We start from the raw sequence: 288,358 nt of genomic DNA, 5'->3' as shown, positions 1-288,358 counted from the left end.
TATTTTTGCCTGCACTAGATCTTTGTTGATGCGGTGGGCTGACTCCATCTGTGACGAGCAGGGGCTACTCTTATCTGCGGTGCGTGGGCTCCTCCTGACAGTGGCTTCTCTCCTGGAGGTCAGGCACTAGGGCTCGTGGGCTTCAGTAGTTGTGGTTCACAGGCTTAACTGCCCCACAGCATGTGGGATTGTCTCGGACCAGGGATCGAACCTGTGTTCCCCTCCTTGGCAGGTGGATTCTTAATCTCTGGACCACCAGGCAAGTCCTGTCTTAACCATTTTTAAATGTATAGTTTAGCAATGTTAAGTATAGTCACACTCTTATGAAACAGAACTTTTTCATCTTGCAAACCATGAACTTGTACCCATGAAAAACATCCCCTGCTTATCCTCCTCCCCTCAACCACTGTTCTGTGTTCTGTTTCTATGAATTTGACAACGTTGGATTCCTCGAGTTGGTGGAAGCAGACAGAATTTGTCTTTTTGTGATTGGCCTGTTTTGCTCAGTGTAAGGTTTTCAAGGTCCGCCTGTACTGTAGCATGTGACACGATTTCCTGACTTTTTAAGGCTGAATAATATTCCATTATGTATCTGTATCTGTATGTATCTCACATTGTGTTTATCCATTCATCTGGACACTTGGGTTGTGTCCCCATTTTTTTGTGAATAATGCTGCTGTGAACACAGAGTACCACCTGCTGTCTTGGTAAGCAGGAAAGTCTGTCTCCCACACTCCTTGTCAGCTGGTTTCTGGGAGTTCAGCCAATGGAAAGCGCTGGCAGACGCCTGGAGGAGGGGAGGAGGGAGAAGCCAAGGCAGTCCTCCCCTCTCTCTGCTTCAGGAGGCGTTTGCACCAGCAGCAGCCTGTCTACAGAGATCTGCGCCCCCATGCAGCTCCACCCTTCCCATGGTCACCGCTCTAGCAGGGTGGAGATGGGAGTGCCCTTCCTATTTTTGCCAATATCTGGGTTGCCTCAGTGTCCACTGTCGGCCTTCTCATCCGGGTGCAACTGTGGTGTAAGATTTAAGTTGTCTTTCACTGGTGGGACATAACACAGTGACACTCAGAGAGCAGGAAGGCAGAACTCTGTGACTGAAGGCTCCACAGTAGAGAAGACATCCAGACTGGACCACCCGGGGACAGGGTAACAGCAGGTTGGACTGTAGCTTCTGTATGGCAAGCGGGGCGAGGTTCGCAAGGTTTTGAGGGCTTCCTGGGGACTGGGTATTTTGAATAACTGCCGACCCAAGGAAGAAAGCGCCACCCTGGGTGTTGGATATCTGGAGCCTCTGGCCTTGGGTAAGTGCATATTGTAACACAGGCATGTTAGAGCCTGATAAGGCAAGCAGTTTGGGGAGGGGGGGCGGCGCGTAACAAACTGCCTGCAAAGTTGAACTGAGCGTTTGCAGCCATGTCTTCTAAAGTGGGTCAAGATGGCACTGGTGAAGTATGTTATTATAGGAACCAATTCCCTGCAGTACATTCCCGTTGTGTAAAATGTCTAGATTGGCTTCTCTTTTCCTGACTGAACTCTGATGGGTACAGCTGCATTTGGTGGCATTCCAAATCTTTAAACGTTGATAAACTAAAGAGTATGCCATGCTAACATCACTATTCATCCGAATGTTGTTGTTGTGTTGTTAGCCACAGTATCTACCACTGATGGCTCCCTCTGCCCCTCTTGTCTCTTTCTGTACTCCATGAGGTTCTTGGAGGGAGAGGTTGGGTCTTAGGCTGTCTCTCTCACAAGCCCCAGTCCAGAACCTGAGCAAACTCCAAATGTGCACTTTAATAAATATATGATTCATTACATGGATCTCAGAGCATATCAATCGTGCTTTTTGACTTCCGCCTTGGCTGCAGTTCAGGGCTGGAGCCAGTTCCACGCTCTGACCTTCACAGTCCTGACCCCTGACTGGGACAAGATCCAGATTCTTTAATGAATCATCTGGCATCCGACTTATTTGCTTCCACATACTCCTATAAAATTGGCATTGATCACAGCCTCCATGAAGCTATTCTTTGTTATTTGACAGAACAAGAGACAGCTCTCACTTTTTTTTTTAACTGTTGTTTAGTTTTGTTTTTAATTTCTGAGAGAAATATGGGACCTGTCCCTAGGGCCAGCTTCATGGGCCTGCGACCTGGGCAGTACTCAGGGTCCCCCCACTTCAAAGGGCCCATGCTTGGGTTAATGTTCCACTGTCGTCATCTTCAAATTCCTAACAACCTTTAAACCAGAGACCTCGCAGTTTCAGTCTGCACCTGACCCACAAGTCAGGTAGTAGGCCCTGCTTATCTCATTTGTATGTCCCTTAGGCTCATGGCATCAATTTTTCAAGTCATGTGTGTTTAATATTTACAAAAACCTCAGTGGTTCAGAAGTTCCCTCAGGAAAAATAATCCGAGGGGCATGGCATGAGAAGCTTTTCCTCTTCTATTACATCCCCTAGCTACACTGACACCCACTGAACTTCCTTCACCCCATCACTCTCTCATCTGCCCCTTTTCCTTCCAAATGTTAAGTCCCAGCTTTTGTACTACTTTCTGTTTCTAACCTTGGGGCTCACCAGCCCCTAGACCCTTGGGTATCCTGCTCCCATCCTGCCCAAGTTGTCCTCTGTCTCTCTCCTTGGCCAACCCCAACTTATCTTATGATTTGGAATTTAGCTGTCATCACCTCTGGGAAGTCCTCTGACCTTTCCAAAGCTGAGATCTGAGGTTCTCATAGCACCCTGTGTGCTAAAGATACCTAAGCACTTATCTTGCTATTATGTTTTCTATGTATTACACTGTCCCCCTTATTAAATGATGAGCTCCTTATAGACATTCCACAGCGCCCTCTGGCATAGGCATGTGGCCCCCCTTTCCAACGAGGCTAGGGAAGGTGTTGAGCCCCGTTTTACATTTCCAGGAGTTAAGTAGTAGCTCTTGGAATTTCTCAGCTTTTTAATTTTTTTTGTCTCCACTGGGTCTTCATTGCTGTATGCGTTGCGGTGAGCAGTGGCTACTCTCCCGTTGCAGCGTGAGGGCTTCTCATGGCAGTGGCTTCTCGTGTTGCACAGCAAGGGCTCTAGGGCGCTCAGGCTTCGGTAGTTGCGGCACATGGGCTCAATAGTTGTAACTCCCAGGCTCTAGACAGAGCACAGGCTCAGTAGTTGTGGTCCATGGGCTTAGTTGCTATAAGATGTGGTATCTTCCCACACCAGGGATCAGACCCGCGTCTCCTGTATTGGCAGGTGGATTCTTTACCACTGAGTCACCAGGGAAGCCCTGAATTTCTCAGCTTTGAGATGGCTCCTGAGGTCGCTCCTGGGACAGCTGCTTGCTGAGGTCATGGAGGTAGTTCAAGTGAGACCTTCCCTCCCCCAGAGGACTGTCTGGCTCTATACAACTCCCAGATCAAGTGTCTCTTGCAAACTATTACAGAGAATGGATAAACAAGGTCCTAATGCATAGCACAGGGAATTATATTCAGTATCCTGTGATGAATCATAATAGAAAAGAATAAGAAAAAGAGGGAATCCCTGGAGATCCAAGGATTCGGACTCAGCGAGTCCATTGCCATGGGTCTGGGTTCAATCTCTGGTTGGAGAACTAAGGTCCCACAAGCTACACAACACAGGCAAAACAGTAATAACAGTATGAAAAATATACATATGTATGTATGTTAAACTGACACCCTTCGTTGTACAGCACAAATTAACGCAACGTTGTAAATCAACTAAACTTCAACAAAATTAATTTTTTTTTAAATGTCTCTTCCTTCACCTTTTCTGGTCTGTATTCTATTCACCCTTTATAAGGCCCAACTGAAATGCTAATTCCCCACAGTTTTAATGTAATTAATCCCTCTGCTTTCCTGATGCATTTTGTTTGTGGCTGTAAGGATGCTTGGCACACATTCTGAATAGCATCACAGGGACTTGTGCACCAGTCTACACAATAAACTCTGGGAGCAGGAGCAGAATGTTCTAACGCTTGTAACCTTTATGTCTTACACACAGTCACCACCCAGAGTAACACTGGGTAATTTGGATCTCAAACAGATAGATTGAAATGTAATGTGTTCTAGAAAGAAGAAATTTGACAAAAGAAAGAGAGTGGCATTATCTGACAGAAAGAAAAAATTCCCCCTACTCATTGGAAAATACCTGAACTTGGAAGAAGGGGGCAGGGGAGGATCTAGGGAGAGAAAAACTGGAGAAGACGATAAGGGAAAAGCCCTGTGATGAAGAGGCTGCAAGTTCTGATGTCCAAGAGGTAAGAAGGGCTTAAAATCTGGAAATGAAGGCAGGTGGCACAGTGGTAACGAGTCTGCCTGCCAGTGCAGGAGACGCAGGAGACCCGGGTTCGATTCCTGGGTGGGGAAGATTCCCTGGAGGAAGGAAAGGCAACCCACTCCAGTATGCTGGCCTGGAGAATTCCATGGACAGAGGAGCCTGGCAGGCTACAGTCCTTGAGACCGCAGAGTTGGACACGACTGAGCAAACACAGTGAAGGCACCACGGGGTCAGTGAAGGATGGAGAGAAGGGATGACAGGTGAATTGCAGGGCAACCTGACCAAGGCCATGGAGGCTGTTGTCCTTCACCCTCGCAGAAAAGAAGCAAGCGTGTCCCCAGAAGCTGAGGCTTCTGGTAAAACGGAGCAGGGTCCTGTGGCTCCCCAGCCCCCTCCCCCATGTTCTCAGACTGCCATTTGTCTGTGGGAAAACTTTAGTCAAAAAATAAGTTTAATCAGAGAAATGAGAAAATGCAGAAACCAAGGAAAACAGTCAAACTAGACAAAACAATAATGGTTTAGTCGCTAAGCAAAGTCAAGGACCTTTTGGTTCCTCCTCAAGGGCTACAGATAATCTTCTGAGCCATATCCGGTGAGCTGTTTTATAGATACTGAAACCCCCACCAGGTGGACGGAGTTAACTACATGATGACCAGACTGCAGCCATGACATAAGCTGTCACAATTCCGAGAACTGGCCTCAAAGAAATGGGAACAAATTGACCCTGGAACGGAAGACTAACTGTACTTAAAACAACTAGATATGCTGATCAGCCCTCTACATAACCAATCCCCCCTCACAGCCACCCCTGCCACCCCACTGCCGGCATCCGAAATAAAGCAAACTTTCCTTTCCACTCACCTTGCCTCTTTATTGGCTTTTGAGCAGAGCACTTTTGGTTACACTAGGGATTGGCACCCCACTCCAGAGCTCTTCCCTGGAAAACCCATGGACGGAGGAGCCTGGTAGGCTGCAGTCCATGGGGTCACTGAGGGTCGGACACAACTGAGCAACTTCACTTTCACGCATTGGAGAAGGAAATGGCAACTCACTCCAGTGTTCTTGCCTGGAGAATCCCAGGGACAGGGGAGTCTGGTGGGCTGCCATCTATGGGGTCGGACACGACTGAAGTGACTTAGCAGCAGCAGCAGGGATGAAATCAAGGTGACTTGTCTAAACGGCACTGTATGACTGCAATCAGTGTTCCAGCTACATATGCTACTGTTTGAAAAACAAGTGATCAAGCTGTGACTAATTACCTGGGGAAACCACTGTTCCTCTTTTGTGGCCAATCCATATATTCTCTTGCATCCAAATAAATACAGTTCCAAAGTCACTGGCATAAAGTGTTTGTGTGTTTGTTTTAATTTTATTTGCATTTATTTTTTGCTGCATTCCATAAGCTTTTGATTCTTCGGTTTCTTCTGGGATACCTTTTTTCTTCTGTGCAGCCTCCTCTTTCTAGTTTAGGAACAATGTGATCTTTCTCAGTAAGGATCGCCTCAATGTCCAAGGAGAGCTCATGGATGGGTTGATCTCACTGGGAGCTCTGTAGGTCTTGTGCCACATCTTCGGGGCTTTGTTCGCCTCGATGTGCTCAATGACCAGAGAATCTACATCTCATCCTGAAGCTCAACATTACCCTCTGCATTTTGGAGCAAGGGCACGAAAAACCTCAGCACTCTTTTTGGGTCACCAGCCTGTGTCCAGCACGACTCTTTGGCCCGTGCATGCCTCCCAGCTCCACCATAACAATGGAATGGACACACTGCTTCTTTAAAATGACCTCCTTCAGATTCTTGGTGGCTTTTCGGATATGCATACCCTTAATGGCCGGAGGGTTCACAAATGTTCTTAAAGTGAACGCGAAGATTTGCATGATTTTGTGGGGTTTCTGGATCGATTTTTAGAGGTCACTTCAGGCTGCTTACCGGAAAAGCTTAAGTGTTCTGCTGCTGCTGTTAATTTTTGATGCTGCAGCTCGGCTTGCAGGATTTTAGGCCCCCTACGAGAGATGGAAAATTTGAACTTGATGGTGAAAGTGCAGACTCCTAACCATGGGACCACCAAGGAATTCCTTGACATTAAATTTTACTTAATAAACTTCACTTGCAGGATGTATTGTTTCTCTCTTCCTGGCTCCTTTCTCCAGCTAAGAGTCCTCTACTCTGTCTCTCTTCTTATCAAAAGCAATTTGGCTAGGGTCTGTAAATTTCGAATATTTGAAGATTAAGCTCTCAGAAGTACAATTCCTTTGAATCAATGAGTCACTTGCTTAATGAATGTGAAATTCTGGTGGGGAGGGCAGAGCAGGAGATAACTATGGGAATGTGCTGGGAGTCTGAATTTGGAATGCAGCACTCCCCATTCTTATTCTTTATTTCCGTTTCTTCTCAAAGCACTAATGCTTGTCCTAGCGCTGGTTAAAAGTGGTTTTGAGCATCATTAAATATTAATGGAAGATTGCAGGGAGAAAATTATCTCTAATGTGAAAGAAAACTCGAATGTGAAGTGAAAAAGCACAAACTGAAATTTCTTGTTTGCTGCCCCTGATTAACTCCCACAAGTACGTTCTTGTTGTTCAGTAGCTATGTCATGTCTGACTCTTGGTGACCCCATGGACACTTGCTCCCCTGACCTTCACATGCCAAGCTCCCCTGTCCTTCCAATCCCCCAGAGTTTGCTCAAACTCATGTCCGTGGAGTTGATGATGCCATCCAAACAACTCATCCTCTGTTGCCCCCTTCTCCTCTTGCCCTCAGTCTTTCCCAGCATCAGGGTCTTTTCCAGTGAGTCGGCTGCTCGCATCAGGTGGCCAAAGTATTGGAGCTTCAGCTTTAGCATCAGTCCTTCCAATGAATATTCAGGGTTGATTTCCTTTATGATTGACTGGTTTAATCTCCTTGCTGTCCAAGGGACTCCCAAGAGTCTTGTCCAGCACCACAATTTGAAAGCATTAATTACTGCCATATCAGTAAACAAGGATGTCACAATCATCAGCAATTGCAGCCCTCCAAAGTGAGCCGGTGAGCCCCAAGAGAACTCAGGACGAATACTTGCCATCTAGTAGCCATCAGACTGGAGAAGGCAACGGCACCCCACGCCAGTACTCTTGCCTGGAAAATCCCACGGATGGAGAAGCCTGGTGGGCTGCAGTCCATGGGGTTGCTAAGAGTCAGACACGACTGAAGTGACTTAGCAGCAGCAGCCATCAGACTACAGCTACTCCCTACAGTGAGCCCTGATGAACTCAGGATCTGAAAAAAATACAAGAAACTGGCCCCAGATAGCTGAGGTACATATCAAAAGAATAGTTTCAGTGAGCTCAGACTCTCCCATCTTCCCATACATACAGACATGTACCTTAACTTGGGATATCTAATTTTAATTTACAAAAAATTTTTGACGTTCAGACTATCTGCCCATTGTTGCAAAATTACTATGTAACCTCGCTCGTCCCCTTTGCCTCCTAGCAGCAAGTCGTTCAAGGTTATTTGAGATGGTGTTTCCCAGGCTTGAAGTCCTAAAAATTCCCATTGAGTGAAATATAACTCTCAACTTTTAGGCTGTATTTTTTAAGTCAACATAACTAAAAATAAATAAATAACCCTTCCCTGAAAGCCACAGGGGAGTTTAGGTCTTTTGAACATGAGCTGCCTACACTCTTTCCTTGCTGCCTGCAATAAATCCTGTTAAAGTACTCTCACCACAACCCACTATCAGTATATTGGCTTTACTGTGCAGCAAGCGAGCTGACCCAAAATTCGGTCCAGTAACATAATTGCCAACATTCACTGGATCATCAAAAAAGCAGGAGAGGGATTTCCCTGGTGGTCCGGTGGCTAAGACTCTTTGCTCTCTATGCAGGGGGCCTGGGTTCGATCCCTGGTAAGGGAAGTAGATCCCTCATGACACAACTAAGATCCCACATGACACGACTAAGACCCAGCTCAGCCAAAAAAAAAAAAAAGCTCTAAAAACAAAAGAAAAAGCAAGGGAATTCTCCAAAAACATCTACTTCTGTTTCACTGATTATGCTAAAGCCTTCGCGTGGGTCACAACAAACTGTGGAGAATTCTTAAAGAGATGGGAATACCAGACCACCTGATCTGCCTCCTGACAAACCTGTGTGCAGTCAGGAAGCAACAGTTAGAACTGGACATGGAACAACAGACTGGTTCCAGTTTGGGAAAGGAGTGCCTCAAGGCTGTATATTGTCATCCTGCTTATTTAACTTATATGCACAGTACATCATGTGAAATGCCTGGCTGGATGAAACACAAGCTAGAATCAAGATTGGACAATTACCAACAACCTCAGTTATACAGATGATACCACACTAATGGAAAGAAAGCAAAGAAGAACTAAAGAGCCTTTTAATGAAGGTGAAAGAGGAGAGTGAAAAAGTGAGCTTTAAACTCAGCATTCAAAAAATGAAGATCATGGCATCCAGTCCCATCATTTCATGCATGGTAAATAGGGAAAAAGGTAGAAGCAGTGACAGACTTTATTTTCTTGGACTCCAACATCACTGCAGACAGTGACTGCAGCCATGAAACTAAAAGACATTTGCTCCTTGGAAGAAAAGCTATGACAAAGCTCAATAGCATATTAAAAAGCAGAGACATCACTTTGCTGACAAAGGTTCATATAGTGAAAACTATGGTTTTTCCAGTAGTCATGTATAGATACGAGAGTTGAACCATAAAGAAAGCTGAGTGACAAAGAATTGATGCTCTTGCATTGTGGTGCTGGAGAAGCCTCTTGAGAGTCCCTTGGCCAGCAAGCAGATCAAACAAGTCAATCCTAAAGGAGATCAGTCCTGAATATTCATTGGAAGGACTGATGCTGAAGCTCCAATACTGTGTGCCTCCTGATGTGAAGAGCCGACTCATTGGAAAAGACCCTGATGCTGGGAAAGATTAAGCGCAGGAGGAGAAGGGGATGACAGAGGACGAGATGGTTGGATGGCATCACTGACTCGATGGACATGAGTTTGAGCAAACTCTGGGAAATGGTGAAGGACAGGGAAGCCTGGTGTGCTGCAGTCCGTGGGGTTACAAGTTATCTGACACAACAGAGACTGAACAACAAACAACCTGCATTTACAGTTTTTGCCTCTGTGAGAAATTCAATTTTCACTTGGGGGCAAATGTCCAGGGAAAAATAGCTTCTAGCCTCTATCCCCGCTCCCCCGATCCCCCTGATCTGATGGCTAAGATTCCTGGTTTCCATTCAAGCTACCCAGGTTCAACTTCTTGTTAGGTGATTAAGATCTCACTTCATGCCACCACTCATTGCTGCCTTGCCAAGAATACTACTATAACCATGTATCTTTTATTTGTAACTTTTTATTTTTTATTGGAATATAGCCAATTAACAATGCTGTGATAGTTTCGGGTGCACATCAGAAGGACTCAGCCATATATATATATATCCATTCTCCCCCAAACACCCCTCCCATTCAGTCTGCCCTATATCATTGAGCAGAGTTCTTGGTGTTATACGTAGGTCCTTGTTGGTTATCTATTTTATATACACCAGTGTGTACATGTTGGTCTCATGGAAGCATTTTTAAAGGTGACATTTGGGGTGAGAACCGCAGGGGGTATGACCTTCTTCTGATTGGTTGGTGGTGAGGTTAGAGGGTGATGTTTCAGGAATATTAATCATCTGGGGTCTACTTCATCATTATCCACCTGCGGTAGGGAGGTGTGTCTTAGTTTCTGCATAACGACTAAAAGGTATGTGTCAGATTGTTGTGCATATCCCTTGAGGAGCATGTGGGATTCTGTATGAACACTGGACTGTTACGACTTTTCTTGCTGAGCTGCTTTTTCTTTGTTTCTGCATTCCCTCGCTTCTCTAGTCGGCAAGCACTCCTGCCTGCTCTTTGAAGCTCAGGGCAGGCTTAGGAGACTAAAACCTTTTTCTGCAAACAAGAAATGGGAGCAGTGGAGGGGTTTTTGTATCCAGAGGGCCTTGCAGAGTCCTCCTCGGCTTTGGTGTTCATTATTATTTCTTATTGGGGCTTGTGGTTGACATCTCTGGGGATGACTCTAGAGTTCCTTGAGATCCAGGTTTACGCTACACAATAAGAATGTGACAACTTTATAGCCTCGTAAAACTATTCTTGCACTTAAGCAGCCTTATCTCATATTCCTCTTCCTTTCTATATAATCTGTCTTCAAGAAATATAGATCCAACTAGTCTTTCTCTTTTTCCAAATCCAAAATGAAATGGCATCCTTTCTAAGGAGGAGGAGGAGGTTGACACATGCTGTATAATAATCTTAACTCATTTGAGATGCTTGGCTTACACAGTGATTAGCAGATAACATAGAACAAGGAAGGATTCTTCTGAGGTAAGAGATAGATGGGTTGGACACCTGGTGTTTGTCAAGTGGAGTAAAATTCAAGTTTTTTCTCACCCAGACACTCCACAAACAACTGTTAGTCACTCAGTCGAGTCCAACTCTTCGCAACTCCGTGGACCCCATTGCCTGCCAGGCTCTTCCATCCTTGTGATTTTCCAGATAAGAATACTGGAGTGGGTTGCCATTTCCTTCTCTTGAGAACAAAGCTAGAGGCAAAACCTGAGCTCTGCTAAAGTAAAGAGATAAGGTCCCAATCCTGAGGTCAAGGAAGACTTCCCTGTCTGTACAAGTGCAGGAAGTGTTCTTGAGGGTCAAAATTGGAGGGAGTAAGTGTGGACACATGCCCACAGGCCTCTATGGTCGGATCCATCTTAGCAAAACGTGAATGCATCTTGGGGATGGTCCAAGGAACGGTCAGATGTGAAAAAAGAAACAAGATAATTGACCAAAGGTAAACAATGACCCCAGCTTCCCAGGTGGTTCAGTGGTAAAGAATCCACCTGCCAATGCAGGAAACAGAAGAGATGAAGGTTCGATCCATGGCTCGGAAAGATCCTCGGGAGAAGGAAACAGCAACCCACTCTACTATTCTTGCCTGGGCAATCCCGTGGACAGAGGAGCCGGGCAGGGTACCGTCCCTGGGGTTACCAAAGGGTTGGACATGATTTAGTGACTAAACAGCAACAAAACAAAGACCCGGAAGGACTGTCCTATATAAGTGATTTAAATCACCTCTTTACTGGCCCCTCCTCACTCAGGATGCCTGCATTCCTCTCCAGGTGTGTGTCTCTGCCTAGTTTCTGATGTAGCGCAGTCCTCGTCATTCAGGATGGCCACACTCCTCTTTGAGTGTGTATTTCTCTCTGGCTTTGGACTTACTGTGTTCTTCCTCCTTAGAAAGGATGCCATACCCTTTCTCTCTGGTGTGTATCTCTGCTCCGCTTCTGACTTAATAAATAAACTGCCTCTCTACTATGTGTTCTCCCATACATTGTGCTGGGTCTGTAATAATAAACTTTGTACCTGTTTGTATAGTTTTTGCCTCCTTGAAACTTTCTTGCTTTCAAATGTGGGAAGGAGCTAGGGCCACTTTGCTTCTAGCCTCTAGCTGCCGGTGGTTTGGTGGCTAGGTTTCCTGGTTTTCATTCAGGCTTCCCAGATTCAGTTTCTGCAGAGGAAACTAAGATCTCTCTTCAGGATCACTCTCTCTCTGAGATCACTTCCAGACGAAACACTAGATGGGAGGAAATAACCGCAAACTGGAATCCTAGGAGTAACTCTCTGTGTTGGGTCTCGTAGGTGCTACCCAAAAAAACTGGGTTCACCTCTTGGTGGGTATGGAGCCAAGACAGAACCAAAACAAGGATTGTGAAAAGACAGGATCTATTACTTGCAGCAAGAAAGGAGAACACTGGGGTATCATCCCCAAAACAGTGTCTCTCTAAACAGCAAAAGGGGAGGAGCTTTAAGCTAAGGTTCCATGTGTATTCATGAAGGGGCATGGGGATCAGAGTCCAAACTTGAGTTGACTGAAGTCATGAGGGTCAGCAAAGGTCGACAACATCATCCCTTAGAGCAGTGGTCCCCAACATTTTTGGCACCAAGGACCAGTTTCCTGGAAGACAACTGCTCACCTCCTGCTGTATGGTCCTGTTCCTAATGAGGGGTCGGGGGTGTTGGGGACTCCTGCCTTAGAGGATGATTGCACACTGGAAGGGGTTTAAATTCTGCAAAACAGTTCAAGAAAGTGCGAAAGGTTAATGGTTACCACTGAAACACTCCAGGGAGTCTTCACACCTGATTTGTTATCTTTGCTATTGTTCCTTTTCTTGCCCCTTAACAGTTTTTTCTTGTGTTCCCTTAAGATCTTTCGTGCTTGCTGAAGCCTGTTCAAGGACAAGCCCTGGGGTCAGTCTTAGATCACAAAATGGCTTAGGCCAAAGAAGGCTTCTCTTATGCCAAGAAAGCCATGCCTGTTTCTCTTTTTTCCCCAGGACTCCTTACCTTATCCTCTTACACAGAGACCTTGTGGCAGTACTTGGCTTAACGACTCTTTCTTTAGAGCTGCAGTCACGATTTAAAAACGCTACCTGAAGCGCAAGTGTAGTACACATTCTATTTTCTGGGAAAAGATTACTACCACAGTGAATGAGCTGGGAAGCAGAGACAGACTGCTCTGGGCGGCTTCACCAGCGGTTCAAAGGACTGCAGTTGGCCGGAATAACCCTTACCGTTTCCCTCCCCCAGCCAACCTGCAAGATAACAACGGGAATGGCACCGAACGTACAGAATATCTGCAAGATACAAGTGGAAGAAGAAAAAAAAAACCCAACACCAACTAGACTATAAAAGAATCTCGAACCGGTGGTGGAGTTACACGAATGACCAAACGGAAGACGGGAGGCCCAGAACTCCACCGGGGGCCTACTCAGGGACTGCCAGGGGTGAGGGTTGATTGATTTCTGTCCCCCGGGGCGGGCGGCGCCGGCCGCCGGCCGCCGGCTGCCGGATGGAGCCCGCGGTGACGTCACAGGGCCCGGGCGCCCGTCACGTGGTCCGCGGGAACCCCGCCCCGCCCCTCTCCCCGCCCTGGTCCCGCCCCCTTTCCCCGCAGCCCTCGGAGCTCTGGCTCCGGCCGAGGTTCCAGCTGCGAGCTCTTCGCGGGGAGAGGCGAGGGGCCCGGGGCCAGTGGTAGGCGGACGGGGGCCGGGAAGAGGGAGCGAGGGTAGCCGGGGAGAGAGGGGCCGGCGACAGCCGCGCGGCGCTCAGGACCGACGGCCAAAGCTCCTGCGAACTTGGGCGCAGAGTCGCGCCACTGCGCCCGCGGCCCGAGCGATGAAGATGGTGGCCCCCTGGACGCGGTTCTACTCCAACAGCTGCTGCCTCTGCTGCCATGTCCGCACTGGCACCATCCTGCTCGGCGTCTGGTACTTGGTGAGCGCGACCCGCCTGGACGAACCCCGCCCCCCCCGCGCCCCCTGGGGTTGGGGTAGGGGGCGCGCACCTGCCTGGGAGGAGCGCGGACGCCCCGGGACCCCCCGGGAACCCGGCTTCACTTTTCACACCCCCTCATGGGTACCGGCTTCGGCCCTCGGGGTTGGGCGAAGCCGGCGTTAATCCGCCTAAAGTTATATTATTAGAAACTTAATTCTCTGGGCGGGCGGCTCCACGATTCACCCCCCCCCCGCCCCCCCACCCCCCGGCTCAGCCAACCTGTGGCGGGGGCTGCGGTCAGGACCCAGTGTTCGGGGTGGGGATGGTTTCGGGGGGTTGGTGCGCGTGGGCTGGGGTCGCGCTGAGCAAAGGGGGCGCCCCAAAGCCTTCCGCCGGGAGCCGGCTGGGCCTCCCGGAGCTGCGCGGTTTCTGGCGAAAGCGCGCTTTGATGGTCAGCGGAGCCCCGGCACCCCCATCCCTGCCTGCGGAGCACGTGCCCGCCTTTCCTTTATTCTCTGCGTCCGCTGGGCTTTGTGCTTTCGACGGGTCGGGAGAGCCGTCGAGGCAGTGAGCCGGCACCTCTTGCTGTCCGCCCCCACCCTCCCCCGCGCCTGCCAGCTCTCCCGGCCCGCAGGTGCCCGGGGTTTTGCTGGCTCGCCTCCTGCGCGCCTTCGCATCCGGAGTGGGAATGGCTGGGGGTGGGGGTGCCCTACCCACATGCTTGTTGTAAAGCCCTTACCCTAGGAGGGGCTTGCCTTGTGATTCACTGCGTTTCAGTCGGCCCTGGACAGCCATTTTACACCCACTTACCTCCCCCCCCCCAAACCCCCGATTTGCAGGTGATCCCCAGCTTCTTAGCCGACCCCGAAGGCCCATCTGGTCTGTTAGTTTGTTTCTAGATATGAGCTTTTTACTTGTCTGGGGAGCAGTGATTATCAGGCGCTAGTGAGGCAACTTGGAGTCGTGCCCTGTACCAGCTCCAGGTTGATTGGTGCCCCACCCCGACCCAGACTGCACCAGCACCCGAGTCGGGTTCCGCTGCATCGTGGTTTCTGTTCCATCATGATGGAGAGTTAAGCCCGAGCCTCTGGGCGCTGAATGCCTCTGCACCAGGAAGAAACACCTTAGACGTGGTAGTAAGATGGCATATAGAACTTTTTAGTGGTGGTACATTCTGATCTTCTTAGTCATCAGAGTGTTTTGGTCTGTTGATAGTTCAGTGTTTTGATGTAACACGGACGTAAGTCGAATTGTGAACTCGTCTGTGGTGCCACTGTAAGCAAAACACCCCTCTCCCCCAATATGGTGTTCTCTGTGCTATTTATAGTTGCAAGTTTCCTTTATTCAGTGACTGTCACAGGCCACACAATAGAAGTATTTGGCCTTAAAAGCTTTCAGACAAATCTTTAATATATGTGGGTTCTTACTGTGCGGCTTGAATGCAGAGAGAACATCTGGGTATTGGCTCTACCCTGGTTTTACTGAAAGCAAAAAAAAAAAAACCCCGGAAATTGAAAGTTACAGCGAAAGAATAGTGGGTGGTCTTGAAATAGTGCTTTTATTGATAATCAGGATAGACAATTTTATCCACATGTCTTGTGTCCTCCTTGAAGATGTTGAAATCTGCAGGGTGCAAGTACATCTATGAATGTAATTTGTAAAATCTAGGGCACTGCATTAGGCAAATGGACTACGTGATCTACAGGAAAGATAAATCTACTTGAGCCCTGTTGTTGGCGGTAATCCAGTAGGACACATTGGTGTGATAAAAGGAGAGGACTCTGCAGGCTTTGTCCACAGCTTGAGCGTGCTCTTTGGGGAAAGGAGTTATTGGGATGCAGGTTTTAGCATTTGGAACGATGGCTTTTTGAAAAATAATTAGAAAGCTTTTCAGCAGATGTAAATAAGCAAGCCATGTTGGGGCTTCCCAGGGGTGCTAATGGTGAAGGACCCGCTTTCCGACGCAGGAGACAGGAGAAACAGGTTGGGTCCCTGATGGGAAAGATCCCCTGGCGGCAGAAAGGGCGAATCACTCCAGTAATTCTTGCCTGGGAAATGCCCTGGGCGGAGGAGCCTGTGGGCGACAGTCCACCAGGGTTGCCGATTGTTGGAAACGACTGGAACGACGTAGGGCACACAGTGTACACTGCTGCTGCTAAGTCGCTTCAGTCGTGTCCGACTCTGTGCGACCCCACAGACGCTGTATGCTGCTGGTCATCTTTGTAAGTCTTTAGCTTTTCTCAAAACAATTTAAACTTTTTTTAAACTAGTGAGTTTCCCTCATCCTTTTACATATGTAATTTGGTTATCCAAAACTTTGATTTACGCGTACATTTTTAAGATGAAGGAGCTAAAGAACAAGGCATCTCTTTCTCTTTCCACCAGTCATCTGGATGGAATGAGGTCACTATCAAAAAAAAGTAGAGTTTTCAGGAGAAAAAAGGGTAGGAATATAGATATTCAAAAAAGAGTCCATTGAAAGGAAAGGTAAAGTGAATCTTTTTTATGCATTTTCTAATTGTTTTCTACCATGACCATTTACTAAGCTCCTGTGTGCCAGGCCCTATTTGTGCTCAGTCGCTTCAGTTGTGCCCAACTCTTTGCGAACCCATGGACCATAGCCTACCAGGCCCCTCTGTCCATGGAATTCTCCAGGCAAGATTATTGGAGTGGGTTGCCATCTCCTTCTCCAGGGGATCTCTCCGACCCAGGCATGGAACCTGCGTCTCCTGCATTGCCAGCGGATTCTTTTACCACTGAGCCACTGCGGAAGCCCACTATACTATTGATAGCACTACTTTTTTTGGCTACACCACGAGGCTTCCCTGAGAAGGGGTCAAACTCCGCTCTCCACAGTGAAATCGAGGAGTCCTCATCACTGGGTCTCCAGGGAATTCCCTGGCTTCCTTGATGAAAAAAACCGGAGTGAATTATGAGAAGGCTGTGAGTTGAGTTTATTCAGTGTCTTACTCTGTATAAAATAGCCCAGGGGAACAACCTCTCAGACAGCTCTGAGAAACTGTTGTGAAGATGTGAGGGAGGAGCCGGGATATAAGAATTTTTTGCTGTGAGAAAACCTGTAGTTGAAGTCCTGAGATGAGTGTTAATCACGGAACAGGCAAATCAGGTTAATGATTTTATGTATCATTTTCTAAGTACGGGAAGATGCAAGAATCTGTGAAAGCTGAAATTTCTCAGGTATGGACCTGCATTATCTTGGGGATCTGTCTGTCTCTAGCCTGAATTCCCCTCAGTCCCAGAGTCCTGGGTGACTGTGGTGGCTAACGGCTTGATCCTGGTAGAACTGGAATGGCAGGCAACATTTTTCTCTACAGTTCTTTGCATAAGCTTAGTTTTTACATATTCCTGGTAGATTTTTTTTAAATTCCCATTTTACAGAGGAAAAACCAAGGCGAAGAGGTTAAGTGATTGCAGCTTGTGGTCTGAGTGATGTTATTGGTCTGTGCTGTTTCCAGTTTTACCTTTTAAAAGTTGTGTGTTTTGTTTTTGCCTTGAAATGATAAAGGTTTCCTTTAGTCCAGTTTTTTTTTTAAAAAAGCATATTGATTTCAGGTATCTGTATTAGCGATCACTTTTCATTTACTTTTTAAAAATTTTTTTCCCTTTAAAAATTGAGGCATACTTTACATATGGTGAAAATCACAGGTATTAAGTGTACAGTTCATTGACAAGACCAATGTTTGCACCTTTGTAACCCACACCCTTAGAGAACATTCCCAGAAAGTTCCCTCGTGCCTCTTCTCAGAATATCCCCTCCATAGACAGCCCACCCCATAGGTGTTTTGCCTATTCATATAAATGGAATTATACTGTAGGTGTTTTTTTTTTGTATTGGGTTTCTTTAACTTAGCATAATGAATTTTACATTCATTCATGGTCTTGGAGTGTGTCAATATTTGTGCCTTATTATTGCTGAGTATTACTTTGTTATAAGAATAGACCACAATCTGTTTATCCATTTGCCAGATGATGGACATTTGGGTTTTTCCAGTTTGGGGCTATTATGGATAAATCTGCTCTGAACAGTCTTGGAAAAAAAGAGCTTGTGGGGACTTCCCTGGTGGTCCAGTGGTTAAGACTCTGAACTCTGAATTCATGGGACCCAGGTTCGTTCCCTGGTCAGGGAACTAGATCCCACATGCCAGAAGGAAGAGTTCACACGCCGAGACAAAGATTCCGCATGCTGCAACCAAGACCTAGCACAGGAAAAGAAATACATATTAAAAAAAAAAAAGTTTGTGGACATCTGGTTTTATTTCTCTTGAAAAACACCTTGCACTGGGGTTCCTGGCCGTCGTGTGTTTTAACTTGATAAGAAACTGCCAGGTATTTTCCAAATTGCCATTTTTCCACTCCAGTCCACAGGGTACGAAGCTCACTGGGTGTGGAGTGGGAGCTGTTGGTGACTTGGGTTTGAATTTTCCCCTATGTGGCTGATGACCTGAAACAGTTTATCTTTGCTTCTTGGCCAACTATATATCTTCCTTTGTGTTGACTGCACATTTTTTAAAAAACTGAGTTTTATCTTTTTGTTTTTTTTTTTAATCCTTCAGATTTGTGAGAACTCTATATTTTGGTTAATAATACTAGTATAGTCCTTTGTTAAATATATTGTTTGTGAATATTTTCTCTCAGTGTGGCTGCCCACTGATTTTCTTATTAGTCTATTTTGATGAACTGGAGTTTTTAATTTCAGTTAAGTTCAATTCACGTTTTTTCTTTTATGGTTAGTACTTTCTGTGTTAGTACTTTGTTTGCCTACCCTGAGATTGTAAAGATACTCAATTTTCTTCAGAAGCTTTATGGCTTTAGCTTTTATGTTTACATCTGGTTTAGTTCTAAGTTTTTTATAGAGCTTTTGTGTTTTGTGTACTGCGATGTGAGGTGGAGGCTTGTGTTTATTTAGAAAGGCAGTTTAATCATTAAACCTAAGGAAAAAGTTGATTTCTCCCATAACCTTTAATAGCTACAAAGGTTTTTTTAGAAAAACAAGTAAGGTGCATATCCTCACCGAATGAGGATTGATTTGTCTCGGTTTCCAGAGGGATCACAATTTGAAAGGAATACTTGACACAGAATGCTTGCCATGTGGGCTTCTAGGATTTCCTCTCTTCAACAAAACTTAATATTCTAAGCCTGAATCCGTTAACTTCCCCAAATTCGCCCGTACTCAGATTTGCCCACACTAGTCTCCTTCGACCCCTGACTCAGATTCCTCGGATAGCTGCCTCTGTCCCCCTTGCCATCTGGATCTCTTCCTTTATTCCGTCTCCACGTTATATTGATTTTTTTTTTTTTTCCCAACCTCCTGAGTGCCTTATTCTGTCCTGTTCTTATTCTTGCTACCACTTCTCTCATTTAGGCTCTCATTAACTCTCACTTTATTATAATAGAATCATAACTGGTCTCTCTGCTTCTAGCCTTGCCATCAATAATCCTTTTTTTTTTTTTTCGGTCTATTGCATATGCAATTTCCAGAGGTATTTTTCTCAAACACAAATATGAGCTTGTCATCCTACTCCTAAAAAACGTGGGCTCACTACCTCCGGGAGATGTGTGTTTCATGACCCTTGTGTTTCTCATCTGCTGAAGTCGGCTTACACAGTTAAGCAATGCGGTGGATTTCACTGCATCCCTTTCCCTCTCTCTCCCAACCCCTCCCCTTTCAGGTTACCTTCTTTAGGATACAAACGGCTGCCGTATATGCCAGCCAGTGCTTAAGCTGTGAGTCTTGAGATTTGTTCAGATTTGATAAATTTATCTGTACACTCCTGAACCAAACAGGCCATGGTTATGTGACTAGAATATACTGATAAATTTAGGTCTGGGATATGCTTCCCTTGAACTGTTGGTTGGAGGGCTGTGAGTGGCGGCGGGGTGGAGTGGGATTAATTTAACAAATCATTGTGAGAGCAGAGGGTTGAGACATCTGGAGGCTGTTCCTGGGAAGAGAAAGAATGTTTGGAGAACAATAATAAACAAAAAAAAAATCCCTGCTGTATTCCTTATGCTAAAGGCCACATTAAAAAAAACACAACTTTGTTTTGTATCAGAGTATAGCTGATAAGCAAAAAATGTTGTGACAGTTCAGGTGGACAGCAAAGGGACTCAGCCATTCATATACATGTATCCATTCTCCCCCAGACTCCCTGCCATTCAAGCTGACACACAACATTGAGCAGAGTTCCCTGTGCTCTACAGTAAGTCCTTGTTGGTTATCCATTTTAAATACAGCAGTGTGTGCATGTCGGTCCCAAACTCCCTAACTGTTCCTTCCCCTGGTCCTTCCCCCCAGCAACCATAAGTTCTTCTCTAAGTCTGTGAGTTTCTTTACTTAGATTCCACATATAAGGGATGTCATATGATAGTTCTCCTTTTGTGTCTTGGCTTCCCCCAGTGTGACAGTCTCTAGGGCCATCTATGTTGCTGCAAATGGCATTATTCTTTTTAACGTAAAGCCTGCATTTCTTATGGAATATATTTTGCCATCAGGACTTGCATTGCTCCTGACACCCTCAAGCATACTTTTTCCTTTGTAATTTCTTGCATTTTATCCGATGATTTTCTTAGTATGTTTTAAAAAGTGGTGCTGATAGTTGGAAGAATCTGTCATTGACACCCAGGATGGGTCCCCCTTTGTGCATAGCATCCTTTTTATCATTTTCTGAGTGTATTTTAGGTTAGTCTTCAACAAATACATACTGAATACCTCTTTGTGCCAGACACTATTCTTTGGGGAGTTGGCCATATATCAGATTATAAAGGATGAAAGGGCTCAGAGTAGCTGGTCTCCTTGGCTTTATGACCTGGCCTGTCAAATAAGCAACTAGTTCACTTTGAAAGTCACAGCTTGCTTGTGTACCCAGGCCTGGTGGGTTCTTTTTGTATCCTTAGAAGTCCTGGTGTAATAACTATTGATTTCTGTCTGGATAGTAATAACTGGACAGTAAAGCCGACATCTCGCATTTGTGGAGTGATTGATACGCGGTTTTCAGTGGACTTGCACATTTGTTCCTGTTTAGACCTCAAAGCATCCCTGGGGTCAGGCTCGATAGGTGATGATATGCTCCTTTTAGATGAATAGTTTCTTTCCAGCTGTCAGATTCTGTACCTTGGTCCATAAGTCCAGGGCAAAATAGGGACTAACTCGTAATACGTCGGTCAGTCTTATTACCTAGTGTTTTCCTGACTATATTAGATTGTAAAAGACTGAAATTCCAGAGTAAGGAGTATGGATTTTATTCTGTAGATAGTGAGAGGCACTGAAGAATTATTAACAGGGGTGAGAGGGTGAAAGCAGTTTTTAAGGACGATGGAACGGGCCAGCTGTTTTGGATGGCCCGGGTGACAGGCAGGGTGTGGACAGCCTTCCAGATGGGAGAGGCTGCTATGTCAGGTCTTCCCACCAGAAGTTTCTCATTGCTAATGATGCAAGTTATATGAATGAGAACTCTCACTGGTTAGTTAATGATACAAGTCTATCATGGCCACCCCGCTTCTCTCCATCATCTGAATTCAGGAATCGAACAGATTTGGGACAGAAATGGATACTGGGTTTTTGAGAGATGTCTAATGAGTCCCTTTAAAAAAAAAATACAGGCCTCCCCACCCACAAATAAAAAGGATCAAGGGAAGTTTTATGAAATATTGTCTGGTGAAGATTTCAGTGGTATTTACTACCTTTTTTAAAAAGCTTCAAAAATTATTTTTGTTTATGATTTATGGCTGCACTGGGTCTTCACTGCTGCATGTGGGCTTTCTCTGGTTGTGGTCCGTGGGCTTCTCATTGCAGTGGCTTCTGTAGTTGCGGAGCCCAGGCTCTAGGGCGCGCTGGCTTCTGTAGCTGCAGCGCGTTGGCTCAGGGGCTGTGGCTCATAAGCTTAGTTGTCCCTCAGCCCGTGGGCTCTTCCCCGGACCAGAGATAGAACCTGTGTTCCATGATGGATGTTCATCCCGAACATTTTAAAGGCAAGCTGAACAAGAAATAAAGTGTTTGTTAATATCACTCTCTCTGGGTCCCACTATAGATACATTTTAACGTAATGTGAAAAGTCCTGAATATTTATTAGACTGACTGATGGTGAAGCTGAAACTCCAATACTTTGGCCACCTGATGCAAACAACTGACTCATTTCAAAAGACCCTGATGCTGGGAAAGATTGAAGGCAGGAGAAGGGGAGGACAGAGGATGAGATGGTTGGATGGCATCACCGACTCAATGGACATGAGTTTGAGTATACTCCGGGAGTTGGTGATGGACAGGGAAGCCTGGCGTGCATGGGGTTGCAAAGAGTCAGACATGACTGAGCAACTGAACTGAACTAACAAAGTGGTTAGCATGAGTTTTGCACCAATGAAAGGTTGTTGCTGAATGAAAAGACGCTGGGATTCTTGGCCTCCAGAGGAGAAGAATTCAATCTGGGGCCAGAGACGAGGCTTGATCGAGGCTTGATCGCTCAGAGCTTTTGTGTAATAAAGTTTTATTAAAATATAAAGGAGATAGAGAAAGTTTCTGACATAGGCATCAGGAGGGGGCAGAAAGAGTAACCCCCTGCTAGTCTTCAGCTGGATGTTATATAGTCACTAGCAGTCTGTTAATGAAAGAAAGGAATGTCTTAAAACTCAGAATGGCACCAGGCCCCTCATCCGTAAGATGCATTTTGGGATAATCTTGGCACCCCGGGCCATGATTCATCCCGGGCCATAAAACGATTGACTTGATTCTTGAAGAAGGGCAGATTACCATACAAATAGTTTCGTTTACATAGATTAGGGGAACAATATCTGAGTATAACACTCTGGTTTGTCAAGTAGGTTCTGAGCCGTTAGGCTGAACTGACTTAAAGACAGAGTCTGGGTTGAATGCACAGTACATTAACATAGCTTAAGAAATATATTTCCATAAGAAAAATGCATTGGTTAACTCAAGGTTTGAGAATAGTTAACTTCAGGTGAAACCCGTGTCATTATGGCAACACTGTATTTTAAGAGAAACCTCCTTTTAAATTTGTATAGAGAAGGAAAAAAATACCTCTAGTTTGTTTCCTCCTGCCACTTAAGAGAGATAAAAATGTCTGACACTTGCAGCCTATTTCTTCCATTTGGAGACCCCTGGCCTTCCTGCCTGTTACCCTCACCAAGATGTGGATTCTGTGAAACACTCATATCCCAGTAGCCCAAAACAAGATGAAGGACTTAGCGGCATGGTAGGCAGGGAGATGGTATCTTCAGCTGGGGATTTACGTATCCAGATACCCCTGTTACTGTGATGGAAGGGGAGAACAGATTCCAGGGCCATCTACTAATCTGACATGACACCTAACAATAGTCTTATTGCTGCGATCTTGTTGCCTGTTGGGCAACTGGTACTAATTATTGGAGGCATTAATTCCAGTATTACAAACCAGTACATAATGGGCTTTCCTGGTGGCTCAGATGGTCAAGAATCTGCCTGCAGTGTTGGAGACCTGGGTTCAATTAGTGGATCAGGAAGTTCCCCTGAAGATGGAAATGGCAATCTGCTCCAGTATTCTTGCCTGGAGAATTCCATGGACAGAGGAGTCTGGCGGGCTACAGTCCAGTTAATAATTCTAACAAATAATTGCAAATAATCGTTCAAAAGTATCACAAGACAATTTAAGCAAGTCATAAAATGGTTGCAACTACTGATAAAACCAAGTAGTATTCAAATGCAAATCATCAGTGGAGTTTTTAATTGCTTGTCAAAAATTTATTTAAAGATAAAATGAGGGCACATGATAGCATTTTCATATGAAAGCAGCTGGTGTCATCTGTGTAAGACATCAGATAAAGCTAGCTAGTGGATCAGGAAACCACAACTGCTTATGGATGAGGGCTTCCCATCTCAAAGAAAGTGAAAGTGAAGTCACTCAGTCGTGTCTGACTCTTTGTGACCCCTTGAACTGTAGCCTACCAGGCTCTTCTGTCCATCGAATTTTCCAGGCAAGAGAAAAACCCACTGGAGTGGGTTGCCGTTTCCTTCTTCCCATCTCAAAATAATTGTAGAAAATACAAGCCTAGAAGGAGTGTTGATGTGTATCTGGTTATTTTCTTCCCTTCATTTCATGTGTTAGGAACTGTGTGAGCTGCTGGCAATACAATATGATTCAAAATAGACCCCATCCTTGCCAACATGGCATCCAGGGTCTAGTAAGAGGAAATTGCCGGTAATGAATGTGTATTAATATTGGAACACATAATATTAATACATGTAATATGTGTATTAATATTGGGACATAATTGTGATAAGCAGTTTTGGCCTATCTGCTGTTTTTTTATTTCTATGGCAGTAGTGATTCATTCAAGAAATTTAATATATGTACTTAACAAAAGTCTAGACTTAGTAATGTCTTTGCCTTTCTTTTGAACAGTATATGTCCTTGAACTCATATTTCTTGTATTTTAGTGTCTTTTCTTTTTAAAGCTTCCCCAAGACACTGACCTATACAATCCGTGTTCGCTTAGAGTTGGTCACGTATTTACACCTGTCCATCATTTTCTCTTTTTGCAATTACTATAATTTTTATTCAAAAAATGGACATTCTACACTCCGCATGTGGAAAGTACATGACCCATCATTTTCTTGACCAGCTGTTCGGGATCACTGTCCTTCTGACTGATGTGCGTATTTAAACATCTCCTTTAGTGAGGGTCTGTTTTGTTTGTTTGTTTTGCTGTGCCAAGGCTTAGTTGTGGCTGTGAGTTCTTGGTTGAGGCATGTGGGACCTAGTTCCCTGACCAGGGATTGGACCCAAGCCCCCTGCATTGGGAGTACGGAGTCTTAGCCACTGGACTGCCAGGGAGGTCCCAGTGAGGATATGTTGATGGCAAACTGTTATTCTTTGAAACTGTATTTGGCTCAAGTTCTTGAAAGATATCTCAGTGCTTGTGTCTGTGCTTAGTCGTTCAGTTGTGTCCAGCTCTTTGTGACCCTTGGGACTGTGGCCCACCAGTCTCCTCTGTCCGTGGGATTTTTCAGGCAAGAATACTGGAGTGGGGTCGCCCTTGCCTCCTCCAGGGGAATCTTCTCTACCCAGGGATCAAACCCCAGTCTCCTAGGCCTCCTGCTTTGCAGACTTGATTCTTTACCCTCTGAGCCATCGGGGAAGCAGTCCTTGGTTGACAGTTGCTGACACGTTCAAGCTCTCCATCCACTGTAGAGTTACGCTTTGCTGCTAAGAGGTCAGCTGCCAGTCTTGTTGGCATTTACTTTTTTTTTTTCCTTCTTTTTTTACAAAAATACTTGGTTTGCTAGGTAGGGTCTTAGTTGTGGCGTGTGGGATCTTCATTGCTGCACGTAGGATCTTTTGTTGCGGAGTGAGGGCTTTTCTCTAGTTGCGGTGTGGGCTCTGTAGTTGCAGCACGCATGGGCTCAGTGGTCCCACCGGACGTGGGGATCTTAGTTCCCTGACCAGGGGTCGAACCTGTGTCCCCTGCGCTGGTAGGCAGATTCTTAACCACTGGACCACCAGAGAAGTCCCTTGACCTTTACTTCTGATTCATTAGGTCTGAGGTTGGTCCTGTGGTTCTACATTAGTAACACATGTGGGATGATGCTGAAACTTCATTTTGCTGACAACACTTTTCCTTCTCCTTTTTTTTTTACTGAAGTATAGTTGGTTTACAGCGCTGTGTTCATTTCTGCTGTGCAGCAAAGTGACTCAGTGATACAGACCACACTTTTGATAGCAGTGGTTTGTGGACTCATACATTTCTGATGCTAATTTTCTTTTCTTGGAATCATGCGTGTGTAGTCAAAACTTGACTTTTTATTCCTTCAAACAGGTTTTAATAGCAGAAAGATCATAGCGCCTTTGTGAAAGTGTTTAAAAGATTGGGGGTGGGCAGAGATAAATGGGAGATTGGGATTGACATATACACACTCCTATTTATAAAATAGATACTAGGGACCTACTGTATAGCACAGGGAACTCCACTCAGTAATCTGTAATGACCTATATGGAGAGTTTTTTTTTAAAAGAGTGGAGATATATATATCACGGATTCACTTTGCTGTATAGCAGAAAGCAACATAACATTGTGAATCGGCTATACTCCAGTAAAAAATTTTTTAGAAGTTTAAGTTAGTAAAATTTCAGTAGGTGCTTTCTTTGATTCTTGTTATTTACCTGAGAATATTTCTTTGCCTTATTTTTTTTCTCCTTTACAGGTCTTTAGAAACTAAAAGGAAGTTTCTTAGATAATCTGTTTGTTCTAAAGGAAGTATGTAAACCGGAATAGAATCTTAAAAGATACTTATTTATATTAGTGACAGTTGTTAATTTACTGGATAATCTTTTCATTAGTTTACATTGAGAAATAGCTTAGAATGGTGATCTTCAGAAGCTGTTTACTTTTGAAGTAATCTAATGCTATTTTCTTTTAACTAAAAGTAACGATGTCAGATATTAATATCACCTTCAAGAATGTTTCATTACCTAGATTCATAGTAATGAATATTTATGGTATGCATTTTATGTATGGAAAGGAGAAAAGCATTATTTAACAATTCAGCATTATGATTGCAAAGCATTTCTTTGTCTATGAGTAGTTAGACTGTATCATTGGATTTTATTTTAATGTGACAATTAAAATTTTTTGAAAACTTAGCTATCAAGTTATACATTAGCAGCTTTTTATTCTAAATTTCAAAGTATGTGTACAAACTAGAAGTGCATTTTTTGATCTTTAATTTCAAGTTTTGGATTTCTTTTTAGGTGATTTAAATGTATTGCTATTTTGTAAGAAAAAGTTTAACTCTAAAGTACAAATAACAACACTGTTCTTGAATGGGATGCAAAATTTGTATTTCAGTGGTTATCTGTTATTGCCTCTTCCCTTTCACTAGTAAAGACATTCTGTTTTATGAGTTTCAGTTTTGTCTTTGGTAAATAGCTGTGGGAATAAAGTATTATTTTATGTATTGAAGCTAAGCAGGGAGTAATAATCACTTTAGTTTTTCAAAGGATGTTTCTTTTTTTTTTTTCATTTTAATGATAATCCAAGTTGTTGGAATAGGATGGTTGCAAATAGAGACTAACAGATCTAATATAGAGAGCATCTCAGAACACAAAGAGCACCAGGTTTGCTGCCCTAAAAAAATTAAATTAGCCATTTTTGCACTTAATATTTTCTCTTTTCCAGATGCTGGCCTTCTAAACCTTCTGGTGCTTGATACTTCTTTATGCACATTATAAACTAGGCTCTGGCTTGGCCTATCTCTTTATATTCAGAGATCCAGAAAGTTCTTTAGGGCACAAAGGTGGGGAACACAGTTCTTCCTGTCCACACCTGCCTCTCAGGTCTCCCGGTGGCTCTTTGGACAGCCTTCTTTCTGGCTCCTTCTGTCCACTGTCCAGACATCTTTCTTATCATTCCGAGAGAATATAGTGGTGACTCAGCCCGAGCATGAAGATCGGAACCCGACCAAGTCCATTCAGGGAAGTGGGAGTTGCAAGTCTGTCTCCCTCTGCTCCCTAGCCTCAGCTCACATGAGAGCGGCTGTCTGGAACACTCCCTTGAAAAGAATTCTGAGCCTGCTGCCAGCGGATTGGTTAACAGAGTCGCCAGGCCTTGTGAACCGGATGCGGTGGCTTCTTGGGTGGATCCTGGGTTACTGGAAAGAGCATGTATGGCAATTGCAATCAGGACCCATGGCTGAGTCTCAGCTGGAAAGGTCACAACTCCCTGCAGGTTTCCCTGTGAATCCTGGGAGTCCTCGTCTGTGGAGTGGTTGTAGCAATGATCACGCCACTTAGGGCATGCAGAACTGCTTCAGTAATAGGTAGGAGGTGTGGCGGTGGTTTCTTGATTTAAGCCATCACCCATGCGGAAGGTATATGGAACTGGCGGCACTAGGCTGCAAAGTAAATCAGGAGGCCTGCGCTGAACTTGGGGGCTGGGGGAGGGAGAATCTGTTTAATGCACTTTTAAAATTTGCCTGCCGAAGTGGGGCCCTAAGGAAAGATTCAGTGTCAACTTGACTGCTTAAACTTTCTCCTGCGCGCACACTGTGTAAACCAGAGGATTTATAGCTTCCCTATTGAAAACACCGGCTTTACTTAAAATCCAACTCAAAGGACTGCCAAGGGCTGCTCATTTTTACCTTTCTCTTTCCTTGAACTTTCTCTTAACATTTAGTTCTCAGTCACTTAGCCTGATTCCCTAAAATTATTCATTTGTGCTGTAATCTTTGTCTCTCGAGATCTCCGAGTCTCTTACTTTCTGGTGTTTAGAAGGTCCTCTTCCTACAGAGGTTTTCCGTTGCCTCCCTCTTCTCCCCAGCCACAGTGTAGCAGAATTCCTTTTTACTCTAAATGGAACAGCCAGTTTATTTGGCTGTCCTCCCCGCTAGACAGCAGACTAGCTTGAGCGGGGATTAATATGTATTGATGTTAGCCTAGTGCTTGGCATATATTTGTTGGCTAATAGCTAATTTTTGAATGATTCAGTGGATGAGTTAATGTTACAACATTTATTCTGCATTTTATTTGGTTGCTGATGTTTGTTTATCTCCTGCACTACTAGGATTTTATGGTGAATTAAATTTCCCCCAGCATGTATTTACCACAGTTGTTTGAGTTGAAATAGTTAAGTGTCAGAAATTTATTTCACTATCAGAACAGGACCCTGTAGACAGGGTCTTACGTGAATAAAAAGCACATTTGTGTCAGAATTCTAAAATTAAGTACATTTCAATTAAAAGGCCCAAACTTGGGACTTTCTGGTGGTCCAGTGGATAAGAATCCACCTGCCAATGCAGGGGACGTGGGTTCGATCCCTGGTCTGGGAGGATTCCACATGCCACAGAACAACTAAGCCCACGAGCCACAATTACTTTTTTTTAGTCAAACTTAATTTCAGTTTTCCTGTCGAAATTGCACTCAAGTGGAAGGCGCATCTGCCATTGATAGTTTTTAGAAGATATTTCCAAATATTGCTGCAAAAAAATTAGGCAGCTGTCCAAAAACAGTATTATCAGATTATAATTTATAGTTTTAAAATTTTAGCCATTTTATTGTGAATATTGCACACATAGAAAAAGTGCACAGAATATAAACACCTTGGTTATCAACTGAGCAAACATTTGGTGTATCTACCACCTAATTGTGACTTCTTTAAAAGGTTACCCTAGAGGTGACAACATATGTCCTTGACTTTTAAAGATTCTCACATTAATCGGTACAGTTCTCTCCCTGGACAATGCAAGGACCTACTGTCAGTTCAGTTCCAGTTATTCCCTCTTGATCTATATGCTATTATTATGTATTGTTTATATTTTGTACTCATTAATCATTATTGTTATTATTTGTTATCAGTATTCACAATTGCCAACATAAGTATCAGTTTTATTCTTAACTTTTTGGTCCGTCTTCAGCCTTCCATCTGGTGTCATTCTTTTCTTGTCCAAAGAATACCCTGTAACGCTTTCCTTACTGCTCAGCTGCTGATGACAGGTTCCTTTGGTTTTGTCTGAAGGTATCTTAGTTTTGTTTTCATCCTTTAAAGATTGTTGTTGTTTTTAAACTTGTAAGGTGGTCCTTTCCTCCCTAACATTTTAGAGATGTAACTCTATTGTCTTCTAGCTGCTTTTGTTTTTATTACAGCCAGCTGTCTGAATATGTTCTTCTGTTTTATCCAGCCCATTTCTTTTTTTTTTGGTAACCCTCTTAATGGGTTAAACCCATCCCATCCACTGAGTTCTTTATTTGGCTACTGTATTTTTCATTCTAGAGTTTCTATTCTTTAAAAAGAATCTCTCATATCTCCCCGTTATTGTGATTCAAGTACCCTGAGAACATTCTCATTTTTTTTTTATTTTTAATCTCTGAGTATTATAAGTGGAGACACTTTTTATGGGGAGCCCATTAACTTCAGTGTCAAGAGCCGCACTTGTGGTCTGTTGTCTGTTGTGTCTGCTGGTCCTTATTGTTAGCAATCCTGTCTTCTCCTGTTTCTTATATTTTGGATGTTGTATTTCAAAAACTGAAGAAGTTATTCTAAGTGTGGGATGCATTTTTCTCCACTAAGGGTTTTGATAGATTCTTAACAGGGGCTGGCAACTGGCGGTCCCCTCCATCCAGTCTCAGATGCCGATGAGGCAAAGCTGGGCTGTGTCCGTGCCCTGTCCCCATGGATGAAGTGCATCTTACTCCAGCCCCTTCCCGATCTGACAGTGAAGCCCTCGGGGTTTCTGCCCTCCAGCCCCACCAGTATCCCTCTCCTCCAGGTCTTAACTCTCTGGCCCAGAGAGTGAGGCTGTCAGGGTGCCCTCAGGGTCTTTGCTCTCCTCCCTCTTTTCTGGCCCATTAGTTCTCACTGCCTTGCTAGCTAATAGCTTCTCACATGTTGTTTTTGTTCAAATTTTCTAGTTGTCCTCAGTGAGAAGATTGGTTTGTATAACATAGCTCACCATTGCTTCCGTCATAGCTCAGTTTGTAAAGACTCTGCCTGCAATGCAGGAGATCTGGGTCGGGAAGATCCCCTGAAGAAGGAAATGGCAACCCGCTCCAGTACTCTTGCCTGGATGATCCCTTGACAGAGGAATCCTTGGGGTCACAAGAGTCAGACACCATTACTGAAAGTGGCGGATCTCTTAATCGTTCTTTTCACTCTGACTCTTTTTTTCTGCTCTGACATACCTATTTCCAGGTGGTTTTTTTTTGGGGGGGGGTTGTGCTGCATGACTTGTGGGATGTTAGTTCCCCCACCAACGATCCAACTTGGGCTCCCAGCAGTGAAAGCCCAGAATCCTAACCACTGGACTGCCAGGGAGTTCCCTATTTCCCAGCCTGGCCAGATTTGCTTGTTATTGGCCATCTTCTTACTAGTAGTTGTTTCTTTTTAGAGAGTGAGGTGTAATACTAATATTTTAGAATATGTTTTATATTAAGAATATTTTTGAAGCTTGAAATTTTTTTTTTGAAGCTTGAAATATTTTTTCCTGATCATAAAAGCAACTATACTCTTGTTAGATACTCTGAAGAATACAAAAAAGGTACAGTGGTAATGAAAGGTAAAAGGCAGCAGCAGATCTACCACATGGTTTATAACATTGTATATTTTAGTGTTTTTACTCTGATTTATGCCTGTGGACATAAATAATAAATTGGAATAAATTTCACTGTGGTTTTCAATTAACATAGTGTGAACATTTTCTTGTCATTAATATTTTTTAATATGACTTTTAATGCTTATGTAGCATTCTCTTATTCGGTTGTAATCTTAGTTATTCTAATTCTGTTCAAAGTTTTCATTAGTATAAATAAGTTTGCAGTGATCATTTTTGGACGCAACTTTCTGTGCAGAGTTCTGATTGTTGTGTAATTATCATTCAGTGGGTTTGCGTGTTAAGTTTCTTTTATTGAGTCTTTTAAAAAGTGATAATTGCATTTTACCTTTTCAGTTGTTTAGATTCAAGCTGTAAGTCTCACTGTTCATTTAGGGTCTGGTATGATTTAAGGGTGAAGAGCACTTTGGATCCCCAGAGAATATACAAGGGCCTGACACCACTTAAGTAATTGGACAGACGTTGAATTTATTTGCATGTGGAAGTAATCATTGTCAAGAACAAGGGAAAAAATATGTGACACCACAGGAACACTTGGTAAATAGAACAGGAACAGTTTGTACGTGACCTCCCAAAACAGACAAAGCAAGCTCAAAGGTTAGTGAACATTAACCAAACAAGAACATAAATATTCCCTCTCTTCCTTTTACATTTTGATTAGCTATGTCATTACATAATCTGCTCCTGGCAAGTCCTAACTGTCTTCTTGGTTCTCATTTGGTTGTGACATTTCAGAATGGTCAGAATGGATGACTGGGTGATTTCTGTGTTCTCTTTTTTGGGAAGTGCTTCTTTCCCAGTGCTCTTGGGGGCTTTGACTTGTGTTTGACCTTTTCCATCCGACCACGTTTAATATCTGCCGCGGCTAGTTCTGTATACATACCCCCCGTCTCCCCTTCACACAGACCTAGGTCCTCATGGGTCACCCTGTCAGCCTACTGCGTTCACATCCTGTGTGGTGTCTCAGATTCCCATCCAACATCTGAGGTTTCATATAATAACCCAGTAAATGTGTGGCAACACACAGACCTTCTGTTACGAAGGTTTCACCCTGGGATTAAAAGGGTGGAGTGGTGAGTCTTTGGTGATGTGTAATGACCTTGCCGTTACATCTTAGTATTATCTGTCTCCTTTCTCTGGATTTTGGAGGAACAAGGGCAGCTGGAAGGGAACCTTGGCCCCAGGAGTGTGTCCAAAAAGGGAGAAGGGCCAGAGGGGACAGGGCAAGAGGATGATGGTGACTGAAGCAGCCGGAGCACAGCCTGCATAGGACCTGGGACCCGCTCGGGAGCAAGAACACACATAAGCAGGAGCCAGAACTAGGACATCGGGAAGGAGGTGACTCGTTCAGAGGCTGATCAGGAGAGGGCAACAGCACTCAGGACTACAAGTCAGGCTATCAAGAAGTGGGTCAGGCAGACACACCCAGAGGTCGGGCCTGAGGGCCAAAGACTGAATAAAAAAGCTTTGAGGCCACGTGGCCGAGCTAACACATGATAATCTGGATAGCCTACTAGTACTGTGGGCTCCCCAGGTGTGGCTCTGTGGTAAAGAATACGCCTGCCAATGCAGGAGACTTGGGTTCAGTCCCAGGGTGGGGAAGATCCCCTGGAGGAGGAAATGGCAACCCACTCCAGTATTCTTGCCTGGAGAATCCGACAGACAGAGGAGCCTGGCGGGCTATCGTCCATGGGATCACGGGAGTTGGACACGACTGAGCCATGCCCATATAGGCAAGTGGTTTTCCCACCTAACATCAATTTTGTCATAGTCCTTATTTCTGGTAATGACTAGATTTTGTCACCCAGGCTTGGAATTTCAGAGTCTGTTTTTTTGCTTCTTTTTTATTTTTGCAGCTCGTCAGTTCCTGTGTCTCTAGTAATTTCACCTCCACGTGGGAAGGCCTTGGCTCTTCCACACACAGGACCTAAGACAGAAGTCACTTAACCTCCCACACCGATGCCTAAGATGACAAGTGTGACAGGGTTGTCATGAGAATGGGGGTGAAGTGGATCAGACCCTCACTACAGCTCAGCCAGACTGTGGAGGGCCTTCTGGGTTGCTTTCCGGCCACCAGTTTAGCCCCCCTAGCCACTCCCAGCTTGATCTTCCTCACAGCATCTCAGATCACGTCATATCCTGCCTCAGAAACCTTTAAAGTTTCCTCATGAACTGTTTGGACACAGCCCCACATTCTTCGCTTGGGTTGAGGACCCGCCAGCCCCGCAGCCCGCCTTTCTGGTTTCAGCCCCTCGCACTTTCTTTTGTCTACTGTATTCTAACCAAATCCAGCTGCTTGCTAGTCTCAGCACCAGCCCCTGTTCCAGCGACCTCACTCACACTTTAAATTGTTCCCTCTCTCTCTCTTTTTTTTTTTGGCCTCACCATGTGGCTTGCAGGGTCTTAGTTCCCCAACCAGGGATTGAACCCCGGCCTTAGCAGTGAAAGCACTGAGTTCTAACCACTGGGACTGCCGGAGAATTTCCAAAATTGTTCTCTTGGGTTCCAGAACCTTCTCGTTTTTCCACTCCCTATCCTTAATGCTCCCGTGTCCCCTGCACCTCCCCGTGACCCCGGTCTCAGCTGCAGGCTTCTGTAGTAACTTGCTCTGATTTTCCATTATTCTTTATCTGAAGTCTTGTCGTGCTTCCTCTTTTTTTGCTTTGTGTTATTTGGGTGCATGGTTTATTTACCCTCCTGAATCCTGGAAGGTTCTTCCTGAGTGCTTAGCAAAGCATCTGGTCAATTTTACTAATTGTTGGAGGCAATTAGTAAAAGGATTATGATAAGTAAACCAGGCAAGGGGATAATAACAAGCTGATCAAGAGTTGATAGGTCCCTTGGAACCGAAAGGACAGGAATGCAGCTGCATAGCCCTGTCTGGAAAATTGGAACCAGGTAATTTTCTGATGCTGGCCAAGAGCCTTTATGTGGTTCTTGTTGGGGTCTGCAGATGTGAGGCAACTCATTTTAAGTCACTGTTATATGCCAGCCACTCTTGTAGGCGTTTTACATAATGTACTCCTTTGAGCCTCAGAATATTCTCCATTGGCTTTTTTTTTCCTTGACTGCTCCTCAAGGCATGAGGCATGTGGGATCTGGGATCTTAGTTTACTGAACAGGGATCAAACCCAAGCCCCCTCCATTAGAAGTGTAGAGTCTTAACCTCTGGATCACCAGGGAAGTCCCTCCACTGGCTTCTTGTTATACTTGGAATAAAACCCAGACTCTGAAACTAGACCCACATGATCCCTAAATCTGGCCTGTATTCTCTAACCAGACTCACTACACTGCCTCCTGACCTTTCCACTCCCCCCTTTACCCTCCTTACTTCACTCCTTCCTACATTAAAGCTTCACCCATGAATCCCAGATTTATGTGTGTTTTTTTCAGACCCAATGTGATAACAGAAGTAAGTGCATTGCCTTTGATGTTTTACTTTTTGAAACACATTCTGATCTTATTTCAGTCCATAATCTTACCCAAAGATAATAATGTAGAGAGGATAAAATGCCAAGAAAACGTGATGATTTCGCAGAGATCTTTGCTAAATCATCTGCAAGTTGTGGGACTAAATCATACTTTCCTTTAAGCTTTAGATATGTTCTGAAAGGTTTTCTTCAACTAGAGTTTCGCTAATCATACTCTCTTTAAAATCTGCTGTGAAATTTCTTGGCTCTTTGGAGAGAAACAAGAAACTGGCAGTTCTAATAGCCACTGTGGGGAGGGTAACTGTAGGAATAGGAGAGAGACTTAATTTTCTCTATATACCTTTTTTGTACATAAATTTTAACCACATGGCTTGTGGTATCTGTTTAAATGAGTAATACATATATGATCTGGAAAATTGCCACTCGTTATTATAACTCCTTGAAAAAGCAACCTGGCCACGTTAGACAGTTTGGAAAATAAAGGAAGAAAAAAGGTTATTCCAAATTCTACAACAATCCTAAAACAACCACTTGGGGTTGCCATTTCAAATTGGATTCTAGAATGGGTATTTTGTAAAATGAATAACCTAACTCCGCATTTGAACCTCTTCTGTACACTGGTATTTCCAAATACGATTTTTAATAGTGTATGTGTGTGTGCATGCTGAGTCGTGTCTGTCTCTTTGTGACCCCATGAACTGTAGCCTGCCAGGCTTCTCTGTCCATGAAATTTCTCCAGGCAAGAATACTGGAGTGGGTTGCCATTTCCTTCTCCAGGGGATCTTCTCAACCCAGGGATGGAACCCTCATCTCTTGCATCTCTTGCATCTCCTGCATTGGCGGGCAGATTCTTCGCCAACTTTTAGTGCTGCTTAGGAAACCCAATTTTTATACGAGGAAATGCCTTTAGTTATTGTTGTTAGTAGAAGAATTTTCTTTACGCATGAAGGTTATTCATCTTTTTCTCTGTTTTGACCAGCGTGAAACACAGAGCTCTATCACAAGTTTCTCAACTTAGAAAAAAGGAGAAATGACCCAATCTCAGCTGGAACCCCAGCTAAGCTCTAAAAACCTGCCCCACCTCCACCCCCATCGGTGTTGGTCTCTGTGCGAGTGTGCAGCGGGGCAGTTGGGAAGGGAAGGCTAGAAATGCTGCGGTGAAATGGCAGAATCTCGCAGTTGGTGGGATGTAAGGAACGAGGATGGGAAGCCCAAAGATAATCAAGGTTTGAGTAAAAAGAAGAGAATTTAAGACGGTAGGTTTTCAAACTGAAATTCTTGGATCTCAATCCCAGTTTATTTGCCTGATTTTCACCAGCGTTCTTAACCCCTAAGCATCAGTTTTCTCATTTACCAAACAGAGATAATTTAGCACCTACTTCAGTTAGGATATTGGAGGACTAATGAGAGAAACTCCACATAAAGCACCTGGCATAGTGCCTGAATGTTTTCCAGTTCTAATTACTAATGATAGTAATGCATTTTAATATTTATTTATTTTTATTTTATTTCTGTCTGTGTTGGTTCTTCATTGCTGCATGCGGGCTCTCTCTAGTTGCGGTGAGCACTGGCTCCTGTCTATTTGTGAATCACAGGCTCTAGGGCACAGTCTTGGTTGCTCTGAAGCATATAAGATCTTCCCAGACTAGGGATCGAGCCCATGTTTCCTGCGTTGGCAGAGTAAAAAGAAGAGAATTTAAGATGGTAGGTTTTCAAACTGAAATTCTTGGATCTCGATCCCAGCTTATTTGCCTGATCTTCAGCAGCGTTCTTAACCCCTAAGCGTCCGTCAGTTTTCTTATTTACCAGAGATAATTTAGCACCTACTTCCCTGGTGGCTCAGATGGTAAAGCATCTGTCTACAATGCAGGAGACCCGGATTCGATCCCTGGGTCGGGAAGATCCTCTGGAGAAGGAAATGGCAGTTCATTCCAGTACTATTGCCTGGAAAATCCCATGGACAGAGGAGCCTGGTAGGCTACAGTCCATGGGATCGCAAAGAGTCAGACACAACTGAGCAACTTCAGTCTTCCACAAAATAGCTTTGCATTCATTCTCTGCCACCCTTCCCTGGATGGGCTCATAACTCTTGTTGTCTGAACCCGTGGACAGTGTTTGGTCACCTGAACAGACTTGAGGTTGCTTGGAAAAAGTGTGCTTAGCCAGCTGGAGAGTTTTTTCCAGCCACTGGCCTCAGGGCTTTCTGGGTGTTTCTGCAGTGCTCCAGGGTGCCCAGCCAAGGGGATAGTGAGCTGAAACCAGCTGTCGCCTGCACACCAGGCCACGTGCCCTTGGCTGCATGAATGGACTGACCATGTCTCTGCCTCGGGAATGTTTGTGTGCTCCCTCTGAGGGTGGGGCTTCATGTTGAAAGTCCAGCAGCTGTTGAAGTTAAACTCCACGTGGTCCCTCTAATTTTCTGTTGTAAGGGCCATATACTGGGGTTCGTTAAGTTTTTTTCCGTTTCTTCTTGCAGATCCTCAATGCCGTGGTACTGCTGATTCTGTTGAGTGCCCTGGCTGATCCAGATCATTACCACTTTTCAAGTTCTGAACTCGGGGGTGACTTTGAGTTCATGGATGATGCCAGTAAGTACATCAGACAATTGTAGATATTTTGGTATTTTCAAGGGTGGGGAATCCGGCTGCCAGTTCTTCCTGTTAAATTACAAATATTGATTCATGGGTCCATTTGAACTGATGCTTCAGTCTCTTCCCACTGTTACAAATCAGGATGAAATCAGGATGACAAATGTTTATGTGCTGCCTGTGTTCTGCCTGTAAGGGCAGGAGTTTCAATCAGATCTCGTCTTTTTTTTTTTTTCCCCTTCCTATGTTAACTTTCCTGTTTTTTTAAATTTTGCTTTGTGTGACTCTTTGTACACCCTGGGCCTTCTGGCTCTTTGAGGGGGAGAGGGAGTCAGGAAGGAAGTTTCATATCTTACTGTGTCTTTATCTCTCAGTATTTACCTTTCCTTCAGAAAGTGATCTTTCTCCATTCTAGAAAGGCTTCTGATGGTTATTTTGTTGCTTTTTCCAGATAAATAGAAATGCACACAGGGATGCGGATGTGGGGTGTGCAGAAAGGAGGCTAGGCATCCCCCCTCACCCCAACACACACATCCTAAGACCAGGGAAACCTGAATGTTTTGTATGGTCATGCTGTGTCCATGCTGACTGAGAGGAAGAGTGTTGTGCACAGTCCCGGACCAAAGGTCATGCGAATTTATTCTCACTGGCCTTGGAGAACTTAAAATGCATTTTAAAAATGTGTCTGGAACATAGTGAGTAAGGTGGAGAATGGCTGAAGGTGCAGTTAAGGGATGGACTAAGAGCCTTCAGCAGACATGGTGAGGCTTGCAAAATTTATTCTCAGAGTCAGAAAGTCTTTTTTCATGTTTTGTGGTTATGAACTGATGTGTGTTTTCAGAAGATCCTTTTTGTTGCTGAGTAGAGGTGCATTAGTGGGCCGGGTGTGTGAGTACAGGGGCCCGGACACTGGTTTGGGGGGTGTTTCTCTGTAATCCAGGCTACACTGGGGATGGGGAAAGATCGGTTTGAAGATGGGATAGACAGAAGTTACTGCTGTGGGCAGTGAGAGAAAGGGATGAATCAAAAATGACTCCTGCCTTCCAACTTGAGTATATGACCCGCATCTTTTCGGGAGAGAGAGAGTTTGGAAATGGGAACACACCTGGCAGGAAACTCGACTGACTTATTTATTTATTTTGACTTATTCAACACATCTGTTACAAGCATTCCAGAATGAAGAAGAGTTTGTCCATCTCAGTCACTGGCCTACCTTCATTTCCTTCCTAGGTGACTTTTAGGAGCCTAGTAAACCAGTTCATTGCCTTGGATTAGGCCTGCTGATTTCATGAAGGCATTGGCCAGGAAAACTCAACGCATTTTACTGGCTTAGCGTAGTTGTTAGGAGTGTGGCTCTGAAGCTGGAGACCATGCTTTGAGACCTGACCCTGCGCTGTATGAAATGGGCTAACATTGGGCTGGTTACTGATGTTTGCGTGACTTAGTTTCCCCCTCTGAATATAGGGATGATTGTAGTATCTACCTCCTCAGATTGTTCTGGTGGCTAAGTTAGTGCATGAAAAATGCTTCAAATGGGATCTGGGCCATAATAAGGGCTCAGTATATTTCACTGGTTTATAGGCTGTTCTTAACTTAGATATAGTAAAATGGAGAGATTAAAAGGGTAGTTGGGTATGTGAATCAATAACCCAGATGTCTGAGAAGGGGTAAATTTGAGGACATAAGTTTCAAAAACATATTTACATTAGGGAGATAAGAGAAAAGGGCAGGATAGGGTCGTGTAGGAGCGCTGACATTAGAAGTCAGGAGGAGCAGCCTGAGGAGAGCTGGAAGTGACGTAAAGGCGAAACCAGGAGATACTGTATAGCCATCCTCTCCCACCTCCGAGCTTCAGAGTAGAGACCAAGCAGTCAGCGGGTTATGTCATCCTGGGGGTGGAACCTGTCAGACCGACGTGACTTCTGCTGTAGCGTTGCTCATTCTCTCTGTTCTGGACAATCCTGTTACTCTGGTGAATTCCCCCAGAAAGGATAATGAGTTCCATTAATATTAAATTAATATCTCTCTGCCTTTCTTCCCTTGAGTTAAAAGACCATGCAAGCTATAAATGTAATATTTGATTGACATTTAGAAGTAATTTATCTTTTTCCAGTAGCAGGATTCCTTTTCTAAGTAATTGAGGTTAGAAGAAGAAACTTTAAATGATACAGCTACGGTTGTATCTGAATCAAGTAGTAACACTGCCTGCCTTGTTCTAATTGCCGGAGATTAAGCTGAGTAGTGACTGTCTAACAGTATTGGCTTAATTTAGCTGACTTCAAAGGCTTGCTGGTACTCAAAGCTTTATAACAGTAATTATTTCGTAATAACCTGGATACTAATTCCAGTGCATTTGCAGTTTCATATCTTTGAAACAAATGGTTTATAATTACTTTTAGGACAATCTACTGATGTTTTACATCACGTGCTTGAAAAGATACAGAAGGATAAATGTTCGTTCACTTGAGTGAATCTTTTTCTTAACCGCTTTCCTCTTACATTTCCTTTTTCATATGTTTTGATCTCTTTTTAAAAAGAAGTTTGTCAGGGACTTCCTGGTGGCTCAGTGATAAAGAATCCACCTGCCAATGCAGGAGACATGGGTTCGATCCCTGAACTGACAAGATCTCATATGCTGTGGATCCACCTAAGCCTGTGCGCCAGAACTGCTGAGCCTTGCTCTGCAACGAGAGAGGCCCATGTCAGTGAGAAGCACAGACATGGCAGCTGAAGAGTAGCCCCCGGCTCACCACAACTAGAGCAAAGCCCGAGCAGCAGCAGAGACTCAGCACAGCCATAAATAAGTGAATAAGTACATTTATTTTTAAAAAATGTTTGTAGGTCAAAGGTCATGCTGACAACCCTTTCTATATTTAACATACAGGAGTATAGAACTAAATAGTCTTTGAAATGGGTACAGTCAATTGCTTTGAATTGTGCTTGAAAATTTTGGTATGCAGTATAGCAATTTAACATTGTTGCCTTTTGGAATGGCGGTAGCCATCTCAAGATTTTATCCAGGACAGAACAGGAGTGTATCTCACTTTTCCATGTGATCTTACGATTTCTCTTTTTTTAAAAAAAGCTAGCTCTTGAACATTTGTATTTTTACATGATTTATATACAAAAACGTGTAATACATTTATAACTTATAATCATATTTATATGGTTAAAAAAAAGGGAATACCCTAGGAAAGACTAGAAAACTGTTATAGATTGAAGGAAACAAAGGAGATCCAGGAACATGCAGTATGAGGCCCTGGATTAGACCCTGGAACAGAAAAAGGACATTAGGGAGCAAGCAAACAGGTAAAATTCAGATAAACAGATTTCATGGTTTTATTTGAAACTCTAATGGACTGGCAAGAAACTGTAACAGGAGCTTTCAGAGCCAAACATAATGCCAAATAGCAGATTATCCCAATTAATTTCTGATTCATTTTGCAGCAAAGTTATCTTTCAAGCCAAACTTAATTTTAGTGTGTGTTAGTAGTCACTAAGTTGTGTCTGATTCTGTGACCCCACGAACTGTAGCCTTCCAGGCTTCTCTGTCTATGGGAGTCTCCAAGCAAGAATATTGGAGTAGATGGCCATTCCCTTCTCCAGAGGATCTTCCTAACCCAGGGATTGAACCTGGGTCTCCTGCATTGCAGGCAGATTCTTTACCATTTGAGCTACAGGGAAGTCCAAAACTTAATGTTATTCATTGGGTAAATAATATATGACCAATAAAATAATAAGAAATTTGTTTCTGAGGAGGAAATAACCATTACAATAATAAGAATTTGTGTACCATATATAGACATTTCATTTAAGATAACATTTGTTGAAGAAAGGGTGGTCTTTAAATTGTTCTGTGTGAAATCAAGAAAGAGAAAAACAGATACTTCACAAAGGAAGGTATTCGTATGACTAAGAAACATGAAAATAGTCTTCACATTATTGGATATAAAAGAAGTTGAAAGTACAAGCCCAGTAGTGAATCACTATGCCCCTTCAATTTTCCAGTATTCATGTATGGATGTGAGAGTTAGACTATAAAGAAAGCTGAGCACTGAAGAATTGATGCTTTTGAACTGTGGTGTTGGAGAAGACTCTTGAGAGTCCCTTGGACTGCAAGGAGATCCAACCAGTCCATCCTAAAGGAAATCAGTCCTAAATATTGGAAGGACTGATGTTGAAGCTGAAACTCCAATACTTTGGCCACCTGATGCGAAGAGCTGACTCATTTGAAAAGACCCTGATGCTGGCAAAGATTGAGGGCAGGAGAAGAAGGGGACGACAGAGGATAAGATGGTTGCGTGGCATCACCGACTCAATGGACGTGGGTTTGGGTGGACTCCGTGAGTTGGTGATGGACAGGGAGGCCTTTCGTGCTGCGGTTCATGGGGTCGCAAAGAGTTGGACAAGACTGAGCGACTGAACTGAACGAAAAACTGGAAGCAATCCACATTTTTCCCAGTGGCAGACTGGACAGAAGTGCAGTGTTGAGAGATGAGACAATCCAAACCAAACAGGTGCTGAGGGTTCTTTATACTGCTGTCTGTATACTTACATAGTAATGTGTATGTTTGAAAGTTTTGATAATAAAAACTAAGACATAGAAAAACAGAATGATCGGCTGGGGCCTTCCCTGTGGCTCTTGGCACTACTTTGGAAAAGGCCAAGGCTGCCTTTCTGCTATTAACAAACCCCCAAACCAGCTGGACAGTGAGTCCACTAGTGCATGACATCCCAATGTTTTGAGGAAATAGACGTACAGATGCAACAGCAGAGGAAGTGGAGTCATAGGAACGATTGTTGCCCTTTATTTTCATTCATCTACCTTCCCACCCTTCCACCCTTTTCATCTTTCTAATCCTTTAAATCACATGGCTCAAAAGATTGTATATTCTACGTCTTGACAGCGGTCTTATTTTTTTAAAAAGGTAATTCAGTGAATATTTATTTTCAAGATCTTTTTACAGAGATACAGGTCTAAGAAGACCACTAGGGGTGGTGATGTCATTTGCTTGATCAAGGCCAGCTGTTAACTGTCCCTAGATATGAAGGAGCCTTGACCTCTTTCTAGGGAGCACAGAGCTATCTTTGGGTCAGAGCCAACCCGAGGCCGCCTCACAGCAAGGGGCAGCCTCTTATTCTCTCCAATCCCTTGTCCGGGTTCCTCGGCTGAACTCAACTGATGCCAAAGGGTAATGCAGGCCTGTTGATGATGGCCCATATGAGTCTGCCTGCTGGGGGCAGAGAACTGGATGAGGACTGTGTGTGTGTGTGTGTGTGTGTGTGTGTGTGTGTGTGTGTGTGAAGGCATCTGAAAAGAGTTCTCTTCTAGACTTAATTGTGAAAATATACCTCAAATATTGTTTTCAGAAGCCAGAAATGTGGCCAAAAATTAGAGAAAAGTGAGCCCTAAGACTGCAGGTAAGAATACAAGTGTAAATCAGGTAGTCATCTACTTAGCTACCAGTTTTATGGAAAGAAAACAAATCCAAGAAAGGCAAAGGGAGAAATCCAAAGGGAGAGTAGAATGAGAACTAGGTTAACTTTAACAAAGGCATTTCCGGAAACTCCTTTTCTGTTTGAGTGATTGGCTAAGTATCAGGAAATGTTTTCTAATTATGCCTTTTGTGGCCTGTGGTGTAGCTTTTCTTCTGAACCCTTTCAAATGAGCATGGCATCATTAAGCCAGGAATTTAATGTAGGAAGCAGCTGAGGGCAGTGTGATCTGCCCGGCGGGTGTGCTCTGCACAGAATGAGTAAAGGGCATTTCTGCCACTGACCAGTAGGTTACTGGTTGTAAAAATCCCTGTTATTAGAACCAGTTCCTCATTTGCCTGTCGACATATTTATGAATTTTAATTCTTCAGAGTAACTCTGGTGTTTGCCACGGTATGCTACACCTTATTTCAGAGGCGTTGACTTCTCCTCTAGATTGCTAGGAGATACGAGATTTATTTGCCTGTTTTATCTTATCTGCTCTGCGTTTTTATTTGACTTAGACCTTGATCCTACCTAAGCTGTGTCATATGCTTGGGATTTATTCATTCTGTTCAGTGTGGTTAGTATAGTTACTTTTATAGGAATAGAATTTTGAAAATTTCCTTACCTCAAATTAACATTTTTCTGTTTTCTCATTGTGAGTGGTGATAGGATACTGTATGACTTTAATTTTATTTATGCCTTTTAAATTTCTCCTGAGTTTTATATTTTTGAGAAAGATGGAAATTAAAAAAATTTTTAATGATTATGTGAGATTTAGTCCTGGAGTGGTTTTATTTTTAGACAGAATAGGACATAAAAATATTCAAGATTTTAATTTTTGTATATTAACATTGATATGTCTAATGTTAACATAGAGATAACTTATATAAATTGTATTATAACCTATTATAACCTTATATAAATTATGTTAATATAAAGGTCATTGATATTATTTTTTTAATAAAGCCTTGAGTTTGTTTATCTCTGTTTTTTTTAAGATGTATGAGGGAGTCAAAGAGTATCCCACAATGGGTTGGCTTTTATAAAATTAATTTTTCTCATTATAGAAGATACTTGTACAGAATTTAAAAACTGTTAAAGTAAGGCAAACAAGAAGATAGTGAACTTCTGCCCGAGTTCAAGTTTCAGAGATTGCCACAGGTTCTCACACGCTTTGCATGTAATAAAGGATGTCCAGCTCCTCTTAGGGAGGCTCTGGATTCGCAGGCCTGACCTCCACCACTGCACTTGCTCTATCTCCTTCCCAGCTGGGTAGCACGAAGAGCGTTGCTTCTGGAGGTAGACTTTCTTGGCTAGAGTATCTCATCCACCACCTGGTAGCTGGGCAGTCTTGGCCAGGTTACTTGGCCTGGCGAGAAGACTAGGAGGCTTACATGAAATGCCCCGTTGGTACCTCTTCCCACGTAACAGGGGAAGGTGATGTCATTTAGCATTAAAGTTATAAAGTAAATACGTGTATCCTAACAGAAATCATACTCTTTAGGTACTGACCAGTATTCATCATCTGTTTTTAAAACATTAATTAATTTATTTATTTGGCTGTGCTGGGTCTTCGGGCTGCCTGCAGGCTTTTTCTCCTTGCGCAGTGCGAGGCCACGCTCTGGTTGTGGCGTGTGGGCTTCTCACTGTGGTGGCTTCCCTTGTTGCAGGATATGGGCTCTAGGGCACGTGGGCTCAGTGGTTGTGGTGCAGGGGCTTAGTTGCTCCATGGCTTATGGAATCTTCTGGGACTAGGGATTGAACCTGTTTCCTGCATTGGCAGGCGGATTCTTAACCACTGGACCTCAAGGGAAGTCCCATCATCTTTTGATTCTCTTACAAAAATTTTTTTTTGGAAATCAAATTTTTACTCCATGAATAAAATCATCAGCTTTATTATTAATTTATTGCATTATATCTGTGTCTGTGTTAGTCACTCAGTCGTGCCTGACTCTTTGCGACCCCATGGACTGTAGCCCACCAGGCTCCTCTGTCCATGGAATTCTCCAGGCAAGAATCCTGGTGTGGGTTGCGATTCTCTTTTCCAAGGGATCTTCCCAATCCAGGGATCGAACCCAGGTCTCCGCATTGTAGACAGATTCTTTACCATGTGAGCCACCAGGGAAACCCTATATATCTTTTTTTGTTTTTACTTTTTTTGGTTGGGCCCTGGTGCATGTGGGATCTAGTTCCCTAATGAGGGAATGAACCTGCCCCTCGCTGCGTTGGAAGTGCAGAATCTTAACCACTGGACTGCCAGGGAAGTCCCGATTTATCTGTATTCTCTCACAGAAAGTACTTTGACCTTGTACTTCTGTTTGTAAACCTCCTGCTTGAAATATCCTCTCATCGCTGAAGCTGAGGATATAGAGCAGGTGGTTCTAAAACTGGAATGCTTTGCTTTGGAGAAATACCTGTAGGAAGTGGCAGCCTAAATTGGTTCATTTGGTTAGTATTTGAAAGCTTAAGGAGAAACAGCATAGAATAGTAGAGTCAGAGATTTGAAATCATAAGAGCAGGATTAGTCATAGTTTAGCCTTTTGATGCAGATGCCATCTCAGCAAGTTACATAACCTCTGAGCCCTGGTTTCATAATCTCTTCATTGGGCACAGTAACCTCTACCTTAGAGTTAGGAAGACTCAGTGAGATAGCTGTGAAAATGCCTTGGAAACTGACAGCACTGTGCAGATAACTTTACTGCAAGGGTTTTTTGTATTCTCTTAGCCTGATGATAACCCTACGTGTTATCTTCAGAAACCCAGCCTTATTGTGCTTCTTATCAGAATCTCTTAAAAATACGGTGACACGACCTCTTGAGTCAAGTCTTCAGTTTGTGCCTACTGGGATATAGGCTTTAGAGCTGCACTCTTCAGCAGAAATACAGTGCAAGTACATAAGTCATTTTAAATTTCTTAGTAGCCTCATTTAAAAAGGTAACTCAAATAGGTGATTGCCTTTAATAATATATTTAACTCAGTATATCCCTAATAGTACTTCACCTTGTCATCAGGATAAAAATGATCAACGAGATAGTTTAATTTTTTGTATACTAAGGCCTTGAAATCTGGAGGACATGTCAGTCTTAGAACACATCTTATTTTAGATTGGCTGCAGTTCAAGGGCTCAGTGCCCACGTGTGGCATGCCACCTTCTCCATGCAGTAGTGAACGAGACATAGAGACTCATTTTTGTCAGGAAGGTTCCTCTAGCAGAGGAAGAGAGACAGTCCATAAGCACCAAATATAAGTAAGACGGTAGTGATGTGTTCTGTCAAGAAAATACAGCAGTCGTGTGGGCATGACTGGGAGGCCCCGTTAGCCAGGATGACCAGCGAAGATCTCCTGGAGGTGTTGCGCCAAGACCTGAGTGATTGTAAAGGCAAAAGCTGATCGTGTGAAAATACGACACATTACAGGGCCAGTGTGAGGCCCTGAAATGGGGTGATTCTGCTGTGTTCAGTGAACTCGGTGATACGGCTGGATTAGGGTAAGCAGAAGAAAACGTGGGAGGAGATGAGAGAGGCCGGCAGGTTCTAGACTGAACACAGACATACAGGCCTTGACAAGAAATTGAGGTTTTTGAGTGAGATAGGAAGCCTGTGCGAAGTTTTAATAGGGGTCCGAGACACATGAGATGGTAAAATACAAGTTAGATACCTATTTGTTAAAAGAATACCTCCGTTTTTAGGTATATAATTCAGTGCACCAGAAGACCAAGCTGTTTAATATATACAGATATGTTTATATATATATATTTAATACAGATGTAGATATATTTAATATCTGTTAAATATATATATATATAATATCTATTAAATATGTTAAATCGATTTAATATATCTATAAATAGAGTCAAACACCACTGAGCGACCGACACATATTTTATATAGACGTATAAACACGATTTAAGGAGGACATCTTTCAGGCACTTTGCTTCCGTTATCATCTTGTTAAATTCCAAAGGAATGCTGGTGATGTACTTAGTATAAAGTTCTTGTCTGTAATTGGTTTATAAACAAAATGCCTTTGAAGAATGACTAAAAAATGTTAAAACAGTGGAGCTACAACTGATTTTCTTTCTTTCTTAAAAAACTTTTGACAGACATGTGCATTGCCATCGCGATTTCTGTTCTCATGATCCTTATCTGTGCCATGGCTACGTACGGCGCATACAAGGTAAGCAGCTTGGAAACAAGGTCCTGGGCCTTTTCCTCCATCTCTTACACGTGTTATCTGTGCTGCCGTCTGTAAGAAGTAAGTTATGGTTGTTCCCAGTTGCCTGTAGGAATCTTTGGAAGTTTAAATCTCTTGTTAATGTTACATGGAAAACCAGTGTTATAGTCTCAGAATCGTTCACTGGAGGCTTTTGTGTGGTTTATCAAGTTGCCATCATGACCCGCCTTAATGTATTTATACTTCTCCATTTCCCTTCATATTAAGATTTCTCTGAATTAAAATAATGTTTTGTAATACCAAGCATACTAACACACTCTTCTCTCTTCTGTTCAGCAACGCGCAGCCTGGATCATCCCATTCTTCTGCTACCAGATCTTTGATTTTGCCCTCAACACCTTGGTTGCGGTCACCGTACTTGTTTATCCAAACTCCATCCAGGAATACATACGACAGCTGGTATGTGACCTTCAAAATCGCAATGTCTCTTCGTGACATCCAAGAGACATCCCTATCTTTGGTCAGGATCGGGATAAAAAGGAAGTAAGAGATAAACATACACATAATAATTTGTGAATTTTTAACTTGGATCTGAGATTAGAGATTTTCGAATAAAGATTTTTAAATTTCTTAGAATGCTTTTCACCCACTCCAGTGTTCTTGCCTGGAGAATCCCAGGGATGGGGGAACCTGGTGGGCTGCCATCTGTGGGGTCGCACAGAGTTGGACACGACTGAAGCGACTTAGCAGCAGCAGAATGCTTTTTGAGAAAACTTAACCCCCTGAGGTAGATCAGTGGTGATGACCGTATTAGAGGTACCTACCTAATTTACAAGCTGCTTACTAATTGTCTAGTTTTGTAAAATGCAATTTGCTCAGTTATCAGCAGAGGGTAGCTTTTTGCCTCTGCTGTGTATGGAAAATACATGGGAAACTTGATATACACTGGTTCTCACACTTAATTTGACTGTAGAACCCCTTTCTTCCTCCAGCTTCTTTTTGAGGCTGGTTTTCTATTAAATGTCCTTTGTGACCTTATGAGTGAATATGGGTGGCTTGCTATTAAGAAGCTCATGGAGGGTGTGAGGTTAGAATACATCCATGCCTTCACGTTTTAAAATTGTTGTGTTTTAAATTAAAATGTATATGAAAATGTAATTTCTTCAAAATCAAAAATGTTTTAAATGGAGAGAATGTTCAGTCTTTGGAGGTTGTAATAGTAGTGTCTGAGCATGGGGGAAGAAGCAGGTTGTTTACTGGGATGAAGATACAAGACTGGGGGTTTGATGTGGTAACAGGTCAAGAAGGTCAGTGGAAAAGAGACGTGGCGGGGAGGGAGGCAGGCCAGAAGTGTGGCAACAGGAGTTCCTGATCTTTCGGGGGCCTGCCTGGATCACGTGGCTAGTGCTCAGTGGACCACGTATGAAAAGTCTCTAGAGTATCAGGTGGTCATTGCTGTAGGAAATAGCTTCTTTCTGCTTCTTAGAAAACAGGTCTGTGTTTTCATAGAGTGTAGTGTCAAGGAAATTTTGGTGTTTTCCCATGAGCTAACTTAACATATTATTTCTTGTGATAACAGCCCGGTGTTTCTGCGTGAGGGGGTTTCCACGTGACCTGCAGGTTGTAGAACTACCACTCTCTGTAAGGACTTGGGCTTGACTCTGTAGTGATCGTCTGGCACTGAGCTCCTAGCGTCACCTGGGAATTGTGGAGGAAATAGGATTGCCGCGTAGCCCGCCACGTGAGGGGGTTGGGAAGGTGTGTCATGAGGTAGAGGACATTGAGGCAAGTCGTGACTGTAGTTCTGACCTCTGTAAGGTTTATAAGGAGGAGAAAGGCAGGCATTTAGAGCACTCCTGATGCTCCCCAGGCTTCCTGTCACGCACGCATCGTGCAGTCACTCTGTACTCACTTGTAAAAAACGTTAGCGACGCTGACGGTGATCCTAGTATCAGTTTAGAGAATCACTATCTACTTCTTATGTGTAAGTATAAACCAAATTATACAAGTAGGTATCTTCTGAATGTCCTTCTTGAAGATCCGTGTGGGCGGAACGAGCCAGGGCTCCGGGTTATCACAGTGCCTAAGCGGCAGTCAGCAGTGAAAGGGGGCGTCAGACTTGCCCCGATACTGCGGCTCTTGTTGACAAGTTGAGATACAGTGAGTCTGGGAGACTTGTCTGAGAAGGCTGATGGAGAGAAGTCCCAGTGCCTGCTCTTTTCATGTGGAGCCTTGTAAAACACAGATAAAGTAAGCTGTGCATGTGTTTTATAGGTCTTAACTGGATATAGAAACCACGTTCAGATTTGTGGGGTAAAGAGTGTAAAAGATATTTGTGGAAAAGGTCTCACCCACTTTAATCCCATTTCCCACACATACCTCCCCCGCCCCCCATGTTTCTGGAAACAGTAAGATTTCATGTTGGTCTTGTAAACAACATCCATTTATTTTCTTCTTAACCCTTTGAGATCAGTACTACAGACAGCCCTTTCAGGTTCCAAGGGGCAAGGGCCCTTTTGATGAGCTGATCACAAGGAATGACTTAGATTTTATTTCTTAGGTATTTTGCCAGAATGGAAGGGGACTTTGAAAACCGGTGGGTGAGGGTCCCCCTGGAGAGGGCCAGCCACATGAGTCACGAGTTTTCTCCTTTGTTAAGTCTCAGATTACTGCTGAAGTGGGATGCAAACACACAGTATTGGGTGACGGGGAGAGATGAAGGGTGACCACACACGGAGCTGCCTTCCACATACGCTGTCTAAGCCGATTACCATGAGAGCGTTGATCTGTGCTGAGCACATGGTTTATGGTGATGTCCTGTCATTCCCAGGAACTATATATAGTAGCAGATTTAAGTCCTCCTAAAAGGGTTTCCTTTGCCCTGATAGTGAATCAATTTGGTCAGATGGTAGGACTTTTTTTTTTAACGCAAGTATAGTTTATTTATAATGGTAATTTACAGTGTTAATTTCTGCTGTACAGTGAAGGAATTGTTATACATAGATATACATTCTTTTTACTAAAAAAATTTTTTATTGAAGTATACTTGATTTACAGTCTGCCCATCTGCTATTATTCAGCACAGTGACTCAGTTATGCACATACAGAATTCCTTTTTTAAATATTCTTTTCCATTATAGGAAAAGAATATTTTCCTGTATCCAATATCACAAAAGAATATTTTCCTATTTCTAATATCACAGGTTATTGAATATAGTCCCCTGTGCTATACAACAGGACCTTGTCTATCCATTCTGTATGTAATAGTTTTGATTCTTTTTAATGCTGTAAATACGTATTAATACAAGATTCTGCTCTTTGAGAAGTAGCATCAGCAAAAATGCTCTATAAAGAAGGCAGTATTTTATTTTTAAAAGTTATTTTCGATTGTGCTTGGTCTCATTGTTGCGCTTGATAATTAATGAGATTTGCCAATAAGACTCTTCTCTTTTGCAGCCTCCTGATTTTCCTTACAAAGATGATATCATGTCAGTGAATCCTACCTGTTTGGTCCTCATTATTCTTCTGTTCATCAGCATTATCTTGGCTTTTAAGGTAAGCATGAAGATTTTACTTATGCTCTAAATATTATTGAATGTATTCGTGAATGCCACAGAAGTAGGCAAATTTCTGTCTGTTTATTATCTTGCTTTAAATTTCTGAACTGCTTTTTGAATTCCTAACAGTTTTGTTCCTTCTCTTATCTGTATGACAGAAATAAACACTCACCAAACTTAACACAGGCCAACTCGAGGTTATTCTCAAATTTGTTTGGATGTGAATAAATGAATGTTGTGCATTTATGCAGTGTGTATTATGTACCATAGCATCCATTACTATGTCTCAGTACACATTGCTTTGTAATGTGATTTTTAAAAAATATTTTTTTCCACATTTAACTTTTCAAAGTTTTTTTAGTTGAAGGGTAATTGCTTTACAGAATTTTGTGGGTTTTTTTGTCATTTGTATTTTAAAATGTAATAAACTTTGAACATTATATTCTGTAACAATGTATTAGATAAACTTAGCAGTTTTATAAATTAGTTGTTTTTGGACATTGAGATAGTTTCTACTTTTTTTACTTCTAAATAGTACTGCAATGAATATATTAAATTAAATGTATCTTTTGTATACTTACACATTTATTTCCTCAAGATGTATTTCTTGAAATTAGAAGGCTGTGCATAATTTGAAGGTTTTCTGTAGGTTATCAGATTGCCCTCCCCTAAAGTTGAATGACTCAACACTCCCTGCAGCCATATTTCCCTCACCTTCAGCAACTGAGTGGCCTCTAGCTTTTTCATCTTTGTAAATCTGGTAATAAAAGCATCATAATTATTGGAACTTGAATGCTACTAAGTAGAAAATTCCCAGGTTAGACTTTGACGTTTTAATTCTGAGTATCTTTCATTGTCTTTGATTAGGTATAAAGTTACCCGGTTCTTTAAAAATCAGGCCTCAGTGAGCTTGAATAAGCTGCGTTTCGGGAGCAGAGTCATAGCAATTTGTTGAAGAGGAGTAGAAAGAAAATGATTCATTGAAAGTCACTTAGGTCTGCATTTTCTGTCCATAGAGCACACTCTGCATTTTTTGATACTGCACGTATGGTTTAGTGGTGAGGATTTGGGTGAATTTTATAGACGGATGTTGAGGCTTACCGCCCCTGCAGCTCCTGCCCCCACACCCCAGATTGCTGACTGCTCAGTCAGCCCCAGACCACCCCTGGCATGAGGCTTCGGACTGTCAAATCCCACCCCTTGAGCTTTGTCACTGAAGGCTGGATTCCTCTTTAGCTTCTGCCCTATTGAAGCCCTTCAGCCATGCCTTCCTATATAATCTGTGTCTATTAATTCCAGATTTTCTCATTTTTACCTGCAAGAAGGTTAATCTGACCAAGCTACCCTGTGCCATTGCCTAGAAACTGCTCTTTAAAAATGCATTTTTATTGTGTAGCCATTGACATTTTTATTGGAAACGCTTACTTCAGATTTTGAGTCAGAGGACCTAGATTTAGCTTCAGTCACTGCTGTCTCCAGTTGTGTGACCAGAGCCTCGGTTTCTTCCTTTACTTAACAGCAGTGATAGCTACGGAAACATTCTGTAGGGGGACGGTGAGGTTAAATGAGCTGATGGGAAGGTGCATCACTCACTCACTTATCCGGTAAAGCCCCCGCGTGCCAGGCCACGTCTTAGGTGATGGTGTAGGTGTCGTGCTTTTATCAGTTGCAAATCATAGTGATCTAATAAAAGGCTTCATACAAATTGTCCACAGCACTGTCTCCAACCTGTGAGTGATGTGTTACACGTAATAATTATAAAACTGTGTGTTTATGTGTTCTCTACTAACCAGGTTGCATTTCCTTGAGAACACAGATCCTACCTTCATTTTCCTCTCCCTTGTGGAGACTCAGTAATTGTTAAAAAGAAAATGTGAATACATCTATGTTTTGTGCTTTCACATATCCGTTTGCCTGATTAGTAGCTCTCACAACCTAAATTCACTGTTAGACTCTTCAGTAAGTTTTATTGCTAGTGGTCTCTGGGAGCCCAAGTAGGACTTGAGTCAGTTTCACTTTGTCCTTGGTTGGCAAGTAACAACGCTTACCACCTAGCTCCAAAGAAACGACGGGTGTACTTAATCCTGTCAGTGCACGTTCATGTCTTTTTTTTTTTTAACATTTTAATTTTTTAGTAAACTTTTGGCTGTGCCGGGTCTTACTGCTTTGCACGGGCTTTCTCTAGTTACAGTGAGCTGGGGCTACTCTTCGTTGCCATGCACGTTCTTATCATTGTGATGGCTTCTCTGGTTGTGAAGCACAAGTTCTAGGCGCACGGGCTTCAGTGGTTACAGCTGGCAGGCTCAGGAGTTGCAGCCTGTGGGCTCTAGGTCGTGGGCTCAGTGCTTGTGGTGCATGGGCTTAGTTGCTCTGCGCCATGTGAAATCTTGCCGGACCAGGGATCAAACCTTGTGTCCCCTGCATTGGCAGGCAGATTCGTATCCACTGCACCCCAAATATTTAATTCTTTAATCAAGATTACAGAAATGTCCAACGGAAGTAAGTTTACTGAAGTAAGTTATTGGGGTTTTAGAGACATCAGGCCAATTTTTCTCCTATGGGAGTGTTGAGTGAGTGTGTGTTCCAAGCGTTGCAAGGGGCCCCCAAGAGTGCAGAGGCCCCAGACACTAAGTACTTCCCCTCCAGGTTTAACCTTCAGTTGGAGATTGATCATTTTGGAGGCCTCATGTCAGAAAGAGTTCTTGCCTTAAAAAGAACCTTCTGTTCACTGCTAAAATGGTGGACAACTTCTTGCACAGGACACAACAGAAAATGTTCAAGCATTCCTTTTTGATTTGTGTTAAAATTCTCAATGAGTCTAGGGTTTTTTGTTTTTGCTTTATGGAGAAGCAAGAACATTGTTGGGTTTACGTGTAAATTGAACGTACTGTGTGTACAACGTTCAAGAAAAATACCCTTTCCGTCTCTTTCTCATTGTTCTCTGGTTTCAGATTACTGCCATTCAGAAAACATTTTACTAAAATAGCATTACACAATAAATAACATTTTCATCTTAACATTATCACACAAAGTTTAACTGCTGGAAATAATAACCCCCAAGTACAAAATGCAGTTTCAGACAGCTTTCTAAGTACACAACAGAGTGTTCACCTCACTCTGCTGAAAAGTGTTGACACGTACCCCATTTGTTCTTTAAATGTCTTTTTTTGTAAAGCAACTTTGAGATATAATTCACATGTCATGTTCTCCTATATATAGATATTCTCATATATATATATATATATATATACATCTCCTAAAGTTCTCCCATTTAAATGTACAATCCAGTGGTTTTCAGTATATTCACAGAGTTGTATAAACACAGCTCAGTGGTTAAACAGTGTAATTTTGGAACATTTTTACCACTTGAGGATTTCCCTCACCCCCATCCCCTGCTCCTGGTAACCACTAATCTGCTTTGTGTCCCTGTGGATTTGCCTATTCTGGACTTTTCATGTAAATGGAATCGTACAATGCTTAGTCCTTTGAGACTGGCTGCTTTGACATTTCCAGGGTTCATCCATGCCGTAGCGTGTATCAGAAGTTTCTCTCTTGCTGAATAATATTCCATTGTTTAAACATCATACAATGGAATATTTTGTTTGTCCAGTCTTGACAGATACTTGGATTGTTTTACTCTTGATATTATGGATAACACAAGCTTTTGTGTGGACATAACGTCTTCGTTTCTCTTGGGTATATACCTCAGAGTGAACTCTCCAGGTCATGTGGTAACTATTTAAACTTTAGAGAAACTTGCAGACTGTTCTCCACATGGCACCATTTTACATTCTCAACAGCAATGTAGGAGGCTCCATTTTCTCCATATCTTTAAACGTCTTTTAATCAAAGAATTTCAAAGCTAGAAAGGGCCTTTAAAATCATTTCGTCTTAATCTAATTACCCATGATGGGAATGAAAGTGCAAAGAGTTCATATTTTAAACATTTCCCATGAGCTCATGCTTTATTTCTAGTATGTCTTTATTTTGAACCTGAATTGTAATGATCCTCTTTGGATAGTTCATTATGAAAATGGAAATGTTTTAGTGAATTTTATTGACCATGAAGCAGATTGACATGCTATGAACCTCTTTTTTTTTTTAAGTTGACTTGTATAATAAAATTATATATAATGATGCAGAGTAAAAATCCCAATGATGCAGAGTTAAAATGTGATGAGAATTGGCTAATGAAGTGGTTGTTCTGTAACTCTGAGGGGCAATCAATATTTGTAGAGAATGCTGCTTTCACTCCCTTTTCTTGGAAATTTTCTCCTACTTCGGCCCAGTTCTCCTCATCACCTTCTGCATGGGGTGGTGGAATAAGGCTGTAGTGTCACCTTGGGCCAGAAAGTTACTGTACCCAAAATTTGTAATTTTAAAGGTGTTTTGGCTTAGTAGAGTTAATGTGTGTTTACAATTTATGTAAATAAACGTTTTGCAATGTGGCTTTATCCATGGTGATATTTTAAATTATCTGAAGTTTGAAAATTAAGGTCCTAATAATGACTGCTTATTTGCAGGGTTACTTGATTAGCTGTGTTTGGAACTGCTACCGATATATCAATGGCAGGAACTCCTCTGATGTCCTGGTTTATGTTACCAGCAACGACACTACGGTAGGTCTGATTTCGCTTCACAAGGAGATCTCCACATGCCCCTTATATGATGCCTTCTCCGCGTTTCTAGTGTTTGCTGCTTTTTTCACTGTTGTTGAGACATATTCATGAGTTGCTTAGTCATCAAAGGATTCATAGTTGAATGGAATGTATTTTGTTTTCCTTATAGCATATTAAAATCTAGATGGCTGAGCTTTTGATTCACTTAAAAATTATTACAAATAGATAATATGTGCCTCTCCACATTTGTGTATCTTAAACTTGCATTATTAAACCATGGTAGATAACTCTAGTTATCGATTCTGTATGACTATATACCTTCTCCTTTGACATGTGAAATTAAACTTAAAAAATGTGATAGTATAGGTAGAACAAATAGCAGAGCTTATTGCATTTTAAAGTCTTAGGCTGTACCAACTGAGTTAGCCAGCTGATGGAGTTTACTGTGTTTTTAAAACTTGTCCTGTATATTTAAGCTTTAGTAAAAGAATTGAGATGATCTCTGTTATTCATACTTAAATTTTCCAAACCTGTTAAGTATGATTTTGGGCAACACGTCTTCACTGGAAGTGTCTTTAAAAAATCATTGGTCCTTTATGTAAATGATCTTGCCTGCCTCGTGGTAAAAGGACAAGCCCCCTAGATACTACCCTTCTGTGTCTCCATCACTGTGCCTGATGCACTGCTCGATACAGGTATGGAATGCTGAATGGAAGGATGGTGAGGAATGCTGAATGGAAGCATGGTGATGGGTGACATGAACATGAGGGATGGGTCCTGGGATGGGTCCAGGTGGATGGGATTGGAGTTGATGGAATGGACAGAACAGATGAAAGGATAGAGATGATGTGTCTGTTCTAAACTAGAATGGAGTTTTTTTTTTTGGTTTTGTTTTTTAAATTGTTGTCACTTGCTCATTCTGGCCTTACTGAAATAATTTAGCCTGTTCCTAACTTGATTTCCTCCTGTATCAAATGGGGATAAAACCAGTTTAGTTCAGTCGCTCAGTCATGTCCGACTCTTTGCCACCCCATGAATTGCAGCACTCCGGGCCTCCCTGTCCATCACCAACTCCCGGAGTTCACTCAGACTCACGTCCATCGAGTCGGTGATGCCATCCAGCCATCTCATCCTCTGTTGTCCCCTTCTCCTCTTGCCCCCAATCCCTCCCAGCATCAGTCTTTGCCAATGAGTCAGTTCTTTGCATGAGGTGGCCAAAGTACTGGACTTTCAGCTTCAGCATCATTCCTTCCAAACAACTTCAGACCTTATAGTAAATACACAGGTGCTAGCTGGTATCACTGATACGTATGTGGAATTTCTGCAAGAAAGAGTATTTTATGTGAAGAGTTTTCCTAAGTCCTCAGTTAGCAGGTGTCAACTTGAGTCAGAAATGCATGAGCAGCGGTTTAAGGAGAGGCTTCACTATGATCAGATGCGCTAACCCAGCGTGCCCTTTGGGACACCTGCAAAGTCGTGTGCACTCATCACAGGGAAACACGTTCTGCCTAGCAAACCTTTAACCTTCAGAGAATTCCTTTTGGGTCAGTACGTCTCTTTAAAAAAATAACTTCACAATTACTGTAACTTTTTTTTTTAACTTTTAATTTTATATTGGAGTGTGAGTTGTGACAGTTTTAGGTGGATAGCAAAGAGACTCAGTGGTTCACTTACACACATCTGTTCTTCCCCAAACGCCCCTCCCATCCAGTCTGCCACATAACACAGTTAAGCATGTTTTCCTTCTCTCTCAGTTTCTAGGGTATTAGTTACCTATCAATATCTTTCTATTTTCCCTTTAAAAACACATCTCAGAATACATTCATTGTCCCGCTGAACTAGTAAAAAAGTTTGAGATTTGGGGATTTGAGAAACCAGTAAAGTTGCTAAACAAGCAAGATATTATCAGAGCCTCATCCTAAATATTATGAATGTGTGGGACTTTTATTACCTCCATTTTTGAAAAGTATTTCAGAGAAGATAATTCCCATATTGTATGTGTTTGTTTGGATGTACTTTTGGTGGTTTTTCATAGCTTTTTGAAGGGTTTTGTGTGTGAATAATATGTATATATATGTATGTATGTATATATCATACATATATATATATATATTACTTGTACATATATATACACACACACATACATATGTTTTGCGTATTTTTAGTAGAAGCAAAGCAGAAGGGCTTCATAGATAGATATACCTCAGATCAAAGGATATTCTTGAAAATTGTAAAAATTGCGGTGCCTAGAGAATTTAAGAATCATGAGGGAGTCCCTAAAATGCGTCCAACTAGCTTTTTAGAGGACGCTTTTATTTTCTGTTCTTTGAGATTCAGAATTAGGTAAGAATTAACAGGTACGTTTTATTTAGGGTTCAATGCACTCAGAAATGCAATGGCACCCCACTCCAGTACTCTTGCCTGGAAAATCCCATGGACAGAGGAGCCTGGTGGGCTGTAGTCCATGGGGTCACTAGGAGTCGGACACGACTGAGCGACTTCCCTTTCACTTTTCACTTTCACGCATTGGAGGAGGCAGTGGCACCCCACTCCGGTACTCTTGCCTGGAGAATCCCAGGGACAGCGGAGCCTGGTGGGCTGCCATCTCTGGGGTCACACAGATTTGGACACGACTGAAGTGACTTAGCAGCAGCACTCAAAAATAGTTGTACTTAAAAAAAAAATTGTTGAGACATCCCAGCTCTTCTAATAATAGGCCTTTATTCAGAAAGATTTCCAACTTGGCAGTAGTTAATAGTAGCTAGGATTTGGGACCATGGACTGGTGCCAGCTGTGATTCTTCCTGGTGTGTTGACAGAACGTCCTGGGGGAATCGCTCCATGGTGGTTATTGGTCATTATCTTAGGCATTCTCTATCAACTTGCCATTTTTAAGATAAGGAAACTGATGATATGTTTTTACTTTTCTCAAAATTCCCAGTGACCCTTCCCCTCTCCTTTTTTTTTTTAAATGAATGGTATTCCTGGGAAAGGGACATATATCATTTCTCATACCTTGCATGGATAACACAAGATAGGGATAGATCACCATCTAAAATCTCAGCTTTCTGGCAGTGTTTTTAAAGAGTGTGTGTGTGTGTGTTTTTTTTTTAAATAATGGTATTGTGAGTATTATTCTAAAGAGTCCTTATTATATCTAAAATAACATCCTTAACATCATAAAATATCCAGTATGTATTTAGATTTTCAGTTGCTTCATGTTAATTTTCCTGGCAGTTTATTTGCAACAGGATCTGTGGGTCAGTATATATTTTAAGACTTGATACTTTTTTTTTTTAAAGAAATAACTTTGGGCCACAAACTAGATTTAACTTGATTGCATAGCTCTAATACAGTTCTCTGTATTTCCAATAGGTTAGTTGTTGGATCAAAGGACTTCTTATATTTCCATATTCCTTGTTTGCAAGACTATAGTTGATGCATTTGTTCTTCCATCAGGAAGGAGATAACATCTGGTTGATTCTATCTGAGATGTCAGCAGCTACTGATATCAATTCATTAGGAATTGAAATATGATGACATTCTATTATTTTTCATTTATTAGCTGTAATAACCCTATGAAGAAAAACTTTCCCTCACTTTCTGTTTAATTACCTAGTGGTACATAGGCAATGATAAATACATATGATTTTGTTCTCTTTATCAGTTTTCAAACAAGTTGTTCCATAATTTTCTAGTGATGACCAGTGGGGCTTTTTTTTTTTTTAAGTAATAAATGAACTAATGAAAACAGGCCTATAATATTACAGCTGGGGATGTTCTGTTTAAAAAGGACAGCTATTTTGATTAATTTTATCAGTAAGCCTAAATAGTAAAATTTACCTACTGTTCCACATTTTAGACCTCAGTGGAAAAGCAAAATGGTTTTCTAAACAGCTAGTACATTACCTGCCGTCTATGGGGTCGCACAGAATCGGACACGACTGAAGTGACTTAGCAGTAGCAGTACATTACCATCCTTATTAATGCTCAAATTGTGCCATCTTTCCCAGTTAGGGCCTCTTCAAGTTGGCATCTTTATATAACTGGTGCTCTGAGTGCTTCTTTGCTGTCTCACTGACATTGACATTGTTCTAGGCTCACCTTGTCCATATCCTGTCCTAGACCTGGAATCAGCTATTTCTCTAAGGAACCCTGCTTCCTTTCAGTAAGGACCATAATCTGCATTTCTAGGGTTGGAGAATGGATTTTTAAAGAGGACTCTACATATTTAAAGATTGTTTTAACTAGTATTAAAGGAATTCTAGTTAGCTAACTTAAAAAAAAAAATAAAACGACAACAAATATACTGAAGCCTCCCTCTGCACCCTAAATAGGGGTTTGAATGATGTTGTTCTGTCATTTCCCCTGGTCTCCTAGCTTTATTAAGATGTCCTCATAGTGTGTAATAACATATGTTTCCCCGTTGCCCATGTCTTTATTGGGAATCCACATGGACATAATAACACGTCGTGTCTTTCATTTCCTATCAAGTGTTAAGCCAGATGGCTTTTCTCCCAGGCTGAAGAGTCTCAGGGTGACCTCTGTGGGAAGAGAACTGGGGCTCTGGTTGGTAGAAAATAAATGTGCTTCCGTTTTCTTCTCTAAAACAGCACACATATTATTCGGCAAATACCTACTTTTTCAGATACTACTCAGGGAGAATAGAGTTCATTAGATATTGGAGGTTATTCTCTGGGTTAATCATTCTAGTTTCTTAACTAAACCAAAACAAAAATCTTTGAAAGAAACACTTGAAGATAGAGAGGTCACAAGTGCTATTAGTTATAATGTCTCTTGGGGTCTTGGGTTTTTGTTCCCCCCTTGATGCTCTTCCAGCGTATGCGGACTTGGGCTTAGGTCATGTCTGACTCTTCGTGACCCTACGGCCTATATACCTCATCAGGCTTCTCTGTCCGTGGAATTTTCCAGCCAAGACTACTAGAGTGGGTTGCTGTTACCTCCTCCATGATGCTCTTAGGCCAAAAGAAATACCTCATTGTTGATTTCATTAAATAGTCAGGTCCAGACTACTTTTGAGTATTAGGGTAGTACCTAACAGGCTTTGTAGTATTTTACTTGAACATTTAAAATATCCCTTTGAGTCACTGCCATACAATATAGGGTTAGGCACCCTAAAGAGATGCAGTCTTCTCTTTAGAATGTTGTAGAAATCACGTTCTGGATACATACTACATAATGCCACATTCACTCCCCTGCCTTCATCAAAATCAAGCCTTAAGAGAAAGAGCATATTAAAATACTAAACATGTGGATTATAGAAATAGATTTCTTTCACATTAAAGTTTATGCAAATTGAATTGTTAAAACCTCTTTTAATTGGCTAAGAGCAGCGAAAACTTGTCACTCTAGCATTCTTGCCTGGGAAAATCTCATGGACAGAGGAGCCTGGTGGGCTATAGTCCATGCGGTCCCAAAGAGTCAGACAGGACTGAGCACAGACACAGCCAGGCCGGCTCTGAAGATCTCTGCCAGTCCTGGGCACTTCAGATTCATGTCGATTGAACATAACCTCACAAAACAGCCCCTTGACCACAGTATGCCTCTATGAACCAGAGGGTCTAGGAGGCAGTGTGGAGGGAATGGCTGGAAGAAGGTTCTTTGATAACAGGATTTAAAACTTCAGCCTTTGAGTTACTGGCTCTGAAGCTTGTGACCTAGTGAGTACTAGAATATGAGTGAGACATCTTATTTGTAATATCTCCGTTTTAGGTATCTTCTTTTCCCTTGTAATTAAGTAGTTTGTGTGATCTAAGCTTTTTATTTTTAATTTTAAAATTGTGAGAGGTTGAGGTAGACTTGGCAGCGTCTCAGAGAAGCAGAGAGAACATTCAGGAGACCATTTCCATGGTCAGGATCAGGGTGATGGTGAAGATGAGGCAGTGGTGACGCAGGGAGGTAGCAAAGAGGGTGAAGAGAGGGGAGATTGGAGAGGGCTGTCGGAGGCCGCAGCGATCGCTGCTAACGAGGGAACGTGGAACAAGCGTGATTTCTCAGAACGCCGCTTGCTGTGACTGTAACTAGAAACGTCAGATCCCTCACCTGAAGGGTAGGAGCTGACTCGGACTGAGAGGTAACCGGCCAGCCCTCGTCTCCTCAGCTGTGTTCCCGCAAGCGTCATCCAGCCGAGCTCGGAGGAAGCCCAGTGAGGGCCCTCCCTTCTCTGCCTCTGCCTCCTGCTCAGTGGCTTTTGTACTGTGGGTTTCTCCCCAGACACTTAGGTCACAATGGTAGGCTCTGGGCCAAGTGCTTTACGTATATGACCCAGGTTGCACAAGAGTCATTGAAGTTGACCCCCTGGGTAGCAAAGAGGAAACCGAGGCGCCAAGTAGGTAACTTCCCAAGAGGACACCGTGGTGAGACCTGGGGCGCGGGGCCAGTGATCACCACCGCCTCAGCCCTGCTCCAGCCCTGTTCTTCGCCCCATGGTCCTCCGGGACCGTCACTGGGCCTGGCTGCGGCCACGGCCCGCATTCCTCCCTAACAGGGTGCGGGATGGGCTTGGACAAACAGGAGAGGCGCAGGAAAGCTATTTGTTTAGATGATTCCTCTCAAGGAAAAGTCACAAACTTTCAGAGCAGGGGGACTTTTTTTTTGCTTATTTTTGCTCTCTAGCCCAGAAGAAGGAATGGAAGGGTGGCTTAAAGAAAGAGGTGGAAGGAAAGTTAAAAATAAACTTGGTAACGCCCGAGGCAGCTGCCTTGTTTGTTTAGATACATGTATGTGTATGTATTTATACATATATTTTCTTATATGTATTCTTTTTCAGATTTTTTCCCCATGTAGGTTATTAGGTGATACTGAGCAGAGTTCCCTGTGCAAACAGTAGGTTCTTGTAGTTCCCTTGTGCTGAATAGCCCCGCCTTCTGTAACTCAGCTTCGTATGTGCACGTGGCTTCAGATAGATTTCTCTGTTGGTTCTAATAGAAAAACATGATGGCCTGGATACCCGCTCAGATTTTCCCTGGGAAGCATTTTCCCTGCTTTAATGTATTCCATGCTTCAATCGGACAGTGCGTGCCATTAACTCAGCTCATATTTCTTTCCTTCCTTCAGTAAAATATAGCATTTGAAAAAAAAATCCTAATCTCTTGAAAGTTATCTCTGACCCATATAACTTTACAGTTACTTCATCCAGAGAATATCTTCAGCAGTCAAATCAACACATTGATGATATTTTGACACCTAAAGCTTCTGAAAGAAGAGTTCAAATAATTCAGTTTCTTGTGAACCTAAATAAAGAATATTAATCAGTTGCTTAGTTGTAACCTGTTTATACTAGCAAGTGAAGAAAAGTATAAGAGTAGCTTTGCAGTGAACCAAGAATAAAATCACCCTCCACTTTCATTGTGTTTTACTTTAAAACACACTCAGAACTTGATTTCTTATTTTATCCCACATGTCCAAAATAGAATTCATGTTGACTTTATTCTGGGGACAAAGACATTGAATTTTATCTTGTAAATCCTGAGAAATTTTCTGGGAATATATATTAAGGAAGCCAAAGTTAAATATATATATATATATATATATATATATATATGTTTAAGATGTCCTGTAGCATTGTTTTTGTAAATTATTTAATTTTGTTTTTGGCTGTGCGGGGTCGTCACTGGTGTGAGGACTTCTCTCCAGTTGCGCTGAGCTGGGGCTACTCTAGTTCCGGTGCGTGGGCTTCTCACTGTGGTGGCTTCTCGTGGAGCACAGGCTCTAGAGCTTCAGTGGTTGCAGCACGTGGGCTCAGTAGTTGTGGCGTTTGCCTTGAGCCACGTGGGATCTTCCCAGATCAAGGATTGAACCCGCATCTCCTGCATTGGCAGGTGGATTCTTTACCACTGAGCCACCAGAACCCCTGGCATTGGTTTTTAATAGCAGAAGTATCTAATCTCATTGTCTAATAATTGGGAACTGGTTTGATTTAATAAAGGCATGTCCATTTGATAAGACGTCCTTATGGCCATAAAAATCATGAGCAGTGTAAACAGCAGAAGAAAGGCTTTTGATGTTTTTTAAAAGCAGAATATAGAAGTTTGTGCTCCAGCTAGGAAAAAGCAAAGCTTGTAGACAACAGATTAGATTCTAGTAGAAATTAAGCAGTTGATTTCTTGAGTAGTAGAAAACAAAGTAGAAGACATTTTTCCCTTCCCATTGATTCCAGGGATGGATGGAAGAAGTGTGTGGTGAAGAAGACCAGGTAAAAGGGGGATCTGAAGTTTGAAGAAGTCCTTCCAGTCCAGAGGGCCCTGGCAGCTGCTGAGCAAGGCAGCTGAGCCCAGCCAGGCAGGCAGCCCCTGGAAGACAGGGTCGAGTCCTGTCCTGCAGAGGTGGGCACAGGAGGTGGCATAGCACATTCAGGCCTGGGTGCCAGGAGCGGCTGGAACCTGTGGTCGGGTTTCTATGGTGACAGCTCACAGAGCGTTCCCTCGCCCGCCTCAGCCGTCAGGTGTTTTCATTTTAGATAAAAAATGTAATTCTTTAGATATTTATTTTGATCAAGGTAATGTATACATATTTAGATGTCAGTATCCGAGATACATTTATTTGAACATGAGACCCTGAATTGCATTTTAACTTTCTCTTGGGGCTACTATATTGTTTTGGTGTTTTCCTGCCCAAATATCCCACCAGGGAGGACTGTTGACCCAATTCAAAAGATTTGAGGTATGAATTCTATATGAGTATAATATGAAAGACTTTGAGTAGCTTCTCTGCTGAGAGTTAAGGGAAATCGTGACTTCCTCCTGTAGTATCAATTTATAGTGGTTTTTTGTGAATTGATAAAATCAGCGTGGCTTGTGGGATCTTAGTTCCCCAACCAGGGATTGAACCTAGGCCCACCAGGAAACTCCTGGTGTAGTCAGGATTTTCTCCTTCTGTAGTCAGGGGTGGGGGCGTGGGTGGTCCTCATTAGAGTCCTCCAAATTCATTTATGTTCTTCCTGACTCCTGATGAATTCATTGAGTATGAGATGCCATTGGCTATATATTGCACTATTATTTTGGGTGCTTCTTATTGTCAAGTGCTGTGGGTTACAAAGCGCAGGCTAAATTCAGGTGCTAAAATGTATAAAAACGTGTACCTTAGAATCAAAAATACATGGTTATGTGTATGTGTGTCTTTAGTTAAACGTGTGTGTGTGTGTGTGTTACAGGTGGGAGTGTTTAGAAAGTTTGGGAACAGTTATTTTAGATGTCTCTGATAAAGTCGGACTTCTTTTGTGATGATCCTGTCTGAAATGCCCAAATGGCAATTTTAGTTAATCCTGGAGAGTCATGATTCAACTATCCCTCCTTTGCTTTTTGGCCTAAATTAAGGGGCAGATGTGATAATGTAAATGTTGCCTGTTTGTTTGTTTTAACTTTTTCTTTTGTATTGGGGCATAGCCAATTAACAACAATGTCATGGCCATGTTACGTGAACAATGAAGGGTCTCGGCCACACACAGACATGTGTCCATTCTCTCCTAAACTCCCCCCATCCAAGCTGCCACATAAATGGTTGCCTGTTTTAAACCAGGTGCATTGTAGACTCTTAGGGGTGTAATAAATGGTGAAGACATAAATAAAAATTTTGACTACTCGGGATTAATTTAAATGGACCTTTGTTAGATTCTAATGCCTGTAAATGATACAAGTGATTTTGGGCTGTGTACTTTCACATTATCACATCTTCTAAGGTCAGAATTTTTTTCTATAAAAATTTTTTTGTCTATAAAAAATAGACAACTGCATGCTCAGTTGTGTCCAACTCTGTGTGTGTCCATGTGTCCTCCAGCTCTTTGCAGCCCCATGGGCTGTAGCTTCCCAGGCTCCTCTGTCCATGGAATTCTTCCAGACAAGAGCATTGGAGTGGGTTCTCATTTCCTGGGCTTCCCAGGTGGTGCTATGGTAAAGAAGCTGCATGCCAACACAGGGGACACAGGAGACGTAGATTCGGTTCCTGGGTCAGGAAGATCCCCTGGAGAAGGGAAATGGCAACACTCTCCAGTATTCTTGCCTGGGAAAATCCCATGGACAGAGGAGCCCGGTGGGCTGTTACAGCCCTTGGGGTTGCAAAGAGTCGGACATGACTTGAGCACACACACGCACCATTTGCTATTCCAGAGGATCTTCCCAACCCAGGGATCAAACCCACGTCTCCTGTGTCTCCTGCATTGGCAGGTGCATGCGTTACCACTGCGCTACCTGGGAACCCTCTGTAACTAAAGAGTCAGCTTTACATTTGTTAGGATTAGGGTTTTAACCTCTAGTCCTGAACTCTACTTTCTCTTCAGTTTTTTTTTGTTTTTTTTTTCTCTTCTCTCTGTTGCTGTCAAATGGATCTGAAATGTAAATCTGGTTTTGTCATCCCCACATTTAAAAGTGTTCAGGATTTATGCTGTTTATTACTGTAGTGTTTCCCAACTGTGATGTCATTCCCACTTTGCTATGTGACAGTCATTTGTAACAAGTGGGGTTATATTTTAAATCTGAGTTTGCCAATGGTTTGCCTTTTTTTTTTGTCCTTTGAATAAATAAGAACAGATTTAGCATTTTCTCTCCAACAACATCAATCTCCGCTCTACAGTCTTACATTGTAATATTTTCTTGAAGCCAGAGGAGGGAGAGGAGTGATAACTTCATCCTGCCGAGTTCATCTTATTTGTGAAGCGGCTACGAGGGACCGTTAACTGATGTGTCATCAACAGCTGTAGGTTTTATGAGCTGTGGTGCTGTCACGAGCACCGTGCCCCATGCCTCCTTCCCCTCAAAGGAGCCAAAAAAAAAAAAGGATAAGGAAGTTTTCGTTTATAGTGGTGGTTTCTTTATTTGTCCACACTTCGGTGAGAGCGAAGGGCAGATGGTTTTGTGCAAGCTCGCCTGTGTATGCCCACGGGTGTCTCTTGCACGTGGCATCACCAAAGCTCCCATCCTCTGCTGGTGGGGAGGACTGTGAGTTTGTCAAGACAGTGGTTCCTCTTCCCGACCTTGCTGACAAGTCCGGCTGGGGTCTTGCCTGTTGTTCCAAGGCTCATCGCTTGTAATCTCAAGCACCCAGGTCTTCAGCTGAAGCACACCATCTACACCTTTGCCGGTGTTTCTCAGTTTTTCGGGGACAGTTCACATATGCTCTCCCTAGCTCTTCGGTGGGCATTCTCCAGCCTTCAGTCCTCATCTGCTTCCCCAGCACCAGGCACAGCAGCTGCCCTCTGGTGGCTGCTCGGGCGTCCTGGGGTGAGGAGTGAATGAATGGACGTGGTGTTCCAGCCGCAGGCACTTCTGACTTTAGAACCGTAACTAAATGAGAGGTGCCCACACCTCTGCAGACGTGGCAGCCTGCAGGGGAACGGTGCCCGTGTTGTCTTCTTTCTCTTGCTTCAGTTACCTTTGTGAAGTTTGGTAAAGGAGGGAAGAGGGGAAGGCTAGGGGCGCTGGGTGGGAAGATCAGCTCTGGGGGAGGTGAATGCCACGTCCACTCCCAGCTTTTGAGGTCAAAGGAATCGTGACCTCAAAGGTCTTCTCCAGAAGAGTTACTCATGGTTCCTCTGCTGGGCCCTGGGACATATCCTTCATGGTCAAGAATGGAAACACCGTCAGGGTTCCTGAGAGGGAGCGAGCGAGCAAGCCAGAGTTAGGTCGAATCGGCCGTCAGTTCAGTGACCTTCCCTGAGGCTTTTATCCAACCGTCTGCTTGCTTCATCTTGTGGCTCAGAGCCCCTTACATGTCACCCTGCCGCGCTTCCCGAGGCCACCAGAGCTGAGGCGGGGAGAGGAGCTCCTTTTGTGACCCACGTGAAGCCGCTTGTGAGGAGAATGTTCATTGGTGTCGCTTTCTTAAGGAAGGGGTGTAGTTGAACTAGTTAGAATGACACTGCATTGGCTGTCCTGCAGGTTTTGGAGCATTGCTTCCGTTTACTGAGCGCCCAGGTGCTCAGCCTGTGCGCTGGGTGTGTTGCCTTCCTGACGCCTTTACCACCATCTTTTGACGAGTGTCAATTGTGGTTTCCATTTTATAAGGATGGAAGCTGAAGGTGTTAGTGCTTCATGCCACCACCACCGATTGCGGCTAGAATTTGACCACAGCCATATAGCTGAAATGCAATGAAAGAACTCCCATCTGGACACATCTCTGTCTTAACAGCCTGTGCTGACAAAGGACATGGAAATGTAAGACTCTTCTCCTTTAGAAACTTTGGAGGGGAGAGTGGTAAACATACAAGATAGTTAATACCACAAGAGACGATACAATTTAATTGATAAGCTGCTTATGTAAGTGCTTCAGAAGAGTGCTGTACTATAGTTACTGCCATTTCTAGTGTTACTCTTATGGCTTCATATTATCTATAAAGAATATGGAAATATCTAACTGATGTTTTTATTTTATTTTAAAAACAATTCATTTGTCTGATCTCAGAGAGCAATAGTGGTAAAGAATCCTCCTGCCAGTGCAGGAACCGTAAGATTCGAGGGTTTGATCTCTGGGTCAGGAAGATACCCTGGAGCAGGAGATGTCAACCCACTACAGTATTTTTGCCAGGAGAATCTCATGGACAGAGGAGCCTGGCGGGCTACAGTCCATGGAATCGCAAAGAGTTAGACATGACTGAACGTCTGAGCACACACACAGTTGCATAGCATAATTCAGAGGAGAAGAATAATTGTGTCTGCTGCTGCTGCTGCTAAGTCGCTTCAGTCGTGTCCGACTCTGTGCGACCTCATAGACAGCAGCCCACCAGGCTCCCCCGTCCCTGGGATTCTCCAGGCAAGAACACTGGAGTGGGTTGCCATTTCCTTCTCCAATGCATGAAAGTGAAAAGTGAAAGTGAAGTCGCTCAGTTGTGTCCGACTCTTCACGACCCCGTGGACTGCAGCCTACCAGGTTCCTCCGTCCATGGGATTTTCCAGGCAAGAGTACTGGAGTGGAGTGTCATTGCCTTCTCTGGTAATTATGGCTAGAATATTTCAGATCTCTGGAAGTGATTTGAACCTGAACCTGGGGTTATTTGGGCTTTCTGTGGAATGACAAGAAAACATTTGGGAGAGAGAAATCATGGGGAAAAGGAGTCCGATTGGTATTGAACTTGCCATACTAGGGAGTCATAGAAATAAATCAGACAGGACAGAGCCAGACAGTGGGCTGCTAGTGGCCTGGGCCTGAGTGGCGTGAAGAGCATGTATTAAATGAGGAAGTCCTTTGTTTTCCAGGGCTCACATCTGTTTCCTGGGGGCCCCTCAAGGCATCCTGGTTCTCTAGTTTCCATTGGTGTTTGGGGCACCCTAGATGAGCTTGGGTCTCACAATACAGGAGGAGAATATCACACAGGCCAGAGGCCCCCCTGACCAGCTGCTCTGTGAAAACACATTTCAACTCCTGGGCAGGGAACTCCAACTGCACTGTGCTCCCTGGCTGCTCTGTTAGTGCCTGCTCTACACGTGTCCTGTGCCCACCACCCTTTCTGGCTTTAACGAATCATCTCCAGCAAGTTGGGATCCTTTTCCGGACCCCTGCAGAAGCTCAGAGCGAATGTGTAACTTACCCACTGGCCAGGAAGCAAGAGGGATGCGGTGGCCCTGAGCCTGCCCACTGGCCTCAGATTTGCAAGTTGCCCTTTGATGATTGACTTCTTTCCTTCAAGACTGTTATGCTTATTCTTTTATTTTAAAACTATTGTTAACACAGTATAACATGTGCGTAGCTAAAAGTCATGGTAGTGCAAAGTTTATTTCTCAGTGGTCTGCTGCCATTTTCTTGCCCATTCTCCACTTCCCAGTCCAGAAGTAAACATTGGCAACTCGTTTCTTCAGGTATTTACCTCTGTATTTCATCTACAGTACTTATTTTTTAAAAATCAATTTGAGATCCCTTTTGACTTCTTGGATAGGATTTAAGTTTTATTCTCCCTATATTCTCCACTGCCTTCATTTGCCTAATACAGTCACATCAGATTTTTTTGTTACATCCCCAGTTAGTGTTTTCCTTGATTTTAAGAAAATATTGCTCAGTGCAGAGGTCTGTCATGTGCATCCCTGTTCTTGTACAATTCTCCCCCCCACCCCCGCCCCCAAGCAAACATTGCTTTGTTTTTTCAGCTGCCGAGTTTTTAACCTTTTACCTTGCTGTGATCTATCAGATCTGTCCACTACATAGTAATATTTCCCAGATGTTTGACTCTGTGAGATAATCAATCAGTTCTTTTTTTATTTTAAACTAAGGCTTCTCCTGTTCCAGGGTGGATGAGGTGCCACAGGCCCTCATCCCGGGCCTTGATTTCTTCTTAACCTGTTTCACCCTTATTAGGATGTAGACCAGCAGACAGACTGCCGTTGCAGTTTGCCTTATGCCTTGCACCCCCCTCCCCTACAGTCCAGGACCCCAGGATCTTGGATGGTTCTTTGAGAATCTGATGAGAGCTCTGAACACTCTGCCCAGGAAAATAAATGCACACATATAAAATTTGGCACATAATTTTGTGAATGTCGAAAGATAATTTATATAACATTACCTACACTGTAATCCTATCAATCATAGAGTTCCGAATAAGTCTTCAGAACCTTAACTCTGATACTACAGTGAAACTACATTTACTATTTTTCCTAATACATAATTCTTTACTCTTAAGCATTTTATCATTTCCTAGTGTTTGATGGAGTGAGTGAGTTTTCCAAATTTTAATGACTTGCAGAAGTGTGGCCAGTTGGAATCACTTCTATTCTAGGGTGTTCCATTTTGCAACCTTTGATGTTAATCTGTTTCTCCCTCCAACTGTTCTGTATGTTGACGTAGCTGAGGATGAAGATCCCCTTATAACACTCTCCATATTTGTTGAGTTGAATGGAAATGAATGATGAGCTACTTTCCTGGTAGTGCATGTCCCCTAGCATGACTGCTCCCAATGAAAAAAGATACTAAAAGATACTAAAAGATGCTAATCTTCCTAAGGAGCAGATGCCCTGCTGGGGTCATTGACAAGAGGGATTTTCCATCTGCATGAAAGGGAGTTCCACCATCAAACACTCAATCTGTAGTTGAGATCCTATTAAGACAAATTCCTGGGGTCTGTGGTTAGACTAGAGCTTGGTTGTATTGAATATTGCTTGAAGTGAAGTGGTGCATGGCTGCAATATATAATGCATTTGTCTTTATCCACTCATTGATTTGTTGTTCAGTTGCTCAGTTGTGTCCAACTCTTTGCAACCTCATGGACTGCAGCACACCAGGCTTCCCTGTCCTTCCCTATTTCCCAGAGCTTGCTCAAATTCATGTCCCAGTTGAGTTGGTGATGCCATCCAACCATCTCATCCTCTGTACATCCCCTTCTCCTCCTGCTCCTTCAGTCCTTCCCAGGATCAGGGTCTTTTCCAAATGTGTTGGCTGTTCACATCAGGTAGCCAAAGTATTGGAGCTTCAGCTTCAGCACCAGTCCTTGCAGTGAATATTCAGGGTTGATTTCCTTTAGGATGGACTGGTTTGAGCTCCTTGCAGTCCAAGGACTCTTGAGTCTTCTCCAGCAACACAGTTAGACGGCATCAATTCTTTGGTGCTCAGCCTTCTTTATGGTTCAACTCTCACATCCATACATGACTATTGGAAGAACCATAGCTCTGATTATACTGACCTTTGTCAGCAAAGTGATGTCTCTGCTTTTTAATATGCTGTCTAGGTTTGTCATAGCTTTCCTTCCAAGAAGCAAGCGTCTTTTAATTTCATTGATTAAATTGATTTTGGAGCCCAGGAAAATAATGTCTGTCACTGTTTCTATTGTTTCCCCATCTATTAGCCATGAAGTGAATGGGACCAGATGCCATGATGTTAGCTTTTTGATTGTTGAATTTTAAAACAGCTTTACACCTTCTTCAAAAGGCTGTTAGTTCCTCCTCACTTTCTGCCTTAAGGGTGGTTTCATGTGCATATCTGAGCTTATTGTTATTTCTCTTGGCAGTCTTGATTCCAGCTTGTGCTTCATCCCCCTGGGCATTTCACATGATGTACTCTGCATGTAAGTTAAACAAGCAGGGTGACAGTACACAGCCTTGACATACACCTTTGCCAATTTTTGAACTCACTGAGTAACTGCTGTTTATTAGATAGCAAGGTAGGGCATGATATACATTTTTAGTCTTCAGAGATTATTTTTTGGCCATTCAGTGTGAATGATCAAATTTCTTAAAAAAAAAAAAACAGGGCTTAACTAAATGCCGGCTTCTAATCATGTCAAAATAATTAGGTTTCTGTTAAGTTTTGTGTTGTAGGGCATCTTAATTGGCATTTTCTATCTTAACTGATCCTACAGTTATTTTCTCAGATTCCCAAGTTGCTTCATTGATTTTACTTGAAAAGGACAATAGCCAGTGTTTGCAGTCAGTTTTAACACACTGTAAGAGAAGCAGTATGGCAATCCTCATTTCACCAACGCTTCCTTGAAATCATTAAAATTAACATCATGTAGCTTAAACAAAGATGACACTATCCCTTCAGAATTTAAAACCAGCTCCATTTGGAGAAGTGTTCATTGAAAATAATTCAGGAGTATGAAGTGCTCTGTGAAGAGTATTTTCTGGTCTGCATTTAGTATGTGGTCACGGGGAGGTGAAGACAAGCATGAGGGTGTCAGTATCTTCACCAGGCACCTTGACTTTGGATCTAGGGTCCAAGGCAACAGAATATTTGAGAGAGAAAGCCCATGAGGATGCTAATGATAATGAAACTTGAAAATGAGCTTGAAAGTAAATAGCAAGAAATAGTGACATACGGCCAAACCTAATGTGAAAATAAGTTTTTGGCAAGCAGAAGACAAATTTGCAGCACTTTCTCTTCTTCAAGACAGTTTTGTGTTTAATCATCTGTGAACATTTTGGAAACTTTGAGTGTTGCATTTGGCTCCTGGTGGGGAACAAAAATAAATTGGCTGTGATGGCTGATTTCACTTCTTTTTGAGTAGCCTCACTGTGTTTTATGGTAACTCCTCTAAGGAAAGTGACAGATCGGAAGCAGCTGATTGCTCAGTGAGGTGGTGCAGCATAAAGCCAACGCCGAGTCTTTGCAAAATCGAATATTTCTATTGCTGATCACAGCTGTTTCTGCTGGTTGTATCTTAACACATGTGTGACATACTCACACACACGTGCTGGAGGCTGAGTCCTCAGGTCAGACGTGCAGTTGCAGAGAGCCAGGCTGTCACTTTAGAGAATATGCTCTGCTCCAGCTGAGACTGTCAGGCTTCCTAGTGGACATGCTGCTGCCAGAGACCGGAAATGCTCCTCGAGGGGGACAGGGGTCCCCTCTGTGCTCTGACCTTGGCCTGTCTCTCCCGCCCCTTCTATACCACCCTTAGCATCCCATCACAGCCCCTGGGTTCCCAGGAAGCGCTCTGCTCCCAGCCCCCTCCCTACACCGGTGCCCCCGCCTCCCTACCTGCCGGGTGGCCCTCTTCATTCTCTGCCTGGTCCAGCTCATCCTCCCGAGGAGCTTCCCTGCCCTCCAGCCCACCTCAGCTGTCCTGTTTGTTTTTGGACATCTTGTCCACACCCGCGCCTCAATCTCGGTTCATCAGCATGATGCACCCATCGCTGCCCTCCCCAGGCTGTGCATCGAAACACAAAACACAGATCTTAGTAAAGTTACAAAGTCACAGGCGTTTGGCTTCATAGTAATCTTAAGTGGGTCATATATGGCTACAAAGGAGAGGTATGAAATTTCCATTTTTCACCTAACATGGAAAAGGTGTAAATCCACTTCCATAAATTAAATAAGGTCCTCATTTTGCACCCTGTAAACCCTTTCATAATGCTGTTAAGGGCTAGCAGAGTCTCAGCAGGGGCCACTTCAAAGAGCAGTCTCTCGAGTTCTCTAGAACGAATGTTCCTCCACAGACAGTGAGGTGTGTTCACGTGGGGGAGGGGGGGTGGGCATGACCCAGCACCCTCTGTGTCGTCAGTCAGCGTTGGCTTGTTGGATGCAGGGCACACAGGGACGCTTCCTGGCCTCGGACGGGCGCCTGTACTGAGCGTGCCCTGGGTGCTCTTCCCTTCCATCGCCGCCAGCAGCAGCCCAGCCCTCGCCCTGAGTCTCCCTGGGCAATGCCCAGGGGGAAGGACTCACACAGGTGCGGCGTCGCCACGGCTTCCGGGAACAGTTCTCAGACCCGTTTGACGTTCTTGTGGGTGCTGAGCCCAGTTACCTGCTTCCGGCTGGGTGACCCACTTCCCCTGGGTGCAGCTCCCAAGTCCATCTCCTCCCCACCCCCGTTAGCCACGCGGAGCTGGCCTGGTCTCCTGGTGACGTCTCACCTTCGCCCGCCACCTTGCTGTCCAGCCTCCCGGGTAGAGGGCGCCAGAGGAGGAAGGCGTCTTCCCTCCCAGTTCGTGCGAGCCCCACAGCGTTCAGATCTTACGTCCGTGGCCCCCAGGGCAGCGGCACAGGCGGCCCGTCTCCCTGGCAGCGCTCCAGCACGCACCTCCTCTCAGGCAGTTTCCAGGGCCAGCGGCAACCCCCTTCCCCGTGAACAGCGCCTCTGCGGCCGCCTCCCCACACCCGGTCAGGTGGTTTGCTCACTTGGCCTGGTTCTACCCAGGAGGCTTCTCTACTCCAGTGAGTTCAGCCACACTATCTCTGACAGTGATTCCCCGGCCTTTGTGGGAGACCCCTTTCCATGTTCCTCCCGTGAGTTCCCTCAGTCAGCACTCTTAGCTGTCAGTGTTCTCCTTTTTTGTTCCTCTGAGTTCTCTGCACCTCCGACCTCCTGTTCATACCGTAATTCTTTGTTAAACTTTTCTCTGTTCAAACCACGGGGTGGTTTCTGTCTCCTGAGGGGACCCTGACCATGCAGATGCCCGCTACCAGTGTCCCAGCTCCACACCGCCCCACCAACCATACGGAGTCTTCCAGGGCCGGCCTGCAGGACAGCGCACTCAGTTATTCCCCTGACACTGTGCCTACTGGCCAGCAGACCCTGGGTTAAGGAAGACAGGACTGCAGCCCGGCACTTGTTGAAACACTAGAAAAGGAGAAAACCAAATAGTGTAGTATATTGAGTTTGTGTGAGTGTGCGTGTATGTGTGGTGGGGGGTGGGAGTAATGTACACAAAACTTAAAGAGAAACTTGAGAATTTTAGTGTCCTCTAGGAGCCCAAGGGGATAGATAGATGGCATGGCAATTCATGGAATTGATAGATGTTTACCACTTTAAGTCATGTCCATAATAGAAAAAGTATTAATAACAAAATGTGGTTTTGTTGTGTTCTACTTTATTTGTGAATATTCTTTTTCTTTCCACAAAGACCTTGAGTTGGGTAGGGTGTCTCAACACACCTCATCTCTGAATTCCTAAGGGCAGGAACCGTCCTGTGGTAGGTGTACAGTAAATGTTAGTTGACTAGAGGCCAGTCACACGGAGTTGATGTTCTCTGTTTTGTAAATACTCTGCAAAGTCAAAGTCAGCCAGTGTCTTCTCATATTGATAGTTCATAAGCGATTACGTGCAGTTATTTTTGTCCTTGAAATGTAAACAGAAAGGTTGTTCATGAGCTTAGGATTTTTGTGCTTCCTCTCCCGCCATTTACAGATAACATCAGCCTCGTCAGATGTGTAGCACAGCATGTGAGTTGTCTTTTAGACCTCTAATTCTCAGGGATCCCTGTGGTGCAGACATAGAAACGGAGATTGGCTTGCTTAGCCGTGGCAATACTGATAGGATGTGGCTGAGTCCTGGCTTGGAGTCCAGGATGATACCAGAGCTCTTGTGTTTCCCACTTCACTGCCCAGGTCTCACCACATGTGGCCCTGTGGTGAGTCAGGCGCCTGCCCTACTTCTGTGAACACACATACATGTCACCCCAGAGCTTTTGTTCCTCTTCAGAGCCACTCCTTGTCCTAGAAACACACCCCTCTGACCCCCCTCGGGCACTGTGACATCCAGGTACAAGTGGAAAAGGATTGGAAAACTCAAAAGAAGGCCAGAGGTCTCTTTCCTTCACTTGATGGATTCAAAAATCTCTCCTCCCCCCAAAATCTAGCCACTTGCTGAACAATTGATACCTGTACACGTTATGGAGAAACTTGAGCTAAAGTGAAGCCCAGGGGAGCAGGTGCGCACCTTTAACCTCTGACCCTTGTCTTCTCTTCCTCCCAGGTGCTGCTACCCCCGTACGATGATGCCACTGTGAACAGCGCCACCAAGGAGCCGCCGCCCCCGTACGTGTCTGCCTGAGCCTGGAAGTTGGGCAGCATGAGAGCAACAGCCAGACTTGTCATTCATCAGAGCAATAGTTCTTTAATTTTTCTTCTGAGATGAGCTCTCTGAGCTTATTTGTTGCAGAAATGCTACAGTTTAAAATTTTAGATGTTAAGTTGAAGCTCTGTAGTTTGAAATCTATGCTTTAGCTGGAGCACCTTGCTAGAGTAGCTGTAGAAATTCTCTCGGTGGGGTGGGGTGGGGTGGGCTCCCCTAGTTTTCCCTCGGCGTTGGAACTACCCAACAACCCGGATGAATCTCGAGTCCGAGACGTCTGTTGTACGTGCTGAGCCCCAGAGTCGAAGACTTTCCAACGCTTTTCTCTTCACTCCCTCTTTCTCTTTTGAACGTGTATAATCAAGTCAAAATTAGACAGTGCTTTCCTTGGCCATTCCAATTTATAGAAGAAACCCTTAGGAGAACAGGAATGTTATTTGTGTAAGGAGTCCATATAAATACATAAATAAAACAAGAATTTCCTTAGACATTTACTTTATGATTTAAATTTGGTGACGGTTTTTGAGTTTGCTGGTCAAGGATTTTGACTGTGAGACCCTCTGATAATCCATGGCAAGGCAGACAGTCGGTGGCCGCCCTGCTGGCTGCTCTTGTCCGCGCGCGTCTGGGGTCACAGTGTGGCGTGTCGGGGGGACTGATGGATTTGGTCCTTTGTGCTGTCAAGTCTCTCTTTCCTCTCCTTTTCCTGTCCCTGCTCAGAAACCCCTCTAGCTCAGTGTTCTGCCCTCGCCTGACTCGGGGAGGACACCCACCACCAACCTTTGTCAGGTGGAATTACTGATACATATTTATCTACCAATATGAAAGAAGGTTTTCTTCTCTCCCTACAAGGTGCAACCTGCTACTGTGAACTTCTGAGTATGCTTTGTGATCTTTTAAAAGTCTTCTGAAAAATGGGAGGTGGGGGCTGGAAGGGGGGTTGCTTTCCTTGTGAAATAGCCTTGTCTTGACTACCTGAATTTCCAGAGATTTTTGATACATTCACATGTTCAAAAGTCACAGCTCTTCATTTTGTTCACTATTGGATGTGCTTATAAATGAAGGTTTGCAATTAAAGTGAGATTTTTCCCACATTCAAGAAGACCACCTTTTGACTCTGGTGATTGTGCCTGGAAACACTTCTTGCCCACTTGGGACTGTGTTAGACACAGAATTTGGCCCGAGGAGGAGGCTCTATGGCTTGTCTCACACATAGGTGTTTTTTTAGTATCTTCATGCTGATAAAATCAGAGCATCTTGGGCCGAGAGAAAGGGAGAGGACAGACATGAACTTGCAGCATTCCTAACCCCGCCTCTGCCAACTCAGCTGCTTCGAATCTGATTGCTTTCTGTCCGCAGTGCAGTTGTAACAGGCTGTTTAGATTCTCTTGTGTTCCAAGGGAGGTTAAAATAGGAGGGATTTTGGCTTGTTTCCAGATAGGTGTTTCAGATAATTTGGAAATGTAAGGAAAAAATAAGAGGTGAAGGGGGGGTGGTTTTTATCCCTGAGAATCAGCCTCAGTCATTTCTTTTGGTGCATCACGTTAGTATTCCATATACACTCAACCTCAGAAATTCTGTTCCTTGAAGCTCCCACCAAGTTAAACACATGCAGGGTTGTTAACGGATGGAAAAGGCCTATCAGATCGTTTCACTGATCCCTTGGAAGGCACGTGGGAAGTCACAGTCGTTTGCATGTTACTCCCTGTGATTTTCCAGCACTTTGCTTAATCATGTTTTACACTATGAAAAATGACGTGATCAAGTGGAGAAAAATGCTGGTTTTGAGACTCCCTTCATAGGGTCCTCAGAGGGGATCTCATTCACATGACACTCAGTGCCACCGACCACAGGATTCATGTCGTACTCAGACCTCACAGGTGCTGATGCTAGTGGGCCTTGCTGATGTGACATCTCAAGCTCACTCCCGAAGCTGCCCCCATCCTTACCTCGGCAGAGTAAGGAATTGTCTTCATGTCTCCAGTGTGGAGAGGTGATGGCTTGGATTAAAGTGACCCTCCAGAGCATACTCAGCAGTTCGTTGTGTCCCTGTCCCTGTCTCATGTCTAATACAGATACATACCTCTTTTAAATGTATTTGAAACCCCACTTTAATATCTAGCTCTGTTCTTCTGTTTTGTCGTCTGCAGAGAACAACAACAGTCATTACCTCAGTTGCTCTCATGCTTATATACTTTCTGGTCCCTTGACTCTTGAGAACCGATGAGAAATCTTTGGGTTTTTTCATCTTGAAACCCCCAAACCCTATTTTAAGGTCATGGATATTCAGCCCAGCACCAGTAGATGTGCAAATGGGCCCACTGATAAGCAGCCTGTGGGAGGGTTTGGAGTGTTTGCTGGACAGAGGGAAGAGAAAAACACATCTTTGGGCTTAGATGGGGTCTGCCCACTCTAGAAATCCAGCCTCCATTGAACGAGCCAGTCGGGTTTCCAGAATGTTGCGTCACATGAAAGGGCCGGTTGACTCACTGCTCCCCTTCCTGTACCTTCTTTCTACGTAAACACATAAGCAGCATCTCCCCCAAATCCCTTGTCCCCATCCTGTTGTTCTGCATAATGCCAGACAGGTTCTCTCCACCCTCCTTTCTCCCCCTATTTTTTTAAACTCTAATGGTCCCAAAATGTGTTTAGTTTGACTGCTTAGCTGAACCACACCTTATTGTATTTGTCTTTTCACCTTCACTTTAGTTTATTAATCAGCAGTACTCAGTAATACTCTCAAGAGATCATTTTTAGAGACAAAGCATTCAAGTTTTCTCCGTGGAAGGGATGTATTATATGTGAATCACTGGAGTCATCATTGGAGGAAAAAAATCCTGCTATACAAATGGATCTTTTATAAAAACACTATTTCCATTTGAAAATATAATGTTAGCTTTTGCAACCAATCTGGAAAACGACCTAAATATTGTGACTGTTAATATTGCCGCTGGTCATGTAGACAAAATTCTACATTCTGGTGGGGAGAGGGCAGGTGAGGCATAACGCCAAAGGACAGCCAGTGTAAAGTGAGACATTTCAGTACCGGAAGTAGAACCCACTTCTGGGTAAAATGGGTTTTGGGCAGCTCACATGCATGTTCTAAAAGGGAAGGAGAAAGGAGGCATTGCATAGATGTCTCCACACCCATGAAATTCACTTAAAGTGTTTTGCCTGCTGGCCAAGTTTTCTGCCAAATGACTGGTGTGTGGAAGCCAGCCAGGTCTGCAACCTTCTGCTGAGAAGCCCATGCATGCCTGCTGCTGAGTCGTGTACAGAGACAGAAGAGAATCTATTGCCTGGCCAACCCTGGAGAAGTGACATCAAAGCAAAAGTCTTAGCTCTCTACCTGCATCGATACGACCCTAAGTAGAGGAAACGGCTGCTGCTTCAGAATGAAGAGTTTGGCTCAAAACAGCATGATGGACTAAAGTTTTATTATTTTATCCCATCTAAAACCTAACATACTTTTTTTTTTTTAAACACATACTTTTAAAAAAACCATTAGCAGACTGATTCATGTTGAGGTTTGACAAAAAACAACAAAATTCTGTAAAGCAATTATCCTTCAATAAATTTTTAAGCCATTAACAACAAACACGATACAACAAGTTTTTGCTTACTAAGTAAAATTTATTATCATGGGATCTTCTTCAGCTGAGCAAATAGAACATATATATTCCTTGGTGTTGGGCAAGTTGTCCAGGGTATATTGTTGCAGTAGAGAGAGTTTGGAGAGGAACTGTGTGACGGTGGGTAGATGGGCGTAATTAGCCAGCAGTGGGGGCCTCATTTCTCTTAGAAGAGCCTGGCAGTGAATGTACCATCAGATTGTCTGCTAGTCATGGTTCAGTTCTCTGGCATATCGAGTCCTGCTGTGAAGAAAGAAAACCAACAACAGGTGCCAGATTCCTGGGACCCTAAGTTTGGGGCCTCCAATCTAGACCTAAAGAGCTGATGAGGCTCCCATCTGTGGTCTCCACCTGAAAAACCCCTGGCTCTGGAAAGACTGGGAACACTGGGTCTGCTCTCTGCGTGACCCACCAGCAGAAAGGACGGTGTGCTTTGTGTGTGTGGGGGCCTTTGTGAGATGTCGCGTTTCCCCCAGTATTCATTTTAGCTAAACAAATGTGTCTTTATTTAACTATTTTACTTTCGCAAGATAATTTCTTTAGTTCTTTTAAACATTGGTTCAGTTGCTAAGTCGTGTCCAACTCTTTGCAACCTCATGGACTGCAGCATGCCAGGCTTCCCTGTCCTTCACTATCTCCTGGAGCTTGCTCAAACTCACGTCCATTGAGTCAGGGATGCCAACCAACCATCTCGTCCTCTATCATCCCCGTCCCCTTTTGCCTTTAATCTTTCCCAGCATCAAGGTCTTTTCCAATGAATCAGGTCTTCAGGTCATGTGGCCAAAGTATTGGAGCTTCAGCTTCAGCATCCAGTCCTTCCAGTGAATATTCAGGGTTGATTTCCTTTAAAACTGACTGGTTTGATTTCCTTGCTGTCCAAGCGACTCTCAAGAGTCTTCTCCAGCACCACTGTTAAAAAACATAAGTTCTTCAGCGCTCAACCTTTATGGTTCAACTCTAACATCCATACATGACCACTGGAAAAACCATAGCTTTGACTATATGGACCTTTGTCAGCAAAGTGACGTCTCTGCTTTTTAATACAACGCTGTCTAGGTTTTTCATAGCTTTTCTTCCAGGAAGCAAGCATCTTTTGTTGCTGCAGTCATGTTATGTCTTTTAAATTAAATCTTTCTTTCCTGCAGATTAGTGTTAGTCTCTCAGTCATGTCCGACTCTTTGCGACCCTGTGGACTACGGCCCACCAGGCTCCTTTGTCCTTGGGATTCTCCACGCAAGAGTAGATTGCCATTCCCTGCTCTAGAGGATCTTCCCAACCCAGGGATCGAACCTGGGTCTTCTGCATATTCCTGCATATGGTCCCCTGCAATAAATAATAATGGCAGCGCCAACCCTGCTTTTATCAACACTCCCAGTCTTCTCTTAATGACATCACGACATCAAATATTTACTGTGCCTGAGATGAAGCATTGTTTCCTCTTCCCCCAAATCTGCTCATATTGACCCCTGTATCTGCTAGTGGTCTCCCCATCATTCCTGTCACCCCCAACTTGAGATCACAGGGCCTCTTTGCCTGTCCCTTTCTCCCTAATCAGCCCCCAGACCTGTGGCTTCTACCTCATCTGGCAGAATGACATTGACTACTCCCTGAACCTTTCTATGTGCCAGCCATGCTGCTAAGCACTTTACAGTTACTGTTTATCCTCATCTTACAGATGGAGAAACAGACTTTTAAAGGAAAATAACTGATCCCAAGTTTCCACAGTACGTGGCAGAGTCAGGATTTTGTTGCCAGTTGAGTCCAGTTGAGTCCATCTAAGCATCTATTTCATATCTTTGAGACATCAAGAATCTCAATTCTGTACTAACCCTCTCGGTTCTTACTAACAAGGTTGATTGCTACTAACTGGAATGAAGACATTACAAGAAGGAAGGCAAGTCATGTAAAGCCATATAAAGTTTGTAAACTTGGGGTGGATTTTTTTACTTGAGGTTTGTATTACACAAAGCTGTCAATTTTCTATTTAACCAGGCTTAAGCATGTTCTGTGAGTATCAGCTTTTAATTCTTATCATAAGGAAAGTGTTCAGATAGGAAGAAAGATCAACTGAGGTGGGCCTTTGGGAGCAGTTAATTGTTTTAAGTGAGCGATTTCCTTTTGAGAACATTAGACACACTTTAAAATGCACTAGTTTATCTTTTTTTTAACTTCTTCTTTGGCTGCGTCTTCGTTGCTGTGCATGGGCTTTCTCTAGTTGCAGTGAGTTGGCCTCACATTGTCGTGGCCCCTCTTGTTGCAGAGTACAGGTTCTAGGAGCACAGTCTTCAGTAGCTGTGTCTGGCTTAGTTGCTTCTCGGCATGTGGAGTCTACCTGGACCAGGGATCTAACCCATGTCCCCTGCATTGGCAGATGAATTCTTTTTTTTTTTTATTGAAGGATAATTGCTTTACAGAATTTTGTTGTTTTCTATCAAACCTCAACATGAATCAGTCATCGGTATACATATACCCCCTCCCTTTTGAACCTCCCTTCCACCTCCCTCCCCATCCCGCCCCTCTAGGTTGATACAGAGCCCATTTGAGTTTCCTGAGCCAGCAAATTCCCATTGGTGATCTATTAAAAATATGGAACGCATCATGAATTTGCATGTCATCCTTGCACAGGGGCCATGCTAATCTCTGTATCGTTCCAATTTTAGTCTATGTGCTGCCCAAGCGAGCACTGGCAGGTGAATTCTCAACCACTGGACCACCGGGGAAGTTCCTGGACTGATTTATCTTTCAAGACGACTGTGTGCAATAACGTTCCAAGCATAAGTGAGTAGATTAGTGATGTAATGTGTTTACAGTATCTTGGAGGAATAACGGGGGCCTTGAGACCCAACTCTCTTTCCTTCCCTGCCTGCCCCAGAAAACCTCTCTCACAGGGTCTGTTTCCACATTTGCCAAACAGAGGGAGAATATAGCCCTCTCCCACGAAACTCTAGGTTTTCCTCCGCCCTGTGAGGTTAATACACTAAATCATCTGTGTCCCTGAGAACCAGCTTCCTTGAACATCTTAGGAGTGAATCCAGGCCTGACTCTGACATCAGTAAACTTGTGCATTTAAAAATAAAATTACATAAGGGAGTTTCCTGGTGGTCCAGTGGTCAGGATTTAGCACTTTCACTGCAGTGGCCCAGCTCAAGGAAGATCCCACAAGGCGGAAAGAAAATTGTATAAGTAATATATTGCAAGAAAAAATAGAAAATAAAACCAATAATTTATCCTTTGGGTCTCATCTTGAATGTCACTGCCTTCTAGAAGCCTTCAGTGACCCTCTAGTCTGGGAGGGATTCGTTTTCTGTTCTGCCATAGCATAACATGGGCATCCCTGATAGCTCAGTTGGTAAAGAAATCGTGTGCAATGCAGGAGACCCCGGTTCAATTCCTGGGCTGGGAAGACCCACTGGAGAAGGGTGAGCTACCCACTCCAGTATTCTTGGGCTTCCCTGGTGACTCAGCTGGTAAAGAATTGCCTGCAATGTTGGAGACCTGGGTTCGATCCCTGGGTTGGGAAGATCCCCTGGAGAAGGGAAAGGCTACCCACTCCAGTATTCTGGCCTGGAGAATTCCATGGACTGTATAGTCCATGGGGTCGCAAAGAGTCAGACACGACTGAGGGACTTTCACTTTCATACATAACATACCATAGCATCCCAGTCAAGGCACACCTTACATTCTGGTTCCTGTCACCTTTCTCATCTGTCCTCTCCCAGTAGATTAGAAACTGTGTCTATGTTCCTTAGTGTTCTGTCCCCAGCGCCTGGCATTTGTTTGGCAGATAGAAGAAGCTCAAACATAGTCACTAGAATAAGAATAGAATAAGCATAGGAGAGCAAGTAAAACCATCTGTAACCCCACCCATGGTGATTGTGACAAATTCTTAACAATTCAGGGGGACTCAAGCTCCACCTGGAAAATCCCATGGATGGAGGAGCCTGGTGGGCTGCAGTCCATGGGGTCACTAAGAGTCGGACAGGACTGAGCAACTTCACTTTGACTTTTCACTTTCATGCATTGGAGAAGGAAATGGCAACCCACTCCAGGGTTCTTGTCTGGAGAGTCCCAGGGACCGGGGAGCCTGGTGGGCTGCCGTCTATGGGGTCGCACAGGGTCGGACATGACTGAAGCGACTTAGCAGCAGCAGCAGCAAGCTCCACAGAGACTACTTTTTTCCAGAAAAGACCCCTGGGGGAATAAAAAGACCTCATTCCTGTAGACAGTAGGAGGGAACAAAGAGAGGTCTCTCCACAGACCCTACCAGTGTGTTTACTGTGGGTTGGGAGTGGGGTGGCATCTCAACCTCTAGAAGTCGTAGAGGTGATGGGCAAAACCCAGCAACACAGAAATAGAAGGACTGATCTCTCAAGAAAGATTAAAGGACAGCTGAGATGAGGGGATAGATGACGCCCTGCTGCAGTTCACATTCAAAGGGGAAATGGCATTCTTAGCTCTATGCTTGTGATCGAGTTCTTTTGTGTGAATTTAATGCAGGAGGGCTCTGAATGAAACATTAAATCACTAGATGTGTGGCTCCCTTGAACTTGCTCCTTTCTCTTTCCTAGTAGATTAGTGTATTGTTGGAACAATGAATAACCAAGTCTGAGACCCTCTGGAACTCTGAGGACTTGGGGACATGAGGGAAAATTCCAAACAGCCAACTTGCAACTCAAGTCCAGCTGATACGTTCTACTTCCTGGGCACTTCAGATTTAAATAAAACCCCTGAAGGCCTGTGAGTGATAGAGCATGTTTGTCTTTCGGCCTTTACAAGAGTAGTCTCAAGATCCCATCAGGAAAGCCTTGTGCGTTTCCCTGTGGCGGGGACCACAAACACTAGCCCAGAAGTCCCCGCCAGCTGGCAAGCCCTGCGGTGGAAAACAGTAATCAGAGAAGGAGTCCAGACTCCAGCACCGGTGTGTGAGAACACAGGAATAGGAGCTGAGGAACGGGGCAAGAGGCCCTTCCTGCCCATGTGCGACAGACCTGCTTCCAGGAGGGAGAGCTTTCCGAGAGGGGTGTGCAAACATGGAAGAGGAGCAGTCTGTTTCAAAAAGAGATGAAAACGTGTTTATGTGAGGACCCAGAATTAAAACCTACCATCTCCCCATAAACCCACACTTTATTAAGATGCAGTTCACATGCCATAGAATTGCACGACTTAATGATTTCTTAATATTATCCAGTCATGCAACCATCGCTACAATCAACTTTAGAACATTCCCATTACCCTTCAGAGAAACTTCTCATGTATAAAGAATCACTCCCCTTTCTTCCCCCAAACTTCTCACCTCAAGGCAACCACTAATTTACTTTCTGTTTTGATGGATTTTCCCTGTTCTGGACATGGAATCATACAGCGTGCAGTTTTGGGTGATCTAGCTCTCACTTAGCTATGCTGTTTTCTAGATGTATCCATCGTGGTAGCACATATCAGCATCTCAGTCCTGTTTATTGCCAAATAATGTTCCATTTTAGTTATCCATTCATCAGTTGGTGCACATGAAGGCTGTTCTCACTTTTTGGCTATTATGAATAATGCTGCTAGGAACATGTGTGTACAAGATTCTGTATAGACATATGCTTTCTCTCTCCTACATACCTAGGAGTAGAATTGCTGGATCTTACAGTAACTATATGCTTAATTTTTGGAGAAGCTGCCAAATTGTTTCCCACAGTGCTTGCTCCATTTCATGTTTTTACCAGCAGTGTTACTAGGGTACCAGTTCGTCCACATCCTTGCCAACACTTGTTTTTGCTCATCTTTTTTTTTTTATAACAGTCATCCTCATGGGTGTGAAGTGATGTCTTGTAGTTTGGTTTTTCACTTTTGTTTTTTGACTGCACTGCGTGGCATTTGAGATCTTAGTTCCCAGGCCAGGAGTTGAACCTGTGCCCCCTGCAGTAGAAGCACAGAGTCTTCACCACTGGATCATTAGGGAAATCCTTTGTGTTTCTTTCTTTTAATTAGAGTATAATTGCTTTGCAGTGTTGTGTTAGTTTCTGCTGTACAGCAAGGTGAATCGTGTACACGTGTATACATGTATCCCCTCCCTCAGCGCCCCTCCCACCCCCTAGGTCATCACAGAGCACTGACTTGAGCTCCCTGTGCTGTGTAGAGGCTTTCCACTAGCTGTTTTACACATGGTAGGGTATATATGTCAGTCCTAATCTCCCAATTTGTCCTCCCCTCCTGCATCCATATGTTTGTTCTCTGTGTCCATGTCCTGCATCCATATGTTTGTTCTCTGTGTCCATGCCTCTATTCCTGTACGGCAGGAATAGGTTCATCTGCATCATCTGAACCTGCATCATCATCACCATCTGAACCTTGTATAGGTTCATCTGCATCATTTTTTTAGATTTCACATGTATGCATTAATATACAATATTTGCTTTTCTGACTTAATTCATTCTGTGTGACAGACTCTAGGTCCATCTACATCACTACAAATGACCCAATTTCATCCCTTTTTATGGCTAAGTAATATTTGCATGTGAGTTTGAGTGAACTCCGGGAGTTGGTGATGGACAGGGAGGCCTGGCGTGCTGCAATTCATGGGGTCGAAAAGAGTCGGACACGACTGAGCGACTGAACTGAACTGAACTGAATATTCCATTATATATATGCACCATGCCTTTTTTATCCATTCATCTGTTGATAGACCTTTAGGTTGTTTCCATGTCCTGGCTATGGTAAATAGTGCTTCAATGAACACTGGGGTGCATGTGTATTTTTGGATTATGCTTTTTTTCAGGGTATATGCCCAGCAGCAGGATTGCTGGGTTGTATGGTAGTTCTATTTTTAGTTTTTTAAGGAATCTCCACACTGTTCTCCATAGTGGCTGTATCCATTTACATTCCCACCTACAGTGGAAGAGTGTTCTTTTTTCTCCACACCCTCTCAGCATTTATTGGTTGTGGATTTTTTGATGATGGCCATTCTGACTGATGAAAACAAATCTAGGGGTTTCTCTAGCAACCCAGTGGTTCCCTGGCGCCTCAGCTGGTACAGAATCCACCTGCAATGCTGGAGACCTGGGTTCGATCCCTGCGATCCCCTGGAGAAGGGAATGGCTACCTGCTCCAGTATTCTGGCCTGGAGAGAACTCCATGGACTATTCTATGGGGTCACAAAGAGTTGGACATGACTAAGTGAATTTCGCTTTCGCTTTCGTTTTCATTCTGACCAGTGTGAGGTGACACTTCATTGTAGTTTTGGTTTGGATTTCTCTAGTAATTAATGATGTTGAGCATCTTTTCATGTGCTTTTTGGCCATCCGTATGTCATCTTTGGAGAAATGTCTATTTAGATCTTTCACCCATTCTTTGATTGGGTCATTGGTTTTCTTTTGATGTCTCTTGTGGTTTTGATTTGCATTTCTGTGATGGCAAATATTGTTAAGCATCTTTTCACTTGCTTATTGGTTATCTGAATATCTTCTTTGTAGAAATGTTTATTCAGAAACCTTGTCTATTTATTCACGTAAGTTGTTGAATTTAATTTAGAGTCCTTTACTATTCTATATACAAGTCTCTTATCAGTCTATGATTAACAAAAAATTTTCCTTCATTCTTTTCAAAAAATTTCCCCCAGTCTTTTCTTGACAGTGTCCATTGAGGTACAAAATTTTTAATTCTGATCAACACCAATTTAACTATTTTCCTTTTGTCATTGTGCTTTCAAAGTCATATCCAAGAAAGCATTGCCTAATACAAGGTCATGAGGATTTACTTCAGTGTTTTCTTCTGAGAGGTTAATAGCTTTAGCTATTATGTCTTTGATCCATTTTGAATCAATTTTTGTATGTGGTATGAGGTCAGGGTCCAAGTTAATTCTTATCCGTGTGTCTATCCAGTTGTTCCAGCACCAGTTGAAATTCTTTCCCCCATTAAATGGTCTTGGCACCTTTGTTGAAAATCAATGACCTGTGAATGTGAAGGCTTATTTTTAAACTCTCAATTCTAGTTCAGTTGATTTTATGTCTGTTTTATGCAAGTACTGCGTTCCTTTGATTACTGCAGCTTTGTAGTGAGTTTTGAAATTAGGGATCGTGGACGCTCCTGCTTTGTTCTCTTTCAAGATTATTTTGGCGACTCTGGGTCCCTTGAATTTCCATATGAACTTTGGCATCAGCTCATTAATTTCTGTAAAGAAAGCCAGCTGGGATTTTTGATAAGGATTGTGTTGATTCTGTAGGTCAGTTAAGGGAATATTCCATCTAAACAATACCAGAGTTTTCAATCTATGAATATGGGATGTCTTCCCACTTGTTTAATATCCTTTCAATTTCTTTCAACAATATTTTGTAATTTTCAGAGTATAGGTTTTGTACTTCTTTTGTTAAATCCTTTTCTAAGTGACTTATTCTTTTTGATGCTATTTTCAATGGAATTGTTTTAATTTCATTTTCAGATTGCATAGAAATATAATTGGTTTTTGTCTATTGATCTTGTATCCTGCAGCCTTGCTGAACTACTTCCTTAGCTCTAATACTTTTTTAGTAGATTCTTTAGGATTTCTACCTACCAGATTGGGCTTCCCTGGTGGCTTATTGGTAAAGAATCCACCCACCAATGCAGGAGACACGGGTTCAGTTCCTGGGTCGGGAAGAGCCCCTGGAGAGGAAATGGCAACCCACTCCAGTATTCTTGCCTAGAGAATTCCATGGACAGAAGAGCCTGGTGGGCTACAGTGCATGAAGTCACAAAAGAGTCGGACACAACTGAGCGACTAAACCACTACCACCTACCAGATCATGTCTTCTGCAAATATAGTCTTACTTTTTTCTTTCCAAGCTGGGTACCTTTTATTGCATTCTCTTGCCTTGGCTAGAACATCTAGTCTAGTGCTGAACAGAAGTGGTGAGACAGCATGTCTTTGTCTTGTTCCTATCCCAGAGGAAAAGTTTTCAGTATGTTAGTTGTGGATTTTTTGCAGATGTTCTTTACTAGATCGAAGAAGTCTCCATATACTTCTAGTTTGTTGGGTGTTTCTATCATGAAGGAGTGTTGAATTCTATCAAACACTTTCCCAGCATCTACTGAGATCGTGTGGTTTTGGTCTTTTATTCTGTTGATGTGGTGTGGTACACTGACTGATTTTCAGAAATTTGTCTAACGTATTCTCTGCTCCGTGGTAGTCTGGAGTTAGTGGTGAAGCAGTGTTGGTCTGTGCCCTCTCATTAGGCCTGGCCAGAATGCCGAGCTGTCTTAGAACTTTTGCTTTAACTAAAAGAAAATTTCAGTTCCTTTGCACTTTGGTTATTGCATCTTCTTTTCAACATCTTTTTGTTCACAGATAGTGTTCATGTAGCCAGTAATGTTCTGGCACTTTCTGTACTTGGGAATTGCTTTGTCAATTCTTGCTTTAAATGAGACAAGACATTTCCATTGCTTCTTTTCAGAGTGTGCTCTACCAACAAAATATTGTTCACTTTATTGCATTACATCTTATTTTTCTCCATCATATGATTTATTGTGGCTCTCAGGAGTTCACTGCCTTATTCCTTATTCTTTCCACTGGACCATCTGTAGTGTTTCCCCTTCTGTTGGACGCCGGTAATAACTGTGTCCCAGTTATTTTCTCCAGAAAGACAGAAAGTAGAAAAGTTCTGACTTCTGATATTTTTGTTATTCTTGAGTTTATTGAGTTCTGCCAGCATGCTGGAGGATTTTATAGGACAGATACACATCCTCATTGCCCAAGTCTCCTGCAGTCTGATTTAACACCAGGCAACCAATGCAGACAGAGACTCAGCAATGGCAAAAGGTGAGAAGGCAGTTAGCTGAGTGTCACAGACACGAGGCTATTGGCTTCTAATAGCAGACTGCTTTGTGCCAATTCCTGGGCTTCAGGAGGAAAGAGGCAGCAATCTGTGTTGCCGAGAGATGGTTCCACGCACAGCAGGTCCATCCTCCACTTCAAAAGTGGAAACTAGTCTCCAGGGAGACGGGCAACATTTCAGCCTTGTCAGTATCCAAGAACACAAGTCAGATTTCCACTCAATCTTGCCCAAGTTTTAAGGCTCCCCAGTCCAGAGATAGTCCATCTTCCTATCTCATTTTTGATAAGCAGCCTTATCAGCCCAATTTCACAAAAGACTACTCTAAACTTCAGGTTAAAGCCATAGCAGCCCAGTCTCTTCCACAGCATGGCCTAGGGAAGATGGTAAACAAGCTAAAGAGGGCCTGGTCCCTGCCTTCTGGAGCCCCTGGTCCAAGTTCAAGGTCACAGCAACTCATTGGAGTCCACTTTCCAAGGTGGGATATGTTTATTTAGAAATCATTTCACTTGGGGTGATGGTGCCATTAGCCAGCCTGTCCTCAAGGGGACCCTCTGACATGGAACCTGCTGTCCACGTTGAGGGGCATCTGGAAGGAAGGCACCCCCCCGCTCCACCACCCCCCGCCAGGTGTGAGAGTGGCTCACCCAACGCTGGAGTGGAAACCCAGCCACTGCGTCTGCAGTGCTCCGCTCTCTCCCTTCTCTCCTACTCTGACCAGTCGGCAGGTGGCCCAAAGGAGGGAAGGCTCCTCTCCAGGTGAGACGTCCTGCCCTTCTACTTGAGTGGGATGGGGACGACCTCCACCAGTTTACACAGGACTCACACATCAGGCCCCTTCGTGGATCACAGCTTTGTCATGGCAAAGGGGCTTGCATAACTCAGTGAAGCTATGAGCCATGCCATGCAGGACCACTCAAGACGGATGTGTCATAGTGGAGGGTTCTGACAAAACGTCGTCCATTGGAGGAGGGATTGGCAAAGCACTCCAGCATTCTTGCCTGGAAGATTGCATGGACAGAGGAGCCTGGCATGCTACAGTCCATGCGGTCGTGAAGAGTTCGACATGACTGAGCACACACACCCATCAACAGTCTCCTAGAGAAACACAGGGCAAGTGAGGTGACATCGCAGTTCTAGGTTCCTCTTCGTGTTCTGCAGAGCTTGCCTGGTATGGCTCTATCTTGTCAACAAAAGCGATGTTTCTATTATCAATAAGGAAAAAAAAATCAGTACAAGATTTATTTTAGGCTGCGAGTTCTGTGAGCCAACCTGTCTGCTCTTTGTTTTGCTTATGTGCTGGTCCTCTTCTGTTTGGTAGTCTTATTTTAATCTGCCCTCTAGGAAGGATTCTAATGCAACGTAAAACAAAAAGTTCTACTGTTTACAAGGAACAAATGAAACGGGCAAAGTTTGTATTTGAGGCTCTTCATGAACGTGAGGTCTGGGTCAAACGACTGCCCTCCCACCCCCATCCTTACTCTACAATAGACCCCCCTGCCAGAGACAGAGAAGTGAGTTGAACCCAGTATAGCTATCAAGGGGTAAGTCGTTTCAACAATTACAGATTCTAACTAACTCAAGAGACCAGAGATCCTACACACCCCCGTTCCTGTCTGCTTGTGTGAGTGCCCAGGTAAGACCTGGAATCATAGCCCCATACTTTTTATGAATAAGGCTCTCTGCACTAAGCCAGTAGTAGAGCCTCTGGGAGAAAAGGCAAGTTTGGACTTTGCCTAGCAGCCTTTATTATTGTCAAATTGCATTCACCCCCAAAGGTAACTGAGAAACGAACACCATTGTTTTATTCTGACGATATTTCAGGATACTGAACTCACTTTTGCTTCTCCTTTTTTTTTTTTTTTTCTGGCAGACCTGAAGATCATTTCACAAGGTAGAACAGCTCACTGACCTATTTGACTTGGCCCTACGCATACTTTGTACAGAGACTTCTGGGGAATTCTTATAGAACTCCCTGGGGCAAAACATCCATCTTAGTTGGCATATACCAGAATCACTGAAGTCTTTTACTAAATTACAATTCGTTAACATTTGGAAGGATTTTGGAATTGCTATTGTTTCCCTGGTAAGTTACTGGATCATACTGGTGTCTTGGAATAAGGCAACGCATTTAAACTGTAAGTTTCCATAAACTGTAACTCAACTTCCCCAGCTCCTAAGGGATTTTCACTGGCTCAGACTCAGGAAGAATTTTCATTTGTGGGATCCAAGACTTCAGAGACCAAACATTTCCTGAAGGCTTTCCTCTGCTTTCCGACCTCCACCTACCTCCTCCCAAAGACATACAAAGAAACTATTTCTGATCAGTGCAGGCAAGAGTGCCCAGTGTGCCTAAGGTACAGGGTAAGGGAACAGAAATCCAGTGTTCTTTCTTGGCTTCATGACACCACTGAGCTGCCTCGATGGCTTGAGTATGTTGACCCCTTGCCTTATGGCTAGAATTTTAATTACCCATCTGGAGCTTTCCTGAAGAATTGCTTTTGTACCTGTTTTTTAATTCATATTCCAGAAACCAAATCATCAAATAAGAGTGATGGCTCGGTGTCAGGCAGCTAAGAGTACTTAAATGATCAGACTCTAGCACCAGACGTTTTGAAACTTGTTAATACTACTACCTCTCCCCCATAGCTTGTTAAAACCTGAACTGAGTGGCTGGGTTAATGGTTTGGGGTTATAATTTTGGTGTGATTATTAGAAGATGCCCTGGCCTGTTGGCTTCCCTGGTGGCTCAGACAGTAAAGACTGCCTGCAAGTCGGGAGACCCAGGTTCGATCCCTGGGTTGGGAAGATCCCCTGGAGAAGGAAATGGCAACCCACTCCAGTATGCTTGCCTGGAGAATTCCATGGACAGAGGAGCCTGACAGGCTCCAGTCCACGGGGTCGAAAAGAGTCGGGACAACTAACACACTAGCTTGTTGTATAGACCCCCACTCACCCCAGCTGGCCAGAAGCAGGGAGAGCTGGCCAGAAGCAGGGAGAGCTGGCAGACTGGCGGTGCCAGACCCTTTCCCTGCCACTGACCAGCCCTGTCTCCTGCATCCCTCCAAAATCCCCCGGGGGACCTCGAAGGTCCTGTTCCCCTCACTTTACCAAACTGCAAACATCTTTGCCTATAATTTCAAAAGTCTGGCCTAGATCAGACCTTCTCTGCTCCTTCAGGGTGGGAACCTGTTTCCCTTCCCTCCTGGCATCCTGACTCCCCCGCCACCCCAACCCGGGGGCCTGGTCCCTGCCAGTGGACGCTCTTTTAATAGGAACTGGCAGCGGTGCTCTGGGCACTGCCAAGACAGCTCCTGGCACTTGTCACCAATTACCCCAATTCTCGCCACTTTCTACTTCATCGTCGTCGACGAACGACCGATCATGCCCCTCGGTTCAGGACACGGGACCCTATCACGTCTGCCTTCCTCCAGGAGATGCTCTCCATCGCACCGCCCCAGCCCCCACGCCCCCCCCCGCCCCCCGCCCCCCCCCCCCCAGCCAAGCCCCCAAAGCTCCTAGTTGTTCCCGAGCCCGCGGCTCCAGACCCCGGGAGTCAGATCCTCCCCTGGGCTCGCGCAGAGCGAGGTGGCAGCAGGCAGGACGCGCGGCCAGGGCGCCCGGTTCCCGGGGCTGCCTTCGGAGTGGGGCGGTCCTCGCGCCGCTCCCTCTCCGCGCCCGCCCCGTCCCCAAAGAGGACACCCCTCCTCCCGCCGGCCCTCTTCCCACCCTCGGCGGCGCCGCCTCCCCCGCCCGCCCGCGCTGGCCCCGAGCCGTCCCGGCAGCCAGCGAGCGAAGGGAGCGCTCTGGGATGGGACTTGGAGGAAGCGGCCAAGGAGGAGACAGCGGCAGCGCCTCGGGCTTCTTCCCCGGCTCCCACGAGCGGTCTCCCCGAGGAGAGCCGTGGCTCTCGGAGCGGCGACAAGGCCAGCGAGGAAGACCCGGGCGGCTGCGCCCCTGTCTCGCTTCCTAGGCGCCGGCGGCGGCGGCGGCGGCAGCGGCGGCTGCAGCGGCGGCTGCAGGTGAGCGGGGCGCGCTCTCCCCGGGGCCCCTGCCTCGCCCCGCGGCCCCGAGGCGCGGACGACCGACCGACCCCTACCGACCGACAGACGGACAGATAGGCAGGGCTTAGGCACCCACGCACGCGGGCGCTGCCCCCAGGCTGGCGCCCCGGCCTCCGCCGCTCGGCGCCCCCAGACCACCACCTCTAGCCCCAGGCTCGTGGCTCCCGACCCCTCCGGGCAGGCAGAGCCCGAGAGCGACGGCGGCACTGCGGGACCCCAGGCTGGGGGCAGTCGGGCCGCCGCGGCCGGGCGAGCTCCGCGCGCGCTCCCCGCGCCGCCGGGCGCACAGCGCGGTAGCCACCCCGTGGGGTCCCGTGGGGGCGCTGTGCCTCGCCGCCGGGACGCCCGGACCCGGGCTCCGCCGAACCCCGGAAAAGGCAGACTTAAGGAGCGCGGATCTGCGGCGATTCCCGTTCGGCTGGCGAGCGGATCGATTCCGACTCCCCACCTCGGCGGGCTTGGTCTTTTCATGCCTGTGTCATCAGCATTTTGTTCTTGGTTTTCTATGGAGCTAAAGCTCCAGCTTCCTTACGTGGTGGAGAAAGGAAAGAAAGGTGAGGGCATTTGTGGTCATTGCTAGAAACCCCCAGGATAGTATGGAGAGAGGAGAGAAAAAATGAGGGAACACCCCCACCCCTCTCGTTAAGGTCTCCGGGACTGGACTCACAGGAAGATAACCCCTCGGGAATACACTCCTGGCCCTGAGCAAACCCGAAATGACCGAGTTCCACATAGTCATAAATCAGGGAGCTGGGCCGTGTCTGCACCAAGTGCATTTAATTGGCTTCCAGCAGCGGGGCAGCCAAGAGACCAGCAAAAGGCTGCAGGGGGGTGGGCGTGGGGGGGCATGGTCAAGACCAGAGACTCTGGGTTGGCCTGCTGAGGTTCAGACCCTGGCTGTGAGCGGAGCTTACAGGTTGGTAACCTTGGAGTTACCCAACTACTCTGTGCCTCACTTTCTTCATCTGTCTAATGGGATGATCATACCTACAGGGCAGTGAGGATTAAATTCAAGTGCTTACAACCGTTCCAGGCATCTTAAGACTAGTTCCATGACCTGACTCTCCAGAAGAGCAAGGAATTTTTTTCTAGGAACACAGTCACCTCCTCTCCAACTGAGGAAGCTAGGCTCTGAGTGGATACCTGAGGCTGGCAGATGATCCGCATGTATTTAACTGCAATTTTGTACTCAGGAGCACGCCTGCACAGTTCTCCCTGCCTGCTTCCAACTGGACAGCCTCAGAAAATCATATTGCTGTTCCAAGATGGGTTTATGGTCTGGAAAGTTTCCTTTCAAACCCGGAAGCTCAATCCCTTGGAATTCCCTGTTGAGACTGCAGATAGATATCTGTGGTTCTTCACCTCTGTTTCCCCATCTGCCCCTGCCTTTTTTTTTTTTTTTGCTGCCAATAGAATTCAGGCAGGCCGCTCTTCTCTAAGAATCCAGGGTCCCTGGCTCTAGAATCCAGTGCCCCTGGAGGCACTGAGGCTGGAGCTCACTGACCAGAGGTGCAGAGCCCACCTCGGAGATCCCCTCAGATGGCTGCCATGCTCTGAGCTCCACCGTCACCACATATCTCTGTTCAACAAGAGGTAGTTGAAATGAGGCTGAAGACTTAAAGAAGAGGGAACCAAACATTGCTTCTTCTTCTTTTTAAAATTTATTTATTTGGGGCTGTGCTGGGTCTTTGTTGCTGTAAGGGCTTTTTTCTAGTTGGGGAGAGCAGGGCCTACTCTAGCTGTGGTGCACGAACTTCTCACTGTTGGCTTCTCTTGTTGTGGAGCGTGGACTCTAGGCATTCAGGCTTCAGTAGCTGCAGCTCCCTGGCTCTGGGGCTCAGGCTCAGTAGTTGTGGCCCATGGGCTTCCTTGCTCCATGACATGTGGGATCTTCCCAGATCAGGGATCGAACCCGTGCCTGTGCTGCCTGCATCGGCAGGCAGATTCATTACCACTGAGCCACCAGGGAAACCCCAAAGATTGCTTCTTGAAAGATAGAGAAGGAAGAAGAGGATCATTGAAGGTTCTAGAAAGAAATCCCCCATTTTTCCTAGAATCAGCTCTGGTGGGGGCCTAAGAGAAGGCAAGGAGTGAGGAGGGGCGGGAATGAAGGAGGGGCAGAGACAGGTGGTGAGGGAGCACCAGGAGGGTCAACGCTGGCCTGCAGGGGCTCTGGGCGTGAGGCTGGGTGGGCAGTGAGGGGGACACGCTGGGGCTCAGGGCTGAGCCGCTGTTTGAGAGCAGCCGAGGGCACAGGAGTCTCTGATGCTTTCGCTGGGACGGGACTAGCGGCCTCTGGTTTTTAGGTTTTTAGCATGTGCATTTGAGAGAGTCCTTTCCTAGGACTCCCTGTTTTTAGGGAAACTCTGGAGGACTCCTCTGTTTGTAACACGTGGGAATAAGTCAGGAGGGTCAGAAAAAGAGGGTGCGGAAGTGCCAATGAGAGAGTGGAGGCTATCTTCGCTGTTGCTAGTAAACAGGGCCAGGGAGGCCCTTCCAAAGGACCGGTTGCCACTTGGAGCTCCAGCCATGAGGTCATCTTTGAACCTGCCATGTGGCTCGGCAGACAGCCACTGCTGCCTTACCCGGCAGGACCCTGAAGGGGACTCGGAGAGAGAGAAGGGCAGGTCTGCGCTCCATCCCAGAGGTCTTGGTTGTTGGCGGTAATGATGCAGACAGTGATGAGAGGTTGTGGGGTGTGACCTTGATCTTGGCGCCTGAGAGACTGAGGTTCCAGTCTCAGACCTGCCACTCATTACTTGCAGGGATTGTGAAGAGTTACTGAGACTTCCTGCCTCAGTTTCCTCATCTGTAAATGGGAACAGGACTGTTGGGAGAATTAAATTAGTTAATGCAGATAAAAATGCTTAGTGTAATACCTAGCTCAGAGTCAGTGCTCAATATTAATTACCTATGATTATTGTTATCTGAGCCTCAGTTATGTCATCCATCAAATGGGATGATGCCATCTGTGTCATAGTGTTGTCATAACAGTTAAATGAGTTAATTAACTGTGAATTAATCTGCCAGTGGGTAGTATGTGATAATGCTCAGAGTGAACTGATTGAAAATAAGATTTATACCAAACTATCTGCATGGAAAAGCAGTGGTTGAGTAGGTGAACTAGCTAACATTTTTCAAAGGTTCGTTTAAGAGTCTTTTCAGAGAAAACTTTACCACTGGGGGCTGTGGCTCACTCCCCACTGGAATACCCCACTGCTATTTTAGGTTACTGTACCAGTTTCTTATTGCTGCTGTAACATATTACTACAAACTTAGTGCTTAAAGCAGCACAGATTTATTGTCCTTCAGTTCTGCAGGTCAGAAGTCTGAAATGGGTCTCACTGGGCTAACATCAAGGTGTCGGCAAGGCTGTGTTCCCTCTGGAGGCTCCGGGGGAAATCTGTTCTCTTGCCTTTTCTGGCTTCTGAAAGCTGCCTGTGTTTCTTGGCTCCTGGACTTTTGTTCCATCTTCGAAGCATAGCAGCTTCCAGTTCTCCCCTTCCTTCCCCCTTCTCCCCCCCTCCTCTCCATCCCCACTTCTCTCTCTTATAAAGACCCTTGTGCTTACTTGGGGCCGACTTGGATAATCCAGGCTACTTTCTCCATCTCGATATCCTTAGTTTAATCACATCTACAAAATCCCTTTTGCCACAAAAGGCAAAAACATATTCACAGATTCTGGGATGATTAGGTCATAGACATCTTTGGGGGCATTATTCTAATAAACAGTTACTATTAGAGAAAATGATGTCGATCAAAGGATTTTATCTCATTTCTGTTTAGGGCTCATCCCGGCACCTTCCCAGTTAGGTGAGTTTGTTTTCACTTGTCTAAAAGATGAGACGCTCAGGACCACCGGGGTCAAGGCTAAGGGTCAAATCTTTTGCGAGCCCTGGGTTTCTTCAAACGCAATTCTCAAGTTACTACTTTCAGTTTCTGCCTTTCTGTGACAAACCTTAACACCGGCCCCTCAGAATGGTCTCCTTTTCTCCATCAACAGTGTCTTCTGATTTTTCTAATCCCTCTCCTTCTCCATTTCAGTGAAACAGAAAGAATGCCCCCATTCCCCAAGATCTCCTCTGAGAATATCACCACCTTTCTGAGATTCCCTAGACAATGTCTGTATTAGTTTTCCATTGATGCTGTAGTAACTTTCCACAGACTCAGAGACATAAAACAAGTTTATGCAACCTGTATGTCCACTGACAGGTGAATGGATAAAGAAGATGTAGTATATCTAGCTGAATTACTCAGCTATAAAAAAGAATGAAATAATGCCAATTTCAGCATCATGGATGGACCTAGGGATTATCATACTAAGTGAAGTCAGACAGAGGACAAATATCATATGACATCACTTATATGTGGAATCTCAAAACATGATATGAATGATACAAAACAGAAATAGGTTCAGAGACAGGAAATAAACTTATGGTTACCAAAGGGGATAGTGGGTGAGTGGGAGAGGTAAATTAGGAATAACGCACACACTACTAAATATAAGCTAGGTGAATGCCAAGGATCTACTGTATAGCACAGGGATCAATACTCAATATTTCATAAGAACATATAATGGAAAAATCTGAAAGAGAATATGTATACATATGTATGTATGTGTGTGTAAATATACATGTATGTATAACTGAATCACTGCTATGCACTTGAAACTAACACAACATGGTAAACTAACTATATTTCAATTTTAAAAAGTCTCATCCTCTGTTTCTGGAAGTCACGAGTCTGAAATAGTTCTTACTGGGTGTTATCGTTCCTTCGGGAGGCTTTAGGGAAGAATGCATTTCCTTGCTTTTTCCAGCTTCTAGACTCCCTCCTCTTTGCTTGGCTTACTGCCTCTTGCCATCTGCAAAGCCAGCAGTGTCAGGCTGAGTACTCCTCATGCTGCTTCCCTCTTAGGTTTTTGAGGACCTTGACGACTGCATTGCGCTCACCTGGATAATTCAGGATACTTGCCCTGGTTTTTTTTTTTTTTTTTTTCTTCTATTTTAAAAATTGAGATATAGTTGATATACAGTAGCTCCCCATTTTTAAAGTCAGCTGATTAGGAACCGTAATTCCCCTTTGCTGTGTAATGTAACATATCCACAAATTCTGGGGATTAGGACATGGACATCTTTGGAGGGACATTATTTTGCACATCCCAGGGCTTAAGAAGGAGTTCCAGGTCAGGACCACCAGTACAGCTTTATTCTTATTAACATCCCTCCCAGTGTGTGCACAGTAGCCCATTCAAGAGAGAACACCCATTAAACTTCCTCCAAAATCTCTGCTGCAGCTCACATCTCTCCCTGGATGTCCATGGAGTGATCTGGGAGCAAGGGGGGCAGGAGTAGTACTGCACACATTTGTCAAGTAAACTTAGAATCAAAAGCACATAGAAAACGATGCCAAAAAACCATAAGGGAGCAGTTCAGTGGATCTTTTGAAAATGAACACTCTCATGTGACCACTTCTCAGATCGGTACCCCAGAAGCCCCCCCTTGTACCCCCGATTAATTATCACCTCCTCCAAAGGTAACTGCTATTCTAACTTAGCATTACCTGTTTTTTAAGTAAACATTTTACTGAAGCACGCATATAAGAAAGTGCACTAATCAGGGACATAGCTGGATTATTTTTCATTAATTGAGTAATCATTAATTTCATTAATGAGTCAGCACTGAGTAATCTGCAGAACATTTGTAGCACTCCACAATTGGCCCTCAGCTCCTCTCCTGTAAGGACACTTCTCAGAAGTTGTACACACAACGTTGACTTCTATCCCCCCGACCCATGTAGGGAAGAAGGGAAGGCTGAGCATTTGGTCTTAATTCCCACACATGTCAAGTGAATAAGGGAGATTCTGTTACTAAAGAAGGAGGGGAAATATTGGAGGACAACTAGCAATGTCTGGCAAGACCTTTGTAGTCTCTCCAGTGAGAGTAAGGGCCAGGTCTAAGGCTGTGACCTTGGTATGGATGGAAAGGGGAGAAGGCATGAGAGACATCACATGGTAGAATGTGGTGCTTGCTTGTCTGGAAGGGAGAAAAGATATGGTAAGAATGCCCTGTATACCAAAATATGAGGTGAGGATATTTTCCCCCAGAAAATGCTTCCTTGGAAAAGAGGAATTTGCTCTATATTTGAGTCCTTGCAGAGCTCTCAAAGTAGGGGGAGCTCTGTCAAATACATTGAACATATTTGGGATGGAACGTTGGCTTGAACTGTCCTCAATCAATGTACTAATTTTGGATAATGCACGTAGAAGTCAACTGACCAAAACAGTAAAAGAAAAATCAATTCAAATTTAGTCATTATTCTTCTGGACACAATTTCACAATTATAAGTGTTGGATGACACTGGATACAATACCTTAAGAGCAACGCAATGAATAGGTTGCAGAGACGGTGAATTTATGTTTCCAGGACATGAAAAAACCCAACTGTCCTCATGTTACGTAAGTGGGGACTGGTGGCCTGAGATAAACTTTCCAGTGACAACATCACATATGGATTCAGAAAGTACTGTATCTCACACAACTTAAACAGAAGTGAGGGTGGCAGAAGACTCGAAAAACATCTTTAGTTTGATGAAATACTGATGTTGGAAAGGCAAGCATTTGAAAACTGTTTTATGAAGTGAGGAAAAAACACTGTTTTATGAAAAACACTTTTTCTATGAAACATTTTTAATGAATACAGCATTATTGCTAAACGAATCTGTATTTTGCAATTTGAAATGTTTTGAATATGCATGTATGATGAAATGGATACTTTAATTATTACAACTAGATATTTGATATTTCATCGATACCATTTAACAATTATGTGCTCAACACGGACAAGAAATCTGGGGGAGAGTTTCCTCCCATCACAAGGCAGAGCCTTTGGGGTCACCCCCATCCTGGCAAACATCGTACATAGATGAAGACCTGCTTGGCCTTGTCAAAGGCCAATTTGATTCAACTAGGGCCAATTTGATTCAACATTTATTGATCTTTTGCTGATCAGTAAATGTGTTTATTCAGCATTTACCTATTTTCTAAAAGTTCATTTACAAAATTCAGCACCGGGGATACAGAGATGACAAGGTGTGGTTTCATGGAACCGCTCAGAGTCTAGTCAGGGAGGCAGATACGGAAGCAAGACAAAGAAACCCAGGGCCAGAGTGGACAGCCAACTCACTGCTAAGAGGGTGTAGGAACATCAATCCTCACTGGGAAAATCAGAGAACATTCTGGAGAGTGGCTGAACATCTGAGCTGAAACTTGAGGAATGAATGCGGTTTTGTTGCGTTTTTTTTTTTTTTAGCTGCACCGCATAACTTGTGGGATCTTAGTTCCCCTACCAGGGACCGAACCCAGGACCCTGGCAGGGGAAAGCATGGAGCCCTAAACACTGGGCTGCCAGGGAGGTCCTCCAAGGCAGTTCTGATGAATGTAGACTGGGCCAAGGGACCAGCCTGAGTGAAGGCACCCAGCTAGCACAAGAATCTGAGTTCCTCTGGCAGCGGTCAAGGGGCTGGGGTGCGTGTGGGGTTGGAGGGTGGCCGGTGGGCCTTAAGCGTGGACGATGGTAAGCAGGCCGCAGTTGGAAGCTGAGCAGGGAAGGGGCAGGACCCCAGGCGGTAAGAGCAGTTCCAAAGCTTCTGGAGGAGTCTGGGTGAGAAATCGAGAACCTCGAGCATTGCTGCAGTGGCAGGGCCTGCTGGGAGGTCTGGAGCGGGGAGCTGGCAGACGCGAGAAAGCGTCCACCCGTGGATGTGACAGAGGCTCGAGGAAGACACTGGAGCTGAGGCCAAGTCTCCTGTCACCCTTGACCGTGGAGTTACCCTTCCATGAAAGGACTCGAGTCTGTGCCTGGAAAGGCCGGGCTGGCAAGCAGGCCTAGACCATGGGGTGAAAATCACAGTCAACATCAGGTCAACATCTCAGCGTCGGGTACTGAGAGCGTCCTGAGCACCATGACCTTGAGTCCTTCCCAGCAGAAGCTGGGCTCCACTTGCTGGCCTTGCGGGAGCTGGGGGTTCTGGTCTAAGGTGGGGGCTGGCAGGAAGGCTTTTGGGGCCGTCCTGTGTGACAGATTTCTGGTGGACACAGCAGTTAGTGTGGACCCGAGGTGTGCCAGTGGAGCAGTGGCTTGCGAGGGACAAAACTATTGTATCTGATGTCTAAGAACTTTCGGCACAGAGAAGGGGACTCAAAATCTCTTTTTTTAGCAAGTAGGCTGGCTGCCTGAGAGATGGCGGGGGTAGAATCTGGGCTTTGTCACTTAACTAGCTCTGAGGCGCTGGGGGAACATCTTTCCATCTGTAGCTCTTGGTGTCCCACCCAAGGAATTGGGAACTAGTCCACCTCACAGAACGGTTGTGGGACCAGATGAGATAATATTACACAGAGTGGCCTGCTCACTGCCTGGCCCGCAGTAGGCGCTTGGAAAATACTAGAGCCTTAGCCCCTTTCTCATCCAGGGGCAGGGTTTACGGCCTGGGAGGGTGTCAGGCCCAGGCTTCCTCAGGAGAGCAGCGTCATCTCGGCCTGTGATCTGGTTTAGGCTGAGAAACATGGCTTCCAGGTCACGCCTCTCATTTTATAGCTGACTAGTTAAAGCCCAGAAAGTTAAATCACCTAACTGAGGTCACAAGGCGTGTTGAGACAGAGCCAGGCCTCTCCTCCCAAGGCCCCTGGCATGTAGTGTTGGCTCCCGTGAGATCCTAGGCGCCTGTCAATTGACTTGGAACAGTGATGCTTAGAAGTTATAGCTAAGACCGTCAGAACAATCTCCTCTCTCTCTCCTCCACCCTCTTGGTAAAGCTAAATGAAAAGACTCATTGTCTCATGGAGAGGAGAAAAATTGCTAGAACAAAAGTCAAAACTGTTGTTTTTTTTTTTTTTTTTTAATATTCTTTCCATGCCCCCAAATGCTTCATGGAATCTGTTCTGATTGAATTAACCTCTATTTCTCAGTACAACAATTCTTCTCATATGCCCATCTATGAAAAGAACTGTTTCTCAAACATCATTCCATTTTCTGGTGAGAATTGGCTCTGGCTTCTGTTCTTCAAATGCTAGCAGTTATAAATGCCACACTGAGACACAACGATTAATGCGGGCTACATGTCCTGACTTATTTTTTCTTGTTTCACTGCCATTGAATTGTTTAAAAAGGTCTATCTTGTCAGATATTAATACTGCCATACTGGTTTTATGTTGACTTGTATACAGTATCCTTTCCCCTATTTCTTTAGATTTTTTTTTTTTAAATAGCTGTTTTGAAGTTGAACTTAAACAATAAAATTCTCCACTTTGGGATCCTCCCTGGTGGTCCAGTGGTTAAGAATCTGCCTTGCCATGCAGGGGACACAGGTTCGATCCCTGGTCAGGGAACTAAGATCCCGTATGCCATGGGACAACTAACACCTGATGAAGCCAGAAATAAATATATTTTTTAAAAAGAAAAAAAAATCTTCAGTTTTAAGTGTATAATTTGATGGGCTCTGACAAATGTATAGAGCCATGTAGCATCTACCACAATCATGGTGAATACTTATGTCAGCCCCCAAATTTCCCTCCTGCTTCTGTGTCGTTGTTCAGTCACTCAGTTGTGTCCGACTCTTTGCAATCCCATGGACTGCAGCACACCAGGCCTCCCTGTCTATCACCAACTCCCGGAGTTTCCTCAAACTCATGTCCATTGAGTCAGTGATGCCATCCAGCCATCTTGTCCTCTGTCGTCTCCTTCTCCTCCTGCCTTCAGTCTTTCCAAGAATCAGGGTCTTTTCCAACGAGTCAGCTCTTCACATCAAGTGGCCAAAGTATTAGAGCTTCAGCTTCAGCATCAGTTCTTCTAATGAATATTCAGGATTGATCTCCTTTAGGATGGACTGGTTGGATCTCTTTGAAGTCCAAGGGACTCTCAAGAGTCTTCTCCAACACCACAGCTCAAAAGCATCAATGCTTCAGCACTCAGCCTTCTTTAAGGTCCAACTCTCACATTCATACATGACTACTGGAAGAACCATACCTTTGACTAGACAGACCTTGTTGGCAAGGTAATGTCTCATGCTTTTTAATATGCTGTCTAGGTTTGTCATAGCTTTTCTTCCAAGGAGCAAGCATCTTTTAATTTCATGGCTTCAGTTACTATCTGCAGTGATTTTGGAGCCCAAGAAAATAAAGTCTCTCACTGTTTCCATTGTTTCCCATCTATTTGCCATGAAGTGATGGGACCAGATGCTATGATCTTAATTTTTAAATGTTGTTTTAAGCCAGCTTTTTCGTTCTCCTCTTTCACCTTCATCAAGAAGCTCTTTAGTTCCTCTTCTCTTTCTGTCATAAGGGTGGTGTCATCTGCATATTTGAGGTTATTGATATTTCTCCTGGCACTCTTGATTCCAGTTTGTGCTTCATCCAGTCCTGCATTTTGCATGATGTACTCTTCATATCAGTTAAATAAGCAGGGTGACAATATACAGCCTTGATGTACTCCTTTCCCAATTTTGAACCAGTCCATTTTTCCATGTCTGGTTCTAACTGTTGCTACTTGACCTGCAAAATTTCTCAAGAAGCAGGTCAGGTGGTCTGATATTCCCATCTCTTTAAGAATTTTCCACGGTTTGCTGTGATCCACAGTCTCAAAGCCTTTAGTGTAGTCAATGAAGCAGAAGTAGATGTAGCTGACCCTCTTTTCCCATCCAATCCCGAGATCAAATCAGAACCACTGATCTCCTTTCTGTCGTGCAGTGTCGCCCTTTGTTGGATGTCACGTAAATGGAATTGTTCACTATGTGTTCTTTTTGTGTCTGGCTACTTTCACTCAGCCTAATTCGTTTGAGATTCACCCAGTGTATCATTCCATTAATTGGTATTAGTCCGTCTTATGGATGTACCACAATTTATTTATCTGTTCATTCATATATGGACGTTTGTGTTCCCAGTTTTCAGCTTTCACAAAGAAAGCGTCTATGAGCATCCGAGTATGTCTTTGTGTAGATGTGTTTTTATGTCTTTTGGGTAAATATGTAGCTTTCTGGTTGGCCCAGTTTGCCCAGGACTGAGTTTTCTGGGATGAAAGGCTTTCGGTGCTAAAACACAGGCAATTCAGGCAAACCAGGCCAGTTGGTCACCTCGTGTTGTCTCCTTTGGGAAATGTACCTTGAACTGTATGAGCAACTGCTATACTGTTTCTCTAAATGACTGTATCAATTTGCATCCTTACCAGCAACATATTAGAATTCCAGTTTTTTGCATTTTTGTCAATGCTTGGTTATATCAGTCTTTTAAGTTTTAGATATTCTGGTGAATTTGTCATGGAATGTCACTGTGATTTTTAGTTTTTTTGATGTTTATTTATTTTGGCTGCATGGAATGTTAGTTTTAGCTGGAGGGATCTTCGGTCTTCATTGTGGCACTCAGGATCTTTCATTGTGGAACTGGAGATCTGGTTTCCTGAGTGGAGACTGAACCCAGGCCCCCTGCACTGAGGGTGCAGAGTCTTAGCCACTGGATCACCAAGGAAGTCCCTGTCATTGTGATTATTACTTTGCATTTTTCTGATGACTGAGAATGTTGAACATTTTCTCATATGTTTATTTGTTATCTGAATGTCTTCTTTGGTGATGTGAGTGTTCAAATATTTTGCACGTTTTCAAGTGGGTCGTTTGTCTTTGTGTTGTTATAGGAATGTATGTGCAGAATATAAATGATATATAGACATACAGACATATAGGGATATATGTCTTGGAAATCTTTTCTATCAGACTGTGACTTGCTGTACCATTGCATTTTGAAAAAGGAATTTTTAAAATTTATTTTACGAAGCATAGTTGATTTACAACGGTGTGCTAATTTCTGCTGTACACAGTGACTCAGTTATACACGCATTCTTTTTCATATTTTTTCCATCACAGTTTATCACGGGACATTGACCGTAGTTCCCCATGCTGTACAGTGGGGCCTTGTTGCTTACCCGGTCTATACACAGAAGTTTGCATCTGCTGATCCTAAACTCGTCCACTCCTCTCCCTGTTGGCAACCACAAGTGTGTTCTCTCTTCTGTGGGTCTGTTTGTTTCGTAGATACGTTCCCTGTGTCATATCTTAAATTCCACATGTGAGTGGTATCATATGGTATTTGTCTTTCTCTTTCTGACTTCACCGTAGTATGATGACCTCTAGGTCCATCCGGGTTGCTGTAAGTGGCATTATTTCACTCTGTAGAAAGAAATTTTAAATACTTTAAGATACTAACTTGTATTTTTAAATTATGGATTTGTGTGTGTGTCATTGTTTTATTACAGTGTCGCAAGTCAGCATCAAAGTTAATATAAGGTCCATTAAATGGCTCAATATGACAAAATTAACAGTGTGCACTTCATATTAATTGGTTTGATTGCATAATGATAATAAAAAGTAGCTGTCACTTTTGGGACACTTACTATATTTTTTAAATTTATTTCCTTTTAATTGGAGGATAATTGCCTTGCAATATTGTGTTGCAAGGCAACACAATATATTATTCTGCCATGTATCAACATGAATCTGCCATAGGTCCCTGTCCTCTTGAACCTCCCTCCCACCTGCCACCACATTCTATGTGCTTTATATATTTGAGCTTATTTAATTCATACAACAACCAGATGTCTTTATTATCCCCAGTTTAAAGATGAGGAAACTGCAGCAGAGGGAGGTAAAGTAACTTGCTCAGGGTTAGACAACTAGAAATGTTTAGCTCTGTTTATTCTTTTTTTTTAAATGTTATTTATTATGGCGGCACCGGGTCTTCATTGCTGCTCGTGGGGTTTCTCTAGCTGGGGCGTGCTCTCTCCAGTTGCGCCCTTTGTTTTTGGCGCACGGCTTCTCCTTGCCCGGTGTGGTGGCTTCTTTGTTGCAGAGCACAGGCTCTAGGGCGCCTGGGCTTCAGTAGTTGCTCAGCTTTCAGGCTTAGTCGTCCCTTGGTAAGTGGAATCTTCCCACAGCACGGATCGAACCCGTCTCCTGAACTGGCAGGCAGACTCTTAACCACTGGACCACCAGGGAAGTCCAGACCTGTTTATTCTCAACTCCCTATCCCTCACATATCTCCAGACCCTTCTGGTTAGCAATGGTGACTCGAAAATGCAAACACCTCTTAAAATCCACAGTAAACCCAAGCCACGTGAAATGGTGTTTGTTTTTTGAAAATGATAATTATCCACCACAACGTGTTCTAAATGTTTGGATTTAATTGTAGATGTGTCGGGATGGACGTGGACCCTTGAGAGAGTGTTATATATATTTTGAAAGAAATAAACATGGACTTTGTGCATATGGGAAGAAGGAGACCATCGCTAAATTAATAAATCACATATAAATGACGTACTACACTTAGAATTGATAAAACCAAGGGAACTTGAAATAAACAGTAGGTTTAGGATCAGAGAAAGAGGGGAAATCTTTTAAGTTTTCTTCCTTTTCTAAAAAGGAACCTCACAGGTTAAGCTATGAAAAGGGACCAGTTAGTAAAGAGTTTTATTTTGTTATAAGGGGTGGGCAGTAGTTATCCATAAGGAAATAGCAATGCTCTGGAGCTTCACCCCTTTATCACCTGCATAACCTTAGGTAAATTATTTAACTTCTTTACTTACTGTAAGAATTAAACGGCTTAATACATTTAAAACACTTGGCTCAATGCCTGGCACATAGTAAGCACTGAATGAACATCTGCTATTTTTAATGGAACCTTAAGGCAGAGTGAGAAGTGAGCTAGTGCAACACAGCAAGTGTGAAAAACTGTGGTCTTTGAAGGTCGACAGGCCTAGGTTCATCTCCAGGTCAATTCCTGAAAGCAGCTTGCTGAACAAACAGTTCACGGAATTATTAAGGTGTTTTTTTCCCCCACGTTTTGGGAAGTGATCCCTGCCCTGGTCCTGTCCTGATCCCACCTCTGACGGTGAAACAGCTATGGCCTTTCATGAATTGACTTCTGGGGACTTGACTTGCAGCTAGCCAAGTTTTCTGTTAAATGGTAAATTAGCTGCTTACCCTGGGTTTGAATCCCTTCTTTGCTACTTATTTTAGCTGGGTGAGCTCAGTCAAGTTACTAAACTTCTCTGAGCCTCAGTTTTCTCATCTCTAAAAAGCAGAAACAGTAATTCTGATTGGGATGAGGATTAGATGAAATCAATTGGGTGGAATGGCCAAGCACAAGATGAGGACTTAGTAAAGAAACTTTACAGGCAGATGATCTTCCTTAAATGTTTTTCCTCCTTAAATATTCCCTCCTCCCCACTAATTTGTGTAAATTAATAAATGGCTTATGACATCCATCGTGATGACTGAAACTAGAAGAAAAACAATTTAAACCTAGTCCCAGGACACTGCCTTTTCCGTGAGGGTTTGCCAGGCAGAAGAGTCCGTATCATTCACCACCTGGCAAGTGCCTGTCTCATCCCACGTGAGGTACTGAGACTGGCCAGCCTGGGAAAGCCTGGATCTGATCACGTTACTTCCCTGCTCAGAATCTTTTCTCCAGAGCCTTCAACAGCGGCTACTCTGCAGGACCAGCACAGAAAACGGTTCAAGTCTGGTCAAGAGTGTGTTACTCCAATTGAAACTCCCTCGCCTCTGTGGATATCTGAAACTCAACGCAGGGCTAAAATTCTTTCTGCATCTGAGAGCTTCTTGCTCAACATTGCAATAGATCCTGTTCTTCTCTGGTCTCCTAACACTTTTGCTTGCACGCTTGCCCCTACCTCCTCATGTGTGCCAGACACTATCCTGAATACATCAGTTACATGGATTAAGTCACTCAATTAACTAATATTATCCCATATTCCCACATGGCATGGGGAGGTTAAGTAGCTTGCCCAAGGTCACACACAGTTAGCAAGCGTCAGAGCCAGAATCCAGAGCCCGGCAGTCTGGTGCCAGAGTTCAAGCCTTTAACCACTGAACCACGCTCCCTCTTAATAGATGCATGTGGGAGGCAGGGAGGCTGGGAGGCTAAGTCATGTTAACTTATTGCAACTGTATGTGAATTCCTTGGGAAACATACAGATTAATTCCTGCCATCCACCATTATTAGACTAAGAAAATATTGTTACTTGGACTCCTCGGGTGGAGTTTTCCCTTTTTCAAATCCAGGATATAGAATGTGACTACGAATAACTGAAAATAAACTTGATTGAAAAGATACTTCAGGGTAGATTCCCCCCCCACCCCCAAGTTTTCCATTCAGTCTTATGGTGACCAAAGTGGCGAAAAATTCCAACTATGCACGCCCTGCTCAGACCATTCAAGAACCTACCAGTGGGGTCTGAGGGTCACACACACAAATGGCATTTTAAGTACCAGCGGCACGTCTGATTGGGGAAAGGCGGGGTGGGGGGGAGAGGGGGGGTGGGGGGGGGTGGGGGGGAGAGGGGGGGTGGGGGGGAGAGGGGGGGTGGGGGGGAGAGGGCGGGGGTCTACGGCTTGTCGGGTTCAGGGAGACCCGGAAACCTCACCCAGCCCTCTTCTCCCGTTGTGTTTGTCACAGCCTAGCCCCTCTTCCTCTTCTTGAAGATGGAGAAGATGCTGGTGGGCTGCTTTCTGCTGCTCTTCGGACCGACCCTCCTCCTCCTCCCCGCTGAGGCCAGGGAGCGGCGGCCTCCTCCCAGGTCCACCTCCAGAGGGAGACACGCTCGGACCCACCCTCAGACGGCCCTCCTGGGTGAGTGACGGGTGGGCGGGGCTCCGCCCCAGAAACAGGCCGAGGTGGTCGAGGGCGGGCCTCCAATGGGGGCGGGGGCCCGCCCCGGGTGCCCACCCCGGGTGCCCACTTTGGGTGTGCTGGGGGAGAGGGCATCTCGTTGGCAAGGAGTCATCCTGCGTTGAGGATGTGGTTGTACATTGGTTTTCAAGTGAAATGAAAACCTCTTTCATTGCAAAACTTTCCGTTTAATCTGAAGCTCCTGACTTTTCTCCAATAAGCAAGGGAAAGGGTTTTCATCTGAAAAGGTCCTGGTTGGACTTACCCGGACAAGGGTGTTGTAAAAATGTTTTCTTGGGTCTGTCTGCTGATCTGTATTGATGATGCTTCCCTACCTGGCACCTTGGGAAGAAGAGCAGGTTTGTGGAAGGTGGACACTGACACGAAAGAGAGATGGAATCAGGAGATTAGAAATAGAAGATGTCAGAGGTCTGTGTTTCTCTCCCAGTCAACGTGTCTCCTTCAGGCGAATTTTTTTCTTTCTCCCAGAGAAAGCAAAGGTCCTGAAAACACATAAGATATAGAGGAATGGGCCTGGTTCTGAACAGGGGCTCTGGAAGGCGAGGATTCAGGGGTAACAGGAAGGCTGGCCAGTGGCAAGACGGTGGTTTTGGCATAGACCTGGCTTCGTAGGACTTCCCTGGTGGCTCAGTCGGTAAAGCGTCTGCCTACAATGCGGGAGACTTGGGTTCAATCCCTGGGTCGGGAAGATCTTCTGGAGAAGGAAATGGAAACCCACTCCAGTATTCTTGCCTGGAAAATCCCATGGATGGAGGAGCCTGGTAGGCTACAGTCCATGGGGTCGCAAAGAGTCGGACATGGCTGAGCGAATTCACTCACTCACTCACTGGCTTCATAGACCTGGCCCTGGTGCTGACCAAGTGGGTACACTTAGGCCACGTAACCTCTCTGAGGTTCAGTCTCCTCATCCATAAAATGGGAATGCTAACACTGATCTTTGTGAGAAGAAGGCATGGTAACGAATATATGTGAATTATAGGTATGCAATGAATGAAAGCTTTCCCAGAACCATCATTCCATGAAGTTGTTCTCCATAACTGTGGGCTTTTTTTGTTTTTTGGTTTTTTGTTACATGGCATGCAGGATCTTAGTTCCAATCAGAGGTCAAATCTGTGCCTATGTAGTGAAATAAGAAGTCGTAACCACTGGACCTCCAGAGAAGTCCCTCCAGAACTGTGTTTCATGTTTGTATCTTGTTGGCCAGCCCTTAAAATCTGACCCCCTCCGACGGCCACTGAGAGAACTGCTATGTGTCTGGTTGCCTCAGCATCTGAAATGACAAGAGACCAGAGGAACCAGAAGCTCTGTTCTGAGAGGTCAGAATCTTTATGGTGCTATAAGCAATGACCCCAAGGATGCTGGGCCCTCCATGTCTTTAGTTTCCTGAGAATCTGTTTCCATAGTGACATAAACATATGATTTCTGCAAATGTGGAAAGGACTGGGGGATGTTTAGTACACTGATTAAAGGGCTTTTTAAAAATGTTTCAAGATGATAAACATATATTATCATATGATAAATATCTATCTATCATTTATCTATCTATAAAAAGAGGTGACATAGGTGTGTGAGTGTGTGAGAGGGAGAGAGAGCTCGAAATGCCTGATTCCTAGATCAGCAGCAGTGATTATACAGTTGGGTTTCTGATGGGGCTGTTTTTGGAATGAACCACCCCACACTTAGCCAGAAGAGCATACAGGCACCTCTTGGTATTTGCTATCCCTGTGCCTACTCCCTGCCCCTCTCTCTTCCCCCCACACATACTTTCTGATACACTCACATGCACATAGACACACACGCTCACACACTCTCACCTCCCCCCACACACGGACACTGGGCCTCCCTAGTGGTCAGCATTCACAGCTCTCTCGGGCTCTGAAATAGAAACCTCCTGGTCTTCGCACGTAAGAGATCCTGTTTTGCTAAGGGCATCAACCCCGAGTCTAGCATCCTCCCCCTCCGCTTTTCTGATTTTGCAGGAGAATGTGTCAGGGACAAAGAGGGGGTAGGATATGGCACCCCTCTGCCCCCCAAGGAATGGCGTGGCCACTCCCTGATGTGCGGGAGGGCAGCTTGACTTGGGAACGTGGGGAGTGAGTGCGAAACATGAAACTGAAGGCAAACACCACCGTTCTGGCCTGGATTCTCTGGTGCCATCTGCTTTCAGTCTACCTTTGACAGCGAACAAAGATGGAGAAGCTGTGCTCCTTGTAGTCTTTGCCCTGACCGCTTTTTTGATGGCTGGATGTGTGATATCCACTGCATGGTATATTTCACCAATTACTTGCTTGCATGACTGTCTCTGAATGTTTAACAGAGTAGAAGCAGACTTGTTTCTTAGGCTAATTTTTCATTTGAATTTTCTGATTTTTTAAAAAATTTGTATTTATGTCTAAATTCAAGTGAGAGGCTGGGTAACAATTCGAGCCTATTGAAAAAATAATGCAGATATTTTTCTACCTTCCTATAGATGTTTGCATGTCACTCAGGTGGTAGTCCATGACGTGTGGTCCAGGAGGGCTTACCTTCTACTGCATTCACGTATCTGGAATTTCTGCTCTGTGCCAGACATGAGGGAGTTAAAGTACAACCAAGAAGTACACGTGCAGTGGGGAAGACAGAGGTGTGAAAAGGTCATTAACTTGGTGGAATCTGTGTGCAACAGTAGCGGCGTAGCTAAGTTACAGCTCTACTCTGCCTGCTGTTGGCTCAGCTTAAGAAAGTGGTTCTCAAACTTTTGGGTCTCAGGACGTTTGTACACTCAAAAATTATTGAGGATCCCAAAGAGCTTTTGTTTTTGTGGGTTAAGTCTACTGAGGTTTACTGGATCAGAAATTGAAATGGAGGGACTTCCTTGGTGGTTCAATGGTTAAGAATCCACCTGCTGGGCTTCCCTGGTGGCTCAGCAGTAAAGAATATGCCTGCCAATGCCTCAAGGCAGGAGACTCGGGTTCAATCCCTGGGTCAGAAAGATCCCCTGGAGAAGGAAATGGCAACCCACTCCAGTATTCTTGCCTGGAGAATTCCATGGAGAGAGGAGCCTGGTGGGCTACAGTCCATGAGGTCTCTCAAAAGAGTCAGACACAACTTAGAGAGTGGCGTGGACGCATGGGTGAGTACTCAGTTGTGTCCAACTCTTTGCAACAACAACAAAAAAGAATCCACCTGCCAATGCAGGGGATAGAGGTTCAATCCCTGGTCTCAGAAGATTCCACATGTCACGGAGCAACATGCGCCATAACTCCTGAGCCCGAACTCCAGAGCCCGGTAGTCACAACCAGTGAGCCAACACACTGCAAGAAGAGAAGCCACCACAGTGAGAAGCCCGTGCACTGCAGTGAAGACCCAGTGCAGCCAAAATAATAGATACAATTTAAAAGAGAAATTGAGAAGGAAAGCTGTAAAAATATTAATTAATTTTAAAATAACAGTAATAAACACACAGGGTTTCCCTGGTGGCTCAGCTGGTAAAGAATCTGCCTACAATGCGGCAGACCTGGGTTCAATCCCTGGGCTGGGAAGATCCCTTGGAGAAAGGAAAGGCTACCCATTCCAGTATTCTGGCCTGGAGAATTCCATGGACTATATATAGTCCATAGTCTATGGAGTCACAAAGAATCAGACATGACTGAGCGACTTTCACTTCACTTCAATAAACACAAAACCTGATGCATAATGCAAATAAAAATATTTGTATAATAATGTTTTCAAAATAAAACTATTATGAGAAGAATGGAGGATTTTACATTTTTGCAACTCTGCTTAATGTCTAGCTTAATTAAAGACACCTGGATTCTCATTTCTCATCCATTCAGTCTGTCATGAAATACTGTTTGGGTTGTGTTACTTGAAGAAAATATGGCCTCACACAGATATGTAGTCAGAAAAAGGAACTTAATTGTAGTAGCCATTTAAATGAGTATGGATACATCATGAGAAATGCTGGACTGGAAGAAACACAAACTGGAATCAAGATTGCCGGGAGAAATATCAATAACCTCAGATATGCAGATGACACCACCCTTATGGCAGAAAGTGAAGAGGAACTAAAAAGCCTCTTGATGAAGGTGAAAGTGGAGAGTGAAAAAGTTGGCTTAAAGCTCAACATTCAGAAAACGAAGATCATGGCATCTGGTCCCATCACTTCATGGGAAATAGATGGGGAAACAGTGGAAACAGTGTCAGACTTTATTTTTCTGGGCTCCAAAATCACTGCAGATGGTGACTGCAGCCATGAAATTAAAAGACGCTTACTCCTTGGAAGGAAAGTTATGACCAACCTAGATAGCATATTCAAAAGCAGAGACATTACTTTGCCAACAAAGGTTCATCTAGTCAAGGCTATGGTTTTTCCTGTGGTCATGTATGAATGTGAGAGTTGGACTGTGAAGAAGGCTGAGCGCCGAAGAATCGATGCTTCTGAACTGTGGTGTTGGAGAAGACTCTTGAGAGTCCCTTGGACTGCAGGGAGATCCAACCAGTCCATTCTAAAGGAGATCAGCCCTGGGATTTCTTTGGAAGGAATGATGCTAAAGCTGAAACTCCAGTACTTTGGCCACCTCATGCGAAGAGTTGACTCATTGGAAAAGACTCTGATGCTGGGAGGGATTGGGGGCAAGAGGAGAAGGGGACGACAGAGGATGAGATGGTTGGATGGCATCACTGACTCGATGGACATGAGTCTGGGTGAACTCCAGGAGTTGGTGATAGACAGGGAGGCCTGGCGTGCTGCGATTCATGGGATCGCAAAGAGTCGGACACGACTGAGCGACTGATCTGATCTGATCTGATTCTTCTTTGACATGACACCAAAACTTGACAAATGATAGTTTCTTCAAGGTTAATAGTAGTGTGGACTCTAAAACCACCTCAGCATACATTTTGAACTATATACACACGTAGTGAAGTGAAGTTGGTCAGTCGTGTCCGACTCTTTGTGACCCCATGGACTGTAACCTACCAGGCTCCTCCTTCCATGGGATTTTCCAAGCAAGAATACTGGAGCGGGTTGCCATTTTCTTAAGAGAGAGTATAACAGGCAAACATTAGTGTTGTTACAAAAATAGCTTTGATTTCATGGACCCTCTGGTGGGGGTCTCCAAACCACATGTTGAAAGTGGCTGGTTTAGGGGAGCATTCCCAGGGAAAGTTGGGGCCGCGTGAAGCTGGGAGATGAGCTGCCAGGAAAGGAATGAAGATGGAGCATGGAGGTGGGGTCTGGTGAGGCCATCAGGACCGCCATGTCTGTAAGGCAAGGGGTCTGGGCTGGAGCCAAGCCCAGAGGAGGTAGGAACCAGGTAACTTAGGACCTTGGGGGCACCAACAAAAAGTCTGGGCTTTGTGCTGCAGAGGTGGGAGCCCTGGAAGACTTGAAACTGGCAACAGTGGTGATCACTGCTGATTCCTGATACCCACTGTGCCATCTGGACAGCCTAAGCAGGGCGTGCTGTGTGTGTGTGTGTGTGTGTGTGTCTGGCTCTTTGCAACCCTATGGATTGTAGCCCACCAGGCTCCTCTCTACATGGAATTCTGCAGGCAAAAATACTGGAGTGGGTTGCCATTCCCTTCTCTAGGGGATCTTCCCAACCCAGGGATCAAACCTGGGTCTCCCACATTGCAGACAGACTCTTTACTACCTGAGCCACCAGGGAAACCCAGGGTGGGCTAAATGCAAAGCTAAGCTCATGGAAGCTGTTAGATTCTGCCCTCTGTACCTCTCCTGCCTCAGTGGCACCTGTCCCCTCCCAGACTCCCTCCTAAGTCCCTTCAGAGCGGTGCTAGCTGGAAGTAATGTTGCTCCCCTCTCCTAATTACCGCCTGCTCTGCGTCTGCACACTTTTCTCTTTATTGTATCACAGTCATGTAGGGATGGAGCTGTCACCAAGGCCACCAGTGGGGGCATATCAGCCTTTTTGGAAACCTTTACCCTCCTTGCCTGAAGCCCCACTGTATCGGCAATGCCCCTCACCTTGGAATGACCGTACATGCAAACTGCCTGTGCGCTTCTACCTGCTGGCTCCCCTGTTTTGTTTGTCTTTTACGAGGTCCTGTTGACATGTGCTGTCTTTTCTAAATTTACCAAGCTCGCTCATTTTATTTCTACTAACTAACCTTGAAAGCTTTTCCTTTCCCTGCAATAGACTCCCCTTTCAGATCAGTGGCACCCGCAAAGAATTCGTGTTTGTGATTTAAAAGAGCACTTTGTGACAACAGAACAGTAGGTCTGAGAAGTGGGAGGTGGTGCCCCAAAGTCTGTTGGAGAGGGGATGGTGGGAGCTGACTTCCCATCCCCTCAACTCTGCTAGGAAAAATTCTAGAGGTGTTCAGGGGGTAAAGGTCAGGGAACTTAGTAACATTTCTTTCAAACAGTTACTGCTAAGTCACTCAGTTGTGTCCGACTCTGTGCGACCCCATAGACGGCAGCCCACTAGGCTCCTCTGTCCCTGGGATTCTCCAGGCAAGAACACTGGAGTGGGTTGCCATTTCCTTCTCCAATGCATGAAAGTGAACAGTGAAAGTGAAGTCGCTCAGTCGTGTCCGACCCTCAGCGACCCCATGGACTGCAGCCTACCAGGCTCCTCCGTCCATGGGATTTTCCAGGCAAGAGGACTGGAGTGGGGATTTTGGAGACGGACATTGCCTTCTCCAGCATAGTACATTACTAGGCATTTATTTCCAATTTTGCATACGTCTCTAATTAAACCTGATCTCAGAACATCAGAAAAAAATGAAATGTTTCGAACAAGGAGCTGAAGCCTAAATTAGCAATGTGACTGAAGGAATTGGCTGGCCTAGGGAATTAAGTGTAAGAATGCCCTAGTCTGTTGCCAATGGAGATTCTTGCCTAGGTTGGTAATTATTAACATTTTCAAGCATTGGCTGCCAGTAAATGAATTTCCACATCCTGAAACAATCCCCTTAATTGACATTTGTTGGCACCCTCAGTGAGGGAAGAAAAGCAGATGCCAGAAGGCATCTGAACTTTTGGCTTCTGGAAGGACAGACCCATTGAGGCCACTGGTCTTAACATGCCCTGCAGCCACTCTGTCACGGATACAACTTTTGTCTCCTTCCTTGAGCTTTCTGGGGCTTTGTTCACCCTCTTCTACCTGGAGTATCTTTCCTTTGTTGTTGTTGTTCAGTCACTCAGTCTTGTCTGACTCTTTGCGACCCCACGGACTGCAGCACGCCAGGCTTCCCTGTCCTTCACCATCTCCCGGAGTTTGCTCAAACTCATGTCCATTGAGTCGGTGATGCCATCCAACCATCTCATCCTCTGTCGTCCCCTTCTCCTCCTGCCTTCAATCTTTCCCAGCATCAGGGCCTTTTCTAATGAGTCGGCTCTTTTCTTTGGGTAAGGCTTATTATCAGCCTTGGAGAAGGAAATGGCAACCTACTCCAGTACTCTTTCCTGGAAAATCCTGTGGACAGAGGAGCCTGGTAGGCCAGAGGCCATGGGGTCACAAAGAGTCGGACACAAATGAGCGACTTCACTTCATTCTCACTATTGTCAGCCAAGGGCAGGCTAAATGCCACCTCCTCCCCCTGCCAGCCAGGCGGGACCCTTCCATCCCAGGGTGGAGCACAAGCACTCAGATCCTAGGCCAAGGTGTCAGCTCACTTTGCTTTATATTCTGAGGGGTAATAATGGCACCTGCCAAGGATTCCTATTCTGGTTATTTTTGTACTTGCCTTATTTTTACCATCAGATTGTAAACCATTGAAGAGAGGGACTGTTTTTCGTGTCTCATGACACCTCTGGAGGTACGATCACTTACTGAGACCTTGCTGTGGGTAGGGACAGGCCCACTCACTGCATCTATGTAAAAAAGACAAAACACTGCAAAGTGGTTATAGGTTTATCTCATTTTCAGACGAGGAAGCCCAGGAGAAGAGAAGTAAAGCGATTTGGTAAATTTGTTAAGGCTTCTGAAGGTTAAAGTTGCTCAGTCATGTCCGACTCTTTGCGACCCCGTAGACTGTAGCCCGCCAGGCTCTCTGTCCATGGGATTCTTCAGGCCAGAATACTGGAGTGGGTAGCCGTTTCCTTCTCCAGGGGATCTTCCTAACCCAGGGATGGAACCCAGGTCTCCTGCATTGCAGGTGGATTCTTTACCAGCTGAGCCACCAGGGAAGCCCAAGATACCACAGTGGGTAGCCAGTCCCTTCTCCGGCATATCTTCCCTACTGAGGAATCGAACCGGGTCTCCTGCATTGGCAGGTGGATTCTTTACCAGCTGAGCTACAGACTTCTGAAAACCCAGAATGAAAAGTTTTCCCTTCCAACCCTCCCCCACTCTGAGAGAGGATGCGTGGCTAAGGAGTTGTGTGTTTGAGCAAAGAAATACTCGAGCTTGCTTGCTCCCTGACCAGGAGTTTTGAGCAGACCATGATATGCCCATCAGTCTTTGGAGGTGTTGCTGCTATTGCAGGTCACACCGGGGTCGCTGACCTCAAGCCCCCTCTTTGGTCCTGCCCAAGTGGAAGTTCCGGGAGTGTTGGGCTGCGGAGAGGATGAGGCATACAGATGGTGGATTTCATCCTCCTGTCCACGGTTGCAGTCTCTTAGCATGTGACTCTGGGAAAGCTGCTTTTTCTTGTCCAGTGTATTCACCTATAAAGGGAGGTGGCTGGAGTCAGGGATCTTTCATGTCTCATCTGGGGCGTGATGACATCACCTATTCCTGCCTTCCCGTTGTCCCTTCTCTGGCTCCTGGTAGTGAACCTCCTCTTGCTGCCATCCCCGATGTGATCTTTGGCTTTCTTTCCTTCTCTCCGGATGAGAGGGAGAAGTTTTAAGATAGAAGGGATGGGGCAGTAGAATCAGGCAGGGGGTTTGTAGCGGGTAGGATCCGGGGAAACTGAACATTGGTCCTCATGCCTAATGGTCTCTCTCAGAAGCTCTGAACGACTCATTACACAGAGACGGCTGGTTCCCAGGACCAGAGTGTTTGATTCAGCAGGCCTGGGTTGGGGATTGAGAAGTTGCCATTTCTGGAGACCTCAGTTTGAGAATCTTTGCAGAGGAGAAATCTAGGAGTTGGGGTGGGGATGGGCAGGAGGAACGGATCTTAGTAAGAGATGCTAAGCATGAACCAGAGAGACAGTGCAGGATGAATAACATTTGCTGAGAAAATTGCAGCTGCAGAGTATAAGTGAACTGTCAGCTGGGTCGACTCTTTCTGCGGCTTTGAAGAGGACGCTAGTATTTTCCTACCCAGGGGGAGTTAGCAAAGGGGGGGAGCCTCAAGCCTGTTACAGCACAGTGATCAGCACACATCTAAAGAAGCCAGTGGCCGGCGTGTATCTTTATCATCAGAAATGGTTATAAAAATGAAGGTTGATGCATAGAGCTGATCGAATTGTTTTTAAGTATAGCAAAGGCTTAAAAAAAAATAAACCCTTTGAAGTGAGATCACACCCCCTTTATCAGTCTCCCTCTGTACATCCTCTCTGACATAGTCAGGGCCCAATTACGGACCCGATGGAGGGACTGTCATGGCGGCTGCTCAGTCCGGGTGCAGAAAGTACATCTCGTCTCCTCGCTCTCTGCCTGCTTTATGTATAAAGCAATATCTCTGTTATCATTCAGTTTTTATAAACTATATGAAGTGAATTCTTCATTCCTATCTTGTGATTAATACTGAGAAGCTCCAAAAACGATAGTATCTGACTTAGCCAATTCCTATCATTCCTAGCCAATGAATACATAACTTGACTTTCTTTTTTCTACAGTCTCTCACCTTCTCTTCTCTAGTAAACTCTGTCCGCTTCCTTTTCTGTAACTTTCTTTTATCTCTTCTTCTCCACTTCCATCCCTCTCTCGTTTCCTTCTTCAGTTCCAGGATGTCTGATCCTCAGCTTGCCCGCGTGTTTGGCACCTGCAGTGTGTATGTGTGGGTGTGTTTTCAGTGGGTGACATAGCTACTTTTTATTTTCTCCTCTTTGATGGCTGTTGCTCTTGGGGGGCAGAGCATACCGCCTTACCCTTCCAGAGCCAATCATGTCCCAGGTTTCCCTACCAGATGATAATAATAACAACATTAATGATGGCTGCCCCTTTTGAGAGAGCATCTACTATGTGCTAGGCAGTTCACCCTTCCTTCTACGTGGTATTAATATTATTATCCCCATTTTACAGAGGAAGAAACTGAGGCTTAGAGAGGTTAAATGTTTTGCTCAAGATCGTGCAACCACTGAGCAGCAGAGGTGGGGTTGGAGAAGCCAACGTAACCTTTCCTTTGGCTCAGATTCTTTTCTGCAACCCTTCTCCTCTGTTCCAGCCAACCAAATTGGACTCATCTTTCGAGTGTCCATGGAAGTGGCCCTAATTTCTCAGTTGGGATTTATTAATAGTGCCCCAACAACACACCCCCGCAGCAGGCTGTGTGCCCCAGCTTGTCCGCCTGGACAGTGACTGCCAGCATCGTTGTCTGCACTGTATCAGCGATGCTAATAACACTCGAGGTACACAACAGACACTCAGTGAATGCCAAGAGAAGGAGCAAATGAACCAGTGAGCAAAGAGGAAAAGTCTCCAGAGAGGAGCCACTGGACTGGGGAATGTTCCTGAAGCCAAGGCATGAAAAAAGTTGAAAGATCTGAGGATGTTTAGTTTGAAAAAAAAAAATAGAAGATGAAGGGCTCTGAAGGCTGTGTTATGGCAGAGTTTAGACTTGTTATTAAGACCATAAGAACTTAAAGAGGAAATAAAGACCCAATTACCTGAGTTTTTAAGGAAACAGATTTTTTTTTCCATGTGAAACTTTGTCACCACCAGATTAGCACAGGGAATGAATTGCCTCCTCAGGCTTCAGGGATATCAAAGGCCTTGTGTGCAGGGGGTTAAATAAACATCTCATCTGTAAACCGACACATTCCAGGATTCTAGGGAGGTGCCTGCAGAATTAAGAAATGAACCCAAAGATAAGGACTTTCTCCTCTATTAAAAAAAAAAAAAAAAGCTAAATATTTGCTTTCCAAGAAAAATCTGCCTTAGGAACCTTTGAAATAATGTTTTTTAAGCAAGGGAGAAACTAGGACTTCTTTGGTGACTGGCAACATATAATTTGTCGAATTCCTGGGTTTCTCTTCTGGCAATGTTAAGTGAATGAATGAAAGAATGATTACAGGTAAATTGCCTTAGCTTTTTGGGTTAATTCAGTGTAGAGCTTGCAGTCAACAAAAATCACTAAGCCTTTATTACAGGTGCTTAGTATCACATAGCAGACTTTTTTTTTTTAGCTTAAGTGGAATACTTTAAAATTTTTTATATTAAATTTTACCTTCTTTGTTTAGGTTCATCATTCTCAATGAATACGCTTTTCCTCCTTAGCAAATTTGAATCATTTCCAAATTTGATGAAATATTTTCTGTATCTTTTTCCAAGTCCCTACTGAAAATATGAAAAGATATTGATGTTTTATATTCTTTTGAAATTATTATAAAGAATGATCAATGATCATCTTAAAAAATTGATGTCTAAATATTTAATGACTCTTAGATACTGAAAATACAAGAAGAGCTAGTTCCAAAATTGCCTGAATAAGCAACCCATAAACGTTTCATGTATTCTTGAGAGGAAATATTATAGAGACTTGAGTTGTATATTAGTTTCTAGGGCTGCCATAACAATGTGACACAGACTTGAACGACAGAAATTTATTTTCTCGTGACTCCGGAGGCTAGAAGTCCCAGATCAAGGATTGGATTCTTGGTGATGTTACCGAATGCAAATTCATGTGCCTGAGGCACTGTGAGGCCCCAAACCCAAAACCGTTGGAGTTTGAAGCTGAGGAAGGTTTATCGCAAGACTGAACAAGGAGACCAGGTAGCTCATGCCCAAGAAACACCTGAACTCCCTGAAGGGTTTCAGCAAAGTGCTTTTAAAGGCCAGGTGACGAAGGGCATCCCAGGGTCTGAGATCAGCTCATGCATAATTCTCTTATTGGTTGATGGTGAAGTAGCAGCATGGTTAACAGTATCAATCCTTAGGTGTCAGGAGGTCTGGGGGCTGCTTGCTCATGATCATCAGGTAGTTAATTTCTTCCATTTGGTGGTTTTTAGCATCTGAAAAACTCAGGAAATATGCACGAGATCCTATTCTCTGAGTACCTCAGAGAGGAGCTGGGGGATACGGGGGAAGGGTCTGTCTCTGTGGAATCCTGCTCAGTTAAGTGAGGCCTCTCCTCTGGGTTTGCAGATGACTGCCAGCTTCCTGTGAACTCACGTGGGCTTCCCTCTGTCCGCGTCTGCATCCACATTGCCTCTTCTTATAAGGACACCATTCACGTTGGATTAGAGTGCGCCCTAACCTTTGTCACCTCTTGAAAGACCTCATCTCCAGATACAGTCATATTTGGAGATACTAGACTTCAACTTACGAATTTCCCAGTTTGTGGAAGACAGTATGTCTTCTCTGACATGTTCCTAAGTAGCCTCTTTTCCCTTTCTGATTCGCCTCACCTTCCCGTTTCAGGGTGATATAACTGTTCCTGACATGTTGAAAGACTCCATCGATGTGGTACTTATTAGTTTACCATCGTGCGTTCCTGAGTCTTGAAAGCAGGTCGGACAAGCCCGATGGGTTGGGCAGCCAACATCTTCGGGCTGCAGATAGGAAACCAGTGCCATCTGGCCAGGATGTGAAACCAGGTCCAAGTAAGATCTTTCAAAAGCCAGGAATTAAAACCACTAACTCAGAAAAGCTTCCTTTCAGTATATCCAGAGAAGGGTGATTTATAGGGAAGGATGAAAGGAGGGTAGTGTGTGTATTTTGGCTCCTCGGAGGACGGTGAGGCCGGGAGGAGGAGGAGGGAGACGTTTTCGTAAGCTCGCAGCCAGCCAATGAGTAAGAACATCAAAGAGGAAGCTGGACAGCCAGATACACAGAGAGCTGATGCAGGGGACAGAGCTGGGGGAGAAACCGGAGGGATCTGACCACTTGGGCTGGGAGCCAAGAGAGGCTTTTGGAAAGGCACGATGCAGTATGTGCAGTGAGCGACATTTGGCCTTGAGAAACCCTGGGAGGATGAGCTCCAGAGGCCTTTCAAGGCAGGCTAGACCATGAAGTAAACTGCAGAGGAATCTGATCCAAAGGGCTCAGATCTGGCCAAACCTATGAGAGGCTGCTTTCCATCTCCAGCTCTTCATTCCCCAGCCCTGACCCTGGGCCTTCTCCCAGTCTACTCCATCCATTCATTGAATAAATATGTTCTGAGAGCCCCCACCTTCCAAGCACTGTGCTAAGCCTGGTACAAAATGAAGAATTCCTACATCTTTGGGACGTGTTAATGGGACAGCCAGGGAGGCACCCCCTCCTCCTCGGGATCCTGTTCACCAGTGTCCTGCGGCTATCCTGGCCGGTTGTCCCAACCACTGAAGGTAGCCAGCTCCTTCACTCCCCTCTTCCAGTCCAACTTGAATTTGTCTCCTCTCCTCCAATCAAACCTGACTTTGTTGCCAAAGTGAAGAGGAATAGGCAGACCATCCATTTTACCAGCTGTTTTTCCTATACCAAAATAATTTAGTTCTAATACATGATCTTCATTTAATAATTTGTCTTGGTTTTTTCATTTATTCATTCATTCAAGGAACACACATTGGGTATCCTGGCAAGGCCCTGTTTAGATGCCAGTGATACTGCAGGGTCAGGCCTGGTCATAGCTGTCTCACTCATGCTTTAGGGTTTGGTACACATGCCACAGTTTTCGGGCAGCATAGGTCTTTAGGGGGAAATAGAATCAGTGAGAGAAGATGCCCTCAAGAGCCAGTAAAACTTAGTCATAAAACCATCTGGGCTTGATGCCCTCTGTAGAGAGGACACATTTGACAACTCATTCAATTTCTTGAAGAGTCATTAGTCCGTTCAGGTTTTCTATTTCTTCTTGAATGTATTTGATAATTGGTATTTTCCTTAAAAATGGTCCGATTTTTGTATTTTTGAATACAAGTGAAATATTTGTATTATTTGTCTGTATTTTTGAATCCGCTGGCATACAGTAGTTCACAACACTATATTTTAACATGGGGCATGCATTCTATTCTTTGATTTTCTCTTTTTTGGCTGCAGTGGGTTTTTGTTGAGGTTCTTGGGCTCTGCATTGCAGCGTGCGGGCTTTCTCTAGTTGCATTGAATGGGCCTAGCTGTCTTGCGGCATGTGGGAATCCCAGTTCCTCACCCAGAGATCGAGCCCATGTCCCTTGCCTTGGCATTCAGATTCTTAACCATGGACCCCAGGGAAGTCCCAGGACATACTATTCTTTAACAAAGAGTGCCCAGCGTTTTTTTGTCCGCCATAGTCCACAAAGCTCTGAGCAAAAATTCTGAAGGAACGCTGAGCCCTGGGGGACAGGTGTGCAGACGATAGGGAAGGTGTCTTCATGGACTCAGGTTTCCCTGATACTATGTAGCATCTGCACGAGAGCTTTACAGTTTTACAGAGCTCCTAATGAGTGACTCACACACACACACAAAATGCTTTCCTTACTTCCTTTTTCTCACAAAGCCCTTGCGAGATAGATTTTGTAATAATCCCCAGCTACAGATAAGAAAACAATCCAATCAGAGATGTTAATTTATCTGTGATATTCAGATAAAGCCAGAAATCACTCCTAGATCACACCATTTTAATTAGAAGAGAGTTTAGAGATCATCTCGTTCAAAAGTTTCTAACCTGGAGTCCATGGGCCTCCAAAGATCCCTTGGACAGACTTCAGTGGGTCCATAATCTGGATGGGAAAAAAAATAACATCCTTTTCCATTGACCTCTAATGGCAATTTAGCATTTCCTTCTATTATAATTGTAAACCACAAACCACAAGAACAGCAGCAGTGCTGTCTCAGCGGTAGAGATCACAGATCTATTCATGGCACGTTACAGTCGTAAGAGATAACTCAAAATAGTGCTTACACTCTTCCCTACTTCAGACTTAACGCTTGTTAGGAACTCGCCTTTCTACCTTGTTATTTAATGTCATTTTTAAAAGTCCATCTGTTACTCTATTCCCAGTTTTTTTTCTTTTTAATATCTTGATTCACTGTAGTTCAAATAATTGACCTCCTTTTTCATCCTTGGCATTAAAAAATTTTGATTTATTGTGCTAATATATGCATAACATAAAATTAGCCATTTAAGTCATTTTAAAGTGTACCCTTCAGTGGCATTAAGTACATTTACATTGTTTTGCAACTATCATCACTATTTCCAGAACATTTTGAACATTTTCATTATTCCCAAGCAGGAATTTTCTATCCATTAAGAAATAACCCCCATCCCTCCCTCTCCATCCCTCAAGAGTTTCTTTCCTACTTTCTGTCTCTATGTTGCCTATTCTAGATACCTTGTGTAAGTAGAATGAGGTCATATTTGTTCTCTGGTCTGACTTTTTTAATTTAGTATTACGTTTTAAGGTTCACGCATGTTGTGGCATGTATCAGAACTTCGTTGTTTTATGACTGAGGAATATTCCAGTATATGTCTATACCGCATTTTGGTTATGCATTCACCTGTTGATGGACACTTGTGTCGTTTCCATCTTTTGGCTACTTGAATAATGTTGCTATGAACATTGGCATATAGGTATCTGTTTGAGTCTCAGCTTTCATTTGATGGTGCATATGTACCAAGGATGGAATCACTGGGAAACATGGTCATTCTGTGTTTAACTTTTCTGAAGAAATGCCAGACTGTGCCACAGTGGTACACTTTGCACCATTTGCATTCCCACCAACAGTGCGCCAAGGTTCCAATATTTCCACATCCTCACCAACACTTGTTATTCTCCTTTTTTTTTTTCTTTCTTCTAATAGCCATCCTAGTGAGTGTTGCGTTTCATTTTGGACTTCTAACAGCTGTGTTCTGAGAAAGCATCATGGGCTTCACTAGACTGCCGTGGAAGTCCCTGGTACAAATAAGGGTTAAGTGAGGGAGCCAGAGTCCAGAAATACTGTTCCCTGTTCAAGGTGAAGTAATTGACCAGCAGCAGCCTTGGGCTTCACACCAAGTTGTCTAGGGCTCAGGGGAGCACTTTCCCCTCCTAACACATGGGCTGTTCTCATGTAGACATTTGCCTCAGCCAGTGGTCAGACTGAGTCAGGGCTGGAACTAAGCCATCAACCAGCCAGTCACTGAAGCTGAGGCCAGCCCCAGACGCAGACGAGACGGACATAATCCCTGTCTGCAAACCACTGCGATGTAAAACTGCCACATGCAACCACGGCAGCTATATCTTTATTTGTTCAACAAACATTGAGTGCCTTGTGTGAAATCAAACACCATATTCAGTTGGAGTGTCTCAGGGGGCACCCAAAGGGACATCCCTTGGAGATGCTCAACTGATAGTTTGGTTTCCGGGTTAAAGTTCAAGAGGGAGAAATAACCCTGCGCATGTTTCCTTTCAATACAGAATGGTGTCCTGACCTGTTTTTTTCAGACCAGGAGCCTCTAGTTCTGCAGAGACAGCCTAAGATGGCTTCAGTCTCATGGCCTCATTTTCTTACTGACCTTCCAATCAACCATGGCTCCTGAACCTTTCCACACCTGCCATCAAACTTGTCAGCTTGGTTTTATAAATAACCATAGCTAAGGTCAGTTGGTAAAGAATCTGTCTGCAATACAGGAGACCCGGGTTCACTCCCTGGGTTGGCAACTGGGTTCAATCCCTGGGTTGGGAAGATCCCCTGGAGAAGAAAATGGCAATTCACTCCAGTATTCTTGCCTGGAGAATCCCACGGACAGAGGAGCCTGGCGGGCTACAGTCCATGGGGTCATAGGGTCGAACATGACTGAAGAGACTAAACCACCACCTACTTTTAACAAGTGTGAATTCTAGCTTTCCACCATGTGCCCGTGGGTAAGTAAGCAGAACCATTCTAACCCCAGTTGTCTTGTCTGTGAAACGGGGATGATAATCACACCTCCCCTAGAGTGGGAGTGAGGATGGAATGAGATCCTGCAGATAAAGGGCTTTGCACAAAGCCTTGTATGGAGTTAGCTTTCAATACATGCTTATTGCTGTTATTGTCACATTTTAAAGTTTATTTTTTAAAAAACATTTTTTACATTGCAAATTGGTGTTAACAGCTCCCACTCTACTGTGAGATCTTTAAAACTAGGAGCTAGGTCTTTTCATCTCTGGGTATAAAGCATCTGGTGTAGTAGCCTCACAATAAATGTGAAGAAATGAATGAGAGATGACATTTATTAATATTATTAGTACTGTTACCTTTATTTGAGCATCTACTTATTTAAATATAAAATAGCAGTTTTTTTCTTTTTCAACTTTAAATCAGATATTGATCTTAGAGAAGTATATCTAAAAAACTGGTTACCTGAGCATTTCAGAAAATACGCATAATTAGCCAAACAGTTTAATAAAATTTTATTCTTAAAATGTCAGAAGGTGTACCATGAAATTCATTCATTCATACATAGAACACATTTCTGTTGAGTAACTACTCCACAGCAAGGCTGGAATCAGGAGTGAAATCTCTGTTGTGTTGATATATGGCAGAAACCAATACAGTATTGTAAAGCAATTATCCTCCAATTAAAAATAAAGTGGAAACTTACATTGCTGCTAAGTCGCTTCATGCTGCTAAGTCATGTCAGACTCTGTGCAACCCCATAGATGGCAGCCCACCAGGCTCCCCCGTCCCTGGGATTCTCCAGGCAAGAACACTGGAGTGGGTTGCCATTTCCTTCTCCAATGCATGGAAGTGAAAAGTGAAAGTGAAGTCGCTCAGTCGTGTCCGACTCTTAGCGGCCCCATGGACTGTAGCCCATCAGGCTCCTCCATCCATGGGATTTTCCAGGCAAGAGTACTGGAGTGGGGTGCCATTGCTTCTCCAGAAACTTACATTGCCATACGTTAAATAGATAGCCAGTGGGAATTTGCTGTATGGCTCAGGAAACTCAAACAGGGGCTCTGTATCAACCTAGACAGGTGGAATGGGGAGGGAGGTTCAAAAGGTAGGGGATATATGTATACCTATGACTGATTCATGTGGAGGTTTGACAGAAAACAACAAAAATCTGTAAAGCAATTATCCTTCATTTAAAAAATAAATTAATTCAAAAAATAAAAATGTTAAAAAGTAGTGAAATATCTGGGTATTAGTTAGGGTGCAGTTGGCATAAGCTAGCAGTGTTTTTATTAAAAGATATTTGAATATCTTACAAAAAGTCTGGAGGTCAGTGATTCCCGGTTCGTGGCAGTAGCTCAGCTTTATCATTGAGACCAGGGTTCTTTCCAACTTTAAGCTGCCTCATCCTGGGATATTGACTTTCCTTTCTTAGGCCTCAGCCTTTATAGTCACAAGATGGCTGCTGCAGCTCCAAACATCACATCCTCCATGGTCATGGTCAAGGCAGGAAGAAAATAGGGGTGGAGGAAAGAGTTTTTCATCCCTTTACGTACTCCTTTTATCAGAGACCAAAACCTTCAGTTCCGTTTCCTTTCCTCCCCACTAGCCAAAACTTCATTGCCTGCCTATCCAACTACCTCATCTGGAAGCTAGAATAACCATGTCCTGTAAGGAGTCATTCCTGGCAGGGGATGAAATCACTCCTCACAGAGATGATGGTCACTTCTTTGTTCCTTGGAATCTTAGCAAGGGAGCAGGAAGGGAATGGGAAAGAAATGAAGTTTAAGAAGGCATCTACTAGTGTGATCCAGTCTACAGTGTTAAGCCATTTTCTTGAAGGTGGCAAGGAGATAGCTTCTGAATCCAGGATGTTCCAGGCTCACCTGGAACATTTAGAAACAGCAATGCCGGGGTAGTGTGGCTCAGGGCAGTAACATGGGAGCCTTGGTGGGTCCTTGTTAGGACTTGGGTTTTTCCCTGAGACAGATGGGGACTAAAGGAGTCACATGATTTCACTTGTGTTTAAAGTGTCACTCTGGCTGCTGGATTGAGAACAGTCTGCAGAGGAACAAAGGCAAATGCCGTTTAGGAAGCTAACACCATCATCCAGCAAGGGGTGTTGGTGGAGGTGATCACCTCTGGAGTGTAATGAAGAACTAAGAAATATTTCATTTGTGGCAAGTGTCCCCAAACCTTAAACGGTAGCAGTTGCTGGGAATTTGTGGGTACAGCCCACAGAGCATCTACAGTTACAAGGAGGGAACATAGATGTAACATAAAGTCATGCGGGTTGCCCGCTTCTGTAACTGTGTGTGTACATTTGTTGCTTCCTGTGGATCAATTCTGAAGAGTATGAATTCTAGATTCCTGGATTCAACCCAGGTTCTACCACTTACTAACTGTGTGACCTTGGACAAATTACTCTAACCTCTCTGAGCCTGTTTTCCCACCTGTTAAATGGAGATAACAGGTTGTTGTGTGAAATAAGGGTTTAGTACATGTAGCATTGTATTGATATATAATGGTTGCCAATTAATATTAGCTATCATTATATATATGTATCTGCTGCTGTTGCTAAGTCACTTCAGTAGTGTCTGACTCTGTGCGACCTCACAGACGGCAGCCCACCAGGCTCCCCTGTCCCTGGGATTCTTCAGTTCTTACACTCCAGTGTAAGAACACTGGAGTGGGTTGCCATTTCCTTCTCCAATGCCTGAAAGTGAAAAGTGAAATTGAAGTCGTTCAGTTGTATCCGACTCTTAGCGACCCCATGGACTGCAGCCTACCAGGCTCCTCCATCCATGGGATTTTCCAGGCAAGAGTACTGGAGTGGGGTGCCATTGCCTTCTCCATATATGTATCTAGTCACTTGTAAAAGTCAAGGTATATCTCTATTTAATTCATTTTTCTTAAAACCATAGCATGCAAGAGCTGGAAAGGAACTGAGAAATTATTTAGTCCAACCCTAGAGATCAGAGTAACATAGCCACCCTCCCTCCAGAAAAGAAGAAGGTTTTGTGGCCACTGTCATCTAGCAGGTGGCAGAGTGGAGACCAGAAGATGGGGCTGTGGGCTCCCAGTCCACAGCAATGCTTTCATTGCCTTGCCATGTTGCTTCCATGCAGCCCTCAACACAATATCAGGTAGAATTAATAATAATAACAGAAATAATTATTTGACTTTCACTTCATGCCAGGCACCATTGTAAGCACTTTACACATGCTCACTCATTTAATCTTCATGGCACCCCTCTGAGATAAGTACATTCATTGTCTCTGCCTTGCAGAAGAGGAAACTGAAGGTCAGAGAAAGCAAGGACCTTGATCAGGATGCAGAATGTGCGTGGTGTGGGCCGACAAGGAGTCAGAAGTCTGCTCCAGCGTTTACCCCACATGATCTTCTCTGTTTGTAAAATACGGAAGCTGAACCCAGTCTTTCAAGTCCCTTTTCAGCTTTAGAATTTGCATATCCTCAGTGCTTTGTGATGATTAATTCTGCAAGAAATACCGTTTCAGTTCATTAAATTTGCTGTCTTATTAACTGCTCTTCATCTTAATTATCAGCTGCAAGAAAGAACTATTTGTGAAACTGCCTAGAAACCAAAGTCACCCAGTCTGTGAGGGATTCCTGAAATGTTATTTCGGGTTTCCATGGCAACCCTAACATTGGGTGGATAGCTTAATGGAGTCAACTGCAGCAGCTGGAGCCCAGCATTTGCTGGAGCACCCAAGTGATGAGGAAACAAGTCGCTGGCTCAGTAGATTTCTTTTTGTGTTGACTGTCTTAATGTACTTAGGGAGTGGAAACCTAAGCCAAGCTAAGTAAGAATGGAGGAAGTGGAGTGTTGTCTCAGAGTGGAGAGAGAAGACAAGTTTCCAAATGAAGTAGTGATGAGAACATTTCAGTTGCCTGAGGAAGTTACTGTAGAGAGGAGGTGGGGTAGGCATACAGAGGCTTCAGGGGAGGGGAGGGGAGGAGAGTTAGCCCCACTTCCGCAAAGCTTGGATGGACTGGGCCTTCAGGTGAGCTGTGAGAAGAGGACTGAGCATGTCCTGTTATGTATTTTTTTGTTCCAGTATATTTGGAGTTTTCATCAGGTACCCACTGTGGATGAAGGAGGCATCAAGAAGGCAGATATACTGAGGAGCTGAGGGGACAGCCGGGGCCAATGCAGAAAGCAAAGCTCTCTTGGTATATTAAGCAGAAAGGGATTTCATACAGAGAATTAGGTGCTTGTGTAATTTTGGAAAGGTTAGAAAAGTGGAAGTTCAGGGCCATCACCTAAGAGCCGTTGCTGGAACTGGGATGTTATTGCTGCTGTAACTGCATCTGTGAAGCTGCTGGGCTGACACTAGAGCATGGAGCCTATGTTCCTACAACCTTACTTGCCAGCAGAAGCAGGCTCCACCTCCCGTCCTCCTTGTGAGTGTTATCTGGTTGATGTTACCTAATTCTCACCCAGAACCCTAGCTGCAAGGGAGTCATGGACATGTGTTCCCTGTGTTTTAGCTTCTGCAGTATAGAGGACTCATAAAAAGAGGCGGGAGTTCATGCTGAGTGCCAACTGTCATTCAATCAATAGTCATTTCCTTGAAACACTGAATTAACTAGGGAAAGAAATAGAGGAAGAGGAGTTGGACACCCAAGAGGGATGAGTTGGAAGGGCCCAAATGCTGACCTTCTGCTCCACCAGCTGAAAGGCCTTCACTCAATCCAGGATTAGGTAACAAAGGGGCAGAAACTCAACTCCTAAACACAAAGGAGTTGTCTTTAACATACAGATGGTTAACAAACACATGAAAAGATGCTCAACATCGCTCATTATTAGAGAAATGCAAATCAGAACTACAATGAGATATCACCTCACACCAGTCAGAATGGCCATCATTAAAAAGTCTACAAACAATAAATGCTGGAGAGGGTGTGAAGAAAAGGGAACACTCTTGCACTGTTGGTGGGAATGTAAATTGATACAGCCACTATGGAAGATGGTATGGAGATTCCTTAAAAAACTAGGAATAAAATCACCATAGGACCCAGCAATCCCACTCCTAGGCATATACCCTGAGGAAACCAAAATTGAAAAAGACACATGTATCTCATTGTTCATTTGTGCACTATTTACAATAGCTAGAACATGGAAGCAACCTGGATGTCCATCGACAGATGAATGGATAAAGAAGTTGTGGTACATATACACAATGGAATATTACTCAGCCATTAAAAGGAATGTCTTTGAATCAGTTCTAATGAGGTGGATGAACCTAGAACCTATTATACAGAGTGAAGTAATTCAGAAAGAGAAAGATAAATATTGTATTCTAACGCATATATACGGAATCTAGAAAAATGGCACTGAAGAATTTATTTACAGGGCAACAGTGGAGAAACAGACATAGAGAATAGACTCATGGACATAGGGAGAGGGGAGGAGAGGGTGAGATGTATGGAAAGAGTAACATGGAAACTTACATTACCATATGTAAAATAGATAGCGAACAGGAATTTGCTATATGGCTCAGGAAACTCAAATAGGGGCTCTGTGTTAACTTGGAGGGGTGGGATGGGGAGGGAGATGAAAGGGAGGTTCGAAAGGGAGGTTCAAAAGGAAGGGGGTATGTGTATACCTACGGCTGATTCATGTTGAGGTTTGACAGAAAACAACAAAATTCTGTAAAGCAAGTATCCTTCAGTTAAAAAAACTTAATTAATTAAAAAAAAAAGACAAAGGAGTTTCTGTAAAGCAAGTATCCTTCAATTAAAAAAACTTAATTAATTAAAAAAAAAAGACAAAGGAGTTGTCTTTAAATTCTCCCTAGTGCTTTCGCTATAGTATATACATAGGGGGCATCTATTTACACCTGAGACCTGGCTGGGAACTCTGGCAGGAGGGCCTTTGGGTTAGCTAGGAATGGAAAAGACTGAAGCCTGGGCTGAGTCAGGAGCCCTTAGAATGTGCCCTAAAAGAGGATGGACACATTTAAAAGCCTTCTGTGTCTCCTTAATGGAATGCAAACTTCTCGGAAGCAGGCACGTGTGCTCCTCCCAGTCACTGCTGTCCATCCTTTAAGACACACCCAGGGCACCCCACCCGCATCACCTGAGCACATGGTGCCCTGCTTGTCTGGCTCCCAGGCCTTTGCTCATGCTGACCCTTTGCATGAAATGCCCATCCCAACTCTGCCTGACCAGTACCTGCTCAGCCTTTGATAATGGAATAAGATTGTAAGATATAATATAGTATAATATGGTACCCATCAGCTTCTTTAGGAATCTTCCCACTCAGCCTCTTGGGATCATGCTCTCCTCCAGGCTCCAGCTGCACATGCCTTTTGTGACTCTTATGAAGCTGTCTTCTCTACAAGGTCGTAAGCATCTCCCAGGCTGAGATTCGTTCTTGTGCTGTGTCCCTAGTGCCCAGCACAGAGAGGGGTGTTCTACAGTGTGTGCATAACCCAAGTAAACGAAAATGAGGAATTCTTCCTTGGCTGGTACAGAGCTATGGAATCTCACCCCTGCCTCTGTGTGTGCCTGCACCCCTCTCCTTCCGGGGAAGAACTACAAGACTGCATTTAGCAAGGCCCCTTCCTGTGGCCCTCATCGCCCCCAGCCTGACCCAACTTTGTCATTCACACGTCTCTGCCCTGTGCCCGACTTCCATCTGGACTCTCAGAAAGCTGATGAGGCCATTGCTTAATGTACTAAGTTAAAATGCTCCTATGGGCCGAGTGCCAGTTTTAAAGCTCTTTTTTCACTTCGAAGAGAGGCGAGATCACCTGTTTCCCGGTGCTTTCTCTACTGTCTTGTACTGGGGGATGGGCAATGTGTGTGTGTAAATAAGTTTTAAGAGATGAGTCATTTCTCAGTTTGAGCAAGGAGGAAACCTGGTGAGAAGGGTTTTGCTAGAGAATACCAAATCAGTTCTGTATCTATTCAGTCAGCTCAAGGAATTTTAAAACTGTTGTCTATTTCAAGACTTCTTTATACTTCTTTTCTCAATTAGAAGAAAGCTTATATTTGTAAGACACTCTGAGAGGAGGTGTGAGGGGTGTTTATTTTTTGTTTGTTTTTGTGTTTTTTTTTTTTTTTAGCACAACTTAAGCAAACTGCTTTACCTTGCAAGGAAATTGAATTCATTGGAAATTGTTTTTTCTCCAGGGCTAAACTGGGGCAGCTTTCTTTCTGGCTCCCTTGCAAAGAAAATTGTCCAGGGTTCTGGAAACCACAGTTGAACTTCATACGATGTCTCTTTTCTTTCAGCTCATGTAACAGTTACGAGAGGAGACTGGTGTGATGTGGCATGTTTTTTCTTTCTTCGTTTTTTTTCTTTTCCATTTCACTGGCTCGTTGGTGCACACTCCCTGAGGGCTTTAGAAAGCTGTGTTCCTAAAGGAATTTATGACAGTCTGCAGGGAGAATAGAAATTTGAGCTGGTGTCAGCCTAGGATCCCTCAGGGTACTACTGTCCCATATCTCTGGTTTATGGAGCGCCAATGCTAGCCAACGATGCAGGCTCATCCACCAGAACCTTCTTTTAAACAAAAACAAACGCATCATGACATTGGCAAGTATATTTTACATAAAAACTTCCCCAGTGTGGATCTCTACAGGCAGACAGAATCCACCCTGCAGGGGCTCTTCTTGGTTTGGGTTAAAGTGTACACAGATCAAATCTGGCAATAAGTTTCACCATGTGCCACAGAACTTTGGTGGTGCTCGTAGGTGTTGGAAAGAAGGTGATGAAATGAAAGTTGGCATTCAGACCGTATCTCAGTGCTTGAAGGAAGCACGTGAATGGTGTCAACTGGCATTCAAAACAGGTCTGTGTGGGCAGAAGACCACAGAAATCACCTCCTTGGATGTACACTGTTCCTTTTATCCCCGGTAATGGGCCAAGACATAGAAATGTATTTGCTCTGTGTCTTTGCTGGATTCATGCCTCCGTGTTCATAAGTACAGTCTCTACTGACTGTTCTTTGTGGTTGAAGGTTCAGTTGTTCTGGCTAAGCATATGTTATGCTTACGGAATAATAATTCATTTGCCCTGCCTCATTCTGCAGTCATCTGTATGTCTGTGCCACTGACTCCCTGGACTGTGGCCCTGTAAGGCCAGGGACTTCACCATCTACGTGTCAACAGCCACATAGCACCAGCATTGTACAGACAGATCTTGTTTTATCGTGCTTTGCTTTATCGTGCTTCACAGATACTGTGTTTTTTTGACAACCCTGCATCAAACAAGGCATTGAACCTGCATCTCTTATATAAAGAGGACTTTGCACTTAGGGGAGTATGTCTTGAGTTGAGCTTTAACTCCTGAGTCTCATTCAAGTCTTTGCCACTGGCCCTCCCATATGTTTAGTTCAGTTCAGTTGCTCAGTCGTGTCCGACTCTTTGCGACTCCATGGACTGCAGCACTCCAGGCTTCCCTGTCCATCACCAACTCCTAGAGCTTGCTCAAACTCATGTCCATTGAGTCAGTGATGCCATCCAACCATCTCATCCTCTGTTGTCCCCTTCTCCTCCTGCCTTCGATCTTTCCCAACACTGGGGTCTCTTCCAGTGAGTCAGTTCTCCGAATCAGGTGGTCAAAGTATTGGAGCTTCAACTTCAGCATCAGTCCTTCCAATGAATATTCTGGATTGATTTCCTTTAGGATGGACTGGTTTGATCTCCTTGTGGTCCAAGGGACTCTCAAGAGTCTTCTCCAACACCACAGTTAAAAAGCATCAGTTCTTCAGTGTTCGGCTTTCTTTATAGTCCAATTCTCACATCCATACATGGCTACTGGAAAAACCATAGCTTTGATTAGACACACCTTTGTCAGCAAAGTAATGTCTCTGCTTTTTAATACTCTGTCTAGGTTTCTTCCAAGGAGCAAGTGTCTTTTAATTTCCTGGCTGCAGTCACCACCTGCAGTGATTTTGGAGCCTGAGAAAATAAAGTCTGTCACTGTTTCCATTGTTTCCCCATCTATTTGCCGTGAGTGATGGGATCGGATGCCATGATCTTAGTAATGGTAAAGAATCTGCCTGCAATGAGGGAGACCTGGGTTCAATCCCTGGGTCAGAAAGATCCCCTGGAGAAGGAAATGGCAACCCATTCCAGTATTCTTGCCTAGAGAATCCCATGGACAGAGGACCCTGGTGGGTTACAGTCCATGGGGTTGCAGAGTCAGACACTTTCACTATCAATGTGTTAACTGGTGACTGGGAGGATAACTTCATTAGGCTCTTCTCTGGGACATTTTGCTGTTCAGAAGAGACACTTCATGCTAGGTCACCTGATGGGAAGCAGTGGCTAAAAATGCAGGCATTGGACTCAGACTGGCTAGGGTGTGAAATCTCTTCTCCCCACCATTCATTCTCCTCATGCCAGCAGACTTGTCATTTAGCCTCTCTAAGACTCAGCACCCTCAACTGTAAGTTAGAGATAATAATGGTGCCTATTTTGCTTTTACTGAGTCTAACCAAAAGCCAGGAGACAACTGACCTGTGCATGATCTCACAATGGATCAGAACCCACGAGAGGTAGGAGAGGGGCTCATGATGGGGGAGCACATGTGCACCCACGATTGATTCATGTCGATGTATGGCAAATACTTCCACAATGTTGTAATTATCCTCCAATTTAAATAAATTAATTAAAAAAAAAAAACAAAGGAACCCACGAGGGAATACAGGATGTAAGGTTTCCATATTTACCAGATTGTTCCTGGCCTTGGGGAGGGAGGAGGGTGCTGGGGCATAGGAAGTGGTCTCTTCTGGATTCTTGCTCCCTGGCCTCTCTGATGGTCTTTCAGGCTCACATGCCCCTTGGGGCAGAGTCTTATTCGCTGCACCTAAGAATCACCAGGAACAATTGTCTAAGTGCAGATTCCTGGGCCTCAGCCTCAAAGACTCTAATTCACTGGGTGTAGGGGCAATGGCACCCCACTCCAGTACTCTTGCCTGGAGGGTCCCATGGACGGAGGAGCCTGGAAGGCTGCAGTCCACGGGGTCGCTAAGAGTCAGACACGACTGAGCGACTTCACTTTCACTGTTCACTTTCATGCATTGGAGAAGGAAATGGCAACCCACTCCAGTGTTCTTGCCTGGAGAACCCCAGGGACGGGGGAGCCTGGTGGGCTGCCGTCCGTTGGGTTGCACAGAGTCGGACACGACTGGAGCAACTTAGCAGCAGCAGGGTGGTGCCTAGGATTCAGCATTTTAAATAAGCACCCCCAGGTGCTTCTGATGTGATCAGGACATTGAGGGTCCCCACTGTGGGCTGTGTTTATTGTACCTGCACTGACCAGCTGCCACAGCCCACTGAGTAGAAGAGAGTCTACAACTTCTCTTTTCGCTCTCCCACACCTCCCTCCACATAGGTGCATTGACAAAAAGAAGCCAGGACAAACTGATCATCTATGTGCGTTGCACTCTGCTGGGTACTAGGGATTTATAGAAGATGCAGCATGTGGCCATTGTCTCCATACATGAGATGCTGGGAGGAGAATGCTTAAGATGTAGGTGACCACAGGGCTGAGTCTTAAGTTGAGGAGGTACTTGAAGGAGCATGGTGTATAAAGAACTACTGAGTTGGCCAAAAAAGTCTGTTAGAGTTTTCCATATCATCTTATGGAAAAGCCTGAACAAACTTTTTTGGCCAACCCAATACCGACCATTAGATTGCTTGGGTTTAAGGTATAGGGCAAGGTGAGGTGGGCGGGTCTAGGAGGCTCAAGAGTTCATTAGTTTACTCTCCCATGACCTTGCTGTCAATGACCCTTAGGAAGGTGGCTGTTGGAGAAATTGCTTTGAGGAGACAGCATCCTGAGCTGGTTTATACTGAGAACTCACAACTGCCAAATTGAGCTACTGTGACTGATGAAACTCACCAAAATATTTATTCAGAGGAAAGTTCTGCTATAAAGAGGGGAAGAGTAAGGTCCGTTTGTTGGGAGAGTCTCTCTTATCTCCCATTCAGGAAAGCCATTGCTGAGATGATGGGGCCTTAAGGTCTGGAGAGGGATCTAATGGGAGTGAGCAGAGAAAATGGCTGTCTGGACAAATTGGTTTCGTTTTGTAAGCCCCCCGGCCCCCCACTCCAGGCACTGGGTTGTGGGGAGGGGGTGAGGGATGTTGTGCTGAGAGGACTCCTGTGGCTGAGCTTCGATTCTGAGGCTGGAATGGATTAGTGCAAGGGGAGGGGGCTGGGGTTCTTGGGGTCCATGTGCGAGGCTTGGGATTTGCTCTCCAGGCTGGAGATTTTATCATGAGACTGGCTGTCAATCCGGTTGTCTCCTTTCTGTGGTTTATACAGTTGATTTTTTGAACTTTATGTGCAGGATTTGACATTTATACCACTTAGATTTCCTCCTGTTAGTTTTGACTCATTATTCCAGCCCTCAGAAATCCTTTCTGGCCCTGACTCTGTTATTCAGCTTTTTACCGATTCCTTCCAACATTGTGTGTAGTGGTGTACAGAGAACCACAAATGCCCCCAGAATTTGGAAAATGGTGTGGAAAATGTTACCAAGTGGGGAGTGATTTGCTAATGAGTCTACGATATGTCTTCAATCCCATTAAGAAGTCCAGGGTGTCTCCCTATTATAATATAATAAACTTTTCAGATCACTCCCCAGGGGTTCTTTAGGGAGATGTGAGTGGAACGTGATTGATTCGGAGAAAGCCATGGCTCATCAACTGCATTGTAAAATGGCTGGCGTGAGGTAACTCAGCAGCTGCTGACTGACTAATAAGGGAATAAGGGAAGGGAAGAATTGAAATGTAGTCCTTTCAGCCTCGGCCAAGGACCACCATGCCCCAGTCAAGTGCCCTACAGGGCACTTACAAGCTAAGTCTCACTGGGAGCAAAAATCAAAGGTGCTCCAAACTGCCTCTGAAATATCCATAAAATCACCTGTAAACCTCAGGGCTGGTCACAGTTTGTAGGCTCATGGGGACAGAACACACGAGGTAGCCGCAGGAGCCACTCCTCAGGCGTCCGTGAGCAGGCGCTCATTGAGTGTAATGGTGGGTGTTACAAGGTAGTCCTTTCTCTCAATCTGTCTGTATTTGTTAAGCCCATCTAGTTCAATACACACAGCCTAAATGCTTATGGGATGCAATTTCCTGAATTCCAATGTGCTATTTTATATTCTTATAATGGAGAATACACACCACCTGTATAGTCTGAGGAGACCATTTCTTAGGACATTTCTATTTCCTTTGCCCTGACCCCATGCCTACAGCAGCCCTCCATCCCAAGTGTGTCTTTATCTAGAAGTTTGTGTGCACATCGTCTACATGGCCACCCTTTTTATTTCTCATTGAAAAGTAGTAAGTTAGCACTAATTATCAGATAATGTCTCAAAAGTACGGTTAGCTAACTTACCTTTATTCGGTTTCTTAGAAGTGAATAAAATTGAACACTTCAGGCTTTGTTGCAGAGGCCCCCCGGACTCTGGAACCAGGTTGGCAAAAAGATTCCATTATTTGCAGGGCAGTGTTAATGGTATCCTGAGCTGAGTCCAGGCTGAGTGGGAGAGGACAGGAATTGATTAGTAATGTCTGCCAGGGACAAGGGAGGAAAAGGGGGCCTTTGCTGAGCCTGCCTTAGAGCCTGGGTACCCACACCAAAGATGGCCAGTCACGCTCTCCCTCTCACTCTGAGCCCTTTGTTTACCTTTTTTGTCTGCCTATTTTATTCATTTCTATTATTATTTGTCTCTATGCCTGCTATTCACAATTGGGAGTCTTCCCTTCATTCTGTTCTCAGAGCCTGACACACAATAGGTCCTCACTAAATATTTGTTCAAAGATTGGCTCTACTTAAGTGTTCTCCCTAACTGGTCTGGATGTGTGGAATCTGCATTTCTTCCCCACTGTGTGTGTGTGTGCGCACACACACACGCTCAGTTGCTTCAGTCATGTCCAACTCTGTGCGACCCCACGGACTGTAGCCCACCAGGCTCCTCTGTCCATGGGATTATCCCAGCAAGAATACTAGAGTGGGCTGCCATTTCCTTCTCCAGGGAATCTTCCCGACCCAGGGATTCAACCTGCGTCTCCTGCATTGGCAGGTGAATTCTTTACCTCTGAGCCACCAGGGAAGCCCCTTCTTTCTCACTGGAGTCAATTAATTGCCTTGTTGAGATCCAAACTATAAATATCCTCTGAGTCTCCTGATCTATCCCATCTAGGAATAAAAACATAAATTGTGCATTTTCCCCCTTTTCAATCTCCTTCTGGTTCATAATCATCAAGTTCTCCCTCCCCCTCAGGCCCCCACCCCCACTTTCTCTAATCATAAAACTGCTTTTCTCCCTTTGAAACTCTTGGTGAGCTAGTTTTTCCTCTGTCCCATTGTGACCTCTGAATCATGTTTCATGGTGTTTCTGGTTACTCTTGGGAATTAAAGTCCTAATAATAAGAAGAGCTTTAGCTCTTGGCTCACTGCCACTGTCTCCAACATTACTCTTAAAATTTTTGGTGATTTCAGTATCCACATGAATGCTCCCTTCTTCGAGGGATCGTTCCTGGAGTATTCTTGTCCTCCACCGTATCTGAGCCAGTGACCTCTCTTATCATACTCCTGCCCCTGTGATTACAATAACTGCAGTTCCTTCATAATCTCCATTTAAGCCTCCTATTTCCCCTCAGCTCACCCCTTCTAGGATTCCAACTTCAACAGTCTCTGACCTTATCTAGACTTTCAATCCATTGACCCCACTGCTTCCTCTCTGCCCTTCACCCCTTCCTATCTTCTACTTCATATTCCCCCAGCTTAATTTCATGGGAAACCTTACAGCTGCTCTGTCACCTACCTTTGTTGCTTTCCTGATCCACCAACTCTTGGCTGCACGAGAACCCTGGTTATATCAACTTCCTCCTGCTTTCCTCCTGTACCCATGTAGCCAAGCGCAGCCGGAGCAAAGCACACAACCATGCTATCAGTGTCCCTTCAGTTTCATGCTCGCTGCCCTCAAGTTGGCCTTTAATGCCACCTGGAAATCCTATTCCGGTGCCCTTGTCCATTCACTCTTGTGCTGTCCTAGAAATTACTCCATTTTCCCCCTTGTATCATTCCTTTTTTAAAGTTCTTTTTTTAAAAAAAAAAATTTATTTCTTTTGGCTGTGTCAGACCTTAGTTGCGGCTCTCGGGACCGTCATTGCATCATGCAGCACTTTTTGTTGCGGTGCACAGCCTCTCTACTTATGGCTCGGTCTTCAGTAGTTGCAGCACGTGGGCTTAGTTGCTCGGTGGTGTGTGGGAGCCAGCTCCGACCAGGGATTGAGCCTGAGTCCCCTGCATTGCAAGGCAGACTCTCTGCCACTGGATCACCAGGGAAGTCCCCACAGTTCTTTTTTTCAAGTGCCCACACACCACCTACTTGTGGGAACTTTGCTGGGAATTGTTAGGAAGCACCACATTTTCTGAAATCTGTCTCCCTTCTCCACCCCACCTTGGCCATTTGCCTGTGATCCAGGTCATGTTTCTCTTGTTCCCCACAGCCCATCAAAGGCCAGTGACCTTGACTTTCTATCTCCCCCAGGGCCCTGCTTCTCCAGATCTCACAGGAGGCACTTGTCAAACACAGGAGAATGTGAACAACTAGCAGCTTCATTTACTGAGATGCTGCTCTTCAGGGAGGCAAGCATCTGTTTTCATCATTTTATTAAAAAAAAAATTACAAATAGGCATTTAGCAGGGGGAAAGCACTTGGCAGGAGGCAGGCAAGTTCGGGCCATAGTTTCAGGCCCTGATTCCAGGGAAGGAAAAAACTGACCTCAGAGAGCCAGTGCTGTTCTGGTACATCTTGAGTGTTCTGGGAAGGGCAGATCTAAAAAGACAGAATCCTTTCTGAGCATTGCTTGGTGGTTAAGAGCATGGGCTATGGAGTAGGGTTCAGATCCTGGCCCTTCTACTTTCTAAGTATGAGACCCTAATCTAGGCATTTAACCTTTCTAGACTCACTGTTCTCATCTGTAAAATGGGAATAGTACCTACCTGCTAAGTTGGGTGTGAAGAATAAGTCATTCCGTGTAAAAGTACTCAGAACAAGTCAAGTACTTTTAGGTATCCAATAAACAGTAGCCATAAATTGTTGTTATATTATCTTTTGAGTTTCACGATAGCCCTGTGAGGTATTATCCTCATTTCACAGAAGATGAGACTGAGGGCAAAAAAGGTGAAGGGGAGGCGATAGACCACATGGATGGAAAGTGACATGGGCTGGGCTTGCCCTGAGGTCACAGGGCAAGCCTGCATTTGCTTGTTTCACTAAGCATTTGTGACCTTTGAATCATGTTCCATAGTGTTTCTGGTTACTCTTGGGAATTAAAGAAGCCCCTCTGGTTAGTCCTAGTAACAAGAACAGTTTTAGCTCTTGGCTCACGGCCACTTTCTCCAGCATTAGAGAAATGTTGCTGTTTCACAGAGCCCCTTTCAGTGTCTGGATGAAATTATTTTACCCCCATCACGGAGATTCACATACCTTCCTTCTCCAAACATGCCCTGACCTCTCTGGGCAGATGGTACCAAATATTTGCTGTACAATTACATGGCTATAATTGAATTTAGCCACGGCAAGGGAGACCGATTAGCAACAAATCTACAGTCCTGAGAGGAAGGAGATGGTTTCAGGGCTGCACACTGTAATCCTGCTGGGGTGGGAATGTGGCTTCAAATTGTTCTGGCTCAGGTTCACCTTCTCTGCAGGGGGAAGAGACACTCGTTTGCCCAGTGAGTAGGCTGTGGAGTCGAGCTGACAGAACTGGAAGTACTGTTTACAAGGCTTAGACCGTCACTTTTTGGTTCGGGGTATGGTGTTTTATGATGTGCCCAGATACCCTCTTCCAACTGCTGCAGAAAGTCTACAGTGAAAGGCGAGATGGAAGATTGTGTGTTCTTCTCTTGGGCTAATTAGACAGGGATGCTGTTTATCAGAACTGATATGTGAGAGGAGCACACACAGAGGAGATGTTTCCAGAAACATCAGTTCCTGGGTGAAGAAACTGTGAAGGCAAATATTTCAGAATGTCCTTGAGTATTTACAAAGCGCTCATATTGCAGTGCCAGTGGTATCGAGACTTTTCCCAGGGACCCGCCACGAAGTGGGGAGAAGGCACCTGGATGGTCCCAGGCCCGACCCTCGTGAGCCCTGGGGCCTCGTGGAGGTGGAGTCACCTCTCTGAGCCTCAGTTTTCCCTTCTGTAAGGTGAATAACTTGGACTCTATATAGATCCTTCCAGCTCTAAGACTTTATTAGTCTGTGAGTTCCTGGACCAAAAGTTAGAAAGTGACTGTGTTCCCTCATAAAGTGGCAAAGATTTGAGTCCTGGACTCAGCAGGACCTAGACCTGAGGAGAAGGGGATGACAGAGGATGAGATGGTTGGATGGCATCACTGACTCAATGGACATGAGTTTGAGTAAGCTCCAGGAGTTGGTGATGGACAGGGAAGCCTGGAGTGCTGGAGTCCATGGGGTCTCAAAGAGTCGGACACGACTGAGCCACTGAACTGACTGAACTGAGACCTGCTCTAGCACTTTTTGACTCTGATTTGAGTCCATCTCCTTGAACTGCCGGTTCTGACTCAGTCCCTTCCACCTGAAGCCTTGCTCCATCACCGGGAATTCCGCTTAATTCTACAAACGTTGACTCAAGGCTTAAACTGTATCCCCACTGCATGGCTGCAGAGATGACCAGTTTCCCACATTGGGTAATCCACAGTAAGACATGAGGTCAAGACTTACCAAAACTTCCTTTCTCCAGAAATCTCTCTAGGTCCTACACTCATGGTTTCACAGAGTGTGGTCCTTGGACCAGTGACATCGACTTCACACAGGAACCTGCTGGAAATGCATATTTTCAGGTGCCAGCCTATACCTACAGAATCAGAAACTCTGGAAGTGAGGCTCACAGACCTTAGTTTTTAACAAGTCCTTCAGGGAATTGGGAGACACCTCGAGTCTGAGGCCCACTGAACCGGCCCTTTCCGGGACAGGCTGCAGAAGCTATGTCTCTGAGCTCTCAAGGGACCGGAGGAGACGTCCAGGAGAAAGTTGGTCACTCGGGCTGCCAGAACTTGCTGTTTTCAACTCTCAGTCACAGCTCCTTGGAGGGTCCCTCCAACACCGTTTCGAACCTCTGATGTGATTTTGTGAATGCCAGGCGTTGTGAAAAACTCCTCATTTGTTTTGATGGGAAGGAGTCCAGTGGAGCACATCATTCCTTGGGCAACTTCCAGAATCCCCTTTAAACTGATTGTGTTGCTTGCTGGGATGCACAGGGACCAAGACCCACAGGAAGAATCCCAGTCCCAAGGGGACCCCTGCTTCCAGAGGAAGAGCGTTCTTAGGGAGCCAGTGTGCCGTCTCCATGCCACCCTCCCTTCCAAGGAGTCTTTCATTAATATCCTCCCGCGTGGCCGGGTCCAGGCTGGTTCCAGTCCTTCTGAGCAGGTGGAGATCACTGGGTCCTGTTCTCCCTGTAGTCAGTTCAGACTGAAGCTGGTAGAGCAGGGGGTGGGTGTCCAGCCTCAGTGCCCGGAGGTTTGTCACGTGTTGCCTGGACCCAGGGCCACATGCTAGACCACAGACACTTCTCACGGAAATTAGAGAATGGCACCCCCTCCAGGGGCCTCCCAAGTGGACGCAGCCCCTGGGGCTCAGGACTGGACTGGATTTCAGGCCCTTGCGCTTCCTTGGGCAGGTACACAGCTGTCCATGGCCACCCTGCCCCTCCCCAGCCGGAGCCTGGCACAGGGAGGACTGAGGAAGGAGGGGGGGGGTGGTGTGGGTAGAGCAGAGCCTGCCTGTGAAGCTCCCACATATTGAGGGGGGGGTCCCACCTGCTGAGCCCAAGACTCAGTTCTTTACCCGCAGCTAATCCTCAGAGCCTCAGTGAGGTGTTGTCCTCCACAGAGTTTTTCTGTTCCTAAATTGTAAGAGATTTTCAAACTCTCAACACCTTCATGCTCTCATCTATCCAACAGATATGGTTCCCTTGCTCTTCAGAGCTTGTTCTGGAAACCACAGGAGACCATAGTGATGAAAGCTGTCTGGAGTCAAGATGTTAAAATGTCAGGGTCGATACTGATCTTATCCCTGGGTCCTCAAAGGCAGTTTCTGGAGGCTCTGGTTTGAGAAACTCACCTTAAATTCACCCAGGCCCCAGTGGTATGTGTGAATGCCCCCGAAGGTCGGCTTTCTGCCGTGATGCTGGTCTGAGGGGTGGGGGGTGTGTGCTTCTGCCCCTAAAATTGTTAGGCGTGTGAGGCTGCAATGCACGAGGTGTGTCTGTGCAGGCGCTCAGGGGAGAGGCAGGGCCTGGCAGGCTGGCCTGGACAGGGTGACCTCACTGGCCTTTCCCACTTGTCATTTCAATGACTGGGCTCACTGCTTCATTTTTGGCTTTCTCCCTCTTTCTTGCAGCTGCGCTGATTGGGATTTAGGGCAGGCATTTGAGATCCCTCTTCTAATCCCTGTCAAATTGGGATTTACCAGCGGGAAGTCTGGGAAAGGGAGGGAGGAAGGGGAGAGAGGCTGGAGGCCGTGGCTTAGAACATCGGAGAAATTCCAGGAGGAACGCCCAGCCTCCACCTCCACCCTCTGGGGCAGGAGGCCTCTCATCTCATTCTCTTTCCAGAATGCCTTCTTGCTTCAGCACTGGAGGAGTAAGCATGGCAATTGTGCTGGTAACGGAGAGACTCCAACACTTGCCTTTTTTCCAGCTTAACTGTGCCCTTTGCTGAATGTTTCTTGGCTTGTACCATCTCCATTTCCACTGCTGCCCCCGCCTGCCAGCCTCCTACCCCTGGTTCAGATTGTTTCCTTCTCAACCGGATTAGTGCAGCAATGGTCTGGATTGTCCACACTGCACACCCCTACCCGACTCAACTGACCTTTTTCTTTTTTTAAAAAAAAACTGAGGTATAATTGATGTACAATATAAGTTACAGGTGTGAACATCGTGATTCGCAGGTTTTAAAGGTTAACCTCCATTTATAGTCATTATAAAGTATTGGGGAATTGCCTGGCAGTCTAGCAGTTGGAACTCTGCTTTCACTGCCTAGAGCACAGGTTTAATCCCTGGTCAGGGAACTAGGATTCTGAAAGTTTCGTTGCAAGGCAGAAATAAATAAAATAAAACATTGACTATATTCCCTCCGTTGTACGATATATCCTTGTAGCTTATTTTATGCATAGAAGTTTGTACTTCTTAATCCCTAACTGGTGTATTGCCCCACCCCTTCCCTGTCCCCACTGGTAACTGCTAGTTTGTTCTCTATAGAGAACTGTTTCTTGTTTTATTCACTAGTTTTATTTTTTAGGTTTCACATATAAATGATAGCAGTTTGTCTTTCTCCGTCTGACTTATTTCACTTAGCATAATACCCTCGAGGTTCATTCATGTTGTCACAAATGGCAATATTTCATTCTTTTTTTATGACTAATATTTCATTGATTATATATAGCATGTCTTCTTTATCCATTCATCTGTTCATGGACACTTGGGTTGCTTCCTTATCTTGGCAGTTAGAAATAATGCTGCTATGAACATTGGGGTGCCTCTTTTTGAATTAGTGTTTTTGGTTTTTTCTTCAGATAAATATGTGGGAGCAGAATTGCTGGGTCATATGGTAGTTCTCTTCCTAGTTTTGTGAGGAACCTCCATAGTGCTTTCCACAGAGCCTGCACCAGTTTACATTCCCACCAACCATGTATGAGGGTTGCTTTGTCCATATCCTCTCCACAAACTTCTGGCCCATTCAATTGACCTTTTATTACATAACTTCCCTGCAGGAGAGATAAGTTACATAATATAATGCTAATCATATTATGCCCATCAGCTGTGGTATCAGTACAAATTTCAATCTGAATTTATTATTATTTTTTTTTCAATCTGAATTTAAAGTCTTTTTGTAACTGACTTCAAGCTACCCCTCCAACTTCATTCCTATCCATAACTCTTAGCAGTGCCTTCAACACTCACTCTACTGTCTGCTGTATTCATGCCATCTTGGGCTTTTGTTCATGGCCTCCTCTGCACGTGTTCCTTCCCACAGTCCAGACACTATACATCTGTAAAGCCAGCTTGTGTCCCATCTCCTTGACCCCAGCCCACTAATATCCCTGTTCTCTGAACACCTAGCATCTGCACCACACACTGTCATACTAGTTATTCTTTCCTTTTTCCATTAGTTAAGTCTCCCCAGGTAGACTGTAAACTCCTTGACTTTGGTCCCTGCCCTAAGCATCTTCTATACTTCCTGCAGTATCCCGCCAAGCTAATGTGCTGTGCAGTAAATAACAAAGTAATTTTGATGCTGCTCAAATGTTTGCCCACCTAAAAACTACATTGATAACTTTCTAGAAGCTGAAGTTCACTTCTTTTGTAAAAAGAAATAGTATCTTGTTTGCTGCCAATATTCATGATCACCCGGTCAAACACATATGCATCCTTACAACCTTCCTGAGTGAAGAAAATGATGAAGATTTGAAAGGTGACCCCTGGCCCTAGGATTTCCAACCTGCATTGGGTCCTTAACAATCTTATTTTACTTATTTTTAATTGAAGTATATTTGACTTGTGATATGTTAATTTCAGGTATATAGCTCAGCAATTCAGTTATGCAGATATATATAACTTCTCCAGATTCTCTTTCCTTATATTACAAAATATTGAAAATAGTTCCCTGTGGTATACAGGAGGTCTTTGTTGACTATCTGTTGATAATTTATTGTTGTTGTTGTTCAGTCACTCGGTCGTGTCCAGCTCTTTGCAGGCCACGTGGACTGCAGCACGCCAGGCTTCCCTGTCCTTCACCATCTCCCAGAGCTTGCTCAAACTCATGTCCATTGGGTCAGTGATGCCATCCAACCATCTTATCCTTTGTCATTGCCTTCTTCTCCTGCCTTCAATCTTCCCAGCATCAGGGTCTTTTCTAATGAGTTGGCTCTTTGCATCAGGTGGCCAAAGTACTGGAGCTTCAACTTCAGCATCAGTCCTTCCAATGAATATTCAGGACTGATTTCCTTTAGGATGGACCGGTTTGATCTTCCTTGATAACTTATATATAGTCGGATATTTATGCTCAATGCTCTTATGATATGTTTGCCCTCCCCCCTTTTCCCCAGGGAGCGCCTGTGAGAACAAGCGAGCGGACGTGGTCTTTATCATCGACAGCTCACGCAGCGTCAACACCCACGACTACGCAAAGGTCAAGGAGTTCATTGTGGACATCTTGCAGTTCTTGGACATTGGCCCTGACGTCACCCGTGTGGGTCTGCTCCAGTATGGCAGCACGGTCAAGAACGAGTTCTCCCTCAAGACCTTCAAGAGGAAGTCCGAGGTGGAGCGTGCCGTCAAGAGGATGCGGCATCTGTCCACGGGCACCATGACGGGGCTGGCCATCCAGTACGCCCTGAACATCGCCTTCTCGGAAGCAGAGGGGGCCCGGCCCCTGAGGGAGAATGTGCCTCGGGTCATAATGATCGTGACTGATGGGAGGCCCCAGGACTCGGTGGCCGAGGTGGCCGCAAAAGCCCGGGACACAGGCATCCTGATCTTTGCCATCGGTGTGGGCCAGGTGGACTTCAACACGCTGAAGGCCATTGGGAGCGAGCCCCACGAGGACCACGTCTTCCTGGTGGCCAACTTCAGCCAGATTGAGACGCTGACCTCAGTGTTCCAGAAGAAGTTGTGCAGTAAGTCCTGCTCCTCTGTGGCTCTTCTCGGGGCATCGTTGGGATGAGGTCATTCACCTTCCCGGGTTCATTCTGTGCTACCTGGTCCCAAGTACTGTGCTGGCAAGGGGTCTTTAGCAAAGGTCGAGATAAGACACAGTGTTCTCTTGGGGCTCACACTCTGGCCAAGGACGCTCATTAAGGATGCAATTTACAAATAAGTAATTAACTGTAGTTGTAAGTGTAAATGGGGGAAGAATTCAGGGCAGGACCTGACCTAGGCCAGGGGCTCAGGGAGATTTCCCTGGGGAAAGGACATTTATACTCAAGCTGCTTAATGAGTCAGAGTAGGGAGGGGACGTTTTCCTCCAGCACCTTGGATTGGCCTGGCATTACCTAGGTTGGAATTCATGAGTTGGAGTAAGCATGAAAATGGGAAAAATTTAACTTCTCCTTGGACGGCGTGGAATACCAGGCATTTTTGCTCTACAGTGGTGCTAGCTCTGGATGTTTTCTCAACCCAGAGAGAAGCCTAGTAGTGTATGGGGGTGGGGGGCAAGACGTGCCCCTGGTGCCCCCTCACTTGATAGGATGCAGGTGCCTCCCAACTTCTGCAAGGTCATGGCTCCCCAAGTCCTTGAGCTGCCTTATTCTGCATTAGAGGTCTTCTCCCCCTTCTTGCTTTCCAACCCTACTCTCCCTTTCTTGCCAGACTCCTCCCAGGAGCCATCCAAGCCGAGCTCCTGTTTCAGCTCTCCCAGAAGGTCAGCTTGTCCTCTTCTCGGTCTCCAGCTTCTGCCACTGTCTTCTCGTCCTTTCTTCCTCCAGAAGGGCAGGGGCCCGGGGTGGCAATGCAGGCTCTACGCTGGTCCCTGGAAATGGGACAAGCCTCCTGACCTGGTAAAACAGTGTTCAGTCCTGCCTGGCCACCCCCAGTGGCCTCTGTCCCCTCCAACTGCCTTGCTTCTTTGATGGGAAAACAAAAGCAAGTCTATTCTGAGATGACTAGTATTTCCCTGGAGTCTGAGTGGAGATTGACCTTATTGGCCAGACTCATCTCTGACTCCCCAGGAGCGGGAACCTTTGGACTACTTCTCAGAATGTGAAAAAGTCCCTCTATCACCTCTCCCCTGCCCCACCCCATCAAAGCCTCAGGAAGGAAGAACAGTGTGCTTTTGATGTGTCTTTAAAGTTCTCTACTGAAAACTGACTTCAAAAAGCAGAGAGCCCATTGATTTTTTACTCCAAAATCAAAAGGTTTACTTGAAAAATCAATGCCATGAAGGAAAAAGAACCTTTCGCTCTGCAATGTCACTTGGAAAATATTCAGAAGTGCCATTTCCCTGGCGCCGCAGAGGGTCTGGGCCGCTACGGCGTGCCGTGGCCTGAGTCACCTGGAAAACTTCACCCAATAGAATGCACTGCAAACATTTTTAAGGTTTATGACTTTAAATGACTTCTGCAGAATTTATGCTCCCCCTTTCCTGGAAATATTAAAAAAAGAAAGAAAGAAATTGGTCCTTTAACAGCTTTGACAGGTTTATTCATTTGTCTTGGATAAATGTTAATGGAGGAGATCTTCTCTAAGCGCCCTGAATTGAGCCGCGAAGGGAAAGGTAATATGACGAGGGTGAGGTTGTGAACTTGCTCGTAGAAGAGCCTTCTCTCTGCTTTTTGACCAGGCAGCAAAACTAAAAGACAGTTTGGCTATCCACCTCTTTTCTGTAAGAGCTCTAAGAGAACATCAGTATTATGCCATTCATTCATTCACCAGGGCCCAGCAACTGAATCCCTCTTCCCACCCTGCAGAAGGCCAGCTCCTGAATCTCCACATCGCAGGGCTCCACTGAGCAGACCTGTCAACTGTCTTGAAAGGTTAAGGGGGCCCCTGGGCCTCTTTGTCAACTGTGCAGTAAAGATCGCAATAACTAACATTTACAAAGCTCTTTCTCTTGTGTTTTCACACTTGATCCTCACAAGAATCTGGGGAGGTGGCACGGTACTATCCCTCTCTTTTATAGGACTGTAAACTTGTTAAATGGATTCCCCAAGAACAAGCAGCCAAGAGATGGGGGGCGGTGGGCGTTCTGCTTCCAAACCTCTTGCTTGTTTCACCTCTCTTTGCATTGGGAGGTAGACATTCCTCTTTTAAGGTAAATGGTTTTCTGTGAGCAGCATCTGCACAGTCCAGCCATGCTAGGTCCACCAGCTCTGAGGTTGACATTCACCTTGGAGTTGGATGGGAAGCCTTTGTGGGGAGGGGGCTGTCTCAATGACCCCCCCTGCCAACTGTGCAGATGCTGAGCACATCTGTAAAATGGGGATTTTACCTGCAGAGCATAGATGCATGAACAGATGGCATTATAAGCTGTAGAGTCCTGTTCCATGTGCACCGTGGTGTGTGTGATTACAGTCAAACACACAGAGGACCAGCAGGGTAGGCAGATGGCCTTGGCTTTGACCTGCCCTCCAGTCCTCAGACAACAGTGATGAGTGTCTTCTGTTTCAGATGGCAGTTCTCTGGGGTTTTGGAAATCTCGTTTGTTCCTTAAACATTTACTGAACTACACTCTGATAGTATAATTACAGCTAATTTTGTCCTAGGCTAGGTACTTTCCATATGTTATTTGACTGAATACTTATAACAGCCCTGTGAAGCAGGTACTACTATTACCCCATTTTACAGAAGTAGAAACTGAGGCTTAGAAAGGATAAGCAGTTTCAAGTGGCAGAGTTGGAGTCTCTCTGGTTCCAGAGCACTTACCCTCCACCTGCCAGGCCCGAGGGTTTCAGGATGGTGGGAAAATGCTCTTATCGCAGATAAACAGGACATTTGCTGTATGAAGTGTACACTTCAGAGACCCTGGGAAGTCACCTGGCACTGGGGGACCTCTGAGCACAGAATGTCTGGTTCTGCCTAGGGAGTCCAAGAGAACTTTAAAGAGGAGATCATAATGACGATAGCTTTTATTCTCACAACAAACCTGTAAAGTGGATGCTCCCATAGTTCTCATTTTACAGCAGAAACAGAGACCCAGAGACATTCAGTAACTTGACCAAGGTCACACAGCATTCAATGGTAGAGCTGAGGTGTGAACGCAGGCATCCTGGCTCAGAACCTACATCTTAACCACAATGTGCTACATGGATGTGAAAGGTGAATGGCAGTTTATTGGATAGAATGTGTAGGAAGGGTGATTGCAAGGAAAAGAATGATATTTTTAATGGTTTTTTTCTCTTTCATTTAAAAACAAAAACAACAACAACAAAAAAAAAACGAGTCCAGAGTCTCTGTTAATTTCATGACGTCTAAGGAGACACATACTGTTCATACTGTTCATGGGGTTCTCAAGGCAAGAATACTGAAGTGGTTTGCCATTCCCTTCTCCAGTGGACCATGTTCTGTCAGACCTCTCCACCATGACCCGCCCATCTTGGGTTGCCCCACGGGCATGGCTTAGTTTCATTGAGTTAGACAAGGCTGTGGTCCTAGTGTGATTAGATTGACTAGTTTTCTGTGAGTATGGTTTCAGTGTGTTTGCCCTCTGATGCTCTCTTGCAACACCTACCGTCTTACTTGGGTTTCTCTTACCTTGGGCGTGGGGTATCTCTTCACGGCTGCTCCAGCAAAGCGCAGCCATTGCTCCTTACCTTGGACGAGGGGTATCTCCTCACCGCCGCCCTTCCTGACCTTCAACGTGGGAGGGCCTCCTCTAGGCCCTCCTGCGCCTTCGCAGCCACAGCTCCTTGGACGTGGGGTATCTCCTCCCGGCCGCTGCCCTTGGCCTCGGACACAGGGTAACTCCTCTCGTTGCCGCCCCTGACCTCGGATGCTGGGTATCTCCTCTCGGCAGCCCCCACTGACCTCAGACGCGGGGTAGCTCTTCTCGGCTGTTCCTGCGCTGTCGCAGTCTGGTACTCTCTGCCGCTGCCCCTGACCTCCGACGTGGGGTAATTCCTCTTGGCTGCCGCCCTTCGGGCATGGGGTCCTCCCGGCTTCTGCCCCTGACCTCGGACGTGGGGTGGCTCCTCTCAGCTGCGCTTTAGCGCGCCCGTCGCAGCCGCCACAGGACTGGAAAAGGTCAGTTTTCATTCCAATCCCAAAGAAAGGCAATGCCAAAGAATGCTCAAACTACCACACAATTGCACTCATCTCACACGCTAGTAAAGTAATGCTCAAAATTCTCCAAGCCAGGCTTCAGCAATATCTGAACTGTGAACTTCCTGATGTTCAAGCTGGTTGTAGAAAAGGCACAGGAACCAGAGATCAAATTGCCAACATCCGCTGGATCATGGAAAAAGCAAGAGAGTTCCAGAAAAGCATCTGTTTCTGCTTTATTGACTTACCAAAGCCTTTGACTGTGTGGATCACAATAAACTGTGGAAAATTCTGAAAGAGATGGGAGTACCAGACCACGTGACCTGCCTCTTGAAAAATTTGTATGCAGGTCAGGAAGTAACAGAACTGGACATGGAACAACAGACTGGTTCCAAATAGGAAAAGGAGTTCGTCAAGGCTGTATATTGTCACCCTGTTTATTTAACTTATATGCAGAGTACATCATGAGAAACTCTGGGCTGGAAGAAGCACAAGCTGGAATCAAGATTGCCGGGAGAAATATCAATCACCTCAGATATGCAGATGACACCACCCTTATGGCAGAAAGTGAAGAGGAACTCAAAAGCCTCTTGATGAAAGTGAAAGTGGAGAGTGAAAAAGTTGGCTTAAAGCTCAACATTCAGAAAACGAAGATCATGGCATCCGGTCCCACCACTTCATGGGAAATAGATGGGGAAACAGTGGAAACAGTGTCAGACTTGATTTTTCTGGGCTCCAAAATCACTACAGATGGTGACTGCAGCCATGAAATTAAAAGACGCTTACTCCTTGGAAGGAAAGTTATGACCAACCTAGATAGCATATTCAAAAGCAGAGACATTACTTTGCCAACAAAGGTTCGTCTAGTCAAGGCTATGGTTTTTCCTGTGGTCATGTATAGACGTGAGAGTTGGACTGTGAAGAAGGCTGAGCACCAAAAAATTGATGCTTTTGAACTGTGGTGTTGGAGAAGACTCTTGAGAGTCCCTTGGACTGCAAGGAGATCCAACCAGTCCATTCTGAAGGAGATCAGCCCTGGGATTTCTTTGGAAGGACTGATGCTAAAGCTGAAACTCCAGTACTTTGGCCACCTCATGGGAAGAGTTGACTCATTGGAAAAGACTCTAATGTTGGGAGGGATTGAGGGCAAGAGGAGAAGGGGACGACAGAGGATGAGATGGCTGGATGTCATCACTGCCTCGATGGACGTGAGTCTCAGTGAACTCTGGGAGTTGGTGATGGACAGGGAGGCCTGGCGTGCTGCAATTCATGGGGTCGCAAAGAGTCGGACAAGACTGAGCGACTGATCTGATCTGAAGGAGACACAACCCACAACTTGAGAAGTGCTAAACGACAGGCTCGGCAGGGACACAGAGGTCAAAATAGACGTGGAGAAGAGACTTCAGAGGGAAGATGGGCTAAGGCTGGTGTGCTTTGGGCGGAAGTGAAAATCGCGGCTGGATCTGTGGATTGGGAGAGACAAGGTGTCTCCAGGTATGATGAAAGCAGACACTTTTATTGTACAATTCGAAGGTCTGACCTTGACTGGGAGTCCTGGCTCTGGTGCTCACTGGTGTGGACATGAACTTGGGCACAGCGGTGGCTTTGTACGCACTGGCAGTGAATCCCTATACCAGCCACAGCTGAGGGCAGGGGCAGCGGGGGCCTCCTGAGGTTGCATTCTCAGACTGCCAAGAGAAACTTAGAGGCCTGGTGCCCTGTGAATGAGGCCCTGTCTGCAAAGTGACCAAAACCTACCCGTGCTGAGGCCCAACGTTTTTGCCACCCAGTGAGAGAGGACACTGAATTTAGAGGCTGAAAAATGCATGTCTATCCTGAGCCTTCTGACAAATTGTAACCTGGGTAGGGCTGTCTGTTTTCTTTTCGTTTTTGCTTTTGGCTGCACCAAGCCACTCGCAAGATCTTAGTTCCCCGACCCAGGATTGCAGCCAAGCCCTCAGCAGTGATAGCACAGAGTCCCAACCCCTGGGCCACCAGGGAATTCCCAGGGCTGTTTTTAATTAACCTCTTGGCCTCAGCTTTATCAGCTTAGCCAGGTATTTAAAGCCTGGAGGTTGGTCATTCCTACCCTAAGAGCCCCACCTTACCCAGGCACGGTTGAAGGCCCTAATAGTGTTCCTGGGCTTCTCTGGTGGCACATTGGTAAAGAATCTGCCTGCCAGTGCGGGAGATTCCAGATTCAGTTTTGATCCCTGGGGCGGCAAGATCCCTCGGAGTAGGAAATGGCAACTCACTCCAGTAGTCTTGCCTGCAAAATTCCATGGACAGAGGAGCCTGGTGGGCTACAGTCCATGGGATCACAAAGAGTCAGACACAACTGAGTACTCAGTCACTCGACAGTGTTCCTAAGACACATCTCTCATCAACCCACCTGGATAAAGCTCACACTTACTGCAGCCCTTCAAAGCTCTCCTTCAGTGGGAGGCCAGATCGACTTCTACATACCTTGACTTTCCATACCCAGTAATAGTTCAAGACCCCCAGTCAGCCCACCCCTGCTTTGATCATTCCTTTGGTCAATCACACATCCATTAATAAACATTTATGAATGTTCAGACTTACTAGTTAAAAAAAATCCAAAATCCAATCCTGCCAATGACTTAGTCTGCTTATTAGTGATTCTTTCTGCTGAACTCAAAGCCTTGTTCCAGCTTCAACCTACAAGGCCTTCGAGGTGTAAGACCCCCGTAGGCCACTGTAGGAGGCAGGACAATCCCCCTCTCTCCGGTCACGTCACAAAGGCTCGTCCCCTGGGAGAGGAAGGCACTAGGGTCAGATGCTCTTAGGATCATTCATTCCTACCTATATTCACATACCTATAGAATTTCAGAGATGGAGAATTTTTATACGACCTTAGTAAAAACATTTGGGATTCTTTTGGTTGAAAGTAATAGATATTCAGCTTGGGCTAGCTTTAGAAGAGAGGAGATTGCATTATATTACTCACTGGAAACAAGAAGGGTAGTGATGACAGTCCAGCTTTGCTTCCATCGCCACTCTCTGCTTCCCCTTGGATTTATCTGGTTCCCTGGGCAGACAGCATGTACCCTGTCAGCCCTCAGATATGCTTGCCCTTGGTATAAGCCCCCGTTTCCTCAATTCTTGTGCCTAAATGCCAAGAAAAGACTCCAATTCTCAAACCCTGTACACTCAACAGTGGCCAGGAGTGGGACTGCCTCACACCAACACATAGCTGCCCCTGTCATCACACATTTAGAATGAGAAGGAAGGACAGCTTCTAAAAAACACAAATGTCCGTACTGAAGGCCCCTAGACACCAGACATGCCTTTATTCTACAGGTGAAGAAATAAGTCAGAGAGAGCTCCCCAACTTACCTGAACGTCCCTCACTTGTTCTAGGCAGAGGGAAACTGGAGCAGAGGTCTTCTGGCTTCTAATCCAGTGCTCTTACCATTACACCGAATTCCTGGTTCCAATTTCTTTTATAGTACATAGCCAAAACAAGCCTGAGTAACAAGCTGTCACTCCAAACCTTATGCAGTAGTTCTTTTAATTTCCCTATTCGACAAGTGAAGAAAGTAGAGCTCAGGGAAATTAAGGAATTCATGCAAGGTCCTGGTGAAGCTTGGCTTTCGTCTGTTCGCAGAAGTCATCCGCTATGCTGTCTGTAGCTGAGAGGTTATTTTCTCTGCCTCGTGTGTCCCATCTAAATAATCCTGTCAGGGTCTCCGTGAGAAGTCAGGCAGCAGGCTCATCACCTGGGCCTTGCACCAGTGGACAGCGGCTGTGTTGCTGGTTGCCTAGACTTCAGATTTCCTTCATTACAGAGGAGAATCATGACACGCTGAGAGTTGCACAAGAACCACCTCTGTGTCCGTGGGTAATTTGACGCCAGCAGCCTGGAAAAGAAGAAAGCTTTCCAGGGTGCAAAGTAAATGCAAATTAAAAACAGGATAATGATTTTTCCCTGTCAAAACTTCATGTTTGATAATCCTGAGAGCTAAAGTTTGGAGGAAGTGGGAATCATTACTGTCATGCATTGATGGTATGGGCTACCTTACAAGGCAATTAGGTGATATCTGTTTAAAGCAGGACCCAGTTCTAGAGAAACAGTTGCACATGTGCTCAAGGTGATGTGTTTGAGAATGCTTATCACACCATTGGGAAAGTGAAAATGTGGACTGGTTGGGGAAATGGCTAAATAAAATGAGGCATAGTCATATGACCAATGGATAAAGCAATTAAAAGGAATAAACCAGACCTAATGTACTTGATCACCTGCTTCCCAGGTGGCACTAGAGGTAAAGAACCTGCCTGCCAGTGCAGGAGACGCAGGTTCGATCTCTGGGTCGGGAAGATCCCCTGGAGAAGGAAACGGCACCCCACGCCAGTATTCCTGCCTGGGAAATCCCATGGACAGAGGAGCCTGGAGGGCTACAGTCCATGGGGTCGCAAAGAGTCGGACGTGACTGAAGGTGACCTACCAGCAATGTACTTGATCAAATCTAGGGTGTACAGTTGATTCTCAGTATTCTTGGTAATGATGTTCTGTAAAGCCTGGTGAATACTGAATTACTAAGTATGAACCGCTGCTCCTAGAGGAAATACAGGATTAGGTTCCTCTGAGCCTCTGGTCCAGCATTGTTGTCGACTGATCAATACATTGTCTTGTTTTATGTATGTTTCTGTTTAAAGACACCATAAGGACTTCCCTTGTGGCTTACCTGGTAAAGAATCTGCCTGCGATGCGGGAGACCTGGGTTCAATCCCTGGGTTGGGAAGATGCCCTGGAGAAGGGAAAGGCTACCCACTCCAGTACTCTGGCCTGGAGAATTCCATGGAGTGTATAGCCCATGGGGTCGCAAAGAGTCGGACACCACTGAGTGACTTTCACTTATTTATATATTGTGGATTCATTAACATTGAACTCACAGCCAACAACACTATCACTCTGCCTGGATGAAGTTTATTAAACACACATTTTCTCTGAAAGGCACCTCACAGCCTTCTCGCACTTTGGAACACCAGACACACTTCACTTCAGCAAACACCAGCACTTCAGCACTATGCTTGGGTCATCCTAAACAGCAAAATCACCAACAGAAAGCACAGAAACACAAAAGGTGTGGCACCTAACAGACCTTGAAAAGGACACTTGTTCCCAGCCTGAGAGCAGAAACAAGAGGGCAGGGCATCGCCTGTGCAGCTACAGGTGGGAGCGAGTGCATCAGGCAACTTACATTTTTCATCGCTCTGCACGTGTCCTTAAATGATGATGAAAACACTGTGAATACTGATTTTAGGGTTACAAATAAATTCTTGCAAGTAGGCAAATTTGCAAATATGGAATCCGTGAATAATTAGGACCAACTGTCTGTGTCTTCACATCTGAACATCTCCAGAAACTGGACGGATCTTAGATTCCATGAAAGAGAGCATATGTCAGTAGAGATAGAATCTGTTATTAATGTTGAGTGAAAAGCCAAGTTGAAGACGAATATATATAGGATGAACCCAAGCATGTGAAATAAAAGTCAGCCACACTTCTCCTTTGCTACATACAGTTAATGCACATCAAACATTCCACTGGGCAGTGTTCTAAGCACTTTACCATCTTAATTTCTTTAACCCTTACAAGGTCCTTATGAAGTTAGTACTATTTTTATTCCCATTTAATACTAAAAAAGTTAAGAAAATTGCTGATGGTCACAAAAACAGATATTTCAGGACTTCTGGGGTGGTCCAAGGCATGAGCATCGGGCTCCCAATGCAGGGGGCCTGGGTTCCATCCTGGTCAGGAAACCAGATCCCACGTGCACAGCTAAGAGTTCACATGCCATGCGAGATCCCATGTGCCACAACTAAGACTCGGCACAGCCAAAATAAAAAAATAGAAAAATCCCCAGATATTTCTTTCACACTGAAGTAAAAATGACTGATTTTAATCTAGAAGCTTTCCTAATGTTATTTATGGGCTTACCAGGTGGCACCAGTGGTAAAGAACCCACTTGCCAATGCAGGAGACAGGAGACACCGATTCAGTCTCTGGGTTGGGGAGATCCCCTGGAGGAGGGCATGGCTCCCCACTCCAGTATTTTTACCTGAAAAATCCCATGGACAGAGGAGCCTGGCGGGCTACAGTCCATAGGGTTGCAAAGAGCCGGACAAGACTGAAGCGACTTAGCATGCTGCTGCTGCTGCTAAGTCGCTTCAGTCGTGTCCGACTCTGTGCGACCCCATAGACGGCAGCCCACCAGGCTCCCTCGTCCCTGGGAGTCTCCAGGCAAGAACACTGGAGTGGGTTGCCATTTCCTTCTCCAATGCATGAAAGTGAAAAGCGAAAGTGAAGTCGCTCAGTCGTGTCTGACTCTTAGCGACCACATGGACTGCAGCCCTCCAGGCTCCTCCGTCCATGGGATTTTCCAGGCAAGAGTACTGGAGTGGGGTGCCATTGCCTTCTCTGTAGCATGCACTTAGTGTTATTTATATCTTAGGGATTAAAACACAGACAATTGTAAACTCAGAACAATCACAATCATTCTAAATTGTATTCTTATGAAATAAAAAAGTTTTACCTTCATTTACTGCCCACCATGTTTCTTACTTTGAAGTAAAGGGACATATACTTAGGATATGCCATTGATTTCATCAGAAGCTGAGTTTTCCAACACAGGGTTAAGGAGACTGTTCTTAGCTTTTGAAAGTCTCTTCTGTTTTAGCTTTATAAAAATAAATTTCTACGCATGGACATCCTTTTTGTTTATGAGAACATTTGCATAACTTGTACTCTGTTTATACTGATGCTTGTTAATTTTAAATATGTTCAGGTTGAATTATATGAAGCCAAGTAATAAATTTAAGGTGTAAAAAACAATAAGAATTTTTGTGAGCTCTGGACAGACTTATGCAAGAATTGATGAATCTGAAAGCTGAGGTACTTCAGAAACTAAATGCGGAAATATTTTAAAATTGAGACATAAAGATTATGGAAACATATGAATGCATTTTTTTACTCCAAAATTTTTATAATACTTTTGCCTATTAAAAATTACATTATTCTTGGGATTGATGAGCCTGAGACTCTGATGATCTTTATTACATCCTCATTTAACTAATAACTTTTCCTCCATGCCCATTTCTGCCTATGAAAAATCCATATACTAGCCAAACCCCCTTCTGGTATCAGTAAACCCTCTGCTCACTAATTGGATATTATTAATTGAACTGTGAAATTTCTGCCTTATGACAGTGACCTATGGTCACTTTTGACCTGTTTTTAGTTGTTGTTGTATTTTTTAGTTGCTAAGTTGTGTCCGACTTTTTTGCAATTCCATAGACTGTAGCCCGCTAGGCTTCTCTGTCCATGGGATTTTCCAGGCAAGAATACTGGAGTGGGTTGCCATTTCCTTCTCTAGGGGATCTTTCCCACTCAGGAATCGAACTTTCGTCTCCTGCGTTGGCAGGCAGATTCTTTACCCCTGAGCCAGTTGGGAAGCCCCTATTTTTAGTTGGATATCAACAATTTCATATGACTCAGCCTAACTTCATTTCCCTTTGACCCTCCATGGCCCTCTATCTATACATTTTTTTTTTTATTGGAGTATAATTGCTTTACAATGTGGTGCTAGTTTCTGCTGTACAAAGAAGTGAATCAGCCACATACGAAGTGCAAAGTCGCTTCTTTGCTCTTTACAACCCCATAGACTGTAGTCTGCCGGGCTCCTCTGACCATGGGATTCTCCAGGCAAGAATACTGAGTGGGTTGCCGTGCCCTCCTCCAGGGGATCTTCCAAACCCAGGGATTGAACCTGCATCTTTTACCTCTCCTGCACTGGCAGGCAGGTGCTTTTCCACTAGTACTGCCTGGGAAGCCCCATATGTATACATATATTCCCTCCCTTTTGGCCCTTTCTCTGAACCCCCTCCCAACTCACCCATCAAGGTCATCACAGAGCACAGAGCTGAGCTTCCTGTGCTTTCTAGCAGGTTCCCACTAGCTATCTATTTTACACATGGTAGTGTATAAATGCCAATCCCAATCTCTTAACTTACTGACGATGGCATTTATGTAGAACTGTCTTGTCCACCAAAGGCTGTAAACCCCCCTTGAGGGCAGGGCCTGCAGCTTGTTTCTCTGGGTCATGCTTGCTCCTTCACTGTGTAGCTTCTGGATGACTGTTTGCCGGAGGATGAAGTTAGAGAAGGCATCATTGTTGCTCTAACGTTCCACCTCTTCCCTTTCAGCGGTCCACATGTGCAGCATCCTGGAACATAACTGCGCCCACTTCTGCATCAACACGCCGGGCTCATATGTCTGCAGGTGCAAGCAAGGCTACATCCTCAACTCGGATGAGAAGACCTGCAGAAGTAAGATTGCTTTGCTGATGTGTCTGTTCTGTCCTCCTCGGCTTTCTTGCGCTCTCTTCTTTTATCTGGGCCCATTTAATTTACCTGTGACCCCCAGCCAACCAAGTCATCATTTCCCTAAAGAACAGAAACAAGGTTGGCTAAGCCAAGTATTTTGTGTTGCCCTACCCCCCACTCTGCCTTCACAGCACTAAGGCCAGAGCCGGGCACACAGTAGGCCATCAGGAAGAGTTTGGAAGATCGCAGGAGGCTCCTTCTCAGAAATAGCTTCCTTTGATTCTTGAGCTACTATCCTTGACTTCCAAGCTGTTCTTTAGGGGGGATCTGCTGAAGAGCCTTCTCATCCGTGGTCTTTATGAACTGTGCCCTTGTCACCGAAAGGGAGTCTGGCTGCTCACCATCCCAAAGGCCAATAAACAGGCCAGGCTGGTGGAAAGGAAAGTTTGCTTTATTTCAAATGCTGGCAAATGTTGGGGGGCAAATGCTGGCAACATCTGTCCAAAGGCCAGCTTCTCCAGGGGCAACCAGTGGGGCAAGAGCTTTTATAGATGGAAGGAGGGGGCTGCATACAGAAACAGCACAATCAGCTCTGACAGTCAGCTTCAAATTGGTCATGGGTGGAAGCATCATTGTGGTCGTCTTAGGTCACATTCAGAAAACTAAGATCATGGCATCTGGTCCCATCACTTCATGGGAAATAGATGGGGAAACAGTGGAAACAGTGTCAGATTTTATTTTGGGGGGCTCCAAAATCACTGCAGGTGGTAACTGTAGCCATGAAATTAAAAGACGCTTACTCCTTGGAAGGAAAGTTATGACCAACCTAGATAGCTATTCAAAAGCAGAGACATTGCTTTGCCAACAAAGGTCCGTCTAGTCAAGGCTATGGTTTTTCCAGTAGTCATGTATGGATGTGAGAGTTGGACTGTGAAGAAAGCTGAGCACCGAAGAATTGATGCTTTTGAACTGTGGTGTTGGAGAAGACTCTTGAGAGTCCCTTGGACTGCAGGGAGATCCAACCAGTCCATTCTAGGGGAGATCAGCCCTGAGTGTTCTTTGGAAGGAATGATGCTAAAGCGGAAACTCCAGTACTTTGGCCACCTCATGGGAAGAGTTGACTCATTGGAAAAGACTCTAATGCTGGGAGGAATTGGGGGCAGGAGGAAAAGGGGACGACAGAGGATGAGATGGCTGAATGGCATCACCGACTTGATGGACATGAGTCTGAGTGAACTCCGGGAGTTGGTGATAGACAGGGAGGCCTGGCGTGCTGCAATTCATGGGGTCGCAAAGAGTCAGACACGACTGAGCAACTGAACTCAACTGAACTGAATCTTCAGTTCCAGGGTCCATTTGTTCCCATTTCTTTGAGGTCAGTTCTTGGAATTGTGACAGAGTATGTCATGGGTACAGTCTGATCATCATGTAGTTAACTTCTTCACCCTGGTGTGTTAGTATTTATAAGACAGCTCACAGGATATGGCTCAGCATATTATCTGTAGTCCTTGAGAAGGAACTAAAGGTCCTTGACTATGCTTAATGACTATATTATTATTATTTGGTCTCCTTTGACTGTTTTCCTTTGTTTCTGTATTTCTCATTTCTCTGATTAAACTTATTCATTGACCAAAGTTTTCTACAGATAAAAGGCAGGCAGAGGACATGGGGTGGTGGAGGGAGGGGGCAAAGACCATAGCGTCCTGCTCTGTTTCACCCTGAGGAGTTGTTTCTGTATTTTTTTTATCTTCTTTGAAGCATGGATTTAGGGTGAGCTATTAATGTTGGCTGGGAATGATTATTCAAGTTCTGTTTTAGAAGAGTGCAGGAATCTAATTGGTCTGGTGAGGGACACTTTATAGGTCTCCTAAATGAAAAAGGGCAAACAGATATAAAGTGTTAATAGAATTCACATTCTCTTTTTTTGGCCAAGCCCACGTACTGGACAATATACTGACATTAGAGCCGCATGAGGTAATCTGCCTCTTAGAGGAGAGAATTACACATACGTTGAGTGTTGTGCCTATACTTCTTTTTTTTTCAAGTTATAAATAAAGACACTAATAGCCTAGAAAACAACCAGACTTCCTCAGGACATGAGGAAGACCAGCCCACGTGGAGGCAAATAAAACTCAGCAAATCTGACATGTAGGTCATGTAATGCGTAATTGTGATTATACTGCATGGTAAGTAATTAAGCCCTAATGGAAAGCAGTTTGCACAAATGGCTGTAATTAGTATCGCGTTTATGGAGCCAAACCACATTTTCCTTTTGTCTTCTCACTTTTCAGTGGGTTGAGAGTGGTTGGCCCAGGGCCTCCCTGCCCCCCAAGATTAGGGAACATCTGCTCAAGTCCTCCAGTTGGTGGCCTGTAGAAGCTCAAAGCCCCCAGACTCTGCGAACCCCCCCCTGGGGGAGGGTCCCTGTGTTCCCCAGCTGCTCCCAGAACCCAGGATCCCAGGTTGCTTGTTGAGTGGAGCCTGAATCATCATGGTCTTCCGCTTGAACCCCTGACCCTTCTTTGGTTTCCACAACGAAAATCACTTATACCATATGCTCATGGGTTGAATAGAATTTACTGGAGGACTGGGGGAGCTCGGGCGGAGTTACCTCACACATTGCTCAGCGAACAAGCTAAACATCTCAGACATGCCCCATCCTCTCCGGGAGCCTCCTCCTACTCTCCCCCCACAACACCCCAGCAGGGTTTCTCTGCAGAGCACTCAGCCTCCCTCTTCCTCACAAACTCCTGTCCTGCGCTTCCCTTCTTTCAGTTCAGTTCAGTCACTCAGTCGTGTCTGACTCTTTGAGACCCCATGGACTACAGCACTCCAGGCTTCCCTGTCCATCACCAACTCCCGGAGCTTACTCAAACTCATGTCCATCACGTCAGTGATACCATCCAGCCATCTCATCCTCTGTCGTCCCCTTCTCCTCCCGCCTTCAATCTTTCCCAGCATCAGGGTCTTTCCCAATGAGTCAGTTCTTCGCATCAGGGGTCCAAAGTATTGGAGTTTCAGCTTCAGCATCAGTCCTTCCAATGAACACCCAGGACTGATCTCCTTTAGGATGGACTGTTTGGATCTCCTTGCAGTCCAAGGGACTCTCAAGAAATTCTTCCCTTTGTCTCCTGCTCCCTTGATCTGCTGGGATCCCGGCATGTGCCAGGGTCTGTTTTCCGTGCTCTGGCTTAGTCAATCTAGAGATTTCTTGAGATCAGCAAATGAAACATAAAAAGTTCTCCCCCTGATGTCATGAGCAGGCCTTCCCCACACACCAGGTTTGCCAGCCCCCCTGCCTGGTCCCACCTCAAGTTCTGAAGCCCAAGCTCTCCTGGGTCTGGGGCCTGGGTTCTCTCTGGTTCTGGGGCTGTGGGTGCATCACATGGCATGAGGCAGAAACTGTCTGGGCTTCTGACAGACTGATCAGGTGGAGGGGCGTGGAGGCCCAGCTCGGAGGGGCCTGAGCCCAGGCGCTGGTTCTCAAGCTTCAATAACGGGGGAAGAGACACCCAGGAAGCTGACCCTGCCCTCGCCCACCTCCCGGCGCCCCCAGATTGATAGTCAGCAGGTCTGGGTGGGACCTTGGCATCTGCATTTGCTATGAACTTCTCCCATCCAAGTACTAACCAGGCCCGACCCTGCTTAGCTTCCGAGATCAGATGAGATCGGGCGCGTTCAAGGTGGTATGGCCGGCCATAGAGTGTTGTGAACTTCTGACCTAGGTTGCTTCTGCCATGGTTTGAGATTCCCTGGCTTCAGCCAGCCAAGGTGGTTGGGAGGGAAGGGAGCAGGGTAGGAGGGGAGTAGGGCTCAGCTGTCCCAACAGACTCCGCCCCCCTTCCCAAGTGACCCCGCCCTCCTGTCCCAGCTGACCCCGCCCTCCAGTCACCTGGAAGCAGCAGAATTACCTTTATTGTCGACGCCAGGCTTACCTTAATACGTCCAGTCAAAAAGAGCATTTCTCTCTCTCTCAGGAAAAGATCATAATAATGACTCTTGTATGCACACCTGAAATTGTACACCAGGGGCCTTGTGGAAAGATCAAGGCCTTCAGAGTCTGCGGACCCTGACATTCAACCCTGTCAGTTTCAACCCTGACATGCTAACTGTATATCACCCGGAGCCGGTGATTTAAACTCCTTGACTCAGCTTCCTTACCCATAAGATGGGAAGGGTGGTGAGAAACCATCAGCTGATCCTTGTCAGCCCCTGAGTTTGGTCTGGTGGACAGTTCAAAGTTGTGCCGAGGGAAATCTGGGCCAGACCCTGACCTCTGTTTCTGGGCTGCTGTCTGCCAACACAAAGAGGAACTCTCTGGGCCTGGAGAGGAATGAGACACAGCCCTTTCCAGCTTTGAGCCTTTAAGATGTGCCAGGCCCTGGGAGGTCCTGGCAGTCCAGTGGTTAAGACTCTACACTTCCACTTCAGTGGGCATGGGTTTGATCCCTGGTCAGGGAACTAAGGTCCTGCAAGCTATGCAGCATGAAAAAAGCCAGGGGCGGGGGAACCTTCTAGAAATGAAATAGTGCCTAAAACATCAATATTCCTGCTCTCTTGAAGTTACATTCTTGCATAGAAGTCAAATAAATGACCAAGATAACTGCAGCCCAAAGTGACTGCAGCCCCTGCTTAGCCCAGTATGCTACACACAAGGTCAGGACCAACTATAATCACTTACTAAGTGTTTATACCGTGTGCCAGGAGCTCTTCTGAGTTATCTAATTAATTCTGACGTCAAGCTCCTAAAGTAGGTTTAGCATTTTATTTTACAGATAAGGAAAATTAAGGTGCCAGAAAGGTTAGACAATTTACTTGAAGTCATAGAGCTAGTAATGAGACCAAGCCAGAACCCAAATCCTGTTACGTGAACTGCACAGTCCTGGGTATTGCCCACCATTCGATGCTTGCCAGCGTCGCTTGTCCTGTGACCCCTGAGGTGGCAAGCAGTCCTTCAGCCAGAGACTCTCCTCCAAGCCCAAGAGGACAGGCAGGTTCAAAGCACTCACTGATCTCAAAGGAGACTAGAACCAGTTCCCCAGGTCTGACATTCAAATGACTGTCATTCCCACAAGTTCACTACTAACTCCTGTGATTCTATCATGTACAGGATGATTGTGAGAGGCGATGGCCCTCAAACACACACATACACACACGGTATAGCCGCCATTTTCTAGTCATACCCTGCCTGTGTGAAGAGAGGAGGCAGACATTGCTGAGTCATAGGTTCTTCAAGTGGAAACAGGCCTTGTCTATCAGACTGTTAGCGTCCTCTCCCCCTTAGCCCAGGAATTCTGTTTCTCCCTGGTGTCCCAGAGTGATGGTGCCTATCCATCCATCATCACCCATCTGGAACGCAGATCATTACAAAGCACCTGTATCCCACCTCCAAGGTAGCTTGGGTCAGTGGTTGAGCTGAAATCCTACTCTTTATAATTCCCACCTTTGATCCTATTTCTGAAGGATCATATACTGAAGTATATGGCCAACTGAAGCCGTATACTAAAAAGTTTATTTCCTTTTCTAAAAAGAGAAGCCCTCTGATTATTGAAGAATGTAATCGCCCACCTCATTTAATTTTCTCTTTTTCAGGGGAGGCATGAACACATCTTTAGATGACCTGGATTTGGGTCTCTTCATTGTCCAAACAACCCTCCTTTGGACATCAGTTAGTCAGTGTCTCAAAATATGCCCCTTTATTTAAAGAGGAGATCAAGTACATTAAATAATTTTACCTTTAACGTTTTGCCCATACCATATGAGCTATTTGGAATATACTGGAGGCAACACTGTAAGAGTCTTCAGTCCTCCAAAAAGTCTTCCCCATCCAAAGCCATAAGATATACATAAAAGCATTACCAAGTGCATAACCCATATGGGCTCAATAGAAGTTTATGTTCTTCTCTTTCCCCATTTAAAAATGTGAGGGGGAGTTGGAACCCTCATGAAGTGAGCCAGTCTTCATATATCTCTTTTCCTCCACCATTCCCCTACCCTTGCATTCTTTTCCCACTAACAAGAGAAAACTTTATCTTGTTTATTTAAAAAAAATAAGGAATTTTCCCTTTTTTGTCTCCCTTCTGGAATATTTAATCTGTCTGGAAGAATAATAAAAATGCAACACTTAGAAAACTTCACTTGGCAAGAAAATGTAAACTTTCTTGTCCAGCTTTCTCATTTTTTCTCAAGAAACATATCAAATGGATTTTATGGTTTTATTGTTCAGATATGTTCCTGAGATTATTTTCCCAAGTTATATAAGCAATTTAATAGCTTTTATATTACAGTTTAATCAAAGGACATGATCCCTTTGATGTGACAGAGAAACAGCCACATTATTAAAAACAGAAAATAAAGCAATAACCAGCATTCCTCATGAATGTGAATGAAAAAAATTCTTAAAAACTTCTCAGATAGAATCTGTATATATAATGTAACCAAGACCAAGTAGGATTTAGCACAAGCATTGGTTTAACATTCAAGGTTGCTGCTGCTGCTGCTAAGTCGCTTCAGTCGTGTCCAACTCTGTGTGACCCCATAGACGGCAGCCCATCAGCCTCCCCCATCCCTGGGATTCTCCAGGCAAGAACACTGGAGTGGATTGCCATTTCCTTCTCCAATGCATGAAAGTGAAAAGTGAAAGGGAAGTCGCTCAGTCGAGTCCGACTCTTAGCGACCCCATGGACTGCAGCCCACCAGGCTCCTCCATCCATAGGATTTTCCAGGCAAGAGTACTGGAGTGGGGTGCCATTGCCTTCTCCAACATTCAAGGTTACCAGTCAAAAATCAATAAGGCTTCCCTGGCTGGTAAGTGGTAAAGAATCCACCTGCCAATGCAGGAGACGTGGGTTCCATCCCTGATCTGGGAAGACCCCATGTACCACAGAGCAACTAAGCCTGTGTGCCACAACTATTGATCCTGTGCTCTAGAGCCCAAGAGGTGCAACTACTGAGCCCATGTACTGAAACTGCTGAAGCTCACGTGCCCTAGTGCCCATGTTCTGCAACGAGTGAAGCCAGTGCAATGAGAAGCCCGAGCATGGCAAGTAGAGAGTAGTCCCACTCACCACAATTAGAGAAAAGCCTGTGCAGCAACAAAGACCCACCACAGCCAAAAACAAATAAATGAAGTTTTTAAAAAATCAATTAATATATGACTGATACTATACATAAAAAAATTGTAAGCATGCCACCAGGAAACTGCTAGAACTCATTAACAAAGTTGGTGAAGTTGCAGGATACAAAATTAATATACAGAAATCTGTTGCGTTTCTATACACTAACAACAAAATATCAGAAAGAGAAATTAAGGGAAAAGCCCATTTACCATTGCATCAAAAAGAATAAAATGCCTAGGAATAAACCTAGTTAAGGATGTAAAAGACCTGTACTTGGAAACTATAAGACACTGATTAAAGAAATTGAAGATAGGAAGTTCCTTAGCAGTCTAGTGGTTAAGACTTTGCACCTTACTGCAGAGGGTGCAGGTTCAGTCTCTTGTTATGGAAGTAGGATCCCACATGCATGTGGCACAGCCAAAAAAAAAAGTTGAAGATGACACACATAGATGGAAAGATATACTGTGTTCTCAGATTGGAAGAATTAATGTTAAAATAACCATACTATTCAAGGCAATTTACAGACTCAATGCAATTCGTATTAAAATACCAATGGTATTTTTTTATAGAACTAAAACAAATAATTTTAAAATTTGTATAGAAACACAAAAGACCATCAGTAGTCAAACAATCATGAAAAAGAAGAAAATAACTAGAGGAATTCTACTCCCTGGTTTAAGACTATGTTACAAAGCTATAGTAGTTAAAACAGTATGTAATGTCTCTCTCTCTCTCTCTCTTTCTCTCTCTGTCTCTGTCTCTCTCACACACACACACACACAAACCACACAGACTGATGGAACAGGATAGTCCAGAAATAAACCCATGTACTTATGGTCAATTAATCTATGACAGAAGAGATAAGAATATACAGTGGAGAAAAAAGAGTCTCTTCTAAGTGGTGCTAGGAAAACTGGACATCTACATGTAATCTACATGTAAAAGAATGAAATTAAAGCATTCTCTAATACAGCATACAAAAATAAATGCAAAATGGATTAAAGACCTAAATGTTATATCAGAACCACAAAACCACTCCTAGAGGAAAACATAGACAGAACATAAATCATAGCAAATTTTTTTTTTTTGATCTGTCTCCTAAAGTAAAGAATATAAAAGCAAAAATAAACAAATGGGATCTAATTAAACTTAAAAGTTTTGTACAGTTAAAGAAAAGACAAAACAAAAAGACAACCTTCAGAATGGGAGTAAATATTTGCAAATGATATGACTGATAAGGGGTTACCATCTAAAATACATAAACAGGTCATGCAACTCAACATCAAAACAAATAACTGAACTGAAAAAAAAAAAAAAAAATGGCAGACCTGAATAGCCATTTTTCCAAAGAAGACAGGCAGATGGCATACAGGCACATGAAAAGATGCCCAACATTGCTAATCATCAGGGAAATGTAAGTCAAATTCACATTGAGATATCACCTCATATCTGTCAGAATGTCTATGATCAAAAAAGAAAAAGAAAAAAACCCCACAAATAATAAACGCTGGTGAGGATGTGGGGGAAAAGGAATCCTGTTCATGTAGCCACTGTGGAAAACAGTATAGAGGGTTCTCACAAAACTAAAAACAGAACTATATATGATCCAGCAATTCCACTGCTGGGTGTATATTTGAAAGAAACAAAAATACTAATTCAGAAAGATATATGCACTCTGTTTTTCATAGCAGCATTATTTACAGTTGCCAAGGTATGGAGGCAACCTAAGTGTCCATCAGCAGATGAATGAATAAAGAAAATGTGGCATACATATACAATGGAATACTTCTCAGCCATAAAAAGGATGAAATCTTATCATTTGCAACAACATGAATGGACCTGGAGGCTTTTATGTTAAGTGAAATAAGCCAGACAGAGAAAGACAAATACTGGATGATATCACTGATATGTGGAATCTAAAAATATACAACAAACTAGTGACTATAATAAGAAAAGAAACAGACTGACAGGTATAAAAACAAATTGGTGGTTACCCATGGGGTGAGGGGGAGGGGAAGGATAAATAGGGATAGGAGATTAAGGGATACAAACTATTGTGTCTAAAATAAACTGCAAGGATATATTGCACAACACAGAGAATATAACCAATATTTTATAACTTTAAAAATTGTGAATCACTATATTGTATACTTGTACATATTGGCTATACTTACACAATATTGATTATACCTCAATAAAAATTAATATAATTTAATTTACCATATTAATAGCCTAAAAAAATGTAAAGTCATAAGATCATTTCAATAGATGTCCAAAAAGCATTGACCAATACCCAATGTTCATTCATGATTAAAAAAAACTCTCAATAAACTAGAAATAAAAGGGAAATTCCTTGACCTGATAAAGAGCATATATGAAAAGACCTAGAGTTAACATCTTGGAAAATATCTTGATGCTGGAAAAGATTGAGGTCAGGAGGAGAAGGGGGCAACAGAGGATGAGATGGTTGGATGGTATCATCAACTCAGTGGACATGAGTTTGAACAAACTCCAGGAGATAGTGAAGGACAGGGAAGCCTGGTGTGCTGCAGTCCATGTGGTCACAAAGAGTCAGACATAACTGAGTGACTGAACAACAACAAGAGTTAACATCATACCCAAGAGTAAAAGACTAAGTGCTTTCCTTTTAAGATAAAGAACAAAAAAGTATGTCCATTGCCATCCTTCCATTCAACGTTGGACTGGATGTTTTAACTGATATAATAATGAAATAAAAATAAATTAGAAATTAATACAGATTGGAAAGGAAAAAGTAAAACTGTTCTTACAGACTGTTTGACTGCATATGTAGAAAAGCTAATAGAATGTTCAAAAAAAATCTCTAAAATTTATTAATGAATTCAGCAAGGTTGCAAGATAAAAAGTCAATATACAAAATTATTTGATTGTATTTTATTTATTTATTTTAATTGGAGGCTAATTACTTTACAATATTGTAGTGGTTTTTGCCATACACTGACATGAATCAGCCATGGCTGTACATGTGTTCCCCATCCTGAGGCCCCCTCCCACCTCCCTCTGCATCCCATCCCTCAGGGTAATCCCAGTGCAGCAGCCCTGAGCACCCTGTCTCATGCATCGAACCTGGACTGTCAATCTGTTTCACATATGATAATATACATGTTTCAATGCTATTCTCTCATCATTATATACTACAACAAAAATCTGAAATAGACATTTAAAAAGTTTTACACTAGTATAAGAAATATAGAAATTAGAGATAAATTAGCAAAACATGACATGATCTATATGTTGACAAATACAAATGATGTCTGCAGTAATTAAAGAAGACTTGAAGAAATGGAAAGATCAGCAAATCATCAAATAGAAGACTTAACTGTTGCTTAGATGTCAATCCTTTCTAAAATGATCTATAGATTCAAAGCTGCTGCTGCTACTGCTGCTAAGTCGCTTCAGTCGTGTCCGACTCTGTGCGACCCCACGGACTGCAGCCTACCAGGCTTCTCTGTCCATGGGATTCTCCAGGCAAGAACACTGGAGTGGGCTGCCATTTCCTTCTCCAATGCATGAAAGTAGAAAGTGAAAGTGAAGTCGCTCAGTCGTGTCCGACTCCCAGCGACCCCATGGACTGCAGCCCACCAGGCTCCTCCATCCATGGGACCTTCCAGGCAACAGTACTGGAGTGGGGTGCCATTGCCTTCTCCAAGATTCAAAGCAATCCCTATCAAAATCCTAGCAGACATTTTTGAGGAGAAACTGATGACCTGATTCTAAAATATAGATGAAAATTAAAAAAAAAAAACAATTGAATAGTCAAATACAATCAATTCTTATTACTCACAATAGTTATGGTTTGTAAGTCTCTGTGAACACTGAACTAGTGGGTACTGGATTATGGTTCCTAGGGGAAATATAGGGTTAGCTTCCTGCAAGCCTCTGGCCACAATATTTCACAAATCAATACAGATCCTTTATTTAGGGGTGTTTCTGTTTAAAGACACCTTAGCGATTCCCTGGTGGCTCAGACAGTAAAGCATCTGCCTGCAATGCGGGAGACCCGGTTTGGATCCCTGGGTTGGGAAGATCCCTTGGAGAAGGAAATGGCAACCCACTCCAGTACTCTTGCCTAGAAAATTCCATGGATGGAGGAGCCTGGTGGGCTACAGTCCATGGGGTCACAAAGAGTCGGACACAACTGAGTGACTTCACGACACAACTTCGATCGAGTGTATGTTGTTGATTTATTAACATTGAACTTACAGCCGACAGCACTATCACTCACGCCTGAACGAAGCTCATCTCACATCTTTCCTCCCTGGGGCACATCGTGGCCTTCTTGCCTTAGGGACACCAGACAGCGCTTCAACACTACTCGTAGGGGCTGTTGTAACAGTGAACTCACCAACAGACAGCACAAAAATTCTAAAATTATGGCTTTAAACAGAGCACAAAAAAGATATTTGCTTATACATGAGTGCCGAAACGAGAAGTGCCGGGGTCCAGCCCCGGTGGATCCAGGGAATTCGAGGCGGGGACGGCGTCGGCGAGGATCAGGAAACAACTGCTTAATTAAACGTTAATTAAGGATATAACGAGTGATGGAATAAGGATAGCTCAGTGAGGAAATTCAGTGGAGAAAAGAGGCTGAATAATTCAGCCAGAAGGTAAGAGAAAGAACGACATGGTGAGACCAAGTTTCGGTGAACAAGGCCTGCACTTTATTTTCCAAAGTAGTTTTTACACCTTAAGTTATGCATAGAGGATAATGGGGGAAGGGGTAGAGTCATACAGCAAGCCAGGCTTTCTTCCTGCAAACTTATCGTATGCAAAAGCTTAGGTGATTTGCATCATCTTCTGGCCCGGAGGCCTGTTAACATTTTAAGACCCTTTCTTCAGAAAACTTATTTTTCTCTAAAGGTGATAAGTCAAGCGCCACCCTCCAAAAGCATTAGATAAAGTTGCATTCCTACAGAGCAAAGGTGTGGTGGGCTATAACAAGAAAAAGAATTAACTCAAGGGTCCCAGGTTACAAACATTAAAGCTACTACTTACACCAATTATATTAATCAATACGCTGCCAGGGACACAGCAGGTAAGGGATATGGAAATTTAGCAGCAAACATTGGCCTGACAAGTGAAAATCCCTTCACCAATACAATTTCTAATCAATCTTTTAACTGCTCAAAGGAATCTGTATTTAGACAGTTTAGAACATTTCATGCCTCTCACAGTTGGGAGGCTCTGAGCAATCACATGTGGCCGGAAAAAACCTATTCAGGCAGGCTAGAGGACTTCCAAAGGAGTTTGTAGGTTGAAACACTGTCACACCCAGGAATTATTAACTGGAGCTGTAAGCTAACGCTTTTTTCAGAGAGAGGTAGTGGGGGACAGCCCCCCGTAAAGTCAGAGGTGTAGGTGAAGGCACAAAGCAGAAAGTAGGCAGACTCTGGTTTTGGGTGTAAATGCTCAAGAATTTCCAGGGGGACTCCTGAGGCTCGATCCCGCCTTTGCGTATGCCGAGCCTCCTTCCTCATGACCTTTGTCATGGGTGGAGCTCCTCACGCTGGCTCCCTGCAGTGATAGAATTCCAGTTGAGCTATTCCAGATCCTGAAAGATGATGCTGTGGAAAGTGCTGCACTCAATATGCAATATGCACTCAGTATGCAATATGCCGGCTCCCGGCAGAGAAGGCAGAGCACTGTTTGTTTGACTTTCACTAGGCAAGTGCAGCGGCTCAACAGTTTCACCACTCTGCACAGATCCACGAAGGACCACGAAAATGCTCAAGTATCGATTCTGGGTTCCCAGTACATGTTATAAAGTAGGTAAATTGGCAAGTGTGGAATCTGCAAATAATGAGAATCAAGTAAAACTTTGAGAAAAATAAAGTTGGAGGGATCCAATTATCTTAAGACTGACTATAAAGCAGTTGTAATCAGAGCAGTGTGGTAGGCGTGTACAAGTGGACATCACTGGCACAGAATATAGTCCAGATATAGACCCACACATTTATGGTGGAATGACTTTTGACAGTTGCCAAGGAAATTCATTGGTAAAGAATAATGTCATCAACTCATGGTGTTACATCAACTGGATTGCCATGTGTAAAAAAATGGACCTTGACCCTTACCTCATACCATATTCAAAAATTTATTTAAAACTGATTTTAAATGTTAATATAAAGGAGAACATATAAATGTCTATATTAAAATGTAGGGGAAAAATTGATGACCCTGGGTTTGGCAAGGATTTTTTAAATAGGGCACAGAACACAAAAGAGAAACTCAGTAAATTGAACATCATCAAAATTAAAATATTTGCTCTGCAAAATAAACTGCTACTAAACTGAAAAGGCAAATCACAGACTGAAATTAAATATATCCAACAAAGGATCTTAGAATTTATAAAGAATTCTTATAACTCTATAATAGGAAAATAAACAGCCCAGTCAAAATGGGCAAAAGATTTGAATAGACACTAAACCAAAGAAGATATATAAAGAAGAGATGCTCAAACTTATTAGTCACTAGGAAAATACAAATTAAAGCCAAAACAAGATGGCCCCACTCTACTTCCACTAGATTGAATACATTTTAAAGTATTGACCATGTCAAGTAATGGCAAAGTTGGAAACAGAATCATCGTTTTTCCTGGTAGGAAGATAAAATGGTTCAACCACTTTGGAAAACAGATTAGAAGTTTCTTACAAAATTAAATATGTACTTACCATGATATCGAACCATTCCACTCTTAGGTATTTACTCAAAAGAAAGTAAAGTTTATGTTCAAACCAAGATTTGAGCACAAATGTCTACTTGTAATAAGCTAAAACTGGAAACTCAAATCAAATCAAAACAACTCAAATCATCGACAGGTGAACTGATAAAGAATTGTGAGATATGTATACAATGTAATACTACTGGGCAATGGAAAGAATGGACTACTGACACTTGTTGGAGAAGGAAATGGCAACCCACTCCAGGATTCTTGCCTGGAAAATTCCATGGACAGAGGAACCTGGCAGGCTACAGTCCATGGGGTCGCCACAAAGAGTCAGACACGACTGAGCGAATGAGCACAGCACACTGACACATGGAGCAGGCTGGATGAATGTCAAAATAGCCCTGTTGAATGAAAGAAACAAGACCAGAAAAAGAGTACATATTGTAGGATTCCATTTATATGAGATTTTAGAAAATGGTAACTAATCTGTGTGATACAGATCAGCAGATGAGTGGCTGCCTGGGACCAGGGGGAGGGATGGGGCAGGTGGAGGGGTTACCAATGGCAACTAGGAAACTGGGGATCTGGAGGTGATGGGTATGTTATCTTGATTATGGTGATATGTTGCTATGTCAAATTTATCAGATTGTATACATTAAATATGTGTAGTTTATGGTACAGTTTATGTAGACACAAACATTCACGCAGAACAACGTGGTTTTGGAAGGTAAGTGGTACTGAGACAGAAGGCTGCAAGAGAAGAGATCAGAGAGTCATGGAACAATCAGGGGTTGGGGATGAAGGGTTTTTCTAGCAAGTCAAAGAAGAGGAGAGAACTGCAGGGCTTGTGGTCTTTGGAGGATGCTAAGTAGAACAGACTGTTTGTTTCGAAGAGCATGTTTGGAGCATTAGTGGGGGATGAGAAAAGGAATTTAAGCTGGAACAAATTATGGGGTGATTTGATTTCTCAAACTGACTTCCAGCTGCGGTCTTTGGTGGATAGAGGGGCTGAATACAGGGTGTCAGAGGGAAAACCACGTGTTAGTACATTGACCTTGGCAGTAATACATAATATAGTATTAGATTTAGGTAGAGAATGGGTGCAGAAATACCATCTACCTATCCCCTCACTCGTTCATTTATTCATTCAGTACTTACTCATTCCCCTCTATGGGCTAGACACTCTGGTGGGGTGTGGGAGAGAAATAAGTGTGTCTCTCATATGTTGGAGATCCAAGGAACACTCAGATCTTGGCTTCCCTGGTGCTCTGCACGTGCGGAGCAGAAGGTGGACGATGCAATCAGTTTACAATTCAAGTCAGTTCAATCAATTCAGTGCTTATGTTTCTTATGCCCGTGGAATTAATTAGACCATAGCAATAATCCCCACCCAGGGGAAGAGTTTATGACCTAAGATGGGGAATGGTGGGTGAGGGGTGTTTGATAACTTCAGTTATCAGAGAGGAAACCTGGTTTTGCTGGGGAAAGCAAGAGCGAGTCTGGGCAAGAGCCCACACAAGTGGTTGGGTGCAGCTGGAGATGGGGGTGAGAGTTCAAGGAAAATGCCTGGCTGGATATGCTTGGGGTGGTCATTGGCCCTAAAAATGCATGGAATTTTGGAGGGAGAAAGGGAGTGTGGAAAGAGGAGGTCAGGGTCTCAGCTTTGGGGCAGCCCACAGAGTGCAGACCAAGTGCAAGAAGGAGCAGACTGCGCACGTGCACACAAGCAGGCGGCTTTGTGGGGGCAGGGGCTTGTTAGAAATGTAAATTTCCACACCTACTGAATCAGGGACTCTAGGCGTGTGGCCCAGGAGGATGTTTTAACAAGCCCTCCTGGGAGTTCTGATCTTAAACTCGAGTTTGAAAACCACTGATCCAGCTATTTTAAGCTGGATCACTCCCTGAGAGTTGGCTGCTCCATAGGGAGTTCATAATGAGAACGGGATGCTGTGATTGACAGCCGTTTAGAAATTGCAAAGCGCTCAACAAGACTAGGGCCTTATTTGTTCACGCTTATTTCTGATTTCGATCAACCCTATTCGGTCAGATACACTTATGTTTTCAGGCTTTGTTTTGGGGCTCCTCCTCTTTTTCCCCTCTCAAATGGAAACTAAAATCTCAGTTCGTGAATAGGATAACTGATTGAAAAAGCATGAAGCTTTGGGGGAGGAGAGATGTGAGCAAGGCACAGCTGGACTTTGCCTGAAAGGACAGGTTTGTTTTTGTGGGTGACATTGGCTTGCTTTTGTTTCTTCCAGCGTGGAAGCACAAAGCTGATGACTCACATTAACTGCTGAAAGTCTTTAAATTCAAACTGCAGCTGTCAAAATACGGTTAGGCTTTCAGAAGACATAATGAAAGAAGGGGGATAGTCCCTAAAAATGCAGGCTTGGGTTTCTCAGGCTTTTGCGGAGCCTTAGCTCCAAGTGAGCTTTTGGGTTGGAGCAGGCAGAGATCCCATTGTTTCCCAACGGAGAGAAATAGCAGCTCTAATAATACATTCCTCTTCTCTCTTCCTGTGATAAATAATTTCTGATTTCTCCATCTCAGGCTCAATAGCAGCATGTGTGTGTACTAAGTCACTTCACTCGTGTCCGACTCTGTGTGACCCATAGACCTAGACTGCCAGGCTCCTCTGTCCATGGGATTCTCCAGGCAAGAATACTGCAGTGGGTTGCCACGCCCTCCTCCAGGGGATCTTCCCAACCCAGAGATCAAACCCTTGTCTCTTACATCTCCTGCATTTGCAGGCAGGTTCTTTACCACCAAAGTGGAGCTTGTCTTTAATGGTGTTCATTTTGCTTTAACTCTAAAGGAGAAATTAGACTGTCACTGGTATCAATAGCATGCCATGTGGCTTGTATACAATTCTGAAAAGTCAGTAAAAACCCTTTTATTTCATCTAGGATGATGTCAGCCGCAACTGCCACAGTCTTTGTCCCGTGCTTCTTTCTTGTCCAGGGTAACCAGATGAGAGTTTTCCAAGTTCTCTGGGCTGAGGCACTGTGCCAGGCTTTCAAGATCACACATGGAGAAGGCCCTTAAATCTAGAATGCCTGTGAGCCTCAGGGGAAACACCAGTGATGGATGTGAGCACAGCCCTGGGGCTCTTAGTTATCAAATCCTCCCTGATTTATTTCATTGGGGAGACCGAGCAGATGCGGTTTACATCCCTCCTAAAACTCTCCAGGAAGAGGAGCAAGCAGATTTTGCTGACTGTCAGCCATGTACTAACACATGCCCTCTGGCAAGGCATTGTTTGAGTTGAGATCTTTTGCTGTAAAATTCAAAATTGCCTACTTTGCTGTATCAGATGAAGTCAGCCTAGAACTCACAAACCAAAACTTAGCCACAGATACACTAATGTTGTTTAAAGTGATATGAATCTAGTGTCCACGTGTGGGGGGTTTCATAGGCACCCAATAAAGTGATATTGTATTAGAATAGTGATGTAGGTAAAATCTGGTTGGGGTCACCTCTTCTCCATGCTTACCTAGGCCTGCTCTACTAAGACATTTGGCACTAGTGGTAAAGAACCCACCCACCAATGCAGGAGACGAAAGAAATGCAGGTTCAATCCCTGGATCGGGAAGATCCCCTAGCATAGGAAATGGCAACCTACTTCAGTATTCTTGCCTGGGAAATCTCATGGTCAGAGTAGCCCAGGGGCTGCAGTCCATGGAGCTGCAAAGAATTGGACACGACCAAGTACAAGAATAAGGGAAGCTTATCCCATGGATGGAAGAGCCTGGTAGGATGCCGTCCATGGGGTCGCTAAGAGTCGGATATGACTAGGCGACTTCACTTTCACTTTTCACTTTCATGCATTGGAGAAGGAAATGGCAACCCACTCCAGTGTTCTTGCCTGGAGAATCCCAGGGACGGGGGAGCCTGGTAGGCTACCGTCTATGGGGTCACACAGAGTCGGACACGACTGAAGTGACTTAGCATAGCATAGCATAGCATATTTGCTGAGTACCTACTATCTCTCAGATACTTTATCATCTATATTATCTCATTTAACCCTGCAATAAGATGTTTTCTCTACTTAATTATTTAACCTCTATGAAAATTCAGTCTCACAGAAATCACTTATGCGAAGTCACACAGGTCACCTCGCTGAAGCCAGGTCTGACTCCAAAGGCAATATTCTTTTCATCCTATCTGATCGCCTCCCTTGTACCTTATGTAAAGAAACATGGGACTTCCCTGGTGGTCCAGTGGCTAAGACTCTGCACTCCCAATGCAGGGGGCCCAGGTTTGATCCTGGTTGAGGGAACTAGATCCCTCATGTCACAACGAAAGATCTGGTGCAGTCAAATAAATAATATTTCTTTAAAAAAGAAGAAGAAACATAACTGCCCCTTATCTCCTCCTCCAAGATTCAGCCCTCCTGACCCTTGCTTTTTCATATTACCTGCCTCAGGTCCTGATATACAGTAATCTTTTCTGAGATGGCCTTCTGACCACACTGTGTGAAACAGAAGTTCCCTTCCCTCCACACTCCTATTGCTCTGTCCTGCTTTTGTTCCACAGTACTTCTAAGATCTAAGTAATATATGGTTTAAGCTGTTCATGTCATGTCTGGCCGCTGTCCATGGTATGCCAGTAAATGTTTAGCAACCAGATCTCCAGGGGGAAAATACCCAATTTGTAATGTTCACCAATCCCTGTGGTGTCAGTACTGCCACCATGGCTGATTTCACGCTACCCGCTTGGCCTTGCTGAACGCAGAGTTGGGAAGAGGTGGGCATGGTCCGTCAATGTGGGTCAGTAGGAGCCAGCTTTCCACTCGAATATCAGCTCCATGGCGAGAGGGATCGACTGACTGTTTTAAAATCAAGGGATCAATTGTTTCGCTCACTGTTGCTTTCCCAGCAGTTTGAACAATTTGATGAATGATTGAATTCAGTCATTCAAATATATTTTTAAAAACTGACCACATGCCAAACAGCATGCAAGTTGAGCTGGGGGGCTGAACAGAACAAGCACTGGCTTCCAATGGCAGGGGAAGTAGACATTAAATTATCAATTGCAAATCAAGTGTTACATTGTAACTGTGGTAAGGAAAACCATGATGGTGAACTTGATCTCTAACAGGGAGTGGTCAGATAAGAGCCCTCCATCCCCAAGTACTCCAGGCTGGCCGCCGCCGCTGCTGCTAAGTCGCTTCAGTCGTGTCCGACTCTGTGCGACCCCAGAGATGGCAGCCCACCAGGCTCCCCCGTCCCTGGGATTCTCCAGGCAAGAACACTGGAGTGGGTTGCCATTTCTTTCTCCAGTGCGTGAAAGTGAAGTCGCTCAGTCGTGTCCGACTCTTAGCGACCCCATGGACTGCAGCCTACCAGGCTCCTCCGTCCATGGGATTTTCCAGGCAAGAGTACTGGAGTGGGGTGCCCAGGCTGGCTACTTACTGTCAAGTCAGTTCAACACACGTCCACTAAGCACCTGCTGTGTGAAGCATGTGGTATCAGGGGTACCCTGAGAACCACCAAGACTTACCCTGTGCCCCTCAGAGCTTACAGCCTGGGTAAGAATGATGAGTGAGGAATGCCTGACAACCCTGTGTTTCAGGTCCATTCACCCATTCCCAAGCACTTGATGAGCCCCTGTCATATGCCAGGCAGTGTGGTAGGTACCAGGTATGCGAGAGACAGCAAGACAGCTGGTTCCTTAGCTGTTGTGAGGATTCCAGTGTCTGCAGCTGGAGACTGGCTCCCTGATGTCACTGTCCTCTGCTGGGAGAGGAATATCTCTTGCTGGGGACGAAAAGAGGTACAGAGACTTGGGAAGAGTTTTATTCCCGTCTCACTCATCTTCCCAGGACCCAGGACCCCATATCTAGTGGAGGAGATATTGTAGGACTCTAGGACATCCCCTTTGGGAGGCAGGGGGGTTGGGACTCTGTCACTGTTCTTTCAGCAGATGAACACTTATGGGGCACCAACTCCACGCGCTAGGACACTGGGGAATCAAACTGAGTCACACCAGCTCACCTTCCCGTGGGGCCGTCAGACTAGTGATCAGGTCCTTCTAATACTGTGGGATAAATACTGTGACTAAGTTTTGGTTTGTGAGTTCAAAGTGCCTACTGTGGGATAATACTGAGGGATAAATACATGAGTGCTCTAGTGGAGCCATGTGTAGAGAGCTCGAGGAGCCCAGAGGAAGAAAACCTGAAGCCCCGCCAACCTGGAGAAGGCTTCCTGGAGTAGATGACTTCAGATTGAAGTCAGTAGTCATGAGTGGGAGTCATGGGGTAGAGAAGGCTTGAAAGGGTAATGGGAGCTCTGAATTTAGTGCTCTCCACACCCCCGCCCCCCCACCACAGTTTTATCATCTTTCACTGAAATCCAGACTGTGAGAAAAAGAAGTGCTGTTTTTCTAAAGAATAAAGAATCATCCAAAAACATCTGTATTTGTTTCCAATGAAAGCAACCACTGCCAGAAAAACAACAAAGTTGTTTTGTCAGAACCTAGTCTGTATTTATTCCTTTGTCTTTGTTTAATTAAATTAATCCCTCAATGGTTTCCTTTGGGACAGTACAGATCACTAGTGGCCATAAATCCCCAACGTTCTGAAAACAGTATGAAAGGCCCGAGGCCAGCTGGCAGGCCTGCTGTTTGTGGGATGTTCTTCTGGAATGCAAGCCGTGATCCTCCTGTTCCTACCACACTCTACGCCCTCACGTAGTGTCCAGGGTCTTTCAGACACTTGGAGAGAGGTCCAAGGACAGCAAAAGAAAAAAAAAAATCGAGATTTGTCTAAAAGAAGAATCTGAGCCTGGAGACAGTTGACAAAGGCTGGCTCTTGTGTCTTTCCCTGGATGAATATGAGGACTTTTTACCTGGGAGTTTCAATGACTCTCAACCTGGCTGCACACTGGGGTTATCTGGGAGTTTCAGGAACACTGCTGCCTGCACCCTGGCCCCCGCTGCCTGACTCAAGGCAGTGAGCTGGGCGTATTTTCCGAAGGCCCCTAGATAGTTCTGGTGGGCCGTCGAGGGGGTGCACTGCTGCCCTGACGGATGGGGCCCTGCAGGGCTTCAGGGCTGTCCCGTCCTGGAAGGAAGGAGCACCTCCATGACCTCTCTGCCTACCCTGTGGGGGGGAAATCTTGGGGGGAAAATGGTTATTGCTTCAAGATCTTGGTTCACTGCTTTCATCCACATTTTTCAATCTATTTCAATTGAGATTGGGAATTGGCCACAGGCTTGGGACTTGGGGGTTGGTTGTTCCAGTGTCCTGGGGTGTCATTGCCCAGCCATCAGGAGTTCATGCAGGGACGCTCCCCTCCTGATTAGGGAGCCTGGCAAGGGAGACACATTATTCATTTACCCAAACACTAAATCCTTTCAATTTCGCAGAGCTAAAGTAAACTGTGATGCCACCAAAGTTACTCTTCCACAGCACAAGTCAGGTGAAGCGGCCCTTGATTTTTTTTTTTCATTATTATAGAAACTCTTGGTATAAACTCTTGTTAGAAAATTCAAAAACAGATAATTATTGCTTCAAGATCTTGGTTCACTGCTTTCATACAATCTACATTTTTCAACCTATTTCAAGTGGGAATGGGAACTGGGTGCAGAGGGATAGATGTAGTTCAGGCTACTACGTCTGTGTGCTAAGCTGCTTCAGTCATGTCTCTTTGTGACCCTGTGAACCATACCCCATCAGGCTCCTCTGTCCATGGGATTTTCCAGGCAAGAATACTGGAGTGGGTTGCCATTTCCTTCTCCAGGGATCTTCCCGACCCAGGGATCAAACCTGGGTCTCTTTCATCTTCTGCACTGGCAGGGTTCATTGCTTTTAAAATGCTTCTTTCAAAGAGGTTCTTTTGTAACACTGATTTTTTTCATTATTATAAAAGCTCTTGGTATAAACTCTTGTTAAAAAATTCAAAAACAGGTAATTACAAATAACAGAAAAAAATGAAACTCTCACCCCTCCTTGGTAACCACTGTTAGGCAGGGTTCCTGCTGGACACAGAGAGGAGGCAAAGCAACTGTGGGGGCTGAGCAGCGGGACCCAGGTGGAGAAGTTCCCACCCCCACCTTCAGAGATGGGCTTGGGACTTGGGGGTTGGTTGTTCCAGTGTACTGGGGTGTCATTGTCCATCATCAGGAGTTTGTGCAGGGACGCTCCCCTCCTGATTAGGGAGACTGGCAAGGGAGACACAGTATATACATCAGTACATAAATGCCTTTGTAATTAACATGGTGATACATGCCAGGAAGGGCTTCCCAGGTGGTTCAGTGATGAAGAATCCACCTGCCGATGCAGGAGCCGTGGGTTCCAACCCTGGGTCGGGAAGATCCCCTGGAGTAGGAAATAGCATCCCACTCCAATATTCTTACCTGGAAAATTCCATGGACAGAGGAACTTGGCGGGCTTCAGTCCATGGGGTCACAAAGAGCCGGACACAACTGAATGACTGAGCACGCACACATGCGCACACATGCACACACACACACACCAGGAGGGAAAAGTCAGAGGTGCACAGACATGCACTGACAGCCGGTGGGTGTGGCCAGCAGCTCTGACAGATAGTGGAAGGTCCTCATGTCAAGAAGTTGATTTTCCCATCCGCACACACGCAAACCAAAGCTACTTTGGCATGGAAGTCAGAAAACTACCACTTTGTTCCCAAAGAAGTGGCTTTCATTTATCCGTACACTAAATCCTTTCCATTTCCCAGAGCTAAAATAGACTGTGATGCCACCAAAGTTACTCTTCCACAGCGCAAGTCAGGGAAATGGCCCATCTCCCTTTCTGAGATGTTCACCCTCAGTGGTCCCCCGATGAGCAGGGTTGAGACCAGGCAGCCTGCTCCCAGGCCCTCTGCCATCCCGTGTCAGCTGTCCTTCCGACGCCTCCCTCCTGCTGCTTCCCTTGGAATTCCCAGAACCGGGGGTCAGCTCCCCTATCTGTCCACTTTTTCCTCCACTTCTGCACCTTTACTGTCTCCTCAGCTCCAGGTGGATCCTCTTCCTTTTCTCTGTGTCTCTTGCTTGCCTGCCAGCCTCTTCTGATTGATCCAGCTTGGGCTGGCTGTAATGCATCTCCGTTCTGAACTCCCACTGTATTGGCAGCACCTCTCTTGTGGATTTCTAGCATGTTCTGTTTTGTATTTATTTATTTAGGGTGCATCTGGCAACCCACTCCAGTGTTCTTGCCTGGAGAATCCCAGGGACGGGGGAGCCTGGTGGGCTGCCGTCTCTGGGGTCGCACAGAGTCGGACACTTCTGAAGCGACTTAGCAGCAGCAGCAGCAGCAGGGTGCATCTGATAGCTACGCTGGCTCTCCCAAGCCTCAAACTGGGCTAGTTTGAGGCTTTTTGAACGCCTGTACATGAACGCCTTTTGCATTCACTGTTCTTCAGTCAGAAACACTCACACATGCATATATGGTGGTGGTGGTTGTTCAGTCACTAAGTTGCGTCTGACTCTTGCGACCCCATGAATTGTAGTCCACCAGGCTCCTCTGTCCTTGGGATTTCCCAGGCAAGAATACTGGAATAGGTTCCCAATTCCTTCTCCAAGGGATCTTCCTGACCCAGGGATCAAACTGGTGTCTCCTGCAATCCAGGCAGTCTCCTTCATTGCAAGCGGATTCTTTATTGCTGAGCCGCAGGGAAGCCTATATATATATATACACACACATATACACACACACTAGTTTAGTTTCAGGTATGCAGTATAGCGATTCAGTATTTTACATTTCCACTGTATATATTATGAAACAATCACCACAATAAATCCAGTTACGATTTGTCACCATACTAAGCTGTTACAGTATTGCCTATTATATTCCCTATGTGTACATTACATCCCAGTGGCTTATTTATTTTATAGCTGGAAATGGATTTATACCTCTTAATCCCCTTCACTGATCCATATCCCCAACCTGTACCTTCTGGCAACCACCAGTTTGTTCTCTGTATCCATGAATCTGTTTCTGTTTTGTTATGTTACTTCACTTGTTTTCTAGATCCCACATATGAATGAGATCATACAGTATTTGTCTTTCTCTGTCTGATTTATTTCACTTAGCCTAATACCCTCAGGGTTCATCCATGTTGTTATAAATGGCAAAATTCCATTCTTTTCTATGGCCGAGTAACATTTCATTGACTATACGTAGCACGTCTTTATCCATTCATCTGTTGATGGGCACTTAGGTTGCTGCCATATCTTGGCTATTGTAAATAATGTTGCAATGAACATAGGGGTGCATATATCTTTTTGAATTAGTGTTTTTGTTTTCTTTGGATAAATTCCACTTCTGGGTTTTATCAGAAATGCTCTTCCTAGAACCTCACCTTCCTAACCCTTAGAATACAAGCTGCGTGATGGCAGGAGTCCCTTTGTTGGTTCACACTACATCCCCCGTGCCTGGGACAGAGTAGGTGCTTTGTTGATTCAATAAATCAAAAGTATCTGATAATTCCAATTTTTCTTATATCTCTGGCTTAGGCTTGTAACTAACTGTAAATTTTGTTATTCTTCAGTTATTTACTATGATTTTTGCATGAGCTGAAGTTTCTTCTGATTATTGTTATTTTCCCTATATCTGGATCCATGGGAAATATCAATTGGAGTTCCCAATTGGAAATATAAGATATAAATAAGATAGGTAAAGAGAGGAATTTGCATCTATAATTTTTTCATCTACTTCATTGATATAGGAGTGAAAATAATTCTTTTAGCATTTTAAAACCAGAATCCTTCCTTGTGGAATTTTAGATCTAAATGTTTTTTAATCTTATGATGTAGCTTCCATTTAAAAAGAAATTAATGCATTTGATAGAGGTGCTAAATATGTCAGCTTTTATCTTTTTATCAATTTGATATTTTACATTTATCAAAAAGTGTAATAAACTATAAAACTCAAAGACCTAGGAGGTTACATTAAAGTGTAGTCATTGTATTCAGGGATAAATCAAACTTTCTAGTGAATTAAGTTTTTACCATAGCTGTCACAGTGATAACTTTTAACCAGAGGAAGAAAAATTTTTTAATGTATTCAATCGCTTTAATGCTCTCTGATTTTCTTGAACTTTAATGGTAAAGTCACTGAAAGAACTAGTTATGAAACCAAGTCGTTATCCTTGCCGAGAAATACTGTCATAACGTCAGCCAATTTCTTCAAAGGGGAGACTGAGTCGATGAAGGATTAAAAATGCCTTTAAGCTTTTCATCCTCTGATATATTCTTAGTTCTATGGCAGTAAATGCTCTACTGTGAGTGTATTCTTACACTGCATTGGAATAAAGAGCCAGAGCTCAGCACTTTGTGGGCACATAATAAATATTTGACTGGAATAGCGTTGTTAATCACCATAGAAGAGCCTGGTGGGCTACAATCCTATGGGGTCACCAAGAGTCAGATGTGACTGCATGACTTTCTCTTCACTTCACTTCAGACCGTACATTGATTTCTCCGTATCTTTGTTGCTCAGTCGTGTCCAACTCTTTGCGACCCCATGGACTGTAGCCTATCAGGCTCCTCCGTCCATGGGATTTTCCAGGCAAGAGTGCTGGAGTGGATTGCCATTTCCTTCTCCAGGGGATCTTCCTGACCCAGGAATCGAACCCAGGTCTCCTGCATTGCAGGCAGACGTTTTACCATCTGAGCTACCAGGGAAGCCCCCTATCTTTGTTATCTCTACCTAAATTCTTCTGGCTTCCCATTTTCCTCCTTTATTACTGGGGTGCATAAATAGAACACAAAAAGGATTTTCAAACATCCTTCTGATAGAGAAATGGAATGGGAGAAAGTATGTCCAAAGAGACCAATACAGACTTGAAAATAAGGGGCTCTTCCGGACCTGCTGTGTTTTTGGTGGGGCAGCAGGTCTTTTCACCGTGCTCTTTCCCAGCTTCTGCAAAATGTCAAAGACAGCGCCAAATGGTCTTGTTGAGACTATGTACGTAGGTGTGTACATTGGTGAGACTGATTACAAAGCCTTTAGGTTCTCAGAGAATACGGATGGTACTTGATTCGGACAAGCACAAAGGCCTGCTCATGATAACTTCAATCCTCAAGAACCGTCCATCACTCTCCTTGACATGAGAAAAATACATATTGATGTTAATTTTAAATTTTCTAATGCATTTAATAGAGAAGAAAAATTCCAACTTTGAAAAATATGCTTTTATGTATACATAAGTGGCTGTGTGTGCTCAGTCACATCTGTCTCTCTGTGACCCCATGGACGATAGCCCGCCAGGCTCCTCTAGCCATGGGATTTTCCAGGGAAGAATACTGGAGTGGTTCCTACTCCATTTCCTACTCCAGGGGATTTTCTCAAGCCAGGGATCGAACCCCCATCTCTTGCATCTGCTGCCTTGGCAGCCGGATTCTTTACCACTACACCACCTAGGAAGCCCTTACATACATAGAAACTCACCCAACTATTAACAGAGGTAGTCTCTGGATGGTAGGACTGCAGGTGGGGAGATTACAGTTGAATTTTCTTTTCTATTTTTTTCCTGTTTTCCAAAATTTCCAAAATGTTCCAAAATTTCTTATATCGCTTTCAGTCAAGAGTTATTTTGCCAAGTGCTGTAGAGTCGCTCATTGACGGCCCTGTGCCAAGAGTCACCTCCTTCTGAGCCAAGTTCTAATGATGCCTCTTTGCCCCAGTCCAGGACCTGTGTGCAGCGGACGACCACGGCTGTGAGCAGCTCTGCGTGAACCTGCTGGGCTCCTTCGTCTGCCAGTGCTACAGTGGCTACGCCCTGGCCGTGGACGGAAAACGGTGTGAGCGTGAGTGTCCCGTCCAGCCTTGCCTGATGGGGAAACACCAGGAGGGAAGCGAGAGGGGAGTCCACATAGCCAGTTGCTCTCCTTTGAGTTTCAACCAAGTGCTCCCAGTTCTCTGTCCTAGTTGTTAGTCACCATTTGAATTTTAAAGACTTCGTTTGTGGCTGAGCTTAGCATTTTCCCAGTCTGGGTCCTCAGCAAGAAGCGTATTTATGATAATCTATGTTAATAGATCAATCCATTACTGCTTCCCTTGGCAAGGACTGGGCGGATTTGCATTCAGTTTGGAGCGGGTGTCTGGGCTGGTCTGCCTTCAGTAGAGCTCAGGTATTATACGCCAGGTCAGGTGGTGATGGGTGATGTTGCTGAGTGGCACCTCAAAAAGGTGGGCAGCCTTTCTTCTAAGCGTGGATCTGCAGTTCAGAGACGGTCCTGGGGACCGCCAGCTGTGAGAGGCCAGCTGTGGGTAGTTGTAATGTTAGTGTTAGTTGCTCAGTCGTGTCCGACTCTTTGCGATCCCACGCACTATAGCCCACCAGGCTCCTCTGTCCATGGGGTTCTTCAGGCAAGAACACTCTTGTAGATTGCCATGCCTTTCTCCAGAGGATCTTCCTGACCCAGGGATTGAACCCAGGCCTCCTGCGTTGCAGGCAGATTCTTTACCATTTGAGGTATAGGGAAGACGAGAAAACAAACAGCAGCCTCCAACACTGGCCCCAGCTAAGAAGTCTCAAGCACAATACTTGGAACCACAGGCACCGCTTGCAGTCAGCTGAGTGGCTTCCCACTCAGGCAACTCCATATTTCAGGGGCCGTGAGAAGTGGGGTGGCATCTCATTTCTTCCGTGATGGGTAATGGTTTTCCTCGGCACCTATAGGGCAGACCAGTGAATCCCTAATATGTGTGTGGCACCTCCCAGCTTGTCTGCAAAGCCCTTTAAACTTGCACAGACTCATTCGTCTTTCCACCAGCGAACAGTGCCTGGCATAGTAGGTGTTCAACAAGCTGAGTAGGGTACTTATGAGGCAGACAATCCGTAAGGAAAGGAAGGAAAAGGACTTGATTGGCATCAGAACTGGAGCCTTCCTTTTCTAAGTCTAAATCCTCCATTTCTTGTTCCCTATTCCGTTGTTTTCAGAGGACCTGTTCTGTCTTGCTTCCCACAACAGTAAACGATGATTTGTTTTTGCACATAGAACTTGCGCTTTCCAGTACACTGTGATTCTTAGCTGGGAATGTGGAAGGGAAAAGCAACAAAACAAAAGTATAGGTGGAAAAAAAAAGTATAGATGGTGGCCTAGTCTTTGCAGGTGATGATGAGAATAAAATGGATTTGTTTGCTTGTTTTTACACACTGATGGAGATGAAAACCACCCTCACCAGAAGTCCATAGTGGAATTGGTCTCCTAAGCCTTAGAGTTGTTTTATCCCCCTTATTCTGTCTGTGGTGACCATGAAAGGTAGCAGGGTACCACATCCATTAACACTGCAAAACAAGAAGTCAATCTGGAAACACCACCCCCCGCCTTTTTTTTCACTACATTAATTTTTGTTATGCAAGTACCTATTTTCATTGAGGAAGTTAGACAAAAAAATCACTATTATCAGATCAGATCAGTCACTCAGTCGTGTCCGACTCTTTGCAACCCCATGAATCGAAGCACGCCAGGCCTCCCTGTCCATCACCAACTCCCAGAGTTCACTGAGACGTCCATTGAGTCAGTGATGCCATCCAGCCATCTCATCCTCTGTCGTCCCCTTCTCCTCTTGCCCCAACCCCTCCCAGCATCAGAGTCTTTTCCAATGAGTCAACTCTTCCCATGAGGTGGCCAAAGTACTGGAGTTTCAGCTTTAGCATCATTCCTTCCAAAGAAATCCCAGGGCTGATCTCCTTGAGAATGGACTGGTTGGATCTCCTTGCAGTCCAAGGGACTCTCAAGAGTCTTCTCCAACACCACAGTTCAAAAGCATCAATTCTTCGGCGCTCAGCCTTCTTCACAGTCCAACTCTCACATCCATACACGACCACAGGAAAAACCAGAGCCTTGACTAGACGGACCTTTGTTGGCAAAGTAATGTCTCTGCTTTTGAATATGCTATCTAGGTTGGTCATAACTTTCCTTCTAAGGAGTAAGCGTCTTTTAATTTCATGGCTGCAGTCACCATCTGTAGTGATTTTGGAGCCCCCCAAAATAAAGTCTGACACTGTTTCCACTGTTTCCCCATCTATTTCCCATGAAGTGATGGGACCGGATGCCATGATCTTAGTTGTTGAGCTTTAAGCCAACTTTTTCACTCTCCACTTTCACCTTCATCAAGAGGCTTTTTAGTTCCTGTTCACTTTCTGCCATAAGGGTCGTGTCATCTGCATATCTGAGGTTATTGATATTTCTCCCGGCAGTCTTGATTCCAGCTTGTGCTTCTTCCGGCCCAGCATTTCTCATAATGTACTCTGCATATAAGTTAAATAAACAGGGTGACAATATACAGCCTTGACGAACTCCTTTTCCTAGTTGGAACCAGTCTGTTGTTCCATGTCCAGTTCTAACTGCTGCTTCCTGACCTGCATACAAATTTCTCAAGAGGCAGATCAGGTGGTCTGGTATTCCCATCTCTTTCAGAATTTTCCACAGTTTATTGTGATCCACACAGTCAAAGGCTTTGGCATAGTCAATAAAGCAGAAATAGATGTTTTTCTGGAACTCTCTTGCTTTTTCCATGATCCAGCAGATGTTGGCAATTTGATCTCTGGTTCCTCTGCCTTTTCTATAACCAGCTTGAACATCAGGAAGTTCATGGTTCACATATTGCTGAAGCCTGGCTTGGAGAATTTTGAGCATTACTTTACTAGCGTATGAGATGAGTGCAATTGTGTGGTAGTTTGAGCATTCTTTGGCATTGCCTTTCTTTGGGATTGGAATGAAAACTGACCTTTTCCAGTCCTGTGGCCATTGCTGAGTTTTCCAAATTTGCTGGCATATTGAGTGCAGCACTTTCACAGCATCATCTTTCAGGATTTGGAATAGCTCAACTGGAATTCTATCACCTCCACTAGCTTTGTTCATAGTGATGCTTTCTAAGGCCCACTTGACTTCACATTCCAGGATGTCTAGCTCTAGGTCAGTGATCACACCATCATGATTATCTGGGTCATGAAGATCTTTTTTGTACAGTTCTTCTGTGTATTCTTGCCATCTCTTCTTAATATCTTCTGCTTCTGTTAGGTCCATACCATTTCTGTCCTTTATCGAGACCATCTTTGCATGAAATATTCCTTTGGTATCTCTGATTTTCTTGAAGAGATCCCTAGTCTTTCCCATTCTGTTGTTTTCCTCTATTTCTTTGCATTGATCGCTGAAGAAGGCTTTCTTATCTCTTCTTGCTATTCTTTGGAACTCTGCATTCAGATGTTTATATCTTTCCTTTTCTCCTTTGCTTTTCACGTCTCTTCTTTTCACAGCTATTTGTAAGGCCTCCCCAGACAGCCATTTTGCTTTTTTGCATTTCTTTTCTATGGGGATGGTCTTGATCCCTGTCTCCTGTACAATGTCACGAACCTCATTCCATAGCTCATCAGGCACTCTATCTATCAGATCTAGGCCCTTAAATCTATTTCTCACTTCCACTGTATAATCATAAGGGATTTGATTTAGGTCATACCTGAATGGTCTAGTGGTTTCCCCTACTTTCTTCAATTTAAGTCTGAATTTGGTAATAAGGAGTTCATGATCTGAGCCACAGTCAGCTCCTGGTCTTGTTTTTGTTGACTGTATAGAGCTTCTCCATCTTTGGCTGCAAAGAATATAATCAGTCTGATTTCGGTGTTGACCATGTGGTGATGTCCATGTATAGAGCCTTCTCTTGTGTTGTTGGAAGAGGGTGCTTGTTATGACCAGTGCATTTTCTTGGCAAAACTCTATTAGTCTTTGCCCTGCTTCATTCCATATTCCAAGGCCAAATTTGCCTGTTACTCCAGGTGTTTCTTGACTTCCTACTTTTGCATTCCAGTCCCCTGTAATGAAAAGGTCATCTTTTTTTGGGTGTTAGTTCTAAAAGGTCTTGTAGGTCTTCATAGAACGCTTGTTGTATTTTCTGCTGCTGCTGCTGCTGCTAAGTCACTTCAGTCCTGTCCGACTCTGTGTGACCCCACAGATGGCAGCCCACCAGGCTCCCCTGTCCCTGGGATTCTCTAAGCAAGAACAGTGGAGTGGGTTGCCATTTCCTTCTCTAATGCATGAAAGTGAAAAGTGAAAGTGAAGTCACTCAGTCGTGTCCGACTCTTAGCAACCCCATGGACTGTAGCCCACCAGGCTCCTCCATCCATGGGATTTTCCAGGCAGGAGTACTGGAGTGGGGTGCTTTTGTTAATGCTTAACAAAATGAGGTCATATGCTCTATCTTGTTTCACATACTTTTCCTTGTGTGGTTAGTCACTTAGTCATGTCTGACTCTTTGCAACCATGGACTGTAGCCCACCACGCTCTTCTGTCTGTGGGAATCTCCAGGCAAGAATACTGGGGTGGGTTGCCATTTTGTCCTCCAGGGGATCTTCCCGACCCAGGGATTGAGCCCAGGTCTTCTGCATGGCAGGCGGATTCTTTACCCACTGAGCCATTGGGGAAGTCCGATTTTTCCCTTACCAGTTGTTAAATGGGTAGAAACTTTGGGTGCTGTTGGGTCAGAAGGAAATTCCACTGTTGGAAATAAGGCCAGGGGATGAGCTTCAGGAAACAAGGCCAGGGTGTCTGGGAACTTAGGGTGAGGGAAGGAGCAGGGCAGGCCCAGAGCTTGTGTGCATGACAAGGGTCAGGGGCAGTTGGAGCCAGGGCTGGGGCAGGGGACCTGCCGTGGCCCTTGAGAAACTGGAAGGCAGTGAGAAGCCCAGTTCTTTGGATGTTGCCAAATAATTGTCTAAGGGTCCTCTGTAGTGGAGAGCCTTTGAGTCTCTAAGGCTTTTGCTGAGACTTCTGGAGTGTGACGTTTACTGAAGAGCGGCAAGCATGAGAGGGAAGCTGTGGTTGCCTGGGAGCTGTCCTCGGCTGTTTGTTAGAACGTGCTTTGCTCTCGCTGCCGCCGTCAGCATGAAAGAATGTCCGCCTTCCTCGGAGCCGGGGTCAAGCTGAAGACGGGGAGAACGGGAGAGACTATACGTGACCCTGGCCTCATCCATCAGATGTTATCCTCATCCTCGTCAACCGAATATTTGACCCGTTAGAAGCTGAGTGTGTGATGACTGAGTGCCATGGACCTCTGTCACCAGTTACTTTGGTTAGGAGACTGAACACAATGCCAAAGTGTCAATTGCTGCTCTGTGAGGCTGTGCTGAGTACAGAGCAAATGATGGAGATGTTAATAACAGAGGCTCCAGGAGGTCAGGGAGGAGGGAATCCTCAGGGCCAGCGTGGGGAAGATCTGGGTGCGGAAGCAAGGGTAGCGACTGACAGATGTCCAAGGCGAGGGGAGACATGAAGGGCAGCGATCGTGTAGAGGAGGCTGTGCTCTCGAGGCTTGAGGACTGAGACCACGTGTGTGTGGGGTGGGGGGGTGGGGGAGGGCAGCAGACAGAGATCTAGTAGATAAGAGAGAGACGGTCACCGCGAGAATGCCAGGCTGAAGGCTATAACCTGAAGACACCAGTATGAAGGGACTTGTCAAAGATGGCAAGACCAGGTGTTATTACAGCAGGAAATTCAGAGGAGAAGCAGAGGCTGCTAGGGACCCTGGGAGCCTTCCTTTAGCCCTTGCTCTGGGTGGTCTGGATGTGGATGGGCAGAGAACAATATGACTGTGGGACCATAATCCCAGTTCATCCAGAGGGATCCCAGTTTATGACTGTTGGCTCAGTTCTCAATAACACTCTCTCTTACTTTGAAGGGGATTCCATTCTGAATGAGAGATTATAAGGTCACCCTAGTTAAAGCCAGCCTGACTCAAACAGCTGAAAAGGCTAGCTCTGCTGAAGTGGAGAATTCCTGCAGGTGCAAAGCAGGAGATGAAGACATCAAGTGGAACCAGAATATTCAAGGCTTTGAACACCAGACTGAAGAGTCTGAACTTTATCTCTGATAACAAGACACTAAAAGGTTTCTGATTGGGATGGATAAAGGCAAAGCCTCATTTTAGAAAACTCAGTCTCATGGTGCAGGGCAGGATGGATTCCAGGGGGAAGAAAGAGGGCTGGAAAGACCGATTAGGAGACTATGATAGTCCTCTGGTGGAGGGTGACCAGGGCCAGGTTTGAGTATCGACTGTAAAAATGCAGAGAGAAGGAAGGGGTTGAGAAATGAAAAGAGGTGCAGGAATGAAAGAAGGCGCGATTGATAAAGAGGAGGAGGAAAAGTCACGATCAAATCCCGGGTTTGAGCTGCCATGATTCTGAGAGTGATGGTGAGAGTGATGAAAGAGTGATGGAAACAGATTTTTTTTTTAATGTTTTCATTTCGGGCTGTGTCAGGCCTGAGTTGCTGCATGTGGGCTCTTTGTTGCATGGACCCTCTAGTTGTGGCACACAGACTCAGCAGTTGCCCCGAGAAATATGGGATTCTTCCATCCAGGGATCAAACCTGATCCCCGGTATTGGAAGGCAGATTTTTAACCCCTGAACCACCAGGGGAGTCCTGGGAACAGATTTCTTAGAGAAGATAATGAGGATTCGGTGGGTTTCAAGCTGAGATGGGACACCTGCAAGGACACGAGGAGAGGGAACAGAGGCCACACCGACGCCAGGAGGAGAGGGTGGGATCAGCGGAGCAGGCAGGAGGCAGCACAGCCCTTTCCTTCTGAATTTCCATTTCCAGCATTCACTTCTGTGTTTGTTTTGAAAGTGTCTGGACCTTCAACACAGTAAGACCTGGGCTCAAATCCTAGTTCTGCTACTTGGTAGTCATCTTTTATTTCTGAGCCTTGGTTTTTCTCATCTGTAACACAGAGTAGTAATACCTACATCACAGAGTTGGTGGGATTAAATAAGATAACAAGTACAGTTCCTAATACACTTGGGCAATTGTTGCTGTTAATTGTTATTACAACACATGTGATCACCATCATTGTTTCCTGGATGCCATGAAGTGTGGAGTTAGGAGAGAGTGAAGCCTGAGCCTTGGGCTCAGTCACAATGTGCAGGGAGCAAGAGGGGGACGTGGGGGCAGGGAGGATATCTGCGAAGGAACCGCCTAAGGTGGGGACGGAGAATTGGGGAGAGATGGGCGGGAGAACCAGAAGTCATGGACTAGGATGCGAAAGAGAATTTCTAGGCCAGGTCAATATTAGTGTCATGCCCCAGCGAGGCCAAATGGAACAGAACTTAGAGAAAAAGCCACCGAGTTGAGTCATTGGTAATCCATCTCAGCCGACATTTCCAGACTCTCTGCCAGGCACTCTGCTAGGCATTAGGGACACAAAAATGACCAGGAGGCCATTGCTAATGATCAAGAGGGGTGAGGTAAAGGGCAGATTTCAGGGGGGAGCGGCGAGGGGGTGAGAAAGTGGGGACAGCAAATCTGACCTCATTTGAGGAGGTTCGGTAGAAATTCACCATGGCCAGCTACTGGTGGGTGGACCCCACGGGAGTACTTTGACTCATCCCAGAATTATGACTGTGACTGCAGGAGGAGTCAGTTCTGAGCCAGGCGCAGGGCCTTTTAGCCAACATTTCCACACTTTCTGAGTTAGTGGAACCTTACCTTCAAGTGCTAGAGTTCCATTTTTTCTAACTGCTCATTTAACTCTGGATAGAACTGAATTTGTTTCAACATTCAGGTGATCAAGGGTGGATTACTCACTAAAGAAAGCCCTCATTTTGCTTTAGTGGAGTCTTGGTATTTGTAACCCAACAGCTTCCACTAAAGCTGTGTTAATTTCCATCCAAAACTGTACATTTTTCAAACAACCTTAGGCTTCTGTAAAGCAGTTTAAGGGCAGAGTCTGTACATTTTTATGAAAAATTTCCTGGTCCTTTACATTTTTCATCTATGCCTGGTTCTAGAGTAATTTTGGTTAGCAAATTGCCTTAATTAAGCTCTGTCTTTGAGGGTGAATTTTTTGCTGTACTTGCTCTCCTGGTGTTTACTTACTGCCTTGTCTTTTGGGGTAACTTGGGTCCTGTTTGCATCTTACCTGCCCAAGCAGACTGTAAACCCTTGGGGTGAAGAAGGTGCAGAAGCCAATTCCTTTAATTTTCATCTTTCACAGAGTAGACTTGCAAAATGTTTTTCTTGAATCATTAACTAAGATTGACTAATCATAATCTCAAGCATTCGTTTTTCTAAAAAAAGCTTTTCCCCTTGATTGGTTTCTAAATTACAAAATCAATTTTTGTTTATTAAAAAAAATCAGAGTACATCCAGATGTGAAAGCAAAAATTGCTCAGTAGTGTCCAACTCTGCTGACCCCATGGACTGTACAGTCCATGGAATTCTCCAGGCCAGAATACTGGCGTGGGTAGCCTTTCCCTTCTCCAGGGGATCTTCCCGACCCAAGAATTGAGCCCAGGTCTTCTGCATTTCAGGCATATTGTTTACCAACTGAGCCACAAGAGAAGCCCAAGAATACTGGAGTGGGTAGCCTATCCCTTCTCTAGGGGATGTTCCCGACCCAGGAATCAAACCGGGGTCTCCCGCATTGCAGGTGGATTCTTTACCAACTGAGCTATGTGGGAAGCCCACATATAAAGCCCAGATTTATATGAACTCAAAACCTGAAAGACATTCCTCCTGAATTTCACTCCATGGAGATAATCACCACTGAAGGCTTGGCCTCTCCTTCCTGCCTTTCTTCAAAGATAACTTACTAGCTTATGATGCTCTTTGCTCGTCATTACATCCAGGGTTTAGCACAATGCCTGACACACAGTAATGGTTCAGTAAATGATCGTGGAGCAACTGAATGGTATTAAGGTATCTCTTTACTCCCAAATTCAAACCTTATTTTATTAGGCAGGCAATGTGATAAAAATAAGTAATACTCCTTTAATGTTACTAAATTCCAGGACCTGTGTGAATTTATATATAACTGAGACCATCCTTTGAAGTAGGTATTTTATATTTTATAGGTGTCTTCACCTGTCTGTTTCACAGACTTCATCTGTAAATTGAGGATAACAAAACCTACCTCCAAGGGTTGTTGTGAGGGTGAGATGAGGTAATACATGGAAAGCCTCACTACTCTGTAGAGATCTCTATAGGAAAAGAATCTAAAAAAGAGTGGATATGTGTATAACTGATTCACTTTGCTGTACACCTGAAACCAACACAACATTTTAAGTCAACTGTACTCCAATTAAAAATGTTATGTATATGGCAAGCACTTGGAACTGTACTATACATGGGCAACTGACACACATTAGGTGAATCTGCATCTTTTATGAATTTTTATCTTCTCATGAATGCTTGCATGTAATAATGCATCAAACATGTGGTGCGTTTGAAAAATCACATTGAGACCCATACCTCGAATGATGGTGGCGCATAGCACTGGTATTTAGCCTGCTGCTACTGCTGCCTTCAAAACTTTCCTTCTATATTCTTCTATACCAGTCACCTTCAAGGAGAAGGGAATGCTGAGTGGCTTCAGTCGAGTCTGACTCTATGCAACCCTATGGACTGTAGATCACCAGGCTTCTCTATCCATGGGATTCTCCAGGCAAGAATACTGGAGTGGGTTACCATGCCCTTCTCCAGGAGAGAATCTTCCCAACCCAGGGATGGAACCTGCGTCTCTTACGTCTCCTGCACTGGCAGGCAGGTTCTTTACCACTAGCGCCACCTGATGGCTGATATTTAAGTTGGTGACAAGGGATGAGAGGATCAATCTTTATATTGAAAGTCAAATTTTTACTTCATCAGCTTACTCCTCATGCTTCAAGCTTGATCTCCCATGAATGCAAAGATTTCTCCATGCCTTAGTTTGTGAGGGCTGCCATAACTACCACAGAGTGAGTGGCGATAGAAGTTTATTTCCCCAGTTCTGGAGGTTAGAAGTGCAAAGTCCTCATGTCAGCAGGGTTGACTTCTTTTGAGGTCTCTCTCCTTGGCTTGCTGCTTCTGCATGCGGTCTTTGCTCAGCGCCCAGGCATCCTTGGTGCCTCTGTGTGTGTGTCTAAATTTCCATTTCTCCTGAGGACACCAGTCAGATTGGATTAGCACCCACCTTAATGGCCACATTTTAACTTAATTACCTCTTTAAAGGTCCTTTCTCAGAATGTAGTCACCAACTGACCAACTGGGGATTTAGGACTTCAACAAATGAATTTAGGATGGGACATTCAGCCTGGAACATTTCCCTATTATTATCAAAATCAATAGGAAACTTTCTCTGAGTTTTAAACTCCTACATATAGGAATCCAGTCATGCCCTGGGAAAGAGGTTTGTGAAGCTGACTGTGCGTGTATCTTATATATACTCAGCAAGTAAATTGGTTCTACAATTTCTCTAATTGACATATTTGGTTTTTCTTACTCTGTCATCAACAACCTAACAAACCCAAATGCTACTCTTTAAAATATCCTGTTTCTAGTAAGGCCATCCTCTTTGCAGACTAATCCCTGCTGAGGAGACCTTGGAATTCAACTAGATTATAAATCAGAGACTGTCAATCTTAGGCTTTATTCAGTTCAGTTCAGTTCAGTTCAGTCACTCAGTCGTGTCCGACTCTTTGCAACCCCATGAATTGCGGCACGCCAGGTCTCCCTGTCCATCACCAACTCCCAGAGTTCACTGAGACGTCCATTGAGTCAGTGATGCCATCCAGCCATCTCATCCTCTGTCGTCCCCTTCTCCTCTTGCCCCAACCCCTCCCAGCATCAGAGTCTTTTCCAATGAGTCAACTCTTCCCATGAGGTGGCCAAAGTACTGGAGTTTCAGCTTTAGCATCAGTCCTTCCAAAGAACACCCAGGACTGATCTCCTTTAGGATGGACTGGTTGGATCTCCTTGCAGTCCAAGGGACTCTCAAGAGTCTTCTCCAACACCACAGTTCAAAAGCATCAATTCTTTGGCGCTCAGCCTTCTTCACAGTCCAACTCTCACATCCATACATGACCACTGGAAAAACCAGAGCCTTGACTAGACGGACCTTTGTTGGCAAAGTAATGTCTCTCTGCTTTTGAATACGCTGTCTAGGTTGGTCATAACTTTCCTTCCAAGGAGTAAGCGTCTTTTAATTTCATGGCTGCAATCACCGTCTGCAGTGATTTTGGAGCCCAGAAAAATAAAGTCTGAAACTGTTTCCACTGTTTCCCCATCAATTTCCCATGAAGTGATGGGACCAGATTTCATGATCTTAGTTTTCTGAATGTTGAGCTTTAAGCCAACTTCTTCACTCTCCACTTTCACTTTCATCAAGAGGCTTTTTAGTTCCTCTTCACTTTCTGCCATAAGGGTGGTATCATCTGCATATCTGAGGTTATTGATATTTCTCCCGGCAATCTTGATTCCAGCTTGTGTTTCTTCCAGTCCAGCATTTCTCATAATGTACTCTGCATATAAGTTAAATAAGCAAGGTAACAATATACAGCCTTGACGTATTCCTTTTCCTATTTGGAACCAGTCTGTTCCATGTCCAGTTCCAACTGTTGATTCTTGTCCTGCATATAGGTTTCTCAGGAGACAGATAAGATGGTCTGGTATTGCCATCTCTTTAAGAATATTCCGCAGTTTGCTGTGTTCCACACAAAGACTTTAGCGTAGTCAATGAAGCAGAAGAAATATTTGGAATTCCCTTGCTTTTTCTGTGATCCAGCGGATGTTGGCAATTTGATCTCTGGTTCCTCTGCCTTTTCTAAATCCAACTTGTACATCTGGAAGTTCTCAGTTCATGTACTGCTGAAGCCTGGCTTGAAGGATTTTGAGCATAATCTAGCTGGCATGTGAAATGAGTGCAATTGTATGGTAATTTGAACATTCTTTGGCATTGCCTTTCTTTGGGATTGGAATGAAAACTGACCTTTTCCAGTCCTGTGGCCACTGCTGAGTTTTCCAGATTTGCTGCCATATTGAGTGCAGCACTTTCACAGCATCGTCTTCCAAGATTTGAAATAGCTCAAATGGAATTCCATCACCTCCACTAGCTTTGTTCGTAGTGATGCTTTCTAAGGCACACTTGACTTCACATTCCAGGATGTCTGGCTCTAGGTCAGTGATCACACCATCGTGATCATTTGGGTCGTGAAGATCTTTTTTGTACAGTTCTTCTGTGTATTCTTGCCACCTCTTCTTAATATCTTCTGCTTCTGTTAGGTCCATACCATTTCTGTCCTTTATCAACCCCATCTTTGCATGAAATGGTCCCTTGATATCTCTAATTTTCTTGAACCTTGCACCAAATATGGTTCATCCTTGGAAACAGCTGAGCACTTTCTCGCATGTTAGGCAGAGATTGAACACAGCAAGACTGGCTTCCAACCCCGAGATCTTGGCACTCTGTGATCCAGCAGGGCAAAGAACTGCAGCCAGAGACTTACTCTTTTTGCTTGTCTCAGGCAGAATGACCAAGGAAGGATTTTGTTGAAGTAGGAGAGGACTTGGAACAACAGAGGATCTCTTGAGTTACACACACCGATCACCTCCATACATCCTCCCCCTAAACTTGGCGTCTTTTTATAAGTACAGTTTTGCATCTAAGGAAATTGTGCAAAGAACCTAAAACATGCAGCGAAGGATGACAGCATTGAATGGACTGGAACTCTCTCAGCCTTAGGAAGCTTTTGGTTCACATGAGCTCCTCCACGTCTCACAATGGCCTCATCTGCTGTCCTCAGAGGCCTGGCGGAGAGCCAGTAGGTGGCCTTCAAATCAAAGTGGGATTTTGACACCTTTAGGTTTTGCAGGCCAGGATCTTGGACCCAGGAATGCTTGAATCCTGCCTTGCCAGTCTCTCCTCTCCCCTTTGGTTCCCCCAGAGAGCTATGCACATGAAAAGCAAAACCAGCAGGAAAATCAGAGTCCAGGAGAAACCTTCTTGTCCTGTGAGATCAGCTAAAGAGCAGAATCATGAAAAGTGCATATCCAAACCTACCTGAAGTGTTTACATTTTCTTCAGAACACATAAATATGCTTTTAATAAAACTTCCAAAAATTACTAATTTTAAGTTCATTTTAAAAATATGATTTAAAAACATCTTTCTTGCATAAACATACCCATAATATGTTGTCTATCATTTTCAACTTTGATTTCTTTAAATTGGAGCAAGAATTTGAAGACTTCTATAAAGCAGTCTAAGGGCAGAATCTGTAAAATTTTTATGAAAATTTCCCTAGTCTTTTACATGTTTCATCTATGCCTGGTTCTAGAGCAATTTTAGTTAGCAAGTTGCATTTAAGTGCCAAAAGCTCTGCACTTGGTTTTTATTTTTAAAAAATTCGATCTGTTTTAGTGCTTGCTTATATATTTAATTAGTTTTTATAGTATTTCAATTAATTACAAAAAGGTGTACAAATAGCACATAGAGGTTTGGAAATAAAAATAACTTTGACTCACTTTAACAATGATTTTAAAATTTTGACATGCATCAGTGTCACCTAGAGAACTTACTAAAGCATATATTCCTGGGCCCCATACACAGAGTTTCTGATATAGTATGTCTGGAGTGGAGCCTGAGAATTTGCATTCCTAACAAGTTCTGGGCAGTGGCCACAGGACTGGAAAAGGTCAGTTTTCATTCCAATCCCAAAGAAAGGCAATGCCAAAGAGTGTTCAAATTACCATACAATTGCACTCATTTCACATGCCAGTTAGATTATGCTCAAAATCCTTCAAGCCAGGCTTCAGCAGTACATGAACTGAGAACTTCCAGATGTACAAGTTGGATTTAGAAAAGGCAGAGGAACCAGAGATCAAATTGCCAACATCCACTGGATTATAGAAAAAGCAAGGGAATTCCAAATATTTCTTCTGCTTCATTGACTACGCTAAAGTCTTTGTGTGGAACACAGCAAACTGCGGAATATTCTTAAAGAGATGGCAATACCAGACCATCTTATCTGTCTCCTGAGAAACCTATATGCAGGACAAGAATCAACAGTTGGAACTGGACATGGAAAAACAGATTGATTCAAAATTGGGAAAGGACTACATCAAGGCTGTATATTGTCACTTGCTTAGTTAACTTAAATGCAGAGTACATCATGCAAAATGCTGGGCTGGATGACTCACAAGCTGGAATCAAGATTGCCGGGAGAAATATCGACAACCTCAGATATACAGATGATACCACTTTAGAGGCAGAAAGTTAAGAGGAACTAAAGAGTGTCTTGATGAAGGTGAAAGAGGAAAGTGCAAAAGCTGGCTTAAAACTCAACTTTCAAAAAACTAAGATCATGGCACTTAATCCCATGTGCCATGAAATAAATCCCATCACTTCATGGCAAATGGATGGGCAAAAAGTAGAAACGCTGACAGATTTTATTTTCTTGAACTCCAAAATCACTGTGGATGGTGACTACAGCCATAAAATTAAAAGACACTTGCTCCTTGGAAGAAAAGCTATGACAAATCTAGACAGCATAATAAAAAGCAGAGGTATCACTTTGCCGCCAAAAGCCCATATAGTCAAAGCTATGGTTTTTCTGGTAGATATATATGGATGTGAGAGTTGGACCATAAAGAAGGCTGAGTGCTGAAGAATTGATGCTTTCGCACTGTGGTGCTGAAGACTCTTGAGAGTCCCTTGGACTGCAAGGAGATCCAACCAGTCAATCACAAAGGAAATCAACCCTGATTATTCTTTGGAAGGACTGATGCTGAAGCTGAAGCTCCAATACTTTGGCCACCTCATGTAAAGAGCCAACTCATCGTAAAAGACCCTGATGCTGGGAAAGACTGAGGGCAGGAGGAGAAGGGGATCACAGAGGATGAGATGGTTGGATGACATCACTGACTCAATGAACATGAGTTTGAGTGAGCTCTGGGAGATGGTGAAGGACAGGGATCCCTGATGTGCTGCAGTCCATGGGGTCACAAAGAGTCAGACACAACTGAGCGACTGAAAAACAACAAGTTCTCAAGGGAGGATTGTTGCAGCTAGGTCACTACCACATTTCGAGAACTGAATAAGCGTGCAGCGACTCAATAGGAAAAGTACCCAGGTGCTCTGGGGCATGTATTCCTCCGAGGCTGCTTTATAAGCATGCAGCCCAGCCAACGAGAGATGTGCACAGGTATTTGAAAACACAGCTATTCCAATAGCCTTGAGCATTTAGCATGTTCTGGGCATCAGGTCCCATATTTTTCAGAGGGAATGAAAAGCAATGATTAATCAGAAGTTGGTTAAGTGGTGGTCAATTAAAAGAGCTTCTTCTGTGCAACTTTATTAACACCTGATTCAATATTGGATACCCTGTTCTAGAACATTCTTGGGGAAAAGAAGGTGAGATTGGAGTATGTGGCTTAGACTTTAGGCCCAAGCAAAGCTTCTGGTCTCTCCCCAGTCTAATATGGGGCCAGCACACCCAAGTGTCTCTCTGAAGAACAGAGATGACTGGGCTCAGAAATTCCAGAGAGGGGTAGTGTCCGAGTTTTAGGCTTTTGGGTACAGTGACCTGCCCACTCATCACTGTGGTACTGTCAGTGGCCTGGAACACGGACGTCAGATAGATCAGCAGCTCTTTCTGTGGAAGGGACACTCTTGCTGGCGAAATCTTGGCTTTCTCTACCCACCGAAGCCAAATAAACAATTCCAGAGACAGAATTTGGAGGAAATAGAAAGGTGGGTTTAAGCTAGCAGAGAGGGGGACACAGCCGGCTGATCCCTCAGGAACTGTGCCCCACCTCCATGAAGAATCTAGGGCCCCTTATAAGATGAGGGCTCGCAGTCAGGAGTCAGTAGTGAGGAACCTAGGTGATAGGATCTCGATTTCTTCCTCTGTATTGTTTTGAAGACTGGCATCAGTAGCCCAGTGGTTGAGTCTGGCGGTTCGGGGGCTGTGCAGCCTTCTTTCCAACGTGTAACTACAAGGGGAAGGGTGTTGTAAGGTAAACACCAGATCCAGGATATATTTAGCTTAGAATCAAAGGAAAATAGGTGTGATGTGTGTAATTCCTGAAGAATTAGGGGGCAGGAAAGCAAACTTAGTTAGAGACATGCAGAGTTAGGAGCAGTTAAAGTTTAAAAAAAAACACACACACACAAAACTAGGAGTGTTCAGGCCGGCTCACTGTTCTTTTTATCTTCTTTGTTCTCAGGAAAGGGAAAGAAAAAAACCCTCATTCCTCTTTTTTTTCCTTTTCACTGCAGCAACACTAACAAGTGGGTAACCTGAAGTCGACCCAGCTAGCTGACCGCAGACAGCCGTATCCAGGGTTGGGAGATTTTCAAGACAGCAGCTGGGGCTCAGGGTGAGGAGGTTGGAGGTGGGGAGTTGTTGTTCGGTCTCCCAGTCGTGTCCGACTCTTTGTGACCCCATGGACTGCAGCACGCCAGGCCTCCCTGTCCCTCACCATCTTCGGAAGTTTGCCAAGTTCATGTTCCTTGCATCGGTGATGCCTTCCAGCCATCTCATCCTCTGATGCCCTCTTCTCCTCCTGCCCTCAATCTTTCCCAGCATCAGGGACTTTTCCAATGAGTCGTCTGTTCATATCAGATGAGCAAAATTCTGGAGCTTCAGCTTCAGCCCCAGTCCTTCTAGTGAATATTCAGTGTTGATTTCCCTTAAGATTGGCTGGTTGATCTCCCTGCTGTCCAAGAGACTCTCAGGAGTCTTCTCCAGCACCAAAGTTCGAAGACATCAGTTCTTTGGCGTTCTGCCTTCTTTATGGTCCAGCTCTCACAACTGTATGTGACCACTGGGAAGACCATAGCCTTGACTATACTGACCTTTGTCAGCAGAGTAATGTCTCTGCTTTTCAACACACTGTCTAGGTTTCCTGCCGAGAAGTAATCGTCTTCTGATTTCATGGCTGCAATTACCATCGCAGTGACTTTAGAGCCCAAGAAGAGGAAATCTGTCACTACTTCCACCTTTTCCCCTTCTATTTGCCATGAAGTAATGGGGCCAGATGCCATGATCTTAGTTTTTAAAAAATATTTAGTCTTAAGCTGGCTCTTTCACTCTCCTCCTTCATCCTCATTAAGAGGCACTTTAGTTCCTCTTCACTTTCTGCCATTAGAGTGGTATCATCGCATATCTGTGGTTGTTTTTTTTTTTTTTTTTTTCCCTGCCTGTTTTGATTCCAGCTTGTAACTCATCCAGTCCGGCATTTCTCATGATGTGCTCAGCATATAGGTTAAACTAACAGGGTGACAGCAGACAGCCCGATCGTACACCTTTCTCAATCCTGAACCAGTCAGTTGTTCCATACAGGGTTCTAACTGTCGCTCCTTGACCCGCATACAGGTTTCTCAGGAGACAGGTAAGATGGTCTGGTTTTCCCGTCTCTCTAAGAGCTTCCCACAGTTTGTCATGAACCTCATAGTCAAAGGCTTTAGTGTAGTTGATGAAACAGAGATAGATGTTTTTCTGAAATTCCCTTGCTTTCTCTATAATCCAGTGAATGTTGGCAGTTGGATCTCTGGTTCATCTTCCTTTTCCAAACCCAGCTTGGATATCTAGAAGTTCTCGGTTCACATAATGCTGAAGCCTAGCATTTTAAGCATGACCTGACTAGCGTGGGAGATGAATGCAATTACACTCATTACTGCTGCTGCTGCTGCTGCTAAGTTGCTTCAGTCGTGTCCGACTCCGTGCGACCCCATAGACGGCAGCCCACCAGGCACCCCTGTCCATGGGATTTTCCAGGCGAGAACACTGGAGTGGGTTGCCATTGCCTTCTCCGATTACACTCATTACTATCACCCAATTACTAACAAGTGGGTGACCCAAAGTGGGCCCAGCAGACAGCAGACAACCATATCCAGGGTTAGGAGATTTTCACGACAGCAGTTCAGGCTCAGGGTGAGGAGGTGAGAGTGTCTCCTGCTAATACAGGCTAGTGTGGGCTACAGCAAGACCGTCCTATGACTTGCAGCCTGGGGCACGTGCCAGGGCTTGATGTCCTTGACCTCTGTGCCCTGAGTGTCCCCAGCTATTCATTTAATGATACATTAGTTCTTAAAAGCTGATACATTAACTTTTAGAAAGATCTGGTGCTAGCTCAATGTTTATATTGTGACTCAAGTCCAGCAGCTGGCTGACGTCCATGACATTCAGATCCTGAGACTGTGTGGATGCACTGTTCCCACCAAAACGGCTTGTGTGTTAAAACCACAAGTATCAGGCTTTATTAGAACTCTGTAGGGAGGGACATTAGAGAAAACAACACCTTAGCAGAAACTTAATGAAGCCTGGGAGCAAAAGAATAAACTCAACACATGTTACCAGCCTTTAAAAATCTTTAGCTTTTCCCTTTGTGCCTTTTGATTACTGTGTTTGTATGTCATTATTTTCTCAATGCCTGGTTTTGCTTTTTAAAACTGTACATGTGCGTTAATTTGAAGATTCGATTTCCTTGTTACTATTTACAAATTTTTCGGTATTCAGATAGCCTAAATCGTTATTTAGAGGGAAACATTTTTAAGGAAAAAAAAAATCCATAATCCTACCACCTTAACACAGGAAGCAAAGCATTTTTATTTTTAATTTTCAGATTTTGCCTTAGAGCTCTATTGAAAGTGGATCTAATCACTGTAAATATACAATTTTCAAATCTACTTTTTTCACCAAATTTTGTTCTCCTATTTACAGTTATGTTATGCTACTAATAACTACCTACTGCCTCAAATGGAACTCCTGAGTATGCCCTACAAAACCCACCCCACTTGCACCTTCCTCATCCCCGAGTCAGCCTGAATCCCTCTCTTTCTCCCTTCACCTCTAATCTGAAAGGAATCTGACTGGCCCCCTTTCAACCTGGTGTACTGTCCCCTAGGGTTGCCAGAACAGAGAACCACAAACCAGGTGACTGGTAACCATGGAACTGCATTGTCTCCTAGCTCTGGGAGGCAGAAGTCTGACAAAGTGCTGGCAGGGCCGTGAGCCCTGGGAAACCCGTGAGGGAGAGTCCCTTCTTGCTGCTGACGGTGGCTGTTGGTCCTCGGCACTCCTGAGCCGCGGCTGCTTGCTCTCGTCTGTCTTCGTGCGGCGTTCTTCTCTTCCTATAAGGACACCAGTCACCCTGAATTTGGAGAAGGAAAAGGCGACCCACTCCAGTATTCTGGCCTGGAGAATTCCATGGACTGTATAGTCCATGAGGTCGCAAAGAGTCGGACACGACTGAGCGACTTTCACTCACTCACCCTGGATTAGGCCCCAGACGGATGACCTCATCTTAACTTGATTGTATTTGCAGAGACACCAGTTTCCAAATAAGATCACATTCACAGGTACCCGGGCTCAGGACTCCACCAAGAGTGGGGACATGCAAGTCCACGAGAAGCACCCAGAGCGCCGCGCCTTTCTCTCCTCCCCGCCTCCTTCCCACGCTGTGCCGGCTTAAGTCTCTCCCACCCTTTCCTCACAGGGGTTATTATAGTAACCACCTAACTGGTTTTCCTTCTGTGTTTTCTTCTGGCTGTGCTAGGTCTTTGTTGCAGTGTGTGGGCTTAGTCACCCTGTGGCATGTGGGATCTTGGACTTCCCAGGTGGCGCTAGTGGTAAAGAACCTGCCTACCAATGCAGGGGATGTAAGAGATGTGGGTTCAATCCCTGAGTTGGGAAGATTCCCCTGGAGGAGGGCATGGCAGCCCACTTCTGTATTCTTGCCTGAATCTGGTCCAGAATCCTATGGACAGAGGGGCCTGGCGGACTACAGTCTGTAGAGTCACAAAGAGTCAGACACGACTGAAGTGACTTAGCTCCCCTGCACTGGAAGGTAAATTCTTAACCACTGGACTACCAGGGAAGCTGGTGTTCTAGTCCCATCTGATTCTATGGTCTCTTCTCGATTTCTTTGTTCAAAACCCTCCCCCTGGGGGGTTTACCGCCTGCCCACTCAGAGTAAAAGCCAAAGTCCTGGCAATGGCCCCACGGTCCCTCCTGACCTGCACTCTCTCTCCAGTGACGCTGGCCTCCTCGCTGATTCTCCAGCTCACAGGCATATTTCCATCTCTGGGCCTCTGCCTCTGCTGTCCTTCCCTTTGCCGGGGGTGCTCCCTCCCAGTTGGTGCTCCCTCCCAGTTAGTGCTCCCTCCCAGTTGGTGCTCCCTCCCAGTTATCCTCCGGGCTCTGCCAACTGTCGCCTTCCTGGTGGGCCTTTCCTCACCACTGCTGTTACATCACACCCTTTCTCTCGCCCCGCCGACAGTCTCTTTTCCTTTTCACCATTTTACTTTTCTCCAAAACACTCTCTACCTTCTCAGAGGCTATGTTCTTTACTTACTTATTTTCTTTTTTATCTACCACCAGCATCCAAATGTAAGCTTCTCAAGGACTGGAGTTTTCATCTGTTTTGTTATTTGTTCCATCTTCAGCACCTAAAATAGGGTGGGGCCCAGAGTAGGTAGACGGTGAATGTTTGTAGGATTAATGAGAGAAGAGGCCGGTGTATTTTCTCATGAGCTACTAAACCATTTATCCTTATTAAGTGTTCATCTTATTTTCCAGAATTTTTTAGTCACTTGTGAATGATACTGCTATAAATAGCTTATTTCATATAATTAATTTACCCCTTTTTTCAATTATGTTTTGGGGTCACAGTTCCAGAGTGAATATTGTCAAATGTCCTTCCAGAAGAGTTTTTATCGGTTTATAATGCCACCCACTTTAAATAAGTCTGACTTTGTTTCCCTGCTGCCTTGCCACCACTGGATTTTATCTTGTCTTTAATTTTGCAGTTTACTAAGTTTGCCTTGTGATTGTTTTGATTTGCATTTCTTTAACTTTTAAATACAATTGTTAGGGAATTCCCTAGGAGAAGGCAGTGGCGCCCCACTCCAGTGTTCTTGCCTGGAGAATCTCAGGGACGGCGGATCCTGGTGGGCTGCCGTCTATGGGGTTGCACAGAGTCGGACACGACTGAAGAGACTTAGCAGCAGCAGCAGGGAATTCCCTGGCAGTCCAGTGGTTAGGACTCCGTGCTTTCAATTGTTCTTATGTTCTTTAGTACTTTCTGGTATGAATTGTCTGATCCTGACTCCTGATTTTTTTCTCAAGAGGAAAGTTTTGGTTTCATATTTATTTATCCATCCTCTTTTGGGGGCAACGGTATTAATCTTTGCTTATATTTGTTGTAGGTGTGCTTCCAATCTACTATGCCCTTTACCTCTGTTTGTGTTTCTACTTAAACTCTTGTGTTTTCATCTTTACAGCTGTGGACTACTGCGCCTCAGAAAACCACGGATGTGAACACGAGTGTGTAAATGCTGACGGCTCCTACCTTTGCCGGTGCCCAAAAGGATTTGCTCTGAACCCAGATAAGAAAACATGTGCAAGTAAGTTACATGCACATTTTTTATTGCTATTGCTAGGCACCCCAGCCGTGGAAATCTTCCAAGCAAAGAGTAGCATAGGATTATGTGCTGGAGTTGGGGGACCTTACGCCTTCTGCCCCTGTTCCTCCTCTGTCAAGCCTTTCTTAACTTGTCCTAAGACCACAGCCCACTTGAGCTCAATGTCACCCGTCAAGCCTTTCTTAACTTGTCCTAAGACCACAGCCCACTTGAGCTCAATGTCACCCTTCCCAGCATCTGACAATGGTATGTATCTATTATCAGAGGCCACGTGTGGGAGCGCTCCTCCGGCATTTGCAGAGGATGCTGGCGATCAGATTGTATTACTTCATGCTGGCTCAGCCTGGCTGTGCCCACCGGTATTAACAGGTCTTAAGAAATTCTTTCACTGAGGCTTTGTGGCTTGTGGGCTTCAGCTCGGACTTCACACAAGTAAAGGAAAATCTCGGAGCCAGAAGGAGTTAACTGTGGTTGCCCCTGGGTGGGGGAGGGGTAGGTGGAGGGCATTTTGCAGTGAAACTGCTCAGTCTTTGTTTAAGCTATTTCGTTCTATTTGATTCTAACTATACACATCCACAGGGCTTCCCCAGTGGCTCAGTGGTAGAGAATCTGCCTGCAATGCAGGAGACACAGGCTCAATCCCTGGGGTGGGAATATCCCCTGGAGAAGACCTTGGCAACCCACTCCAGTACTCTTGCCTGGAGAATCCCCATGGACAGAGGAGCCTGGTGGGCTACAATCCATGGGATTGCAGCGTCGGAGACAACTGAAGCGACTGAGCACGCAAGCATACACATCCACATCACAATTAATTTGACCTCCCCACATGTGACCAATTTATAAACTGAGGGTTGTCGCTCATTTTGCCAAAGGATTCCAAAAGCATTTTTTTTTAATGTGAAGCTATGTCAGAACATTCAAGGGATTGTATGTGGATAATCATCATGCTATAGGAAAGTTCACTTGAGAGAAGTTTGTTTTTAAAGTACTAGGACCCAGCATTTTAAAAGAGTGAAGTTTAACAGCAATTTAGAATGTCACCTCTGAAGCATACATCAATTGGAAAACAAGATTTCAATTCATAAAAAGGTCACGTACACACAACCTTTCTAAAAACATGTATTATGTAAAGCAGGATGTGCCTGCATAGTTTTAAAAAGCATCCTCCCAAACTCCTGAAACATCACCTTGCTCTTCAGTCCCTCTGCTTGTCATGTGCTCAGTCTGTCAGTCGTGTCCGACTCTTTTGCAGCCCTGTGGACTGTAGCCTGCCAAGCTCCACTCCTCTGGAGTGGGTTGCCATTTTCTTCTTTAGGGGCTCTTCCTGACCCAGGAATCGAACCTGAGTCTCCTGCATTAGCAGGTTGATTCTCTACCACTGAGCCACCTGGGAAGACTGGGGGCTCTTCAATCCCTACATCTCAAACAAACATCAGAGCTGGCGTCAGGGGTGGAGGATGGAACTATAAGGGACACAGGAAGTCAAAGCATGGATTTCTGGAGCCCAAACCACATGCCAGCAGCAATGAAGAAGGCCAGGTCCTTCCTAGAGAAGATATCTTGGCTGAGTCTTGAAGGCAAAGCCACCCTTCACCACGTGAAGAAGAGTGAGGTGGAGGTGGCTGGGAGGAGGTAAGATGTGCAAAAATATCAGCCAGACAGACTCAGTGCCACGCCTGGCACCTGACTGGCTTACAGTTGCTTATTGAAAGAATCAATGACTGTGTGAATGGACTGGGCTGTCCCTAGTCTCCCTTCCTTTGTGAAGCTATAAGCCAGCAGCCTAGGCCAAGGTGGCATTCAGGGAGTTGTGGTTGCTGGGCTGATGAGTCAGTTCTGTCCATCAAAGTGGAGGCCATTGGCACCAAGGACACTTCCAACCCCAGATCATCTGTTTTTGCTGGGTGATCTTGGGTAAGTCACTGATGCCTCAGTTGCCTCAACTGATGTAGGGGAAGTATTACCGCCTATTTCATAGTGTTGTCTTGAAGACTAAATGAGAGCATTCATCTAAACCATTTGGCTCATGGCCTAGTGCCAAGCAATTCTTTTAAGGCATGACACTGGCTTCAAAGGCTTTAAATCGGAACTTACTGAGCATATACTTGAATATTCATTGGAAGGACTGATGCTGAAGCTGAAACTCCAGTACTTTGGCCACCTGATTCAAAGAATCGTCTCATTGGAAAAAACCCTGATGCTGGGAAAGATTGAAGGCAGAAGGAGAAGGGGATGACAGAGGATGAGATGGTTGGATGGCATCACCAACTCGATGGACATGAGTTTGAGCAGGCTCTGGGAGTTGGTGATGGACAGGGAGGCCTGGCGTGCTGCAGTCCATGGAGTTGCAAAGAGTCAGACACAACTGATCGACTGAACTGAACTGAGCACATACCACATGCCTGGGCTGAGTTTAATAGGGCATAAAAAATTCAAAATTCAAGCCTTCCACTGGAGGTTGGTTGGAAACACAAGCCGGGTGGAGCAGCTCAGTCACCGGCAAGGTGTTACATGACTGAAAGCTCCCAGGGTGACGCAGACAAGACTCTCGGCAGAAGTTAAGGGAAGGAGGAGGCCAGTTGGATTAGAAGAGGTGGGGACGCTGCTGCCACCCTGGGATGAGGCCTGGAGGAAGGCATGGATGCCATCCAGTCTCCTTCCTGCCCCTACAGAACGCCTTCCCGGGCCAGGCTCGCTTGACCTCACCCCAGCCCCTGGCCCCAGAGCCTCACCATCAGCATGCCCCGTAGCCCAGAATCTCCCAGGACGTGGAGAATGACAAGCCCCAGGGAAGCAGAAACAAGGAGGCCCTAGATAGAAGTAGACAGCGCAGCGCAGGGGGCCTGGGAGAGGCGTTCAGCTGAAAGTCAGGGGTGGTGGGAAGGGGTGGCAGGGACTGTCCGGCTGGGAGGTCTCACCGGCTAGGCGCGGAGGTCGGCAGGTCAGCTGTCTCTCAGCCTTGTTGGAGTCAAGACCCAGAAGGGGACCACCCGCGTGTGTGGGCCAAGAAGAGTAGCTAGGCAGTCAGCCTGTGGTAGATGTGTGCCCTAGAAGGATCCCCTTCTTGCTGTGCTTGGGGCAGGGCAGGAAGCCCGACCTGGGGAGGGGACTGCCACGAAAGCAGAGGCCGCCAAAGGACTCGGGGGGCTGTGAGCATGGGTGATAGGCAGTTTGGTTGTAAGAACCGAGATACTTGGGAATGTTCCAGATCTGTGACAAAAACAGGAATGCAAGCTGAGAAACAGGAACGGTTAAGAGGACACACACACAGGATGGAGGTGGGAGCTCAGATATCAAGGCAGGGGTCCTGTTAGTGATTCGTGAGGGGTCATGGTGGCGTCCAGCCAAGCCAGAGCCTGGCCGCTGCTCTGATGTTGAGAGATTTAAAACAATCTCTTTCCATTCCTCATTAACTTGCAAAAGATGAAATAAAAGAAAAACTTAGTTCTTTAATTTTGAGTCTCTATTTTTAATCAGAAATATATTTGAAAGCTAATCCAATTAGTAAGTATACAATTATTATCTAAAAAAGTAGACTAGTCAATCTAATAATATATCAAGCATGATTAATTTATGATGAAGCCAGACTGTACATAATAGAGCTTTATGTTCAAGTAGCATTCAAAAAAACACCACCTTTTATATCAGTTCCTTACCCTAAAGCATCCCATACAAATCTATCCGAATATTTTCTAGACGGGAGAAGGCTATAAATATGCAGGTGCCGTCAATTTGCAAAATATTGGCAAGACTTTTTTTTATTGTGGTAAAATATGCATAATATGAGCTTTATCATTGTAACCATTTTTAAGTGTGCAGTTCAGTGCCGTCAAATGCCTTCATGTTGTTGTACAACCAGCTCCAGAACTTTTCATCTCCCTAAACTGAAACTCTGTCCATTAAACAGTAATTTGCCCCTCCTCCACTTTCCCTACCCCTTGCCCCTGGCAATCACTTTTTAAAAAATATTTATGTGTTTTAAAATACATAAATATTTATGTAGAAGACCCTGTGCTGGGTCTTCATTGCTGCGTGGACTTTTCTCTAGTTGCAGACAGCGGGAGTTCCTCTCCAGTTGTGGTACGAGGGCTTCTCATCGCAGTGGCTTCTCTTGTTGCAGAGCAGAGGCTCTAGGCCTGCAGGCTTTAGTAGTTGTGGCTCCCGGGCTCTAGAGCAGAGGCTCAATAGTTGTGGCCCACAGGCTGAGTTGCTCCATGCCACGTGGAATCTTCCTGGGAGTCTGGCAGAATACAGTCCACGGGATCACAGAATCGGACGCAACTGAGCACACAGGCACATCATACAGTAGATGAAATAGAAGAGATCAGTCTTTGAGTTTCCTGGATGGCTTTTCATTAGCCTGCTGAGCCCCAGTATCGTCCTGCCATTTGTAATGTGCCACTTACATTCTGCAACGTGCCACTTCCTACAGTCTACAACGTGAGACTTGTGTGCATGAATCAAAGACTCTTGGTTGGTAAAATAGAATTGCCGTATGATCTAGCAATCCCACTCCTGGGCATATATCCAAACACAACTATAATTTTAAAAGATACATGCACCCCTATGTTCATGTATCCACAATAGCCAAGATGTTGAAACAACCTAACTGTCCATCAACAGATGAATGGATAAGGAAGATGTGGTGCGTGTATACGATGGAATATTTCTCAGCCATAAGAAAGAATGAAATAATGCCACTTACAGCAAGATGGATGGACCTAGAGATTATCATACTAAGTGAAGTAAGTCAGAAATGGAAAGATATATACCATATGATAGCAATTATATGTGGAATCTGAAATATGACACAAATGACCTTATCTACAGAAACAAACTCACAGATATAGAGAACAGAGTTATGGTTGCCAAGGGGGAGGGAGGGCTGGGGAGGGGTGTGTTGTGAGTCTGTGACTAGCAGATGCAAACTACTATATATAGAATGGATAAACAGCAAAGTTCTTGTGTATAGCACAGGGAACTCTATTTAATATCCTGTGTTAAACTATAATGGAAAAGAAAATAAATGATTAAAAAAAAAAAAGACCCAATTGGAAGAGGCCTTCAGGTTCAACCTACTTCTAGCCCAACCACCTGTCCTATAGTATCCTCACCATGTCATCATCCAGCCTCCACTTGAATACCCCTAGTGACAGGACACTCACTACAACCCCTGCAGTGCATTACACTTTGTACAGCTCTGCTTCTTAGAAAGTGAGTCCTTACACTGAGCTGATCACCACTTTCTTGTACTTTGAGACCAACAGATCAAATTAAGCATCTCACATTTTCTTGGTCACTAAGAATGAGTCATAGCAGAATAATTTTATTTCATTTAGTAGACTAGCCAGGCATAGAAAATGTGGGAGCCACTCTCTAGACTCTAATAGTCTATCGGTTCCTAAAGGGATCCCTGTGCCCTGTAGACCAGATGGAGAAATGTGTGCTGGAAGAATCATTGGTTGAGTTTGTAACTGGCTGAATGTCTCAACTGAGATCCTCCTGGAGGGATGTGTTTAAACAGCCTGGCAGGAAGAAGCATCGAGGAGGGTCCATGAGCTGTCTTCTACTCTTAGTGACTCCTTGTTCTTAGTGGGCAATGTTTACACATCTAAACTTTCAGAAAGCACTTAATTAAGAGTAATACCAATAACCATTTATTTATTCAACAAATACCTATTGGTCACCTACAATATCCCAGATACTTTTGTAGACACTGGGAATGCAGCTAATACAACAGACCAAGGACCTCCTGTCCTTATGGAGCATACAACCTATTGGAGCAGAGTGACAGAGGATTACAGATCTCAACAAGAAAGTCCCATTTGGTCAAAGACTTGAAGGAGGTGAGAGAAGGAGGAGACTTTTGAAGCAGAGGAAACAGCACTGGTGCAAGGGTCCTGAGGCAGAAACTGATGTCTGGCAGTGTTCAGGAACAGCAAGGAAGTCCACATGACTCGAAGAGAGTGAGAGATGGTGAGGTAGATGGTGTGGTCCATGGAGCATATAGCTTGCCCTCTTCACAGTTATTCATTTGCTCCCAATCTCCCCAAATTCCTGCATTACCTGGAAGCTCATAGTCACTTCCCAAACAAACTGGCTTTGTTTGCCTGTATCTTGTATGTCTGATATAGACATCAAAAGCAACACGTATTGTTCCCAGCAGGTTCTCTGATTATTTTCTTCTCCAAACACTGGGCACCTCCCACATAGTTCTTTATTCTATTTTACTTCTGCCATTATCCAGAGCAACTAGTTCATGATTATGTATGTATATATTTATTTTTAACCTTTTTCTAATTGCAAAAGTAATATAGACTCATTGTAGAAAACCGAATAGTATAGAAATGAAAGTGCATGAAATGAAATGATCTGTAATCTTGTTACCCACCAATAACCATTGTTAATACTGGTTTGCTACATTTCTCCTGGTCTTTCTTTTTAATGCATATGTATATATTTTTATAGAGTTGAGATCATATCAGATCAGATCAGTCGCTCAGTCTTGTCCGACTCTGCGACCCCATGAATCGCAGCACGCCAGGCCTCCCTGTCCATCACCAACTCCTGGAGTTCACTCAGACTCACATCCATCGAGTCAGTGATGCCATCCAGCCATTTCATCCTCTGTCGTCCCCTTCTCCTCCTGCCCACAATCCCTCCCAGCATCAGAGTCTTTTCCAATGAGTCAACTCTTCCCATGAGGTGGCCAAAGTACTGGAGTTTCAGCTTTAGCATCATTCCTTCCAAAGAAATCCCAGGGCTGATCTCCTTCAGAATGGACTGGTTGGATCTCCTTGCAGTCCAAGGGACTCTCAAGAGTCTTCTCCAACACCACAGTTCAAAAGCATCCATTCTTCGGTGCTCAGCCTTCTTCACAGTCCAACTCTCACATCCATACATGACCACAGGAAAAACCATAGCCTTGACTAGACGAATCTTTGTTGGCAAAGTAATGTCTCTGCTTTTGAATATGCCATCTAGGTTGGTCATAACTTTCCTTCCAAGGAGTAAGCGTCTTTTAATTTCATGGCTGCAGTCACCATCTGTAGTGATTTTGGAGCCCAGAAAAATCAAGTCTGACACTGTTTCCACTGTTTCCCCATCTATTTCCCATGAAGTGGTGGGACCGGATGCCATGATCTTCGTTTTCTGAATGTTGAGCTTTAAGCCAACTTTTTCACTCTCCACTTTCACCTTCATCAAGAAGCTTTTGAATTCCTCTTCACTTTCTGCCATAAGGGTGGTGTCATCTGCATATCTGAGGTGATTGATATTTCTCTCGGCAGTCTTGATTCCAGCTTGTGTTTCTTCCAGTCCAGCATTTCTCATGATGTACTCTGCATATAAGTTAAATAAACAGGGTGACAATATACAGCCTTGACGAACTCCTTTTCCTATTTGGAACCAGTCTGTTGTTCCATGTCCAGTTCTAACTGTTGCTTCCTGACCTGCATACAGGTTTCTCAAGAGGCAGATCAGGTGGTCTGGTATTCCCATCTCTTTCAGAATTTTCCACAGTTTATTGTGATCCACACAGTCAAAGGCTTTGGCATAGTCAATAAAGCAGAAATAGATGTTTTTCTGGAACTCTCTTGCTTTTTCGATGATCCAGCGGATGTTGCCAATTTGATCTTTGGTTACTCTGCCTTTTCTAAAACCAGCTTGAACATCAGGAAGTTCACGGTTCACATATTGCTGAAGCCTGGCTTGGAGAATTTTGAGCATTACTTTACTAGCGTGTGAGATGAGTGCAATTGTGTGGTAGTTTGAGCATTCTTTGGCATTGCCTTTCTTTGGGATTGGAATGAAAACTGACCTTTTCCAGTCCTGTGGCCACTGCTGAGTTTTCCAAATTTGCTGGCATATTGAGTGCAGCACTTTCACAGCATCATCTTTCAGGATTTGGAATAGCTCAACTGGAATTCTATCACCTCCACTAGCTTTGTTCGTAGTGATGCTTTCTAAGGCCCACTTGACTTCACATTCCAGGATGTCTGGCTCTAGGTCAGTGATCACATCATCGTGATTATCTGGGTTGTGAAGATCTTTTTTGTACAGTTCTTCTATGTATTCTTGCCATCTCTTCTTAACATCTTCTGCTTCTGTTAGGTCCATACCATTTCTGTCCTTTATCGAGCTCATCTTTGTATGAAATGTTCCTTTGGTATCTCTGATTTTCTTGAAGAGATCCCTAGTCTTTCCCATTCTGTTGTTTTCCTCTATTTCTTTGCATTGATCGCTGAAGAAGGCTTTCTTATCTCTTCTTGCTATTCTTTGGAACTCTGCATTCAGATGTTTATATCTTTCCTTTTCTCCTTTGCTTTTTCGCTTCTCTTCTTTTCACAGCTATTTGTAAGGCCTCCCCAGACAGCCATTTTGCTTTTTTGCATTTCTTTTCTATGGGAATGGTCTTGATCCCTGTCTCCTGTACAATGTCACGAACCTCATTCCATAGTTCATCAGGCACTCTATCTATCAGATCTAGGCCCTTAAATCTATTTCTCACTTCCACTGTATAATCATAAGGGATTTGATTTAGGTCATACCTGAATGGTCTAGTGGTTTCCCCTACTTTCTTCAATTTAAGTCTGAATTTGGCAATAAGGAGTTCATGGTCTATAGTGTAACATAAAAGGCTTCCCTGGTGGCTCAGATGGTAAAGAATCTGCCCACAATGCAAGAGACCTGGATTCGATCCCGGGTTGGGAAGATCCCCTGGAGGAGGGTGTGGCAACCCACTCAAGTATTCTTGCCTGGAGAATCCCCATGGATGGAAGAGCCTGGTGGGCTACAGTCCATGGGGTCTCGAAGAGTCAGACACGACTGAGCAACTAAGCACAGTGTAACATAAAATCATGAGCATTTTCCTGTGTCATTTAAACTTTATCAAAAACATTTTAATGTCTGATAATATCACATGTATGTATCACAGTTTATACAACACTTTTTAAACTATTCAAATTGTATTGTGATAAATGTTCTTGACTATAAATCTTTGCATTTCTTTTCATTTTCTTAGGAACAAAGCATGAAAGGAAATGTATTGAGTCAAAGGCTATTAACACTTTTAAGGCTTTTGATGTATATTACAAAATTATTTGCCAAAACCTTTGTACCAGTTTTTATGCTATACCGTAAAATTGCCTGTAAAATTTTTTCACTGACTTACTAGTAGTCATCACTTTATTTATTAAGTCTTTAGTTATCATTTCTTCATAAAACTATGTATGTTCAACTTATAAATGTTTATTCATTGGTGTCATTTGATTAATGAACAATCTGTTCCACTATAAGAAATTGTAAGTGACTCCTATTAGTTCTATGAGGAAAAGGACTGTACCTTTTTGCCCACTGCTGATTCCAGTGCCTGACCTATGGTAGATGTTCAGAGAATACTTATTAAATGAATAAGTGAATGAGTTAATGAACAGTGAGGTTAACACTTTTTCACATAATTAATTGATGTGCAAAAGAAAGGAAATAAATATCTGAGCTGAAGTTAAAGAAATAGATGATGGGTAACCAACAGAGAAACAGACAAAACTAACAGAGAAACCAACAGAGAAAACTAGTACAATCAGAAAGTGGTTTTTTGAGACTTAGTAAAATTGATGAATCAGTAGCCAGACTGGTCAGGGGGGAGAAAAGAGAGAAGACACAAATTTCTAGCATCAGGAATGAGAGAGTGGACATCACTATAGATCCTATAAACATTGAAAGGATAATAAGAGAAATTAATGAACAAATTTATGCCAGTAACTTCAAACAAATTCCTTGAAAGACTCAAACTACTCATATTTTCTTTTCTGTTATGGTTTATTATAGGGTACTGAATATGGTTCCCTGCGTATACAGCAGGGCCTGTTGTGTATCCTTTCTATAGACAATAGTTTGCATCTGCTAACCGCAAACTTCCAACGCCATCCTCCCCTGCACTCCCTGCCCCCTGGCAACCACAAGTCTGTTCTCTGTGTCTCTGAGTCTTTTTGTTTCACAGATAGGTTCCCTGTGTCATACTTAAAATTCCACATATAAAGTGATACATGGTTTTTGTCTTTCTCTTTCTGGCTTCACTTAATATGATAATCTGTAGATCCATCTATGTAACTGCAAATGGCATTATTTCACTCTTTTTTATGGCCAAGTAATATTCCACTGTGTGTATATATACCACATCTTTATTCATTCATCTGTCAATGGACATGTAGATTGTTTCCATGTCTTGGCTATTGTAAATAGTGCTGCTATGAACTTTGGAGTGCATGTATCTCTTTGAAATATAGTTTCTTTTGGATATGTGTCCAGGAGTGGGATTTCTGGATCCTGTGGCAACTTTATTTTTAGTCTTTTTAGAAAACTTCGTATTGTTTTCCATAGTGGCCACATCAATTTACATTCTCACCAACAGTGTAAGAGGATTCCCTTTTCTCCACACCCTCTCCGGCATTTGTTATTTGTAGACTTTTTAATGGTGGCCATTCTGGCCAGTGTGAGGTGGTACCTCATTATAGTTTTGACTTCCATTTCTCTAATAATTAATGATGTTGATCATCTGTATGTCTTCTTTGGAGAAATGTCTATCTGCATGTATCCATGCTAAGTCGCTTCAGTAGTGTCCAACTGTTGTCCATGGGATTCTCCAGGCAAGAATACTGGAGTTGGTGGCCGTGCCCTCCTCCAGAGACTCTTTCCGACCTAGGGATCAAACCTGCATCTCTTATGTCTCCTATATTGGCAGGCGAGTTCTTTACCACTAGCACCACCCAGGAAGCTCCTGATGTCTATTTGGGTCTTCTGCCAATTTTTTAATTGGGTTGTTTGTTTTTTGTTATTGAGTTGTGTGAGCTGTTTGTATATTTTGGAAATTAAGCCCTTGTTGGTCGCATCATTTGCAAATATTTTTTTTCTCCCAGTCCATAGGTTTTCTTTTAATTTTGTTTATGGCTTCCTTTGCTGTGCAAAAGTTTATAAGTTTGATTAAGTCAGTCAGTCAGTTCAGTCGCTTGTGACCCCATGAATCGCAGCACGCCAGGCCTCCTTGTCCATCACCATCTCCCGGAGTTCACTCAAACTCACGTCCATCGAGTCGGTGATGCCATCCAGCCATCTCATCCTCTGTCATCCCCTTCTCCTCCTGCCCCCAATCCCTCCCAGCATCAGAGTCTTTTCCAACGAGTCAACTCTTCCCATGAGGTGGCCAAAGTACTGGAGTTTCAGCTTTAGCATCATTCCTTCCAATGAACACCCAGGACTGATCTCCTTTTGAATGGACTGGTTGGATCTCCTTGCAGTCCAAGGGACTCTCAAGAGTCTTCTCCAACACCACAGTTCAAAAGCATCAATTCTTTGGTGCTCAGCTTTCTTCACAGTCCAACTCTCACCATTTATTCATATTTGCTTTTGTGTCTGTTGTCTTGGGAGATTGACATTGATATGATTTACGTCAGAGACTGTTTTGCCTATCTTATCTTCTAGAAATTTTATGGTCTCATGTCTTGTATTTAAGTCTTTAAGCTAGTTTTGAGTTTATTATTGTGTATCATGTAAGGATATGTTCTAACTGCATTGATTTACATGTGGCTGTCCAACTTTCCGAACACCACTTGCTGAAGAGACTGTCTTTCCCCCATTGTATGTATAGTCTTACCTCTTTTGTCCATAGGTATGCGTATTTATTTCTGGGCTATCTATTCTGTTTCATTGACTCATATGTCTGTTTTGGTGCTAATACCAGGCTGATTTCTTAAAAATATTTTGTTTTAATTAATTTATTTCTTTGGCTACGCTGGGTCTTAGTTGCAGCACATGGGATCTTGAGCTTTGTTGCAGCATACGGGACCTTTAGTTGTAGCATGCAGGATCTGTAGCTGTGGCATGCGATCTTTAGTTGCAGCATGTAGGATCTAGTTCCCTGAGCAGGGATTGTACCCAGGCCCCGTGGATTGGGAGAGCAGGGTCTTAACCACTTGACCACCAGGAGAGTTCCCCATACTGTTTTGATTACGGTAGCTTTATAGTTATTTTCTGAAGTCTTATGTCTTCTGCTTTGTTCTTTTCCCTCAGGATTGCTTAGGAATCTTTATACTTCCATATAAATTTTAGGTTCATTTGTTCCAGTTCTGTGAAAAATATCATGAGTAATTTGGTGGGGATCATATTAAATCTGTAAATTGCTTTTAGTAGTATGGCTATCTTAACAATATTAATTCTTCTAATCCAATAAAAATAGGATATTTTTTCATTTCTTTAAATCATCTTCAGTTTCCTGTAACAATGTTTTATAGTTCTCAGCATATAAATCTCCCACCTCCTTGGTCAGGTTTATTCTAAGTATTTTTATCTTTTTTGATGTAATTCCTTTTTAAAAAAGGAATTGCCTTTTTCCTTTCCCTTTCTGACATTTCATTGTTACTGTAAAGAAATAAAACCAGTTTCTATATGTTAATCTTGTATCCTACTACCTTGCTGAACTTGTTTATCAGTTCTGTTAGTTTTTGTGTGGAGTTTTTAGGTTTTTAAATATATGGTATTATGTTATCTGCATATAATGACAATTTTGCCTCTTCCCTTCCAATTTGGATACTTTTTATTTATTTTTCTTTCCTGGTAGCTGCGGCTAGGACTTCCAGTACTATGTTCAATAGAAGTGGTGAGAATGGGCATTCTTGTCTAGTTCCAGATATTAGTGGGGAGGTTTTCCACTTTTCACCATTGAGTACTATGTCAGCTGTGGGTTTGTCATAAATAGCCTCTATAATCACTTTGGTAAGAGTTTTTAATCGTGAATGAATGTTGAATTTCATCAAGTGCTTTTTCTGCATCTGTTGAGATGATCATGTGATTTTTTACTTTCCTTTGTTGATGTGGTGTATCATATTGATTGATTTGTGTGTGCCGAGCCATCCTTGTGACTCTGAGATGAATCCAACTTGGTCGTGGTGTATAATCTTTTTTACATGTTGTTGGATTCACAAACTTCTAAAATGAACTCAAGAAGAAATAGATCATCTGAATAGGCCTCTCTCTAGTAAAAGAAATTGAACTTATAAACCTTTCCACAAAGAAAATTCCAGGGCTAGCTGACTTAACTGGTAAGTTCTACCAATTTATACCATTTGAGGAAGAACTAATGCCAGTTTCATATAAATTTTTCCAGAAAATGGGAGAGAAAGGATCATTCTTCAATGTATTCTCTAAGGCCTGCAGGATACCAAACCCAGAAAGGGACATTATAAGAAAAGAAAATGACACAAATATCCTTCATGAAATACATGCAAAAGATCTTTGTTTTTAGCAAATTCCACAATATATGAAAAGGATAATACTTCCTGAGATTTATCCCAGGAATTCAAGGATGATTTAACATTCAAAGCTTGATTAATGAAATTTAAAACATTAACATACAAAAAGTAGAAACTGTGTGATCCAATTCAGTATATACAGAAAGAGCACTGGGCAAGACCTGACACTCATTTATGCTTTAAAAAAAAAAAAAAAAAAAAAAAACCTCTCAGCAAGCTAGGCTTGAAGAGAATTGCCTCAGTCTGATCAGTGCATCAGTGAAAAAATTATCCGCTAACGTCGTGCTGACTGATGAAAGATTGAATGCTTTCCTTATTAGATGAGGAGTAAAACAGGATACCCACTCTCACCACTTCTATTTAGCACAGCCTGTAAGGTTCTGAGGGCTTCCCTTGTGGCTCAGTTGGTAAAGAATCCGCCTGTAATGCGGGAGACCTGGGTTGGATCCCTGGGTTGGGAAGATCCCCTGGAGAAGGGAAAGGCGACCCTTGCCAGTATTCTGGCCTGGAGAATTCCATGGACTGTATAGTCCATGGGTCGCAAAGAGTTGGACACAACTGAGCAACTAAGCTTCTAACCATTGTAATAAGGAAGTGAAAAGGAAAGGAAGAAATGAAATCTAGATTGGAAAGGAAGAGCTAAAACCATCTTGATTATGGTAACTGTAAGTATAGCACTTTCCTGAGTTCTACTGAGAGGAACTGGTTGTGGGTACCCCCAGGATTGTAGGTGGCTTTGCAGAAGTGAAGGTAGGCTGGGTACCCCCCTGAAAACTGGTGTCTGAAGTAAGGGCAGTCTTGTTGGGGACCTTACACTTTACCTTGTGAGACTGGATGTTAACTGTAGGTAGTTAGTGTCAGAACTGAATTAAATTACAGGGCTCTAAATTGGTGTTGGAGAACTGCCTACAGAACACAGATTGAAGCAAATGAGCCTAACTGTAAATCAGGTTGTTGGCATAATCACCAAGAGAATTATTTTAAGTGATGGGCATGGAATATATTGACGTTACACTCCAAGTGGCAGATATCCAAAAAACAAAAGAGCTTTAACTGTTTCTAGCAGTCCTAGCATTAATAGAATTGTTATTCTTACTTTGAAAGTATACATATACACATATAAATATATGAAATGATAAGTGTATATAATGTTAATGTCCCTTTGTACCTATATTTTCAGTATAATGGAAAATAAACCCAAATGTAAAATCAAATGTTTTAAATTTTTTAAAAAAATTTACTGAAGTATAGTTGATTTACAATATTGTGTTTAATTTCTGCTGTAGAGCAAGTGATTCAGCTATATGTATGTATGGCCTCGGTATTCTTTTCCACTGTGGTTTATCACAGGATATTGCATACAGTCCCCTGTGCTCCGCACCTGTTGTTTATCCATCCTACACATACTAGTTTGCATCTACTCATTCCAAACTCCCAATCCTTCCCTCCCCACCTCCCCTCTCCCTGGCACCCACAAGTCTGTTCGCTACACCTGTGAGTATGTTTCTGTTTCATAGATCTGTTCATTTCTGTTGTGCTTTAGATTCCACATATAAATGATATCCTATAGTATTTGTCTTTCTCTATCTGACTTACTTCACTTAATACAATAATCTCTAGATTCATCCATGTTGCTGCAAATGGCATTATTTTGTTCTTTTTATGGCTGAATAATATTCTATCATTTATATACCTATATACACCACCCCTTCTTTATCCATTCATCTGTCAATAGGCATTTAGGCTATTTCCATTCCATTTTAATTTAAATGGCCATAACAGACAACATGGTTTCTAGATTAAAGGAGGCTAAGCATACATGAAATTAAATATAATCCCTGACACTTTAGTATATTCCATACTAGAGGGTAAAAAATACTGTAAAGAATATTATTAGATCAGCTGAGAAGACTAAAATGTGGATGGTAGATTAAATAAAAGTCTTGTATAAATGTAAATTTATGAAGTTATGGCTACACTGTGGTTATATCACTGGCAAATAGATGGGGAAACAGTGGAAACAGTGTCAGACTTTATTTTTCTGGGCTCCAAAATCACTGCAGATGGTGATTGCAGCCATGAAATTAAAAGACGCTTTCTCCTTGGAGGGAAAGTTATGACCAACCTAGACAGCATATTGAAAAGCAGAGACATTACTTTGTCAACAAAGGTCCATCTAGTCAAGGCTGTGGTTTTTCCAGTAGTCATGTATGGATGTGAGAGTTGTACTGTGAAGAAAGCTGAGCACCAAAGAATTGATGCTTTTGAACTGTGGTGTTGGAGAAGACTCTTGAGAGTCCCTTGGATTGCAGGGAGATCCAACCAGTCCATCCTAAAGGAGATCAGTGCTGGGTGTTCACTGGAAGGACTGATGTTGAAGCTGAAACTCCAGTACTTTGGCCACCTGATGAGAAGAGCTGACTCATTGGAAAAGATCCTGATTCTGGGAAAGATTGAGGGCAAGAGGAGAAGGGGACGACAGGATGAAATGGTTGGATGGCATCACTGACTCAATGGACATGGGTTTGGGTGGACTGCGGGAGTTGGTGATGTACAGGGAGGCCTAGTGTGCTGCAGTTCATGGGGTCACACAGAGTCGGACATGACTGAGTGACTGAACTGATACTGAACTGATACCTACTCTTAGGAAGTACAAGCTGTGTTTAAGGGAAAAGGGTGGCAATATGTATAGCTTTGGAGAAGGAAATGGCAACCCACTCCAGTATTCTTGCCTGGAAAATTCCATGGACAGAGGAGCCTCGTGGGCTACAGTCCACAGGGTCGCAAAGAGTTGGGCACGACTGAGCGACTAAACAAGTGTAATTTTAAACTGAGTAAGTGTATAGCTTACTCTCAAATAATTCAGAGATGAACAAATGATAAAGCAAATGGGGTAAATATGAACAATAGGTGAGTGTGGATAGAGAGTCGCAGGTGCTTCTTTTACCTGTCTGCTGGTATTTTTATGTTTGTAACTTTTGTAAATTTAAAATCATTTCCAAATAAGAAAGTTTTTAAAAAATACCTTATAGATGATTGTGTATTGCAGTTATATGTTTAAAGAATTCCAGCCTTTTAAGGATACATTATGAAATATTTATGGACAAAATGATATAACATCTGGAGTTTAGCTTCAAGTTATATGGCATCTTCACATGGGATATAGGAGTATACATATCCCATGTAGGTTGACTGGTTTGCTGTAGGTTTGCTGTAGATTGATTCTCTTGAAGCCAAGTGATATACATGTGGATTTATTATACTATTCTGTTCTTTTTTTTTCAGTGTTTAAAATTTTCCTTGACTTTAAATTGGGAAGAGTTGGCATCCGCTCAATATTTTTCCCTTTGAGAATACTGTGCACTTTTCTCTTAATCATTTTGTTTCCTTTGGTATAGGGTGGGAAAACTCATTTATACCAAATGCTTCATTATGAAAATGATATATGTAGTTCATATGTTCCTTGAAACAATGAAAACCCTCATTGAAACAGAAAAACTTCTCTTAAGACCCCATCAGTGGCCACTTATTTCAAGTAATTTTAGACAATACATTCAAGTTTCAGACCCATCAGTAGAAGAGTCCCATTCCATATCTACAAAATACTTACACAATAATATGTCATTATTAAAAATTCCATGTGACCTTTTTTTTCTATTTTGGTTTAAATTAATGTGTACCTGGGCTTCTCTGGTGGCTCAGTGGTAAAGGATCTGCCTGCCTGGGTTTGATCCCTAGGTCAGAAAGATCCCCTGGAGGAGGAAATGGCAACCACTCCAGTATTCTTGCTTGGATAATCCCATGGACAGAGGACCTTGTGGGCTATAGTCCATGAGGTCACCAAAGAGTCGGATACGATTTAGTGACTAAAACAACAACACTATATACCTAGAGCTGTGAAATCTTGATATGATTTAAGTGCAGATGAGGCCAATAATGTAACAGGGAGGAATTTTGCCTCAAAGGATGCCTTTCACTTTCAGGCCTTTTTTCCAGGGTTTGATCTCGTATACTGCTTGGCTAAGTGTTTCACTCAGTTAAGTGATTTGAAGTCATCGTTTTAGTTGCATGCCTTCTGTAAAACATTCAGCGAGGCTCCCTCTTCCCAGCCTGCAGCACAACGAACAACGCTTACATTTTGGTGGCTCTGACATGAACCAGGACAAGGAAAGCCTCTTCACAAGGCATAAACATCTTGTAATATGTCAAGAAAGTCCTCTTCTGGGGAGGCCATATCCCTAAACACAGAAATAGCTTCATTGAGAGATCCCTCGATGGCCTGAGTGTTTTGAGTGTTTGAGGTCATAGGAATATATCTGTTTAGGGAAAGTTAAGATTGTGAGTCCTTTGGTTTTCCTATGCTAGATTTCCAGTTTGGTTCATCATTATGATTTTTCTTTCTTTGCAGAGATAGACTACTGTGCCTCACCTAACCATGGATGCCAGCATGAGTGTGTTAACACAGATGATTCCTATGCCTGCCGCTGCCTGAAAGGCTTTACCCTGAATCCCGATCAGAAGACCTGCAGAAGTAAGTTGCACCGCATATGGAAGAGGGGCTTGTTCCACAGATGGCCCTGCTGGCTTTCGTTTTTCTTGCAGATCTCCAGCAGGTGTGCTTGTTCTCAGCATTTGTGCTCGCTGACATCATTCTGCCCCTTATTTTATCTTTTGTCTCGCCTGATCCTGTGATGGGGTTGATTTTTAGACAGTGCATAGACTGGGTTTGCCCACTGGTTTCCTTTAATGAAGTCAAGGCACCAGCTGAAGCTCTCGCCTATCTGAAATGAGGATGCATGCCCCCACCTCCTTACCCTCACAACATGTATTTGGGACTTAGAGAAAGAAAAGGCTGGGTCCAGAGTTGGAGGGAAAAGGAGCTGGTTTCTTCCGGTCCTACCCGATGAGACACTTTTTAAATTTAACATTTACTTTTATTTATTTGAGTGTGCCGGGTCTTAGTTGCAGCATGCCGGATTTTTGATCTTTGTTGCAGCATGCGGGATCTTTAGCTGTGGCATGTGGCATCTAGTACCCTTACCCGGGATGGAATCCAGGCTCCCTGCATTGGGTGCTCAGAGTCTTAGCCGCTGGACCACAAGGGAAGTCTCAAGATGAGACCCTTGAGGGTCTCTAAGAAGGGGGACATTGCATCTTTCCTTGATATAAAGGAAGAACAAAAATTGGAGACTCTGGGGCATCCTTGCAGCATTGGAGAGGTGCCTGGTGTCAGCAGGGTGATATTAAGCATGTGCTGAGTGGCTCAGATGGTGTCCTCTGGCACCTCAGAGGGCTTGATGGGGGGTCTAAAGCATGAACCTCCAGCGGGATCTCTTTAAGTGACCTGTCCCTGAGAGACCCCCTGGAATGGAAGGTCTACAAGGACAGTGATTCTTCTCTTTTTCTCACTCGTGAATCCTCAACACCTCAAGTATTCAGCACATGCTAGTGTGACACAATATTCAGTGAGTGAATGAATGAGAGAGTACATGGATCTCTAGATTTATCATCCTGGAGAAATAGCAACTATCATCTGAATTAATCTTGTTAGAAAGGTGGCTTTTGTAAGGCACACAAGTTGTGATTTTTTTCAAAAAGCATTCCCAAAGTTAGGCCACAGATACGCACACTGAACTGTCCCCATTCTCCCGACTGTTGACTCACAGAACTCTCTGGAACTCCCACTGAGGGACATATCCCTCATCCCCTTCTTCCTAGTGGTGGGTGCAGCAGTGTTCTGCAGCACAGGACTGGATTTTCAAAAGGCTGAACACATATTGTTTTTTGAAAAGCACCGTGGGCTACTGAATGGAATCCACAAGCCGCAGCCTGCCCACAGCACATGTGACTCACGTGCTCACTCTACTACATGTGAGACCTTGTAGGGTGGTTAAAGGTGGCAGAGCCCATAATTTGCAGCTGAGTCTCTCTTACAAAAGAGAATTCCCTCCACCTTGCCTGGATGCAAACTCTGGCGACGTTCAGGCATCAGATGGGAATTTTAACTGGGAGGTTCAGAATGTGAAAACAATTAGATAGACTATTTTCCATCAGACCACACATGGCTTCAGCCGTGGGAGAGGCCAGCCCGGCCGCTCCTGTCTGTGCTATGCACACCTTTTTCTCGGGGCGAGTGTGTCGGTGGCTGGCTACCTCCAGGGAAAAATCACTCGCAGTGGGACTCAGTTGTGGACCTAGACCTCTTCCATGGGGGAAAATTCGATCTGCTCCAACTCAGTCACTGGAGTTGCAGGCTTCACTGTGTGTTGCTAGTGAAGGGAGGAGGAAGTGAGCTGGGCACGTGGCCATCGGTGGAGGGGAACTGGCTTGAAGCTCTGCATCACTTACAGTCATCTGAGATTCCCTTGCCCTCTGCCCCACCCTCCACATCCTGCCTGGAGAGGCACTTGGAATAAGAGAAGGGTCCAAGGCAGTGCTTGCATCGTTATCAAGGGAGGAGGGAGGCCAAGAACAGAAGGATAAGTGGAGAGGAAGTGACCATTTGGAAGCAGTGTGACCACCACAAATTAGCCTGGAGACAGGCCTGTCTCCAGCCCAGTCAGGCCTGTCTCCAGCCCAGAGTCCTTAACACTCATGCATATATATTCAGGGATAGCTCCATTTCCTCTTCAGCCAGGTTCCCTAGTTTTTCATCCAAGAAAAATGGAATTTGTTTCTTAAAACCCAATGTCCTCATCAGCCCTTCTCCCAACATCCTGCCTCGTCGTTACTTTTTCCATTGTCTTTGCTGCAAACCCAGCCCTCCACTGCCGAGATCCCTCTGAGAGCCACCCCTGCCCTGATGTGTGCATGCCGGCGATTATGGCAGACAGCTGCTAACGGAAAGTGAGCGCTCCGTGCCTCTCTGGAGCATTCCGTGGGATCAGGAAGCAGAGAAATGGGGTTTAAAATCTGGGCTTGGTTGTTAGGAGCCTGAGGATCCTCAGAGTGTTAAAGATCTCGAGCTCAGAGTACAGCCATTTACATTTAATGGGCGGGTGATGGATGTGGGCTGTTTGCAAATCTAATAAGAAATCTATTTTTCAATGGAATTTGATGTCATCCAATTAAACTGGAGGTGGGGGGTGCGGGATTCAAGACACAATCCTACTGAAGAAAACAGTCTTGGCCTGGATTTGTTCTTTCTCCTCATCCAGGCATAATTTCTTTTTCTGGAAAGTGCTGTCATCGACTTAAAGCATAAATTATTGAGGCAAGGATGCAGAACACAGAGCCCAGGACTGACTGTCTAGGTGGGGGCCCCAGGGTGGAGTCAGAGGTGGGTGGGACTCCAGGATTGCTCACGCTGGCCCCGAGGCTGGCCCCCTGCCCGGCCCCCTGCCCCTACTGAAGGCATCACACTCTAAACAGCAGGGTACAGGGTGCACAGGTTGAACTGAGTACGGGGGGCAAGTCTTGGCAGTGTCACCCATCCTGGCCATGTGACCTTGGACAGACTGCTTTGCTTCTCCGAACCTCCATTTCCTAAACCAAAGGAACATGACTTTCTGCTTTAACATTTTGTAGCCTGTCCCATCTTTCTAAAACTTACGCTCTGTGCCACTCAGTTGGCATGACAGTCTGCAGTGACCTATCTCTGATCTCTCATGTTTTTATGTCTTACCTTTTCAGTGAGGTCTCCAGCTCCTTTTTGAGGAGCCTTTTAGTTAGTGCCGTTTAGTTGCTGACAGCCCAGCCGTCTCATCTCGCAGGGGTTACTGGACACTCTGGGCTTTGCCAGATAAACCCACACCCAAGCCGGGCCCACGTGTGGCTCATCACAGTTAATGAGCAGACTGGACCAGACGTGGGGGGCATGGTGCGTACCCAGTGAATGCTGAGTGAAGGAATAAGTAACTTACATACGTGTGATGAACTGTGATTCAAGCACGTAAAGAAGACAGAGCTCTACAGGCCAACCTCTGTGGCAAGGAGCCATCAGAGAAGAGGCATTTTGGAACTGCTGTTTGCCAGATAGCTGAGTGCTAACCTTTTAAAGAATCGTCATGTTTTTAAATTGTTTATTTATTTGTTTTTGACTGTGCTGTGTCTCTTTTTGCTGCAGGGGTTGGGGGGCTTTCTCTGGTTGTGGCCAGCCGGGGCTACTCTCTAGTGGTGCTCGAGCTTCCCACTGCGGGGGCTTCTCTTGTGGCAGAGCATGGGCTCTAGAGCTTGTGGGCTTCGGTGGCCGTGGCACACGGTGGCTCAGTAGTTGCGGCTCCCAGGCTCTAGAGCGCAGGCTCAGTAGTTGTGGCCCACAGGCTTAGTTGCTCCACGGCACATGGGATCCTTGTGGACCAAGGAGCGAACCCGTGTCCCCTGCCTTGGCAGGGGGATGGACTCTTTGCCACTGATTCACCAGGGAAGCCCCCAAAATCTTCATGTTTTTGAATTTAATTAGAGTATGTAAATCTTTCTTAAAGATAGTGTTAGCCCTTTAAAAGTTGTGGTAAAATATACAGAATAAGGGGCTTCCTGGGCAACTCAGTGATAAAGAATGTGACTGCAATGCAAGAGATGTGGGTTCGATCCCTAGGTTGGGAAGATCCCCTGGAGGAGGGCATGGGAACTCAACTCCAGTATTCTTGCCTGGAGAATCCCATGGACAGAGGAGCTGGGCGGGCTACAATCCACAGGGTCACAAAGAGTTGGACACGACTGAAGTGACTGCCCACAGAACAAAACTGACCAATGTAACCATTTTTAAGTGCACAGTTTGGGCTTCCCTAATACTCAGTTGGTAAAGAATCCGCCTGCAATGCAGGAGACCCCAGTTCAATTCCTGGGTCAGGAAGATTCTCTGGAGAAGGGATAGGCTACCCACTCCAGTATTTTTGGGCTTCCCTGGTGGCTCAGATGGTAAAGAATCCGCCTGCAATGCAGGAGACTTGGGTTGGAACCCTGGATTGGGAAGATCCCCTGGAGAAGGGAACAGCTACCCACTCCAGTATTCTGGCCTGGAGAATGCCATGGACTGTGTAGTCCATAGGGTCGCAAAGAGTCAGACACGACTGAGAGACTTTCACTTCACATCACTTCACTTCAGTGGCATTAAGTACATTTTTGTTGTTACACAACCATCCTCACCATCCAGCTCCAGAACTTTATCTCCCCAAACGGAAACTCTGCACTGATTAAACAGTAACTCCCTATCCCTCTCTCTCCCAGTCCCAGCAACCACCATTCTATTTTCCATCTCTATGACTACCTACTCTGCTGCTGCTGCTAAGTCGCTTCAGTCGTGTCCGACTCTGTGCGACTCCATAGACGGCAGGCCATCAGGTTCCACCGTCCCTGGGATTCTCCAGGCAAGAACACTGGAGTGGGTTGCCATTTCCTTCTCCAATGCATGAAAGTGAAAAGTGAAAGTGAAGTCGCTCAGTCGTGTCCGACTCTTATCGACCCCATGGACTGCAGCCCACCAGGCTCCCCCACCCATGGGATTTTCCAGGCAAGAGTACTGGAGTGGGGTGCCATCGCCTTTTCTGCTACCTACTCTAGGTACCTCATATAAGTGGAATCTTACAAGATTTGTCCTTCTGTGACTGGCTCATTTCACTTTCCATAAGGCTCATTCCACATCAGAATTTCCTTCCTTTTTGAGGCTGAATAATATTCCACATGCTGTATTTGCCACATTTTGCTGATCCATTCAGTAGACACTTGGGTTGCTTCCACCTTTGGGTCATTGTGAATAAAGATGCTGTGAACATAGATATTTTCAAGGCCCTGCTTTCTGTTCTCTTGGGTGTAAACCCAGAAGTGGAATTGCTGGATCATGTGTAATTCTAGGTTTAATTTTTTTTGAGGAACCTCCATACTGTTTTCCATAGTGGCTGAATGCTGGCTTTTTAGAGCAGCACTTAGTGAAGATAATTTTACTTTTCTCTGACTTTTCTCTTACTTTTCTCTGGTGTGATGGAGAGATTCCTGCAGGTCCTGCACTACGTGGCCCAGTCTGTGGGGCCCTTTGTGTTCTGTGTCTCTTTACTTGGCTCTTTGTCTCTGTCTGTGGCCGGTGTTTTATTGCTAGGTCTATTTTCCTTCATCTCATTCCTTGTTTTCTGACATTCACGTCTGTCTCACACAGGTGAGGCTGTTGATGAACTGATAAGTGCACACAGCTAACAATAATCTGCCTCTCCTCGTGCAGAAGGGGTGAAGCACAGAGAGCATGCCCAGGGCCTGTGGCTTGTGGCGGCATCTCTTCTCTCAGGCCAGCCCCTGCAGGTCATGGGAGTTCTCTCTGTCTGCTCAGTCTGCAGCCACTTCTTCTCTGCGCATGGAAAGTTCCATCCAGCAGTCATGTGGGAGGGCACATCACGGACCCTTTACGTGATGGTCTGAGGTCCTTTGAGTATGGGTTTCATTTCATTTCTTTTCATACATCTTTGTCTTCTCAGGAAGAGACATCTTTCCTAGGGGCTGCAATAAATTCTTCTGTCTCATTGGCAAGAACTAGGCATCTTCCCACCTCTAGACCAATTCCTGGCAAAGGAGAACATGCTTGCCAGGCTGGCTTATACCACTCATGACTCATGCCTTTGGGGTCAGGGTTCTGGTTTCAGGAAGACAGGGTAATGCTTATTGGCAAGGCAACCGACAGTGTCTGCCACATCCGCGGGAAAAAGAACAATGCAGCTAAATGGCTCCAGTTCAGCCCCTGAGGTGGGTGACCAGTCTAACAAAGGCCCTCCACAAGCTCATTTTATTTCCCTTTATAGTTCTTCGACTCTTCCATTACTTTCTCTGTATGTGGGGGGGAGGTGGGGGTAGGGGTGACCCAGCATGTGGTTTTAGCATTTTCTACCAGAAAATGAAACTGCTAATTGACTGCTGGTGGTGATGCTGCCGATGTCTGCCGGCAGAAAGGCAGCTTGGATGGGGGTGAATAGGGCCGAGCTGTAACAACCTGGGCCAGCATCAGAGATGCGTCTTTTCCCGTTTCTTGATTACGGATGGTGTCACGCTCTCACCCAGAGCCCGGTGGAGCTTTGGACCCTTCTTAATGTAATTGCCTTTTCCTGCCTCTCCTAAATCGCTGGGTATCTTGCAAGATCAGCTGCTGTTTATTCTGCCTTGTGCCGTCCCATGCCGTTGTCAGATGTCACTGCCGGCAGCAGCTCCATACACGCTTTGAGCCCTAGTAATCAGGTTAACTGGAAGAAGAGACTGAATTTTCCCAGCGTTTCCATCATTCTTGGGAGGAGATGGGCTGGGAACTGTGGCGCTCAACCCATTTTCCCAGCGTTTTGGCCATCTATTGAGGAAGAGACCCCTGCTGGCGAGCGCAGAGGGACACACTCCCAGGTGCCAGGTTCTCCCAAACAAGCTTGTGCAGAACAGGAGCTGCTGTCTGTGTCCTGTGTAGCACCTTCCTTACTGAATATTTACTGGGAGGGGCCAACCTCAGCCCTGGGAGAAGCCCCAAGCCTGAAGGAGTGTTTGCCCTTTCTCCCTTCAGGGATCAACTACTGCGCGCTGAACAAGCCGGGCTGTGAGCACGAATGCATCAACACGGAGGAGGGCTACTACTGCCGCTGCCGCCGGGGCTACACTCTGGACCCCAACGGCAAGACCTGCAGCCGTGAGTGTACCCGGGTCAGGGGCTCAAGGGAGGGCCAGGTTCACACACAGGGCCCAGGGCTCACTAGCAGCCAGTCACTTCTGAAGCTCCTGGGTTTCCTATGAGCCTGATGGTCCAGCAGCCTTAACTTTCCTGGCCTCAGTTTCATCATCTGTAAAATGGGACTACTCATGCTGCCTGCCTCAGAGACTGGATTGTGAAGGGTGACAGAATCAGCACGTAGAAAACACTTAGAAAAATCCTGCTAGACACATAATAAAAGCCCAGTAAATATTAGCTAGGCCTCTCTGGTGGCTCAGATGGTAAGGAATCTACCTGCAATGCAGGAGTCCTGGGTTCAATCCCTGGGTCAGGAAGATCCCCTGGAGAAGGGAATGACTACCCACTCCAGGATTCTTGCCTGGAGAATTCCATGGACAGAGGAGACTGGCGGGCTACAGTCCATGGGGTCGCAAAGAGTTGGACATGACTGAGCAACTAACACATGCACAAATATTAGCTAATATTATCATTTGCTCTTGAGAGCCTTGATTAAGTCAGACCAGCCTGATTTCATCCAAACTCTGCCTCATACTAGACATGTGACCCCAGGTAAGGTATTAAAGTTCTCCAAGCTTTGACTTTCCCATCCGTTTAAAAGAAGGGAAGATGATAACAGCATTAATTTCCTGGAGTTGTTAAGGGGAATCATGAGGACTATTTCAACCTCTTAGCACAGTGCTTGACACAAGGAAAACATACAATTAAAAATAAGAGCTCTTTGTTGCCACAGAGCCTGGGACAGGAACCAGAAAAGAGACAGACCTCAAAAGGCCCTTGGGCCACTGCAGACCTCATCTGAGGGCGAGCTGAGAAACATGGGACTTTTTATGAAGCATTGTCTTCATTTTCTTGTGTAAGGGGCGCAACACAACTCGGTCCGGTGACGTCAACGTGGAAACTTGCAGGATGTGCCAGCTGGATGGTTCCATCTCTTTTTTACGAGGCAGAGTCTCCACTGGTCCAAGCCAGCGGGGGTGGGGCGTGTGACATGGCGGGGGACGCCCTGACCCTGGGGGGTGCCAGCGAGGGGCTTGGTGACACGGCTGGCACAGAAGGGGTCCTTTGTGTGGCTTTCCACCCAGTGAGCTGCATATCTGCTCCAGCTTTGGGGACAGAGGTAGATTGTGAGTGAGAACAGTACAGCTGTTCAGTATTTGGACCTTCCAGCGCCTGGAGGGGAAGTTTCACAGATGAAGTATTAGGTGCAGAGCGGTCCTCGGGAAACCTCGTGCCCCTTTCCGTCTTCAGAGGAAACAGAGTCCTCGATCGGGCTTTCGAAGCATCAATCTCGGAAGTCAAAGCATTTTTGAACCAGAGAGTTGGCACTGCTCTGCACTTGCCTCTGGAAGTCTCTGAGTCCTTGTGAGAAGCCAGTGATGAACAAGGGTCCTTCCGCTCAACGAGGGAACACCCTGGTGAAGATGGATCTGTGTACAGTCTGTGTGCCTTCTCTTCCAGGAGTGTGGGGCCTGCCAGCTGACAGCTCTGACAGGCATCCCAGGGCAGGCTAGGCATGACCTGGACAAGCCCGCCTAGAGCCTCAGGACCCGTGACCTGCCTATCCCTCCCCGCACGCCTTGGAGCAGGAGAGATTGAGCCATCTTTTCTTTCTGGAATCTAGTAAGAAGGACCATCTAGTCAGCTTCAAGAAAGTATAAACCAAGCTATTTCTTCCTAGGAGTCCCCAGAGATAGCCTGGTAATCCTATTCTCCATGGGGGCTCAGGGAACCCACAGACCATCACAATAGGAAGCCCTTATGAGGGGCTTGCTCCATGCAGGCGTGGCTGGGATCACTTCCCAAGTACTCACTCACTTTATCTGCACCAGATCCCAGTGAGGCATCAACATTCTTACCCCCATTTAAAGATGGGGAAACAAGCGCAAGGGGATTAAGTTACGTTTCCCAGGATCACGTGACAGGTAAATGGTGAACTGAGATGTGAACAGAAGTCTCTGGCTCTTGAGATCTTGCGAATGTTTGCTGTAGGCACAGCCACGGGTGGAATGTTCCAGAAGGCACAGTCCCAGGTCCTGTGGGAGTCAAAGAGGCCCACCCCATGGCCCTGCACAAGGCCTTCAGTGTCTCTCCAGTCTCCTGGTGTGCGTTTTCTCCATCAAGGAAATCTGGGAGGCAGCCTGCAGGGCTGTCTGGTGGGAACCAGTTCACCGCAGCTGTGTGTCTGTTATCCTAGCTAGGCCAGCTGTGCAGGGCTCGGGTGCCAGGACTGGCCACACATGCAAGGCCTTGGCGTTGGTTTGTTTTCTGAATCTGGATGTCCTGGTTATGGAGGATAACAGCACTTTTTCTCTTTGAGATAAAAGGAACTATACAATTCTTTCTTCCCCAGCCATATACTTAGTAATGACAGGCATTCACAAAGTGATTATGTATGCCAGCCACTGTTCTGAGGGTTTTAGGTGAATCAACTCCTCCCACCATGTTCCTAGAAAAAAGCGAGCCTCAACCCCATTTCTCAAGTCATGAGATGCTGGCAGAGAGGCCAAATGACCGCCCAGCAAGCATCTCACAGCTGGGAAGCCGGTAGGGGGAGGTGGGATTTGAGCCCAAATAGTGTGGCGTGGAGCCCTCCCCAATCCTGAGACAAGGCTGTGAGCCGCAGGGAACCCGCGAGGTCCGCGGCTCCACCTTTCCGAGCCTGGTTCTCCTCTCTGTGCCACGGGGAGGGCCCCTTCTCGCACCGGTGCCCCGGGGGGATTGCAGGTGATGCCCAGACCTGGCTCAGGTGCAGAGGGCTACTGTCATTACCACCTTGACCGGAGTCACATGCACCTTACTCCTCAAAGAAATAGGAAGTAAAACAAACCAGGCCAGTGGCACAGGGTGGAAGGAAACCATACACCTCTCTCTTTGGGGCATCAACGGAGTGAAGCTGCCAGGCAGCGGCTCCCCGGGGAGGTGGTTTTGTTCTCTGATGCCCTCCTGGCTTACTTCAGGGGCTTTCCCTGTGTGGTCGCCTGCAGGGGTGGATCACTGCGCCGAGCAGGACCACGGCTGTGAGCAGCTGTGTCTCAATACGGAGGACTCGTTCGTTTGCCAGTGTTCGGAAGGCTTCCTCATCAACGACGACCTCAAGACCTGCTCGCGTGAGTGCCCTTCGTGCTTCTCTTACAGGGAAGAGCTTTGCCACCGGCGTGGAGAACGTGACGGCCGTAGGGGATGGCGGGCCCCGCTCTGTCCTCTGCTCGTTGCTCCGGGGGAGATGGCGGGGCTGTCCCCTGGGGACCGCGCGCCTTCCCGGGGCAGGAGGAGGAGGGTTAGTGGGCCGCGCAGGTCCGTGATCTGATTCCCTGGCTGTGGGGTTTTGCAGGAGTGGATTACTGCTTGCTGAGCCGCCACGGTTGCGAGTACTCCTGCGTCAACACGGACAGATCCTTCGTCTGCGAGTGTCCCGAGGGACACGTGCTCCGCAGTGACGGCAAGACCTGTGCCAGTGAGTGTTGTGACGTCGGACGAGGGGGGCACGGCACGGGCGATCGTGGGTGGGGTGCGCCGAGGACAGTGACCACGGGTGGGTCTGCGCCCCCGGGTTCGTGGCTGAACGTGTGCGAAAGCCCCCTCCCAGCGATGTCAGCCCTGGTGGCTGCCGCTTTCCTGCCCCAAGACAGCCTCTGCCTCTTCCGGCCTGGCCTGTGGTCATTTCGGAGCGGGCATGAGTTATAGTGAAGTAGATGCTTTCCTGACTGCGGACTTCCGGCGGCGCTGCACGCTGAGCGCGTGCTTTCTCTGGGCCGCAACCTCAGCGGAATCCTCACCTTCAGACTAAGTGAAAAGCCTAAAGTGACCAGCTGTTACGGGGTGGGTTCAGACTCTGGACTCTTGTGACTCCAAAGTCAGTTCTGCGAGAAGGGGAGGCTCCTGAGAACCCCGTCCCCTCCCCCAATCCGGATAATTTGGCAGCAGATTGGGGGGTGGGGGGCGAGGTTGGCAGTGAGGTTTCCTGGGGACATATTTCCCGGCAGCTGGTCCCAATTCCTGTCTCCATTACTTAAAAAAAAAAATCTCCCAGATGTCCTCCTCTTCACTCAAGGAGGCTATGTTTTCTGCCCTGCAGTCCTGTTTCCAAGTGGACCAAGATAAAGACTTAAAAATGGTCATTTCGAGAGAAGGGGTCAGAAGTGGAGGAACAGGATTGCCATGTACCTTGCGGGTCCTGCTAGTCTTTCCAGTTATAGGACCAGGTTCCCTGACCACTGATACTACTGTGGTCACAACCTAACATGTCCACCTTTTTATGTCATCTGTTCACTTGGGCAGGTGCCCTGATTGCATAGCTGGGTGTGCCTCTCTAACTCCGCCGGCTGTGAGAAAAGGTTTCCCCCATTTGGGATGGAGTCTTGAGTTTTATGGCTTGCTTGTGGCTGCCTGCCCGGCTGTCCTGGCCAGCACAGGGAGGGGCTGGACATCAGGGTGCAGAAAGAGAGTGGGTGTGTCCAATTGCATGTACATTTGACTGCATGCCAAAGCCAGAAGCCTGCTTTTTAACGGATTTATTTTAATTCTCATCATCTTAGATTATCCATGCATTTCTTTGGACCTCCCCATTGCTGTGATAACCAAGAACTGACTATAAGATAATCGCAGGACGTCTAAGAAATTTTCATGACCCTTCCAAACAAATGCTACCCCTCCTCCTTACAACTGCGTGTCCCACTCCCTCCTTCCAGCCGCATCTGTTATGGCCACTGACACTTTCAAATGTCCATTTTCTCATTTATAGGGCTTGTAACTGATGATACAGTGGTATTATCCATTTGAGTAAACGTGCAACAATGACATTAGAAGTGAATTTTGATATGTATTTGTTTATTATATATGGTGCGTCTACATGAGATGATCAGATGAGTTAGAGTTATCCTATCCTCAGGCAATGGTTGTAGTAGGAAATGGTGAAAGAAAGTGAAGTCACTCAGTTGTGTTCAACTCTTTGCAGCCCCATGGACCATAGCCTACCAGGCTCCTCCGTCCATGGGATTTTATAGGCAAGACTACTGAAGTGGGTTGCCATTTCCTTCTCCAGGGGATCTTCCCAGCCCAGGGATCAAACCCGGGTCTCCCACACTGTAGGCAGACACTTTACCATCAGAGCCACCAGGGAAGTCAGGGCCCCCTGATAGCTCAGTTAGTAAAGGAAATGGTAACCCACTCTAACACCCTTGCCTGGGAAATCCCATGGACAGAGGAGCCTGGAGGGCTGTAGTCCATGGGGTTGCAGAGTCGGACATGACTGAGCACACACACAGGCAATGGTGGTATTTGTAAGAGATGCATTTTACCCGCCATCTGACACATATCTGTTGAGCTTGTCCCCTATTTGAAGCCTGTGTCTGCCCCGGGTTGATTCTGTCTAGCTGCCCTGTTCTGCAGTAATGCGCTGTGTTTTCAGTGTGGCCATAGTAAACTGGGGTTGGGAACGTGTGTTTCCCAGCTCCGTCCCAGATCACAAAGAGCCTGACACCCTGACTGCATCTTTTTTGTAAATCATGCTGGGCTGTGGGTGGGGAGCCCGCTGGAGTTCAGCCAGGCCTGCTCAGCAGATGAGGGTGTCCTTGGCCCTTCATAAAGGCAGCCTCCACTTACCACCTTGATAGCAGGTGGCCTGAGAACACTCTGCTCACTTTCCGGAAGGTTCTCTGAAGCACAAAGAGCAGGCGCAGTTTCCCAGGGCCCTGGAAGGAATGGACGCTTATTCTCACACCCCTGCAGGCACCTTGGGCTCTCTGGCCTCTGGAGTGACGCCCACCCTCCCTTCCTCTTGGTCCCCTGACCCCTAAGCTGCGATCACCCCTTGGAGGGTTGTTCCACAACCCTGAAGGGGGTTGAGGTGGGGAGGGAAATCAGGGGATCTGTTCTGCAAGCTGCAGCTGAGAGGACTCGTCCCGTCTCTACCTCCTGGAAATTTCTGAAATAAACTTAGTGCAAGCGCATCTCAGCATCAGGAAAGACTCTCTAGTCTAGATGTGCGAGGAGCACACAGCCCACAGGCCTGCGAGCTTCTGGAGGTTAGAGACCCGGTCTTACTCAGAGACTGAGTTCCAGGCCTTGCCCACAGGAAATGCTCCATAAAGTTCAATGCATGTTGAGTGAACGGGCAGAGACCACCTGTGTTTTCATCCTGTGGCACCTGGCACAGGGTCCATCTTCTGTTCCGGATGCTTCAGTGGCCCTTGACTTGGCAGGTGGCAGATAACACCTTCCTCCACCTCCTGAGCCCCACCCAGGTCTTCTTCCCTGTTCCCTCCGGTTCTTCAAAGGAGGCAACTCCCCTCTTCTCTGAGCAGGGCCTGAACCTCCAGCCCAGCCTGTCTCCACTTAGGACAACCTCCATATCCCACCTCTGCTGGCAGAAACCCAGCCCAGGGCCAGCATCACCTCCATGGGGAACTTCCTGCCCTCCTGGCCTGCTGGGAGCAGCTCTGCTCCACCCACTGCAGTAAGACCCCATCAGGACCCTTCCCTGTGGCCATCTGTGCACAGATCTAGAATCAGCATGGCAGAGTAGAAAGAACACTGAACTAAGAGCCCAAAGATTGGGTTTAAATCTTGGGAGGGAACTGACCTCTCTGGATCTGACTGCATGCATGCTAAGTTGCTAAAGTTGTGTCTGACTCTGTGACCCTCTGGATCATAGCCTGCCAGGCTCCTCTGTCCATGGGATTTTCCAGGCAGGAATACTGGAGTGGATTGCCATGTCCTCCTCCAGGGGATCTTCCTGACCCAGGGACCAAACCCACATTTCTCAGGTCTCTTGCCTGCATCTAACTGTTCACCTGTAAACTGGGAATGGTCATTTCTGCCTCTTTCTCAGGGTCACTCTGTGGCACAGGGAAAGACAGTCACTGAAGTGCTTGGGGAACTTGTAAAATTCCATAAACCTGAAGGTACTCTTGTTGAAATCTTACTTCCCACTGTTAGACGGCCCCACACTAGGAGCGGGCTGAGGTAGCGTCCTGCTTTGCTGCCTGAAGACCCACTCCTGGTAGGCCTGGCCTGCGCTCCTTGTGGAGACTGCCTGGGAGGAGTCAGGCTCAGGAGCCCGGGCACTACCTTCCTCTAGCATGTGGCGGGTGCTGATGCAGATCTGAGTGACAAGCATAGAGCACTGGGAATTTCAGCTGGGGATACTCCTACACTGGCCACCAGAGGTGGGTGGGCAAAGGCTTTTTCCTACCTGATGCCTCCCAGACTGACGTTGCAGGACGAAGCAACCCTGAGCAAGACAAGAGCAGTGTGTTATTGTATTCAGGCAGTCATCAAGAAATCCTGCATGCTTGGTGCCTTAGCAGCAGAAATGTAATTGTCTTGCTGTTCTGGAGGCTGGACATCCAAGATTAAGGCGCCAGTATGGTCAGCTCTGGTAAGAACCCTCCTCTGAGCTTGCAGATGTCTGCCTTCCTGCTGTGTCCTCCCATCACACACAGATACACAGACACACACGTAGAGAATACGCTCTCTTGTAGTCTCTTTTTAGAAGGGCACTAATCCCATCATGGGGGTCCCACGCTCATAACCTCATCTAACCCTAATCACCTCCCAAAGGCCCCACATCCAAATACCAGCACATTGAGGGTTTGGGCTTCAACTCAGAATTTGAGGAGAACACAATTCAGTCCATCACAGAGACTGGAGAGAAAAGACCACTGTACCCTTTACCCTCGTGTATTCACATTAGAGATAGAAAGGAACAGAAGGAAACTTAGAGATCTTTTCTTTCTTTTGTGGCCTGGGGAGAAAACTGATGCCCCCCAAGCTGACCCTGGGGGTTGACGACAGAGTCAGGGCTAAGACTGGGGTCCCCTGACTTCAGAATCTCTTACCCAGGGTGACCTCTAAAAATACGTCTCAGTTGAGCTGCTTCTGGTTTGTCTGAGAAAAAAAAAACCTACAAAGAGTTAGCAAATGAATGGCTGCTGCTAGATTTATTATTTTTAAAAATGCCAGCAAATGGTGTAATTCTGTCTCTCAGCCTTGGTCACCCTCTTGGCAGGCGGCCACTGTGGCTTTCTCCCTCTGGGGTTGGGGTTGGGTTTAATAACCTCCTACGTGGAGCCCCAGACACAGGATTTCTGTCTGTCATCACCACAGAGGTGCGAGTCCTCGGAACACATTACCCCATGATTGCTGCACCACAGCCCGTGCGTGAGTCACCAGATGTGGAATCCAGATGTGAGGAACAGACTGTATCAGTGTGTGGGGCTGTGAGACTCAGGCCCTAAAACCTGTGCTACGTCCTGAAGCGTCTACTCGTCTTAATTGCAGACCCCCGTCATGATAAGGCTTTAATTAATATGTAGACCTGCCTTCTGACATATTTTTTTTTTTTAAAAGAGGATCCTTCTCTAAAGGGGAAATTTCATTCCTGCATCCTGAGATCTCTGCTAAGTCCCTACAGCCATGTCACATGAAGTGGTGGTTCCGTCTGTCCACTTTCGTCTCTGGATTCGAGTCTAGGTACTTCTGGTTCATTGCTGCTCAGCCCCTACAGGCACTTCCTGTGGACCTGTGTTGTGCTGGTCATCTTGTGCTGACCCTGGGCCACTGTGGGGTTGATGCAAGTTCAGTTTCTGCCCTGAGAGAGTTTAAAATTTCTCAGGGAAGAAGGATATTAAGGATGGATCTTCCATTCTGTGTGATGAGAGTCATCATGAGGGTAGGAGAGGTGTCACGGGGCATCTGGCAGGGGGACCCTCACCTGGTTCAGAGGAAGTCTTCCTGAGAAAGAGGTGTTTGATCTGACCTTTAGAGACTGATGGAGGGAGCTATGCAGAGATGGAAGGTGTTATGGACTGAATATTTGCGCCTCGCCCCCCTCCCTCCGCAAATTTATATGTTGAAAGCCTAACCATGGAAGGTGATGGTGTTAGGAGGCAAGGCCGTTAGGAGGTGATTAGGTCGTGAGGATGGAGCCCGTATGAATGAGATCCCTGCCCTCAGAACTCTCCAATTTCTTCTGCCATGTAAGGATACAAGAAGTCTGTGACCTAGAAGAGGGCTCTTGCCCAACCTTGCTGGCATCCTGACCTCAGACTTCCAGCCTCCAGAACTGTGAGCAATACATTTCTGTTGTTTATAAGCTACTCAGTCTGAAGTGTTTTGTTAGAGCGGCCCCAAAGGGCTAAAATGGAGGGCGTGGTCTTCCTAAGCACAGGAAATAGAACATGCCAGCCAGGGTCCAGAGAGTGAACTGAAAGAAGCTGAGAGTACTGAGTACTTAGTAGTAAGTACCGAGTGCTGAATTGAGAGGGAGACTGGAGAGATGTGAGCCTGGAGGAGCCACTGAGACAGACCAGTGCAGCACTTAGAGTTCATTATGCTATTTGGAGGTTTGGCTTCCCTTGAGAAAACTGTTTTAGTTTGCCTTCTGAGAATCTATCAGCCTATCTGAGCAGCCTCTGATGAGTCTGCTGGGCGAGGATGACCCCTGGACCAGGGACCACGGAGGCGACAGACCTGTGATCTAATCACACCTCTGCCCCCAGCACGGCTGAGACTAATCATCTCTGCAGGGTAAGGGGCCTTGGGAAAGTCACACCCACTCTGTGTCCTTCAGTTTCTGTGACTTTAAAGGAAGGTGTTGGATCAGTTCATCCCCAAGGTCCCTTCTAGCCCGAGAATGAGGGTAGAGGCTGGCAGAGTAAGGGCTCCATACACACTCACTGAATGAATGAACTCTTGTCGGAGTGCCCACCATTCTCCCCAGGCTGAAGGCCCCCCGTAATCGTGAGTCAGGGATGTTGGCTCTCTTTGCCTGTTAGGGAACCACTGACATGCTTTCCCAGCAGGGAGTAACCTTAGCTCGGCAGAGATGCTGATTCCAAGCTGGTTTCCAGACTTGGTGACTGAAAGGCAGCTGAAAGCCTGTGGTCGGGGAGTTAGCTGCAGCACAACTTTGGCCTTCTCTAATTTACCATTTGTGGTTCTTTAATTATGAGTGACAGGAATGTCCCTGATGTGCAGAAACTGGACGTTTTGCTGAACAAATGCGAATCGCACTCTGCAAGGCTGGAAGGAGGGAGAGAAAGGGGAGCCCAGCTGACCGTCACCATCCACACGGCGTGGGTTCTCATTTAAAACTCTCGTGATCCTTGGTTTTCAGAGTAGAAAGCTGAGGAAGTGTTTCCTTTAACTCAGCAGGCATTTGCTGAGGACCTGCTGTGGGGGCCAGGCATTAAGTTCGGAGCTGGGAGATCCAGGAGAGGAGGGCAGGTGCAGCCTGTGGTCCCCTGGAGGTCAGAGCCCGTGTGAGCGTGGTCCAGTGAGGAGGCAGGCATAGGTCCAGAGCAACCAGTAAGTGTTTGGTGATAGCTGTGATGCTGGGGTTTCCTATAGCTCAGACGGTAAAGAATCTGCCTGCAGTGCAGGAGACCTGGGTTTGATTCCCTGGGTCAGGAAGATCCCCTGGAGAAGGGAATGGCAACCCACTCAAGTGTTCTTGTCTGGAGAATCCCATGGATAGAGGAGCCTGGCGGGCTACAATCCACAGGGTCACAAAGAGTCAGACACGACTGAGTGACTAATACTACTACTGCTAGCTGTGACATTACCAGAGGGGGCAGGTGCCTGGGGCTGTGAGGCTCTGTGCAGGGAGGTCCCAGAAGACACCTAGAGGAGGTGGAGGCAGCAGACGATTGGCTGGGCAGAGCCCTATAGGGGGCGGGCTTCTGGCTTGGTGGGCTTCCCTGGCGGCTCAGCTAGTAAAGAATCCCTCTGCAGTGCAGGAGACCCCAGTTGGATTCCTGGGTCAGGAAGATCCACTGGAGAAGGGATAGGTTACCCACTCCAGTATTCTTGGGCTTCCCTTGTGGCTCAGCTGGTAAAGAATCTGCCTGCAGTGCAGGAGACCTGGGTTTGATCCCTGGGTTAGGAAGATCCCCTGGAGGAAAGGAAAAGCTTCCCACTCCAGTATTCTGGCCTGGAGAATTCCATGGACTCTATAGTCCATGGAGGTTGCAAAGAGTCGAATACGACTGAGCCACTTTCACTTTCTGGCTTGGTCCTGAGGTACTGAAAGAAAGTACTCAGAGCTGGGGGGAGCGTGGCTGAGATGAGGCAGCGGGCAGGTTCCTGCGAACCTCACCAATGAGTCCTACCCAGACTCTCAGGAAGCACTTAAGGGTGTCAGGCAGATGGAGGGAAGGATGTCTGCACGCACGCTTTAGAAGAGGACTCCAGCTGAGTCCAGGAGAGTGGGCTGGAGGGGGTGAAGTAGGTTTGTGAAGACCTAGTTGGTAGATGGAGTAACAGCCCAGGAGAAAGATGATGGCAGGTGGTTCATGATGATGGAGGAATGGTATCACCTCTCTGGACACTTGGGAAGGTCTCTGAACCTAAGTTCTGGGTCCCGCGCTGGCATCTCACTTCTGGCAGTTTGTTGGTGTCATCCGTGGGGCTTTTTAAAACATCCGAAAGTCCAGGCAGCACCCTGGACCTCCCGAAATAGAGATTATCTTACGTTGATTGATGCAACCTCCTTGCAGGACAATTTGAAAAATATTTATCCGGGGCTAAATGTTCCTACCCTTTAGTGAGGCAATCCTACTTCTAGATGTTTATCTTTCGGACTTGCTTTCCCATTGTATGCAAAACTACAGGCATACGAGTATCCCCTGCGGTAACAATTGTAATAGCAAAGCCTAGGGACCACCTCACTGCCTTTCCAAAAAGAAACTGGTTAAATTAATCACGGTGCTACCTTTAAAAAATAATGACGCAGGGTGTCAAAGGTGAGAGAGAAGAGTACTTTTATAAGATTTTTTTGTCTGTTTAAATTTGATTTTATTTTTAGAATGGGTAAAAGGTATACATAGTTTAAAAATCAAAACAGTACAAAAAGACGTGCATTAAGGAGTTTGGCTCGCACTCTTGCCCACCCTTCCATCCCCCTGCCTCCCTCTGGTTCCCAGGTAACTGGTGGTGGGCAGCCTCCATCCAGGGCAGCCCCTCCTGAATTCACACACATGTATTCCTTCCCTCCTTCACCGTCCGCCTGCGTGACCGACAGCTGTGGAAATAACGGTGCTGTGTCCCTTCTCCAGTGAAGTTGTCAGAAACACTGTGGCTGCTTTCTGGGAGCTCTCTCTGGCTTCTTGAAGTCATGTTGGCTTCACTCTAAGGGAAGCCGTATTGGGAGCAGCCCAGTGGAGAGGCCCACATGTTGAGGAACTGAAGCCTTCCGTCATCCTCCAGGGAGGAGCTGAGGCCAGTGCACACACCAGTGAGCTCAGAAGCAGATCCTCCAGCTCCAGCGGAGCCTTGGGATCAATGCAGCTCCCAGGGGACCAGCTCGGCTGCAGCCTCACGAGACACTCTGAGCCAGAACCTCCCAGCTGAGCCCCTGCTGGCTTCCAGACCCTCAGACACTGTGTGACATCACACATGTTGCCTTAAGCTGCTAAGTGTTGGCATACCTTGTTTTGCAGCAATGGATAGCTGCAGCTGCTGCTGCTGAGTCACTTCAGTCGTGTCCGACTCTGTGCGACCCCATAGACGGCAGCCCACCAGGCTCCCCTGTCCCTGGGATTCTCCAGCCAAGAACACTGGAGTGGGTTGCCATTTCCTTCTCCAATGCATGAAAATGAAAAGTGAAAGTGAAGTCGCTTAGTCGTGTCCGACTCCTAGCAACCCCATGGACCACAGCCTACCAGGCTCCTCCGTCCATGGGACTTGCCAGGCAAGAGTACTGGAGTGGGTTGCCGTTGCCTTCTCCGCAATGGATAGCTAACATTCCATTTTATTTCCATTCCATTCCTGTTTCTTTGGGGCTTCCCTGGTGGCTCAGCTGGTAAAGAATCCGCCTGCAATGCCGGAGACCTGGGTTCGACCCCTGGGTTGGTAGGATCCCTTGGAGAAGGGAACGGCTACCCACTCCAGTATTCTGGGCTGGAGAATTTCATGGACTGTATAGTCCATGGGGTCACAAAGAGTCAAACACGACTGAGCGACTAAGCACAGCATCTCATTGTGTAGAACATTTGTTCAGCTTGTCTCCTGAGTAGTCGTGGACATCTGGGTTGTTTCCCACTTTTCATTATTACAAACGATGCTGCTGTGAATTACTTGAAAGTATCTCTCTTCATACGGTGCCAGGGTATCTGCAGGAGAGGATCCCAGAAGTGAAGCTGCCAGGTCAAAGGTACATTTTGTACTTTAGGCAGATACTGCCAGATACCCCCTCCAAAGGGGACGTCTCCCCTTAGTATGTTTGAAATTTGAATCATGGGCCCATTTTGCCTTTCAAATAATCTCTGCAGGTGACTGATGTTCCCCTGAGATTGAGAACCATTGCTCTCTTCTCTTGATCAGATGCCCTGAGCGGGTAAGAAGGGAAAGTTTAAAAACCCAAATTCCCTACATGCTTTTAAAGCATGCACACAACAAAATTTCCAAACAGCTATTAGTACAAAAGCCCAGGAGAGCTCAGAGGCTGGGCTGGGAGCTCCCAGGATCGTCTGCAGCCAATGGTGAGGATGCCCCCTGAGAACAGTGCTTTCAGGCTCAGCAGGCTCCCCATAGAGGAAAGCAGTGCCCCTCTGCCAAGTACAGACTCGTCCTGCAAGAGCCTGGGGGCCAATGTCTTTTCAGGATCCTTGTGGAAAGACTCAGTCACTCTTCAAAACTTCAGCCTGAGATGAAGCTACAGGGACAGGACAGGGCATGGGGGATGCTCCAGAAAGAAGGGGCGTGCTCAGGGAGCCTGTCTGCATTATGGCTTGACAAGGCTGACCTGAAAGAGTTATAGCTATTTTATTACATTGGAAAATGGAGTATTCTTAATATAAATTCATGGTGAGGAAAAAAAACCGCTCACCTCCACAGCCAGTCGGCTGTCTGTATTATGGATCACTCAATTGTATTTCCACTCAACACTACGTGAGGGATTACCCCAAGCCATCGAGAAATGTTCTGCATCAATAATGAGTCTAGATTGTGCCTGGAGAAGTAAGTCATGTTCTGAGCAAAGAGCAAGGGCCAGCTCTGCTTTGACTCTCGTCTGCAGTTATAATTTCAGTTGATACAACGCTTTCCCACTGTTCAGATTTTGGCGGCCCTTCTGCCCAAACGAAGACAAAATTCCCTTCATGTTTGGAAGCTTACTTTAGAGTATAGCAACGCAGTGTAGCTGGGGAAAACATGGGATTTATTATCAGAAGATTACATTTTTAATCTGGTGCTGTCACTTATTAGCAACTGATGTTGGCAAGCCATCAATCTTCCCAAAGCATAGTTTCCCTGGCTGGTAAGTGAGAATAACAACAGCTGCTTTAATTAATCCATAGGGTTGTTCTCAAGACTCCCCTCCAAGAAAAATACTGCAAAAATGCCTTAAAAAAGCGTATGGTCTGTGCCTGGCTATAAAAGTGATTATGCGCATTCATTTTAAAATCTCACTTCAAAGCCACTATAGAAATTCCCCTCCATCTGAAATGATAGCATTGACTCTCAGAATTCTGTTTGGTTCTTAGAAAAAGTCTCTTCCCATCTGTCCTCAGTATCAGGCTTTAGCATATCAGCCTGGTTTTTACAGCCTGCTGTCACAGAAGCTGCCCAGCCCCGTCTATGGCAATGCCATTCTTCAGTCGCTCAGCCCTAGGACCTCAGGTCACCCATGACTCTTCTGTCATATCCATGTGAAGATGGACTCTTTATATTAACCCATCAGCAAAGCTTGCAGGCTCTGCCTTCAAAGTCCAGCCTCAGTCTGACCCTCTCACCCGCCTGTCTGAGAGGTCAGGCAGTGGCTCTCTTCCCACTCTCCCTGCTCCAGCCTTACCCGTGGCCCGTTCTGTGCACAGTGGTCCTTTAAGAAAAAAGTCAGTTCGTGTCACCCCACTGCTCAGAACCCTCCAGTGACCCTTCTGACTTAGATGCAGCCACTGCGTGTGACTCCCACGAGGTCTGTCCTGGCTCATCGCCTGCCCGGTCCCCTGATCTCCTTACCTTTCCTGAAACCTCCCGACCCGCTCCTGCCCCTGTTTGCAGATGCTGTACTTCCTTGGGTGTCATCCTTTTCAAACACCACGCATTCACTCGTCTCTTTCTCCAGGGCTCTGCTTAGTGTCACCTTCTCTGACATGGCATGGAAAATAATAAGCCCTCTGCACACTCCAAATCAGCAGACCCTCTCCATCACCCTCATCCTGCTTTTCTCTGTAGCACCTTCTCCTGACATACACATTTGTCTGTCTGTCTTGCCCCTCTTTCCTTCCGCCCCTGCCACCACATGTAAGCTTCACAAAAGCAGAAACTTGGTTTTACTCATTGTTACGTCCCCAGAGACTGGAAGAGTGCCTGACTCAGAGAGAGGGGACTCACGAAATATTCCACAGATCAGGGAACAAATGAATGAATGAATGAATGGATGGAGGGATGACCAAAGTAGGACACATACATGCATACATAAGCAGATGTGCAGATAATCATGGTTATCTGATAATCTGACATTATGGTTACATGATGATCAATGATGTGGAACTTATTTTCTAATATTTATAGGCCATTTCTATCTCTCCTTTTGTAATTTGTCTTTCCGTGTCTTTTGTTCATTTTTCCTACAGAGATGATAGTATTGTTTTATTTTATGTGCTTTTTATATATTAAGACATTTTGCTCATAGACATGCTTTCTATTTTGAAATGTACCCTGTAGGATAAAGTACTGTTTTCATTTAAGGTGTCTAAAATACCTTAAAAGATTAAATACGTGACTAATGTATGAATCATTTCCTTCTTTTGTGTCTGTTTCCACTTGGATTCTCAGAACTGGACGCTTGTGCTCTGGGCAAGCATGGTTGTGAACATTTGTGTATAAGCAGTGGAGACTCTTTCGTGTGCCGATGCTTTGAAGGGTATATACTCCGTGGAGATGGGAAGACCTGCAGAAGTAAGTTCTCATTGGAGTGGGTTCCCATTATTATTTCTGATCTCTGCCTGAAATCCACCAGCCTGATCTCTGTGTAAATCGGTTACTCTCAAAAACCACTGCCACAAGACCAGTAAATGTAATGTGGGCTCATAGATCAGGAAAAAAACTGACTTCAGGTTGAAAACTAAGGAAATGTAAATCAACTATGGGCTTTGATATTACTGTATCAGTATCGGTCCATTCATCCTAACAAGCGTATCACACTACTGTAAGATGTTGATACTAGGGGAATGTGGGTATGCGGTTTACAGGGGATCTGTGTACTGTCTTCTCAATTTTCCGTAGATCTAGACCTGTCCTAAAAAAAAAAGAAAGACTATTAAAAAGAAAACAAACCAATGAACAAGTGACAAAAGTCAAAGCCAGAGCCACAACTGAAGGTGATACGCCCGGTGACAAGAAGCAGTGTGCTCTACTAGAAGGATGTCCAGTCTGAAATTCGGATTCTCTCAGCTTCTAGCGCTGCCATTTATTAGCTAGGCAAGCAGCTTAACTTCCCTGATCCTCTGCTTCTTTAACAATATTGTTGCTATTGTTTCTGGTGACACAAATCCCTCTTAGAGACACTCTTTTGATGAGGCCATTCTTACATCTCAGAAAGCAAGGTCTCTTCCATAGGGCCAAGACACGTCTCTGTCAAGGCAAAGGGGAGTGGGTAACCCTGAGCAAATGATTCCTGCCCTTGTCAGTCATCATCTCAAGCTTCTCAAAGCTCTCTTTACTAAGAGAATCTCATATTGATGCATTTGAAGAAAAGATGGGTACCTGGAAGTATTACTCTCATTTTTCATAAAGGAAAGGGAAGCCTGCAAGAGGTTAAGTGATTCTCCAAAGTCACGTTGTCAGGGAAAAACTCAAAACTAGATTTCAGCATCACTAGTCCAAATTGAGGTTTAATGTCCTAAGTAATCATACCAATTCCTGCAGAAGGCCCGTGATGGACTGCGTTTTTACAAGACACTGAAGTAGGTGCTGGTGGATGGCGGTGGCTGTGACAGGGAGGAAGCTCAGAGAGTGAACCTGAAGTAGAGCTGCTGAGCTCAGATGGCCCTGGAGTCCAGGGGCTGAGAAGGATGGATCCTCCCAGGTGAAGCCCAGGGAAAACTGACGGTGGTGAAATTTTTAACTTTGCTGTCCTCAGGGAAAGATGTCTGCCAAGCAGTGGACCACGGCTGTGAGCACGCTTGTGTGAGCACTAGGGAGTCGTACGTCTGCAAGTGCATGGAGGGATTCCGGCTGGCCGAGGACGGGAAACGCTGCAGAAGTAAGTCGCTTCGACTCAGGACAGTTAGAGAGTTTCTTTTAACGTTGGAAGTTTTCCGTTACAGTCAGTGTCACTATTCTAAGTCCCTGCCTTGGATACTCGGCAACTGTTGTGCTTGTGATCAGTACACTGGACCCTCAGTGCTTCAGGAACTTCTCACCCAGGGTCCTGAGTCGTCAGGCTCTTTGTTGCTTTCATTTTCTCCCAGTTGTAGCCCCTTTCCACAGGAGTTGTATGGATGCGCAGAGCCTAGCAGAGTGCCTGGCTAGCCATTGGAAAGGATCAGAATCTGGGTCAGCAATCGCGGTGAGGGTCAAAGCATAGTTGTAGCGCTTTTTCTTCTTGGAAAACCTTGTAAGTAAGGGCAGAAGGTGAGAGAAGGGATGAAGGGGTTTTTTGGGGGGGTCTGGATTATCCATTAACATTTACTTCTGTGGGTCACTCAGAACAGATTATGAGAGCTTTCTTATAAGGTATATTGCTCAGGGTTCTCCAGAGAACCAATAAAATGTGTGTGTGTGTGTGTGTGTGTGTGTGCACATATGTGTGTGTGTATGTGTGTTTGTGGATAGATGATAGATCAATAGGTAGATAGATAAGGAATCTGTTGGTGACCCAGGGAAGAGCTGATATTGCAGCTCCAATCTGAAGGCAGTCTGGAAGCAGAATTCCCTCTTCTTTGGGGGAAATTCAGTCTTTTTTTCTCTAAAGGTCTTCAAAATAGGGCCCACCCATACTATGGAGGATATTCTGCTTTACTCAAAGGGTCATGATTTAAATATTATCTTATCTAAAGAAGTACCTTCATAGCAACATTTAAACCAGTGTTTTATGCAACAACCAGGTGCCATAACCTAGCCAAAGTGACTCATAAAATGAACCATCACAGCCCTGAGAAGGAGAGATGGGGACACGTGAGCTCAGTGAAGTGGGCAGGAAATGAGCATGGGGTCAGGATTTCCACCCCCTGTGAGATTTTGAGGTGTTAACCCCTATTTTCGGGGGGTCTTAACGTGGTCTACTTGTTTTTGTGATACTCTGTTCCAGTGGGCAGGATGGCCCTTCTTTAGTTTAAAAAAAGAAAAAAAACTCATCTGCGGTGGAGGTTGATTTGGGGGAATTGATGCTTTTGAACTGTGGTGTTGGACAAGATTCTTGAGAGTCCCTTGGACTGCAAGGAGATCCAACTAGTCCATCCTAAAGATCAGTCCTGGGTGTCCATAGGAAGGACTGATGTTGAAGCTGAAACTCCAATACTTTGGCCACCTGATGCGAAGAGGTGACTCATTTGAAAAGAGCCTGATGCTGGGAAAGATTGAGGGCAGGAGGAGAAGGGGATGACAGAGGATGAGATGGTTGGATGGCATCACTGACTCGATGGACATGGGTTTGGGTGGACTCCGGGAGTTGGTGATGGACAGGGAGGCCTGGCGTACTGCAGTTCATGGGGTCACAGAGTCGGACACGAGACTGAACTGAACTGAACATCACAGATTGCTGAGATAACTTGGGGCTTCCACAGGTCAACACCGAGGGGTAAAGGAGAACTCACTCCTCATTATTCCTCCAGGAGGAGGGGCTTTTCTGCCTTTAGCAGGAAGTTCTGTTTGCAAGACTGATTCCTGGGATGCCTGTGGGTCCATGGGCTGACTCTGCGGGGCGCCCTACGCAAGGCTGTGTTCTGCCTTCACGCGGCGCTATCCTTCTGCGGAGACCATGGCTACAGTTCTGCCATTATGTCTGCCTGAGCCGTTCGTTCATGCTTCTGCTTTTGTAAGCATGGAATGCACGTGTGCATCATTTCTACACTCAACACACTTTTTGCTCAATAGGTTGAGCTTGTACAACTGGTACACAAGGCTCAACTTCTTCCTCTGAAATTTGATTGCTAAATCAAATCCTTCCAGAGGGATCTGTAGTCACTGATTGCAGTTTTGCAGGAAGCTTCTTAGGGAGCTAATGACAGGAAGGAAGCAGAGAACAGAAGGCTTTCATGCTGTGGAGGAGGACCACTCAGGACACTTCCTGACTCAGACATGTCGCCCAGTGGCTGTATGACCTTGTATCAAACTTTGCTTCTTCATGTATCCATTGGGCATGACTATCCCTGCCCTCCTCTCTCCACAGGATGCTGTGAAGATTAAAGAGCTGTCGCTACTGTGAAGAGTCTGAAGTGCCTCACACATGAGAACTGTACATTAGACAATTGAAACTGGGATGTCTATGGGGAAAAATCAGAAGGGTGGGAAAATCAAACCTCAAAGTACATTGAACAATTCTAAAAATTATTAAATCCAGGACACCTGATCACCCAGCTTACCATTCAGTTTCATGGAAACTAGAGCTTTCTAAGAGGAGATTTCCTTTACCATGCCCTCTCCTGAGACTGAAAGGGGGATGTTATAGAGGAGGTTTGAATGAAGATTTAATGGTTTATTTCCATGATCTGTCCTGACATGACTGTTCAATCCAGCTCGTTTCTACACTGATGGGGTTGCTTCACTTCCTATATAACCCTCAGGGAAGGATGTCTGCAAATCGACCCACCATGGCTGTGAACACATTTGTGTTAACCGTGGCAATTCCTACATCTGCAAATGCTCAAAGGGATTTATTCTAGCTGAGGATGGAAGACGGTGCAAAAGTAAGTGATCTGAACTGGGGTTTGTTTTTGCTTTAATTTGGTTTGGGAGCAATTGTTTTTTTGGAGTATTTGCAGGAAGTAAAATCCCTCACCTCTGCTTCTACCATAGATATAAATGTGTATGCGTAGATACAGAATGGGGAAGAGAGCTTAACTGCACCTGTGAAAACACTTTTGGTTTCAGTTGACAGTAAGTTCACTGTCAGCTGAGAGGCCAGAGTGATCCTAGCTGAATAAGAATATCGGGAATGAGGGAGGTAAGACTTGTGTTCTTAAACTTAAAAAATAGTATCTCTAAAGTGGCAGAAAAAGCCTTGAGAGAGGTATTTTATAATCTCAGGGTAGAGAACTTTCTAAACATGACATGAAACATAAAAGAAAAAGGGAAATGTGTAATAAGAGATTAAAGCTACATTTTTTACCTTTTAGTTATCAGAGTTCAGTAAGTTCGATGATTCCTTACGTTAGCAAAGGTATGTTGTAATAGGGAATTGTAAATTTATCACTAGGTGTCTGAATTGGTACAACTTTTAGGAGGGCAGTTTGGCAAATATTTTAATTTTTAAAAATATTTTAAAAATAAATGTTGTTTTTTTTTTTTAATAAAAAATATTAAAAAAATTTTTTTAAACCAGGACACTGGTCCTGGTGTCTGAGTGATTCCCTGGCCCAGCAAATGGACCATGTTTCCAGAGCTCTGAAGACAGGGGCTAACACCCCAAAGTATGCCGAGCAGCTGCCAAGAACAAAGGCTGAAGCTCCCAGCAAACAAATGCGGGACTGCCTCAGGAACTGGTTGCTTCTCTGAGGTAACCCCAACTCCCAGTGTATTTGGGGAGGAGCTTTGAAAGCAAGTTGGGGAGTGGCTGTCCTTCTCTGAGACTGGAGAGATTCCACAAAAGAATCTGGATGTCGTGGAGGAGACAGTGGTTCAGGCAGAGGAAGCAGCTGATGAGATTCCTAGAAAGCGGGAGAAACAGGAGAAGAAACGCTTGAAGACAGAAAAGACTGGCTGCCATTGCCCTGGCATCACCAGAAAAAAGCAGTGTGAGGAGTGTGAGGAGACAAGTGAAAGACCCAAAGAGAAGCAAAAGCCCCAGAAGGCGCCTCAGGAAGATGGAATGGAAAACCCATCTGTCTTCTTCTCCAAACCCAAGAAAAGGAAACCTTTTTCCAAGAAGGAGCTGGTTAGTAGTGATCTTGAAGAGACAGCAGTGGAAGTCTTTCCAAGTGGAAGAAATCTTTCCCCAAAGAGGAACCAGTTAGTGACCTGAAAGAGTCAGGAAACAAGAGGGTCCCTGAGAAAAAAGAGGAAAAATTATTTTCCAAGGGGAAGCCACCCCACAGTGAACCTGAAGATGCTGCTGCCAGCAGGCGCGGTAGCTCCAAGAGAAAGAAAACGCTCTGAAAGCTATCCCAGGAAAAACAGAATGGGCATTTCCCTAGTGGGGCGTAACTTGCAGAGTTATTTCCCTAGTGGGGCATAACTTGCAGAGTTATTTCCCAACCATCCCCCAGAGCCCAATAAAAATAAAAACAAACTCTCAAGAAAATAAAGGAGGGCAGTTCCAGTTCTAGGAGTTTATGCCGCAGAGAAGTGCATGTCTTCACAAAGCCACATATGAGGGAATATTTTGTACAGTGTTATTTGTAGAGCAAAAATGGGAAATAAGTGCCTGTTTATATAATGCTGATTAAATAAATCATGGTGCATCTGTACATTAGAATACTATACAGCTGGTAAAAGGAATGAAGCAAAACTTCCCTGGTGGTCCGATGGGTAAGGATCCACCTGCCAATGCAGGGTTTACGGGTTCGATCCCTGGTCCAGTAGGATTCTACATGCTGCAGGGCAACCAGGCCCTGCATCACAGCTGCTGAGCCCACTTGCTGCAACTGCTGAAGCCCAAGCACCTAGAGCCTGTGCTCAGCAATAAGAGAAGCCACTGAAATGAGAAGCCCCGAGCACTGCAACAAAGAAGAGCTCCAACCAGCTGCAACAAAGACCCGGTACAGCCAAGAATAAATAAATAAATATTAAAAAAAGGAATGAAGCAGCTCTAAATATATCCTCAAGATATTTTAAATGAAAAAAGCATGGTATCGAGTGGTTTTTATAGTGCTACCATTGATGTATTTTGCAAAAGGCTCCCTCTAACAAACTCTCTCTCTCTGAAGATAGGTATTGTTATAGAGGTTTACATAGAGAGAAATAGATATAGATAACCTTTGTAGTGTTTGAACTTTGTTCCATTTGTAATATTTTTTAGAAAAAAAATGAAAGATAAAGGATAGAGACAAAATCTAGAAAGTATCATGGTGAGGAAGTTCAGTATGATGTCAAGTGAAAAATAAAGGAAGAAACTGGGGATCTATGTAGAAAAAAAAGACTTGAGGTACCTTTCAAATACCAAAGTGACAGTCACCTCATCCATTATTTATAGGGCATCCCCTAAACCCTGGGGAAAGAAAGGACATTGGAGAAAAGCCACAGCTTGGTACAGGGACAAAGACACCTTATCTCAGAGAAACTGTGTGATTAATTAGTTAAGATCATGAGCTTTGATCTTAGGGATTTTCATGAATTTGAACCCACTATTCCTACATTCATGTGACCTTGGAGAAATTATTTAACTGCTCTTGAGTCTCAGTTTCTTCCTATGATATCAGGATAACACCTTACAGAATCGTCATGAGAAATATATGGCATGGTGTGTTTACAGGTGTTTAGCCCAGTGCTGGCACCGTGTCTCAGTGCCTGACAAATGATAGCTACTGTCATCCTCACCGCAGAGCTGTGAGCAGACGGGGCTTCCGTGGTAAGGCGGTGACTTCCCTATCAGAAGAGGTGTTCAGGCCCAGGCTGAGTGAATGGCTATAGAGATGCAGTAAAGATGTGAGCAACAGGGGGGCTGGACCAGTGACCTTTAAAGGTCTTGTCCAAACCCGAGTTTCTGAAACTCTGTGAAAATTAAGCTCAGAAGGCAAATCACAGCTCTGCTCCAGTCTCACTGACTCAACTACCGAAAGAAAACATCCAAGGAAAGCTGAGTGACCTTCCTGCAAATAGGTAGCCAGCAAGCTGGGCTGTCATTAAAGTGAGAATAGGGCACCTCCCGCCCTGGTGCTGTTCCGCTCCATCTAAGATTCTTGTCTCCTGCTGAAGTCGCCTGCTCCGCTCCCTGCAGGGAGGCTGCAGGTGTTCGTTTTATTCTCTAAGAAAATAATATATGAGGGAAAAGAGAAAATAGATTCGCTGCTGAAAAATTATTCCACTATTTCTGAAATCTGCTAGAGAGCCAGGTGCACGCTGCCTGAGATTCAGGCTATGAATGTAAATGAAGTTCTGAATTGGCCATTTCCTCTTTCACTAACAAGAGGTCAATAGGTTGAGTAATGAGGACAAGCGCTTAAAAGGGGAAAGACAGGAACCCAACTCTTCCAACACACATACACAATTATTTTAGCATGTTAGTCAAGCCAAGAATAGAAATATTTTTGCATGTGTGTGTCTTTACTTCCTAATATTGCTGTGCTTCACTTTCAAGTATTAGACAGCTGCCTTGATATGTAAAAGAGAATGTTATATTGCATACTGCAGACTGTTTGAAATGAGATCATCCATTTGGGATCTGTAAATTTTTCTTATGCAGCCCTAAATAACAAAAAAATCTCTCTATACCCAGCTTGCTAACATATTTGCATAAAGCTTTTACTGTCAGCCATCTGAGGTGCCTGGAAAACATCCATGTAGGTAAAGAATTCACAGTGATAATTCATTTTAAAACTTCAAAAGGTCAATGATGGGGCCCTGGCGGTCCAGTGGTTGGGACTCCTGCTGTCACTGCCAAGGGCCTGGCTTCGGTCACTGGGCGGGTGGGTAGGATCCCTCAGCCTGTGCAACAGGGCCAAAAAAAAAAAAAAAAACCGGTGAAGAGGGTACTTAGTGGTTGTACTACCGAATGGATACCTCCTCCTTCGTGTATTTTCTCAACAAGCATTTATTGAACAACTATTGTGTGCCAGGTATTGGAAGTACAGAAATCAATGAGAAATGGCTCCTGCTGAGCAGGAACTGGTGGACTAGAGGAGGAAGCTGACACTCAGCTAGCCGGCTGCTGTACGGTGTGGAACGCTGCCCAGAACACACTGGACTGTGAACAACACGGAGTGGGACTCTGCCTGGGTCACTTGCAGTCCTGCCGCACTGCCTGCCTTACACAAAGCAGCAGCTCAATAACAGTTTTTGTTGACCAGATTAGTAGTGTGAAGGCTACACAGAGAGTAACGAACACAAGCTGGGCTATGAGGAAATCTCCCTAGAAGATCGAGATGACTGAGCTGACCTGGAAGAATCTCCAAGTCTATTGTGTGTGAGACGCCAGCACTGGAGTGATGTCACTCTCCTGGAGTAAAGTTTTTGGAATCTTTTGGGGGTATCAGGCCCTGCAGGGTACTCTACAGACAGTCCCTCCGAGGCCTGACTCCTGGTGATCCGGGGTACAGTGTGGGTTTCAATTTGTATATCTGCCATGTGTTTTTGCTTGTGGAAAATACTATTTTTAACAATTTGACAAGCCACACGTAAAGGCAATTGTGAACATTATGGTTGTTTGTGACTCCCCCGATACTTTCTGTCTATTCTGTGTTACTATCTAAAGAATAAAGGTAGCTCTCCAAAATAGTTATGCCTCCAGTGGAAGTATAATTTTCTTCTCTTCTTGTGTATAATGATTTTTTTTAATCATTTAACCATTACAACTTTCCTTTTATTCCTGTAGGATGCACTGAAGGCCCAGTTGACTTGGTTTTTGTGATTGATGGGTCCAAGAGCCTTGGAGAAGATAATTTTGAGATTGTGAAGCAGTTTGTCACTGGAATTATAGATTCCTTGGCGATTTCTCCCAAAGCTGCTCGAGTAGGGCTGCTCCAGTATTCCACGCTGGTCCGCACAGAGTTTACCCTGAGAAACTTCAGCTCGGCCAAAGACATGAAAAAAGCTGTGGCCCACATGAAATACATGGGCAAGGGCTCTATGACCGGGCTGGCCCTGAAACATATGTTTGAGAGAAGTTTTACCCAAGTAGAAGGGGCCCGGCCTCTCTCCGCACGGGTGCCCAGAGTGGCCATCGTCTTCACGGACGGACGGGCTCAGGACGACGTCTCCGAGTGGGCCAGTAAAGCCCAGGCCAGTGGTAACGTGGGATGGGGGTGTGTTTTACCCCACTCAGGTTCAGGTTTCTTAAACTCGCTTGGTGTTCACATTGGGGTGGGGGAGCATGGGAGTGAGATTCCTTGAGGGGACAGAATGGCTTCCTGTCACCGCGGTTACACACCTTTACTAAACTGCCACCTAGTGGCCTTAAAGGGACCCCACAGGGATGCCAAAGTCTTGTGGACTGTAAGGGGGTCTGCATACAGGTCACACCTGAGTAATCATCTCCTGTGATGATTTACCAGCCAGGCTGTGACCTCCAGAGCAGAGAATCAATCCTACATGTGCTGTTTAACCAGAAAAATAAACAATACTTCCCAGACACTGGTCTGGTTGTTTTAGAATCACCTGAAGAACTGATAAAAATAGATTCCTAGTAGGAGGAGCTCTTACCAATATATTTTTTTAATTTTTAAAATTTTTATTGGAGTAATATACCTTTTTTTTAAAGCAACACTACCAGTGAGCGTACTGGGAGTGCAGTAGCCTTAAGACAGTGAATGGTCTTGTGTTTGCAGGAGGCAAAAGTGAGCTTTTGAGAAAATCAAAATGTCAGACGAGATCATGACTCTTAAACTCTTAAACTCTGTTGCTCGGTAAAGCTTAGCCTCTTTGAGGTTTGTCTGACTCCACGTATAATGCAGGGGGGACTTTAAGTTGCTTTAGATGTTTGACTATGTTGCTTTTGAGGTTTGACAATAGATGTCAAATGTGGCAGAGGAATATGGCTCTTGGCAAAAGGAAACCCCAAAGCTAGGACGGTTGGTAGACAGCTTGAGGGAAAGTGTCTGGATTCCTTGGGAAGATGGGAAGACCTGAGGGTCGTGAAGCAGTTTGTTTGAACGCTGCTTTCTTTAAGAACTTGTCGAGAGCACATTGCTTCAGCAGCTCCTATGAGGGGGAAAGTGTGTGCACCAACTTGATGGACTCAGTGCCTCCGTCAGGCCTGGAACATAATACTTGTGTGATTAATCCTTGCTGAGTGAAGGAACAAAGGATCAAAGTGCTAAAGTGCCGCTGGCGAGCTCCGTTCCTCCTCACAGAAGGGCTGGTTCACGTCACCCTTCAGTCACCGTCTTAGTGAAGGGGGCCACTTCACTGATATTGCTTATTTCACTCTTTATTCTTTTTTTCTGAGCCCCCAAAAGTATCCTGCCTGAATCAGCTGGGCAGATTGTAAAACTGGCTGCTCACACCTGGTTTCCCTGCTTCTGGACTAGCTTAGCTGAGCTCCTGTCAAACCCACCAACCCCTCTAGCCTGTATTCTTAGAATGTACTGGGGCAACACCTTGTCTCCAAAGACAGTGGTTAGTCCTCTTATCTATCTTATGGAAGCCAACCTACCTTACTCTCTCCCCCACTCAAATTTCCACAAATCCTCCAAAGGCGGGTGGTGGGAGAAACATATATGCTTGGTTCTTGAATCAACAAGACTTATCTGAAGTGACTTCCTCTGATTAACTTAGTTACTCATGTATAATGAACACAATCTTAAAATAGTAGTTATCCTTTTTAGGAGACTGTATGTAAAGTCACTGGGCTCTCAAACAATTATGCTGAACTTGGCTGTTGACCTTACAGAGACTTTAGAATGAGGCACAATTCTTGCCCTTTGACTTAAAGAGCCATTTTTATGTCTATTTTTAAAAAAATCTAGTTTAATGAATTAGCCAGAGTATAATATCTGCTGAGAAGTGTTGAAAATCAAGCAGAACTTAAGTTCTTATTAATGTTTAATTTTCAAATGAAGAGGATATTGGAGAAGGGAATCTAATGATTAATTGTTTTTATAAAAAACTTTTGGAACAATCTCATATGCCTGTTGAAATCTAAAGTTGATACTTGTGTTTGTTCTTCTTTTTTTTTTTTTTTAACTTAGGGAATTTCCAGTGGTCTGCAGATTCTCCTTTTCAGCTTAGCACCTTCTTACAAGGCTTTATCCTCCCAAGATGGGTGGGCAGAATAGTTTCATTTGGCTGCAGGTCACTTAAGGTTACTATCTGTACCTTTGACAAGTAGAAACTAGGTTACAAGGTCATAAACTGACCTGTTTCTTAAGAATTCTCCCAGAAGAGATTCTTATTTAGTAAGCCATGAGATAGTGTTCTTTTTTTCCTTACCCACAAGACTAATTCAGGGGAAAGTTGAATATTTGCGAATGACCTTGTCCGGAGCTGCGCAGGTCGGTGGTCAGGTTCCCCAACCTCTCCTCAGTGGCCCCCCTTCCTCTCTGGGGTCACTGTCTTTTGCTCACAAGGCCAAAATAAAAATGGTGGAAAAGAAAGGGAGGCTGACATGGATGCCTCACATCCCACCAGTTATTAATATCCAGCTGGCTCTGAGTGCAGAACACACAACTTCCAGATGCTGGGAACACAACTCTCACTACTGTGTTCTTTTTTTTTTTTTTTTTTTTTAAAGTTGGCTTACAACGTGTATTAGTTTCAGGTGTACAGCAAAGTGATTCAGATAATACACACATATTTTATATATGTGAAGTGAAGTCGCTCAGTCGTGTCTGACTCTTTGCGGCCCCAGGGACTGTAGCCTACCAGGCTCCTCTGTCCATGGAATTTTCCAGGCAAGAGTACTGGAGTGGGTTGCCATTTCCTTCTCCAGGGGATTTTCCTAACCCAGGGATCGAACCCGGGTCTCCCGCATTGTGGGCAGATGCTTTACCGTCTGAGCCACGTATGTATATATAAAGTAGACAATAAGCTCCTACTGTATAGCACAAGGAACTATGTTCAGTGTCTTCAGATTTTTCCCCATTATACAAGATATATAGTAATGTGTATATCTGCTATATACCCAAGCTTCTACGTTATCCCTTCCCCTTTGGTAACCCTACATTTGTTTTCTGTGTCTGTGTAACTACCCTGTTCTTCATTTGCTTTGTACCTCAGGTATAACTATGTATGCTGTGGGGGTAGGGAAAGCCATTGAGGAAGAGCTACAAGAGATTGCCTCTGAGCCCACAGAAAAGCATCTCTTCTATGCAGAAGACTTCAGCACAATGGGCGAGATCAGTGATAAACTGCAGAAAGGCATCTGTGAAGGTACTGCAGGTTACGTCTAGGAGAGACCTTAGCAAACAGCAGCATGAACCCTTGAATGAGAAATTCTTAATCCGTTCCTTCAAAGTGCTCAAAAAAGTGCCTCCCTTGTGGGCAGGGCCCAGTGCTGTCTGGAAACAGTAAGCACAAAACGTAGAATAGGGGAGAGAGAAGACAATAATAGCTCACATAGAAAATGAAAGTATTAGTCACTCAGTCGTGTCCGACTCTTTGTGACCCCATGGACGGCAGCATGCCAGGCTTCCTTGTCCTTTACCATCTCCTGGAGTTTGCTCACTCATGTCCATTGAGTTGGTGATGCCATCCAACCATTTCACCATCTGTCATCCCCTTCTCCCGCCTTCATCTTTCCCAGCATCGGGGTCTTTTGCAATGAGTTAGCTCTTTGCAGCAGGTGGCCAAAGTATTGGAGCTTCAGCATCAGTCCTTCCAATGAATATTCAGGATTATTTCCTTTAGGGTTGACTGGTTTGAACTCCTTGCTGTCCAAGGGACTCTCAAGATACTATGCTGCTGCTGCTAAGTCGCTTCAGTCGTGTCTGACTCTGTGCAACCCCATAGACGGCAGCCCATCAGGCTCCCCCGTCCCTGGGATTCTCCAGGCGAGAACACTGGAGTGGGTTGCCATTTCCTTCTCCAATGCATGAAAGTGAAAAGTGAAAGTGAAGTCGCTCAGTCGTGTCAGACTCTTAGCGACCCCATGGACTGCAGCCTACCAGGCTCCTCCGTCCGTGGGATTTTCCAGGCAAGAGTACTGGAGTGGGGTGCCATTGCCTTCTCTGCAAGATACTATACTTATTAGCTATTATTAATAGCTAATAATAATGCTAATAAATTGCTTGAGCATTTACTCTGTGCTGAGCAGTGTAGTCAGTGTTTTAACACATGGCATACTTAATCCTCACAAAAACCCTATGGAGATGATCATGTAACTACAACCGACAGTTATATAAATCAGGAAAGCTGATGCACAATTTTGGGATACACCTGTAAGTAGAGTGGGAAGGGATGGTAGTCCTTCCAAGCCCACTGATAAAAATGTAAAGACTGCCTCTTGCATGGACTGCTCCAGTTTACAGAACATTAGGCTGCCCTTTGGAACTTAATGTTCTTATGTATAGGAGCCCCCTGTGCTCTTTTCCGGTTCACTGTGGTGCCGGTGTGCTTACGTAGAGCAGTTCTCCCAGGTTTGTCTGACTCCATGTAGGCAGGGGAACCGGAAAAGCAGTTCTGCCCATTTTTCCTTTTATTCCTGTCCCAGGTTCAGTGGCCAGTAAAATCCCGGTCAAAGTGATGTGTCTTATTCCTCCCCAGCAAAGAGCACTGGGATGAAGGGGGCCAGGGAGGGAAGGCCTCTTGGATTTCTAATGCAACTTGATGTTTAGCCTCCAAGCTCTTTTATTTAAGTGGAGCTGCTGCCAATGCAACTTAATAACTGGACAAACTTTTTTCCCACCCTACTTTCTAGACATAATATTTAGGGGGCCATTCTTAAGTACGAAGATGCATTTAAGGGGTCCAGGCTTCTCTTACAGGAGAGAATGCCTCTGGAAGGTCTTGGGTGGTGTTACCGAATCAGACCAGAACATCCCGGGTGGTGGCAGGCAGGTAAACAGTTGGTCTGGGACCAGTTTCCTAAGAACATATGCACCCATGTGGACAACTGTCACTCTTCTGGTCGTCTTTTACCTCTCAGCTCTGGAAGACTCTGATGGAAGACAGGACTCCCCAGCAGGGGAACTGCCAAAGAGGGTCCACCAGCCAACAGGTATGTTTTTTAAAAGCAATATTTTTAGAATCTTCAGTGGCTGCTTCCACCATGGTTTCCCCTCAGACAAATGAAGTGTAAGTAAGAAAGATTTGAATTACGTTAACTATGGCTTTTCCCCCTCCATCACATAGGAAACATTTACTCTACCCTTTTTTAGCCATAGTTGCTAAGAGCCTCTCTGCTGATGGTCTTTCTGCCATAGTATGTCCTAAAGTAAAGCTATGTACCTCATTCTAGGAATAACAAGTACCCTACTCTGACAGCTGATGGCTGTTTTATAACCACAACCATGTTAAACAGGTTTGACTTCAGTTTTCTTTCTCTTTACAGAATCTGAGCCAGTCACCATAAATATCCGAGACCTACTTTCCTGTTCTAATTTTGCAGTGCAACACAGATATCTGTTTGAAGAAGACAATCTTGCACGGTCTACACAAAAAGTTTTCCATTCGACAAAATCCTCAGGTAATTCCAAGTAAAATATTACTATTAGGTAGCTTGCTATCAAGCCTCTCAACTTGCCAACAAACTCAGCTTAAGGGAGGACAGGAAAGGAGCAAGTAGGCGGTAGGTGGGGTGGGGAAGAGAAGAACTTAAGAAAAAGGAGAACTAAAAAAATAAATGAGAAGAAACTGCAGCAACCTTCCCGCAGTCCACAATAAAAGCCACTTCAGCAGTGGACACATATACAGCTCTTTGCTAATATCTACTGGATCTTGCCACGTGGAAGAAGTTGAACATTGCTTTCATTATGGTTTCCTCCATGTGCTGATTCAGTCCTATCACAGTGTGTCTGCAAAGTCTGGTGGGTTATAGAGGTGAACACTTTCCATCTGCTTTCTTAGGAAGTCCTTTGGAAGAAAAACAGGATCAATGCAAATGTGAAAACCTTATAATGTTCCAGAACCTTGCAAATGAAGAAGTAAGAAAATTAACGCAGCGCTATATCCTTTTCTAATGTTATGCCTCTGTATGGAATGCAAAGAATACTATCAAAACCTCAAACATTTCTATATATGGGTATATCTCAAATGAAGTCACTTCTATAAAGTCAAGAATAGTGAACTCCAGGAAAAGCTATTTCTTAAGCAGTCTGACAGGTGCTTGAGAACCGAGGGCAAGCCAAACTGCTGACACGGGTCAAGCTATCTGTGGTTGGTTCTAGGAGGCTGATCAGTAAGGCCAGTTAGCCAGTCAGTATGCAAAGTAAAGAAAAAACATGTTTACTTAATTCCCTCTCTGCTGGGAGGAAATGAAAGATAAATCTGAAGTGCATCAAAGATACAGTACATGTAGGCAAAGATAGAGATACAAATCTGAAGTGCATCAGAGATACAGTACGTGTAGGTAAAGAATGCTGTAGAACGAAGAGGTTTCAAATTCTACCTAAATTCCAAACCTCTCCTTTGGCCCCAAGCCACCCTGCAGCCACATTTGGTCAGTGCGTAGTTTCTAGAGGACTGGGGTTGGGATTTTTTTCATTTGGCAGCAGAGAGATTTTATATCAGCACTCTAAGATGAAACATTCTACCTAGGGAACAGCAGGATCCAGTGACTCATTAAAATAGTATTACAAATAAAAGGAATGCTTTGGGATGGTGGAGAAATGAGATTCAGTGCTTTTATGCACTGAACACTCTGCCAACCGTTCTGAACTTAAAACTATAGTAAGCTTACTAAAACTGCCCGATATCTAGCTCAACATATATCAACTAAAGGGAAATGGTTTAATTCTGAACTATTTCTGTGCCAGTGGGTTTATAAAGAACAGCTTATAGCCATTTTCTTCCTGAAAACTGGAAATATGCTTCATAAAGGAAAGCAAAATAATCTGACCATGGTTAATCTTGATGATGAATCCAGGCTCTCATTCTGCCATGCAGGGGGCAGGTGGAGGGTACTAAGCAGCTTCAAGAAGGAAGACAAATGTTTATTCTAATGCTGCTCTTATTGTTTAGTTGCTCAGTCATGTCCAACTCCTTGAGACCCCATGGACTGTAGCCTGCTAGGCTCCTCCGTCCATGGGATTTCTCAGGCAAGAATACTGGAGTGGCTTGCCATTTCCTTCTCCAAGGCATCTTCCCAACTCAGGGATCGAACTCCTGTCTCCTGTATGGGCAGGTGGATTCTTTACCGCTCCAGGGACGCCCTAATGTGCCTCTGCTCTGCCTTCTCCCGGCCTGCCTCCGAGGGTTTACTTCACAAGGTACTAAGGAAGTTGTATGTGTCAGACGTCCTCAAGGCTGCTACCCTATGGTCTCATCCTGCCTCATGGGTGAAAATTCCCCACCTTCTTCTCTTCTGATGTCATATCTTACTTTCCAAGACCTAATCCTTTTTTTTTTTTTTTCCTCCTCTCCTCGTTCCCAGCATTATCAGTTCAGCTCCCAGAGGTGTGCTATGGTAAATTAATTTATAAGTAACAGGAGAATGAGTAGAATTGAAATTTTTAAAAAGAAAAATGTGAACTGAGCTATCTGGATTTAATGTAAAAAAAAAAGTATTTAACCCAACACAGATCTATAGTCTTAATAGTATGTACTAATGGGTTACTATAAACTTATAAGTCAGAATTACAGAAATGGAAAAAACCAAAGCCCTGTATTTTGCAGGACACAAATTCTTTTGTAGATAAATCAAGTTGTATTTGAATATAAATAGGCCATTCAGATTCCTCTTCCTTAATTTGAGATTTACTAGAAGAAATGACACAGAGAATGGAAGCCCTGGAAAATCGCCTGCGATACAGATGAAGATTCACAATGCTCTACGTATCTGTACGTCATTGTGTCAAGGGTTACAGTGAAAACAGTTCGGAGCCCTCAAAGCTCAGGCTGTCATTGATTCTGTAAGGTTGTAAAGTAAAACATACCAAGAGTTGAGAAAGCTGATTTGCTACAGAACAAAGGCAAAACACACACACTAACTTGTACGAATTCACTGGGAAAAAAAAAAAACCGGTCAGAATCCTAAAAGGAGTTTTATCAAGTGAGAACAAATAAGCTATGCAAGATACTCTGTAACGTACTGTGGACACCATTTGCTTTGGTCTTGTTCTGCCTTAGTGGTACAATATCATTCGACAACAACATAAAATCTGCAGTTTTACAGACTTAACTTCCGTAGAACACTGGCCATGGGAAAGCTATTTTTTTTTTTTATCAGACTTTACCTTGATATATGTATATGGATGTATGCATAAAATCATAGAACATATGTACTTGTATAAGAAGTTGGATTTTTTATACAATATTAAAATTCACTTCAGAGAACAGTATTCTGTGTAAAATTCTTAATCTTAAATGCAAAATATGCATACATGAGAAATGGCTAAGATACGTATGAAAAAAAATGTTGAAGCTCACCGATAATCAGGAAAATGCAGGTTAAAGCAATCAACTTGGCAAGTTACTGTGTCTGACGACAGTGTTGGTAAGGCTGAGGAAACATGGGGCTCCCACACACTGCTAGTGAGAACACAAATGGGCAGTCTCTGGAGAATAATCTGTCCCTACCTAGTAAAACTGAAAATGCAGCCCTACCCTGTACTCTAGCAACTGCACTTACAGGTATCAAACTAAAAGATTTTAACACATACATACAAGGAGGCCTGTATGAGAATGTTACTAGAGTTTGTAAAATTAACAAATTACAAATAACCTAATCATCACCAGAGGGGGAACAGATAAACTGTGGTACGGTCCATAACTCAGAAATACTATGCAACATTTAAAAGAATGTACTCAATCTACATGTACATGGTAAAACTCAGTCTTATGGACTCTGTTGGAGAGGGAGAGGGTGGGAAGATTTGGGAGAATGGCATTGAAACATGTATAATATCATGTATGAAACGAGTTGCCAGTCCAGGTTCGATGCACGATACTGGATGCTTGGGGCTGGTGCACTGGGACGACCCAGAGGGATGGTATGGGGAGGGAGGAGGGAGGAGGGTTCAGGATGGCGAACACATGTATACCTGTGGCAGATTCATTTCGATATTTGGCAAAAGTAATACAATATTGTAAAGTTTAAAAATAAAATAAAATTTAAAAATAAATAAATAAAGATGAAAAAAAAAAAGCCAATGGGAGGACTTCCCTGGTGGTCCAGTGGTGAAGAATCTGCCTGCCAATGCAGGGGACACAGGTTCAACCCCTGGTCCGGGAAGATCCCACATGTCTCAGAACAACTAAGCCCACGTGCCACAACTACTGGCTTTCCCGTGCTCTAGAGCCACAGAGCCGCCAACGACTGGGCCCACATGCAGCAACTACTGAAGCCCAAGCGCCGAGAGCCCGTGCTCTGCAACGAGAGAAGCCGCTGCAGAGAAGCCCGAGCACTGCAATTACAGAAAGCCCACCCCCAGCAGCCAGAAAACCACCATAATAATGAATAAATTAAAAAAAAAAATCTTCCCAAAGGGTGATGTAGCAGAATAGGAAGACCATCTCTTAGACCTCAATCTAGAAACCATCTAATTCTTTCCAAGTATAAAAGTTGTGATTCGAAGTATTAAACTTTCAGTGTATATTTATATTTGAGTCCTCCATGTGATCCTGAAAACGGGTTTTCATCCAAAGTGTGGATTTGGGTTGGCACTTCCTTTTGAGACGTAATCCTACTTTAGCCGTTGCTTCCACTGTCTCCAGTCTACTTTGCGTTGAGTCCTGGCTCCCCCTAGTGGCTCTAGGCGGCATGCACACAAACACACGCGGCCGCTCCCCCTGCCCACCCCCACGTACGCTTTAGCTGTTTAGTACATTTCACTGCACCGTTTTCAACTTTCTCCAACTTGGGAAGGAAGGTGCCTTCGTGGAAGACAAAACCTCCAACTAGTCCGTCAAATTCACATAGTAACCCAAGATATTTAACTTGAGAATTGTTTAAAATTTAAAATAGTTCCCGGGCTTCCCCGGTGGTACAGCGGGTAAGAAGCAGCCTACCAGTGCACGGGACACGGGTTCGATCCCTGGACCAGGAAGATCCCACATTCCGTGGAGCAAGTAAAGCCTGTGCACCGCCAACTACTGAAGCCCGTGCGCTAGAGCCTGTGTTCCGCAGGAGAAGCCACTGCAATGGGGCAAGAAAGACTAGCCAACATTCATTGCAACTGGAGAAAGCCCGCACACAGCAATGAAAACCTAGTGCTACCAAAGAGAAAGAAATAGTTCTCCATTTCTGTTTGCTCTCTGTATGTCTCAGGTACAAAGGTTTTGCTTTCCACTTTCACTACTTGTGTGACCATCCCTCATCTAATAGTAGTAACTCAGGGCGCTAATCAAGATGGTGGAGTATAAGGATGTGGAAATCATCTCTTCCCACAGGTTCATCAAAAACACACTGACATACTCAACAGTTCTCACAGAAGACCTACTAAACACTAGCAGAAGACCTCAGACACCTGAAAGGAAAAGACCTCCACATAACCCTGGGTAGGACCAAAGAAAAAGCAAAGATATAGCAGGACGGAACCTGTGCCCCTCGGAGGGAGCTGCAAGAGTCACCAGGACAGAAAGGGAGCTTCAGAGGCGAGTGTCACAACTGGTGTGTGACAGAGAAAGAAAGAGCCGCAGTCTGTGGCGCCTGCCTGCGCTCCCCAGCCCGAGACGCACGTCTACGGGCACAGCTGGGGCCGGGTGCTGAAACTTGGGTTTAGAGCACAGAGCTGGGGAGAGGGCTGGGGCTTGGCTGCTCAGAGACAGCCCGAGAGGCCAAGTGCCGTTGTTAGGTGGGGGGTGAGGGCCCGCTGGAGCAGCCTCTTTCCTCCCTGCACTGGGCCGTCCCGGCAGGCTCTGGGATCAGGTGCCAGAGGGTTGCCCAACGTAGGAAGCAGAGCTCAGGTCTCTCCAGGTGGCTGTGCCAGACACAGACAGACACCCACACTGCGAGCTTTGTAAACTCAGCTGCAGGATGCTGTTCAGTCACCCAGTTGTGTCTGACTCTACACCTACACTGCCTGCTTTGTAAACTCAGCGCTGCGCGACATCCAAGTGGACAACAGGTGCTTCCGTGGCCGAGATGGAGCTGCTTTTGGCAGCTGTGGGCTTCCTGAGCGCGTCCATGGGGGGCTAGGCTGGGACAAGGTCTGGGCTGCCTCCGTCGCTCCCACAGACGGTCTAAGTACACGGCTGCCGCACTCCTGGGACCTGCCTGGAGTGGATCCTGCGGGTGGCCTCGTGAGCCCTGGGACCTGCCTGGAGTGGATCCTGCGGGTGGCCTCGTGAGCCCTGGGACCTGCCTGGAGTGGATCCTGCGGGTGGCCTCGTGAGCCCTGGGACCTGCCTGGAGTGGATCCGTGCGGGTGGCCTCGTGAGCCCTGGGACCTGCCTGGAGTGGATCCTGCGGGTGGCCTCGTGAGCCCGCACACTTGGTGACAGGTGCAGAGCACTCTCCTAGTGGACAGCTCTGGTAGAGGAATACTCTGTGGCTCTTCTCCTGGTGGAAGTGCTCCAGTTCTGCCTACCTCACACCACAGCTCAGATGCGACTCAGAAATGGATCTGGGGGCCTCTACTCCAATAACCAGGAACAGACTCTGTCCCCAACAAGGCTGTGGCAACCACAGAGCAGAGAGGCCCCACTCAACATCCACTACAGACTCTGGTCATCACATCAGTCAGACTCCTCACCAAAGGGATATTAAGGCCAAAACACACTGAGAGGCAGCAGGCATTTATACTAAACACAGGCCTCACATCAAAATATTAAATCCATGCAGACTACACAGGAACATTCCCACACATCCCTCCAAGATCACAGTAAGTAACTGTTTCTCCTAAACTCAGAGTAAGAGAAATACAAGTAAAATGAACCAGGACCACTCGCAGTTAAAGTCAAGAGAACTCCCCTGAAAGAACAATGAAACAGAACTCTTCAGTCTGAGAGACACCAAGTTCAAGAAGGAGATAATGAAAATACTGAAGGAATTCGGAAAGTCCATGAATAGAAATGCAGATTACTGTAAAAAAGAATTACAAACTACAAAGAGGAGCCAAGAAAAATCAGAAAATTCATTTGCCAAGATGAAAGCTAAACTAAAAGGCAATGAAAAGCAGATTGAATACTGCAGAACAAAAAATAAGTGACCTCGTAGATAGCATAGAAATCACCCAATTAGAACAGCAGACAAAAAGCCAGATTGGAGGGGGGAAAAAAAATGAAAGCATTATGAGACCACTTCAGTTCAGTTCAGTCGCTCAGTTGGGTCCAACTCTTTGCGACCCCGTGAACCGCAGCACGCCAGGCCTCCTTGTCCATCACCAACTCCCGGAATTCACCCAAACCCATGTCCATTGAGTCAGTGATGCCATCCAACCATCTCATCTTCTGTCGTCCCCTTCTCCTTCTGCCTCCAATCCCTCCAAGCATCAGGGTCTTTTCAAATGAATCAGCTCTTCGCATCAGGTGGTCTAAGCATTGGAGTTTCAGCTTCAACATCAGTCCTACCAATGAGACCGGTAGGATAATATAAAAGTGTGCCAATCTACATACACATAGGAATTCCAGAAGGAAAAGAAAGAGAAAAGGAAGTTTAAAAAAAAAGTATTCTAAGAAATTATGGCTGAAAACTTCCCAAACCTAAGGAAAGAAACAGATATCCAGGTACAGGAAGCACAGAGTCCTTCCAGTATTTTTTCTGACCATAATGACATGAAACTAGAAATCAACAACAAAAGAAGAAATGAGAAAAAAAATGGTTACACGGAGACTAAAACAACATGCCAATGAGTCAAAGATAAAATCAAAGAAGAAACTAAAAAATACCTTGAGACAAATGACAATGAAAACACACCCATCCAAAATTTATGGAATATAGCAAAGGCAGTTGTTAGAGGTTAAGTACATAGTGATACAGGCCTTCCTCAAAAAAATAAGAAAAATCTCAATCTTACCTATCACCTAAAAGAATTCGAAAAAGAACAAAATCTAAAGACAGGAGAAGGAAAAAAATAATGAAGATCAGAGAGGAGACAAATAAGATTAAAAAAAAAAAAAAAAAATGAAAAAATCCATAAAGCCAAGAGCTGACTTATTGAAAGGGTGCTCAGTCGCATCCAACTCTGTGGTTCCATGGACTAACTTTTCAGCCAGACTCCCCTGTCCATGGGATTTCCCAGGCAAGAGTACTAGAGTGGGTTATCATTCGCTTCTCCAGCGGATCCTCCTAACCCAGGTCTCTCGCACTGTGGGGAGCTTCTTTACCACTGTGCCACCTGGGAAGCTCTTGAAAGGTAAACATGGACAAATCTCTAGTCATGCTCACCAAAAAAAAAAAAAAGAGAAAACCCAAGTCAACAAGAGGAAGAGGACTTCCCTGCTGGTACAATGGGTAAGAATCCACCTGTCAATGCAGGGGATATGAGTTCGATCCTTGGACAGGGGAGACAGCACAAGCCAGATCAACTATGCCCGTGTGCCCCAACTGCTGAAGCCAATGGGCCTAGCGCCTGTGCTTCGCAACAGAAGTCGCCACAATGAGAAGGCCACAAACCGCAACTACAGTAGCCCTTGCTCTCTTGCAACTAGACAAAGCCAGTGCCCGGCGACAAAGATCCAGTGTAACCAAAAACAAAAATAATAAAAACAAAGGAAGAAATGAAAAAGAAGTAACAACTGATACTGCAATGGGACAGAATACAGAGCCCCAAAATAAACCTACCTGCCAGGGGGCTTCCCTGGTTGGCTCAGACACTTGCAATGTGGGAGACCTGAGTTTGATCCCTGGGTCAGGAAGATCCCTGGAAGGAACAGCTACCCACTGCAGTATTCTTGCCTGGAGAATTCCATGGACAGCGAAGCCCGGGGTCACAAAGAGATAAGACTAAGATACCAATATGCTGAATTTAAGTTCAGCAAATACTCGACTTTTTGGATAGTGTATTGAAGGCATTCACACCTCCTGTGTCTCATTCCTCTACCATCAAAAACTGCCTTCACAAGTTGACTGGCTCTAAAGTCCAAAAAACATTTCTAACACTTCTACAAACTTAGAACCCAACACAACATATCCTGGGTATACCCTACCAGCAATATTCAACTCAATAAAAACCTGAGTCACAATTTCCCCCTAATTCCTTTCAGTGTTTCAAAAGGTATTATTAGATGTGAGAAAAGGGTTACACAGGACATACTTCGGAGATGTAGTATGTGGTATCCCCCCAATCATCTTTTAGGACTGAAAATATATAAAACACACTTTGTGAAACTGTGAAACACTGAAGATCTGACAATATTCTGCAGTTGTCCCAAGTACATTTTTTTCTACAAAGGCTTCCCAGTGACAGACTTTTATTCTCTTGAACTCTAAAATTATTGCAGATGGTGACTGCAGTCATGAAAATTAAGACACTTGATCCTTGGAAGAAAAGCTATGAACAACCTTGACAGTATATGAAAAAGCTGAGACAGTACTTTGCCAACAAAGGTCCGTCTAGTCAAGGCTATGGTTTTCCCAGTATTCATGTATGGATGTAAGAGTTTGGACTGTGAAGAAAGCTGAGCGCCGAAGAATTGATGCTTTTGAACTGTGGTGCTGGAGAAGACTCGAGAGTCCCTTGGACTGCAAGGAGATCAAACCAGTCAATCCTAAAGGAAGTCAGGCCTGAATATTCATTGGAAGGACTGATGCTGAAACTCCAATACTTTGGCCACCTGATGTGAAGAATTGACTCATTGGAAAAGACCCCGATGCTGGGAAAGACTGAAGGTAGGAGAAGGGGATGAGAGAGGATAAGATGGTTGGATGCCATCACCAACTTGATTGGCCTGAGTTTGAGTAAGCTCCGGGAGCTGGAGATGGACAGGGAAGACTGGTGTGCTGCAGTCCATGGGGTCGCAAAGAGTTGGATACGACTAAGCAACTGAACTGAACTGTACTACTACAAACCCTTAAGTAAGACCTTGCTTCATTAAAGTTCAATAGAACTTCTCTCACCCTATGAAAATCTGGAGGTGGAAGGAACATATTTCACTTAATCCTCTTTGCTACTCAGATTCAGTGGATTTAAGGTGGACTGTAAAACTGCAGTTCTGGTTAGATTCTGGGAATTGACCCTTGTTGCCTCTGACATACTCAACAAAATGACAACAATACCAGAGACTTCTCTAGTGATCCAGTGGTGAGGAATCTGCCTTGCAATGCAAGGACACAGGTTTGATCCCTGGTCATGGAACTAAGATCCAACACGCCGCAATTAAGTCTGTGCGTAACCACCGCCAAGACCCAACGCAGCCGAATAAACATTTAAAAAAATGACAGCAATATCCTGGGACTGAAATTATGAAAACTAAGCTTTAAAAATCTAGTACTGGAAAGGAACTCAGTGCACTCCCTTTACAAAAACAGGGCAAGTGAAACTGGGATATCTGGCTCTTAACCCACAAGTTTTGCCACTGCATCTTGATGCCCCATCGTCACTAATCTAGCTTCAGGCAAATATACTGGGACAAGAAGAAATGAAAACAAATAAATAAATAACTGCAATGAGTACAGTGTTTTTAAAACAAGCTCTGGCCAGTTTTATTAAAGAAAAATTGTACATGATTTACTTTTCACCAGTCTGTTCTGGCATGCTTCTAATAATATCAGAATCACCTAAAAAATAAAACACAATAATTTTTACAACATATTTAGTGGCAACTGGTAATCATCAAACTAGCAATGGTTATCTTCAAAAGTTATCACACTAGCTGTGCTACCATTTCTCAAGGTTGATCAGACACCTAGAGTCACAGACATTTCCCACACAAGACGTGTCATGTAAATCAGACTTGGTTTATCACCAGCATTTATAAAGCCAGACCTAGGCAGAGAACTAGGTCTGGGGACACATGCATGGTCTTAATATAGCGAATGTTTAGCCTGCCCTGATTATTACAAAATCAGAACAGCGAGAATATTCGCAGTAGCTTCATGAATTAGAAATTCTTAAGTTCAAAACATGACGTGTATTTGTAGGCCCTTTTCTCCCCCTCAACCTAATTTTACCCATCTATTCTCAGGCAGCCAGTAAGGATTCCTTTCTTCTACTGTTTCACCTGATTATTCTCCCCCTTTATAATTTCACCTTTTACCAAAGCCCTAAGACATAATTTCTTAGGTGCGGTATGAAATTAAATTCATCATCTCAAAGTAAAAAGAATTTCATTTATGACAAAGATAATTATGTACTGACATTCACTAACTCTCCATGACATAAGCCTGCAGGATATCCCTTGCTATATACAAATTCTCAGACTGAACTTAGGGACCAAAGACATTTGTATAGTAAGAAATCCTTGTTATTACATCATAAAGAAAAAAAGACTTCTTTTATGACTGAAAAAGCATACCTGGATCAATGATAGCCAGTGTGCATACTCTGTAGTATTTTCCACATGCTGTGCCCAATTCAATATTATTGCCACTGTAGTGATGGACACCAGTTTTGGCCAACATGGCGTAATACTCTATTTCAGATTTCCTTTGGGAATAAAAACAAAAAAAGGCAAATAAACCATACCAACTGACACAGATTAAACGTTACTGCTCTCATTAGTTCCAATGTTGGTAAGGCCTTCAAATAGTAAGCCATTTATTATTCTTAAAAATATCATATTCATTATCCAACACCAAACATCCTTTGGATCCTCTACAGTACATATTTGTGCTCATGGAAAAAGAGGGTACAGAATAAAATCATCATTTGCTTAGCATTTACTATCTGCCAGACACTTTACAGAATTCCCATGACAATGTCTCAGCCATTTATATCATCACCCTCTGGTGCTCTGAGTCCTAGATGGAGAGTAATAGAACAGGTATACCTCAGGTACTGCAAATTCCTTCCAGACCACTGCAATAAATCAAATACTGCAATAAAGCTAGCCACAGGGATTTGTTAATTTCCAAGTGCATATAAAAGTTGTTTACCCTATATGTAGCCTCTAAGTGTTCAACAGCATCATGTCTAAAAAACCCCCCAACGTACATACATAAATATTTTATTGCAAAAAAAGAAGAAGGAAAAAAAAAACAACAACAACAACAACAAAAAACCAACCATCACCTGAACCTTCAGGGAATTGTAGCAGTAATATCAAAGATGACAAATCTTAACAACAAAGAAAAAGTCAGCACCTACAGACTTATACAATGCAAGGTTCCACAAACCTTCAATTTGTATTAAAAACAAAGAGAACTAATTAAGTGAAGAAAAGCTAAATCCAATAAAATAAAAACAGGCATGCCATAGGCTTGCACTTGCCCAAAGTTAACGTTTTTTGTGACCACCAAGTAGGTAGAGAGCCATCAAGGAGCTTGTTAAAAATGCATCAGGCCCCAATCCAGATCCATTAAATCTGACTTGCATTTAAACCAAATCACTTGCGACTGAATGTACATTCATGCCGAAAGCCACTGCTCTAATAGGTAAGTGTGAATTCTGTGAAGTAAGACCAAAGTTTTGAGATGAGATGCAAGAGAGCTCTCCAGGCTTTGCCCATTAGGTACAGACACCCTGTATGAAATGCTGTGAGTTTATGCATTAGGGTAGAAAATCAACAAGCACAGGACTGAAAACATGGCTGATACTCTGCATGGTCCAACTTGAACTTATGTACACCACCTCGTAAGATCAGTTTCAAAACAGTGAATCAGGCAAAAACTGGGTGAATTGGAAGCGTGCAGATCCACAGGCCAGCGTGAACTCTTCTGATCTTAGCTTCTCTATGCTATAAGTAATTCATAAAACGAAGTCCTTTAAAAACACCTCAAAGTAAAAAGAACAAGCAAAAAAAGGCAGGACATAAGGAAAAGCAACTTACGTTTCTGCACTACCCTCAAACTTTGCCCTTCTTTGGTTTCTGTCACACATTTCTCCCAAGGAGAACCACATAGGAGGAGAGACTATGAAGGGGAGAAAAATCAAGAGCCAAACACAACAGAAACCCTTAAATTATCCTGCAAATGTGCCCCTGTAATACAAATTCTACCTGACACCCAGTTCACGCTACCCAGATTGCAAGCTCACACTCCTGGATATTTGCTCAGGACGAACTTACAGTGGAAGACACACACCCTCGGGTTCTTTCAATTACCTCAAGGCTGGGCAGTTGTTGGCGAGAATGACCAGTTTCGCTTTGCCTTGTCTGATCATTTTCAGAGTCTGTTTGTACCCCAGCACGTACTTTCCACTTTTCATAACCAGCTGGAGCCTAGAGTTGATCGACTCCAGTGACTTTTTCTACAAAGAAAACATTTAATAGGAACTTGATTGAAGGCCTTGTTTGTAACCACTCAAAACTGGATCCAGGGACTTCCCTGGTGGTCCAGTGGTTAAGTCTCCCCCGCTTCCAAGCAGGGAGCACGGGTTCCATCCCTAGAAAGGGAACTAAGATCTCGCAAGCCTCGGCCAAAAACAAAAAACACTGGATCCTGCTTCCTGGAACCGGAGCCCCTTAATAAACCTCCGAAGAAAAGGGTTCCAAAGCACTGAGAAGGTCTCTCGGGTTCTTTCTGGAAGCCTCCAAGGCCAGCGGGTACGCTGTCCGCCCAGAGAGCTCAAAACTGCCCGCCCCGGCCAAGACTCATCTCTCCACGTGAAATAGGCTTCCGGCCCTGGCCTGCTTCACTCACCGTCTTCTTTGCGGCCACCATCTTCCTGCCTTAGATGCGGGACGCCCCCAACCTAGAACACAGAGGACAGGACAGGAAGTTTACGATCTGAAGTCCCAAACCGGCAACTCCCTGGGCACCGCGCGCTGCCAAAACCTCGGCCCGGAGGAGCCCACTCACCAAGAGCAGCCGCCAAGATGGCCGGGGAGCGAGAAAGGAAAGAATTCCCACAATGCCAAGCTCTTCACGGCGGGGCGGTGAGCCGTCACACCGAGACCGGAAGCGGAAGCAAATGTCCAGCGGAAGGGGCGGGACAAGAAGAGGCGGGCCGGTGCTGGTGACTCTGGCGGCTCAGTTGTGTTCGATTTTTTGCGACTGTATCCCGCCAGGCTTCTCTGTCAATGGGGATTCTCCAGGCAAGAATACTGGCGTGGGTTGCCATTTCCTTCTGCAGGGGGTCTTCTGACTCAGAAGTCGAATCCAAATCTGCATTAAAGGCAGATTTTTTTTTTTTTAAACCGCTGGAGCCGCCAGGTTTTGCAGCCGAGTGGTCTGAAGTCTCACCTTGCTGTGTTCTGCTGCTCTGAAGCGGCGCGCTGCGGAACTCAGGAAAGTGGAACAGGACGGGAGTTGGAGAAGCCAACTGAGAGTGAAGCGGAAGGGGCACTGAGAAGAGGCGGCGTCTGGACCTCGGCCTCAGTGCCACAGAGCGCACCTCTGCCCGAAGCCCCGGCTCTTAGGAGACGCGGGGAGGACCCAGGTGCGCCTGAGCTCCCGGGACTACCCTCTGCCGCTGGCTTCCTTGAACTCACCTCTTCTGTAGCGTGTAAGCCGAATTTTCGGAGACAGCGATAGAACAGGTCTAACTAAAAATCTTTTTGTTGTGAACGTTGGATATTGATAAAAAAAAAGTCCAGTGACGAATCACTCAGAATATTAGGCACAGAAAGTCTCTCACCACCACACATGCAAGCAAAAAAAAAAAAAAAAGGTAAAAATCAGACAAATAAATAAGCTATCATCATGTGTCAACTTTTAGGAATCTGTTCTAAAGAGGCAGTCACTCATGCCCAAAGACATGAGAATAGGGCTATTTGTTTCAGCATTAGTTTAAATAACAAAACAAAAATGGAAACATCAGATGTTCATTATTCTTAACAAATATGTGTGTTTGCATATGCAGAAAAGTCATGTCTTGGGACTTCCCTGGTAGTCCAGTGGTTAAGAATCCACCCTGCAGTGCAGGGGACACTGGTTGGATCCCTGGTTGGGAAAATTGGGATCCCACCTGCCACAGGGCAAGTAAGCCCAGGCACCACAGCTAGAGAGCCTGCACAGGGAAAAGAAGACACAGTCTAGGACAACAAAATAAATAAATAAAATAATCTTAAAAAAGAAAATCCAAGTCTTGGGAATTCCCTGGTGGTCCAGGAGTTAGGACTCTATGCTTCCACTGCAGGGGCACGGGTTTCATCCCTAGTCAGGGGACTAAGTCCACATGCTGAATAGCCAAAAAAAGAAAAAGAAATTCAAGTCTGGAAAGTTAATCATTGAAACATATCTTTGGATGAGAGATGAGCAGAGTAGGTGGTGAAAAAAGAACATTTAATTGTACTTTATATGTTTCAGCATTGTTTGAATTATTTAAGCATTCATTGTTATGTAGAGAGCTCATTTTTAATAAAATAGTGGTTGATTTAAATAAATCTTATGAAACTTCACTTATTTCCTTAAAGCAGTAATTTTCAAAGTATGGCTTCCAGATCACCAGATTCAGAATCATTTTGACTCCCAGGTGTGTGAAGAAATCCTTCCTTGGATGTGGGGCCTGGAAATCTGAACTTAATAACCTCTATGATTTTTTTTTTTAATGTATTTATTTGGCTGCATTGGGTCTTAGTTGTGGCACATGGTATCTTTCATTGGGGTGCCTGGACTCTAGTTGTGGTTTGGGGTTAGTTGCTCTGTGGCAGGTGTGGCAGTTCCCCTACCAGGGATCAAACGCGCATCCCCTGCAGTGCAAGGTGGATTCTTAACCACTGGGCCACCAAGGAAGTCCCTCCATGGTTCTTAGAAATACTAAAATTTGAGAAGTAAGAATGAAATAGCCTAGTTGGTTTTGAGGAGTGCATGCTTAGATAGAGACACTAATGATGCCTTACACTTTTATAACGAGCTCTGTACTTTGAATATTTTTTAATATCTACTTGTCCTCAAAGTAATCAGCATAAATATTACCCCCACTTTAGAAATTCAATGATTAAAACACTTGAGGTGACTTTTCTGATGCTTTTCATTTTATCATACCACGTTTCTGGTCCTTAATATATGTCCTAACAATACTTTTTTTTGTGTAATGTCCTCACTATATTTTAAAGGAAGGTCTTAGTTGCTTTCTCACAGGGATCTTACCATGGTTTTGTACTGGAAGCCAGGGATAGACATTCATACACTGATATATATGAATCATGACCACAAAATGTTTGAAAATTTTACCTACAGAATCCTAACTGATCTTGTTATATCTTTTTGGAGATAGGTTTAGGTTCTTGCTTTTTCTATTTAATACCTGAAAGACTTGGCTCAAACTGTCTAACTTCTAAGTTTCAGTTTCCTTATCAAAAAGCTAGAATGATAGTCTCTACCTCGTGGTATTGTGAGGATCGCAGTAAACGTTACGCTGTGTGAAGCACCTAGCACAGGGCCATGTGCAGTGGGCGTTAGCTTTCTTTCTCAGTCCCACTCCTGTCTCCCCAACCTCCCCACCGCAACCACTCACACACACCTAAAGTCATTCACGGCATTGCGAAACCAAACACTAGTGGAAGAACCCAAACACTTGCCATGCAAGAATGACAGTCAAATCCTTTGGCTTGTGAAGATTTCATAACTATTTCCACACTTGTATTTATTAGAGCTGGAGTCGGCAAGCTTTTTCTGTAGAGAGCCAAATAATGATAAAGATTTTAGACTCTGGCTGTATGGTCTCCGTGGCAACTACTCAACTCTGCTGATGCAGCACAAGAGCAGTTAGAGACAGTATGTAAATGGATGAGCATGGCTGTGTTCCAATAAAACCTTCTTTACAGAGTCAGGATTTGGCCTGCAAGCCATAGTTTGTTGACCCCCTGTGTTGGAAGATTACTATTACTTTTATTTAAAATAGCTACTTTAAGTCATCCCTTTTCTAAAGAGATAAATGTTGAAGTAGTTTATGGTGCCCCCTGCAGTGGAAGCCCAGAGTCTTAACCGCTGGACCACCAGGGAAGTCCCTGCAACTTTCAAATTGCTGAATAAATGTAAATAAAATCCTAAAATAAATGTAGATAAATAGATGGAGTAAATGCAGCAAGAGAAAATCACTCAGTGGTGTCTGACTCTTTGCGACACCATGGACTATACAGTCCGTGGAATTCTCCAGGCCAGAATACTGGAGTGGGTAGCCTTTCCCTTCCCCGGGGGATCTTCCCAACCTGGAGATTGAACCCAGGTCTCCTTCATTGCAGGCAGATTCTTTACCGGCTGAGCCACAGATCAGATCAGATCAGTCTGTCAGTCGTGTCCGACTCTGCGACCCCATGAATCGCAGCACGCCAGGCCTCCCTGTCCATCACCAACTCCTGGAGTTCATTCAAACTCCTGTCCATCCAGTCATGCCATCCAGCCATCTCATCCTCTGTCGTCCCCTTCTCCTCCTGCCCCCAATCCCTCCCAGCATCAGAGTCTTTTCCAATGAGTCAACTCTTCGCATGAGGTGGCCAAAGTACTGGAGTTTCAGCTTTAGCATCAGTCCTTCCAAAGAAATCCCAGGGCTGATCTCCTTCAGAATGGACTGGTTGGATCTCCTTGCAGTCCAAGGGACTCTCAAGAGTCTTCTCCAACACCACAGTTCAAAAGCATCAATTCTTCAGCACTCAGCCTTCTTCACAGTCCAACTCTCACATCCATACATGACCACAGGAAAAACCATAGCCTTGACTAGACGAACCTTTGTTGGCAAAGTAATGTCTCTGCTTTTGAATATGCTATCTAGGTTGGTCATAACTTTCCTTCCAAGGAGTAAGTGTCTTTTAATTTCATGGCTGTAGTCACCATCTGTAGTGATTTTGGAGCCCAGAAAAATAAAGTCTGACACTGTTTCCACTGTTTCCCCATCTATTTCCCATGAAGTGATGGGACCAGATGCCATGATCTTCGTTTTCTGAATGTTGAGCTTTAAGCCAACTTTTTCACTCTCCACTTTCACCTTCATCAAAAGGCTTTTGAGTTCCTCTTCACTTTCTGCCATAAGGGTGGTGTCATCTGCATATCTGAGGTTATTGATATTTCTCCCAGCAATCTTGATTCCAGCTTGTGTTTCTTCCAGTCCAGCGTTTCTCACGATGTACTCTGCATATAAGTTAAACAAACAGGGTGACAATATACAGCCTTGACGTACTCCTTTTCCTATTTGGAACCAGTCTGTTGTTCCATGTCCAGTTCTAACTGTTGCTTCCTGACCTGCATACAGATTTCTCAAGAGGCAGATCAGGTGGTCTGGTATTCCCATCTTTTTCAGAATTTTCCACAGTTTATTGTGATCCACACAGTCAAAGGCTTTGGCATAGTCAATAAAACAGAAATAGATGTTTTTCTGGAACTCTCTTGCTTTTTCCATGATCCAGCGAATGATGGCAATTTGATCTCTGGTTCCTCTGCCTTTTCTAAAATCAGCTTGAAAGCCCAAATGCAGCAAAGGGTTAATAATTGTTGAATTTAAAGTGGAAGATAAACGAGTATTCATTGTACTATTCAACTTTTTGTGAGTTTGAAAATCTTCATACCAAAAAGTTAAAATACAATGTATCTTCTTTTACACTTACATCATATCTCATTTTGGAATAACGACATTTAAATATTCAGGAATAATTTCAGATTACTATAGATGGGCTTCCCAGGTGGCACTAGTGGTAAAGAACCCGCCTGCCAATGCAGTTAGATGTATGAGATGCAGGTTCCATCCCTGAGTCGGGAAGATCCCCTGGAGAAGCATGGTAATCCACTCCAGTATCCTTGCCTGGAGAGTCCCATGGACAGAGGAGCCTGGTGGGCTACAGTCCATAGGGTCGCAAAGAGTCAGACACAACTGAAGTAACTTAGCACACACGCATGTGTTTTTATTTATTTATTTTTTACTGAAGGATAATTGCTTTACAGAATTTTGTTGTTTTCTGTCAAACCTTAACATGAATCAGCCATAGGTATACATATACCCTCTCCCTTTTGAACCTCCCTCCCATCTCCCGCCCCATCTCGCCCCTGTAGGTTGATATAGAGCCCCTGTTTGAGTTTTCTGAGGCATACAGCAAATTCCCGTTGGCTATCTATTTTACCTATGGTAATGGCACCCCACTCCAGTACTCTTGCCTGGAAAATCCCATGGACGGAGGAGCCTGGTAGGCTGCAGTCCACGGGGTCTCGAAGAGTCGGACATGACTGAGTGACTTCACTTTCACTTTTCACTTTCATGCATTGGAGAAGGAAATGGCAACCCCCTCCAGTGTTCTTGCCTGGAGAATCCCAGAGATGGGGGAGCCTGGTGGGCTGCTGTCTATGGGATTGCACAGAGTTGGATATGACTGAAGCGACTTAACAGCAGCAGCAGTGCAAGTTTCTGTGTTACTCTTTTCATACATCTCACCCCCTCCTCCCCTCTCCCCATGTCCATAAGTCTAGTTTCTAGTTCTGTTTCTCCATTGCTGCCCTGTAAATAAATTCTTCAGTACCATTTTTCTAGATTCTATATATATGCATTAGAATACGATATTTATCTTTCTGTATCTGAATTACTTCACTCTGTATAATAGGTTCTAGGTTCATCCACCTCATTAGGACTGACTCAAAGGCTTTCCTTTTATGACTGAATAATATTCCATTGTGTATATGTACCACAACTTCTTTATCTATTCATCTGTCAATGGACATCCAGGTTGCTTCCATATTCTAGCTATTGTAAATAGTGCTGCGGTGAACAATGGGATGCATGTGTCTTTTTCAATTTTGGTTTCCTCAGGGTATATGCCTAGGAGTGGGATTGCCAGGTCATATGGTGGTTTTATTCCTAGTTTTTTAAGGAATCTCCGAACTGTCTTTCATAGTGGCTGTATCAATTTACATTCCCACCAACAGTGCAAAAGCATTCCCTTTTCTCCACACCCTCTCCAACATTTATTGTTTGTAGACTTTTGATGCTGGCTATTCTGACTGGTGTGAGGTGACATCTCTCTGTAGTTTTGATTTTCACTTCTCTAATGAATGCAATGCATGCATTGCAAAGAGTTTTGAGAGTGGTCACTGAAGCACACTGTCAGAAGTTTAATGGCTCCACTGCATTGCCAAAGAAAGAAACCATGTGTTCAATTGAAATATGGCTGACTAATAAAAAGGAATGAGGGCTTCCCTGGTGGTCCAGTGGTTAAGATCTGCCTTGCACTGCAGGAAATGGGTTTGAGGTATACAGATATTCATCAAACTATTCAACCATTTGTGAGTTTGAAAATCTTCATACCCAAAAGTCAAGGAATGTGTATGTTTCAAGAAAGGACTTTATGGACTTCCCTGGTGGCAGGGACAGTGGACAGAAATCTTGCCAAAGCAGGGGACACAGGTTCAATCCCTGGACTGGGAAGATTCCACATGCTTCGGAGCAACTAAGCCCATGTGTTTACAACTACTGATGCCCTCATGCCTACAGCCTGTGCTCCATAACTCCACAAGAGAAGTCACTGCAAGAGGAGCCCTCACATAGCAACTAGAGAAAACCCATGAGAAAAAGCAAGGAGGACCTGGTACAGCCAAAAATCAGTAAATATAAATAAATTAAAAAAAAAAAAAAATAAAGGACTTTGCCATCCAGACTTTATTTTATTGTTCCTGGATGCTGCTGCTGCTGTTGTTGCTAAGTCGCTTCAGTCGTGTCCGACTCTGTGCGACCCCATAGACGGCAGCCCATCAGGCTCCCCCATCCCTGGGATGCTCCAGGCAAGAACACTGGAGTGGGATGCCATTTCCTTCTCCAATGCATGAGAGTGAAAAGTGAAAGTGAAGTCGCTCAGTCGTGTCCGACTCTTAGTGACCCCATGGACTGCAGCCCACCAGGCTCCTCCATCCATGGGACTTGCCAGGCAAGAGTACTGGAGTGGGGTGCTATTGGCTTCTCCGTCCTGGATGCTAGTCTGAAGCATTTCAGAGTGATTTAGAAGGAATACCAACAGGTCAACGTGACAGGACAGGCTCTCTAGTTCTCCTTCACCAAAATCGCTGCTCCAAGTTTCTGACAGTTCTCCAGGCACCTGCATTATTGTGCTTCTAGTTTTTACTTGGTGTGAGAATGAGAAGTGACAGCCTGCATTCCCTGTTAGAGCAAATACTAACAAGTTCATCTGATATTCATTGGTTCAGTACACTGGCCCATCCCCTTATTGTGAAGCAGTTAAACCTATCATGTTCATTACCATCAACTATTACTTACTCATTGTCCAGATTAGGAAGGAGCTGGTTAGTTACTTGGAATTCTACTTGTCTAACTCAACCTTCATATTCTTCAGTCACAATAGATGTTAAAAATGCTCAGAAATATAGCAGGAAGAGGGAGGGACAGTGAATCCAAGTGAAAAGACCCCGTAAACTCAGTGAATGTTGATGGCCTTTCAACTAACTAAACACACATACACTGATACATGAATTCTGAACCTACAGGGGACAAGAAGGAATGAATGCTTACATATTCCTCTCTACCATTTCTGCCTCCACAATAATGAAGAATCCAAAATATTTCTTCTATACCCATTCCCATTCAGACTGGGAATCCTCCAGACTGCACTGGATTAAAAATAGACCAGAGAAACACTTTCTCCTATTTTCTTAAAAATCATTTGTCCATTTCTCAAAAAGCATACGTTTTTTATACTCTTGGATACAAAGAAGTCAGAGCGCTTTATTCACTATTTTACTGTGGAGGAATGACACTTTTGGAAAGTAGATTGGTGTCTATAAAGGTTGGTCTTTTGCTTACTTCGTATTTCTTAGAGTCAGTTGTTGAAATTTCAGTAGAAATGGAATTCCTGTCTAAATGTTCACAAAAGAATGACACTTTACATTTTAGTTTTAATAATTTGAAAAGTCTGGCATTTGGGACCTCCCTGCAGGGGGTGGGTGTCCAGTGGTTAAGATTCCATGATTCCATTGCTGGAGAACTAAGATCCCTGGTTAGGAGATTAAGATCCCAAGTGCTGAATTGCTCAGCCAAAAAAAAAATTTTTTTTTCTTAGATTTAAAAAAGAAAAGTCTGCCATGTACTGTTATCCTTAATAAAGCTGTAATGTATAGGCTAAGACATCAATTTTTTTTTTTTTTTGCTTTTAACTAGAACTTAATTCTGTAACACCACGTCAGGCTGATCAGAAAATGTCACTGATACTTAATGGAGAAAAAGAGAACAAATGCAATTTTGTGACATCAAAACATGAGTATGTCTAGCAAAAATGGCAAATGGAGTCCTTGAAGGTAAGAAGATTCATGAACTGTATCTCCAAGATATAACACCTTTAAAATCACAGTATCAGTTATGATTCAGTATTATCAAGAAAAGACTAAAGGAATGAGTGTGGTCTGTGAGAGGGAAGGTAGTAGGCATTGTATCTCAGACTAGATACTTAATTATAAGCAATAAAAACAAGTTAGCTCGGTTAAGCAGAAATGTGTTTTGTAGTACCAAATGAACAAGACCCCATCTATGTATACTGGTTATGGGGAAGCCACACTATTTATTAGTCATTACTTCAGAGCAAGCCACAGGAAAGCACCCCTTCAAAAGTGCTTTGTCTTGACTACGCCATAACTGAGAGCCATCCCATCATTCTACAGGTTTGCCTTCTTCTGGATGATGAGATATAATGAAAGACCAGTAAATCACATAGAAATTAACCTATTACCTTACTTGTCTCGTGGTAAAATGAGTTTTTGATAAGATATGATACTAAATAATGTCTTGATGGATGTGTGATGTCCCCTAAATTGATGATGCTGTTAGAGGCATGATGAGCAGGAAATGCAAACCTAATCCAGTGTCTATTACAATAATGATTCTCCACTGTCCCCAAAGAGGGCCAGTCACTCTTCCATGAAGAAGATCTTAAAAAGGAAGCATACCATTTCAGAGGCTTACAGATGGTCACTCTTGTTGCTGCTGAATTAGGCACTCAGTCAGGTAAACCATGGAGTGGTTTGAGGCCATACATGGTTTCTATCCCTGTCATTTTGTCCCTGAGCCCACTGAGCAGGCATGGGGATGGCCCATGAGAAAGACTTCCTAACATACACAGGGCACCTGGTGGCTCAGATTATTGTTCACCTGATTATAAAATGCTTCCTCTGAAGGAAATGGCTTGACTAACAAATTATCTCTGAGGAAAAGTAAGATACCCAAGTCTACTCCTAAAAAAATACTTAATAGGCTCAGTAAGCCCTGGTTACTCCAATACTTTGGCCACCTAATGTGAAGAGTTGACTCATTTGAAAAGACCCTGATGCTAGGAAAGATTGAGGGCAGGAGGAGAAGGGGACGATGGAGGATGAGATGGTTGGATGGCATCACTGACTCAATGGACATGAGTTTGGGTGGACTCCGGGAGTTGGTGATGGACAGGGAGGCCTGGCATGCTGCAGTCCATGGGGTGGCAGAATCGGACACAACTGAGCGACTGAACTGAACTGAAACCCTGGTTTAGCATGAAAGCATTAATATTCAAGTTATGTATTTATGTTTAACTAATCTGTGAGTTATTGCATCTCTCTCTTTTTTTTTAATTTCTTTGGCTGCAGGGCATATGAGATGTTAGTTCCCTGAACTCATACCCCCTGCAGTGTAAGTTCGGAGTCTTAACTCCTGGACCAGCAGGGAAGTCTCTTACACCTCTTTTTGTGACAGTGGAGTTTTGAAAATTTTCATTATCTAAATAAAATTAAATGTGACTTAAAAAAAAAAAAAGAAACATCTGAAGTGGGAAGAATCATCTGAAGTCAGCTGTGAGCTGACTTGCACCCCTACGCCAAAGTCCTATTTCAACCTAACCCCCACTGTGACTAGTTAGGGTTTTCAGGAGTTAATTAAGGTTAAATGGGGTCATAAGGTTGGGACCCTAATCTGATCTAACTTAATGAGAAGAGGAAGATCTATCCCCTAACCCCTCTTATGAACACACAGTGAGAAGGCTGCAATCCACGAGGTGGAAAGAAATCAAATAGGCCAGCATCTTGGTCTTAGAAGTCTAGGTTCCAGAAATGTGAGAAATAAGTATTTGTTTAAACCACCCAGTTTACGGTATTTTGTTATGGCAGGCCAATCTAGTGCAGGGCCTTCTGATAACATTTACATAGCACACACATATTTCCTAAATATAGGCCTATTCCACATTCCTCTCCCCTAAACTTCCTGGTACCAATCCTATAATCATGCTCTTTCCAAGTTTTTGACTTGGAATCCAGCCAAATCATTAGCCATTTTCAAAAAACTTCTCTTTCCTTGGGGCACAGTAACCCCAGAAGAAGGAAGGAGAAGATTCACAGTCTATATTTGTAATGTTGTCAAATGTATTTCCTCATAGATACCCAGTCTCTTCTTCCCTTGAAGGGATTTGTGAACTGATTGTTGGGTGGCCAAGGCATCAATGAGGCTTGCACTGCAGAAGGGAGACAGAGATGAAGATGGAGAAAGAAAAAAAGTGAAGGGACAAGGGAGAAGAAGGGAAGATGGGAATGAAGGGAGGGAGGAGGGAAAAACCTCTAAACATATGCTAAAGACCATGGCTGTGTATCCTATGACCCATATAGGGAAATATGACACATTTCAGGCAATTTGAGCATCAAATAAGTAAAGATGATGTTATGGACTGAATCATGGCCTCCCTCCAGTTCACATGTTTAAGCCCTAACCCTCCTATACCTTGTAATGTGGCAGTATTTGGAGTTACTGTCTTTCAAGAGATAATTAAGGTAAAATGATGTCAATTCAATATGACTGGTATCTTTATAAGGTTATTGGGACACAGAAACAAATGGCAGGAAGACCATGTGAAGGTACTGCCATTGACCAGCCAAGGACACAGGCCTTCAGAAGAAACCAACCCTGCTGATACCTTTATTTCAGACTTCCAGCCTCAGAAATGGGAGGAAATAGATTTCTGCTGTTTAAGGCACACAATCTGGTACTTTGTTAAGGCAGCCATAGCAAATTAACACAGATGGTAACATAGCTCACTGAATAATGTAAAAATAAATGAATATTTATTACTATAAATAAATGAATAATAAGTGGAGGGAAAGGGAAGTGCTTCCTCAGAGTAGCATAATGAGAGATTAGGAAATTACAAAAATAACCATTTGATAATCATAGTTGTAATTGATCCAAGCAAGACTATTAATACATGCTAAAAGTAGCATATAAAAGTTTGATGAGATAAATGATACTTAGTTGTGTCCGACTCTTTGCAACCCCATGAACTGCAGCACGCCAGGCCTCTCTGTCCATCACCAACTCCCAGAGTCCTCCCAAACCCATGTCCATCGAGTCCATGATGCCATCCAACCATCTCATCCTCTGTTGTTCCCTTCTCCTCCTGCCCCCAATCCCTCCCAGCATCAGGGTCTTTTCAAATGAGTCGGCTCTTTGCATCAGGTGGCCAAAGTATTGGAGTTTCAGCTTCAACATCAGTCCTTCCAATGAACACCCAGGACTGATCTCCTTTAGGATGGACTGGTTGGATCTCCTTGCAGTCCAAGGGACTCTCAAGAGTCTTCTCCAACACCACAGTTCAAAAGCATCAATTCTTTGGTGCTCAGCTTTCTTTATACTCCAACTCTCACATCCATACATGACCACTGGAAAAACCATAGCCTTGACTAGACAAACCTTTGTTGGCAAAGTAATGTCTCTGCTTTTGAATACGCCATCTAGGTTGGTCATAACTTTCCTTCCAAGGAGTAAGCATCTTTTAATTTCATGGCTGCAGTCACCATCTGTAGTGATTTTGGAGCCCAGAAAAATAAAGTCTGACACTGTTTCCACTGTTTCCCCATCTATTTGCCATGAGGTGATGGGACTGGATGCCATGATCTTTGTTTTCTGAATGTTGAGCTTTAAGCCAACTTTTTCACTCTCCACTTTCACTTTCATCAAGAGGCTCTTTAGTTCTTCTTCACTTTCTGCCATAAGGGTGGTGTCATCTGCATACCTCAGGTTATTGATATTTCTCCTGGCAATCTTGATTCCAGCTTGTGCTTCTTCCAGTCCAGCATTTCTCATGATGTACTCTGCATATAAGTTAAATAAGCAGGGTGACAATATACAGCCTTGACGTACTCCTTTTCCTATTTGGAACCAGTCAGTTGTTCCATGTCCAGTTCTAACTGTTGCTTCCTGACCTGCATATAGGTTTCTCAAGAGGCAGGTCAGGTGGTACTAAGTGTAAAATAGTAACTTTTCAGTGGAGAAACCTGGCAGACACTACCTTAACTAACTGATCAAAGTTAACATCACTAATAATAGGGGAAATTGATATTATGGGCTCGTTGATACGAATCCACAGACGACATAACAGTATGCCAGCCAAAACTGCATAAACCGAAAACAATCTTGAGGAAACATCAGACAAACTGGAACTGCTGCTGCTGCTGCTAAGTCGCTTCAGTCGTGTCCGACTCTGTGCGACCCCATAGACAGCAGCCTACCAGGCTCCTCCATCCCTGGGATTCTTCAGGCAAGAACACTGGAGTGGGTTGCCGTTTCCTTTTCCACCTACAAAATAAATAGCTTATTTTCTGGGGGGTGGGGTGGGGAAAGTCACGGTCAGGAAAGAAAAAGACTGAAAAACTAGTTTGCTTTAGTTCGTTAAAGCAAACTCAATGCAAG

At 44.7% G+C, this 288,358-nt stretch overlaps 3 protein-coding genes, 1 long non-coding RNA gene and 2 other non-coding genes across 10 annotated transcripts; 3 read left to right on the top strand and 3 right to left on the bottom strand.

Moving 5' to 3' along the window:
• The first annotated feature begins 13,242 nt into the window (after positions 1–13,242).
• LAPTM4B (lysosomal protein transmembrane 4 beta) lies at positions 13,243–75,282 on the top strand. 4 transcript variants are annotated; one of them, XM_027561478.1, is made up of 7 exons: positions 13,243–13,595; positions 36,613–36,724; positions 46,308–46,381; positions 46,715–46,837; positions 49,835–49,933; positions 54,459–54,554; positions 74,682–75,282. In XM_027561478.1, the coding sequence occupies exons 1-7, from the start codon at positions 13,497–13,499 to the stop codon at positions 74,757–74,759; spliced, it is 681 nt and encodes a 226-aa protein (XP_027417279.1). In that variant the 5' UTR covers positions 13,243–13,496; the 3' UTR covers positions 74,760–75,282. The 4 variants fall into 4 exon arrangements, with proteins under 4 accessions (XP_027417279.1, XP_027417278.1, XP_027417277.1 ...); XM_027561477.1 differs by lacking the exon at positions 13,243–13,595 and adding an exon at positions 15,785–15,817 and having other exon boundaries at positions 74,682–75,279; XM_027561476.1 differs by lacking the exon at positions 13,243–13,595 and adding an exon at positions 16,491–16,538 and having other exon boundaries at positions 74,682–75,279.
• Positions 75,283–80,992: 5,710 nt separating this feature from the next.
• LOC113904534 lies at positions 80,993–81,096 on the bottom strand. The gene has a single exon (XR_003514554.1). It is a non-coding gene; the product is annotated as a U6 spliceosomal RNA (small nuclear RNA).
• On the top strand, positions 81,016–90,254 carry LOC113904392. Its single transcript, XR_003514501.1, has 2 exons — positions 81,016–81,190; positions 90,074–90,254. It is a non-coding gene; the product is annotated as an uncharacterized LOC113904392 (long non-coding RNA).
• A 1,710-nt stretch (positions 90,255–91,964) lies between these two features.
• MATN2 (matrilin 2) lies at positions 91,965–265,093 on the top strand. 2 transcript variants are annotated; one of them, XM_027561473.1, is made up of 19 exons: positions 91,965–92,222; positions 107,779–107,952; positions 146,007–146,576; positions 158,881–159,003; positions 185,473–185,595; positions 206,829–206,951; positions 224,682–224,804; positions 231,738–231,860; positions 234,887–235,009; positions 235,234–235,356; positions 247,680–247,802; positions 248,986–249,108; positions 251,630–251,752; positions 256,534–256,947; positions 259,875–260,027; positions 261,742–261,813; positions 262,204–262,281; positions 262,662–262,760; positions 264,514–265,093. In XM_027561473.1, the coding sequence occupies exons 2-19, from the start codon at positions 107,805–107,807 to the stop codon at positions 264,567–264,569; spliced, it is 2,820 nt and encodes a 939-aa protein (XP_027417274.1). In that variant the 5' UTR covers positions 91,965–92,222; positions 107,779–107,804; the 3' UTR covers positions 264,570–265,093. The 2 variants fall into 2 exon arrangements, with proteins under 2 accessions (XP_027417274.1, XP_027417273.1); XM_027561472.1 differs by having other exon boundaries at positions 91,976–92,222; positions 262,147–262,281.
• Positions 265,094–272,305: 7,212 nt separating this feature from the next.
• Positions 272,306–275,697, bottom strand: RPL30 (ribosomal protein L30). The gene is made up of 5 exons (XM_027561471.1): positions 275,593–275,697; positions 275,434–275,485; positions 274,896–275,041; positions 273,150–273,280; positions 272,306–272,412 (listed from the first exon to the last, which is right to left on the bottom strand). The coding sequence occupies exons 2-5, from the start codon at positions 275,452–275,454 to the stop codon at positions 272,363–272,365; spliced, it is 348 nt and encodes a 115-aa protein (XP_027417272.1). The 5' UTR covers positions 275,455–275,485; positions 275,593–275,697; the 3' UTR covers positions 272,306–272,362.
• LOC113904548 lies at positions 272,592–272,723 on the bottom strand. Its single transcript, XR_003514566.1, has one exon. It is a non-coding gene; the product is annotated as a small nucleolar RNA SNORA72 (small nucleolar RNA).
• Positions 275,698–288,358: the final 12,661 nt, after the last annotated feature.

Source organism: Bos indicus x Bos taurus, chromosome 14, assembly GCF_003369695.1.
Source record: "Bos indicus x Bos taurus breed Angus x Brahman F1 hybrid chromosome 14, Bos_hybrid_MaternalHap_v2.0, whole genome shotgun sequence".
Lineage (NCBI taxonomy): Eukaryota > Metazoa > Chordata > Mammalia > Artiodactyla > Bovidae > Bos > Bos indicus x Bos taurus.
Note: the sequence above shows the minus strand (reverse complement) of the source record. Positions and strands in the feature narration are given on the sequence as shown.

What these genes read in the sequence shown, in the direction of transcription:
- MATN2 (XM_027561472.1), top strand. Translation starts at nt 107,805, where the DNA reads ATGGAGAAGATGCTGGTGGGCTGCTTTCTGCTGCTCTTCGGACCGACC. An exon ending in GGACGGAAAACGGTGTGAGC is followed by an intron (nt 185,596 to 206,828) that starts GTGAGTGTCCCG and finishes TCATCTTTACAG; the next exon opens with CTGTGGACTACTGCGCCTCA. An exon ending in GGATGGAAGACGGTGCAAAA is followed by an intron (nt 251,753 to 256,533) that starts GTAAGTGATCTG and finishes TTATTCCTGTAG; the next exon opens with GATGCACTGAAGGCCCAGTT.
- LAPTM4B (XM_027561478.1), top strand. Translation starts at nt 13,497, where the DNA reads ATGAAGATGGTGGCCCCCTGGACGCGGTTCTACTCCAACAGCTGCTGC. An exon ending in CTACGTACGGCGCATACAAG is followed by an intron (nt 46,382 to 46,714) that starts GTAAGCAGCTTG and finishes TCTTCTGTTCAG; the next exon opens with CAACGCGCAGCCTGGATCAT. An exon ending in TTACCAGCAACGACACTACG is followed by an intron (nt 54,555 to 74,681) that starts GTAGGTCTGATT and finishes TCTTCCTCCCAG; the next exon opens with GTGCTGCTACCCCCGTACGA.
- RPL30 (XM_027561471.1), bottom strand. Translation starts at nt 275,454, where the DNA reads ATGGTGGCCGCAAAGAAGACG. An exon ending in TGGTGGCCGCAAAGAAGACG is followed by an intron (nt 275,042 to 275,433) that starts GTGAGTGAAGCA and finishes TTTTCTTTGTAG; the next exon opens with AAAAAGTCACTGGAGTCGAT. An exon ending in AACAACTGCCCAGCCTTGAG is followed by an intron (nt 273,281 to 274,895) that starts GTAATTGAAAGA and finishes TTATTCCCAAAG; the next exon opens with GAAATCTGAAATAGAGTATT.